General features: G+C 39.5%; 4 protein-coding genes and 1 pseudogene across 5 annotated transcripts; all 5 read right to left on the bottom strand.

The window, feature by feature from the left end:
• Nucleotides 1–53,966: 53,966 nt before the first annotated feature.
• LOC307180218 (melanoma-associated antigen B5-like) lies at nt 53,967–55,245 on the bottom strand (the record flags this gene model as incomplete). The annotated part of the gene is given in 2 exon segments (XM_079910328.1): nt 53,967–54,531; nt 54,535–55,245. Coding segments are annotated over 2 exon segments (1,023 nt in total). The 3' UTR covers nt 53,967–54,219.
• Nucleotides 55,246–67,581: 12,336 nt separating this feature from the next.
• On the bottom strand, nt 67,582–68,626 carry LOC307179984 (melanoma-associated antigen B5-like; annotated as a pseudogene). The gene has a single exon. The product of its transcript is annotated as a melanoma-associated antigen B5-like (transcript).
• A 3,383-nt stretch (nt 68,627–72,009) lies between these two features.
• Nucleotides 72,010–75,351, bottom strand: LOC307179985 (melanoma-associated antigen B4-like). The gene is made up of 2 exons (XM_079909885.1): nt 75,267–75,351; nt 72,010–73,764 (listed from the first exon to the last, which is right to left on the bottom strand). Exon 2 carries the CDS (start codon nt 73,701–73,703, stop codon nt 72,663–72,665), a length of 1,041 nt encoding a protein of 346 aa, XP_079766011.1. The 5' UTR covers nt 73,704–73,764; nt 75,267–75,351; the 3' UTR covers nt 72,010–72,662.
• Nucleotides 75,352–101,026: 25,675 nt separating this feature from the next.
• On the bottom strand, nt 101,027–102,729 carry LOC307179983 (melanoma-associated antigen B4-like). Its single transcript, XM_079909884.1, has one exon. The coding sequence runs from the start codon at nt 102,669–102,671 to the stop codon at nt 101,604–101,606; it is 1,068 nt and encodes a 355-aa protein (XP_079766010.1). The 5' UTR covers nt 102,672–102,729; the 3' UTR covers nt 101,027–101,603.
• A 27,745-nt stretch (nt 102,730–130,474) lies between these two features.
• Nucleotides 130,475–264,245, bottom strand: LOC307180217 (melanoma-associated antigen E1-like). The gene is made up of 6 exons (XM_079910327.1): nt 264,103–264,245; nt 162,925–162,995; nt 160,915–162,019; nt 135,680–135,800; nt 133,663–133,781; nt 130,475–132,159 (listed from the first exon to the last, which is right to left on the bottom strand). The coding sequence occupies exons 3-6, from the start codon at nt 161,982–161,984 to the stop codon at nt 130,995–130,997; spliced, it is 2,475 nt and encodes an 824-aa protein (XP_079766453.1). The 5' UTR covers nt 161,985–162,019; nt 162,925–162,995; nt 264,103–264,245; the 3' UTR covers nt 130,475–130,994.
• Nucleotides 264,246–288,358: the final 24,113 nt, after the last annotated feature.

The following is a 288,358-nucleotide window of genomic DNA, read 5'->3' as shown; positions in this document are numbered from 1 at the left end:
AAAATTATTAAAATAAAAAATAATTATGAAGAAAAAAATTAGAAAAAAAAAGCGGACAGATAGAACCCTAGGACAAATGGTGGAAGCAAAGCTATACAGACAAAATCTCACACAAAAGCATACACACACACACTCACAAAAAGAGGAAAAGGGGAAAAAATCGTAAATCTTGCTCTCAAATTCCACCTCCTCAATTTGGGATGATTCTTTGTCTATTCATGTATTCCACAGATGCAGGGTACATCCAGTTGATTGTGGAGCTTTAATCCGCTGCTCCTGAGGCTGCTGGGAGAGATTTCCCTTTCTCTGTTCTCACAGCTCCCGGGGCTCAGCTTTGGATTTGGACCCGCCACTGCATGTAGGTTGCCAGAGGGCGTCTGTTCTTCGCTCAGACAGGACGGGGTTAAAGGCGCAGCTGCTTCGGGGACTCTGGCTCACTCAGGCCACGGGGGAGGGAGTGGCACGGAGGGCGGGGCGAGCATGAGGCGGCAGAGGCCGGCGGGAAGTTGCACCAGCCCGAGGCGCGCCGCGCATTCTCCCGGGTAAGTTGTCCCTGGATCCCAGGACCCTGGCAGTGGCGGGCTGCCCAGGCTCCCGGGAGGGGAGGTGTGGAGAGTGACCTGTGCTCGCACACAGGTGCCTTGGTGGCGGCCGCAAGAGCCTTAGCGTCTCATGCCCGTCTCTGGGGTCCGCGCTTTTAGCCGTGGCTCGCGCCCGTCTCTGGAGCTCCTTTAAGCAGCGCTCTTAATCCCCTCTCCTCGAGCACCAGGAAACAAAGAGGGAAAAAAAAGTCTCTTACCTCTTCGGCAGGTCCAGACTTTTCCCCGGACGCCCTCCCGGCTAGCCGTGGTTCACTAACCCCCTGCAGGCTGTGTTCAGGCCGCCAGTCCTCTCCCTGCGATCCGACCGAAGCCCGAGCCTCAGCTCGCAGCCCCGCCCGCCCCGGCGGGGGAGCAGACAAGCCCCTCGGGCTGGTGAGTGCCGGTCGGCACCGGTCCTCTGCGCGGGAATCTCTCCGCTTTTGCCTCAGCACTCCTGTAGCTGTGCTCTCCTCCGCGGCTCCGAAGCTTTCCCCCTCTACCACCCGCAGTCTCCGCCCGCGAAGGGGCTTCCTAGTGTGTGGAAACTTTTCCTCCTTCACGGCTCCCTCCCACTGGTGCAGGTCCCGGCCCTATACTTTTGTCTCTGTTTATTCTTCATTCTTTCGCCCTACCCAGGTAAGTGGGGAGTTTCTTGCCTTTTGGGAGGTCTGAGGTCTTCTGCCAGCGTTCAGTAGGTGTTCTGTAGGAGTTGCTCCACGTGTAGATGTATTTCTGGTGTATCTGTGGGGAGGAAGGTGATCCCCGTGTCTTACTCTTCCGCCATCTTCCCGGAACTCGATTCATACCTTTTTTACATGACCACCTTCGTTTTAAAAATCCTTGCTTTCTGGAACAACAAAGTGCCCCAGAATCATCTTGAATATTTCTTGCTCTATACCTATAATTAAGAATTCCTCTGAGAATCCCTGATGCTGTTTATTGGAAAATGGCTTTTGGAGCTCACCATCTGGGCCCCAGTAGTAATCATTGCTACTAGTTTGTCATTTCTCTTAGGCTTTATCAATGTACAAATTTAGGAAATATCTGTTTTTTAAAGAGAAACAAATCCTGAATTCATACTGATTTTTTGATTCAAATTTAAGGTTCTAGTCACCTTATTTAAGCTCTTTTATTTTATATTGCATCTCTTTACTCTTATGATGAAAATTTTGGTTCCTAATGATATTACCCTAATTAAATTACATATCTGTTTTCTTCTGCAATATACCTATAATACTTTCAAAATAATAATAATATCTTTTGATAACAGCAAGAGTACCAAATGAAGTTTAGTTCTTTATGTTTTCTTTAGTTTGTATCCCACTAAGAATGTATGTCAAATTATTGTGCTTTCAAATAACTTAATTAATTCATTTCTTCCTGTTGCTATACCACCAACTATATATTGTATAATTAGGTACATTTGTTTCATTTGCTTTAAGATTTTATGACTTTTTTCTGTTCTGATTTAATATTTGTAACTGTGGAAAATATTTATGTGATGCCATAGTCAAAATCATGTTCACATTACATTCACAGAAATTTCACTTCCATTCTTATCCCTTTTCTCTGTTGCAGAGAGAGACAGAGAGAGAGATGGAGAGAAGGGGAGGAGAGAAGGAGAGGAGAGGGGAGAAGAGAAGAGAAAAGAGGAGGAGAAGAGAGGAGAGGAAAGGGGACGGGAGGAGAGAATTTCTACCTCTTCTTACTTCTTATGCTGTTCTGCACTATTCTGAATTTTGCTTTTGTCACTTAAAAGTTTACCCTATTACCACTCTGTGTCAGTGTAGTGAGGTCTTCCTCATTCCTTTTCAGAGCTGCATAATACAGTCAGCATATTTTATTACATTTAAAGACATTTTGCATTAAGGATAATATTTCCTTTTTATATTTTTCCATATTTCTATTGGGCTGTTGGTCTTCTTCTTCACAATAATTAGCATTTTGTGGGAAAAATTGCAAACATTTTTCCAAGACTTTATTTGGCTTTGGAGTTTTCATTTGAAAGATTTTGGCCATTCAAGAACAATTAACCACAATCTGCTGTAACCAATATTTGTGGTATTCTAGGGAAGAAATTAGTACTATATATATATGTAATATATATAAATAAATATATTAATATATATATAAATATATATAAATTAGTACTATATATATGTACTTCATTATACATATTTTACTATGTTATATACCTCATTTATTTTCACTAATTCTTTGTGTGATTACACATTCTTTGCTGTGGATATGAGTTTCTTTTTAAATAGATAAATCCTATGCTTAGAATGAACTGTTCAATTGCTTTGCCCATTTTTCTATAGGATTGCCTTTTCTTTTTCATTTGTAGAATTTTTAAAAAAATTGTGAATATGAAATCTTTGATATGTGTATCTTTTCCTATTTAGTCACTTGACCTTTAACTTTGTCAATGGTGTTTCTTGTTTGTTTTGTTTTGTATAAACAGAAGGTGTTAATTTTTTTTTAAAAGAAGATGTTCGGGGTAGGAGTTTATTAATTAATTAATTTATTTTTGCTGTGTTGGGTCTTCGTTTCTGTGCCAGGGCTTTCTCTAGTTGTGGCAAGTGGGGGCCACTCTTCATTGCGGTGCGTGGGCCTCTCACTGTTGTGGCCTCTCTCGTTGCGGAGCACAGGCTCCAGATGCGCAGGCTCAGTAGTTGTGGCTCACGGGCCTAGTTGCTCCGCGGCATGTGGGATCCTCCCAAACCAGGGCTCGAACCCGTGTCCCCTGCATTAGCAGGCAGATTCTCAACCACTGCGCCACCAGGGAAGCCCGGTATTAATTTTAATGAAGTCCAATTTATCAAAATGTCTTTTATGGTTATAGCTTTTGGTGTCATATTTATGAAATATTTACATGCTCCAAATAGGCAAAGAAGTTCTTTGTTTTTTTCTAAAAGTTTTAATTTTACTTTATCCTTTTAAATTTAGATTTGAAATCCATCTAGAATTGACTTTTTTGTTTATGGAGTGAGTTGAAGGTAATTAAGCACTATTTGACTCTATGCTATCAAATTGATTTAGCTCAATTTATTGACAAGGTGATAATTTCTACAATAATATCATCTTTGTCATAAATAAGGTGACTGTATTTATGTTGGTCTTTTTCTGGATTTAATTCTATCCTATTCATCAATATGTCTGTTCTTGCACCAAAACCACTCAGTTTTAATTAGTGTAGATTTAAAACAGGTCTTGGTATATGGCAATTTCACTCTTCCGGTTTTTGTCTTCTTCAAGACTTCCCTGGCTATTCTTGGTCCTTTGAATTTCACTCTAAATTTTAGAATCAGCTTATCAATTACAACAATATCTTGCTGAGATTTTGATTGTGATTGCATTGAATTTATGGATCAGTTTGAAGAGAATTGACATTTTCACAATATTGAAAATAGCAATCAATGAACTTGGTATTCCTCCCTCTTTCACGATATATTTGGTCTCTTAAATTCTTGCACACATTTTATTAGATTAATCCCAAGATGCTTTATTTTTATGCCATTATAAATGATATTTTAAATTTTATTTTTATGAGTTCTTTGCTGATATATAGATATATAATTGGTTTTATATATAATACTTTGCTTCCAAAACAACCTTCCAAGTTTTTATAATTCCTTTTCCTTTCCTATCCCCCAGCCCTAGTTGCTTCTTATAGTGACTATCCTGTATCATCTCAGTGTTTCTTTTTCTACCTTTTTTTAATCCTGTGATACAAACTATCTGTTAAACTAATTATCGTCATTAAATTACCTATGTTAATAGAGACCAATATTGAAAACATTATTGGCTGAAGTATCAAGTAAGAAGAAAAGCAAATCTAGAAAGGAAATAAAGGTGATAAAATACTTTAATACACTTTATTGTTCTCTTAAAAGAAACAGCTAGGACAAACAAAAAGAAAAAGAAAGTATATTTATAGCAAATCAGACCTAAATTCAAGGCAATATCAATGAGTGAATAGGGTTTAAGATTAAGGAGAGGACATATGTTAAATTACTTGCCTTCTTAGGGGGAGGATACAGATAACAATAAGTTGAAGAACTTAGTTGTGGTAAGTATACATGATCATGCATTTTAGATTAAGAATAACCACCATAAGAATAAAAGTAGGAAGTATAACTTTGAAACCAGAAAAAAATTCAATCTCTTCATTGGGAAATGGAATAGAGGGGGAAAATAAAATAAATAAATATAAAACATAAAATATGATGGCATAAATGGGCCCTAAAACATGAATTAAAATTAATATAATAATTTTAATAATAATATTTTACCTTGTAAAATACACATGTAAAATAAAACAAAAAAGATATAAAATGGTTGGAAATAAAATAATTCTAAAGTATATGCTGTGCAATTGCAAACAAAAGGGAACTGGAGGGCTTCCCTGGTGGTGCAGTGGTTAAGAATCCGCCTGCCATTGCAGGGGACACGGATTCAAGCCCTGGTCTGGGAAGATCCCACATGCCATGGAGCAACTAAGCCCATGTGCCACAACTACTGAGCCTGTGCTCTAGAGCCCACGAGCCACAACTACTGAGCCCGCGTGCCACAACTAATGAAGCCCGCACGCCTAGAGCCCATGCTCCACAATAAGAGAAGCCACCACAATGAGAAGCCCGCACACCACAAGGAAGAGCAGCCCTCACTCGCTGCAACTAGAGAAAGCCTATGCACAGCAATGAAGACCCAACACAGCCTAAGTAAATAAATAAATAAATAAATTTATTAAATAAAAGGGAACTGGAGTGTCAGCTTATGGCAAAATAATATTTATGACTACATTTTTCTCAACGGACAAGAAGAGTATATCATAAATGGAACAATAAAACAATAAGGTAAAACCTTCATAAACATATAAGCAACACACAATGTACCTTCAAATATCATATAGCAAAGTTTTATGAAGTTGCAAGAATAAAGAGTCCTATTAACAATTGCATTTTGGTATTTAACATATTCACCTCAGAAATCAATAAAGTGAACAGAAATCAATGAAAAAGAGAACAAAAATAGGAAATAAAAATAAAATTGAGAGCTAATTCATTGAAAAGCTTGATAAGAAAGACCTCTAGCACGACTGATAACACAGAAGAGAAAAAATAGTTAAATAAGTTATAGAATAAAAGAAGAGAAATAACTGTGGAGACACATGACAATAAAAATAAAAAATATTACAAACACCTACATACTCATATATTTGTCAAGCTATATTATTTCTGAAAAAATATATATAAGATGCCAAAACTATCATAAGAAAGAACTTGAATAGACTAATAAATATTGTGTAATTTTTTTGGCCACACCCCGCAGCATGCCTGGTCTTAGTTCCCCGACCAGGGATCAAACCCATGCCCCTTGCAGTAGAAGCGCAGAGTCCTAATCACTGGACTGCCAGAGAATTCCCTAAATATTATATAATTTTTAAACTTTTGTTTGAAATATATAGCATAATACATAGAAGTATCCAAACCTTAAGTGAATAGTAGAGTAAATTTTTGCAAAGGAAGAACCACCTAGATCAAGAAATACACATTACCAGCATCCCAGATGCCTCCGTTGTGGCCCTTCCCAGTGAAAAACACCTATCTTCCAAAGGAACTACTCTCCTGACTTTGATCACTATAGATTACTTTTGACTATTTTTGATTTAATAGAAATGAAACCATGTTTTATATTTATATATATGGCTTTTTCCATTCAATATTATATTTCTGGCATTCATCCAAGCTACAGAAGTTAGTACAAATTAGTTCATTTTCACTGTTGTATAGTATTCCATTCTACTCATGGTGGGCACTCATGTTGTTTACAGTTGGGGCTATACACAATTTTACATTACTTCACAATTTTCTCTCTTTTTTCTTTTAAAGAACAAATTTATTTTATTTTAATTAATTTATTTACTTTTGGCTGTGTTGGGTCTTCGTTGCTGTGCATGGGCTTTCTCTAGTAGTGGTGAGCAGGGGCTACTCTTCATTGTGGTGCGCGGGCTTATTGTGATGGCTTCTCTTGTTGCAGAGCATGGGCTCTAGGCGTGCGGGCTTCAGTAGTTGTGGCACGCAGGCTCCGTAGTTGTGGCTTATGGGCTCTAGAGCGCACGCTCAGTAGTTGTGGCACACGGGCTTAGTTGCTCCGTGGCATGTGGGCTCTTCCTGGACCAGTGGTCGAACCCATGTCCCCTGCATTGGCAGGCAGATTCTTAACCAGTGCGCCACCAGGGAAGCCCCACAATTTTCTCTTTTTAAAACTAATTTTGCCATCCTAGAATAAATTGTCTGTGATTGGGATGAATTGTTTCGAGCAGTAGTTTTAAGTTTAATTATTATGCTTTCATCTACTATTTTTATAATCTTTTTGTGTTAAAATTAGGATTTAGCATTTGAATTATTATGTTAACTTTTTATAACATACTGAATAGCTTGTCTTTATTTGTTACATATTACAGAACATTGAAATGAACCTTATATTTAGAGGATTACAAACTCTGTAAAGGATATGTACTGAATTCATTTTAGAGTGACCAAGATTGCCTTAATGTTTCACTTGGCTTGACTAACTTTAGACAGGTTTCTTCCTGAGTATAGGTCCCTGATCTTTCTGTTCTTAGAGCATTTACTTTAGAAAATTTGCAATTATAAATTCTTTCTCTTCTCCTTTAGCGGTAACTCTTTTTTCCAGTTTTCCAACTCACAAATATCTTTCTCAAGGACCTGGGAGTCATTTCTTTAAAATGTAATCATCAAGAAAGATAGTGCCCCTGTCTGCTAATCTCCGTGGGAGGGTATGAGCCTAACTTCATGAGAGTCAATTAGCAAATATAGGTGGACTAATCATATTGACCAATCTCTCCCTAATGTCCTCCAGTGCTTAACTAGTAGCTCACTCCAGCACTTAAAAATTCTCCTGCCATTTGTTTCAGGGCAGTTGAGTTCAGTCTCTCTCCACTGTTGTGATAGTCTTGACCCAATTTCAATAGCATTGAATAAAATCTTCCTTGCCTGTTTAACTTGTCCAGTGCAATTTTTCTTTGACAAGAGAGATCACTATTTGGTTAATTTTTAATCCTCCATGGTTATCTGTTAGGTCACCTTCTCCTGGGCCTTTTGAATATATTTTAATCACTTTGCTGGGTCAGAAAAATTACATTTTTCTCAAGAGGTCATCAGTTCACATGAGCATTCCACTTCTCTGTCATTTCTACCTTTTTACCTTGTTCTAATAAGACAGTTGATCAATCTAATTCCTGACCTTCATCTACTCACTTTGAGGTATCCCATTATAAATTATCATAGCAAACCTTGTGTTTAATCTATTCTGTTGCTTGCAATTTTAGTAGTTTTCATTTTCATTTGTTGTTCACTCTTGCACCTAATGTCCTGGAATTGGCTTCAAAGTACACATATCCAGTCAATTCCTTAATCATCATTAGTCAAGCACTATTCGTCTAAAGAGAAAAAGGAATCCCAACCTCCCCAGTTAGATCTAGCCATTCACAGCGGTGGGGGAGAATGACCTGGCAGCAAATCTGGCCTCTTCTTCATGATCCACTGGCTTCTCCAACAAGAACAGTCTTCTTCCTTTGCGGTTCCTCCATATGCTTTCCAATACAATAGATTTACCGTCTACTCAGTGCTGTCCATTTATTATTTTTGTACTTGTCCCAAGTCCCTTTTATCCTCTACAACATTTCCCTAACCTTTACAATAAGAAAGCACAGAGGGAGACAAACTCTGATATTTTATTCTTTTTCAGTTCAGAAGCCATTTCCTCAAGCTGAGACTTTGAAATTCCCCAAGGGAAAGATAAAGCAATCCCAAGGTTCCCAGTGTCAGGGAGGGAAAATCATTTTCCTTCTACTCTTCCAGGTTCTTGGCTGAGAACCCCCCTGTAATAAAAGATGGATTAACAGGAGAAAAACAAACAGAAGTTTAATATCATATATACCTCCTGTATACATGGAAGAGACCCAGGGAAACAATAACTCCCAGATAAGACCCAAGCTGCCATCTTAAATACCATCTCCAGCTAAAAACAACAGAAAGATGTTGGCCAGTTATGGGAGGTTTTCAGGCAAAGCACAGTAAACAAGGGTATGGTTGTGATGCAGATTTAAGTCATTGTCTTCTCCATGGATAAGAGTTTCTAGAGATTTAGAGTCATCCTCCTCTTCCTGGTACGGTGAGGGAGACACCCCTACAAATGGAGAGTTCCCTAATAAATGTAAATGTCTCTTACAAAAGGGTTACTTTTACTACTCATTTTCAGAGCTTTTCCCACGTCTGCAGCTGCTTAAAAATAATCAGCTCAAAATAATCCTTATGCCAAAAAGGCATATTTGAGGGTGCTATTCTGCTTCCCTTCACCAGCTTCAGTGAAGTCAAGCATATTGCCAACCACACCCTTCTTCCTTATATTTGTTGGCTCTGACGCAACAGGTCTTTTTCTTTACATAAAAATTAATGTCAGAAATAAAGTAATCGGCTGTTTGATACTTCCATGTAAACTTGGTAACCCAGTATTATTCAGCTAACAAATGAATGTAACTCCACTCCAAGATATTAGAACACTCTTACTTGGCCGTTGTACGTGGACTTTTTCTTCCTCCTTATAAAAAGAGATTTGAAAGAAAATGTTTTTAATGTACTTATCCCAAGTTTTCCTGCCTAAAATAGTACTTTAATTTTCTACTTTGGAGGCACCTGATCCTAAGAAGAAATTTATGTCTGAAATCTAGTCCTCTAAGTGCCATTTATTTGTTCTTAAAACAGATGAATTGGTACCTGCAGAATCAAAGCTCTGTTTCTGATGGAAAGGTGGGAAAATCAAAAAGTGATCTCCAAATTAAAATAAAATTTCTCATAGTTAAAGTAATAATTAAACTTGTGTTTTGCTTTACTGAGGTATTCCTCCTCACTTCCCACTATTTTTTTCAGGGAAATGGAGTCAGTAAGAGTTAAAACATCTCTCAACTCTAGGCTCTCCTCGCCATACCTGATACTGATGCCAAAACTCAGCCTCTGTGCACTGGTGCTGAATCGAATCTTGGACACAGAGTTTTAGGTGAAGTAGAAAAGGATAGCTTTCTTGCTTTGCCAGGAAAAGGGGGACACAGCAGACTCCTGCCCTCAAAAACTGTGTGTCTCAACCCGGGAGAATTTTTTTTTTTTTTTTAACTTGCCTATTTATTTATTTATTTATTTATGGCTGTGTTGGGTCTTCGTTTCTGTGCGAGGGCTTTCTCTAGTTGCGGCAAGCGGGGGGCCACTCTTCATTGCGGTGCACGGGCCTCTCACTATCGCAGCCTCTCTTGTTGTGGAGCACAGGCTCCAGACGCGCAGGCTCAGTAGTTGTGGCTCACGGGCCTAGTTGCTCCGCGGCATGTGGGATCTTCCCAGACCAGGGCTCGAACCCGTGTTCCCTGCATTAGCAGGCAGATTCTCAACCACTGCGCCACCAGGGAAGCCCTACCCGGGAGAATTTGATGAATTTTATGGCAATGGTTCAAGGGTGGGGTTGCTGACAAGATCAGGGTGTGTGCAGGGCCTGCACTCTAATATGGTCTCAGGTAATCTTCTTGATGAGCTTTGCTCCTCCCTTTAATCTTGCCTCAGGTGGTTTCTGGGCTGCTCCTCCCTTAATTAGCAACTGTTCCAATCTGCCCCCTTGGAACTCAGGGAAGTTCATGGAGGCTGGAGTCTGTTCCCTACAAACTAGAAAATGGGGAAAGAAAGGCTTCTGTGTCCAGGAGCCCCACAGGGTCCTACTCAGTGCCAAAACCTCAACACTTAACTACCCAGAAAGTGCAGGGGAAAAATTTGCCACCCCAAAATGTGTCTCTCTAGCATGAGGATTATTTTATTTTTAAGAATCAAAAGACTTAGGAAGTCTTTCTTTTTACCTTCCCCTTAACTGCCTAAAAGAGTTTAGGTAGAGGTCCTGTTCCAGAAATAGAGCTATCACCAGAGATATCTGCAAAGAATGTGGGCTACGTGTGGTATGGGAAACTCTAGGCAGCACCTAAAGTTCAAAGTCCACTCTGTGTCCCATTGTCTCCTCCTGGCCCAACAAACATGGGTTTACAAAACCTTTGCTTTTCCATCTCTATGTGAATGCCTTCCTCTCCTTGGAAGTCCCAAACCACTACCCCCGACATCTTCTTTTGTCTTCAGTTGAAGATGATGTTTAAGGTGAGGGTTTTGGCCAATTTGGTGAGTTACTCAGTTCTCTTGGGTCCCTCCCATGTATACATGCTATTAAACTTTTGTTTGATTTTCTCCTATTAATCTGTCTCATGTCAATTTAATTCTTAGACAAGCCTGAAGAACTGGGTACAGAAAAGTTTTGTTTCTCCCCCACAAAGTTTATTGGCTATCAGTCTAGCATTATCCAACCTGGTATAATGGTAAGATGCAGCCATTAGATATATCTGAGATGTAATCTGAACCTTGGCAGTTTCAAATCCCTTTGGGGGATCCTAGATCCCTTTGGCAGTTTTAGTACCAGCAGCATTAGTAATACTTAGAAACTTGGTATAAATACAAATTCTTGGCCTCTGTGTTCTCACAAGCCCTCCGGGTGATTCTGTGCTTGCTATAGTTTGGCAACTGTTGTCTCATCCACACAGCTTTGGCTGACAGCAATGTAGGAATCTAGAAACTGCTTCTTGGACTCCCTTCACTTTGGCTCCTTTGTCTATAATTGTCCACAAGGTCTAACCAGTTTATGCACAGGTGAAGAACAGACAACTCTTACTGACACAACTTCCTTACCAAATAAACTTCCTTTATCAACCTAAACTTCTCGAGTTCAGAACCCTACTTTCTCCCTCGCTCACACAAAGCTCCCTGCTTCCTCCTTCAGGTCTGGACACTCCTTTCTAATATCTAAACATAATACTGCAGAATCTTGGCAACAAAACCATGCCTTTAGTTGCAGAATTTCAGATGGTTTGTATGCTGGCCAAAGGAAACAAGGGACCCTCTATAAATTCAGCATTTAATCAGCTAAGAAAGTAAAATTCAATAAAAGTGAGATGACTACTAGAGCAGGTTTAAATGGCGAGCATCTTTGATTGAATTCCCTTGGTCCGTGTTTTCTAAAAAGGGTCACGTCTGCCAGTAACACTTTCCATACTGATATGTTCCTTTTAAGCAAACAGCTGAATAATTTCTATACTACTGCTCTTCTATACTAGAGGTTTACATCACCATACCAGAAAAAATTAACCTAATAATCAAAACATTTCTGTTCAAATGAATGCATACAGATCTTTCTTGTTTCTTAAATGAAACTCAGAGGAGCACTTCATCAGCGAAGAGAAGCAGCAAGGTTGGTCTGTGACCAGGTATCCATGCATAATAATTCTGCTGCCAGATTTTGAGGGTCTAAGAGTGCTCCCCTGCACTATCATTTATCTATTTTTTAAAATATGACATTTTCTTATGCATTTCCTCTTTGTAAAAGCTTTATGTATATTAAATATTTCATTCCTTGACTACCAAATATGTTGGATATATTTTTGCAGCTCACTTACCTTTTACATATATGTTTATATATGAAGCTTTTTTTCATTAACTAGACAAATTTATTAATTTTTCCCTTTATGTTTTTATATCAATTTAAAATTTTAGAAACATACTCCTAATCCAAGGAGTAGGTAAACATTCACTTACATTAAGTTCTAGGGGTTTTTTTCAGGTTTTTATTTTTCACCTTTAACTTTTTTAAGGTGTACCTTGAAGTGTATTTTTTGTAAGGTATGAGGTGCTTTCCTAAATTTCTCTTTTTTCCTCAAATGTATGTTTACTTTCCTGAATACCATTTTTAAATGATCTATCCCTTCCAACTCATTTGAAAGTCCATTTTAAAAATGGTCCATATCCTTATTAATTCAGGCATATATCTAGACTTTTATTCTGTTATAGTCAAGTACTTATTTCCTTTTATGTTTTGAAATATGGCAGAATAAGCCACCATTCATTCTTCTTTTCCAAAATATACTTTAGTGTTTCAACTCTTTACTCTTCTGAAGGAAATCCAGTCTCTTATTGAGATATTAATTTTCATCTCTCCAAATCATAATAGGAAATTAATTTTAATAATTTAAAAATAAGTGAAATCATACAAATAACAAAATTTATCTTTCACAAAAAGAGTTTATCTCTTCCTTTTGTTTGTGTATTTTTGCGTGACCCTTAATATAGAGTTTCGTACCTTTCTTGATGCAGGCTCTCATATTATATTTAAAGCATATTGAGAGTTGTGTGATATATAAATCAGTGGCTATATGCCTTGGTCCACTCAGGCTGCTATTAAAAAATACCACCGGGGCTTCCCTGGTGGCGCAGTGGTTGGGAGTCCGCCTGCCAATGCAGGGGCGCGGGTTCGTGCCCCGGTCCGGGAGGATCCCACGTGCCGCGGAGCGGCTGGGCCCGTGAGCCATGGCCGCTGAGCCTGCGTGTCCGGAGCCTGTGCTCCGCAACGGGAGAGGCCGCAGCGGTGAGAGGGACGCGTACCGCAAAAAAAAAAAAAAAAAAAAAGTACCACCGACTGGGTGGCTTATAAAAAACAAATTTATTTTTCAGAATTGTAGAGGCTAGGAAGTATGAGATCTCGATGCCAGCATGGTTGGGTGAGGGCCCTTTTCTAGGTTACAGACTTCTTGTTATGTCCTCATGCCATAGAAGGGGCAAGGACCCTAATCTCATTCAGAGCCCTCATGACCTAATCACCTCCTAAAGACTCCACCTATTAATAGCAACCCACTGGGTATTAGGATTTCAAAACGAATTTTGGAGAAACACAAGCATTCAGATCACAGCACTACATGAATGGAAAAAAAAAGCCCACCAAGCCCCTTCCCTTCCTCAGGTTGCTATAGATCAGCCAAACCTCTCCCATGGGTTTACAGTTTTGTCTTTACCATAAATCACAGTGTTTTAAAATATAACTTGTATGTACCATTTTGCACTTACTTTGTTTATTGCTCAACAATTTACCTTAGTTATATTTACAAATCAATCACAAACTTACGTAATTACTGAAGAGTATTCCATGGTATACTGTGGTTTTTGTCAATACCCACTTGATAGACATTTAGCTTTTATCCCATTTTTCATGACTACAAATATCAATGCAAATAAACAAACAAAACATTTTCGTGTCTGCCTCCTAGGGGACAAGCCTCTAGTGTAAATACTCAGAAGTGGAATGGCTGTGTCATAAAATAAGTGCTTTTTTATTTTAAAATATTCTACTAATTGCTCTCCAAAGTAGTTTTAGAAATTTACTCTCCAATCAACAAAGTTTGAAATAATTTCTTCTTCACACATCAGTCTCTTCTCAATATTATTAAACTTTTAAAATGTTTATTTCTCCATTTTTTTCACAGCAGTGACCAACACTTTATTCCTAAGAGAGTGGACATTAGAAAGTAATGTTATGCCAGTTCACAGTTTCAGGTGATCCAATTTCCAGTGTTACTATTCAAAGTATATTATCACTTAGAAGGTGTTTCATGTATCAGCCAGGATGCACACTTCATTCTGTACATAAGTAAAACAATATCTAAGGCATACCTGGTTGATACAGGAGTGGTTAACAGATTCTCAGTTAATGATTCTCAAATATGAAGTTTATTTATTTATTTTAGTAACTTACCCAGTTTGAGTTAGTGTCAAACCAAGACAAAAATCTAAGATTTCTGATACTCAGAGCAATATTGTTACCAGCCATATGAAGCTGGCTTTTGACCCAAGAAAATGATGCACAACTAAAAATTATAGTGCTCTGTGTGATGCAGTGACAATCTTATAATATACCTTTTGTAAGGAGAGTAATTCTCAAAAGCCAGAAATGGGTAAAATTATGGAGACTTAGCAAGTAGTTCATTCTTACACATTCTGCGGGTATAGGAAAGTGTTCTTACTTAATTACTTAAGCAACAATTGTTAAGCTGTTAATTTTTAATATAATTGTTATGGTTAATTGACTAATGATGTTTGGTTTTTTATTTGTTTATATTTAGTGATTTTTTTCATTCTATAAGTAGTGCACATTCATTTTTGGTAACATAGGAAATATTCAAAATTATATTTTTAAGTTGTCTTATAAACATTTAAAGAACATCACTACTAACATTTTTATTCATTATTTTTGTGTATGATTGTCTGTATGAAAAATATATCCATACATGTTGACATATTCTTCAGAATTATATTTTATACTCAGTGTGGTTTTTCATTCTGCCTTACAAATGTGTACACTTATATATGCATATACATTTACATACCAATGCATAACCTCCATAGCCTTCAATACATATTTACCTATAAATATATACATATATATTACTTTTATATACATATGTACCTGAATATATATATGTAGAGACATTTTATTACATCATTATATAGTCTGAAATGGAGGATACTAAGGGAGAGTTGTTAAGAGCAAAGCATATAAAATCTTTGGTTTGACTTCTGGCTCTGTCACTTATAGGTTTTGTGACTTTAACAAACTTAAGCTACATAATGCTAAGTTTCATGCCATCTTATTATCATTACAGAATGGTAGAAAGTCTTAATTGGGTGCTGATCATTGTTAAATGGGTTAGGTATAAAGTTTTTCCCATTTTATTTTTGATTCAATGTGTTCATTCTGCCAACGTAGCATTACTTCATAAAAAAAAAGTTGCATTTTTTTCTAAGTTATTTTTTGGATTGATGCATAAGAAATTTTCCTCCATCTTTTTTTTTTAACACATATATACATTCTTTCTTTAATATTCTTTTCCACTATGGTTTATCCCAGGAGATTGGATATAGTTCCCTGTGCTATACAGTAGGACCATGTTGTTTATACATGTTATTTTTTTTCTTTCTTTTTTGGCCATGCTGTGCAGCTTGCAAGATCTTAGTTCCCCAACCAGGGATTGAACTCAGGCCCTTGACAGTGAAAGTGCAGACTCTTAACAACTGGACCGCCAGGTAATTCCCTCCATCTTTATTTTTAAATATTTAATTGGCTATATCTGATTGTGTCTCTTTTTAAAATAGTGATGTAATTAACATATAACATTATATTAGTTTCAGTTGTACATGATTCAATATTTGTATATATTGTGAAATGATTACCACAATAAGTATAGTTAACATCCATCACTACACAAGTTTTTTCTTGTGCTAAGAACTTTTAAGACTTATTTCTTAGCAGCTTTCAAATATACAATACAGTATTAACTATAGTCAACTTGCTGTACATTATTACATCCCCATGACTTATTTTATAACTGGAAGTTTGTACCTTTTGACCATCTTTACCCATTTTTCCCCACCCCCTAATCCCCACCTCTGGCAACCACAAACCTGTTCTCTGTATCTATCAGTTTGGGTTTTTTTTTTAGATTCCATATATAAGTGAGATCATACACTATTTGTCTTCCCCTGTCTGGCTTGTTTTACTTAGCATAATGCCCTTAAGTTTCATCCATGTTGTCACAAATGGCAAGATTTCCTTCTTTTTTTATGGCTAAATAATATATATATCTCACATTTTCCTTATCCATTCATCCATTGATGGGTATTTAGGTTGCTTCCATGGCTTGGCTATTGTAAATAATGCTGCAATGAACGTGGCAATGCAGATGTCTTTTCAAGGTAGTGTCTTCATTTCCTTCCGAAATGGAATTGCTGGAACATATAGTGGTTCTATTTTTAATTTTTGAGGAAATTGCATACTATTTTCCATAGTGACTGCACCAATTTACATTCCCACCAACAATGCACAAGGGTTTCTTTTTCTCCACATCCTTGCCAAAACTTGTCATTAATTGTCTTTTTGAGATTAGCCATTTTGGGGGAATTCCCTGGTGGTCCAGTGGTTAGGACTCTGCGCTTTCACTGCCGTGGCTCCGGGATTCAATATCTGTTTCAGGAGCTAAGATCCCACAAGCCACGCACAAAAAAAAAAGAAAAAAAAAAAAAAAAAAAAAAAAAGACGCCATTTTCACAGGTGTGAGGTGATAGCTTATTGTGGTTTTGATTTTACTTTCCCTAATGATTAGTGACGTTGAGCACCTTATGCACCTGTTGGTCATCTGCATGTCTTCTGATAGTATCTCTTTAATGAAAGTGTCCTTGAATGTTTGATCTGCAAAAATCAGTGTTTGGGGTCTTAAAGAAATTTTCTTCTCCTGATATATATATTCACCTGTGCTCCAGTTCTTCTATTTTTTTTTCCTTCAAGGGCACTGGGAATTTGTAGTGTGAAATAAAATTCATATTTTATAGCAAGACAAGAAAAATTTAAACATAAAATTTTTTTTCTCTGCCCTTTGGCCTCCTCTCTCCCCCCTATTGTGCATTGTGTATCTGCATTATGCATTGACCAAACCTCCTCCAATGGCAGAAATATCTATTCAACCATAAAGAGCAACATTCTCCTAGCATTAACAAGACAACTCCTTAAAAGATAACATTCCTTCTTGATCCTGTAACAGCCACGATGACGCTTAGATCTGCATTGTGTAAATTGTCAATAATACATCATTTAATGTACAGTCCTCTGTCTCAAAAAACTTATAGAGTATAACTGTGCCTTGACTTCTAATGGGTGGAACAGTTCTCAGAGCTTTCTGAGTTGTTTCTCCCAGGTTATAATCCTCAAATTTGGCTTGAATAAAATTTTCCATTTCTTTCTTAGATTGATTAATTTTCTATCAACTGTAGAATGAATATTCGTTGTCTTTTATTTAAAAACACCTGTTTCAGCTCATCCCTCCTCGTTTTCATTTTTGTACTTTTCTTCTGTCTTCTACATTCATGGATTTATTCCCTGCCATGCAGATACTGCTTGTAGGGAGGCAAAACTTGCTGTGGCAAAATCTCTTTAACATGTGGATTATTTTCAGCTGAAAACAGTCAAGGCCCAAAAGGCTTAGGAAGAAAATTTGACCTTCCTCCTAACTGCCTAAAATAATTTAGATAGCAGGTCTGTTCCCAGAATAGATCTATCATTAAAGATATCTGCAAAGAATGTGGGCTAGGTGTGGTCGGGGAAACTCCAGGCAGGGCCTAGAGATCAGAGTCCACTCCACTCTGTGTTCCATTGTCTCTGCCTGGCCCAGCAATTGCCTACATCCCCTTTGAAGTCCCAAACAACTACCCGCAACATCCTCTTTTGTCTTTAGCTGACGATGATATTCAAGGTGAGGGTTTTGGCTATTTTGGTGAGTTAGTTCTCCTGGGTCTCTCCCATGTATACATTTTATTAAATTTTGTTTGATTTTTCTCCTGTTAATCGGTCTCATGTCAATTTAATTCTTAGACCAGCCAGAAGAACCTAGACAGGTAGAGGGATTTTTTTCCTTCTCAACACCAAGCGTTTCTTTTGCCAATGTTAAGCTTTGGCAGTAGAGGGTACACTGCGGGGATAGTGCAAGGCATAGCAGAGGAAGCGCTTCTCTTGATCTTTTCAAGGTGCTTTAGCTTTTGCTCTCATGACATGGCTGCTAGCGGTGTATGAGAGACCCAATTGTACTCACCATTCGTTTCTCCAGAACCAAGGAGGATGGTTTCTTGCTCATCACAGTGGACTACTGGCTGTGAACCAGCTCCTCCTATGGCATCCCAGTGATCTTCTCTACCATCCAGTGGGCCACAGTCAAACCCTCTCCAATGGGATTAAAATCTCAGTCTTGGGTGGGAATGGGGGATCTTCCAAGTCTGTTCTTTCCTTGGATAACCTCCCTCAGTCTTAGGGGGATTAGCTGCTCCCGACATTTGCTATTCCTATATTCTTGAGTTCCTCCCCAACACCACTATTCACAACTCGTAGTGAGTTTTGTTTTTACTGTCGTGGTTTTTTCCTCTGGATTACTTTATTTTCTCTCACCATTCCCTTTTCAACTCTATGTTCATTTAATTCTGTTCCATTTTATCTACCAATTAATAATTGAATAGTTTTAATTTGAACATAGTATAACTATATGTACATTTTTAATTACAACACAGCAGAGAAAAAAAGTAATTATTTTTAAAGTAATTATGGAAAATATCCATCTAGAGTGAAATATAGTATCGAAGATGTAAGTTATTTTCTACGAACAATGGTGAATTTAAGGAATTATTTTAATATTTGTGATCTATGAAAATTGGGCATTTTCTTGATCAGTAAATATGATCTAACTTAATGGGACATCTGAAATACAATAAGAACATTAAAATTATTATCAGCTTAATTCCAAAAATTTTTTGACACTTTCTGTTTAAAATATATATATAACATGACTGTTTTCATTTGGAAAGTGTTATGTGATTGAGATTCCTTATAGAACCCAAAGCAGGTGCTGATCATGAAATCAGAGGCTTCTGAGACTCTAATATGCATGGATCAATGCTGATGAGAGTCAGCCATTCCTAATAGTTTTATGACAAGAAATATAATTGATTTTTATGCTTCAAATATAACTCATCAAACCGAGAAGAATTAAGATGCTGATAAAACCATCTGTCAACTTTACGCATTTATTAGTAAAGAGCAGGTTTTGTCCTTTTATTTTAAATATAATAATTTTAACATTCATATTAGGGAGAATGTAAAAGAACAGAAGGTACTGTTCACACTTCAGATTTAGAAAGTAACCTAAACTAAAAGTAGAACTATGTCAAACAAGACCTAGTCTACAGAGACCACAACTGGCTGACAGTGACAAGGAAGCAGACACTTGGGTGGGAAGAAGTTGCTTGGGAATAGAGCGAAAACACATGGTGCATGTTGTGAAGAAATATATTTTACAAATAGACTTGAGGTTGCAAAACCACAAAAGGACCCAGAATGAAAAATATAAACATTAATCACAATTTGTGCTTGGTCCCTTATACATGTAGATTAATGAAATCATACGAATCAGAATGAAAAGGAATCGTTTTTGGAAAATATTCAAAGAGAGAGATCAAGATTATTCTTAGTGAATAGTTGAAAGTGTTCAAGATGAAAAATATATTTTATATCACCCTTGAATATGATCTGTTAGACCAGTAGTTGTATTTTTGGATACAGACTTGAGTGGTATGCAACAAAAATACCAAACATTATAATGAAGGTGTTAGGGAGGAAGAAGTTTTCCTCTACCCTTCTAGGTTCTTCTGGCTGGTCTAAGAATTAAATTGACATGAGACAGATCAACAGGAGAAAATCAAACAAAAGTTTAATAACATGTATACATGGGAGACACCCAGCAGAAGTGAGTAACTCACAAACTGGCCAAAACCCTCACCTTGAATACCATCTACAGCTAAAGACAGAAGAGGATGTTGTGGGTAGTGGTTTAAGATTTAAAAGGGGAGGAAGGCAGTTCACATGGAGATGGAAAAGCAAATGTTTTGTAAACAAGTATTTTCTGGGCCAGGCAGAGACAATGGGACACAGAGTGGGTTGGGATCTCCAGGTGTTGCCTAGAGTTTCTCTCACCACACCTAGCCCACATTCTTTGCAGATACTGTTACCAGCACTCCCAAGTCGGTGTCCAACAAGGGTCCTCGGGCCCAGTGTCACACGGATAGAACGAGACTGAGTTTGCTTCGAAAGCAAAGGAAGTTTTATTCTTTGATCAAAGAATGGAGACAGGTGAGTTCGTTCTCTAGAGTCTATGCTCTCCCAGACAGGCGGTGGGCGGGGCTGCTTTATAGAGATCTCGTCAGCGGGGAGGGGGCGGGCACAGCTGCAGGTGTGCTGCTCCTGTTCCAGATCGCAGCGCCAGGCGCAGCGTCTCTGCACGCTGGCCGCCGCCATCTTGAATGACAGTGTCGGGCGTGGAGCTTCTGCACCCGGAGTGACGAGCTGAGGTGTCGACGTGCAGCCATTTCTCACTGGCTTCTCTGGTCTGAAGAGCTCGGTGGGAGACCTCTGCGCGCAGCCCGCTGTGAGCAAGTGAAACTAGACTAAGCACAAAGGAAAAGAAAAAAAAGGTTAGACTTTATTTCATTACTCAGATTCTCTTTTTATTTTCCTGGCATTGTTAATGGGCTTTGCCAGCAACACACCCCTCCTCTGCCTCTTGTCCTCATTCTTGAGGGGCGCTGGCCTGGTCAGTCTTGTGTAACTGCTCCCTGATGAGTGTGGACTTCATTGTAACTGTGGGTGGAGGAGCAGAACTTCTCCCAGCTGCCCTTAATTCTGTTAGCTTGCCCCGAGACCTCGCCCTAACTGTTCCTAGCTCTGAGCGACCCCCATTTGTCTAACCTTTTGGAGACTAAGGACACCAGACAAGTTAAGATTCACGGCCCAAATATTCAGCAAGAGAATAATGGTCACATGTCAAATTTTTCCTAAAAATGAAGGTCTCTAGTTCTTTTGCCTGTTGGCAAAAGTGTGCCCTGCTGTCAAGGCTCACTACTGTGGCCTGAATCTCCCTGGTCATGCGTTTGTTGTTTTTAGCAGAGAAGCTTCAGGTCAGAGAAAGGTTCACACGAGTAGTCAAGGGGGACCCATTGCCCCAGGTTGGAGGTTGAGACTTAGGGGCCTCTTCACTAGAGTGTGATGTCCCCACAGAGTGATCCCTGCAACTTCAGGGCAGAATGGGTGGTTAGGATCACTTCCTGGGGTCCGTTCCCCTTAGGAGTGAGTTGGTCTTGCAGCTGCTGGTTTTCCAGGTGTTTAGGTTCACCCAGTCTCCTGGCTGGAAGGGGTCGAGGGCCGGGTCGGTGGGTTCAGGCAAAACCTGGTTACCATATTCCTTGAGAGCTTTCATGGTTTCTCCTACCCGGAGGGCATACTTGAGTTGTTCCATTTCAAGGGGGTTAAGGTGTCCCTTCTCTCAGGCTTGGGGAATGGCTCTACCATGATTTCAAACGCACTTTAACTTATGCCTTGGAGCTAACAGCACTGGGAGCAGGGCAATTGGAAGCAGCTTAATCCAATTTTCTTGAGTTTCCTGGCACAGCTTGGGTAAGGTCCGTTTCAGTGTCTGATGGGATCTCTCTGCTCTTCCCAGTGATTGGGGTCTTCAGGCTGAGTGCAAGGTCCATTTTATGCCCAGGGCACTTGCTATCCCCTTTGTCACTTGAGACACAAATGCTGGACCATTATCACTTTGTAGGGATCCTGGGAGCCAAAATCTGGGGATTATTTCCTGTAGTAATGCCTTAGCCACTTCAGGTGCCATTTCAGTTCTAGTGGGGAATGCTTCTATATACCCGGAAAACGTGTCTGCTAGTGCCAAGAGATACCTAAAATTGCCTGGGACTCTCAGCATGACAGTGAAGTCAGTCTTCCACTCTTCTCCAGGATATGTCCCTCTGGTCTCAATGGGCTTTATCTGGGAGCCTCTGGGGAGTCTGGTGTTGGAGTTGTTCATTGTGCAGATGAACCATGTCTCAACTCTCTGACTGATTATACTTTTCATGCCAGGAGTTACCATGACCTCAACTGGCCAGTTATATAGGGCTTCCTTCCTGTAGTGAGCTCCTTGATAAGCCTCCCTGATTGCTTGACAAGCTGCAGTTTGGGGAAAGAAGGATTGCCCATGTTCATTAACTAGCCACCCATGGCCTCCTATATCTCTCTACTGAAGCCCCATTTTCGGGCTTTGTCTAATTCGTCCTTTGTATAGGCTGGGTAGTAGTTGTATGGATCTGGACTCTTTGGTATGAGGGTAATTGCCAACTTACTGGTTCAGGGCTGCACTTTCAACAGTTGCATCTGCCTTGGCCTTGTTTCACTTTATTACCTCTGCACCCCCTTTTGGTGACCCCTACAGTGAATCACTGCCACATTTCTGGAAGCTGTATTGCTTCTAAGAGTTTCAATATGCTTAAGCCATGTTTCACCTGTCTGTTATCTGCGGTAAACATAACTTTTTTCTTCCAAATAGCCCTGTGTGCGTGTAGGATGGCATACAAATACCAGGAATCTGTGTAAATACTTAAGATCTTCCCTGTCTCAAGCTCTAAGGCTCAGATGAGGACTATCAGCTCCACCTTTTGGAAAGAAGTCCCTAGCGGTAGGCTTCGTGCCTCTATGACTTGGGTCTGAGAGATTACTGCATCTCTCACCCTTTTTCTCTCTCTCATAAAACTCCTCCTGTCTGTGAATCATTCCTCTTTGGCACTTGGGAAAGGCTCACTTCCTAGGTTGGGGTGACTGGAATAGACCATGTCTATGGTTTCTATACAGTCATGCTCCAAGGACCCCATTTCTGTGGGTAGCAGGGTGGCAGGATTTAGCATGTGACAGGTTTTTATGGTAGCCACTGTGTTGTCTAAAAGCATAGCAGTCTTTTTTTAATAGTGGTAAGACTTAGCACTATTAAAAAAAGACTGCTAGTAGGTAAATCGTCACATAAGAACATTAGACTTGGAAGAAATAATGAGCACGTAAGAAAATGCTTAGTGGCAAAAAACTGTTAATTTGTTAAATTTGATAGGCACCAAAAAAAGTCAGTGCAGTAAATTTGTGCTGTGAAATATACATGGAAAGGGATTGGTCCTGATGAAAATGAAAATATGCACACAGTTTACTTGTGTGCTCTAGAAAGCTGATCAAAGGATTATGTTGATTTAATGGCATTTCATATTGCTAAATTCTAAGGAAAATGTTTTTATTGATGGAGTCTAAACATCCTCAGGTTCAAAATCGTGGGGTTAAAACCTGTATTGATTTAAAATGTCGAGTACTTCTTCACTGCATTGCACTTTAAGCTATGCAAAAGTTATATATTTTTATTTAACAGGGACCAGAAGGAAAAATGGACAAATAAATGCAATTTGATTTGTTGAAGTCATGGGATTATGAGTACATTTTATTTGTAATTCTATTAATGTTGCTATAATGTAATAAAATACTTAAAAATCTGAAAAAATAAAAGCATAGCCTGAACTTGAATCAACCTTCAAGGGGATAGCTGTGCTGTTCCCTTAGAACTTACTAAAGCCTGAACCTGGGGTGGAGTCCATATAGTGATTGGCTGACCATACTTAACTTTTCAGCTTCCTTTAGCAGGGTTCTAGTAGTTGCTAGTAGGCAAGGAGGCCATCCCTTAGTGGTTTGATCTAATTGTTTAGAGAAATAAGCAACCACCTGAGTAAGGGGTCCCATTTTATAAGCTAAAATACCTCAGGGGCAATTCCCTTCCTCTCGTGAATGTAAAGGTCACAGGGTTTAGCTAAATCTGGGAGGACTAGGGAAACAGCCTGAAGTAATTGCTTTTTCACTTCTTAAAAGGCCCTTTCACATTCTGAATTCCATTCAGAAGGATCATCATCCTTTCAAGTTTTCATCTAGCAGCCTAGCTATTGGACCGTAGTTAGAGATCCAGATGTGGGAAAACCCGGCCATCCCCAGGAAACCCCTAAGCTGTCTTCTAGTTTTAGCAGGAGTGAGGCTGCAAATGGCTTCTTTCCTTTCCTGGGGTGGGCTTCTCTGACCTTCTGTGAGAATGAAGCCTAGGTAGGTCACTCTAGTTTGTTTGTGGTATTTGAGAGTTTTTCTTGGACACCTTCATCAGCTAGGTGGTTTAGGGTGGTTACAGTATTTTTGTCTGAGGCCTCCTTAGTAGGGTTGGTGATCAGAATATCCTCTACATACCAGAGGAGGGTTCTTTTAGGTCTTTAGCTAAAGTTTCCCCAAAGATGGTGGGGGAAGTTTTTTGAAAACTTGGAACAGAACTGCCCAGCAATATTGTTTGTTGTTTTCTTTTCTTTTCTTTTTTTTTTTTGGCCTCGCCGCACAGTTTGTGGGATTTTAGTTCCCCGACCAGGGATTGAACCCAGCCCCTTGGCTGTGACAATGCAGAGTACTAACCACTGGATCACCAGGGAATTCCCTGTTTTTTTTGTTTTCTGGGTTTTTTTTTGTTTTCTGGGGGTTTTTTTTGGTTTGTTTTTTTAATTGAAGTATAGTTGATTTACAGTATTCTGTTGGTTTCAGTTGTACAATGTAGTGATTCAGGGGTTTTTTTTGCAGATTATATTCCATTATAGATGATTACAAGATGTCGGATAATATCCCCTGTGTTATACAGTAACTCCTTATTGTTTATCTATTTTATGTATAGTAATTTGTATCTGTTAATCCCATACTCCTCATTTGTCCCTCCCCCCCACCCCTTAGAAAACAAACTTAAAGTTACCAATGTCTGTGAGTCTATTGCTGTTTTGTATGTACATTCATTTGTATTATTTTTTTAGATTCCACATATAAGTGATATCATATAGTATTTGTCTATCTCTGTCTGACTTATTTCACTGAGCAAAATATTCTCTAGCTCCATTCATTTTGCTGCAAATGGCAATATTTCATTCTTTTTTATGGCTGAGTTATATTCCATTGTATATCTATAAATAATATATACACCACATCTTCTTAATCCAATAGTCTGTTGATGGGCACTTGGGTTGTTTTCATGTCTTGGCTATTTAAATAGTGCTGCTATGAACATTGGGGTGCATGTATCTTTTCGAATTAAAGTTTTTGTTTTCCCAGATATATACCTGGGAGGGGAATTGCTGGATCATATGGTAGCTCTATTTTCAGTTTTTTAAGGAACCTGCATACTGTTCTCCACAGTGGCTGCACCAATTTACATTCCCACCAACAGTGTAAGAGGGTTTCCTTTTCTCCACACCCTCTCCAGCATTTATTATTTGTAGACTTTTTGATTATAGCCATTCTGACTGACATGAGATGATATCTCATTGTGTGGTTTTTTTTTTTTTTTGTGGTACGCGGGCCTCTCACTGTTGTGGCCTCTCCCGTTGTGGAGCACAGGCTCCAGACACGCAGGCTCAGTGGCCATGGCTCACGGGCCCAGCCGCTCTGTGACATGTGGGATCTTCCCAGACCGGGGCATGAACCCGTGTCCCCTGCATCGGCAGGCGGACTCTCAACCACTGTGCCACCAGGGAAGCCCCTCATTGTGGTTTTGATTTGCATTTCTCTAATAATTAGTGATGTTGAACATTTTTTCCTGTGCCTGTTGGACATCTGCATGTCTTCCTTGGAGAAATGTCTGTTTAGGTCTTCTGCCCATTTTTTGATTGGGTTGTTTTTTTGATGTTGAGCTGTATGAGCTGTTTGTATATTTTGGAAATTAAGTCCTTGTCAGTTGCATCGTTTGCAAATATTTTCTCCCATTCTGTATGTTGTCTTTACATTTTGTTGATGGTTTCCTTTGCTGTGCAAAACCTTTTAAGTTTAATTAGGTCCTATTTGCTTATTTTTGCTTTTATTTCTTTTGCATTGGGAGACTGATCTTAGAAAATATTGCCATGATCTATGTCAAAGAATGTTTTGCCTATGTTCTCTTCTAGAAGTTTTATGGTGTCATGTCTTATATTTAGGTCTTTAAACCATTTTGAGTTTGTATATGATATGAGGGAGTGTTCTAATTTCATTGTTTTATATGTACCTGTCCAGGTTTTCTAACACCATTTGTTGAAGTGACTGTCTTTTCTCCATTGTATGTTCTTGCCTCCTTTGTCATAGATTAATTGACTGTAGGTGTGTGGATTTATTTCTGAGTTCTCTATTCCATTGCATTGATATATTTGTCTCTTTTTATGCCAACAGCACACTGTTTTGATTACTGTAGCTTTGTAGTATGGTCTGAAGTCTGGAAGAGTTATACCTCCAACTTTGTTCTTTTTTCCTTAGGATTACTTTGGCAATTCTGGGGTTTTTATGGTTCCATATAAATTTTAGGATTAGTTGTTCTAGTTCTTTGAAAAATGTTGTCATGGGTAATTCAATAGGGATTGCAATAAATCTATAGATTGCTTTGTGTAGTATGGCCATTTTAACAATATTCATCCAATAGAAGGGCATGGGATATCTTTCCATTTCTTTGAGTCATCTTCAGTTTCCTTTATCAGTGTTTTATAGTTCTCAGTGTATAGGTCTTTCACTTCCTTGGTTAAGTTTATTCCTAGGGTTTATTTATTTATTTATTTTTGGCTGCATTGGGTCTTCATTGCTGCGCACAGGCTTTTTGTAGTTGCGGCGAGCGGGGTCCACTCTTTGTTGCAGTGCGCAAACTTCTCACTGAGGTGGTTTCTCTTGTTGCAGAGAATGGGCTCTAGCTGCGTGGGCTTCAGTAGTTGTGGTGCGCGGGCTTCAGTAGTTGTGGCTCGCGGACTCTAGAGTGTAGGCTCAGTAGTTGTGGCGCTAGGGCTTAGTTGCTCCGTGGCATGTGGGACCTTCCCATATCAGGGCTTGAACCGGTGTCCCCTACATTGGCAGGCGGATTCTTAACCACTGTGCCACCAGGGAAGCCCTTCCTAGGCTTTTTAAACGAGATTTTAAACGGTTTGTTTTTGTTTGTTTGTTTTTTAAATATATTTATTTTATTTTTATTTTTGGCTGTGCTGGGTCTTCGTTGCTGCGTGCGAGCTTTTTCTAGTTGCAGCGAGTGGGTGCTACTCTTAGTTGCGGTGCGCGGGCTTCTCGTTGTGGTGGCTTTTCTTGTGGAGCAAAGCTCTAGGCATGTGGGCTTCAGTAGTTGTGGCACACGGGCTCAGTAGTTGTGGCTCATGGGCTTAGTTGCTCCGTGGCATGTGGGATCTTCCTGGACCAGGGCTCGAACCCACGTCCCCTGCATTGGCAGGCAGACTCTTAACCACTGCACCACCAGTGAAGCCCCAGTTTTGTTTTCTTCATTTTCTCTTTCTGATATTTCACTATTAGTGTGTGGAAATGCCACAGATTTCTGTATATTAATCTTATATCCTGCTACCTTGCTGAAATCATTTATTAGTTCTAATAGTTTTTGTGTGAAGACTTAAGGTTTCTCTACATAGAGTATCATGTCATCTACAAATAGTGACAGTTTTACGTCTTCCCTTCCGATTCAGATAACTTTTATTTCTTTTTGTTCAACTGCTGTGGCTAGGACATACAACATTATGTTGAATAGAAGTGGTGAGAGTGGGCATCCTTGTCTGGTTCTTGAATTTAGAGGGCAGGGTTTCAGCTTTTCACTGTTGAGTATTATGTTGACTGTGGGTTTGTTGTTAATCACCTTTATTATTTTGAGATATGTTCCCTCCATACCCACTTTGATGAGAGTTTTTGTCATGAATGAATGTTGAATTTTGTCAAATTCTTTTTCTGCATCTATTGAGATGATCATATGTTTTTTTGTATTTTATTTTGTTAATGTGGTCTATCCCATTGATTGATTTGCGTATGTTGAACCATCCTTGTGACCCTGGAGTGAATCCAGCTTGATCATGGTATATGATCCTTTTTATGTATTGTTGGATTTGGTTTGCTAATATTTTATTGAGGACTTCTGCATCTATATTCATCAAAGATATGGGCCTGTAATTTTCTTTTTTTGTAGTGTCTTTGTCTGGTTCTGGTATCAGGGTAATTGTGGCCTCATAGAATGAATTTGTGAGTGTTCCATCCTCTTCAATTTTTTTGAATAGTTTGAGAAGGATAGGTATAACTTCTTTGTATGTTTGGTAGAATTTCCCAGTGAAGCTGACCCCTCCTGGACTTTCGTTTGCAGGGAGTATTTTTTATTACAGGTTGTATTTCACTTCTAGTGATTGGTCTATTCAAATTGTCTTTTTCTTCTTGACTCAGTCTTGGCAGACTGTATGTTCCTAGAAATTTGTCCTTTTCTTCTACAATAGGTTGTCCAATTTGTTGACATATAACTGTTCATAGTATCCTCTTTCTTCTTGGTGTGCCTGGCTAGAGGTTTGTCAATTTTGTTTATCTTTTCAAAAAAACAGCTCTTGGTTTTATTAATCTTTTCTATTGTTTTTTATTTCTATTTTATTTATTTCCTCTTTGATCTTCCTTCCTTCTGCTGACTTTGGGTTTGTTCTTTTTCTAATTCTTTTATGTGGCAGGTTAGGTTGTTTATTTGAGATTTTTTGTTTCTTGAGGAAGGTGTGTATCACTGTCAGCTTCCCTCTCTGAACAGTTTTGCTTTTGTAACGTTGTGTTTTCATTTTCATTTGTCTTGAAGCATTTTCTGACTTTTTCATTGATTTCAGCATTGACCCATTGGTATTTTAGTAGCATGCTGTTTAGTCTCCACCTCTTTGTTCTTTTCCCATTTTTCTTTCTGTAGTTGATTTCTAGTTTCGTACTGTTGTAGTCAGAAAGATGCTTGATATTAATTTGTATCCTCTCAAATTTGTTGAAGCTTGTTTTGTGACCTAAAGTGTGATCTATCCTAGAGAACATTTCAGGTGTGCTTGAAAAGAATGTGTATTCTGCTTTTTTTGGATGTAAGTGTCCTGTAGATATCAATTAAGTCCAGTTGGTCTATTTTGTCATTTAGTACCTCTGTTGCCTTATAGATTTTCTGTTTGGATGATCTTCCATTGATGTCAGTAGGGTGTTAAAGTCTTCTACTATTATTGTGTACTGTCAATTTCTCCCTTTATGTCCGTTAGTATTTGCTTCATATATTTAGGTGCTCCTGTATTGGGTATGTATATGTTAATGAGTATAATATCCTCTTCTTGTATTGATCCCTTTATCATTATATAATACCCTTCTTTGTCTTTCATTATGGCCTTTGTTTTGAAGTCTGTTTTGTCTGATATGAATATTGCTACCTCCTCTTTCTTGTCATTTCCATTTGCATGAAATATTTTTTTTTATCCCTGCACTTCCAGTCTGTGGGTGTCTTTCGCCCTGAAGTGAGTCTTGTGTAGGCAGCATATTAAAGGTTCTTATTTTTTTTATCCAATCAGCCACTTTATGTCTTTTGATTAGAGTATTTAGTTCACTGGCAATTAAAGCAACTATCTATAGTTATGTAGTTATTACTGTTTTATTCCTTGCTTTCCAGTTGTTTTTATAGTTCTCCTTTGTTCATTTCTTCTTTTTGTTTTTCCTTTTGTGGTTTAATGATTTCCTTTTGTAGTGTGCTTGAGTTCCTTTCTTTTTGGTTTTTGTGTATTGTATATTTTTGATCTGTGATTGCCATGGAGTTCAAGTATGTTGACCCATAGCTATATCTACTTACTTTAAACTGATAGTCATTCAAGTTCAAACACATTCTAAAAGATGTACATTTTTATGCTCCCCTCCTCCACATTTTGTCATTTTGATGTTCTACTTCACATCTTCATGCTTATCCTTTTACTGGTATTTGTAGTTATAATCACTTCTACAACTTTTAAATTCTTTTGAAATCTAGGTACTGGCTTATTTAAGTGTTCTTCAATCCTTTTATATATTTGCCTTTCCTATTGTGATTTTCCCTTTCCTATAGATTCTTGCTTTTTTTCTATTTAGAGAAGACCCATCAATATTTCTTTTAGGGTAGGTTTAGTATTGCTGAATTCTCTTAGTTTTTGTTTGTCTGAGAAATTATTTATCTCTGCTTCCATTCTAAGTGATAATCTTGCTGGGTAGAGTGTCCCAGGTTGCAGGTTTTTCCCTTTCAGGACTTTGAATTTATCATGCCACTCCCTTTTGGCCTGCAAAGTTTCTGCAGAGAATTCAGCTGATAGCCTTATGGGGGTTCCCTTGTAACTGACTGTTTATCTCTTTCTGCCTTTAGAATCCTCTCTTTAACTTTTGCCATTTTAATTATGATGTGTCTTGGTATGGGTCTCTTTGGGTTCAATTTATTTAGGATGCTCTCTGCTTCCTGTGTCTGGATATCTCTCTCCTTAATTAGGTTTGGGAAGTTTCCAGCCATAATTTCTTCAAACACATTTTCAACCCCTTTCTCTCTCTCTCTTCTCCTTCTGGAACCCCTATTATGCATAGTTTGGCAAGTTTTATATTATCCCATAGATCTCGTATGTTGCTTTCATTGTTTTTCATTTGTTTTTCTGTCTGCTGTTCTGATTGGGTGATTTCCATTATTCTATCTTCCAGATCGCTTATTCGTTCTTCTGTGTCATTTAGTTAGCTATTCATTGCTTTTAAATTGCTTTTTATCTCAGAAATTGAATTATCTATTTTTGATTGGTTCTTCACTGTAATTTCTAGTTCCTTGTTACAGTGATCTGCGTTTATACTGATAATCTTTCTTAATTCAGTTGGCATTTTTTATTACCATGTTTTTGAACCTGGGGTTTGGTAGACTGGTAATCTCTGTTTCATTATTTAGTCTTTCAGGGAATTTCTCTTGCTCTTAATTGGGAGTAATTCCTCTGCCTTTTCATTTTACTTAACTGTTTCTTCCAAATTCATAGAGACAGAGAAAGTTATCTATTGTGGTCTAGAAAGGGTGTTTTTATGTGGAGTGTCCCTGTGTAGACTGTGTATGTCCAATGTCTTTGCTGTGAGGGCTGGCTTTGTTATGGACTCCAGCCACATTTTTCCCCAGGGTGTGCTGGCCTTTATCACCTTGATAAGGGGTGTGGTTGGTGTTGAAGTATTTAAAGCCTGTGCATTGTGTGAGGTGGGACTTCCTCTCTGTTCTGTGGCTGTCACCACCCTATCAGGGGTGAGGTCTGCTCCCCAGTTGTTGGAGTAGAATCCCTGAGGGTCAGGCTCAATCAGGCTCCATTCCCCTTGAGTGCAAGTGCTATGCCCCAAAGGAGGGGAGTGCTGAAACGAGTGAAGGGGTCATAGAGGTCTGATGCCCTGCCTATGTACATGTCTGTGGCTATGCCCAGCCAAGCCCAGGGTCACATCCCTTCCCATAGTGTGGTCATCCCAGATCTAATGCAAGGCTGTGGTATGGAATGAGTGGGACCAGAATGTTCGCTAGGCTGGGGCTGGGGGTCCGGGCACTGTGGCTCCAGGAATTGAGGCAGTCATGCTGCTGCCAGAGATCTGGGGTGTCCCTGTGGCATTCTTCTTGCTGGACCTGTCTGCCCCAGATCCAGCACGCAGCTGTGGTGGGGAATGGGCAGGGCCGGAGTACTTGCTGGCTGGGATACGAATGGGGCCTGCCAGTTTCAGTGTCTCCTGTGACACTGCCAAAGTAAGTGCCAACAATGGCAGCCGCTACCCCATTGAGTGGGGACTGAGGCATGCTGGTTCCTGGCACCACTTGTGTGAGCACTGATAATGTCCACTGCCGCCCCACCCAGACCACACCTAGGCCCCCAGGCTATCTCTCCATAGCTAGACTGAGTCTTTTCCCAGGGCTCTGCTGGCCCAGATCCCATGCCAAGCTGTGGTGTGGAATAAGTGGGACTGGGGTGTTTGCCTTGCATGGATTAGAGGCTACAGCAAGGCAGAAGCAGCCAGTGCAGAGTTCTCTCTGCCCTGATTGTTAGCAAGCTAGCACGTGTGCATTCCTTGTGAGTAGAGTCTAGGCTTCTCCAGAGCTTCTATCTGTTTCAGTGGGTTTCCCAGTAGTCAAGGGGGCTTGTCTCCTCTGCATAGGATGCCCAGTCTGTGGCCCAACCTACTGGCTCCCCAGGGTGAGGGTCCACCTGTGAAGATCTTTTCCTTTCAGATCCCTTCCAGGGGTGGAAGTCCTGACACTATGCCTTTTTTCTGTCCTACCTGGTTATGTGGAAATCTTTCTTGCATATAATCTTTGGTTATATAAGAGTTCTTCTGCCAGTTTCCAGTTAGCTTTATGTGAGAATTGTTCCATGTGTAAATGTATTTTTGATGTGTTTGTGGGGAAAGGTGAGCTCCACATTCTCCTAGCTACCACCTTGATCCAGTCTCTAGGATTGTTGTTTCTGTTGTGCGTTTGGGTCCTGCCACTCGAGAAAAATCTCTTCTGACTCCAGAGCTAGTGGAATACAGAAGAAGTCATCTTTTAAATCTGATACAGAATAACAGCTCCTGGTGGACAGTAGAGCAGACACCAGGGTATAGGGATTATGGACTACTGGATGTATATCCTCAGTGGCTTCATTGACTGCCCTGAGGTCCTGTACCATCCAGTATTACTTATTGGGTTTCTTTACAGGGAGAATGGAGGTATTACAGGCTGATTTTCATGGTCTAATAAGGCCCTGGTCAATTAGGCCCTGTATAACAGGGGCTATGCGCAACAAGGCCTCCTGAAGGAGAATACTGTTTTCTATTGGGCCATGTATGTCCAGGTTTTAGATGGACTATCATGGGACTGGCTCCTACAGTTCGTTCCACCCGTCCCTGGGCCCAGACCTCAGGGTTTACTCTGGAGAGATCAACTTGCTCTGTCTGGGGAGGTGTGTCCTCCGCCATTAACATTATCATCTCATGCTCTTTGTCTAAGGGGACACCAGACTCCAATTTGTCTCCCATTAGGTGGGTAGTAGCCCCCAATTTATGTAAGAGATCTCTTCCTAGTTGGGGTATAGGGCATTCAGGGACATCCAGGAAGGAATGGGTAAGCATGTGTTCACCCAATTTACATTCGAATGGCTCTATGAATGCCCATTCTTGGGCCTTCCCTGACACTCCCGTAATTTTACAACTCTTGGACTGAGTTTGCCTGATCTGGTATTCAGAACTGAGTAAGTGGCACTGGTGTTGACTAAGAATTCAACAGGCTTTCCCCCTATGTCCAATGTCAGTCGGGTTCCTCAGGGGTCAATTGAAGTGCCAGGTTAGGAACCCCCTGGCCGCTGTCATTCTTTATCTATTTGGACCATCTGCCTTTGACAGTAGTGGTCGGGATCTGCCATTTCCATCCCCCTTTGGGCATTCTCTCTTCCATTGTCCCTCTTGTTTACATACGGTACACTGATTGGGCCCTAGTTTCCTTGGCTTGCTTGCCATCTCTCAGTGGGGGTCTGAGGTCACTCACCAGAGTCAACAGTCTTCATGGGCAGTTAGTCCAGATTCTTGTGCTGACCAGTTGACATTGGAGGGCAACAACCAGTAGGTGGGTCTCTGGGCCTTTTTATCCTCCGACTTTTTCTCCTCTATATTTCAGTTATTAAACACCCAGTAAGCAGCCTTAACCAGGCAAAAGGTAGGGGTATCTGGTTCTATTTCCAGTTTCTGAAGTTTATGCCTAATGTCGGGGGCACTTTGGGAAATGAAATAGGACCTCAGGATTGCCTTCCCTTCTACTAATTCATGGTCAGTGATAGTATAGATTTGGAGACATCCCCTTGAGGCTCTAGGAATGCAGAAGTGTTTTCTGTTGACTCCTGATTGATTTCCTTTATCCACTTGACAGGTTTCTTTCCTGCTGCCTGGATTCCCTTTAGGATCATATTTTTATAATGGGTCAGCCTCTGTCTTACACCCCCTTCCCCTTTGTCTCAGTGGTCCCAGTTGGGTTCGTTATCTGGGACTACTTGACTCCCCGGTCTGCAAATAGCATGACCTGTGCTGTTTCTCTTCTCTTTGTCTGCTTCGTCTCAGGCTTTTGAAAAGACCGCGGCCTTTTCTTCCCGTTAGGAGTACATTGAGGAGGCTCTAGATGTTAGCCGGGTGGGGTCATGGATCTGAAAGCTTCCCCTAATTAGATTCAGGAACCCTTCCGGATCTTCCCTCAACCCCTTTACTATGAGTTTTCCGGTTATACAGATCAGAAGTGGTAAATGGGATGCGTATACCTGGATGAATCCTTCTCCACTGGGGACCTGCCTCAAAGGGAGTATTTTTCCTGGTGGGTTGTTGGACCCTGGCTGGTAATTAGTTCTGCTTTGTGTACTTGCTGAACTGGGATCTGGGGGGATGGGGCTGGTATGGAGGGGGCCCCTCGGGCCTGTGGCCCAAATCAGGACATATGAAGGAAGGGGGTAGGGAAGGAGCAGTAAAAGGGCTAGGGAGGGGATCAAGGAGGTTCTCAAGGGGAGAGTGAAGGACTGGTATTACGTCAGTGGAAGAGAGCCCACATCCCTTCTGAAGGCTTTTGTTCTGATATAAGGCCATAAAAAACTGGACATAGGGAATTTCGTCCCATTTCTTTTGTCTCTGGCATAGCAGGTCCAGTTGTAAAATGGTGTTCTAATTAAAAGGCCCACTGATGGGCCAAATTTCCCCATCTTCCAGCCAGTATTGGAGGCAGGCTGTATTACATAGGAAGATTAAATGTTTTCGGTCAAGGGGTGACACCTGAAAAATTCCCATCTGCAGGATGCACCCTAATGGGCTATCCTTAGCTATGGTGGACGTTTGGTTCCCCATACCTTAGATGTTCTGTTTTGGATTTGTTGCCAACTACTGAGGGGGGTGGTTGGAGTGGTTTGTTGGCACACAAATGCCACAAGATTTGATCCAAGTAAGATTTCTGGTTTGGGAAATTTGGAACCAGCCCCAAACTGTTGATGGATTCCTCAAGAGAAAAAAACTAGGAGGCATCCAAATAGCATGGACTCTGATATAGCTGGGGGTCCCCCTTGAATGTGTAATGGGCTGTGCTTGGGATAGTTAGTCTCTCCTCAGTCAGAATGTCCCACGGGGGGTTGGACAGGCCTGCCTCTGGGCCAGAGCAGCTTAGCCATGTTAGTTCCTGAACACCTTGGTCCCTTAGGGAATGGCACAGCTGTCTGAGGGAGGGCTCTTGTCTTTCCTCCTTTCAGCCGAAAAGGAGTTTTCTGACTTCCCACTAGGTGAGATCTAAAAGCATGAGGGATTCCCACAGGGTACTCACCAGGTCACTGGAGTAGCTGGTATTCTGTGCTGATACCGGGAGGAGAGCCTGTGGAACCTCAGTTGGTAAAGAATCACCCAAGGTTCGCCTCCCAAGCAGAGTGGGGGGGAGAGGTCGGGCAGTGGGTGTTTCCTGTTCTTGCCAGCAGCTCACAGGGCTTCCCAATAATGGTCTTGTGAGTGGCTCACAGGGCTCCCCAGCCCAGTTCAGAGAAACTAGCACTGACCAGAAGAGGTCAAGTCCCCAGTCGCATACCTACCTTGGGACCCGTTTGCATTTGGGCGTCCTCGGTGCCTTTTCCTGAACTCAGATCGAGCGTCCTCATTCTGTTTTGTCAGGTGGTCCTTATTACCTGGGCCTTATTCTGGCCTCACCTCTTGGCTCACGGGGCTGCCCACTTTCCTTTACCACACTGAATGTGACTATGGAGAATGCTACTGTTGACCCCTAGAGGTGGGCGAGGAGGGCAGAAAGCCCTGGTGTAACTGCTACTGCCTTGTACAGGGGTCAGGAGGTGAGCACTGCTGGTGAGACAGCGGGCAAGACTGCCGTGGTTCCCTCTAGTCCACAGATCCTCACCGTCCCCAGGCGTCTGGTACCGAGGGAAGGCCAGCCAGAGGCAGCGGGCAGATAGGCAGATCAGAGTTTCAGGCTCTGATCCCCAAGGATGCCAGAGTATGATCCCCTCAAGGGTGTGCGGTCCAGATTACTGTGGGGGCTACGCTGTGTGTGCACCCCACCCAGGTATCAGGTTGCTGGGCAGAGTTGCTTTGATTTGGGAAAGGCTGCCAAATCAAAGCAACCCATCAGAGTGTCCTCAAAGACCAGAGTCAGCCATCTTCACGTGAACCTCCTAAAGCCTCCGCTGTCCTCCTATTGGAGCCAGGGTGATCCCAGAGCCTAGTGGATAAGTACAGGCAAAAAGACCACAGTTGGTCTCTTCATGGTTCTCAAAATTTGTTACTGCCCGGGCCCCAACAAGGATCCTCCTGCCTGGTGTAGGTTGCATCAATAGAATGAAACTGAATTCAGTTCAGAGAAAATGAAAGCTTTATTTTTTGAGCAAAGAATGGAGAAGAGAAAATTCGCTCTCTAGAACACATGCTCTCCCCAAAAGGCCATTGGTGGGGCTGCTTTATAGGGTTCTTGTCAGCAGGGAGGGGACAGTTCTTGCCGGTCAGATGCAGCCATGCTGCTCACAGCACTCCAGATCAAAGTGCCGGGTGCAGCATTTCTGCACATGGTACACTAAGCTCAAGTGTCAGGCCGAGCCATTTTACACTAGGAACTCTGGTCTGAAGTGTCGGATGCAAGACCTCTGCATGCAGTACCATATGAGCAAGTGAAACTAAACTAAGCATAAAGGGAAAAAAAAAAGGAAATCTTGAAAACTTCTTATAACAAGCCAGGGCAGGGACTTCCCTTGTGGTGCAGTGGTTACAAATCCGCCTACCAAGGCAGGGGACACAGGTTCGAGCCCTGGTCCAGGAAGAGCCCACATGCTGCAGAGCAACTAAGCCCGTGAGCCACAACTACTGAGCCCCCATGCCACAACTACTGAAGCTCATGTGCCCTAGAGCCCACGTGCCACAACTACTGAGCCCATGTGCTGCAACTCCTGAAGCCCATGTGCTCTAGGGCTCACGTGCCGCAACTACTGAGCCTGCGTGCCACAACTACTGAAGCCCACACGCCTAGAGCTTGTGCTCTGCAACAAGAGAAGCCACTACAATGAGAAGCCAGTGCACCACAATGAAGAGTAGCCCCTGCTTGCACAACTAGTAAAAGCCCGTATGCGGCAATGAAGACCCAATGCGGCCAAAAAAAAAAAAAAAAAAGCAAGGGCAGAGAAGATTTTAATCACAACTGAAAGCCAAAAAAGCTATAAAAGAAAATATAAAAGTATTTTTTAAGTACAACAAAATATAAACCAAATTGATCAGTGGGTGGTAGATCTAAAGAGAAAAAGTAATGCAATTAACAACTAGTTAATTTCTATAAAATAGCAAATACTCTTACAAATTGACAAGAAAAAAGCTTGTAATCCGATAGAAAAACATGTAAATAGACATACAAATCCAAAGAGTTGACAGACATATGAAAAGAGGTTCAAATTCACCAGCAGTCAGGGAAATGCCAATTAGAGTAACAGTGAAATACCATTGTAACTATTAGAATGGCTAAAATTAAAAAGTGCTCTAATCTCTATTGTTGATGGTGACTGAGGAAAGAGGTACTTTCATAACTGCTAGTGAAATTCTGATGTATTAGAGACTTTTTAAAAACAACTTGGCAACATATAATAAAATTAAAAATACATAAACCCACTCCATAGAAATAAAAGCACAAAAGGACATATGCAGGCAAAAGTTTATTGCTGCAATATTTGTTTTAGTTAAAAAAAAAAACTGGAAAAAAAGTGAATCTCTGTCATTAGGAAAATATCAGGATAAGTTGTTGTGGCACATCCATACCATTGGTTATTATATTGTCATTTAAAATAATGAATTAGAACTTTATCAGTTGAGTTGGATGTTTTTCACGTGTATTATTGAGTGAGGAAAACAAGATGCAAACGTGTCCAGTGTAATGCCATTCTTATAAAATCAACAGTGACAAAAATAAAGATTATACTTATATAGAGAGATATGTGTATGTATTTATACAGGACATGTGAGGATGCCAACCATGTTATATTGGTCATCTTAAAGGCAGAGAAGGGGACATATACTGATTTGAGAGGAGGGAGAAGAGGAGAGCCAAGCAAAAGAAGACATGTAAAAAAAGGCTGCACTAAAAATAAAGCATCTATATCCATTTTAAGCATATATTTTAAATTATGTATCTATCTCCATATATTTAATAAAATTAAAAATACAAAAGTGCAAAGATATTTGAATATCAGTAACACTAGGAAATCAATTCTTATAAGCAGATTCCATTTTATTCTTACGTATATTATAACCTTCAAACTATCAACTTAGATATTTCAATATTGTATTGCATTTTTTGGTTGTTTAAAACCACTCACTGTCAAAAATGGATGAGTCACTCAGCTATCTAAGAGTCTCTTTTGAACATGGTTTAGGTTGGCATAAGTTTCTGTCTTTTGTTTTAATAAATTTATTTATTTATTTATTTTGGGCTGCGTTGGGTCTTCACTGCTGCACGTGGGCTTTCTCTAGTTGCGGCGAGTGGGGGCTACTCTTCATTGTGGTGCACGGGCTTCTCATTGCAGTGGCTTCTTGTTGCGGAGCATGGGGTCTAGACATGCGGGCTTCAGTAGTTGTGGCATGCAGGCTCAGTAGTTGTGGCTCACAGGCTCTAGAGCGCAGGCTCAGTAGTTGTGGCGCACGGGCTTAGTTGCTCCACGGCATATGGGATCTTCCCAGACCAGGGCTCCAACCGTGTCCCCTACATTGGCAGGTGGATTCTTAACCACTGCACCACCGGGGAAGTCCAGGTTTCTGTTTTATAATGTTTTCTTTTAACATTCATATCTTTAGTATTCCTTATTGTGCTTCTTAAACTGTCTTTTATGTTCATTCTAAAATATGTACATCTCCCTTTCTGTGATGGTTTGATTTATCCTAATGATTCTTTCCTCAGTTCTGCCATCTTAATTTTCATCTTATCATGTTGTTTTATCACCTCTCCCTTGCTTTATTGTATTTCTGTCTTGAGTCTTCAGTCAGAGAGCTGAATGTTTGGTTATATTTTCTTAAACATTCATTACAAAATATTTGGCCACACTTGGTTTCTGCTGTGGGGCAACATGTTTCTAGTAGGTGTGCTTCATATGTTAGTTAATGGTGATACTCTTTTTTTTTTTTTTTTACATTTTTATTAATGGTGATACTCTTGATCTCATATTTTATAGTGTTTTTATAAAACTGCTGTATTAGTTTGCTTTTAAAATCTCTCATTAACATTGTTATCCCAGAAATTGTCAATAATAAGAAGATTCATACTTTTAGTTAGTCTTACTTGTCCTTTTTGTTTGGGTAGTCAGTAAAAAGTATTGAAATTTTGATAGCCTTCATCTTATTTCAGTCTTTTTTTTTTTTGGCCGTGCCGTGGGGCATGCGGGATCTTAGTTCCTTCACCAGGGATCAAACCTGTGCCTGGTGCAGTGGAAGCACAGAGTCTTAACCACTGGACCACCAAGGAAGTCCCTTAGTTCAGTTTTTCAATTGCAAAGTTTGGACAAAGTAGTTTACATGACTATTTTTCGCACTTTTTGGATTTTAATGTCTTAATTTTTTTTTTTTTTTTTTTGCGGTACACGGGCCTCTCACTGTTGTGGCCTCTCCCGTTGCGGAGCGCAGGCTCCAGATGCGCTCAGCGGCCATGGCTCAGCGGCCATGGCTCACGGGCCGAGCCGCTCCGCGGCATGTGGGATCTTCCCAGACCAGGGCACGAACCCATGTCCCCTGCATCGGCAGGCGGACTCTCAACCACTGCGCCACCAGGGAAGCCCCTTAATGTCTTAATTTAGTATTTAGTATTTTAGATGTCACAGATGTCTAACCACCTGGACAATTTAGAGAGTAATTAGTAATTAAATACTATTTTCAATAACGGTAATAAAGTTTGCAAAACAGTAAAACAAAATGATCAAAATGAGCTATCTGAAGAAATGTGTGTTTTAAATAAATACACTTTTATAGGGGAGTAAAGATAATTTTTCCTCTGTTCTTCTAGGTTCTTGGCTGAGACCACCCCCCTAGAATAAAAAGACAGGTTAACAGGAAAAAAAACACAGGAGTTGAACAACATGTATATATACCTCGTCTATACATGGGAGATACTCCAGAAAACTGAGTAACTCCCAGTTATGGCCTGAGCCACCACCTTAAATATCATCTCCAGCTAAAGACAAAAGATGTTACAGGGGAGGCCAGTTATGGGAGGTTACTAGGCAAAACACAGTGTACAAGGGTAAGGTTGTCATGCAGATATAAGTTGTTGTCTTCTCCATTATTAAGAGTTTCTGGAGATTTAGAATCATCTTCTTCTTCCTGGTATAGAGAGGGAGACACCCTTACAAATGGAGATTTCCCTTATAAATGTAAATGTTTCTTAAACTTCTAAAGAGTAACTTCCTGGTTTTCAGAGCTTCTTCTGTGTCTGCAGTTCTTAAAAATAATCATCTCAAAATAATCCTTATGCCAAAGAGACATATTTTGGGGTGGTAAATTCTGCTACCTTTCATTTTAAGAGTAAAATAAAGTAACATCCATCAGCAGAAACCTCTTGAGCATTTCAGAACTAGATTCTCTAAACCAAGAATTGGAATTGATATAAATAGCCATTACTTTTATCTCACACTGAGAGATTATTTAACTTCAGTTTTGTAACGTCAACACAGACCTCACAGTCCAGAGCTATAATTTCAAATGATTTTTTTCTCTTAACTTCTTGAATGAGTTTTTGTCATTATTCATACAGCCTTATTTTGTAGAATACAAGTCAAAGAGGGGATTTGAAATGTATCCACTTTTTAGTACCTTTATGGTCCTTTTCACTTCTCACATTCTATGGATCTCTATTGTGAAAATTTAAAGGTATTCATTTGCTCTACACAGTATTTTTCCTGTTATCTGGCTTGTGATGTAATGATTAACTTGATATTCTGGTTGAAAGAATTAACATAAACCTCATACAGGAATAACTCATTTCCAAGAGAATGTGATTCAATACAATAATGCCAACTATAATTGAATGTGTAATGCTGTTAATCAATTGAGTTGCTTATTTTCGAGCACTTATATTGGTAATGTGCTTGATGCTGAACAGAATACTCAAAGGTATCTTTCAAAAGGGAATTTATATCATTCAGTATCCTTTGATTGTTCAAATAAAGTATCAGCATATTAAGGTCCACTAGGACCATTGTCAATTATTGTTCAGAATAATGGAATTCTAATTTTTGATATTTCTGTTATTTTCACAATGTCCTAGCAAAGTCAGTACAAAATGAAAGAACATAAATCATCCTTTTCTTTACTATTTTAGCCATTTAATGCTTTTTACTTTCAGACTACATAATCAGATTAAAATTTATTTTTATTGAAGTATAGTCGATTTACACTGTTATGCCAATCTCTTCTGTGCAGGAAAGTGACTCATTTATACACACATATATATTCTTCTTTATATTCTTTTTCTTTATGGTATATCACAGGATATTGAATATAGTTCCCTGTGCTATATAGTAGGACCTTCTTATTTATCCATTCTAAATGTAATAGTTTGCATCTACCAGCCCCAAACTCCCAGTCTATCCCTCTCCCTCCCCCCACTTGGCAACCACAAGTATGTTCTCTATGTTTATGAGTCTGTTTGTTTTGTAGATAGGCTCATTTTTGTCATATTTTAGATTCCACATATAAGTGATTTGTCTTTTTCTGACTTACTTCACTTAGTATGATAATCTCCAGTTGCATCCATGTTGCTGCAAATGGCATTATTTCATTCTTTTTATGGCTGAGTAGTATTCCATTGTATATATGTGCCACATCTTCTTTATCCCTTCCTCTGTCGATGAACATTTAGGTTGTTTCCATATTTTGGCTATTGTTAATAATGCTGCTATGAACACAGGGGTGCATGTATCTTTTTGAATTTTAGTTTTGTGCAGGTATATTCCCAGGAGTGGGATTGCTGGATCATATGGTAATTGTATTTTTAGTTTTCTGAGGAATCTCCATACTGTTTTCCATAGTGACTGTACCAAATTACATTCCCACCAACAGTGTAGGAGGGTTCCCTTTTCTCCAAGCCCTCTCCAGCATTTGCTATTTGTAGACTTTTTTGTTCTGTTTTGTTTCCTTTTTCTTTTTTAATTTCCTCATTGTGATGAGAACTCTTAGGATTTACTCTTTCTTTAATATTTATTTATTTATTTATTTGGCTGTGCTGGCTCTTAGCTGCAGCATGTGGGATCTTCATTGCCGCATGCGGGATCTTCGTTGAGGCATGTGGGATCTTTTTGTTTTTTTTAACATCTTTATTGGAGTATAATTGCTTTACAATGGTGTGTTAGTTTCTGCTTTATAACAAAGTGAATCAGTTATACATATACATATATCCCCATATCTCTTCCCTCTTGCATCTCCCTCCCTCCCACCATCCCCATCCCACCCCTCTAGGTGGTCACAAAGCGCCGAGCTGATCTCCCTGTGCTATGTGGCTGCTTCCCACTAGCTATCTATTTTACGTTTGGTAGTGTATATATGTCCATGCCACTCTCTCACTTTGTCCCAGCTTACCCTTCCCCCTCCCCGTATCCTCAAGTCCATTCCCTAGTAGGTCTGCATCTTTATTCCCATCTTGCCCCTAGGTTCTTCATGACCATTTTTTTTTTTAAGATTCCATATATATGTGTTAGCAGATGGTATTTGTTTTTCTCTTTCTGACTTACTTCACTCTGTATGACAGTCTCTAGGTCCATCCACTGCGCTACAAATAACTCAGTTTCGTTCCTTTTTATGGCTGAGTAATATTCCATTGTATATATGTGCCACATCTTCTTTATCCATTCATCTGTTGATGGACACTTAGGTTGCTTCCATGTCCTGGCTACTGTAAATAGAGCTGCAGTGAACATTCTGGTACATGACTCTTTTAGTTGCTGCATGTAGGATCTTTAGTTGCAGCATGCGAACTCTTAGTTGCGGCATGCATGTGGGATCTAGTTCCCTGAGCAGATATCGAACCCAGGCCCCCTGCATTGGGAATTCAGAGTCTTAACCACTGGACCACCAGGGAAGTCCCTGTAGACTTTTAAAAAAAATAAATTTATTTATTTTATTTATTTATTTTTGGCTGTGTTGGGTCTTCGTTGCTGCTCACAAGCTTTCTCTAGTTGCGATGAGCAGGCGCTACTCTTCATTGCAGTGCATGGGCTTCTCACTGCAGTGGCTTCTCTTGTTGTGGAGCACAAGCTCTAGGCGCGCGGGCTTCAGTAGTTGTGACACATGGGCTCAGTAGTTGTGGCTCGCAGGCTTAGTTGCTCCATGGCATGTGGGATCTTCCTGGGCCAGGGCTCAAACCCGTGTCCCCTGCATTGGCAGGTGGATTCTTAACCACTGTGCCACCAGGGAAGTCCCCCTATAGACTTTTTAATGATGGTCATTCTGACTGGTGAAGTGGTACTCAGATTAAAATTTTAACTCAGTTATAGGTAAGTATAATCATTTTAATCTACATAAATATAATTTGTGCTCTATGTTTGGTATGGCTTGACAAAATAATGTTATATAATGTGATACTTTCATTTTGTAAAGAATAGTGTGACATATTATTTTAAAGATTTTGTTGAGTTAAGAAATTTACTTAGTTTCCTGCAATTTAAGAATCCCCCTCCCCTCACTATATATAAGAATTTATGCTGGACCAACAACAAATCAAAAAATGAATATCTCTTATTTGCAAAATGAATAACTCCCCATTTGTAAAAACTAAAAAAGAATGAGTATTTTGAGAGTTTGAAAGACTGTTTAATAAGTATGATCACATGACTGGCAGGCAAAGGAGGAAATTTTAGTTTCTGTTTTATGCATTGGTCCAAAAACATTCTTTGTTTCTCTAGAAGAAATTTTATACACCATTGGACCATATCATGAAGTAGTCACATTTAATTGTTTTAAAAAATCTTGCTATAATGTGTGCTATCCCTATAATACTTAAATGCCAAACTTTTAAATTTCCAAATATTGCCTCAAGATCAGTATTGTATTCATGGATAGCAGGTGCCTTGGACCCATGCCGTATTTTAGCACTATGGTTTAAATTTCAATTTCCACAAACTTTTCATGCATTGAGAGAAGCAATTGTACGTATTAATTCTCATGGGCCTTCTGTCAGTATTCACTATATACATTCTTTGTAAGAATGGGTATTACTATTTTATTATCTGACATGGAGCCCAACATGCTGAAATAGTTTATATATTTCCGTTTTTTGAAATTATTATTTTAAAATATTCTAACAATTACATGTGTGACATTGTGGATAGGTTACTTTATTTACATAACCTGTCCTTGGCCACATTGTAGGTGTATCTATAGCTTTCCAAGGAAAATTAATGATTTCATCATTCTTTAGGCTATGCAATTGTAGATCCATTTTATAATATTAATGTCATTACCAATTCTGTGTGATATTTTGTAAACCACTTAGCTATGCATTTAAATTGTGTCGGTATGAAAAATAATTTGCCTCACTAATTCAGAAATGTTAAAAGTGATGGAAAAACTAACTCACAGAAAACAATTTATGATCTTAGGAAAAAATGTACTTAAAAAGTACTATATGATTTAAACAGTATTGTTGAAGAAAGTACTTGTTTTTAAACAATTTTTAGCTTTTAAAGGGTTAATTCATTGAGACCAGAAAGAATGCTGAGAAAACTAAAAATTAATCATTAAAGTCTTTACTATTAAGTTGTTTAACATCCTATTATATATACCCAATGATAGTCAGCAACTTTTTTTTTCTTGAGCCAGTGGTATGTAAGCCTTTCACCATTCTCACTTCAAACATGCAGAAGAAAATGTTTGTATTATAAAATACACTTCACAATCATAGAACTTAAGATTGTTTCACCTTAAAAATAGGGGAATGGAGTAAATTCCGTGAAAATGGTGGAGTAGAGAATTCCAGAACACTATTCTGAAACAAAAGCATCTAAGAAACTGGCAAAAACTGTCAGAATAAACTTTATTAAAACTCTAAAAATTAATCATAGTTTTACAGCTGAGGAGACTACTTAATTTAAAAAGGGAGCTGACTTAGACTGGAAGAATTAATATTGTTTTAATGGCCATACTACCTAAAGCAATCTACAGATTTAATGTGATCTCTATCAAATTACCCTTGACATTTTTCACAGAACTAGAACAAATAATCCTAAAATTTATATGGAACCATAAAAGACCCAGAATTGCCAAAGCAATTCTTAGGAAAGAGAATAAAGCAGGACACATAACCCTCCCAGGCTTCAGACAGTACTGCAAAGCTACAGTAATCAAAACAGTGTGGTATTGGTACAAAAACAGATACATGGATCAATGGAAGAGAACAGAGAGCCCAGAAATGAACCCACCCCCCTATGTCAATTAATTTTCAACAAAAGAGGCAAGAATATACTATGGAGAAAAGACAGTCTCTTCAGTGAGTGGTGTTGGGAAAGCTGGACAGCTGCATGTAAATCAATGAAATTAGAACACACCCCCATACCATATCCAAAAATAAATTCAAAATGGCTTAATGACTTAAAGATAAGACATGACACCATAAAACTCCTAGAAGAGAACATAGGCAAAACATTCTGTGACATAAATCATACCAATGTTTTCTTAGGTCTGTCTCCCAAGGCAATAGAAATAAAAGGAAAACTAAACAAATGGAACCGAATCAAACTTAGATGCTTTTGCACAGCAAAGGAAACCATAAACAAAACAAAAAGACAACATACGGACTTGGAGAAAATATTTGCAAATAATGCGACCAACAAGGGCTTAATTTCCAAAATATACATACAGCTCATACAATTCAATAACATAAAACCAAAAAACCCAATCAGAAAATGGGCAGAAGACCTAAATAGACATTTCTCCAAAGAAGACATACAGATGACCAATAGGCACATGAAAAGATGCTCAACATTGCTAATTATTAGAGAAATGCAAATCAAAACTACAATGAGGTACCACCTCACAGCAGTCAGAATGGCCATCATTAAAGAGTCTACAAATAACAGATGCTGGAGAGGGTGTGGAGAAAAGGGAACTCTCCTACATTGTTGGTGGGAATGTAAATTGGTGCAGCCACATGGAAAACAGTATGGAGGTTCCTTAAAAAACTAAAAATAGAGTTGCCATATGATCTAGCAATCCCACTCCTGGGCATATATCCAGGGAAAACTCTAATTCAAAAAGATACATGCACCCCGATGGTTATAGCAGCACTATTCACAATAGCCAAGACATGGAAACAACCTAAATGTCCATTGACAGGTGACTGGATAAAGAATATGTGGTACATATATACAATGGAATACTATTCAGCTGTAAAAAAATGAAATAATGCCATTTGCAGCAACATGGATGCAACTAGAGATTATCATACTAAGTGAAATAAGTCAGAAAGAGAAAGACAAATACCATATGATATCACTTATATGTGGAATCTAAAATATAACCCAAATGAACTTATTTACAAAACAGACCCACAGACATAGAAAACAAACTTATGGTTACCAAAGGGGAAAGGGGGGTGAGGGAGGGATAAATTAGGAGTTTGGGATTAGCAGATACAAACCACTATATATAAAATAGATAAACAACAAGGTCCTACTGTATAGCACAGAGAACTATATTCAATATCCTGTAATAAACCATAATGGAAAAGAATATGAAAAAGAATATATATATATGTATAACTGCATCATTTTGCTGTACACCAGGAAGTACAACATGTACAACATTGTAAATCAACTATACTTCAATTTAAAAAATTGACCAGGAAAAATAAAAGGCAAGGGAGCTGAATCTTGATAAGAGAACTTCGTGGAATTTTCACCTACCTCTTACCTGGCTCCTCCAATGAGTACTGGCCTTAAGGAAGGGAGCCAGCTTTCCAGATATGGGTTCCTCATGCTAGAGAGAGCAAAACGGACCTGTTCTCAGGAAATTGTGGTTGTTTTGGCCTACCTAATGGCTCCCTGAAGGATGAGTTCAAAGGACTCCTTTTATTTCTCCAAACTCTAAACTTTCCCAGGGAGAAGGCATTTTTCTGTGCACTGTTTGTCAAAAACATTTAAAGATAAGCCACTGATGCCTGAAGGATAACAGTTGGAACAAATCTTAGGCAAACCAAAAAGCATGGGAAGAAAGGTTAAAGAGTGAGATGCTTTGGGGGAAAGGAGCTTTGAAAAGCTACCACATATTCCTGGGAATCTAGAAGATCATATGAATGCCCAGGACTAGTTAATGCTAAAAAATATACCTGAAAGGCCCTAATCTCTCACCTCAGGCTCACAGTTCGGCTCCATGCAAGCAGAAGTATAGGCAAAGTTGTAAATTGCCCAACTGACTGTGGAAGGCATGCTCCAACACAGACATATAGAGCCCATCTGCAAAGAATGGAGGTGTTTTATATTTTTTATTCCAGGCATTAAGGAAATCTATGTCAAATCACTAGCTGACCAATAACCTAATTGAACAGAGATGTCAGTGACCACTCATTACAAAGAACACATATCTTAAAAAGTTAGTTCAGAAAATTAATGAAGCAAACAAACAGAAACCACAGCAAGAAGCAAAAATAAGCCATGAATGGGAGAAGAATCTGATTTCAAAGTTGACATAATATTCAAAATGTCTAGTTTTCAAAAAAAATCATGAGGTATGCAATGAAAAGTATGGAAAAAAGGAAATTAATAGAAACTGTACAGGAGGAAACCCGTACATTGAACTTACTAGACAAAGAACTTAAATCAACTATTTAAATATTATCAAAGAGATAAGGGAAACCAGGAACAAGGAACTGTGAGAATTATGTCTCCCCAAATAAAGAATATAAACCAAGATTTAGAAATTATTAAAATGAACAAAATAGAAATTCTGGAGTTGAGAAGTACAATAACAGAAATAAAAAATACACTAGAGGGATTCAGTAGGGGATCTGAGCAGGCCAAAGAAAGACTCAATAAACCTGAAGATAGGTCAATTGAGATTATATAATCTCAGGAACAGAAAGAACAAAATAAGAAAAATGAACAGTGCCTAAGAGACCTGTAGAACATTATCAATTATGAAAGCATACATATAATAGGAGTCTCAGAGGAGAGAAAGGGGCAGAAAGAATAACTGAAGAAATAATAAAGTTACAGTTTCCTGTCTGACATGTGAGGAGCTTAGAAGTCGTCATTCCATCCTAACAGCAAATAAAAAACTAAAAAATCAATAAATTTTGTTAGATCTGCCAGAGAGGTTAGAACACAGAGCAAACTGCTGCCCCTCTAATTGGAAAGGCAGATAGGTCAATACAGAGAATCAGAACTTACCAGAGCAGAAACCTCCATGGGAACCGTGCCAGGGTAGGAAAACCTGAACTGTAATTGAAAAATTTCTTGGCAGCTCATTGTGGAAAAGTCTGAGAATTAAAACCTCTCTACAGGGACTTCCCTGGTGGTGCAGTGGATAAGAATCCACCTGCCAATGCAGGGGACACGGGTTCGAGCCCTGATCCGGGAAGATCCACATGCCATGGAGCAACTAAGCCTGTGGCCACAACTACTGAGGCTGCGCTCTAGAGCCTGCGTGCCAGAACTACTGAGCCCGAGTGCCGCAGCTACTGAAGCCCGTGTGCCTAAAGCCTGTGCTCTGCAGCAAGAGAAGCCACCGCAAGCAGAAGCCCATGCACTGAAACGAAGAGTAGCCCCCACTTGCCGCAACTACCCGCATGCAGCAACAAAGATCCAACGCAGCCAAAAATAAATACAATTAAATCTTAAAAAAAAAGACAAAAAAGCCTCTCTACATTGTTGTGAATTTTACCTCCAGGAGCTCTACCAGATTGTCACAGTGAAGACTAGAAAAGAAATCCCTTTGGGTTTCCTGCAAAGGGAGGGAAAAGTAATCATTTGACATATGCCAGAGCATTCTTTTCGTAAGAATGCCTCCCCTCAGAAGAAACTATATTATCAGACACTAATCTATTGGAGTTTTATCAGAGCCCAACTGGTCTGGGAGAAATAAAATACCCAACTTTAGCCTTCTCTATCCTTCCATGTGGGACAAGGGAAATAAACAATTCCAGTTCCATATAGCCATCCCGTCCAGTTTAAGAGGGGCGTGGCACTGAGAATCACTTGTGAACTTCGTAGCTAGTAGGTCAGAAGTACAGGTAGCAAACTGGGACTTGTGATTGGCATTTGAAGTAGATTCAGTCATGTGGGACTGAATCTTTAACCTGGGGGATGTGATGCATTCTTCAGGTAGATAGTGTCAGAATTGAGTTAAATTTGTAGGGCAGCCAGTGACTGTCCGCTGAGAATTGGAGAACTGCTTGGTAGTGTCGGAAAAACCCACACATCAAACTGGAGAAAATCAAAGATAAAGAGAAATTTTAAAAGAAGCCAGAGGAAAAACAACCTATCTGTAGAAGAGCAAAGATAAGAGTTACATCTGACTATTCCTCAGAAACCACGCAAACAAGAAAAGAGTGGAGTGAAATATTTAAAGTGTTGAGAGGAAAAATAGAGGATTTCTCTGTCCTGCAAAATTATCCTTCAAAAGTGAAGAACAAATTAAGACTTTCTCAGACAAGCAAAAATTGAGGGAATTTGTTGCTAGTAGATTGACCTTGAAAGAAATAAAAGAGGTCCTTCACAAAGAAGGAAAATGATGTAGAATCCATATAAAGAGAAGAGAATTAGAGAAAGAATAAATGAGAGTGAAAGAAAACTTATATTTTTCTTATTCATAATTGATCTAACAGATATCAGTTTGTTAACAATAATTACAACCATGTATTTGATGATTATGGCCTATGTATAAGTGAAATGAATAATAGAAATAATACAAGGGACAGGAGGGAAAAATTAGGAACACTTTGTGATTATAAGCTACTTGCACTATCTGTAAAGTGATGTAGTGTTATTGCAAAGTGAACTTGGATTTGGTATAAATGTATACTGAAAACACTAGGGCAACCACTGAAAAGAAATTTTAAAAAATAATTGATACGATAAAGAATAGAAAATGGAATCACATACAATGCTCAACTAATTTTTTCCAGTTTCAGTGAGGTATGAATGACAAACATTATATACATTTAAGGTGTGAAATGTGATGTTTTGATATACATGTACATTGTGAAATGATTCCCCCAATAAAGTTAATTAACGTAAAAATCACAAAAGGTGGAAAAAGAGTATAAAACAAAAATAAGAGAAAAAAGGGCAGCAAACAGTAACAAATATGGTAGATATTAACCCATTCACATCAATAATTACTTTGAATATCAACAGTCTAAAAACACCAATTAAAAGGCAGAGATTTTCAGTGTGGATCAAAAAACAAATCCCAACTATATGTTGTTTAGAGAAAGAAACCCATTTTAAATACAAAGATACACATAGATTAAAAGTAAAGGAATGAAGAGGGATATACCCTGCTAATATTAATCAAAATAAAGTGGGAGTGGCTATATTGATTTCAGACAGAGCAGAGTTCAGGGCACAGAAAGTTATCAGGGATTAAGAAGGGAATTACATAATGATAAAGGTGTCAAATCTCTAAGAAGGCATAACAATCCTTAATGTGTATTTGCCTAATGAGAGCATCAAAACGTGTGAGGCAAAAATTGATAGAACTGTAAGGAGAAATAGATGAATCCAATATTATAGTTGGAGACTTCTGTGCCCCTCTATCAGAAATGGACAGAACCAGCAGGCAGAAAATCAGTAAGGACATAGTTGAACTCATCAACATCACTTATCAACTGGACATAATTGACATCTATAGACTGCTTCATCCAACTGCAGAAGACACATACTTCTCAAGCTCACACGGAGCATTCACCAGTATAGACTACATTCTGGGCCATAAACTATATCTTCACAAATTTAAAAGAATAGAAATCACACAGTTTCTGTCTCAGACAGTAATGGAATTAAACTAGAAATGAATAACAGAAAGATAACTGGAAAATCCCCAAACCATGGAGTTTAAACAAAACACTTTTAAACAACACATGAGTATAAGAAGAAATCTCAAGAGAAATTTGAAAAAAATATTTTGAACTGAATGAAATGAAAGTACAGCTTATCAAAAATTGTGCAGGTTTTTGTGTGGACATGAGATACAGGTGTAACAATTACTTTGCAAACTGTGTTCAAATGTAATGGAAAAGGGCCCAGAATACCTACCTTACCTCTGCCAATGGAGAATTTCTTTCTAGTTTATCCAGGATTCAAAAGTCATTTTGCCCTCCAAGCTTAAGTCTCTCAACTCTGAGACACACCATGTGAAGAGCTGGCCCTTGTTCCTCACTCCCACTGAACTCCACATGACATAGCTGAAGTTAAACTTTAATCTGAAGAACTTGCAGTTTCCCAAATGGATGTACCTTGGAGCATTTAAACTTAACTCCCACTTCACTGTGTTTATCTGGACCTCAACTCCCTCACTCTTTTTAATTGTCTCTCTGGTTTACCATATATCTTACCATCTTCCTTGTAAGATTACTGCTGCTAGACACAAAGATCCTAGCATCCCCAGAAATAACACAGTGTATTCCAAAGAGCAGATGCCCAATTAATGTTAAGGGAATAAATGAGCCAGGGAGCATATTATCTAATTTATTAAGATTTAATTTCTCCTAAATTCTTAAGCTAAACAAATCCAGGTATGTGTCATTTAATTTTTACTGAATAACAGACTAAAGAAGATAAGGAAGAGATGAATTGATAATCTTTTACTTTATTTTGCTCTATTTCTTGATGCCAACAGTTTTACTACTGACTTATTTCACTTTTCTAAAGTAACACCTATTCCAATGCCATGTTACCTTATTCTAGATCAAAAATAAGAGTGAATGTTTCCCAATTTGATTCACAAAATATAAAAACTCCTACTTGCAAACTTGATACACAGCAGTAAATGTATAAACAAGTGATTCACAAACTTATACTCAGAAGCTATTTAAACCATCTATTAATAGAGACGACATTTGAAAAATAATGAAAAGAGAGACAAAGAGACAGAGATACAGAGAGACAATGAGAAAAAGAAATGAAAATCTCCAAATTACCACATAAACAGGAAAATAAAGATGATACACATCCATGGTGAAGGAAGTGATCTCCAGGGAGTTGGGATGCTCTAAGTCAGGGAGACAGCAGGGGATAGGGGCTGTCTGCTCCACTGAGAGCAGAGTGTAGCCCTTAGAGGAGCTGCAGAGAAGAGCTGGTCAGCAGGTCAGGTTCCAGAGCTGGAAGAAGGACACACTGGGGAAGTCCCGGGAGAAGGCTGCTGTAATGGTAGAAAGAACTGGAGCTGGACAAAATACCAGCTTCTAGACACTTAGCTCTCAGTAAGATCCTAGGAAAATGAAACCCAGGGACAATCCCCAAATATTGATTTATTCTCATGTTTACTCTTCCCTTCAGTAGGCCTGCTTTTAGCACTTTGGCTACAAGTGCCTTTTTATTGCTTGAGATATTTTGGAATAGTGCAAAGAAAAGTGAATTAAGAGACAGGTCTGCCTCAGGCTGGGAGGAGTGTAACAGTGTGGGCTCTAGACAAATTCAGACCAGGGGTCTATTCCCAGCTCTGCTAATAACCAGTCTTGTGAACTTGAAAAAATTGTGAGTTCTTCATCTGCCAAGTTTGGTAAGCCCTATCTTATAAGACTGTTGCAATGTATGTACTATATATACCACATGGCAAGAGGACTAGCAAATATCACCCACTGTTTAAAGAATAGCAGTTATTAATATTATTTTGATCTCAGATTATCAAAATTCACCTCCCTTGGAATTTTTTTTTTAATCCAGAAAATTTCAAAGAATATACAATATTCTTAGAAAAAGAACACTGAATCGACCAAAAATTCTCTCTAGTTGGTGAAACTAACGTTCCCAATTAGAGTATTTATCATTTAATTCAGATGTGGAGTTGTTTTCCCCAGCTGGATGCAGCTCAAGCTCCTAGATTGGTGTCAAAGAACAAGTCCTACCATCCCTTCCAGGTGCCCTTCCATCCAAACCACCTCTGTTTTCCTTCATTATACCCTCGTCTAAAAGCTATCCCTCACTTGAGAGTTTGCCAAACTATACTCAAGATAACCTAATTAAAATGCCTTTATAATGGAGCAGGCTCTAGCTCTCTCAGTTTGGGGCAAAGAGTCCCAGCACAGTGGTTTCTTGGCATCTCACCTAAGGGGACATCCCGTTATTTTTCAGAAACTCCCTGGAGACAGTGTGTGTAGAGCACCTAGTTTGCACAATCTGTGCTAGAACAAGAGCAAAGGACACCTTCCTTTCCTGCCCCAGGTGGAGATTTTTCTATGGTTTACCCACAATCCCAAAGTAACTTGTAGCAGCAGTTTTCCATTATAGACCGAATGTTTGTGTCCCCGCAAAATTCATATGTTGAAGCCCTAACCACTGCCCCCCCCACCCCGCCTCCATACAATGGTATTTGGAGGTGAAATCTTGGGGAAGTAATTAGGTTTAGATGAAGTCATGAGGACGGGGCACCCATGATGCAATTAGTGGTCTTAGAAGAAGAGCAAGAGAGACCAGAACTCACTCTCTCTGCCATGTGAGGACAGAGAGAAGGTCTGCAAGCCAGGAAGAGAGCTCTCACAAGGAATGGAACCAACTGGCACATTGATTGTGAACTTCCCAACTTCCATAGAGAAAAATGGCTGTTGTTTAAGCCACCCAGTCTGTGTTATTGTTATAGCAACCTGAGCAGACTAATAGAGGGTTTTTTCTGTCAACTCTGAAGCATACTGTTGGAGGGTTTGGCCCCTACTCACCACTTCCAGGACCTCAACTAGCCCACCACACAATGGGAATGAAAATTACATTCCACTGAGGACTTGCAGTTTCCTAAAGTCCCAAACTGCCTTGCTCAGGAATTTTACACTTAACTGCTATCATAAGGAACACCCTCTCCTCACCCATTCTTTTTACTTTACCTATAGATCATAGAGAATATTCCAGTATCTTACTCATATGAGTGCAACTCACAGGCTCTAAAATTCTATGAGTTAGAGGCTGGATTTTCTTTCTTAGCATCCCCAGTACTAACACTGAACCTTCCAAAGAGCAGATACTCAACGTTTGGTGAATAAAAGAGCCAGTAAACACAAGGTGTAATTTATTAAGCTTTAATTTCTCTTTCTTGAAGAAGCTAAGAAACTCAGAGTATAAATCAATTATTTTTACAAAGCTAAAGATTAAAAGGAACAAGGAAAACTAAGATTGATCATGTTTTACTTTTTTTTCTATTCCATTATCCTAACTTTTACTGTGGGATTCTTTCACATTTTCAAGAATATAATCCCTATTGTGATGTTATATTTTCTTGTCTGGGGGATAAAAAAAACTCAGACTTCAACAGGGGTGGGAAGATATTGCTGGGCATGGCCCTGGAAGGTACACTGACTGGCAGTAGTGTCAGCCCTGGCTGCATCCATGGCTCTGGCTTTCTCTTCTTCATCTCGCGAAGCTTCTTTGTAATAAGATGGAAAGGCACTGGGAACTGTATCATTGACCTTTGCCAAAAATTCCAGGACTTTCACCTTGCTGGTTTCAGCGTGGGCTCTCGGGCCCCACAGGAACTCATAGCGCGGAGGATCACTGTTGGGCACTTGACGGTACTCCAGGTACTTCAGCCTCACTAAATCTTTGGTGATGAGCTACCTGGGCTCCCCATAGATGAAATGTTTCCTTCCAGCATACACTCGCATCATACTCAGGAATTTCCAGATGTCTTCCTCAGTGGCACAGTTGCCCTTCGTGAAGATCATACCCAGGAGATTCATCAGGAGACGGGTCTTGGGTAACCCCCTTCCACCACGCACCCTCCCATTGTTGGGAAGTTTCAATTTGCTGACAAGATCGTAGCAGTGACTGGTTGAGTCGACTTCCTTCACATCTACTGCAAAGACTATCTCAGTGCGCTCAGAGGCTCTCTTGAGAATCTCAGCAGATCGGTCGTGGTAGCTTTGGTGGACAATCTTCAGCATATCTTCCTTCATAATGGGCTGTTTCATTTTATACTTGTACAGAAGGAACTGCTGCTCCAACAACCCAGCTTTCCTGGTTAAAAAGTCAGTCCCTGAGCTCTCAGTGAAGGATGGGACCTCATAGGCGCTTGCCCTATCCTCATGTTGGCCGTTGGAAGCTTCATCAGATATCGTGTAAGAAATGCCTGCAGAAGTAGTGGTGGTAGTTGGTGCTCTTTGAGGCTCCTGGGCAGTGCTACATGACCCAGCAGCAGGCAGACTTTGGGTAGTGCCTCCACACTGAGGAGAGGAGGTGGTAGTGGACTCCTCTTCTGCTGCTGCTATGGCCTGGGCACCCCCACAACTCGGTCTCACCTCCGGCCTGGTGGCGTTTATCACCAGCATGGGCCTTACTCTTCTGACTCTGAGGCATGGTCAAGGACAGCAGGAAGGAGTATAGACAGGAGGTCAGAAGATGTGGACACCTGGAGGAAGGAGAATAAGATGCTGTGAGCACCTTCAGTGGGGAGATTCCTTCCTGGCTTTAACCAAGGCCACCTCTGCAGGGTCCTTGAGGGCACTGCCCGAGGACCCACAGGGCTCCTGTTCTCCTGCTCAGCCTGTCCCCTAAGACCCCTGTGGAGGATGTTAGAACCTTAGACTGCAGCCTGCCAGCCCTGCCTGGGGTATACTGGGATAACAGCCGGGGCTGCCAGTCGGAAGCCTCTGTTGTGGGATGTGACAGTCTTCTCAGTTTACAGTCAGGATCATCATGTCAACTGTTGGCAAGTCCAGGGCCCCCTCTATTCTGGTGCTTTGAAGTTGACACCTCAAACCAAATCCACCACTTCCCTGAGACCCCAGAGGAGGAAGTAAAGGGGTTCCTTATCCCCTCTCTCTGTCAGGGGGCACCCAACTGAGAGCTATGTGGAGCCCTCTCTGTCATGGGCTGCTTGGGTGCTCAGTTGTCGTTCAGGATACTCACCTGTTCTCTAGGTAGTACCTGGTACACGTCCCCTCTGCTGACTGGTGGCTGCAATTCATACTAACTTTATACTCTTCTCTCTTACATTTGATGTAAATAAGTGAGTGTGATCCTCAGCCTGACAGCCCTGCCCTGAACCTTCAAGTTCTGAATGCAAAGGTGGGGTCTAGATTTTTTGTTGTCTATTCAATGATTGGTGATCCCTTCAGTCTTTCCCTTCCTTTGACCCTTGGCATAGTCTGGGACTTCTCTGTTCCTGCCAGCGTCTCCTGAGACGCACCCCACCCCAGGAGGATATGAGGGTTCCCCCAGTTGCCAGTGGTCTCCAAGGCTGAGAATAAGGGATGGATTCTCTTAAACCCTAGTTGTGGGTGTTCCTCCCAGACAACTAAACTACTGGAAAGATCTGGAAATCCTCCTACTGTGGGGGATAAACTATCCCTTATAAACAAAATCTCTCACCCCCCACCTCCCGCCTCCCCACCACCCTCAGCCTTCCTGCCTCCCACCCCCCACCCCCGGCCTCCCCCATCCCCCACTTCCCCGCCTCCCTCCATCCCCCCACCCTCCCCTCCCCGTGATACCATAGGAGAAAATGAGTGTCAGTCATCACATCACCAGTTGAACAGACACCCCAGGCTGCCAGCAGGGCGGGAATTCCCTCAGTCCTCACATAGGGTCCTTATCCTGACTCCTGGCCACACTTGGGATGCTTTCCTCTGCTAACTTGAGGCCCCTCCCCTCAAACCAACGCCCTCACATCTGAGACCGTCCTCTCAGAAGTAAGCCTGATAGCCCTGCGTGGGGCTTCCCAGGCTTGACGGAAGCCACAAGTTCTGTGCCACTTCACTGTTCTGGGGTTGAGGTCCCCTCAGACCTCACTCAGAGTTCCGTCTTTGAAATCCTTCAGGGCAAGGCCCTCAGCTTCCTGATCTATCAAATAGGAAAGGAAGGCTTCCTTCCACCTGACTGCCATGCTTGGGTCCTCTGAGAGTGGCAAGCAGGGCCTCATTGGGACTTTCCACCTAAGTTTCCTCACCCAGACTCTCGCTAGCATCTTCTCCTCCGTGTGCTGAACTGGGGCTGCCCATGTAAACCAAGGCCCTCACCGCCCTGAAAGCCTCTGGGCCAAAATCTCCCTCAGCCTGACTGCGCTGCACAAGGCCTCCCAGGACTTAGAAGAGGAGCGAGGTTTTGGAGGGGAGGCAGGGGGTGGGGGATGTCTCCCATTCGTCATACAGGCTCCTCACCTCGACTCGGTTCCTGCTAGAACCTGGAAGTCCTCACCCCTGAGGCTGCTCGCCGCAGGAGGCAGTCTCTCACCTTCCTCAGGCTCCCTAGGAGGAAGTGAGCGCTACCCCTCACCTCACCACCGACAGGGCCGCGATCTCTGTTCTGGGGTGGAGGGCACCCTCAGTTTCACACAGGATTCTCAGTTATACTCCTTTCAGACCCTTGGGAACTTCCCTCTGCCACTGCCCTTACTACAAGGTCCTCACCTCCTTGAGAACTTCCTCGCAGGAGGCTGCCTGATGGCATAGGTCTAAGATCAGGCTAGGGAAAGTCTCTGCAAGACTCCCTACACTGCTGGGTGGTGTTCTCCTCAGTCATCGTTCATTTAGGTCCTCGTCTCAGCTCCTGTCTCTTTAATGAATGGTTTCCTGGGAAGTGCCACATCCCTGCAAACTTCTGAGTACTCTCTCCACTGTAAATCTTACGGACAATGGGTCTGTGTCTCAGGAAAGATGTGAGATGGGGAAGCTGAAGAGCAAGGTAGAGGACTCACACAGGAGGTGAGTTTTCAGAGAGGAAACAAAACATGTTGATTCTTTCTCCTCTACCACCCAAACTTGGCTTCTAATGTAACTTCTGTTCTGCAAGACTTACATACTACAGGAAATGGGCTGAGCCTGATAATTTTGTGAGACCCCATGTTTCAAGGTTAACTGACACTGCATATATAGATGATCACATTGCTACCAGATAGTATATCCTTCCTTTCATTATTCATATCCTTCATTTATTTTGGTTTTCTTATCGTCCTGGCTATGTATTCCAATCCAGTACTTTGGGCACAAACTTTTTTTTTTCCTTCAATCACCTGAGATATACTATGGAGTAGTGAGAAGAAAAGTGAATAACGATACGCAAGGTCAGCTTCAGGGCGGGAGTGGTGCAACAGTGTGTGCCCTACAGAAATTTAGACCAGGAGTCTAGTCTAGCTGTGTCACAACCTTGTGAACCTGAGAATGTTGCAAGTTCTTCATTTGCCAACTGAGTTTGATAAACCCTATCTTGCATGACTGTGGGAATGTATATATTGTGTATAAAGCACCCATCAAAATGACTAGCAAATATGGGGTGTTTCATGAATGCCAGTTACTATTTTTACCTAGACAATATCACCCTCCTGTGTAGGAATGTTTTCTTAAATCCAGCATATGTCAGAGAAAATGCAATGCTCTCAGACAAAACACTACCAAATCAGTCAAAAATTTGCTTTAGCAAGTAAAATTAAGTATCTTGTCCGCATTGGAGCATTTATTATTTAATTTTAGTGTGGAGGTGTTTTTTCCCCCCACCTGGATGCAACTCAAAGTTCCTAGAATTTTGTTATGCACTGACTCTTTCAGTCTTTTCCAGCTGCCCTTCTATCTAAACCTCGCCCATGTTTATTTTTGTTTCTTCCCCACCAAAATCTAGCCCTCTCTTAGAATTTGCCAAATTATACTCAAGATAACCTAACTAAAATGCTCTTTTAGTGCATTGGGATCTGGCTCTACCAGTTCAAGGCAGAAAGTGTCAACAGAGTGGCTCCTGTGCATCTCACCCATTGGGGCTCAAGGCAGGCTGCCCCAAAATGTGCCACAAAGGCATATTGATTACCTTATATTATGGTTACTGAAGAAATGACCAACGTAGGAGGGACAGTCTGACCCTCCTTTATGTCTCTCTGAAAGCAGGAAATCTCTCATGTGAGGGATGCACTCCCTGCATCTGGAGGTAGAAGGGTACCCTTATAGCCAGAAATAGGGAATTCAGGCAGAGAAGTCTATATAAACAAACCTTGTTACTTCTTTAATTTACTACCCCAAGCCCAAATTCTGTTTATATTCTTCACTAATTAAGCACTCAAAATGTAAGTTTATTTGTCCTGTCCATTCCTCAAAACTTTATTGTTTTTTCATCTAAAAATATAAAAGCTGCCCTTTTTTGGCCACTTCTTAGGTCCCATTTCTAAGAAACCTCCATGTGCATGAATTACAATTTGTTTCTTTTTCTTCTGTTAATCTGTCTTGTGTCAATTTTGTTATTAGTCCAACCACAAGAACTCAAGAGGTGTAGAGGGGTAAATTTCCCCCTCCCTGACAGTTGGCAAGCCAGGCAGGAGGCTTCCCATCCTGAGGCTGCTGCAGCTGAGAGATCCTGGGACATGTGATAAAGGCCGCAGAAGGTAAGATTTCTTACCATGTCAGCCTCCCAGATTGCTGCCTTCAAGGTCTGATGGAAGGGAAAGTAGTGAAAGTCCCTTGTTTTCTCTCTAAATTTAGGTTAGCAGGAGAAAATATTTGTGTAGCTAGTTCCTTAGACTTAGGAAAACTTTAGGATTCTGTTCTTCTCAAACATGGTCACTGTTTTACTTTGTCTATGTTGTGTCATTTGTCATAAGGAGAAAACCATAGGGCAGTACAGTAGGCATAGAGCCTATAAGCCTGCTGTTCAAGCCAGCCTCACAGATTGTTAACAGCTGTCACCAGACCCGCGTCTATTTAGACAAACTTTGCTGTGGTTCCTCTATGTAAAAACGAGATGAGGTTTTACCGTCCGTCTTCTTTTATGTCTTGAGAGCCTGGCACTTTGCCCAGTGAGAATATTCTCTCTGGTCTGTCATCCAGAAGGTGCATTTACTGGGGTGTATCTGGTGGCTAGTTGAATAGACTGGGGTTCCAAATCATGAAGTTACCAGCACTCTCATCGTCTGGTTGTGCCAGCTCTCAGAGGAGTTTGTCATAAGGGGTCCTGGCCCATAAGGGGCATTTGTCATCTCAACTTTTATTGCTTGTTAGTACTGGAAAAGCCCCATTCCAGTAGTGCCTGCCTGGTGCCATTAATTAATGGGTTTATGGCTGGAGTGCCCCACATTTTTGTGGGACACTAGAGAGATTGTTTTCACTATACCGTTCGTACCACCTGTAGCAACAAAGGGCTTTTACTTTTTTAGGCTAACTCTGGGAATGAACTTTCTGGATCTTGTGAGGGCTAAATAATCTCTTGTGATATATCTTTTGCATTTTTGGTTAAGCAGTAAAAAAAAATGCTTATTGGTTTGAGTTGCTGTTTGCAATTAATGTAAGATCCTACTTGCCAATGACCAGATGATGGATCCTTTAAATTGGCTGTATTCACATATGAACCGGTTTGCAAGGCAAAAATAGAGACATAGACATAGAAAACAAACGTATGGACACCAAGGGGGGAAATTGGGGTGGAATGAATTGGGAGATTGGGATTGACATATATACACTACTATGTATAAAATAGATAACTAATGAGAACCTGCTGTATAGCACAGGGAACTCCACTTCACTGTACAGTAGAAACTAACACAACATTGTAAAACAACTATACCCCAATAAAAAACAAGAAAAACAAATAAATAAATAAATTGGCTGTATTTAAAAGGAAAAAATTTTGTGAGAGCTCTCATCATAAACATCTCTCATATTGGTACTTATGGGAGGATCAAATTGAAAGGAAAAAAATTATAATGAATATTAAGAAATTCCTTATTATGATGAAAGAAATTATAATTAAAACAAAAATCCAACATAAATTCCGCTCTTAAAAATCACCCTGTTTCCTCAGTAGTTTTCCAGGACCTCCTACAAATAATCCGGGCACAGATCAGCTGGAGTCCAATATTCAACGGCTAATAGAAACAACTGTCTTTGTCTTGTAAATCTGTATAAAATCAGAAATACAATTCTAGAAGCAAGTCAAAGCGCACCTGACTTTACCCGTCCCAAGGCCTCACCCATCCCTCTTAAAATGCTTGTAGATATTATAAATCATCAGGATATTAGAGTAAAACTGTCCTTTACTTAAGAAAAAAATTAATAGTGATTACTCAAAGACTTATGATAATAGACAAATATACTCCAAAACTCCCTAGGACAAAACTTACATTTCCTTCCCTGCCCCTTAAAATTATGAGTCTGGATTAGCTTAGTCTGTAGAACTTAAAAAAAAAAAAGAAGAAGAAGGAGAAAAAAAGGAAAGGGACCTCTTCAAACACAAACTGCTAAAAGACTCTCTTGCTTGAACAGTCTCCTTAAAATCGCTTGTCAAGGGCAAATACAGATCTTAAAAGTCTTCTCCACAAATAAAAAAAGACTTTAGCCATCTGAATGAGTACACTTAATTAATTCTGTTATTTATAAACTAGTGAGTTTTGTATTGTACCTGATTCATGACTAAAGTTTTAAAATGAAAACTATGAGAGCTCTGGTTTTGTCTGTCTATATGTCTACTTTATAAATATGGTATCTTTCTACCTCCAGATTATGTTGCCAAAATCGTTATTTGTAAAAGAGCTCTAATTGGCTTAAACAAACTAATACTTATATAAAAATTGTTAAAAATATAACAAAAACTAACCCAAATGTTTCTCACGTTCACATGATCTAGAATAATCTTTACTAAATATTGTAAAAGCTAATTTTAAGCTTGTTGATTTAATTAATACGGGTATATCTTCAGAGTTAGCATAAAATATAATGCAGAAAAACAACTTTTTGTTCTACTGGGTTTACTAGCTAATGTCTCTTTTGCAATGTTTGTCAGAAAACACACAAACAAAACAGACAAAAGACCTTAGGATAATGACTAAATGCTTTAATGACTCATGAAATTTTCATGAGTAATCTAAGTATGATTATTTAAGAACAAAAGAATTAAATAGGTGTGAAATAAGAGTGTTTAGGTGAACTTTTTAACAATAATTGTTTTGTGGTTTGTCTACCTAAATAGTTTCCTAAATCTCTTTGGTAATTTACACTCTTAGAGTTTTGCTAAGTTAAATTAAATGATGAGAATTCATTGAATGTTTAGTCATTTCCAAATAAGATAAAATACTAAAACATTAACTGCTGAACAAGTCTAAGTTTGCATATTTTTTACCTCTTACTACAGAGACTAAGTATGTTTGGGTTTATTAATAAATATACCTTATGCTTTATTGAAAGATTATTCTATAAAGTAACATATATTTCTAGAAATTATAAAATGTATTTTTAAGTTTGCCAAGCCACAAAATGTTAATACAGTTCAGAATTGTTTACTTCTTTATTTTCACTAAAAAATTAAGATTTCAAAGGATTAAGAATTCTAATTAATATATTGGTTAAAGCTACCCGATATAGCAATAGAAATGGGATATGTTTTGGGGTAAGAAAAGTTATAGGGTACAGAGATGTGTTTGTTAAGGAAAACGAAAGTGATTTTCCATAAGGCTGGTTATTTCTAAATGGGAAAGAAAACAAGGCACAAACTAAAATGGACATAGAAAATTGTAAGTTTTGTGAAAAAAGGAATCTTTGGAAAGGAATTTTATGTGTGGTCAGGACTAAATAAGATTGGAATCAATTTAATTAAGTAAATGAGCTTAAGTATCAAAAGTAAACTGGTACAAAATTGGAATTTGGTTTTATCTCAAGGACAAAGGTTTTTTTTGTTTGTTTTTTTCTATTGGTCTGCTCTTGATAAGAAGAGATTAGGAAAGGTTTTTCTTTACCTTGAAGGAATCTGACCAAAAAATATATATAGTGTCTTGTCTTATCTTTATCAGGTCTTTGATTGCTTAAGTAAACCTAGTCCTCTGGGTGTTAAAAGAGTGAAATTTTGCTCAGAACCATATAACCTTCTATATTTGCCTATGAAGTCTTTAATTGTTACTTTGGTTAAATGGATAAATAAGCATTGTTTCACAGTGACCTATTTGACTAAGTGTTTTAAAGCCTCTTTGATATTTTTGGCAAGCTTCCCCCAAATCAAATTCTATATGAAGTCTTTTTGACTTAGAACTAACTTTAAGATATGAGTTATTTCAGAGGGCCCCTGAAATATCTCAAAGATTTGTCCTCTTTCCTTATAAAAAGAGAGATATTAAACTAATTAGGAGTATTTGTTATGTTAAATTACATGGGAAGCATTGTCAAATAAGAAGTAACAAACGTTAAGCCTTTTTTATGTTGTGTCTGTATAGGTAGGTATTATAAGTGTTCCAGAAATTATGTGAAACTACTGGAAGTCTTATATGTCCTGGCATAAAATGTTGTCTGTCACCAAAATTGAAGCTCACACTAAAAGGACTAAACCCAAGTATCAGGGAAACACTGAAGCTGACTTTTATGCACAGGCAGCAACAAAAAAAGAATCTGTAAAGATTGTGGCACGTGTGGATAAAGTCCATTTTGCTTCTGCCAAAAAATTGACCCTTAATCGCCAGACTTTTGCCATCCTGATGTCCATTTAACATAGCAGCAGTCTGCCCCTGAATTGGAGAAATTAAATGGGTAAACAATAGCTATAAAATAAATAGCTGGGGCTATGAGAAACCCAAGATGGCCCCTTGGTTCCTCCCAGCTTTCTGGCAAACCGCCCCCCCCCATTTAAGATAACTCAAATTATAAATAGACATTGGTAGGAAGATTTCTGTAAAATTGTGCAAAAAGTTTACCAGCAACGTCTGACCTGGCAGGTCCATAACCCTGGGAAGAAAAAAAAAAAAAAAGATTTTTGTCCCCAGAGGCCTGAAGACCTCCTTTCGCTGGACCCTTTGAACACCTGCAACTGGACTTCATTTATTTGCCACTTAGTATGAGTCATCAAAATATTCATGTTATTGGGCTTCCCTGGTGGCGCAGTGGTTGAGAGTCCGCCTGCCAATGCAGGGGACATGGGTTTGTGCCCTGGTCTGGGAAGATTCCCCCATGCCGCGGAGCGGCTGGGCCCATGAGCCATGGCTGCTGAGCCTGCACGTCCGGAGCCTGTGCTTCGCAATGGGAGAGGCCACATCAGTGAGAAGCCCGCGTACCAGAAAAAAAAAAAAAAAATCTTGTTACTGTATGTATATTTTCTGGATGGGTTGAAGCCTTCCCTTGCTGCAAATCTGATTCTCTCACAGTGGCAAATAAACTGTTTAGAAAATGTGTTCTCCACTTGGGGTATACCTTTTAAAATATCCAGTGATCAAGGCACAGATTTCCCTGGGCAAATCATACAAGCCTTAACAAAAACCTTGCAAACTTCTTGAAATTATCACTGTCCCTATCACCCACAGTCTTCAGGGAAGATCGGTAGAACTCATGGAAAAACTGGACTCAAGCAGAACAAGAATTAACATGGGACCGAATGAATTGATGAATATGATTATAATTTTCATGATTTTTTTGTCTGAAATATTACTGATTTTTAAAAATCTTTCATTTTCCAGATATAAGGAAATTTTTTAACACTTACAGCAATTTGATAAATTATACCTTTGTAAATAGAATTTAAACATTTATCTTTTTGTCCCTACCTGATCACTCCAGAATTCAGAAAGTCTCAGTGAGTATTCTTATTTTCTTGGCAAAATAGTTATATGCATAATTGAATAAGAATCTGTTCTTATAGCAGGACACAATTGGAAACATTGGTTATATTACCAAGACTTTGATTGGAATGTCATATTTGACAGAGATACATGTACACTCAGATATGACCAGATAGCTTGAAGGAACTAAGGTCGACTTTATGGAACCATAAAACCCCTTGAAAAAACAGCCTAGGACCTTGCTGACAGAGTTCCCAGCAGCTTCCCAGCAGCCTTACCAGGTGAGTAAGGAAGGCCACTTCCTGGCAGTCACAGGAGCCTCAGGATATTTGGGGGACTTCAAGAAGAGAGGAATTCACCCAAATCTCTAGGTATAAAAGGAACTCTGATGACAAGTCTTTGGTGTGGCTTCCTGGCCTTGAGAAGCTATTAAAATTTCACTCTGGAGACTCCTTATGAAAACTTCCAGCAAAGCAGATTTAAAAGAGCCTATATGGCTAATTGCTATTCTTGCTGGACTTAACATAAATAATCAGGCCAAGTTTATTGAATCTAGACTTATTTTACAAACAAATTAGTCTTAATTTTGCTTTGGTAGAGAAGAGGGAGATTTTAGAGAGAAAAATTGTTTCAATAGAAACTATACTACGCACTTGTGGATATTAGATTCTAGTGCTATTACTTTTCCTTGAAGTTTTGTCATTTACCTGTAAACTGGACTGGATCCTGAATTTTTCTAGTTTCCTCCAATATCTGGCTGCAACTCTCTAACATTTCCTATTTTCTCTCATTATTTTGATGTATCTGTGGGGAGAAGGTGAGCTCTATGTCCTACTCCTCTGCCAACTTGACCTGCTCCCCTCTCCCATCCTTTTGACTTGAATCATTGAGAACTAAAACTGTTCTTTTCCTGAAGCCCTGCACACTGAAGCTAGACGACTTGATATAAACGTCAGAGAAATTGCCACAGCAGCTCATATTTAAACAATCTTCATGCCAGTTGCTGTATGAGCCACTCAGAAAGTTAACCTGAACACCCAGTGACATCATCAGAGACATTTCAAACTGCAGTAGATGCTTCGAACCTGACACCTAGAAATCTTCTTGACTGACTGCCCCCTGGGCTCAGAAACTGGTTTATAACCAGCTCCAATCATTAACCTTTGTTTTTCTTTTGTTGCCATAGAAATGCCTCTTATTAAATACCTGATATTGCTTGCACCATAGACCTAGCTTTGGGAGCCCATCTGCATCATTGCCTCCTGAAATGAGATACAACAATTTAACTGAACTGAACTGTTCTCAGAACTAAGAAACTGGTTCAATGAAATAGAGGACTGTACTAACCCATTCTCTGTCTCCACAGTGACCAGTTCAGCTCTTAATATGTGAAACTTCCAGGGAAGTTTCAGAGGAGGGAACTGTTAAGGCTTAGGGCAGGTTGCTCCCAAATATACCACAATGGCATATTGATTATTTTGAATTAAAGTTATTTAAGAAACAGCCAGTGCAGGAGGGGCACTCCGACCCTCCTTTCGGTCTCCCTGAAAGCAGGAAATAAATCTCTCATGTGAAAGATGCACTCCCTGCATCTGGAGGTAGAAGGATACCCTTATAGCCAGAAATAGGGAATTCAGGCAGAGAAGCCTGTATAAACAAACCTTGTTACTTCTTTAATTTACTACCCCAAGCCCAAATTCTGTTTTAGATTCCTTACTAATTGAAGGAATTATCCAAAATGTAAGTTTATTTGTCCTGTCCATTCCTCACAAGTTTATTGTTTCTTTGTCTAAAAAGTATAAAAGCTGCCTGCTTTGGCTACTTCTTAGGTACCATTTCTATGACACCTCCGTGCACATGAATTACAATTTCTTTCTTCTCCTGTTAATCTGTCTTGTGCCAACTTTATTAGTCTAACCACAAGAACTCAAAGGGGTAGTGGGGGAATTTCCTCCTCCCTGACATACCTCAAGGCAGTTAACCCTTATTTCTCAGAAACTCCCTGGAGACAATGTGCATAGAATACCTGTCTGTGCACTGTATTCTCCTGCATTGAGATAAGAGCAAAGACACCTTAGATTTCTGTCTGTTAGGGGCTTAATTGTGTCCCCCCAAAAATTCATGTTGAAGGCATAAACCCCAGTACCTCAGAATGTGACTGTAGTTGGAGATGAGGTCTTTAAAGAGCTGGTTAAATTAAAATGAGGCCATTAGGGCGGGCCATAACCCAATCTGACTGGTGTCTTTATAAGAAGAGATTAGGACACAAAAGGAGAGACCAGGGATATATGCACACAAAGGGACAGCCAAGTGAAGAGGGTGGCCATCTGCCAGCTGAGGAGAGAGGCCTCAGAGGAAACCAACCCTCATCTTGGACTTCCAGCCTCCAGAACTGTGAGAAAATAAATTTCAGTTGTTTAGGCCACCCATTCTGTGGTATTTTGTTGTGGAAGCCCTAACAAATCAATACACTGCCCCAGGTAGAGATTTCTTTCTGGATTATCCTTTTGCTTTCCTGTAAGTCATAGAGGGCATCTCAACATCTTGTGTGACCGCAGCTCCTTGCGTCTGAAGTTGTATGGGCACAGGCTGGGGCTTTACCTTAGCATTGGTAGTACTAGCACAGAGCCTTTTAAAGAGTAGATGCTCAACTGACGTTTGGGAAATAACAAAGAAAGTGAGTAAGAGGTCTAACTTGTTAAGATTTAATACCGCCTACATTCTTTAATAAGTTAAGCATATTGAGGTATAAATCATTTAATTTTACAAAACAGAAGACTGAAAGGATCAAGAAAAATCAAGGCTTATCATGTTTTCTTTTTAATTATTTTTTATTTTTTCATTCCATTATCCCAACAATTTTATTTTGGGATTCTTTCCCATTTCAACAAAAATCCCTATTGTGATGTCAAATTTTCTTATCTGGATGATTTTTAAAAAGTCTCAGGGCTTCCCTGGTGGCGCAGTGGTTGAGAGTCCGCCTGCCGATGCAGGGGACACGGATTCGTGCTCCGGTCTGGGAAGATCCCACATGCCGCGGAGCAGCTGGGCCCATGGGCCATGGCCGCTGAGCCTGCGCGTCCGGGCCCGTGCTCCGCAATGGGAGAGGCCACAACAGTGAGAGGCCCGCGAAAAGCAAAAAAAAAAAAAGTCTCAGACTTCAGTAAGGGTGGGAGAAGCTGCTGGACGTGGCCATGGAACATGCCTGGAAGTGACAGTATTTCCAGGCCTGGCTGCAATTTTGGCTTGATCTCTCTCTTCCTCATCTTGAGAAGCTTCTTCATATGGTGATGAGAAGGCACTGGGAACCATATCGCTGACCTTTGCCAAAAATTCCAAGATTTTCATTTTGCTGGTTTCAGTATGGGCTTTTGGGCCCCACAGGAACTCATAGCACAGAGGATCACTGTTAGGCACCTGGCGGTACTCCAGGTACTTTAAGCCTCACTAAATCTTTGGTGATGAGCTTCCTGGGCTCCCTATAGATGAAGTGCTTCCTCCCAGCATATACTCACATCATATTCAGGAATTTCCAGATGTCTTCCTCAGTGGCACAGTTGCCCTTCATGAAGATCACACCCAAGACTGTCATCAAGAGACTGGTCTTAGGTAACCCCCTACCAGCACGCACCCTCCCATTGTTGGGGAGTTTCAGTTTGCTGACAAGGTCATATGAGTGGATGGTTGAGTCGACTTCCTTCAAGTCAACCGCAAAGACAGCCTCAATGCGTTCAGAGGCTTTCTTGAGAATCTCAGCAAATCGGTCTTGGTACTTTTGGCTGACAATCTTCAGCATGTCTTCCTTCATAATGGGCTGCTTCATTTATATTTGTACAGAAGGAACTGCTCTAACAAATCCATCTGACTATAGAGTATCACTGTATGTGCTCTCAGTAGAAGGAAGGTGAGACATCAGAGGAACATGGATGTTCCTCATCTTGACTGTTATCATCCTCATCAGACCTTGTGTCAAAAGTACTTGAAGAAGTGATGGTAGTAGATGGGGCTTTTGAAGACCCCTGAGAAGTGCTATTTGACCCAGTAGCTGATGAACTCTGGGGATTATCTTCCAAAACAGGAGAAGAGGAGGAGGGGGGTTCTTCTATTACTGCAGTGGCCTGAACTCTCCTGTGACTCTGGGAGTCATCTTGGGCCTGGTGGCGTTTCTCACTGGTGCGGAGCTTACTCTTCTGACCCCGAGGCATGATGACTGTGCTCAGGGACAATGGTTAGGAGTGTGAGTAGAAGAGCAGGGGATAAGGGTCCACTGGATGAGGAAGGTTGAGAGAGTGTGCAGCTTCAGCAGGGAAATACCACCTTGGTTATAAGGAAGGCTACATTTGTAGTTTTCCTTGAGGGCACTGCTCTAAAAACCCATAGGGCTCCTGTTCTCCTAATCAGCCTGTCCCTTGGGAAACCTGTTGAAGGAAATTAGAATGATCTTTAGGCTGCATCCTGCCACCCCTGCCTCAGGCATGCTGGGGCAACAGCAGGGGCTGGTGGTCTTCTACATTGAGGAGTCTCTTAGGTCACATTCAAGACCGTCATTCAACTGGTGGCAGGTCATGGGACCCATTCCCTCTGCTGTTCTGAGGTTGACATCACAAACCTCCCTGGGATCTATGAGAAAGAAATGAAGGGGGTCCTCAGCTTATCAACCCTGTCCAGGTGGCCCCAGTACTGACTGCTCAGTGGGGAGTTTTCTGTCCTGGCCTCTGGAGTCCTCAGTCCTCATTAAGGGTCCTTAATTCGGCTACACATAGGGCCTGATATCCCCACCCCTTTCATTGAATGGTGGCTACACCTTCAAACTAAGGATTTCACTTCCCATAGACCTGATACAAATAAGTGTTGGTGGAGCTTCAGCTTGATAGTCCTGCCCTGGATCCTCAAGGGCTGTAACAAGGAGCAGGGCTGGATTCCTTATCACTTCTATTTAGTGGTAGATGATCCCTCAGTCCTTGCTTTGACCTCTGTCATGTCCTGGAATTCCACCCTCCCTTGCCCTTAGGCCTGCCCCTTATACGAAGGCCAGCACCACCCTGAAACCCCTAGGGGAAAGTGAGAGTCTCCTCATCTGACCATACCTGTCCTTGGTCTTCTGAGGCTGAGAGTAAGGAATGAATTCTATGGTTATGGGGTATGTGGTTCCCTTAGTCCTCAGGGTATTCACCTGGTCTCTCGAAAAACCTGGAAATCATCCCACTGCTGGCCCTAGGCCGTACCCCTTAGACCATGTCCCTCACCCCCTTGTGACACCATAGGAGGAAATATGTCACATCATGTCAACAAAGCCCAGGGATACCAGGGATACCAGGACGGGCATGGTTCTGTGGGGTTCTCTCAGAGTCTAAAGGCAGAGGTTTCCTTAAGTCCTCACTCGGGATTCTCACCCTGACTCCGGGCAGGGCTTGGGACTCCTTCCTTTGTTTACCTAAGGACCCTCTCCTCAGACTAAAATCCTCACTTCCTGAGGTGCCAGAGAGGCAAGGTCTGGGAATGCCACATGAGGCTACTCCTACCTGTGCCCTTCCAGTGTTGACATCAGGATTCAGGCTCCTTGGGGCTCTCTCTGTTCAGGGTAGGGGTGTGCCCTCAGTCCTCACTCAGGTTCCTCACCTTGACTTCTGAAGGGCCCTAAGTTTCCTCTTTCTTTCAACTTAAAGTCACCCATTTAGACCAAAGCTCTTATGTTCCTCTAAACCCTGAAAATAAGTGAGGGGATGCTCAGCCTGGCAGCCCTGCCTTGGCCTTCTAAGTCTGAGAGCAGACACAGGCCAGTCTCTCTGTGACTTCAGTTATGTGGTTTTTGTCTCCTCAGTCCTCATTCATCAAGTCTTCACCTTGACTCCTATCTCTTCTATAAAAGGCTTCTTGGGAAATGCCACATCCTTGAAAACTCTTAATTGATCTCCCTACAACAAATCTTGCAGGAATAGGTTGAGCCCCAGGAGTGATGTGAGATGGGAAGCTGCAGCCAAGCAAGGGCTCCAGCACAGGTGTTGTGCTATCAGAGAAAACACGCTGATCTCTTCCTTCTCTTCACTGGCCAGATACAGCCTTATATAACCTCAATTCTAATAGATTTACTTTCTACAGGGAAAGGGCTGAATTAAATGATTTTGTGAGCCCCTGATCTTTTGAGGTTTACTGACATTTCCTTCGTAGATAGTTATATTGTCACCAAACGCTATCTCTTTCTTTCTTTATTTGTACCTCACTTTTATTTTCATATTTTTATTACTTATTCCTGGAGCTTTTTATTCCAAAACCATGTTTGGGGTATGAAGTCCTGCTTTTTAACACCTGAAATACATTTTGGACTAGTGAGCAGAAAAATGAAGTGACCCAAGGTCAGCCTCAGCCTGGGAGGAGTGGCATAGTGCGGGCTCTAGAGGGATTCAGAACCAGGGTTCAGTCCAGCTGTCACTTACCAGCCTTGAATTTGAGAATATTCCAACTTCTTTATCTGCAAAGTGAGTCTGAAAAAGTCTATAGTGTAGGACCACAGGCATGGATATGTATGTAAACCACCTGGCAGTTTGAGACAAAGTTTGGTACTTTCAATGAATGGCAGTTATTACTAAGATGATTTTGACCCCAAATGATAACAAACTTCCTTCACAGAATTTTATTTCCGGCCTACATTAGAGAAAATGCAACTCCAAACAATATAGAAATCCACATCAGCCAAAATGCCAACCGAGTAAAACTAAGTAGTATTTCCCTATTAGAGCATTTGTTTTAATATTGGCATGGGGTCATCTTCTCCAGATGGATGCAACTAGGAGTTCATTTGTCTCAAGGACCAACAACTTCCCTCCCAGGTGCCTTTTCATCCAAACCACCCCTAATTTCATTCATACCATTGCCACTAAAATTTGAGCCCTCCCTTAGAGTTTGCCAAATTACACTCAAAATAACCTAATTAAAATGCCCTTTCACTGGAGTGAGCTCTGGCAATCCCATCCCACAAAAAGAGAGACAGTCCAGTGGCTTCTTGGCATCTCATTTCAATGAGTATCACCTTTATTTCTCAGAAACTCTCTGGACAGCCCATGCCTAAAACACCTAGTTTGAGTGTTCACTTGCCCTGGGGCAAGTGCATAGGACCCCTTCCATTCCCTAGGTGGGGATTCTCTCTGGTTTTTCCACATCCCAAAGTTAACTGTGAAGATATGTTTTCCATTCCAGGTTTAGTCTCTCAACTCTGAGAAACACCATCTGAGTGGCCCTTTCCATCACTCCCACAGCTTCATCTAGCCCACCATGCATCCTGTTAATTACTTCCTGCTGAGGGACTAGAAGTTTCCCAAGACCCAACGCTGCCTTTATCAGGTAACTTACACTCCTTGCTCTCATTTGGAACCTCCTCTTCCACACCCTCACTTTAAAAAAAAAATGTTCATTTGTTTATTTCTTTGAGTGTATCTTACCATCTTCCTTACATGATAGCTGATGCTAGACTCTAAAAATTCTATGGGCAGTGGCTTGGTCTTCATTTTCTTACCAACCATAGTAGTACTGGAGAGGCTTCCAAAGAGAAGATGGTCAATTAATTTGAGAGAAAAAAGAAGGAATGACCAAGAAGTCTTATTTACCATGATTTAATTTTCAAACAGTTTGAATAACCTAAGCAAAGCTAGGTATATATTATTTAATTTTACAAGCAAAGAGAAAGAAAAGAAGGCAAACTAAGAATTAACCAGCCTTTACTTTTGTATCACCATTTTGAGATCCCCAATATTTTCTCGTGGGATTCTTTCTCGTTTCCACGAAAAATCCTATTCCAATGCCATGTTACCTTGTTCTGTAGCAAAAGGAAAATATTGAAGGCTTTTCAGTTTTTTTTTGCAAATAGCAAACTCTTAATCTTAAAACTGAACAGCAATAAACATGACATCCATGACATTAATACACTTCGATTCTAAAGCAAAATAAACATTCAATGAAGTAATAACATTTGAAAAGATACTAAACATCTCTATCATAAATCTATCTATCTAGCATCTCTCTACCTACTTATCTACCAATCATCTATCTTTAACTAGGTATTCTTCATTTGGAAAAAAGAAAGAGATATATATTTTATTAAAACTAATTGCACCTAAACTACCATACTAGTTAAAACTGTAAGAACATATATATTTTGTTCCCTCCACCCCTACTACTCTGCACTATTTAGGAGCCTGACTGCTCTCTTCCAAAACAAAGTGAGCAAACTGCCCGCGGCCTCCCTCGCTACATGTGGGAGGAGCTGCGGGCCTTGGCCCTGGAAGGGGCTCTGCCCTCAGCAACAGCTGCAGCCCTGGCCGCGGCTCTCTCTTCCTCATCTTTCAGAGCCTCCTCATAGAGATCTGGTAAGGCACTGGGGACGGTACCGATGATCTTGGCCAAAAACTCGAGCACTTTCATCTTGCTGGTTTCAGCGTGGGCTCTCGGGCCCCACAGGAACTCATAGAGCGGAGGATCGCTGTTGGGCACCTGGCGGTACGTCAGGTACTTCTGCTGCGCGAAATCTTTGCTGATGAGCCTCCCGGGATCCCCGAAGATCAAGTGCCTCCTCCCAGCATGGTAACCCAACGCATTGAGGAATTTCCAGAGCTCCTTTTCGGTGGCACGGTTGCCCTTCATGAAGATCGCGCCCAGGACAGTCATCAGGAGGCCGGACGTGGGCATCCTGAACTCATCACTCGGACTTGCGTCGCTGGGGAGGGCCATCTTGCTGATGAGGGCGTAGGAGTGACTGCTGGGGTCGTCTTCCTTCAGCTCGAGGCCAAAGACAGCCTCCATGATATTAGAGGCTCTGCTGAGGATCTGAGGGAAGCGCTTCTTGTACTTCTTGTTGAGAGTCTTCAGCAGTGCTGCCTGCAGGATGGGCTCCTTCGTTATGTACTTCTCCAGCAGGATCTCCACGAACATTGTGGACTTCCTTCTCAGAGGATCTCTGCAACTGCTGCGAACGGAAGGTGCTGCCTGGGAGGTACCTGCACTTTTCTCATCTTGGCTCTGGGCACCCTCTTCAGATCCTGGGCATGAAACCCCTTCATCACGAGAGGTAGTGGTTGGGGCTCCCTGAGGCTCCTGGTGAGTGTCAGCAGCAGGGGAGCTCGGGGAAGTATCCCGAGAAACAGAAGCGGGGGAAGACGGCGACTCTTGTATCTCTTCTGCCGCCGCTGCCGCCGCCTCAGTGGCCTGGGCACCCTTGAGACTCTGAGTCTCCCCCCGGGCCTGGTGGCGTTCCTTGCGGCCATGGCGCTTGTTCCTCCGGCGCCGAGGCATGATGACACAGGTCAGGGCCAGCAGGCGGGAGTGTGCGCAGGAAGGCAGGCAACGAGGGCACCTGGGGGAGGGACAAGGAGATGCTGTGAGCACCTTCAGCGGGGAGATTCCTCCCTGGCTTTAACCAAGGCCGCCTCTGCAGGGTTCTTGAGGGCACTGCTCGAGGACCCACAGGGCTCCTGTTCTCCTGCTCAGCCTGTCCCCTGAGACCCCTGTGGAGGACGGTAGAGTGAGCCTTGGGCCACAGCCAGCCAGCCTTGCCTGGGCGGTACGGGGGGTGACAGTGGGGGCTGGCAGGGGAGGTAGGTCCCCACGGTTCCCATTCAGAGTCAGGATGACAGTTGTTGCCAAGACCCCCACCCCCACCCCCTCCCCTCTGCTGCTCTGAAGTTCACACCACCATCTTCCACGACACCCAGGAGGAGGAAAGGAGGGAGCGTTCAGCCCACCACCGAAGGGTCCTGGGACCCTCCCTTCTGCTGCCTGGTGGCTGCCCCTTCAGAACAAAGCTCTAACCTCCCTCGGACCTGGCAGAGGAAATTACGGGCGGTCTCAGCCTGAACCTGGCAGAGGAAAGTACGGGCAGTCTCAGCCTGACAGTCCTTTCTTGGGAGTCTAAGGGTTGACAGGAGGGGACGGGCCACAATCTCTCTTGTCCCTTCTCTTCGGGGTGGGTGACTCCCTCAGTCCTCAGTCGGGGTCCTCCCTGGACGGCCGGTGCAGCCTGGAGCTCCTCTCTTGCCCCGAGGGCCATCTGCTCGCACCAGTGCCGGCACCTCCTTGCGTCCCATTCGGAGGCGGTGAGGGTGACCACGCGGCCGCACGTGGCAGAGTTTTACCAGGCCTGCAGCGTGCGGCAGACAGGGCGAGGCCCTGTGGCTGGCGGCCCCACTGGCCCTCACTCAAGGGCTTGGGCTGACTCTTGGGAGTGCTTAGGGACGCGCCTTCTGCTGGCCTGCACCTCCCCTCTCAGACAGCAGCCCTCCCTCCTCCGTGTGTGGCCAGAAGGAAGCGGCTGACAACAGGGGAGGGGTTCTGAAGTGCCCTTGCGACGGGGAGGACGGTCCTCGCCCTGACTCCTCCCGTGCCCTGGAAATCCTCCCTCTGCTGACCTGCGGCCAGCCCCTCAGGACAAGGCCCCCTCCTCCCTGGGCCTCTCGCGTCTGTCCGTCCGTCCGCGTTCGCACTGAGGGAGCCCCTCAGTCTGTAGACCTGCATGGAGGCTCCCAGGCCGACGTCAGGGGCGGGGTCCGCGTGGCCGCCATTCTGGGGTGTGGAGCCCTGCGGTCCCCACGAGGGTCCCGTCCTTCACGCCACAGGGCCTGGGGCGCTCCCTGTACTGAGCTGAGCCAGGGTCCACCAGCCTCAGAGCGAGGCCTTCCTTGCCCGAGACCCCGCTGGGGAAGCGGATGGACTTTGGGCCTAACAGCCAGGCCCGAGCCTCTGGGGCCGAGAGCAGGGGCGGGGTGGGCGGGGCCTGTGTGGCCGCCTCTTTTTGGAGGGAATGCGGATTGGGGGTGTCGGGGGCGTGTCCCTGCACTTCTAACTGGGGTCACCTCACACCTTGACACCTGACGAGACCTGGCACTCCTCCCGCGGCTTACTCTCGCTGGTCGGCAGATCTCAAAAATGGCGCGTCCTCACAGCGCGGTTAGGAGGACGTCACATCCGGTCATGCGCATCTGGGGTCCAGGAGGCCAGCAGGGGCGGGGCGGGGCCGGGGCAGGGCGGGACAGGGTGGGACGGAGGTGGGGGGGGTGTTTCTGGGGGAGCTTCCCGCAGGCCTGGCACGAGGGCCTTTCATTGACTCTTGGCGGGTCCTGGGACATTTCCCTCTGCTGAGCTGAGTCAGCAGGCGTCACAGCTTGGCTCTCATTTCTGTCGGCGCCTCCAGCCGGAAGTATCTGGGGCCTTGAGCCTCACAGCCATGCCTGGGTCCCCCGAGACTGACAGTGAGGGCTCTTTGGGGCCCCCTCTTCTGTGGTGGATGCTGCTCTCAATCCTCTCTCAGTGTCTTCTCTTGACTCCCTGTAGGTGCTGGGCTACCTCCCGTCTGCTGACCTGAGGCCAAGGCCTCACATCAAAGACATCAGCTCCCTGAGACTGCTGGTGTGAAGTGCAGGCACATCTCATCTGGACTCTTCTGCCTGGAGCCTCCCAGAGATGGCTGCTGCAGGTAAGATGAGCTGAGGGGAAAGGAGGCGAGAGTCTCCTCTGTGGTTTGGAGCCCGTCAGGTCTCACTCAAGGTCCTCACATTGACTGCTGGCGGGGCCTGCGATTCCTTCCTTCTCTGGTATGAATCCATCCCTGTCCCCAGCCATGCCCCGCAGAATCCCAGAGGAGTTAGTGAAGGGGCGCCTTAGCCTGACAGTTCCCACTGTGGTCTCTCTTTGTTGACAGCAGGGGCATTGCCCAAAAGTTCAGAAATGAATTTCTGTCCTTTTGTACAACTACTGTGTTACTTGCTTTTCTCTTTTAGTCCGTGTGCGATGGTCTATTAAGATGATCACTTAAAAAGGCCAATTGTCATGCACTAAGAAAGTTTCAGATGGTTATTTCACAGCCTGTGGACCATACTGCCACATCCAGCCCAATCTTTGGTGTCCCATGCTCCTGGCATGTGGGCTCTGAAATGCTGCCTCAGATTCCTTCAGTGAAGCAGTAGAGATTCATGGTCCCAGAGCACAGTGGAAGAATCAAGGGCTCAACGTTATAGGCTTTTCTCTAATCAATCCTGTCATCTGCCTCTCTTGCAGGCTATAGACCTGCCTCGAATTCAGGGCATCCCCCTTCCTGCCCACACTCAGGTTCTAGTTCATGGAGACTTATTGTCCCTCAGGGATTATTTAGTTTTTTAAAATTTTCTTGTTAATGTTTTTTCTTTATTCCTTCTCTAATTTTTCCGTGGTTGATTTTGGGTTCAGGAAACAGTAGCCCATGTTTGATTGTCATCAGCTGCTATGGATAAGGTACTAAATCTGTAAATAAATGAAGGAAAATTGATACTGTTACAATGTCTGTGCCTGATGAATACACATAACATACTATTCTGGTTGAGACTTCTTTTTCCTAAGTCAATCAGGAAATTCTTATTGTTGCCTCCATGTAGATTATATACATATTTGTATGGTTTCTTTCTAGGTATGTTTTTATATTGTTGCTTTTGTCTATGGTGTATTTTCTTTTTTTTGATTTTTTTTTAACATCTTTATTGGAGTATAATTGCTTTACAATGGTGTGTTAGTTTCTGCTTTATAACAAAGTGAATCAGTTATACATATACATATATCCCCATATCTCTTCCCTCTTGCATCTCCCTCCCTCCCACCCTCCCTATCCCACCACTCTAGGTGGTCACAAAGCACCGAGCTGATCTCCCTGTGCTATGCGGCTGCTTCCCACTAGCTATCTGTTTTACGTTTGGTAGTGTATATATGTCCATGCCACTCTCTCACTTTGTCCCAGCTTACCCTTGCCCCTCCCCATATCCTCATGTCCATTCTCTAGTAGGTCTGCATTTTTATTCCCATGTTGCCCCTAGGTTCTTCATGACCATTTATTATTTTTTTTAGATTCCATCTATATGTGTTAGCATACGGTATTTGTTTTTCTCTTTCTGACTTACTTCACTCTGTATGACAGTCTCTAGGTCCATCCACCTCGCTACAAATACCTCAGTTTCGTTTCTTTTTATTGATGAGTAATATTCCATTGTATATATGTGCCACATCCTCTTTATCCATTCATCTGTTGATGGGCACTTAGGTTGCTTCCATGTCCTGGCTATTGTAAATAGAGCTTCAATGAACATTTTGATACATGCCTCTTCTTGAATTATGGTTTTCTCAGGGTATTTGCCCAGTAGTGGGATTGCTGGGTCATATGGTAGTTCTATTTGTAGTTTTTTAAGGAACCTCCATACTGTTCTCCATAGTGACTATATCAATCTACATTCCCACCAACAGTGCAAGAGGGTTCCCTTTTCTCCACACCCTCTCCAGCATTTACTGTTTGTAGATTATTTGATGATGGCCATTCTGACCAGTGTGAGATGACATCTCATTGTAGTTTTGATTTGCATTTCTCTAATGATTAATGATGTTGAGCATTCTTTCAAGTGTCTGTTGGCAATCTGTATGTCTTCTTTGGAGAAATGTCTATTTAGGTCTTCTGCCCATGTTTGGATTGGGTTGTTTATCTTTTTCATATTGAGCTGCATGAGTTGCTTGTATGTTTTGGACATTAATCCTTTGTCAGTTGCTTCATTTGCAAATATTTTCTCTCATTCTGAGGGTAGTCTTTTCGTCTTACTTATGGTTTCCTTTGCTATGCAAAAGCTTTTAAGTTTCAATGGGTCCCATTTGTTTATTTTTGTTTTTATTTCCATTTCTCTAGGAGGTGGGTGAAAAAGGATCTTGCTTTCATTTATGTCACAGAGTGTTCTGCCTATGTTTTCCTCTAAAAGGTTGATGGTGTCTGGCCTTACGTTTAGGTCTTCAATCCATTTTGAGTTTATTTTTGTGTGTGGTGTTAGGGAGTGTTCTGATTTCATTCTTTTACATGTAGCTGTCCAGTTTTCCCAGCACTACTTATTGAAGAGGCTGTCTTTTCTCCACTGTATATTCTTGCCTCCTTTATCAAAGATAAGGTGACCGTATGTGCGTGGGTTTATCTCTGGACTTTCTATCCTGTTTCATTGATCTATATTTGTGTTTCTCTGCCAGTACCATACTGTCTTGATCACTGTAGCTTTGTTGTATAGTCCAAAGTCAGGGAGCCTGATTCCTCCAGCTCCGTTTTTCTTTCTCAAGATTGCTTTGGCTATTCGGGGTCTTTTGTGTTTCCATACAAATTGTGAAAGTTTTTGTTCTAGTTCTGTGAAAAATGCCAGTGGTAGTTTGATAGGGATTGCATTGAATCTGTAGATTGCTTTGGGTAGTAGAGTGATTTTCACAATGTTGGTTCTTCCGATTGAAGAACGTGGTATATCTCTCCATCTACTTGTATCATCTTTAATTTCTTTCATCAGTGTCTTATAATTTTCTGCATACAGGTCTTTTGTCTCCTTAGGTAGGTTTATTCTTAGATATTTTATTCTTTTTGTTGCAATGGTGAATGGGGGTGTTTTCTTAACTTCACTTTCAGATTTTTCATCATTAGTGTATAGGAATGCAAGAGATTTCTGTGCATTAATTTTGTATCCTGCTACTTTACCAAATTCATTGATTAGCTCTAGTAGTTTTCTGGTAGCATCTGTAAGATTCTCTATGTAGAGTATCATGTCATCTGCAAACAGTGACAGCTTTACTTCTTCTTTTCCAATTTGGATTACTTTTATTTCCTTTTCTCCTCTGAATGCTGCTGTGGCTAAAACTTCCAAAACTGTATTGAATAATAGTGGTGCGAGTGGACAACCTTGTCTTGTTCCTGATCTTAGTGGAAATGATTTCAGTTTTTTACCATTGAGGATGATGTTGGCGGTGGGTATGTCATATATGGCCTATATTATGTTGAGGAAATTTCTATCTATGTCTACTTTCTGGAGTGTTTTTATCATAAATGGGTGTTGAATTTTGTCGAAAGCTTTCTCTGCATCTATTGAGATGATCATCTGGTTTTTCTCCTTCCATTTGTTAATATGGTGTATCATGTTGATCGATTTCCGTCTATTGAAGAATCCTTGCATTCCTGGGATAAACCCCACTGGACCATGGTGTATGATCCTTGTAATGTGCTGCTGGACTCTGTTTGCTAGTATTTTGTTGAGGAGTTTTGCGTCTATGTTCATCAGTGGTATTGGTCTGCAGTTTTCTTTCTTTGTGACATCTTTGTCTGGTTTTGGTATCAGAGTGATGGTGGCCTCGTAGAATGAGTTTGGGAGTGTTCCTCCCTCTGCTATATTTTGGAAGAGTTTGAGAAGGATAGGTGTTAGCGCTTCTCTAAATGTTTGATAGAATTCGCCTGTGAAGCCATCTGGTCCTGGGCTTTTGTTTGTTGGAAGATTTTTAATCACAGTTTCAATTTTAGTGCTTGTGATTGGTCTGTTCATATTTTGTATTTCTTCCTGGTTCTGTCTTGCAAGGTTGTGCATTTCTAAGAATTTGTCCATTTCTTCCAGGTTGTCCATTTTATTGGCATAGAGTTCCTTGTAGTAATCTCTCATCATCCTTGGTATTTCTGCAGTGTCAGTTGTTACTTCCCCTTTTTCATTTCTAATTCTATTGATTTGAGTTTTCTCGCTATTTTTCTTGATAAGTCTGGCTAATGGTTTATCAATTTTGTTTATCTTTTCGAAGAACCAGCTTTTAATTTTATTGATGTCTGCTATCATTTCTTTTTCATTTATTTCTGATATGATCTTTAACGTTTCTTTCCTTCTGCTAACTTTGGGATTTTTTTGTTTTCTTTCTCTGATTGCTTTAGGTGTAAGGTTAGGTTGTTTATTTGAGATTTCTCTTGTTTCTTGAGGTAGAATTATATTGCTGCAAACTTCCCTCTTAGAACTGCTTTTGCTGCATCCCATAGGTTTCGGGTCGTCGTGTTTCATTGTTATTTGTGTCTAGGTATTTTTTCATTTCCTCTTTGATTTCTTCAGTGATCTCTTGGTTATTAAGTAGTGTGTTGTTTAGCCTCCACGTGTTTGTATTTCTTACAGATTTTTTCCTGTAATTGATATCTAGTCTCATAGCGTTGTGGTTGGGAAAATATACTTGATACGAGTTCAGTTTTCTTAAATTTACCAACGGTTGATTCGTGACCCAAGATATGATGTATCCTGGAGAATGTTCCACGAGCACTTGAGAAGAATGTGTATTCTGTTGTTTTTGGATGGAATGTCTTATCAATATCAATTAAGTCCATCTTGTTTAATGTGTCATTTAAAGCTTGTGTTTCCTTATTTATTTTCATTTTGGATGATCTGTCCATTGGTGAAAGTGGGTTGTTAACGTCCCCTACTATGATTGTGTTACTGTCAATTTCCCCTTTTATGGCTGCTAGTATTTGCCTTACGTATTGAGGTGCTCCTATGTTGGAGTGCATAAATATTTACAGTTGTTATACCTTCTTCTTGGATTGATCCCTTGATCACTATGTAGTGTCCTTCTTTGTCTCTTCTAATAGTCTTTGTTTTAAAGTCCATTGTGTCGGATATGAGAATTGCTACTCCAGTTTTCTTTTGGTTTGCATTTGCATGGAATATCTTTTTCCATCCCCTAACTTTCAGTTTGTATGTGTCCCTAGGTCTGAAGTGGGTCTCTTGTAGACAGCATACATACGGGTCTTGTTTCTGTATCCATTCGGCCAATCTGTGTCTTCTGGTTGGAGCATTTAGTCCATTTACATTTAAGGTTATTATTGATATGTATGTTCTTATTACCATTTTCTTAATTGTTTTGGGTTTATTATTGCAGGCCTTTTCCTTCTCTTGTGTTTCCTGCCTAGGGTAGTCCCTTTAGCATTTGTTGTAAAGCTGGTTTGGTGGTGCTGAATTCTCTTAGCTTTTGCTTGTCTGTAAAGGTTTTAATTTCTCCGTCAAATCTGAATGAGATCCTTGCTGGGTAGAGTAATCTTGGTTGTAGGTTTTTCTCCTTCATCACTTTAAATATGTCCTGCCACTCCATTCTGGCTTGCAGGGTTTCTGCTGAAAGATCAGGTCTTAACCTTCTGGGGATTCCCTTATGTGTTATTTGTTGTTTTTCCCTTGCTGTTTTTAATATTTGTTCTTTGTATTTAATTTTTGATAGCTTGGTTAGTATGTGTCTTGGCCTGTTTCTCCTTGGATTTATCCTGTATGGGGCTCTCTGTGCTTCCTGGACTTGATTAACTATTTCCTTTCCCATATTAGGGAAGTTTTCAATTATAATCTCTTGAAATATTTTCTCAGTCCCTTGCTTTTCCTCTTCTTCTTCTGGGACCCCTATTATTCGAATGTTGGTGTGTTTAATGTTGTCCCAGAGGTCTCTGAGACTGTCCTTAATTCTTTTTATTCTTTTTTCTTTATTTGGCTCTGCAGTAGTTATTTTTACTATTTTATCTTCCAGGTCACTTATCCGTTCTTCTGCCTCGGTTATTCTGCTGTTGATCCCATCTAGAGAATTTTTAATTTCATTTATTGTGTTGTTCATCACTGTTTGTTTGCTCTTTAGTTCTTCCAAGTCCTTGTTAAATGTTTCTTGTATTTTCTCCATTCTGTTTCCAAGCTTTTGGATCCTCTTTACTATCATTATTCTGAATTCTTTTTTAGGTAGACTGCCTATTTCCTCCTAATTTGTTAGGTCTGGTGGGTTTTTATCTTGCTCCTTCATCTGCTGTGTGTTTCTCTGTCTTCTCATTTTGCTTAATTTACTGTGTTTGCGGTCTCCTTTTCGCAGGCTGCAGGTTCGTAGTTCCCGTTGTTTTTGGTGTCTGTCTGCCGTGGCTAAGGTTGATTCAGTGGGTTGTCTAGGCTTCCTGGTGCAGGGGACTAGTGCCTGTGTTCTGGTGGATGAGGCTTCCTGGTGGAGGGGACTAGTGCCTGTGTTCTGGTGGATGAGGCTTGTCTTTCTTGTGGGCAGGTCCACGTCTGGTGGTGTGTTTTGGGGTGTCTGTGGCCTTATTATAATTTTCGGCAGCCTTTGTGCTAATGGATGGGGTTGTGTTCCTGTCTTGCTAGTTGTTTGGCATGGGATGTCCAGCACTGTAGCTTGCTGGTCATTGAGTGGAGCTGGGTCTTGGCATTGAGATGGAGATCTCTGGGAGATTTTTGCCGTTTGATATAACGTGGAGCTGGGAGGTCTCTTGTGGACCAGTGTCCTGAACTTGGCTCTCTCACTTCAGTGGCAAAGCCCTGATGCCTGGCTGGAGCACCACGAGCCTGTCCTCCACACGGCTCAGAATTAAAGGGAGAAAAAAAAAAAAGAAAGAAAGAAGAAGATAAAATAAAGTAAATTAAAATAAAGTTATTAAAATAAAAAATAATGATTAAGAAAAAAGTTTTAAGTAATTAAAAAAAAAAAGGCAAACAGACAGAACCCTAGGACAAACGGTAAAAGCAAAGCTCTAGAAACAAAATCATACACAGAAGCATACACATACACACTTACAAAAAAGAGAGAAAGAGAAAACATATATTTATATATCGTTGCTCCCAATGTCCACCTCCTCAATTTGGGATGATTCGTTGTCTATTCATGTATTCCACTGATGCAGGGTACATCAAGCTGATTGTGGAGATTTAATCTGCTGCTCCTGAGGCTCCTGGGAGAGATTTCCCTTTCTCTTCTTTGTTCGCACAGCTCCCAGGGTTCAGCTTTGGATTTGGACCCCCCTCTGCGTGTAGGTCGCCTGAGGGCATCTGTTCTTCGCTCAGAGAGGACGGGGTGAAAGGAGCAGCTGATTCGGGGGCTCTGGCTCACTCAGGCCGATGGGAGGGAGGGGTACGGATTGTGGGGCGAGGCTGCGGAGGCCAGCGTGACGTTGCACCAGCCTGAGGCGTGCCGTGCGTTCCCCCGGGTAAATTGTCCCTATATCACGGGACCCTGGCAGTGGCGGGCTGCACAGGCTCCCGGGAGGGGGGAGGTGTGGAGCGTGACCTGTGCTCGCACACAGGCTTCTTGATGGCGGCAGCAGCGGCCTTAGCATCTCATGCCCGTCTCTGGGGTTCGCCTTGACAGCCGCACCTCGCCCCCCTCCTTGGAGCTCCTTTAAGTGGCACTCTGAATCCCCTCTCTTCACACACCAGGAAACAAAGAGGAGAAAAAGTCTCTTGTCTCTTCGGCAGCTCCAGACTTTTTCCCGGACTCCATCCCGGCTAGCTGTGGCACACTATCCCCCTTCAGGCTGTGTTTACCCAGCCAACCCCAGTCCTCTCCCTGGGATCCGACCTCCGAAGCCCTGAAGCCCGAGCCTCAGCTCCCAACCCCCACCTGCCCCGGCGGGCGAGGAGACAAGCCTCTCGGGCTGGTGAGTGCTGGTCGGCACCGATCCTCTGTGCGGGAATCTCTGAGCCTTGCCCTCCGCACCCCTGTGGCTGCACTCTCCTCCGTGGCTCCGAAGCTTCCACCCTCCGCCACCCACGGTGTCCGCCCGCGAAGGGGCTTCCTAGTGTGTGGAAACCTTTCCTCCTTCACAGCTCCCTCCCACTGGTGCAGTTGCCGTCCCCATTCTTTGGTCTCTGTTTTTTCTTTCTTCTTTTGCCCTACCCAGGTACGTGGGGGAGTTTCTTGCCTTTTGGGAGGTCTGAGGTCTTCTGCCGGCGTTCAGTAGTAAATGTTCTGTAGGAGTTGTTCCACGTGTAGTTGTATTTCTGATGTATTTGCGGGACGAAGGTGATCTCTGTGTCTTACTCTTTTGCCATCTTGAAGCTCCTGATGTATTTTCTATCAACATGATCTAAGGAATTGTTGATACTGTTTCCGGCCAGTCTCTTGATTTCGCTGTAGTGATCTTTTTTCCACCAGGTTTCTGAAGTTCCTTATATGTTTGACTATTTTCTGTGCCGATTCCCTTAGAGTTTTAATTAGAGGATCAAATTATTAGCATTGCTATCTTTTGCTTTTCGTCACTCATGACTCTTATTTATTTGGTATTGTTGTGTATAGCTCTGTACTGGCTATGTGTTCTTGTCCAGATTTTTTTCTAGTTTTTAAATCAATAGACTTTTTTAAAGAACAGATTCAGACTACAGAAAATTAAGCAGATAGTGCAAAGAGTTTCCATACAGCCACTCACTTCTTCCAGTTAGATTCTCCTATTATTAACATTTTGTGTTGTTTCAATGGATGGAAGTTCATTTGTTATAATTGATCAACTCATAGTGATACATTATTATTGACTATTGCCAACTGTTTATAACACACTTCACTTTTTGTGCTTTACACTTCTATAGTGGTTGACAAAGGCATGACGTCATCTACTCACCAACAGAGCATCATGCAGAAGAGTTTCACTGCCCTAAAAATCTCCCGTGCTCCACCTGTCCATCCCTCAAAACCTCACTCTGAGCCCCTGACAACTCTGAACTTTTTGCTCTCTCTAGAGTTTTGCCTTTTCCAGAATATAATATTGACGGAATCCTACAGTATGTAGGCTTTTTATTTATTTACTTTTTAATATCTTTATTGGAGTATAATTGCTTTACAATGGTGTGTTAGTTTCTGTTTTATAACAAAGTGAATCAGTTATACATATATCCCCATATCTCTTCCCTCTTGCGTCTCCCTCCCTCCCACCCTCCCTATTCCACACCTCTAGGTGGTCACAAAGCACCGAGCTGATCTCTCTGTGCTATGCGGCTGCTTCCCACTAGCTCTCTGTTTTACATTTGGTAGTGTATATATGTCCATGCCACTCTCTCACCTTGTCCCAGCTTACCCTTCCCCCTCCCCATATCCTCAGGTCCATTCTCTAGTAGGTCTGCATCTTTATTCCCATCTTGCCCCTAGGTTCTCCATGACCATTTTTTTTTCTTAGATTCCATATGTATGTGTTAGCATACGGTATTTGTTTTCCTCTTTCTGACTTACTTCACTCTGTATGACAGACTCTAGGTCCATCCACCTCACTACAAATAACTCAATATGTAGGCTTTTTAAACTAGTTCCTTTTGCTAATCAATATACATTTAAGTTTCTCTATATCTGTTTGTGGTTTGAAAGTCATTTCTTTTCATGGCTGAATAGCATTCCATCACGTGGACTACCACAGTTTGTGTACCCATTCATGTGCTGAAGGTCATCTTGGTTGATTGCAGTTTCTGGCAGCTATGAATTAGTGTACTATTAACATTTGTTTGAAGGCTTTTGGATGGACATAAGTTTTCAACTCTTTTGAGTAAATACCTAGGCGTTTAATTGCTAGATCATGTGATAAGATTATGTTTAGCTTAAAAGAAACTTCCAGACAGTTTCCAGTGTGTCTCTATCACTTTGCATTCCCTTTAGCACTGAATGAGAGTTGCTATTGGTCCCCATCCTTGCCAGCATTTGGTATTGTCTGGTGTTTGTTTTTGTTTTAGCCATATTGATAGGTATCTCATTGTTATTTTAATCCCAAATTCCGTGAAGACCCGTGATGTTGATCATCTTTTCGTATGCTACTTCCCATCTGTGTATATTTTTGGTGAGGCGTCTGTTCATCTCTTTTAACCACTGTTAAATTGACTTTTTTGTTCTCTTATTGTGGAGTTTTTTAAGAGTTCATTGTATATTTTTGATTCATGTTTATTATCAGATATGTGTCTTACAATTATTTTTTTCCCAGTCTGTGGCTTGTCTTTTCATTCTCTTAATAGTACCTTTTACAGAGTAGAAGTTTTTAATTTTAATGAAGTTCAGCTTATCATTTTTCTCTTTCATGGATTGTGCTTTTGGTGTTGTGTCTAAAATCTCGTTGCCAAACCCAAGACTTTCTCCTATATTACCTTCTGTTTTGCTTGCTTTTTTTTGTTTGTTTATTTTCCCACTCCTCATGGCAGGCAGGATCTTAGTTCCCTGACCAGGGATGAAACCCATGCCCCCTGCAGTGGAAGTGCAGTCTTAACCACTGGACTGTGAGGGGAGTCCCTGGATTTTTTTAATTTTGAGTTTTCCATTTAGGTCTGTGATCCATTTTGAGTTAATTGTTTTGCAACATGTAAAGTCTGTATCAGCATTCTTTTTTGTTGTATGTGGATGTCTAGTTGTCCCAGCACTGTGAGTTAAAAGACTCCTTTCTCTATTGAATTGCCTTTGCTCCTTTGTTAAAGATCAGTTGACTGTATGAGGGGTCTGTTTCTAGGTTTTCTATTCTGTGCCTTGGTCTATTTGTCTCTTCTTTTGCTAATAGTATGTGGTTTTGCTTATTGTAGCTTTAAAGTCTGTTTTGAAATCCAGTAATATCAGTTCTCTGACTTTTATCTTCTTCGGTATTGATTTGAGTTGGTTATTATGGATCTTTTCATTTTTTATATAAACTTTAGATTGTTTGTTGCTATCTACAAAATACCTTGCTGCAGTTTTGAGCAGAATTGTATTGAGTATATAAATCAAGTTGGGAGTAACTGACATCTCAATAATCTTGCATCCTCCTATCCATGAACATGGAGTGTTTATTTATTTAGATTTTCTTTAATTTTTTTCAGTGACATTTGTATTTCTCATATGAATCTTATACATATTTTTCTAAGAATTATTTATAATCGATCTTTTTTTGGTGGTAATGTAAATGGCATTAGGTTTTTCAATTGCAAGTTCAGTTTGTTTATTGGAAAACAATTGACTGTTGAATATTAACCTTGGCTTACTGATACCAGGAGTTTTCTTGTTGTTGATTATTTGAGATTTCCTACATAGACAATTAGGTCATCTGTGAGCAAAAACAGGTTTATTTTTTCCTTTCAAATCTGTAGATCTTTTGCTTCCTTCTCCTATCTTATTGCATTGGCTAGGACTTCCAGTCCAGTGTTGAATAGGCATGGTGAGAAGGGATATCTTAGCCTCGTTCCTGATCTTAGTGTGAGAGCATCTATCTTCTCAGTATGAAGTAGGATGTTTTACCTGTTTTTTTCTTTTTTTTTTAGATGTTCTATTCAGTATATGAAGCTGAGCCAATGCCTGTCTACTTCTAGTTTGCTGGGAAATTTTATGATGAATGGGTATTGGATTTTATTAAAATTTTTTTCTTCTTTTGATATGATCATGTGATTATTTTCTTTAGCCTAGTGATATGATGAGTTAGCATTACTGATTTTCAAATGTTGCACACCTGAAATAAAGTCCACTTAGTTGTGGTATATAATTCCTTTTATACATTGTTAGATTTGTTTTGCTTATATTTTGTTGGGGAATTTGCATCTATGTTCATGAGAGATGTTGGTGGTCAATTCTCCTTTCTTTTAATTTCTTTTTCTGGTTTTGACATTAGAGTGATGTTGGCCTCATAGAATGAATTAGGAAGTGTCCCCTCTGCTTCTGTTTTCTGGAAGAGATTGTAGAGAATTGTTTTCATGTCTTCCTTAAATTTTTGTTAGAATTCATCAGTGAAATCATCTGGGCCTGGTGCTGTCTTTATTGGAAGCTTATTAATTATAGATTAAATTTCTTTAATAGATGCAGACCTATTCTGATTATCTGTTTATCCTTGTATAGTTTTGGGAAATTGTATCTTCAAGTAATTTGTCGATTTAACTTTTCAAATTTGTAGGCCTAGAGTTGTTTATAATATTCATTTATTATCCTTTTAATATCCGTGGAATCAGTAGTGATTGCCCTTCCTTCATTTCTGCTATTAGTGATTTCATTGGTGTTTTCTCTCTTTTTATTTTCCTTGAGTAGCCTGGTTAGACTGTTATCTTGTTTTTTCTTTTTTTTCTTTTGGATATGTTCAAAGAGACAGCTTCTGGTTTTGTTGTTTTTCTCTATTTTTTACCTTTCTTCAGTGTCATTGATTTCTGTTTTGATTTATTATTTCTTTTTCCTCTGCTTTTTTCCTCTTCTTTCACCAGTTTACTAAGGTAGAAGCTTAAATTATTGATTTTAGATTTTTCTAGTATAGACATTCAATGCTATACATGTCCCTTTAAGTACTGGTTTTGCTATATTGCACAACTTTTGATAAGTTGTAATTTTGTTTTCATTTAGTTAAACATATTTTAAAATTTCTCATTAGATTTACTCTTTGGCCCATGTGTTATTTCGAAGTATATTGTTTAATCTCCAAATACCCTTGATTTTCTTGCTATTGTTTGTTATCAGTTTCTAGTTTATTTCCATTGCAGAATGAGATCATTCTTTGTATCATTTATATTCTTTTAAGTTTGATGATGTGTGTTTTATGGCATAGAATGTGATCTATCTTGGTGTATGTTCCATGTGGACTTGAAAATGTGCTTTCTGCTGTTGTGAAGTATTCTATGCATGTCATTTAGATCTAGTTAATTGATGTTGCTTTTCAGTTCAACTGCACCTTACTGATTTTCTGCCTAGTGGATTTGTCAATTATGAAAAGAGATGTGTTGACATCTCCTATATAAGAGTAGATGTGTCTCATCAGTGTTTGCCTCATGTATCTTAACAGAATTTTTTGGTGCATACACATTAAGGGTTGCCATGATTTCTTTGAGAATTGGCCACTTAATCATTAAGTAATGCCCATCTTTATTCCTGACTTTCTTGTTGTGAATACTGCTTTGTCTGAAATAATATAGCTAGAGCAGTTGTTTTCTTTTTTTCACTCATATTAGCATGGTAGAGTTTTCTCCATCCCTTTACTTTTTTTGTTTTGAATTTTATTTTATTTTATTTTTTTACACAGCAGGTTCTTATTAGGTATCTGTTTTGTACATATTGGTATATATAAGTCTATCCCAATCTCCCCATTCATCCCACCCCCGCTTTGCCCCCCTTGGTGTCCATACGTTTGTTCTCTACATCTGTGTCTCTATTTCTGCCTTGCAGACCGGTTCATCTGTACCATTTTTCTAGATTCCATATGTAGGCATTAATATACAATATTTGTTTTTCTCTTTCTGGCTTACTTCACTCTGCATGATAGTCTCTAGGTCCATCCACGTCTCTACAAATGACCCAATTTCATTCCTATTTATGGCTGAGTAATACTCCATTGTATATATGTACCACACCTGCTTTATCCATTCATCTGTCGATGGGCATTTAGGTTGCTTCCGTGACCTGGCTATTGTATCCATCCCTTTACTTTTAATAATTTCATGTCTTTATATTCAAAGTGTGTTTCTTGTAAACAGCATAGGGTTAGATCTTCTTTGTTTTCATTCTTTTTATCAATCTCTACCTTTCAATTGGTATATTTAGACCATTCACATTAAAAGTGATTATTGATATAGTTGGATTAACATTGACCATATTTGTAACTGTTTTCTACTCCTTGAGCTTACTCTTTGTTTCCTTTTTAATCTTGTGCTCTCTTTCTGCCTTCTCTAGTTGTAATTCAAGATTTCATGTTATTCCATTTTCTCTCCTCTTTCGCATATCAGTTATACATTTATAAAATTTCTAGTGGTTTCTGTAGCGTTTGCGTTATACATTTGCAACGTATTCAAGTCCTCTTTCAAATAACCCCATCCTGCTTCACGGTTAGTGCAAGTATCTCGTAACAGTGCAAGTATACCATTTCTGCCATTTATTTCTCTTATCCATAATGTATAATCACTGGATGCATTGCTGTTATATTATTATTTTGAAGAAATAGTTATCTTTTTTGAGCAGTTGAAAATAATAAAAAGCTTTTTTTAATCTTCATTTATTTCTTGTGTTACTCTCTTCCTTTCTTTATGTCAGCCAAAGCTTCTGACCTGTATCATTTTCCTTTTCCCAGAAGAACTTCTTTTAACATTTCTTGCAAAGTAGATCTGTGTGACAAATTTCTGTCAGTTTTTTTGTCTGTCAGAGAAAGTCTTTATTTCTCATTATTGTTGAAGGATTTTCTCCCCCTGGCTACAGAATTCTAGGTTGGTGGTAGTGTTTTTGTTGTTGTTGTTGGGTTTTTTCATTTCAATGCCTAAATTTAACTGTAGCCTTTTCTTGATAGCATCGTTTGTGAAGAGACATCTTGGTAATTGTTACCCTTGATCCTCTATAGTAAGTTCTTTTTTCCTCTAGCTCGTCTCAAGAATTCTCTTTCTGTTTGGTTTTCTGTGGTTTGAGTATGATATGCCTAGGTGTAGATTTTTTTTTCTATTTATCCTGCTTGGTGTTCTCCGAGGTTCCTAGATCTATGGTTTAGTGTCTGTCATTAATTTGGGGAAATTCTCAGTCATTATTACTTTGAAAATTCTGCTTCTTTTTCTGTTTCTTCTCAGATTATTCCCACTATGCATATGTTACATCTCTTGTAATTGTTCCACAATCCTTGGTTACTCTTTTCCTTTTTAAAAATTATTTTGTTTTCTCTTTGCTTTTTAGTTTGAGGGGTTTCTATCAACGTATATCTTTAATTTCACTGAGTCTTTCCTTGGCCATGTGCAGTCTACCGGTGAGTCTATCAGTGGTATTCTTCATGTCAGTTTCGATGTTTTTGATTTCTCACATTTCCTTTTGATGCTTTCCTACAGTTTCCGTCTCTCTACGTACATTACCTACTATTCTTGCATGTTGTTCCCTTTTTCCATTAGAGGCCTAGCGTATGAATCATAAGTATTCTAAAATCCTAGTCTGATATTCCAGATTATCTCCTATATCTGAGTGTGGTTAATTTACTTGCTTTGTTTAATCAGACTGTGTTTTTCTGCCTTTTAGCATATCTTATAATTTTTCGTTGAAGGCTGGACTTGATGTATTGGATAATAGGAACCGATTTAAAGGGCCTTTAGCATGAGAGTTTGTATTTATCAGCGTAAGAGTTAGGTCGTGTTTACTGTTTGCTCTTACTGTAGGCGCCTGAGATTTCAATTTCCTTGAGTGTTCTTGTTGTCTTTGGTTTTCCCTAGGAACACCTTCATAAGTGGTCTAAGCCTTGCAGTTCTTTCAGCAGGAATCCTCTGGTATTATATTGGAACCTTGTTGATGCCGTGGTAAGATGTCCAGGAAGTGTTCTATAATCCTGTGATTAGCTGTCTGTGTTTTAGTGGCTCTGTGCCCCTGGGCTATTGCCTTCACAAATGCTTCTCAGCTTTTATACCCCCTGTTATGTGACATAGGAAGTTTGGAGGGGGCTAGAGTTTGGATTTTTCCTTCATCCAAGGTAGTTGGTTTAGGAAAGTACACAGAACAGAAACATCTGGGCCTGTGTTTCAGAATGGTTACTTTTTCCTAGGTGTATTTCAAAAGGGTTTATGTCCCCCTCATGCCAGAAGCATGAGAATATTTTTCTTGGATCTTTACGGTGAGAACCTGTTAGGACCCCAGAAGGTAAAACTCACAGAAGTGTGTGGGCTCCCCTAAGACTAGGCTCCTAGGAGTTTTGGGCTCTGAAGCTTGTCACACATAGCTTCCAGTGTTGCATCAAGTACAATGTAAATTTTTCTCCTCCTTCCTGGATCCAGGACTTTCCGCTCCCAGTGAGCTGTGATTCCCTGTATTTCCCTGCATCTTCAGTTTTGAAGCATTGGTTTTCCCTGTTACTTCAATTCTCTGATGGATCTAAGAAGAGTTGTTGATTTTCAGTTTGTTCAGCTTTTTGTCATTGTGAGGATGGGAGTGATGACTTCCAAGATGTTCACGTGGCAGAGCAGGAAAATTCTTGTCAAATAGTAGAGGTGGTACCATATATCCGTGTCTTGCTTCTTATTTTATTGGGAATTCTGATAACATTCCATATTTAAGTATGCTTAATACGTATAGATTTTACAGAAGAGAAATTTCCTACTGATGTGAGTTTGTGAAAAGTTATTACCATGGTCTGGTGTAAAATTTTTATCAAAGGCCCTTTCTTTCCCATATAATTAAATTGTGATTTATACTAAGAAATATATATTTGGTCTTTGTCCCCAGAGCTGCTAAAACTGTTGGGGTTTCCTAAGTGAAAAGAGCAAGAAAGGTGAAAGGAGTGTTTCATGTTACTGGTAACAAGCCCCTTTCAACCACACCTGAGTTTATGTTGATGAGGTGACTTTTGGAAAGCCCCTAAGGGTGGGGGGCTGCCTGGGGGACCCACCATGTGATCAGGGGCTAGGAACTTTCAGTCCTACCCTCTGAGGGAAGAAGGGCTGGAGATTGACTTAATTAACAGTGGCCAATGATTTAATTAATTATGCCTGTGTAATGAAGCCTGCATACAAATCCTAACCAAAATGGTCTGGAGAGCTTCCAGTTTGCCGAACGCATGTAGGTGCTATGGGGGTGATGCAGCTGGAGAGGGCATGAGAGCTCCACACCTCTTCCCCACACCTCACTCTAAACATCTCTTCCATTTGGCTGTTAGGGAGTCACATCCTTTTATAATAATCCAGTAATCTAGTAAGTACACTGTTTCCTTGAGTTCTTTGAGCCACTTTAGAAAATTACCAAACCCAGGGAGGGGGTTGTGGGAGCCCCCAATTTATAGCCAGTCGGTCAGAATTATGGGAGACCTGGGTTTGGATTAAGTGTGGGGCAATCTTGTGGGAATGAGCCCTTACCTTGTGGGATCTGATGCTAACTGCAGGTAGGTATTGTCAGAATTGAATTGAATTGTAGGATACTCAGCTGGTGGTAGAGAATTGGTTTGTGTGAGCAAAACAAAACAAAACAAAAAGCCCATACATTTGGTGTCAACAGGCTTGGGAATAGAAGTGTAGAGACAAATATTCTTTCCCTTTAGAAATGCATTTTCTCCTTTCTCTGTTAGTGCAGTGATTTCCAACTGTCAGTATTTTCTAATATGATATCTTTGTGTTCCTTAGTCATAGCCCATTTCTTCATTTAATCACATGGTTATGTGTGAGTATCCTTTTATTGGGGCATTCTTATCTGGACTTTGTATCAAGGAGGGCTACCCTATTAAAATGGTTGATCCGTTTTCTATCTTTTTGTATGGTTTGGAAGAATTCAAATAAGGTGGTGATTAGTTTTTCCCTGATCATTTGGTGTGACGGAGCTCCAAACCTGGATTGTCCTGGCACATTTTGATGGTGCTCTGGGTTTGGACTACATTTTCACTTTAGTGATTTATAGTTTGCTAAAAATTGTTCCATTTTACTTGGGTTTTCAAGTTTAAAGGCATGATATTTATAATAAAAACAATCATATACAACATTACAGAGAATAAAATAATGAACCCAATATACCTGGAACTCAGCATCAAGGATCCTCCATAATTGTAGGAAACAGCTTGTTCAGATTAAGGCTTATTGATTTACCAGTTTGTTTATTGGCAAGTTCACCCCTGAGACCAAGCTGTGTGCTTCCATTAGGAGGTACATAGTGTCTGTTTTCTGCTTCCTGGTGGTATTGACAGGTAGTGAGGATCTTCACCCTTATCCACTAATCCATTAGGGGCTGTAGAATGGTAATTCTCTCATTCTATCTGATTCTATCATTCTGTTGATTTTACATACATACATACACCTATATGTTATATATATTATGTGTATAGTGGGATCAATCAATCTATTGATTGTATTATATATAATATTAAAAATATAACTCATTGATATATATATTTACCCTTGAAAAGACTGGGAGACTTAACAACTGATTTATTACCTTTGTTTCTGTTACTACTCCTGTCTGATAACAGTCTTTTGTCGCTGCATTCTTTTATTCCCTTAAGGTCATTATTATGGAGGTGTGTTGAAGGGCAAACATTGTTTCCAGGTTCACAAAATAATCTTAAAATGGCTTAGATCACAAAATGGCTTAGGCCAAAAATGGCTTCTCTTATGTCAAGAAAGCCATGCCTGGTTCTCTTTCTCCAGGGACCGCCTATCCTATCTGCTTACATAATCTCTTACCCTTCAAAAAGTTCCTTCTCATTCATACCTCTCCCTAGCCCCGGGCAACCATCAATCTGCTTTCTGTCTCTGTGAATTTGCTTATCCTGGACAATTCATGTAAATGGTGTCATATAATATGTGACCTTTTGTTTCTGACTCCTTTCATTTATCATTTATCATAATGTCTCTAAGGTTCATTCATGGTCTCTCAGTTATCCGTACTTCATTCCTTTTCATGACTGAATAATATTCCATTGTAAGAATATACCACATTTTGTTTGTCCGTTCATTCAGTGATGGAAATTTTGGGTTGTTTGCATTTTTTGGCTTTTATGAATACTTCTTTGAATATTTGGGTACAAAGATTTGTTTGAATACAGTTTTTAAGTTATTTTGGTTATATACCTAGGAATGGAATTGCTGGGTCATACGGTAATTCTTGGTTTAAATTTGAGGACCTACCAAACTGTTTTCCAAAGAGGCTGAACCATTTGACATTCTTACCAGCAATGTATGAGGGATCCAATTTCTTCATGTCCTCGCAAACACTTGTTATTTTCCATTTTTATAACCAACCTAGTGAAATGGTATCCCACTCTGTCTTTTTTGTATACGTTTCCCTAGTGACTAATGATATTGAGCATCTTTTCATGTACTGTTTGGCCACTGGTATACCCTCTTTGTAGAAATGTCTATTCAGGTCCTCATCTCCAACTTATGAGGGAGGCTTTGGATATTGACCTCCTAGGTAAGCTCACTCATTGGTGTATTTATTCAGAGGCCAGTCTCAACACACCATTAACAGATTCCAGAGTTGGACTTGAGGGCACACTGGGGAAGTCTCAGGAGAAAGGAGCTCTAACGTGGGAAAGTGCTGGAGCTGAACACACGTGCTGGGACCAGGGCAGTGAGCTTTCAAGGAACCCTGGCGCGAGGGGCAGGAGGACTCTAGATAAACGAAGCCCACAGACAATCCCCAAATTACGGTTTATTCTTGTATTAACCTTCCTTCATCAGGACTGTTTATAGTCCTTTGGCTACAGGGCTTTTTGTTTGCTTGCTTGCTTTTTATTTTTTAAATTGCCTGAAATACAGTTTGAAGTAGTGAGGAGACAAGTGAATTAAAGGATACTAGGTCTCCCTCAGGCCGGGAAGAGTGGAACAGTGTGGCCTCTAGACGAATTCAGACCAAAGGTCTATTCCCAGCTCTGTCACAAGTCTTGTGAACTTGAGAAGATTGCAAGTTCATCATCTGCAAAGTGAGTCTGATAAGCCCTATCTTGTAGAGCTGTTGTAATATACGTGATGTTTGTAAAGCACTTGCAACAATGGTCTTTCAAGCATGGCATTTATTACTACGATAACTATGACCCCAGACCATAATACCAACTCTTTGGGATTTTTTTCTTTAATCTCATGAGATGTCAGAAAATACGATACGCAGCACCTTTGGAACGAACAAAACTGGTTAGACACTGAAACTATGTAAAACTTCCCCATTTGTAAATATGTCATTTGAGTGTAGAGGAATCTCTCCCAGCTGGATGCTACTCAGAGGTTCTAGAATTTGCGTCAAGGACCAACAACTTCCCTCCCAGGTGCCTTTTCATCCAAACCACCCCTAGTTTCATTATAATTTCACCACCACCAAAAATTGTAGCCTTCCTTTGGAGTTCCCCAGATTACACTTAAGGTAAGTAGTAGAACATCCCTTTAAGGGAGTGGCCTCTGGCCCTTTGACCCCAGTGCAAAGAGTGCTATCACAGTGGCTTCTTGACATCTCACTTCAAGGAAGTATCATCCTTGTTTCTCAGAAACTCCCTGGAGGCGATGGGATTAAAACACCTAGTTTGTGCACTGTGTTCACCTGCACTGGGACAGGAACACGGAAGCCATTTTATTCCTGCCCCGAGTGGAGATTCTCTCTGTTTTACCCACAGTCGCAAAGTAAAAATTCAGGGTAAGCTTCCATTCCAGTCTTGAGTCTGTCAACTCTGAGGCCCACCATCTAAGGGTCCCACCCTCCCCCACCACAATTCACTCGGCCTCATTTAGCCCACCATCCCGCCTAACTTAAAATCACCTCCTCAAGGGAACTGCAGTGTCCCAAAGCTCCAGACTTCCTTGCTTCAGAGCATTTACACTTGACTGCTCTCGTCTGGAACCTCCTCTCTTTCTCACCCCTTGTTGTAACTTGCCATTTATTTAGGTCTCAGAGTGTGTCTCACCATCTTGACGTGGCAGCAGCTCCTAGGCTCCGAAGGTCTATGGACAGTGGCTCAGTCTTCTTTTTCTTACCATCCCCAGTTCTGCCACGGAGCCTTCCAAAGAGCAGCTGCTCAATTAATGGTTGGGAATAAGAGTGGCAACGATAAGGATGTCTACTCTATTATTGTTTAATTTCTCTCACAATCTTGAGTAATCTAAGAAAACATCTTTCAGGTTTACAAAAAGAAGCACTAAAAGAATAAAACAAACCAAAAATGTACCACCATGTACGCTTTTTCTTTTCTTTTTTTTACTTGACCCGCATGATTTTACTGCCGAGTCTATTCACAGTTCCATGGAAATCCCTCTTCCATTGCTGTGTTTTCTTGTTCTAGGTCATAAAAAAAAAATGGAAGGTTTCTAAATTTGTTTTATGAAATATGAAAACTTTAACTTGTACCTGATAAAAGTAATGAATATGCGATCCATACTGTCACCGGCAGAATGGCGATTTCCTGGGCTCTTGCCCTCCCAAAGAGGAAGAGTTCAGTCGAGAGGCGTAGAGCAGTTTTAAGCAGCAAGAGTTCAGTTAAGCAGAGCAAAGGTACGCTCCCGAGAAAGCAGGAGAGCGGGCTGTCTGGAAACCAGAAGCAGCCCCGCGATGGGGTAGGGCTGTGTTTTGTAGAGTGGTGGTCCCTCCCTGTGTCCTGTGTTATTTGACTGACAAATCGATCGACAGCTTTAGGCTATATAACTTTCCTGCTAGTATGCAGGCACTTACCCATAAGCACCCAAGCAGAACCCATGGGGTGGGGCGGGGAAGCAAAAGCCGCGATGCTAAGTTATTACAAGTGAGGCGTAATGAACCCTGGGGTACCTTGAGTCACCTTGTAGGTCTTGGTGCGCCTGCGTCAACCTGTGCTGGCGGTTTTGTCTTGCTTGGTCCTGGTATGGCTGGAAACCTAACAGTGGTCCTTGACCACGAGAGGGAGGATCTCTGGGCATGCTGCAACCACCAGTGTCCAGGTAGGGGAGGGAAAGGCGAACCGTCCAGGATGGGGCAGGCCCGCTCGTGTGTGACTCGCTCTCCTCACGTTAGCTCTGGGCACCCTCTTCAGATCCTGGGCATGAAACCCCTGCATCACGGGAGCTCGTGGCTGGGGCTCCCTGAGGCTCCTGGCGAGTGCCAGCAGCAGGGGAGCTCGGGGGAGTACCCCGAGAAACAGAAGCGGGGGAGGGGGGCGACTCTTCTATCTCTTCTGCTGCCGCCGCCGCCTCAGTGACCTGGGAACCCTTGAGACTCTGAGTCTGCCCCCGGGCCTGGTGGCGTTTCTCGCGGGCACGGCGCTTGCTCTTCCGGCCCCGAGGCATGATGACACAGGTCAGGGCCAGCAGGCGGGAGTGTGAGCAGGAAGGCAGGCAACGAGGGCACCTGGGGGAGGGACAAGGAGATGCTGTGAGCACCTTCAGTGGGGAGATTCCTCCCTGGCTTTAAACAAGGCCGCCTCTGCAGGGTTCTTGAGGGCACTGCCCGAGGACCCACAGGGCTCCTGTTCTCCTGCTCAGCCGTCCCCTGAGACCCCTGTGGAGGACGGTAGAGTGAGCCTTGGGCTACAGGCTGCCAGCCTACCTGAGTGTCACTGGGGTGACAGAAGGGGCTGCCAGTGGGACCTTCCGTGTCCTAGGGCGGGGAGTCTGCTCAGTTCATCTTCAGGATCTTTAGGTGGACGGCAGCCAGGGCCTGGGCTTCCTCCCCTCTTTTGCTCTGCAGTTGACACCTCAGTGGTCCCGGGGACCCATGAGGAGGAAGTGAGTGGTGGCCCAGCTCACCGGCCTGACGGGGAACACCGTGCTGACAGCTCTGTGGAGTCCTTTCTATCCTGGGATCACTGGGTCCTCAGTCCCTATTCAGTGCTCTCAGCTGGCTTCACGTAGGGCCTGGGACCCACCCTTCTGCCCTCTGATGGCTTTACCTTCAGGCTAAGGGTCTCACCTCCCTTAGACCTGATGTAAAGGAGCCTCGGCCCGACTGCCCTGTCCTGAGCCTTCAAGTGCTGAAAGCAGGGGCAAGGCTAGACTCTTTGTCGTCCCCACAGCTCAGCGGGTGGGGCATGTTCCCCTTAGTCGTCACTCAGGGTTCTCAGTTTGACTCCTGGGAAGGCCTGTGGCTCCTGTCTCTTTACCTGAGGACATGTGCTCATAGAAAGGCCCACTGCTCTCTGAGAGCCAACAGAAGAAAGTGAGGGTAGCCTGATGTCCCACGTCTACCTGTGGTCTCTGAAGGCAGGAAGCCGGGGCCGGCAGATCCAGGCCTTATTATGCTTGGCCGCGCCGGTCCTCACTCAGGCTCTTCCTCAGTTTGACTCCTGGGAAGACCTATATTTCTCCCTCTCTTCACCTATTACTGTCCCCACTTCTCTGTCACCCTGGGAGGAGTTAAGGGTTGCCTCTGCTCGGCCTGATATCTCTCCAGGCGTCTCCCAGGACTGACAGCAGGGGAGAGATGATGTGCTGCCCCCATTGTTATGGTTTTCATGCTCCACTCCAGCCTTAGGTCCTCACCCCAACTCCTAGCACAACCTGGAAATTTCCCCTGTGCTGAGTCACCAGCCTCGGAGCAAAGTCCTCACCACCCTGAGTCCCCAGAAGCAGAAGTCAGAGTAGGCCACGTGCAGCCACAGCTATTTCTGAGGGGCTTCTGAGGACTAACACAGAGGGCAAGATTCCCCGGGCTCCGCTCTTCTGGGGTTTGTGACCTCAATAGTCCTCACTCTGTCAGGATCTGGGACTCTCCCCTCTACCGACCTGAGTCCTCCAGAGCCGGAGGCAAGTGGGTGACACATGGAACTACCCCTGCCTGGGGCTTCCCCGGGCCGAAAGGGTGGTGGGGCTATGCGTTTGTTCCTGTCTCTTTTCGGTTGTGCGTTCCCCTTGGTCCTCACTCGGAGTCCTTACGCTGGCTCTTCCCGTGACCTAGAGAGGCCTGTGCTCTCATACTACAGCCTTTACTTCCCTGAGACCACCTAGGAGGATGTGAGGGTTGCCTCACGTGGGCATGACTGCCTGTGGTCACTCCTGGCCGACAGTAAGGGAGGGATTCTGTGGCGTCCCCGCTTTTATGATTTGGGTGGTTCCCTCAGTCCTCATGGTCCTCTGCTCGACTCTTGGCATGACCTGGAATTCCTCCCTGTGCTCCCCTGAGGCTGGCCCCTGGGACCAAGTGCCTCATCTACCTGAGACGCTCTAAAAGGAAAGGCGTGGGGCGCATCATGCCAACATTCCTGGATTTGCCGAGGGGAGGTATCCAGTGGCAGGGCTCTGCTCTAGGTGGAGTCCCTTTATCCTCATTTAGAGTCACTAGATTTCCAGTCTCTACTGAGTGAGGCTGTTCCCCATAGACCAAGGCCCTCGCCTCCCCGAGACCACCCCCAGTGGAAAGAGGGGGCAGGTCAGCCAGAAAGCTTTGTCCTGGGCCTCCTGGGGCTGACCTCAGGGGCGGGACTCTGCATTCTCCTCTGTTCTGGAGTGAGTGGTCCTCTTGCTCCTCATTCAGGGTCCTCATCGTGATGCCTGACCAGACCCAGGACTCCACCCTCCACTCCCCTGAAGCTGTGCTCCTCAGCACAAAGGCATTACCTTCTTGGGAATTCTGAATTGGAAGTCAGGATGAACCAGATCTGTCCAAAGCTGTTGGGGTCTTCTGAGGAGCAGGACTTTACAAGGCCCCACTCTTCTGGAGTCAGTGGCCCCTCATTCCTAACTCAGGTTTCTTACCTTGACTTCAGGTAGCATATGGGACTCCACCCTCCCTACTGTCTGTCTGCCAGCCTCAGGCCAAGGCTTTCACCTTCCTGAGACACCAGAAGGGGAGCTAAGAGACGTATTCCCTGGCTACCCCTCCCAGGGGCCTCTGTGTGGTCCCCTTTGTTATGGGGAGTCCACTCATCGGCACCCAGTGTCCTCACCCTGAAGCAAATTAAGGCCTGTTAGGATCTCCTACTTGGGCAGAATTGGAGATGCTGCCACAAGACCAAGGAACTCACCTCCCTGAGAACCTCTCCACCCTTGCCCCGGAGGAAAAGAAGGGGTACCTTCAGACAGGCAGCTCTGCGCATGGCCACACAAGGGAGAAAGCAGGGTAGACTTTGTGGGGCCCCCTTCTGTTCTAAGGTCCTCACCTTGAGTAACTATCAGAGGCTGGGACTCCTCCCTCCCCTGACCTGAGGACACAGCTCTTAAACCAAGACTTTTATGTCCCTGAGAAACTTGAAGAGTGAATGAGGAGATGCTGATCTTTTCAGGGTATCTGACATTGCATATGTAGAAGACCCCATTGTCACCGAAAAAATTTTTTTTTTATTCATACCATTCACTTATTCAGCGTTACTGTTACTGTATTCCAAAACAGTGCTTTGGGAACAGGGCCCCTTTTATCCCATGAGATACATTTTGGAGTGGTGAGAAGAAAAATGAATTAAAAGACGTAAGGTCTGGCTTAGGCTGGGAGGAGTGGAAGAGTGTAGGCTCTAGACTATTCCAGACCAGGGGACTAGACCCAGCAAGGTCACTTAATCAGTCTTGTGAACTTGAGACATCTGCAAGTTATTCACCTGTAAAGGGAGTCTGCTAAATCCTATCCTGCGTGAATGTTGGAATGTTATGTACTACATGTAAAGCAGTGGCATACTCATTAAGCAATATTGGGTTTTTGATGAATGGCAGTTATGATATGATTATTATGAACCCCGAAGTGCCACCCTCCCATCAGAGTTTATTTTTAATCCAGTAGGTAGCAGAGAATATGCAGTGCACTAGGGCAAAAGAAACAAATACTCACAAATGAGGTAAATCAAAGTATCTTTTATTTCTACCAAAAGAAAGTTTAAACGAAGTAAGGCAAACCATGAGTTAAATGGCTTTTACTCTCTGTTTTCTCCATTTTTTGTTTCTAAATATTTTCTGTGGTCGCCTTTCACATTTCCATGAAAATCTCTATTGCAGTGCCATGTTTTCTACTTCTGGATCATACAGAAAATATAGATGGTTCGTTTTTCTGTTACATATACCAAAACTGTAACTTTAGAACTCTTTAAACAGCAATAAATATGCAAGCAATGTCATTCACGAATTCATATTCTTAAGAAAACACACTATCTATTACAAGAAAAAAATTTTGAAAAAACCTAAATCAATCAATCAATAATATATAGAAGTTACTAGTTTAAAACAGGAAGATAAATAAGATCTATACTTTGTTCCCTCCATCCCTACTACTCTGCACTATTTAGGAGCCTGACTGCTTTCTTCCAAAACAAAGTGAACTAACTGCCCGCGGCCTCCCTCGCTACATGTGGGAGGAGCTGCGATCCTTGGCCTTGGAAGGGGCTCTGCCCTCAGCAACAGCTGCAGCCCTGGCCGCGGCTCTCACTCTTGCTCTCTCTTCCGCATCTTTCAGAGCCTCCTCATAGAGATCTGGTAAGGCACTGGGGACGGTACCGATGATCTTGGCCAAAATCTCCAGCACTTTCATCTTGCTGGTTTCAGCGTGGGCTCTCGGGCCCCACAGGAACTCATAGCGTGGAGGATGGCTGTTGGGCACCTGGCGGTATGTCAGGTACTTTTGCTGCACGAAATCTTTGCTGATGAGCCTCCCGGGATCCCCGAAGATCAAGTGCCTCCTCCCAGCATACAAACCCAACGCATTGAGGAATTTCCAGAGCTCCTCTTCGGTGGCACAGTTGCCCTTCATGAAGATCGCGCCCAGGACAGTCATCAGGAGGCCGGACGTGGGCATCTTGAACTCATCACTCGGACTTGCGTCGCTGGGGAGGACCATCTTCCTGATGAGGGTGTAGGAGTGACTGCTGGGGTCGACTTCCTTCAGCTCGAGGCCAAAGACAGCCTCCATGATATTAGAGGCTCTGCTGAGGATCTGAGGGAAGCGCTTCTTGTACTTCTTGTTGAGAGTCTTCAGCAGTGCTGCCTGCGGTATGGGCTCCTTCGTTATGTACTTCTCCAGCAGGATCTCCACGAACATTGTGGACTTCCTTCTCAGAGGATCTCTGCAACTGCTGCGAACGGAAGGTGCTGCCTGGGAGGTACCTGCACTTTTCTCATCTTGGCTCTGGGCACCCTCTTCAGATCCTGGGCATGAAACCCCTTCATCACGAGAGGTAGTGGTTGGGGCTCCCTGAGGCTCCTGGTGAGTGTCAGCAGCAGGGGAGCTCGGGGAAGTATCCCGAGAAACAGAAGCGGGGGAAGACGGCGACTCTTGTATCTCTTCTGCCGCCGCCGCCGCCGCCGCCGCCGCCGCCGCCTCAGTGGCCTGGGCACCCTTGAGACTCTGAGTCTCCCCCCGGGCCTGGTGGCGTTCCTTGCGGCCATGGCGCTTGTTCCTCCGGCGCCGAGGCATGATGACACAGGTCAGGGCCAGCAGGCGGGAGTGTGCGCAGGAAGGCAGGCAACGAGGGCACCTGGGGGAGGGACAAGGAGATGCTGTGAGCACCTTCAGCGGGGAGATGCCTCCCTGGCTTTAACCAAGGCCGCCTCTGCAGGGTTCTTGAGGGCACTGCTCGAGGACCCACAGGGCTCCTGTTCTCCTGCTCAGCCTGTCCCCTGAGACCCCTGTGGAGGACGGTAGAGTGAGCCTTGGGCCACAGCCAGCCAGCCTTGCCTGGGCGGTACGGGGGGTGACAGTGGGGGCTGGCAGGGGAGGTAGGTCCCCACGGTTCCCATTCAGAGTCAGGATGACAGTTGTTGCCAAGACCCCCACCCCCACCCCCTCCCCTCTGCTGCTCTGAAGTTCACACCACCATCTTCCACGACACCCAGGAGGAGGAAAGGAGGGAGCGTTCAGCCCACCACCGAAGGGTCCTGGGACCCTCCCTTCTGCTGCCTGGTGGCTGCCCCTTCAGAACAAAGCTCTAACCTCCCTCGGACCTGGCAGAGGAAATTACGGGCGGTCTCAGCCTGAACCTGGCAGAGGAAAGTACGGGCAGTCTCAGCCTGACAGTCCTTTCTTGGGAGTCTAAGGGTTGACAGGAGGGGACGGGCCACAATCTCTCTTGTCCCTTCTCTTCGGGGTGGGTGACTCCCTCAGTCCTCAGTCGGGGTCCTCCCTGGACGGCCGGTGCAGCCTGGAGCTCCTCTCTTGCCCCGAGGGCCATCTGCTCGCACCAGTGCCGGCACCTCCTTGCGTCCCATTCGGAGGCGGTGAGGGTGACCACGCGGCCGCACGTGGCAGAGTTTTACCAGGCCTGCAGCGTGCGGCAGACAGGGCGAGGCCCTGTGGCTGGCGGCCCCACTGGCCCTCACTCAAGGGCTTGGGCTGACTCTTGGGAGTGCTTAGGGACGCGCCTTCTGCTGGCCTGCACCTCCCCTCTCAGACAGCAGCCCTCCCTCCTCCGTGTGTGGCCAGAAGGAAGCGGCTGACAACAGGGGAGGGGTTCTGAAGTGCCCTTGCGACGGGGAGGACGGTCCTCGCCCTGACTCCTCCCGTGCCCTGGAAATCCTCCCTCTGCTGACCTGCGGCCAGCCCCTCAGGACAAGGCCCCCTCCTCCCTGGGCCTCTCGCGTCTGTCCGTCCGTCCGCGTTCGCACTGAGGGAGCCCCTCAGTCTGTAGACCTGCACGGAGGCTCCCAGGCCGACGTCAGGGGCGGGGTCCGCGTGGCCGCCATTCTGGGGTGTGGAGCCCTGCGGTCCCCACGAGGGTCCCGTCCTTCACGCCACAGGGCCTGGGGCGCTCCCTGTACTGAGCTGAGCCAGGGTCCACCAGCCTCAGAGCGAGGCCTTCCTTGCCCGAGACCCCGCTGGGGAAGCGGATGGACTTTGGGCCTAACAGCCAGGCCCGAGCCTCTGGGGCCGAGAGCAGGGGCGGGGTGGGCGGGGCCTGTGTGGCCGCCTCTTTTTGGAGGGAATGCGGATTGGGGGTGTCGGGGGCGTGTCCCTGCACTTCTAACTGGGGTCACCTCACACCTTGACACCTGACGAGACCTGGCACTCCTCCCGCGGCTTACTCTCGCTGGTCGGCAGATCTCAAAAATGGCGCGTCCTCACAGCGCGGTTAGGAGGACGTCACATCCGGTCATGCGCATCTGGGGTCCAGGAGGCCAGCAGGGGCGGGGCGGGGCCGGGGCAGGGCGGGACAGGGTGGGACGGAGGTGGGGGGGGTGTTTCTGGGGGAGCTTCCCGCAGGCCTGGCACGAGGGCCTTTCATTGACTCTTGGCGGGTCCTGGGACATTTCCCTCTGCTGAGCTGAGTCAGCAGGCGTCACAGCTTGGCTCTCATTTCTGTCGGCGCCTCCAGCCGGAAGTATCTGGGGCCTTGAGCCTCACAGCCATGCCTGGGTCCCCCGAGACTGACAGTGAGGGCTCTTTGGGGCCCCCTCTTCTGTGGTGGATGCTGCTCTCAATCCTCTCTCAGTGTCTTCTCTTGACTCCCTGTAGGTGCTGGGCTACCTCCCGTCTGCTGACCTGAGGCCAAGGCCTCACATCAAAGACATCAGCTCCCTGAGACTGCTGGTGTGAAGTGCAGGCACATCTCATCTGGACTCTTCTGCCTGGAGCCTCCCAGAGATGGCTGCTGCAGGTAAGATGAGCTGAGGGGAAAGGAGGCGAGAGTCTCCTCTGTGGTTTGGAGCCCGTCAGGTCTCACTCAAGGTCCTCACATTGACTGCTGGCGGGGCCTGCGATTCCTTCCTTCTCTGGTATGAATCCATCCCTGTCCCCAGCCATGCCCCGCAGAATCCCAGAGGAGTTAGTGAAGGGGCGCCTTAGCCTGACAGTTCCCACTGTGGTCTCTCTTTGTTGACAGCAGGGGCATTGCCCAAAAGTTCAGAAATGAATTTCTGTCCTTTTGTACAACTACTGTGTTACTTGCTTTTCTCTTTTAGTCCGTGTGCGATGGTCTATTAAGATGATCACTTAAAAAGGCCAATTGTCATGCACTAAGAAAGTTTCAGATGGTTATTTCACAGCCTGTGGACCATACTGCCACATCCAGCCCAATCTTTGGTGTCCCATGCTCCTGGCATGTGGGCTCTGAAATGCTGCCTCAGATTCCTTCAGTGAAGCAGTAGAGATTCATGGTCCCAGAGCACAGTGGAAGAATCAAGGGCTCAACGTTATAGGCTTTTCTCTAATCAATCCTGTCATCTGCCTCTCTTGCAGGCTATAGACCTGCCTCGAATTCAGGGCATCCCCCTTCCTGCCCACACTCAGGTTCTAGTTCATGGAGACTTATTGTCCCTCAGGGATTATTTAGTTTTTTAAAATTTTCTTGTTAATGTTTTTTCTTTATTCCTTCTCTAATTTTTCCGTGGTTGATTTTGGGTTCAGGAAACAGTAGCCCATGTTTGATTGTCATCAGCTGCTATGGATAAGGTACTAAATCTGTAAATAAATGAAGGAAAATTGATACTGTTACAATGTCTGTGCCTGATGAATACACATAACATACTATTCTGGTTGAGACTTCTTTTTCCTAAGTCAATCAGGAAATTCTTATTGTTGCCTCCATGTAGATTATATACATATTTGTATGGTTTCTTTCTAGGTATGTTTTTATATTGTTGCTTTTGTCTATGGTGTATTTTCTTTTTTTTGATTTTTTTTTAACATCTTTATTGGAGTATAATTGCTTTACAATGGTGTGTTAGTTTCTGCTTTATAACAAAGTGAATCAGTTATACATATACATATATCCCCATATCTCTTCCCTCTTGCATCTCCCTCCCTCCCACCCTCCCTATCCCACCACTCTAGGTGGTCACAAAGCACCGAGCTGATCTCCCTGTGCTATGCGGCTGCTTCCCACTAGCTATCTGTTTTACGTTTGGTAGTGTATATATGTCCATGCCACTCTCTCACTTTGTCCCAGCTTACCCTTGCCCCTCCCCATATCCTCATGTCCATTCTCTAGTAGGTCTGCATTTTTATTCCCATGTTGCCCCTAGGTTCTTCATGACCATTTATTATTTTTTTTAGATTCCATCTATATGTGTTAGCATACGGTATTTGTTTTTCTCTTTCTGACTTACTTCACTCTGTATGACAGTCTCTAGGTCCATCCACCTCGCTACAAATACCTCAGTTTCGTTTCTTTTTATTGATGAGTAATATTCCATTGTATATATGTGCCACATCCTCTTTATCCATTCATCTGTTGATGGGCACTTAGGTTGCTTCCATGTCCTGGCTATTGTAAATAGAGCTTCAATGAACATTTTGATACATGCCTCTTCTTGAATTATGGTTTTCTCAGGGTATTTGCCCAGTAGTGGGATTGCTGGGTCATATGGTAGTTCTATTTGTAGTTTTTTAAGGAACCTCCATACTGTTCTCCATAGTGACTATATCAATCTACATTCCCACCAACAGTGCAAGAGGGTTCCCTTTTCTCCACACCCTCTCCAGCATTTACTGTTTGTAGATTATTTGATGATGGCCATTCTGACCAGTGTGAGATGACATCTCATTGTAGTTTTGATTTGCATTTCTCTAATGATTAATGATGTTGAGCATTCTTTCAAGTGTCTGTTGGCAATCTGTATGTCTTCTTTGGAGAAATGTCTATTTAGGTCTTCTGCCCATGTTTGGATTGGGTTGTTTATCTTTTTCATATTGAGCTGCATGAGTTGCTTGTATGTTTTGGACATTAATCCTTTGTCAGTTGCTTCATTTGCAAATATTTTCTCTCATTCTGAGGGTAGTCTTTTCGTCTTACTTATGGTTTCCTTTGCTATGCAAAAGCTTTTAAGTTTCAATGGGTCCCATTTGTTTATTTTTGTTTTTATTTCCATTTCTCTAGGAGGTGGGTGAAAAAGGATCTTGCTTTCATTTATGTCACAGAGTGTTCTGCCTATGTTTTCCTCTAAAAGGTTGATGGTGTCTGGCCTTACGTTTAGGTCTTCAATCCATTTTGAGTTTATTTTTGTGTGTGGTGTTAGGGAGTGTTCTGATTTCATTCTTTTACATGTAGCTGTCCAGTTTTCCCAGCACTACTTATTGAAGAGGCTGTCTTTTCTCCACTGTATATTCTTGCCTCCTTTATCAAAGATAAGGTGACCGTATGTGCGTGGGTTTATCTCTGGACTTTCTATCCTGTTTCATTGATCTATATTTGTGTTTCTCTGCCAGTACCATACTGTCTTGATCACTGTAGCTTTGTTGTATAGTGCAAAGTCAGGGAGCCTGATTCTTCCAGCTCCGTTTTTCTTTCTCAAGATTGCTTTGGCTATTCGGTGTCTTTTGTGTTTCCATACAAATTGTAAAATTTTTTGTTCTAGTTCTGTGAAAAATGCCAGTGGTAGTTTGATAGGGATTGCATTGAATCTGTAGATTGCTTTGGGTAGTAGAGTGATTTTCACAATGTTGGTTCTTCCGATTGAAGAACATGGTATATCTCTCCATCTACTTGTATCATCTTTAATTTCTTTCATCAGTGTCTTATAATTTTCTGCATACAGGTCTTTTGTCTCCTTAGGTACGTTTATTCTTAGATATTTTATTCTTTTTGTTGCAATGGTGAATGGGGGTGTTTTCTTAACTTCACTTTCAGATTTTTCATCATTAGTGTATAGGAATGCAAGAGATTTCTGTGCATTAATTTTGTATCCTGCTACTTTACCAAATTCATTGATTAGCTCTAGTAGTTTTCTGGTAGCATCTGTAAGATTCTCTATGTAGAGTATCATGTCATCTGCAAACAGTGACAGCTTTACTTCTTCTTTTCCAATTTGGATTGCTTTTATTTCTTTTTCTCCTCTGAATGCTGCTGTGGTTAAAACTTCCAATACTGTGTTGAATAATAGTGGTGCGAGTGGACAACCTTGTCTTGTTCCTGATCTTAGTGGAAATGATTTCAGTTTTTTACCATTGAGGATGATGTTGGCTGTGGGTATGTCATATATGGCCTATATTATGTTGAGGAAATTTCCATCTATGTCTACTTTCTGGAGGGTTTTTATCATAAATGGGTGTTGAATTTTGTCGAAAGCTTTCTCTGCATCTATTGAGATGATCATCTGGTTTTTCTCCTTCCATTTGTTAATATGGTGTATCATGTTGATCGATTTCCATCTGTTGAAGAATCCTTGCATTCCTGGGATAAACCCCACTGGACCATGGTGTATGATCCTTGTAATGTGCTGCTGGACTCTGTTTGCTAGTATTTTGTTGAGGAGATTTGCATCTATGTGCATCAGTGGTATTGGGCTGCAGTTTTCTTTCTTTGTGACATCTTTGTCTGGTTTTGGTATCAGAGTGATGGTGGCCTCGTAGAATGAGTTTGAGAGTGTTCCTCCCTCTGCTATATTTTGGAAGAGTTTGAGAAGGATAGGTGTTAGCGCTTCTCTAAATGTTTGATAGAATTCGCCTGTGAAGCCATCTGGTCCTGGGCTTTTGTTTGTTGGAAGATTTTTAATCACAGTTTCAATTTTAGTGCTTGTGATTGGTCTGTTCATATTTTGTATTTCTTCCTGGTTCTGTCTCGCAAGGTTGTGCATTTCTAAGAATTTGTCCATTTCTTCCAGTTTGTCCATTTTATTGGCATAGAGTTCCTTGTAGTAATCTCTCATGATCCTTGGTATTTCTGCAGTGTCAGTTGTTACTTCCCCTTTTTCATTTCTAATTCTATTGATTTGAGTTTTCTCGCTTTTTTTCTTGATAAGTCTGGCTAATGGTTTATCAATTTTGTTTATCGATAGACCTAGAGTCTGTCATACACAGTGAAGTAAGTCAGAAAGAAAAAGACAAATACCGTATGCTAACACATATATATGGAATTTAAGAAAAAAAAAATGTCATGAAGAACCTAGGGGTAAGGCAGGAATAAAGACGCAGACCTCCTAGAGAACGGACTTGAGGTTAGGGGGAGGGGGAGGGGTGAGCTGTGACGGGGCGAGAGAGAGTCATGGACATATACACACTAACAAATGTAGTAAGGTAGATAGCTAGTGGGAAGCAGCTGCATGGCACAGGGATATTGGCTCGGTGCTTTGTGACAGCCTGGAGGGGTGGGATAGGGAGGGTGGGAGGGAGGGAGACGCAAGAGGGAAGAGATATGGGGACATATGTATATGTATAACTGATTCACTTTGTTATAAAGCAGAAACTAACACACCATTGTAAAGCAATTATACCGCAATAAAAATGTTAAAAAATAAAATAAAATAAAAAAGAATTAGTTAAATAATTAAAAAAAAATTTTGTTTATCTTTTCGAAGAACCAGCTTTTAATTTTATTGATGTCTGCTATCATTTCTTTCATTTCTTTTTCATTTATTTCTGATATGATCTTTAATATTTCTTTCCTTCTGCTAACTTTGGGCTTTTTTTGTTTTCTTTCTCTGATTGCTTTAGGTGTAAGGTTAGGTTGTTTATTTGAGATTTCTCTTGTTTCTTGAGGTAGGATTGTATTGCTGCAAACTTCCCTCTTAGAACTGCTTTTGCTGCATCCCATAGGTTTTGGGTCATCGTGTTTCATTGTCATTTGTGTCTAGGTATTTTTTCATTTCCTCTTTGATTTCTTCAGTGATCTCTTGGTTATTAAGTAGTGTGTTGTTTAGCCTCCATGTGTTTGTATTTCTTACAGATTTTTTCCTGTAATTGATATCTAGTCTCATAGCGTTGTGGTCGGGAAAATATACTTGATAGGAGTTCAAGTTTCTTAAATTTACCAACGCTTGATTCGTGACCCAAGATATGATGTATCCTGGAGAATGTTCCACGAGCACTTGAGAAGAATGTGTATTCTGTTGTTTTTGGATGGAATGTCCTATCAATATCAATTAAGTCCATCTTGTTTAATGTGTCATTTAAAGCTTGTGTTTCCTTATTTATTTTCATTTTGGATGATCTGTCCATTGGTGAAAGTGGGGTGTTAACGTCCCCTACTATGATCGTGTTACTGTCACTTTCCCCTTTTATGGCTGTTAGTATTTGCCTTACGTATTGAGGTGCTCCTATGTTGGAGTGCATAAATATTTACAGTTGTTATAGCTTCTTCTTGGATTGATCCCTTGATCACTATGTAGTGTCCTTCTTTGTCTGTTCTAATAGTCTTTGTTTTAAAGTCCATTGTGTCGGATATGAGAATTGCTACTATGGTTTTTTTTTGGTTTGCATTTGCATGGAATATCTTTTTCCATCCCCTAACTTACAGTTTGTATGTGTCCCTAGGTCTGAAGTGGGTCTCTTGTAGACAGCATACATATGGGTCTTGTGTCTGTATCCATTCAGCCAATCTATGTCTTCTGGTTGGAGCATTTAGTCCATTTACATTTAAGGTTATTATTGATATGTATGTTCCTATTACCATTTTCTTAATTGTTTTGGGTTTATTATTGCAGGCCTTTTCCTTCTCTTGTGTTTCCTGCGTAGGGTAGTTCCTTTAGCATTTGTTGTAAAGCTGGTTTGGTGGTGCTGAATTCTCTTAGCTTTTGCTTGTCTGTAAAGGTTTTAATTTCTCCATCAAATCTGAATGAGATCCTTGCTGGGTAGAGTAATCTTGGTTGTAGGTTTTTCTCCTTCATCACTTTAAATATGTCCTGCCACTCCATTCTGGCTTGCAGAGTTTCTGCTGAAAGATCAGCTCTTAACCTTCTGGGGATTCCCTTAGGTGTTATTTGTTGTTTTTCTCTTGCTGCTTTTAGTATTTGTTCTTTGTATTTAATTTTTGATAGCTTGGTTAGTATGTGTCTTGGCATGTTTCTCCTTGGATTTATCCTGTATGGGGCTCTCTGTGCTTCCTGGACTTGATTAACTATTTCCCTTCCCATATTAGGGAAGTTTTCAATTATAATCTCTTGAAATATTTTCTCAGTCCCTTTCTTGTCCTCTTCTTCTTCTGGGACCCCTATTATTCAAATGTTGGTGTGTTTAATGTTGTCCCAGAGGTCTCTGAGACTGTCCTCAATTCTTTTCATTCTTTTTTCTTTATTCGGCTCTGCAGTAGTTATTTCTGCTATTTTATCTTCCAGGTCACTTATCCGTTTTTCTGCCTCAGTTATTCTTCTATTGATCCCTTCTAGAGAATTTTTAATTTCATTTATTGTGTTGTTCATCACTGTTTGTTTACTCTTTAGTTCTTCCAAGTCCTTGTTAAATGTTTCTTGTATTTTCTCCATTCTGTTTCCAAGCTTTTGGATTATCTTTACTATCATTATTCTGAATTCTTTTTCAGGTAGACTGCCTATTTCCTCCTCATTTGTTAGGTCTGGTGGGTTTTTATCTTGCTCCTTCATCTGCTGTGTGTTTCTCTGTCTTCTCATTTTGCTTAATTTACTGTGTTTGGGGTCTCCTTTTCGCAGGCTGCAGGTTCGTAGTTCCCGTTGTTTTTGGTGTCTGTCCGCAGTGGCTAAGGTTGATTCAGTGGGTTGTGTAGGCTTCCTGGTGCAGGGGACTAGTGCCTGTGTTCTGGTGGATGAGGCTTCCTGGTGGAGGGGACTAGTGCCTGTGTTCTGGTGGATGAGGCTTATCTTTCTTGTGGGCAGGTCCACGTCTGGTGGTGTGTTTTGGGGTGTCTGTGGCCTTATTATAATTTTCGGCAGCGTTTGTGCTAATGGTTGGGGTTGTGTTCCTGTCTTGCTAGTTGTTTGGCATGGGGTGTCCAGCACTGTAGCTTGCTGGTCATTGAGTGGAGCTGGGTCTTGGCATTGAGATGGAGGTCTCTGGGAGATTTTTGCCGTTTGATATAACGTGGAGCTGGGAGGTCTCTTGTGGACCAGTGTCCTGAACTTGGCTCTCTCACTTCAGTGGCACAGCCATGATGCCTGGCTGGAGCACCACGAGCCTGTCCTCCACTCGGCTCAGGATAAAAGGGAGAAAAAAAAGAAAGAAAGAAAGAAGAAGATAAAATAAATTAAAATAAAGTTATTAAAATAAAAAATAATGATTAAGAAAAAAATGTTTTAAGTAAAAAAAAAAAGGCGAACAGACAGAACCCCAGGACAAACGGTAAAAGCAAAGCTCTACAAACAAAATCATACACAGAAGCATACACATTCACACTTACAAAAAAGAGAGAAAGAGAAAACATATATTTATATATCGTTGCTCCCAATGTCCACCTCCTCAATTTGGGATGATTCGTTGTCTATTCATGTATTCCACTGATGCAGGGTACATCAAGCTGATTGTGGAGATTTAATCTGCTGCTCCTGAGGCTCCTGGGAGAGATTTCCCTTTCTCTTCTTTGTTCGCACAGCTCCCAGGGTTCAGCTTTGGATTTGGACCCCCCTCTGCGTGTAGGTCGCCTGAGGGCATCTGTTCTTCGCTCAGACAGGACGGGGTGAAAGGAGCAGCTGATTCGGGGGCTCTGGCTCACTCAGGCCGATGGGAGGGAGGGGTACGGATTGTGGGGCGAGGCTGCGGAGGCCAGCGTGACGTTGCACCAGCCTGAGGCGTGCCGTGCGTTCCCCCGGGTAAATTGTCCCTATATCACGGGACCCTGGCAGTGGCGGGCTGCACAGGCTCCCGGGAGGGGGGAGGTGTGGAGCGTGACCTGTGCTCGCACACAGGCTTCTTGATGGCGGCAGCAGCGGCCTTAGCATCTCATGCCCGTCTCTGGGGTTCGCCTTGACAGCCGCACCTCGCCCCCCTCCTTGGAGCTCCTTTAAGTGGCACTCTGAATCCCCTCTCTTCACACACCAGGAAACAAAGAGGAGAAAAAGTCTCTTGTCTCTTCGGCAGCTCCAGACTTTTTCCCGGACTCCATCCCGGCTAGCTGTGGCACACTATCCCCCTTCAGGCTGTGTTTACCCAGCCAACCCCAGTCCTCTCCCTGGGATCCGACCTCCGAAGCCCTGAAGCCCGAGCCTCAGCTCCCAACCCCCACCTGCCCCGGCGGGCGAGGAGACAAGCCTCTCGGGCTGGTGAGTGCTGGTCGGCACCGATCCTCTGTGCGGGAATCTCTGAGCCTTGCCCTCCGCACCCCTGTGGCTGCACTCTCCTCCGTGGCTCCGAAGCTTCCACCCTCCGCCACCCACGGTGTCCACCCGCGAAGGGGCTTCCTAGTGTGTGGAAACCTTTCCTCCTTCACAGCTCCCTCCCACTGGTGCAGTTGCCGTCCCCATTCTTTGGTCTCTGTTTTTTCTTTCTTCTTTTGCCCTACCCAGGTACGTGGGGGAGTTTCTTGCCTTTTGGGAGGTCTGAGGTCTTCTGCCGGCGTTCAGTAGTAAATGTTCTGTAGGAGTTGTTCCACGTGTAGTTGTATTTCTGATGTATTTGCGGGACGAAGGTGATCTCTGTGTCTTACTCTTTTGCCATCTTGAAGCTCCTGATGTATTTTCTATCAACATGATCTAAGGAATTGTTGATACTGTTTCCGGCCAGTCTCTTGATTTCGCTGTAGTGATCTTTTTTCCACCAGGTTTCTGAAGTTCCTTATATGTTTGACTATTTTCTGTGCCGATTCCCTTAGAGTTTTAATTAGAGGATCAAATTATTAGCATTGCTATCTTTTGCTTTTCGTCACTCATGACTCTTATTTATTTGGTATTGTTGTGTATAGCTCTGTACTGGCTATGTGTTCTTGTCCAGATTTTTTTCTAGTTTTTAAATCAATAGACTTTTTTAAAGAACAGATTCAGACTACAGAAAATTAAGCAGATAGTGCAAAGAGTTTCCATACAGCCACTCACTTCTTCCAGTTAGATTCTCCTATTATTAACATTTTGTGTTGTTTCAATGGATGGAAGTTCATTTGTTATAATTGATCAACTCATAGTGATACATTATTATTGACTATTGCCAACTGTTTATAACACACTTCACTTTTTGTGCTTTACACTTCTATAGTGGTTGACAAAGGCATGACGTCATCTACTCACCAACAGAGCATCATGCAGAAGAGTTTCACTGCCCTAAAAATCTCCCGTGCTCCACCTGTCCATCCCTCAAAACCTCACTCTGAGCCCCTGACAACTCTGAACTTTTTGCTCTCTCTAGAGTTTTGCCTTTTCCAGAATATAATATTGACGGAATCCTACAGTATGTAGGCTTTTTATTTATTTATTTTTTAATATCTTTATTGGAGTATAATTGCTTTACAATGGTGTGTTAGTTTCTGTTTTATAACAAAGTGAATCAGTTATACATATATCCCCATATCTCTTCCCTCTTGCGTCTCCCTCCCTCCCACCCTCCCTATTCCACACCTCTAGGTGGTCACAAAGCACCGAGCTGATCTCTCTGTGCTATGCGGCTGCTTCCCACTAGCTCTCTGTTTTACATTTGGTAGTGTATATATGTCCATGCCACTCTCTCACCTTGTCCCAGCTTACCCTTCCCCCTCCCCATATCCTCAGGTCCATTCTCTAGTAGGTCTGCATCTTTATTCCCATCTTGCCCCTAGGTTCTCCATGACCATTTTTTTTTCTTAGATTCCATATGTATGTGTTAGCATACGGTATTTGTTTTCCTCTTTCTGACTTACTTCACTCTGTATGACAGACTCTAGGTCCATCCACCTCACTACAAATAACTCAATATGTAGGCTTTTTAAACTAGTTCCTTTTGCTAATCAATATACATTTAAGTTTCTCTATATCTGTTTGTGGTTTGAAAGTCATTTCTTTTCATGGCTGAATAGCATTCCATCACGTGGACTACCACAGTTTGTGTACCCATTCATGTGCTGAAGGTCATCTTGGTTGATTTCAGTTTCTGGCAGCTATGAATTAGTGTACTATTAACATTTGTTTGAAGGCTTTTGGATGGACATAAGTTTTCAACTCTTTTGAGTAAATACCTAGGCGTTTAATTGCTAGATCATGTGATAAGATTATGTTTAGCTTAAAAGAAACTTCCAGACAGTTTCCAGTGTGTCTCTATCACTTTGCATTCCCTTTAGCACTGAATGAGAGTTGCTATTGGTCCCCATCCTTGCCAGCATTTGGTATTGTCTGGTGTTTGTTTTTGTTTTAGCCATATTGATAGGTATCTCATTGTTATTTTAATCCCAAATTCCGTGAAGACCCGTGATGTTGATCATCTTTTCGTATGCTACTTCCCATCTGTGTATATTTTTGGTGAGGCGTCTGTTCATCTCTTTTAACCACTGTTAAATTGACTTTTTTGTTCTCTTATTGTGGAGTTTTTTAAGAGTTCATTGCATATTTTTGATTCATGTTTATTATCAGATATGTGTCTTACAATTATTTTTTTCCCAGTCTGTGGCTTGTCTTTTCATTCTCTTAATAGTACCTTTTACAGAGTAGAAGTTTTTAATTTTAATGAAGTTCAGCTTATCATTTTTCTCTTTCATGGATTGTGCTTTTGGTGTTGTGTCTAAAATCTCGTTGCCAAACCCAAGACTTTCTCCTATATTACCTTCTGTTTTGCTTGCTTTTTTTTGTTTGTTTATTTTCCCACTCCTCATGGCAGGCAGGATCTTAGTTCCCTGACCAGGGATGAAACCCATGCCCCCTGCAGTGGAAGTGCAGTCTTAACCACTGGACTGTGAGGGGAGTCCCTGGATTTTTTTAATTTTGAGTTTTCCATTTAGGTCTGTGATCCATTTTGAGTTAATTGTTTTGCAACATGTAAAGTCTGTATCAGCATTCTTTTTTGTTGTATGTGGATGTCTAGTTGTCCCAGCACTGTGAGTTAAAAGACTCCTTTCTCTATTGAATTGCCTTTGCTCCTTTGTTAAAGATCAGTTGACTGTATGAGGGGTCTGTTTCTAGGTTTTCTATTCTGTGCCTTGGTCTATTTGTCTCTTCTTTTGCTAATAGTATGTGGTTTTGCTTATTGTAGCTTTAAAGTCTGTTTTGAAATCCAGTAATATCAGTTCTCTGACTTTTATCTTCTTCGGTATTGATTTGAGTTGGTTATTATGGATCTTTTCATTTTTTATATAAACTTTAGATTGTTTGTTGCTATCTACAAAATACCTTGCTGCAGTTTTGAGCAGAATTGTATTGAGTATATAAATCAAGTTGGGAGTAACTGACATCTCAATAATCTTGCATCCTCCTATCCATGAACATGGAGTGTTTATTTATTTAGATTTTCTTTAATTTTTTTCAGTGACATTTGTATTTCTCATATGAATCTTATACATATTTTTCTAAGAATTATTTATAATCGATCTTTTTTTGGTGGTAATGTAAATGGCATTAGGTTTTTCAATTGCAAGTTCAGTTTGTTTATTGGAAAACAATTGACTGTTGAATATTAACCTTGGCTTACTGATACCAGGAGTTTTCTTGTTGTTGATTATTTGAGATTTCCTACATAGACAATTAGGTCATCTGTGAGCAAAAACAGGTTTATTTTTTCCTTTCAAATCTGTAGATCTTTTGCTTCCTTCTCCTATCTTATTGCATTGGCTAGGACTTCCAGTCCAGTGTTGAATAGGCATGGTGAGAAGGGATATCTTAGCCTCGTTCCTGATCTTAGTGTGAGAGCATCTATCTTCTCAGTATGAAGTAGGATGTTTTACCTGTTTTTTTCTTTTTTTTTTAGATGTTCTATTCAGTATATGAAGCTGAGCCAATGCCTGTCTACTTCTAGTTTGCTGGGAAATTTTATGATGAATGGGTATTGGATTTTATTAAAATTTTTTTCTTCTTTTGATATGATCATGTGATTATTTTCTTTAGCCTAGTGATATGATGAGTTAGCATTACTGATTTTCAAATGTTGCACACCTGAAATAAAGTCCACTTAGTTGTGGTATATAATTCCTTTTATACATTGTTAGATTTGTTTTGCTTATATTTTGTTGGGGAATTTGCATCTATGTTCATGAGAGATATTGGTGGTCAATTCTCCTTTCTTTTAATTTCTTTTTCTGGTTTTGACATTAGAGTGATGTTGGCCTCATAGAATGAATTAGGAAGTGTCCCCTCTGCTTCTGTTTTCTGGAAGAGATTGTAGAGAATTGTTTTCATGTCTTCCTTAAATTTTTGTTAGAATTCATCAGTGAAATCATCTGGGCCTGGTGCTGTCTTTATTGGAAGCTTATTAATTATAGATTAAATTTCTTTAATAGATGCAGACCTATTCTGATTATCTGTTTATCCTTGTATAGTTTTGGGAAATTGTATCTTCAAGTAATTTGTCGATTTAACTTTTCAAATTTGTAGGCCTAGAGTTGTTTATAATATTCATTTATTATCCTTTTAATATCCGTGGAATCAGTAGTGATTGCCCTTCCTTCATTTCTGCTATTAGTGATTTCATTGGTGTTTTCTCTCTTTTTATTTTCCTTGAGTAGCCTGGTTAGACTGTTATCTTGTTTTTTCTTTTTTTTCTTTTGGATATGTTCAAAGAGACAGCTTCTGGTTTTGTTGTTTTTCTCTATTTTTTACCTTTCTTCAGTGTCATTGATTTCTGTTTTGATTTATTATTTCTTTTTCCTCTGCTTTTTTCCTCTTCTTTCACCAGTTTACTAAGGTAGAAGCTTAAATTATTGATTTTAGATTTTTCTAGTATAGACATTCAATGCTATACATGTCCCTTTAAGTACTGGTTTTGCTATATTGCACAACTTTTGATAAGTTGTAATTTTGTTTTCATTTAGTTAAACATATTTTAAAATTTCTCATTAGATTTACTCTTTGGCCCATGTGTTATTTCGAAGTATATTGTTTAATCTCCAAATACCCTTGATTTTCTTGCTATTGTTTGTTATCAGTTTCTAGTTTATTTCCATTGCAGAATGAGATCATTCTTTGTATCATTTATATTCTTTTAAGTTTGATGATGTGTGTTTTATGGCATAGAATGTGATCTATCTTGGTGTATGTTCCATGTGGACTTGAAAATGTGCTTTCTGCTGTTGTGAAGTATTCTATGCATGTCATTTAGATCTAGTTAATTGATGTTGCTTTTCAGTTCAACTGCACCTTACTGATTTTCTGCCTAGTGGATTTGTCAATTATGAAAAGAGATGTGTTGACATCTCCTATATAAGAGTAGATGTGTCTCATCAGTGTTTGCCTCATGTATCTTAACAGAATTTTTTGGTGCATACACATTAAGGGTTGCCATGATTTCTTTGAGAATTGGCCACTTAATCATTAAGTAATGCCCATCTTTATTCCTGACTTTCTTGTTGTGAATACTGCTTTGTCTGAAATAATATAGCTAGAGCAGTTGTTTTCTTTTTTTCACTCATATTAGCATGGTAGAGTTTTCTCCATCCCTTTACTTTTTTTGTTTTGAATTTTATTTTATTTTATTTTTTTACACAGCAGGTTCTTATTAGGTATCTGTTTTGTACATATTGGTATATATAAGTCTATCCCAATCTCCCCATTCATCCCACCCCCGCTTTGCCCCCCTTGGTGTCCATACGTTTGTTCTCTACATCTGTGTCTCTATTTCTGCCTTGCAGACTGGTTCATCTGTACCATTTTTCTAGATTCCATATGTAGGCATTAATATACAATATTTGTTTTTCTCTTTCTGGCTTACTTCACTCTGCATGATAGTCTCTAGGTCCATCCACGTCTCTACAAATGACCCAATTTCATTCCTATTTATGGCTGAGTAATACTCCATTGTATATATGTACCACACCTGCTTTATCCATTCATCTGTCGATGGGCATTTAGGTTGCTTCCATGACCTGGCTATTGTATCCATCCCTTTACTTTTAATCATTTCATGTCTTTATATTTAAAGTGTGTTTCTTGTAAACAGCATAGGGTTAGATCTCCTTTGTTTTCATTCTTTTTTTATCAATCTCTACCTTTTAATTGGTATATTTAGACCATTCACATTAAAAGTGATTATTGGTATAGTTGGATTAACATTGACCATATTTGTAACTGTTTTCTACTCCTTGAGCTTACTCTTTGTTTCCTTTTCAATCTCGTGCTCTTTTTCTGCCTTCTCTAGTTTTAATTCAAGATTTCATGTTATTCCATTTTCTCTCCTCTTTCGCATATCAGTTATACATTTATAAAATTTCTAGTGGTTTCTGTAGCGTTTGCGTTATACATTTGCAACGTATTCAAGTCCTCTTTCAAATAACCCCATCCTGCTTCACGGTTAGTGCAGGTATCTCGTAACAGTGCAAGTATACCATTTCTGCCATTTATTTTTCTTATCCATAATGTATAATCACTGGATGCATTGCTGTTATATTATTATTTTGAAGAAATAGTTATCTTTTTTGATCAGTTGAAAATAACAAAAATAAAAGGCTTTTTTTATCTTCATTTATTTCTTGTGTTACTCTCTTCCTTTCTTTACATCAGCCAAAGCTTCTGACCTATATCATTTTCCTTTTCCCAGAAGAACTTCTTTTAACATTTCTTGCAAAGTAGATCTGTGTGACAAATTTCCGTCAGTTTTTTTGTCTGTCAGAGAAAGTCTTTATTTCTCATTACTGTTGAAGGATTTTCTCCCCCTGGCTACAGAATTCTAGGTTGGTGGTAGTGTTTTTGTTGTTGTTGTTGGGTTTTTTCATTTCAATGCTTTAAAAATTTAACTGTAGTCTTTTCTTGATAGCATCGTTTGTGAAGAGAAATCTTGGTAATTGTTACCCTTGTTCCTCGATAGTAAGTTCTTTTTTTCTCTAGCTCGTCTCAAGAATTCTCTTTCTGTTTGGTTTTCTGCAGTTTGAGTATGATATGCCTAGGTGTAGATTTTTTTTCCTCTTTATCCTGCTTGGTGTTCTCCGAGGTTCCTAGATCTGTGGTTTAGTGTCTGTCATTAATTTGGGGAAATTCTCAGTCATTATTACTTTGAAAATTCTGCTTCTTTCTCTGTTTCTTCTCAGATTATTCCCACTATGCATATGTTACATCCCTTGTAATTGTTCCACAATCCTTGGTTACTCTTTTCTTTTTTAAAAATTATTTTGTTTTCTCTTTGCTTTTTAGTTTGAGGGTTTTCTGTCAATGTATATCTTTAATTTCACTGATTCTTTACTTGGCCATGTGCCAGTCTACCGGTGAGCCCATCAGTGGCATTCTCATGTCAGTTTCGATGTTTTTGATTTCTCACATTTCCTTTTGATGCTTTCCTACAGATTCCATCCCTCTACGTACATTACCTACTGTTCTTGCATGTTGTTCACTTTTTCCATTAGAGGCCTAGCGTATGAATCATAAGTATTCTAAAATCCTAGTCTGATATTCCAAATTATCTGCTATATCTGAGTGTGGTTAGCTTACTTGCTTTGTTTAATCAGACTGTGCTTTTCTGCCTTTTAGCATATCTTGTAATTTTTTGTTGAAGGCTGGACTTGATGTATTGGATAATAGGAACCGATTTAAAGGGCCTTTAGCATGAGAGATTGTGTTTATCTGCATAAGAGTTATGTCGTGTTTACTGTTTGCTCTTACTGTAGGCGCCTGAGATTTCAGTTTCCTTGAGTGTTCTTGTTGTCTTTGGTTTTCCCTAGGAACACCTTCATAAGTGGTCTAAGCCTTGCAGTTCTTTCAGCAGTAATCCTCTGGTATTATATTGGAACCTTGTTGATGCAGTGGTAAGGTGTCCGGGAAGTGTTCTATAATCCTGTGATTAGCTGTCTGTGTTTTAGTGGCTCTGTGCCCCTGGGCTATTGCTTTACAAATGCTTCTCAGCTTTTATCCCCCCTGTTATGTGACATAGGAAGTCTGGAGGGGGCTGGAGTTAGGATCTTCCCTTCATCCAAGGTAGTTGGTGTAGGAAAGTACACAGAACAGAAACATCTGGGCCTGTGTTTCAAAATGGTTACTTTTTCCTAGGTGTATTTCAAAAGGGTTTATGTCCCCCTCATGCCAGAAGCATGAGGAAATTTTTCTTGAATCTTCACCGTGAGAACCTGTTAGGACCCCAGAAGGTAAAACTCACAGAAGTGTGTGGGTTCCCCTAAGACTAGGCTCCTAGGAGTTTTGGGCTCTGAAGCTTGTCACACATAGCTTCCAGTGTTGCATCAAGTACAATGTAAATTTTTCTCCTCCTTCCTGGATCCAGGACTTTCTGCTCCCAGTGAGCTGTGATTCCCTATATTTCCCTGCATCTTCAGTTTTGAAGCATTGGTTTTCCCTGTAACTTCAATTCTCTGATGGATCTAAGAAGAGTTGTTGATTTTCAGTTTGTTCAGCTTTTTGTCATTGTGAGGATGGGAGTGATGACTTCCAAGATGTTCACGTGGCAGAGCAGGAAAATTCTTGTCAAATAGTAGAGGTGGTACCATCTGTCCGTGTCTTGTTTCTTATTTTATTGGGAATTCTGATAATATTCCACATGTAAGTATGCTTAATACGTATAGATTTTACAAAGAGAAATTTCCTACTGATGTGAGTTTGTGAAAAGTTATTACCATGGACTGGTGTAAAATTTTTTATCAAAGGCCCTTTCTTTACCCCTGCATATAATTAAATTGTGATTTATACTGAGAAATATATATTTGGTCTTTGTCCCCAGAGGTGCTAAAACTGTTGGGGCTTCCTAAGTGAAAAGAGCAAGAAAGGTGAAAGGAGTGTTTCATGATACTGGTAACAAGCCCCTTTCAACCACACCTGAGTTTATGTTGATGAGGTGACTTTTGGAAAGCCCCTAAGGGTGGGGGGCTGCCTGGGGGACCCACCATGTAATCAGGGGCTAGGAACTTTCAGTCCTACCCTCTGAGGGAAGAAGGGCTGGAGATTGACTTAATTAACAGTGGCCAATGATTTAATTAATTATGCCTGTGTAATGAAGCCTGCATACAAATCCTAACCAAAATGGTCTGGAGAGCTTCCAGTTTGCCGAACGCATGTAGGTGCTATGGGGGTGATGCAGCTGGAGAGGGCATGAGAGCTCCACACCTCTTCCCCACACCTCACTCTAAGTATCTCTTCCGTTTGGCTGTTAGGGAGTCACATCCTTCTATAATAATCCAGTAATCTAGTAAGTACACTGTTTCCTTGAGTTCTTTGAGCCACTTTAGAAAATTACCAAACCCAGGGAGGGGGTTGTGGGAGCCCCCAATTTATAGCCAGTCAGTCAGAATTATGGGAGACCTGGGTTTGGATTAAGTGTGGGGCAATCTTGTGGGAATGAGCCCTTACCTTGTGGGATCTGATGCTAACTGCAGGTAGGTATTGTCAGAATTGAATTGAATTGTAGGATACTCAGCTGGTGGTAGAGAATTGGTTTGTGTGAGCAAAACAAAACAAAACAAAAAGCCCATACATTTGGTGTCAACAGGCTTGAGAATAGAAGTGTAGAGACAAATATTCTTTCCCTTTCAGTATTTTCTAATATGATATCTTTGTGTTCCTTAGTCATAGCCCATTTCTTCATTTAATCACATGGTTATGTGTGAGTATCCTTTTCTTGGGGCATTCTTATCTGGACTTTGTATCAAGGAGGGCTACCCTATTAAAATGGTTGATCCGTTTTCTATCTTTTTGTATGGTTTGGAAGAATTCAAATAAGGTGGTGATTAGTTTTTCCCTGATCATTTGGTGTGACGGAGCTCCAAACCTGGATTGTCCTGGCACATTTTGATGGTGCTCTGGGTTTGGACTACATTTTCACTTTAGTGATTTATAGTTTGCTAAAAATTGTTCCATTTTACTTGGGTTTTCAAGTTTAAAGGCATGATATTTATAATAAAAACAATCATATACAACATTACAGAGAATAAAATAATGAACCCAATATACCTGGAACTCAGCATCAAGGATCCTCCATAATTGTAGGAAACAGCTTGTTCAGATTAAGGCTTATTGATTTACCAGTTTGTTTATTGGCAAGTTCACTCCTGAGACCAAGCTGTGTGCTTCCATTAGGAGATACATAGTGTCTGTTTTCTGCTTCCTGGTGGTATTGACAGGTAGTGAGGATCTTCACCCTTATCCACTAATCCATTAGGGGCTGTAGAATGGTAATTCTCTCATTCTATCTGATTCTATCATTCCGTTGATTTTACATACATACATACACCTATATGTTATATATATTATATGTATAGTGGGATCAATCAATCTATTGATTGTATTATATATAATATTAAAAATATAACTCATTGATATATATATTTACCCTTGAAAAGACTGGGAGACTTAACAACTGATTTATTACCTTTGCTTCTGTTACTACTCCTGTCTGATAACAGTCTTTTGTCGCTGCATTCTTTTATTCCCTTAAGATCATTATTATGGAGGTGTGTTGAAGGGCAAACATTGTTTCCAGGTTCACAGAATGATCTTAAAATGGCTTAGATCACAAAATGGCTTAGGCCAAAAATGGCTTCTCTTATGTCAAGAAAGCCATGCCTGGTTCTCTTTCTCCAGGGACCGCCTATCCTATCTGCTTACATAACCTCTTACCCTTCAAAAAGTTACTTCTCATTCATACCTCTCCCTAGCCCCGGGCAACCATCAATCTGCTTTCTGTCTCTGTGAATTTGCTTATCCTGGACAATTCATGTAAATGGTGTCATATAATATGTGACCTTTTGTTTCTGACTCCTTTCGTTTATCATTTATCATAATGTCTGCAAGGTTCATCCATGGTCTCTCAGTTATCTGTACTTCATTCCGTTTTATGACTGAATAATATTCCATTGTAAGAATATACCACATTTTGTTTGTCCGTTCATTCAGTGATCGGAATTTTGGGTTGTTTGCATTTTTTGGCTTTTATGAATAATGCTTCTTTGAATATTTGGGTACAGAGATTTGTTTGAATACAGTTTTTAAGTTATTTTGGTTATATACCTAGGAATGGAATTGCTGGGTCATACGGTAATTCTTGGTTTAAATTTGAGGACCTACCAAACTGTTTTCCAAAGAGGCTGAACCATTTGACATTCTTACCAGCAATGTATGAGGGATCCAATTTCTTCATATCCTCGCAAACACTTGTTATTTTCCATTTTTATAACCAACCTAGTGAAATGGTATCCCACTCTGTCTTTTTTGTATACATTTCCCTAGTGACTAATGATATTGAGCATCTTTTCATGTACTGTTTGGCCACTGGTATACCCTCTTTGTAGAAATGTCTATTCAGGTCCTCATCTCCAACTTATGAGGGAGGCTTTGGATATTGACCTCCTAGGTAAGCTCACTCATTGGTGTATTTATTCAGAGGCCAGTCTCAACACACCATTAACAGATTCCAGAGTGGGACTTGAGGGCACACTGGGGAAGTCTCAGGAGAAAGGAGCTCTAACGTGGGAAAGTGCTGGAGCTGAACACACGTGCTGGGACCAGGGCAGTGAGCTTTCAAGGAACCCTGGCGCGAGGAGCAGGAGGACTCTAGATAAATGAAGCCCACAGACAATCCCCAAATTACGGTTTATTCTTGTATTAACCTTCCTTCATCAGGACTGTTTATAGTCCTTTGGCTACAGGGTTTTTTGTTTGCTTGCTTGCTTTTTATTTTTTAAATTGCCTGAAATACAGTTTGAAGTAGTGAGGAGACAAGTGAATTAAAGGATAGTAGGTCTGCCTCAGGCCGGGAAGAGTGGAACAGTGTGGCCTCTAGATGAATTCAGACCAAGGGTCTATTCCCAGCTCTGTCACAAGTCTTGTGAACTTGAGAAAATTGCAAGTTCATCATCTGCAAAGTGAGTCTGATAAGCCCTATCTTGTAGAGCTGTTGTAATATACGTGATGTTTGTAAAGCACTTGCAACAATGGTCTTTCAAGAATGGCATTTATTACTACGATAACTATGACCCCAGACCATAATACCAACTCTTTGGGATTTTTTTCTTTAATCTCATGAGATGTCAGAAAATACGATACGCAGCACCTTTGGAACGAACAAAACTGCTTAGACCGTGAAACTATGTAAAACTTCCCCATTTGTAAATATGTCATTTGAGTGTAGAGGGACCTCTCCCAGCTGGATGCTACTCAGAGGTTCTAGAATTTGCGTCAAGGACCAACAACTTCCCTCCCAGGTGCCTTTTCATCCAAACCACCCCTAGTTTCATTATAATTTCACCACCACCAAAAATTGTAGCCTTCCTTTGGAGTTCCCCAGATTACACTTAAGGTAAGTAGTAGAACATCCCTTTAAGGGAGTGGCCTCTGGCCCTTTGACCCCAGTGCAAAGAGTGCTATCACAGTGGCTTCTTGACATCTCACTTCAAGGAAGTATCATCCTTGTTTCTCAGAAACTCCCTGGAGGCGATGGGATTAAAACACCTAGTTTGTGCACTGTGTTCACCTGCACTGGGACAGGAACACGGAAGCCATTTTATTCCTGCCCCGAGTGGAGATTCTCTCTGTTTGACCCACAGTCGCAAAGTAAAAATTCAGGGTAAGCTTCCATTCCAGTCTTGAGTCTGTCAACTCTGAGGCCCACCATCTAAGGGTCCCACCCTCCCCCACCACAATTCACTCGGCCTCATTTAGCCCACCATCCCGCCTAACTTAAAATCACCTCCTCAAGGGAACTGCAGTGTCCCAAAGCTCCAGACTTCCTTGCTTCAGAGCATTTACACTTGACTGCTCTCGTCTGGAACCTCCTCTCTTTCTCACCCCTTGTTGTAACTTGCCATTTATTTAGGTCTCAGAGTGTGTCTCACCATCTTGACATGGCAGCAGCTCCTAGGCTCCGAAGGTCTATGGACAGTGGCTCAGTCTTCTTTTTCTTCCCATCCCCAGTTGTGCCACGGAGCCTTCCAAAGAGTAGCTGCTCAATTAATGGTTGGGAATAAGAGTGGCAACGATAAGGATGTCTACTTTATTATTGTTTAATTTCTCTCACAATCTTGAATAATCTAAGAAAACATCTTTCAGGTTTACAAAAAGAAGCACTAAAAGAATAAAACAAACCAAAAATGTACCACCATGTACGCTTTTTCTTTCCTTTTTTTACTTGACCCACATGATTTTACTGCCGAGTCTATTCACAGTTCCATGGAAATCCCTCTTCCATTGCTGTGTTTTCTTGTTCTAGGTCACAAAAAGGAATGGAAGGTTTCTAAATTTGTTTTATGAAATATGAAAACTTTAACTTGTACCTGATAAAAGTAATGAATATGCGATCCATACTGTCACCGGCAGAATGGCGATTTCCTGGGCTCTTGCCCTCCCAAAGAGGAAGAATTCAGTCGAGAGGCGTAGAGCAGTTTTAAGCAGCAAGAGTTCAGTTAAGCAGAGCAAAGGTACGCTCCCGAGAAAGCAGGAGAGCGGGCTGTCTGGAAACCAGAAGCAGCCCCGCGATGGGGTAGGGCTGTGTTTTGTAGAGTGGTGGTCCCTCCCTGTGTCCTGTGTTATTTGACTGACAAGTCGATCGACAGCTTTAGGCTATATAACTTTCCTGCTAGTATGCAGGCACTTACCCATAAGCACCCAAGCAGAACCCATGGGGTGGGGCGGGGAAGCAAAAGCCGCGATGCTAAGTTATTACAAGTGAGGCGTAATGAACCCTGGGGTACCTTGAGTCACCTTGTAGGTCTTGGTGCGCCTGCGTCAACCTGTGCTGGCGGTTTTGTCTTGCTTGGTCCTGGTATGGCTGGAAACCTAACAGTGGTCCTTGACCACGAGAGGGAGGATCTCTGGGCATGCTGCAACCACCAGTGTCCAGGTAGGGGAGGGAAAGGCGAACCGTCCAGGATGGGGCAGGCCCGCTCGTGTGTGACTCGCTCTCCTCACGTTAGCTCTGGGCACCCTCTTCAGATCCTGGGCATGAAACCCCTGCATCACGGGAGCTCGTGGCTGGGGCTCCCTGAGGCTCCTGGCGAGTGCCAGCAGCAGGGGAGCTCGGGGGAGTACCCCGAGAAACATAAGCGGGGGAGGGGGGCGACTCTTCTATCTCTTCTGCCGCTGCCGCCGCCTCAATAGCCTGGGCACCCTTGAGACTCTGAGTCTCCTCCCGGGCCTGGTGGCGTTTCTCGCGGGAACGGTGCTTGCTCTTCCGGCCCCGAGGCATGATGACACAGGTCAGGGCCAGCAGGCGGGAGTGTGCGCAGGAAGGCAGGCAACGAGGGCACCTGGGGGAGGGACAAGGAGATGCTGTGAGCACCTTCAGCGGGGAGATTCCTCCCTGGCTTTAACCAAGGCCGCCTCTGCAGGGTCCTTGAGGGCACTGCTCGAGGACCCACAGGGCTCCTGTTCTCCTGCTCAGCCTGTCCCCTGAGACCCCTGTGGCGGACGGTAGAGTGAGCCTTGGGCTACAGGCTGCCAGCCTACCTGAGTGTCACTGGGGTGACAGAAGGGGCTGCCAGTGGGACCTTCCGTGCTCTAGGGCGGGGAGTCTGCTCAGTTCATGTTCAGGATCTTTAGGTGGATGGCAGCCAGGGTCTGGGCTTCCTCCCCTCCGTTGCTCTGCAGTTGACACCTCAGTGGTCCCGGGGACCCATGAGGAGGAAGTGAGTGGTGGCCCAGCTCACCGGCCTGACAGGGGGAGCACAGTGCTGACAGCTCTGTGGAGTCCTTTCTATCCTGGGATCACTGGGTCCTCAGTCCCTATTCAGTGCTCTCAGCTGGCTTCACGTAGGGCCTGGGACCCACCCTTCTGCCCTCTGATGACTGTACCTTCAGGCTAAGGGTCTCACCTCCCTTAGACCTGATGTAAAGGAGCCTCGGCCCGACTGCCCTGTCCTGAGCCTTCAAGTGCTGAAAGCAGGGGCAAGGCTAGACTCTTTGTCGTCCCCACAGCTCAGCGGGTGGGGCATGTTCCCCTTAGTCGTCACTCAGGGTTCTCAGTTTGACTCCTGGGAAGGCCTGTGGCTCCTGTCTCTTTACCTGAGGACATGTGCTCATAGAAAGGCCCACTGCTCTCTGAGAGCCAACAGAAGAAAGTGAGGGTAGCCTGATGTCCCACGTCTACCTGTGGTCTCTGAAGGCAGGAAGCCGGGGCCGGCAGATCCAGGCCTTATTATGCTTGGCCGCGCCGGTCCTCACTCAGGCTCTTCCTCAGTTTGACTCCTGGGAAGACCTATATTTCTCCCTCTCTTCACCTATTACTGTCCCCACTTCTCTGTCACCCTGGGAGGAGTTAAGGGTTGCCTCTGCTCGGCCTGATATCTCTCCAGGCGTCTCCCAGGACTGACAGCAGGGGAGAGATGATGTGCTGCCCCCATTGTTATGGTTTTCATGCTCCACTCCAGCCTTAGGTCCTCACCCCAACTCCTAGCACAACCTGGAAATTTCCCCTGTGCTGAGTCACCAGCCTCGGAGCAAAGTCCTCACCACCCTGAGTCCCCAGAAGCAGAAGTCAGAGTAGGCCACGTGCAGCCACAGCTATTTCTGAGGGGCTTCTGAGGACTAACACAGAGGGCAAGATTCCCCGGGCTCCGCTCTTCTGGGGTTTGTGACCTCAATAGTCCTCACTCTGTCAGGATCTGGGACTCTCCCCTCTACCGACCTGAGTCCTCCAGAGCCGGAGGCAAGTGGGTGACACATGGAACTACCCCTGCCTGGGGCTTCCCCGGGCCGAAAGGGTGGTGGGGCTATGCGTTTGTTCCTGTCTCTTTTCGGTTGTGCGTTCCCCTTGGTCCTCACTCGGAGTCCTTACGCTGGCTCTTCCCGTGACCTAGAGAGGCCTGTGCTCTCATACTACAGCCTTTACTTCCCTGAGACCACCTAGGAGGATGTGAGGGTTGCCTCACGTGGGCATGACTGCCTGTGGTCACTCCTGGCCGACAGTAAGGGAGGGATTCTGTGGCGTCCCCGCTTTTATGATTTGGGTGGTTCCCTCAGTCCTCATGGTCCTCTGCTCGACTCTTGGCATGACCTGGAATTCCTCCCTGTGCTCCCCTGAGGCTGGCCCCTGGGACCAAGTGCCTCATCTACCTGAGACGCTCTAAAAGGAAAGGCGTGGGGCGCATCATGCCAACATTCCTGGATTTGCCGAGGGGAGGTATCCAGTGGCAGGGCTCTGCTCTAGGTGGAGTCCCTTTATCCTCATTTAGAGTCACTAGATTTCCAGTCTCTACTGAGTGAGGCTGTTCCCCATAGACCAAGGCCCTCGCCTCCCCGAGACCACCCCCAGTGGAAAGAGGGGGCAGGTCAGCCAGAAAGCTTTGTCCTGGGCCTCCTGGGGCTGACCTCAGGGGCGGGACTCTGCATTCTCCTCTGTTCTGGAGTGAGTGGTCCTCTTGCTCCTCATTCAGGGTCCTCATCGTGATGCCTGACCAGACCCAGGACTCCACCCTCCACTCCCCTGAAGCTGTGCTCCTCAGCACAAAGGCATTACCTTCTTGGGAATTCTGAATTGGAAGTCAGGATGAACCAGATCTGTCCAAAGCTGTTGGGGTCTTCTGAGGAGCAGGACTTTACAAGGCCCCACTCTTCTGGAGTCAGTGGCCCCTCAGTCCTAACTCAGGTTTCTTACCTTGACTTCAGGTAGCATATGGGACTCCACCCTCCCTACTGTCTGTCTGCCAGCCAGCCTCAGGCCAAGGCTTTCACCTTCCTGAGACACCAGAAGGGGAGATAAGAGACCTATTCCCTGGCTACCCCTGCCGGGGGCCTCTGTGTGGTCCCCTTTGTTATGGGGAGTCCACTCATCGGCACCCAGTGTCCTCACCCTGAAGCAAATTAAGGCCTGCTAGGATCTCCTACTTGGGCAGAATTGGAGATGCTGCCACAAGACCAAGGAACTCACCTCCCTGAGAACCTCTCCACCCTTGCCCCGGAGGAAAAGAAGGGGTACCTTCAGACAGACAGCTCTGCGCATGGCCACACAAGGGAGAAAGCAGGGTAGACTTTGTGGGGCCCCCTTCTGTTCTAAGGTCCTCACCTTGAGTAACTATCAGAGGCTGGGACTCCTCCCTCCACTGACCTGAGGACACAGCTCTTAAACCAAGGCTTTTATGTCCCTGAGAAACTTGAAGAGTAAATGAGGAGATGCTGATCTTTTCAGGGTATCTGACATTGCATATGTAGAAGATCCCATTGTCACCAAAAATTTTTCTTTTTATTCATACCATTCACTTATTCAGCGTTATTGTTACTGTATTCCAAAACAGTGCTTTGGGAACAGGGCCCCTTTTATCCCATGAGATACATTTTGGAGTGGTGAGAAGAAAAATGAATTAAAAGACGTAAGGTCTGGCTTAGGCTGGGAGGAGTGGAAGAGTGTAGGCTCTAGACTATTCCAGACCAGGGGACTAGACCCAGCAAGGTCACTTAATCAGTCTTGTGAACTTGAGACACCTGCAAGTTACTCACCTGTAAAGGGAGTCTGCTAAATCCTCTCCTGCGTGAATGTTGGAATGTTATGTACTACATGTAAAGCAGTGGCATACTCATTAAGCAATATTGGGTTTTTGATGAATGGCAGTTATGATATGATTATTATGAACCCCAAAGTACCACCCTCCCATCAGAGTTTATTTTTAATCCAGTAGGTAGCAGAGAATATGCAGTGCACTAGGGCAAAAGAAACAAATACTCACAAATGAGCTAAATCAGTCAAAGTATCTTTTATTTCTACCAAATGAAAGTTTAAACGAAATAAGGCAAACCACGAGTTAAATGGCTTTTACTCTGTTTTCTCCACTTTTTGTTTCTAAATATTTTCTGTGGTCGCCTTTCACATTTCCATGACAATGTCTGTTGCAGTGCCCTGTTTTCTACTTCTGGATCATACAGAAAATATAGATGGTTCGTGAATTCCTTTTACATGTACCAAAACTGTAACTTCAGAACTCTTTAAACAGCAATAAATATGCAAGCAATGTCATTCACGAATTCATATTCTTAAGAAAACACACTATTAGAAGAAAAAAACATTTGAAAAAACCTAAATCAATCAATAATATATAGAAGTTACTAGTTTAAAACAGGAAGATAAATAAGATCTATACTTTGTTCCCTCCATCCCTACTACTCTGCACTATTTAGGAGCCTGACTGCTCTCTTCCAAAACAAAGTGAGCAAACTGCCCGCGGCCTCCCCCGCTACATGTGGGAGGAGCTGCGGGCCTTGGCCCTGGAAGGGGTCTGCCCTCTGCAACAGCTGCAGCCCTGGCCGCGGCTCTCTCTTCCTCATCTTTCAGAGCCTCCTCATAGAGATCTGGTAAGGCACTGGGGACGGTACCGATGATCTTGGCCACAAACTCCAGCACTTTCATCTTGCTGGTTTCAGCGTGGGCTCTCGGGCCCCACAGGAACTCATAGCGCGGAGGATCGCTGTTGGGCACCTGGCGGTATGTCAGGTACTTCTGCCGCACGAAATCTTTGCTGATGAGCCTCCTGGGCTCCCCAGAGATCAAGTGCCTCATCCCAGCATAGAAAGCCAACTCACTGAGGAATTCCCAGATCTCCTCTTCGGTGGCACGGTTGCCCTTCTTGAAGATCAGGCCCAGGAGAATCATCAGGAGACCGGACATGGGCAGCCCCGACTCATCACTTGTACTTCCCTCGCTGGGAAGGGCCACATTGCTGATGAAGGCGTAGGAGTGACTGCTGGGGTCGACTTCCTTCAGCTCGAGGCCAAAGACCACCTGCATGATCTCAGAGGCTCTGCTGAGGATCTCAGGGAAGTGCTTCTCGTACTTCCTGTTGACAGCCTTCAGCAGTGCTGCGTGCGGGATGGGCTCCTTCGTCTTGTACTTCTCCAGCAGGAACTGCACCAACTTTCTGACCTTCCTGGTCAGAGGATCTCTGCGACTGCTGCGAATGGAAGGTGCTGCCTGGGAGGTACCTGCACTTTTCTCACCTTGGCTCTGGGCACCCTCTTCAGATCCTGGGCATGAAACCCCTTCATCACGAGAGGTAGTGGCTGGGGCTCCCTGAGGCTCCTGGCGAGTGCCAGCAGCAGGGGAGCTCGGGGGAGTATCCCGAGAAACAGAAGCGGGGGAAGACGGCGACTCTTGTATCTCTTCTGCCGCCGCTGCCGCCGCCTCAGTGGCCTGGGAACCCTTGAGACTCTGAGTCTCCCCCTGGGCCTGGTGGCGTTTCTTGCGGCCATGGCGCTTGCTCTTCCGGCCCCGAGGCATGATGACACAGGTCAGGGCCAGTAGGCGGGAGTGTGGGCAGGAAGGCAGGCAACGAGGGTACCTGGGGGAGGGACAAGGAGATGCTGTGAGCACCTTCAGCGGGGAGATGCCTCCCTGGCTTTAACCAAGGCCGCCTCTGCAGGGTCCTGGTGGGCACTGCCCGAGGACCCACAGGGCTCCTGTTCTCGTGCTCAGCCTGTCCCCTGAGACCCCTGTGGAGGACGGTAGAGTGAGCCGTGGGGCACAGCCAGCCAGCCCTGCCTGGGCGGTACGGGGGTGACAGTGGGGGCTGGCAGGGGAGGTAGGTCCCCACGGTTCCCATTCAGAGTCCGGATGATGGTTGTTGGCAAGACTCCCCCACCCCCCCACCCCCTCCCCTCTGCTGCTCTGAAGTTGACACCACCATCTTCCACGACACCCAGGAGGAGGAAAGGAGGGAGCGTTCAGCCCACCACCGAAGGGTCCTGGGACCCTCCCTTCTGCTGCCTGGTGGCTGCCCCTTCAGAACAAAGCTCTAACCTCCCTCGGACCTGGCAGAGGAAATTACGGGCGGTCTCAGCCTGAACCTGGCAGAGGAAATTACGGGCAGTCTCAGCCTGACAGTCCTTTCTTGGGAGTCTAAGGGTTGACAGGAGGGGACGGGCCACAATCTCTCTTGTCCCTTCTCTTCGGGGTGGGTGACTCCCTCAGTCCTCACTCGGGGTCCTCCCTGGACGGCCGGTGCAGCCTGGAGCTCCTCTCTTGCCCCGAGGGCCATCTGCTCGCACCAGTGCCGGCACCTCCTTGCGTCCCATTCGGAGGCGGTGAGGGTGACCACGCGGCCGCACGTGGCAGAGTTTTACCAGGTCTGCAGCGTGCGGCAGACAGGTCGAGGCCCTGTGGCTGGCGGCCCCACTGGCCCTCACTCAAGGGCTTGGGCTGACTCTTGGGAGTGCTTAGGACGCGCCTTCTGCTGGCCTGCACCTCCCCTCTCAGACAGCAGCCCTCCCTCCTCCGTGTGTGGCCAGAAGGAAGCGGCTGACAACAGGGGAGGGGTTCTGAAGTGCCCTTGCGACGGGGAGGACGGTCCTCGCCCTGACTCCTCCCGTGCCCTGGAAATCCTCCCTCTGCTGACCTGCGGCCAGCCCCTCAGGACAAGCCCCCTCCTCCCTGGGCCTCCCGCGTCTGTCCGTCCGTCCGCGTTCGCACTGAGGGAGCCCCTCAGTCTGTAGACCTGCCCGGAGGCTCCCAGGCCGACGTCAGGGGCGGGGTCCGCGTGGCCGCCATTCTGGGGTGTGGAGCCCTGCGGTCCCCACGAGGGTCCCGTCCTTCACTCCACAGGGCCTGGGGCGCTCCCTGTACTGAGCTGAGCCAGGGTCCACCAGCCTCAGAGCGAGGCCTTCCTTGCCCGAGACCCCGCGGGGGAAGCGGATGGACTTTGGGCCTAACAGCCAGGCCCGAGCCTCTGGGGCCGAGAGCAGGGGCAGGGTGGGCGGGGCCTGTGTGGCCGCCTCTTTTCGGAGGGAATGGGGATTGGGGGTGTCGGGGGCGTGTCCCCGCACTTCTAACTGGGGTCACCTCACACCTTGATACCTGACAAGACGTGGCACTCCTCCCGCGGCTCACCCTCGCGGGACGGCAGCTCTCAAAAATGGCGCGCCCCCACAGCGTGGTTAGGAGGACGTCACATCCGGTCATGTGCATCTAGGGTCCAGGAGGACAGCAGGGGCGGGGCAGGGCCGGGCCAGGGCGGGGCGGTATGGGGTGGGGGTGGGGGGGTGGCCGGGGCGTGGTGGTTCCGGGGGAGCTTCCCGCAGACGTGGCACGAGGGCCTTTCATTGACTCTTGGCGGGTCCTGGGACATTTCCCTCTGCTGAGCTGAGTCAGCAGGCATCACACCTTGGCTCTCATTTCTGTCGGCGCCCCCAGCCGGAAGTATCTGGGGCCCTGAGCCTCACAGCCATGCCTGGGTCCCCCGAGACTGACAGTGAGGGCTCTTTGGGGCCCCCTCTTCTGTGGTGGATGCTGCTCTCAGTCCTCTCTCAGTGTCTTCTCTTGACTCCCTGTAGGTGCTGGGTACCTCCCGTCTGCTGACCTGAGGCCAAGGTCTCACATCAAAGACATCAGCTCCCTGAGACTGCTGGTGTGAAGTGCAGGCACATCTCATCTGGACAGTTCTGCCTCAGGGTTCCTGGAAATGGTTGTAGGAGGTGAGAATCTTGTGGGTTTCAGTGTTTTCGGTTAGGGAAGTTGCACTGAGTTCTATGAATCTTGGAATTTTTCCTTTTTTTTTTTTTTGAATTTTATTTATTTTTTATACAGCAGGTTCTTATTAGTTATCCATTTTATACATGTTGGTGTATATATTTCAAGCAGAGTCTGCCAATTCATACAACCACCACACCACCCCTCACCATTTCCCCCCTTGGCGTCCATACGTTTTTTCTCTACATCTTTGTCTTTATTTGTGCCCTGCAAACTGGTTCATCTGCACCATTTTTCTAGGTTCCATATATATGCATTAATATACAGTATTTGGTTTTCTCTTTCTGACTTACTTCACTCTGTATGACCGTCTCTAGATCCATCCATGTGTTTACAAATGACCCAGTTTTGTTCCTGTTTATTGCTGAGTAATATTTCATTATTTATATGTACCACATCTTATTTATCCATTCGTCTGTCGATGGGCATTTAGGTTGCTTCCATGATCTGGCTATTGTAAATGGTGCTGCAATGAACATTGGGGTGCGTGTGTCTTTTTGAATTATGGTTTTCTCTGGGTATATGCCCAGTAGTGGGATTCCTGGGTCAAATGGTAATTCTATGTTTAGTTTTTTAAGGAACCTCCATACTGTTCTCCATAGTGGCTGTATCAATTTACATTCCCAGCAACAGTGCAAGAGGGTTTCCTTTTCTCCACACCCTCTCCAGCATTTGTTGTTTGTAGATTTTCTGATGATGTGCATTCTAACTGGTTTCTTCCCTTTCCTAATTTTAGCTCTGGGGCCTCTCTTGCATGATATCAGTGCCATTAATCAAATTTTGTGGAATGAATTTTTTTGTTATATGAAATTACTGTGATATTTGCTGTTGTATTTCAATATTTTCTTTATATTTTTACAAATAAAAATTGCTTTTTATGTATATTGTATCAAATGTGATGTTTGGATATATGGGTACAATGTGAAATGATTGCCAGAACGACAGTATTTATCATATCTCCTCCCATAGTTAACCATTTTTGTGTGTGTGGTGAGAAATCCCATCATTCTGAACAACATGGATGAACCTAGGAGGACATTATGCTAAGTGAAATAAACCGGACACAGGTTTGGTGCTGTTCTGATATTATGCCATAGTCCTGGAATAACCCAATAGTCCTGGCATGTGGGCTCTGAGGAGCTGCCTCAAGTTCCCTCAAGTTCAGTGAGGCAGTGGACATTCATCCACCCAGGGCACACTGGGAGAAACAAGGGCTAAACTTTAAAACCTTTGCTTCAAATGATCCTGTCTTCCCTAGACCTATCTCAACTGCCCTTACACAAGCCCTTGTTCAGTACAGACTTAGTACCCTCAGGGGTTGCTTATTATTGTTTTACTGTTAATGATGATATCCTTTTGTTTATTCCTTCTTTAGTTTTTCCAGGGTTGATTTGGGGCACAGGAGAGCGCACCTGGAGTTTGGTTGTCATCTTGGAAGCTACAGGTGCAGCACTAAAACTGTAAATAAGTTAAGGAGAATTGACATGTTTACAATATTCTGTTCCCCTGAATAAACATATTATACTGCTCTATTTGGGACATTTTTTTTTCTAACTCTATCAGTAAATTTTTATAGTTGTCTTCATAAAGATCTTGTACAGTTTTGTAAGGTTTCATTTTAGGTACATTTTAGATATTGTTGCTGTTGTGAATGGGATTGTCCTTTACGTGTTCTAGTTAGTTATTGATTTTGTGTGACCAGGTTTCTGATTTTGCTGTAGTGATTTTCAATATACTAGGTTTTTGATGTTCCTTATACATTTGAATATTGTGTTTGCCTATTACTTTAGGTATTTTAATTATAAAATCATATTGGTACTATTATTGTTTCTTTTCATTATTCATATATTTAATTATTCTTGTTCTTGGCTGTGTCCTGCTATACATTCACATACAGGTTTGTGGTACCATACATCTGTGTGTTTTTCCAGACTTTATTGGGAATGCTTCTAATATTTCATATGTATATTTGCTGACGACTGTGATATGGGAATTACATTCTTATAAGTTTGCTACAAGTTATTACCATTAATTTATGTTGAATTTTTATCAAAGCTTTTACTTTACCCCTGCACTTGATCAAATGCTTTTTCTCCCTTATCTGTTAGTATAGTGAATTCTGATTCATGTTTTCTAATGCGATTTCTTCTTTGCATTCCTTTGACACAGCCTATTTTTTCTTATTAATTCACCGCTACATTGCATGTGCTATGAAGTTATTTAAGACGTCTCTATATGAGTGAGCTTGACTCATGTTCTTTTTTCAGGGTATCCTTACCTTGTCTTTGTATCAAGGAGCGCTACCCCATTAGAGTGGATGAGTCATTTCCTATCTTTTGTATGGTTTGGAAGAGTTTACATAAAATTTTGATTGATTCCTCCTTCATTTGGTATAAGAAGCTTCCAGGAACATTTTGAGGGTTCCATGGGTTTTAACTACAGTTTTAGTTTTTATTGTTAGATTAAGTTTTTTGTTTCTTTATGGACCTATTTAGTCATTTATATTTTGCTAAAAAAATCTTCCATGTCAGTTGGATTTTTAAATTTAGAGGCATGCTATTTATAATAAAATCGTGTTATTGAAATTCTTAAACAGACAACGGCACAGAGAATAGAATAATGAACCCAATATACCTGATACTCAACATCAACAGTCCTCAATAATAATAGAAAGACACTTGAAGATGAAGGTTTATTTATTGGTAACATTACTCCAAAGATGACACTGTGCATTTCCATTAGGAGATACATGATGTCTGTTATCTCCTTTGTGGTGATGTTGCCAGTCATTGAGGTTCATCACCCTCAGCCATTAATCCATTAGGGGCTGCAGAATGGTAACTCTAGCATTCCTTTGTGATTATTAGCTAAAAAATTCTCTAGGTAGAATTTTTTCCTTATCCACCATTTGTTATCCTGTTGTAAGGGTAAAAGTATTTATAGTGTTCTATTATAGCCTTTAAGTCTCTTCTGTAGGTCTATCTTATAGAATTTTATTGAACTAATATCACTTATTTCTACTTCTTTCTTTTGTAATTGATAATAACTACAGAAAGTATTATGGAAATATTTTCAAAGAGCTGGCTTTCATTAAGTTGGCTCTACTACCTTCTAATTCATCATTTCTGCATTTATCTTCATTATTTCCTACCTTCTAATTATTTGAATGTAATGTGCTATTGTTTCTATAGCTCTTGAATCATTTGAATGTTTTAAAATTTTTTTTCTGGTAAATGTATTGAAGGCTATAATATTCGAGTACCACTTGGACTATTTCTCACAGGTTATACTGTAGAGCTTTATGTGTAGTGCTTGAAATTTTTAAAAGTTGAATAAATCTGTCCATTATACTGTTAGAGTTTTTGAATATATATTTGTGTGTTTGTGTATACACACATATGTGACAGAGTTAAGTTTTTCTTAGGACTGAAAGGAGGCTTTCACATGAAAAAATAAATCAATAAAATTGGTCATCTGTAATTGGTCAACTGTTATCCAGGAAACAGAAATCACTCTAGACAATTTGGAGAATTTAGTGTAGGAGATTGGTTACTTGAGAAGCCAACTGGGGAGAATTGAGCAAAACAATACTTCGCAACTTAAAAAGGCATTCCCGCCTCTAGGCTAGAGGAACAAAGAGAAAAAGTGTTGTTACTGAGGTAAGTTGAAGCCACGGAGATAATGTGGCCATCGAAGGGAAACCACCTGCTTCAGAGAGGAAGAAGGTGAAGGATTCTGGCACTTTGATCCTCCTGGGCTCTACTCTGCAGCTGTCACTCCTTGGTTTAACTGAGCTGGCATCCAGGTGTTGGAGAGCACAGAGCATGAGAAATGAGAGTCAGACATTTTATACTAAAGAGCAGAGCAGAAGAGTGAGGAATCGATTTGAGGGAGAATAAATCCACGGCTGGCATACCTTGTGGACAGATTAAATGAGAGAAAAATCATATCTAAATTGATACAGAATAGTGTTTTATAAAACTTATTCATTCATGTTAAAAGAAATTATGCTACCAGACAAAGGATATCTTTGAAAGTAAAGGATATCTATGAAAACAAGAACAATAAATAAAAACAACCTATGAAATCAATACAGTTATTTTTAAAAGTTGGTGGGTATAAAGTTAATATGTAAACATGCGTTTTGTTTCTGCAGCAACAAACAGTGACCATGAAATTAAACAAAATATAACTTGTAAATTACTAAATAAAATACACATGCCTCATATAAAAATATATATAATAAAAAATTTTAAATATATAGCTATTAATAGAGAAATTAACAAAAACTTAAATAGGGAATTATCATATATTCATGGAGAGGAGCATTCAATATTGTAAACATGTTAATTCTCCCCAATTTTAATCTGTCGTGTATGGTACTACCCAGTCCTCCCAAGAGAAATTCAAGAGGTTTTGTATGTGAAGCTTGATAGCTTATTCTAAACTTTAAATTTATTTGCAAATGGCCAAGAAGAGTCAATATGCTCTTGATAAAGAAAACAAATATGAGGACTTACTCTACTAGATGTTAAGAATTACTTTTTTTTTTTGTTTTTTTTTGCGGTACGCGGGCCTCTCACCGTTGTGGCCTCTCCCATTTCGGAGCACAGGCTCCGGACGCGCAGGCTCAGTGGCCATGGCTCACGAGCCCAGCCGTTCCGCGGCATGTGGGATCCTCCCAGACCGGGGCACGAACCCGTGACCCCTGCATCAGCAGGCGGACTCTCAACCACTGCGCCACCAGGGAAGCCCAAGAATTACTTTTTTAAAAAACACTACAGTAATTAAAAATTTGTGTTATAAGTATCGATATAAGCAAATAGGCCAACAGAACTGAATAGAATGTTCTAAAACACCCACTTATACATGGACCTTTGATTATTAAAACTGCCATTGCAGAGAAGCAGAGAAAGAACACTCTTTTTACTAAGGTGTGATAATGGAACAACTGTATATCCAAATTGAAAAATAATGCAACTGGAACACTCCCTCACACTAGACCTAAAATTCAATTTTGGAGACTACTAAAAACCTTCTTTTATATATATTATGGTAATTTTCAAAGTTGCATCCAGTTGAGGAGAGCAAAAAAACTTTGTATTTTCTATCAACTAGAGAGATACCAGCATTGTTCAACTAGGGCATCTGGAAGGAAAGGGCTGAAAGGAAAAGGGGACATCAGTCAACTGAGTAACAGAAGGACTGGGAATGATGTGAGCTGAAGAAGAAGAAATGTCAGCTCCTTCTGAGAAACGGCAGCTCCTTCAATCCCCTTGTCCCCCGCTTAGTTGGCCTGGATACCATCTCGGGCTTTCACTTTCAAAGAAAAGTGCATGGGGATTTAGCACAGGCTTGGGAGAAAGCTACCTGGGCCAATGATCTGTTCATTCCATCTACCTCTACACCAGTCTCTCCACTGACCTGTCAATCGCTAGACTTTGAGGAAGCATAACCTGGACAGTAGTGTTATAGACATAGTGACCAGGGGATATAGTGCTGATTATAGACACACTGAAGAGAACCAAGAAGACATTAGTGACTCAGAGGTAGTCCCAGCTTGTCCACCTGTGATGGGGGCAGTGTCTCACCTTCTTCTCCACCAGAATGAGTGCTCCTGCTGTGGGGTGAGGAAATTGGGAGCCAGGGCCTCTCCCCCGCTCCCTTTTTTTTTTTTTTTCTTTTGCCCACGTGGAGGTATCCTGCAGATTCTGCTCTTTATCAGGGAGACTCTTTTGTAGAGGCTTACACTGGGGTTTAGAGTACTTAATGGTACAAGGGAGACATTTCTTTCCCTTGTTGTTGTCAGGGCTACTCTGAGTGGAGAGAGGTTGGGAAGCAGGGAGTGACCCTGATTCCACAACGGGCAGGCAGCTTTGCACAATCTCATCGTGAGAGCCTGCTTCTCTAGCAAGTGAACTAACACCACTCAGGGCAGGTTGTGCCCTGCAAATGTGTAAAAGAGGACTTTGCATCATCTGAATGGTATTTGGAGCTCCAGTGGGAAAGACTTTAGGCTGACAGTCTATCCCGAAATGTGGAATAAGTCACCCAGATATAAATCCACAGGGTCATAAGCTGAGGGGAACTGGAGGAGGATGGGGACTAACCTGGTTATCTCATAGGTACATCTCAGCCCAGAGCAAGGCCTGCCTTCACTTCAGCTCTACATACTTCCTTCCAGCTACCCTCAACTCTGACAGGAGTGAACAACTCCTACTTACTCAAATATTTCATGAACCTTTTTCTAACTGTTACCAGGTAACCACTTCAGGCTTGGAAACTTGGTACGTAAGGAATGAAGAAAGGCCAAAAGAAAGGGTTAATAGCTAGGTCAGTATAGTAGAGTATTCTTCTTGTATCCAATTTTCTACTGCTGCTACATAGCAAATTAGTGCCAATTTAACATGATAAATGAACACAAATTTATTATCTCACAGTTTCTATGTGTAAGAAGTCCAGGTAGAACTCAACTGTTGTCTCTGCTTTAGAGTCTCACCTAGCTGCAATCAACATGTCAGTTGAGCTATGTTCTTATCTAAAGGCTCAACTAGAGAAAAATCCCAGCTGACTCACTTTGTTGGCAATGGTGCTAAGAAATGTTGGGTTTGTTGTTGTTGCTGGCTGTTGCTTAGAGGCCAGCCTCAGTTCCTAAACACAATTCCATGACACGTGGCTCATTCCATACTGGCCATTTCCATAGGTCTCCAAAGACCTGTCCAACATGACAGATCTTTTCTTCAAGGTCACCAGCATAGCAAGAGCATTTCTGCTAGCAAAATGGAGTTTTATATAATGTCCACAGTCAGGGAAGTACCATCTCCCCTTTGACAGACATAAGGGCAAATACAAATTTAAAATAAGGAAGAAGTAGAAATATTAAATCATTATGTTGTACACCTGAAACTAATAAAATGTTATATGTCAATTATACCTCAATAAAAATAAAATAAGAAATTTTTTTTCCCCCAGGGCAAAAAAGAAACGAAACTCCCCCCACTCCCCTGTTTTTTAGAGCATGTGCTTTAAAAAACTTGTAAATTCTTTCTCTGCCTCATTGAGATCTATGTAAATCTTTTAAAAGCTAAATAAGCCTCTCGCCAGTTTTACAACCCAGGAATGTTTTTTTCAAGTAACTGGGAGCCACCTCTTTGAAATATAAATATCAAGGAAGTTAGCACCCCATCTCCTAGACTCCATAAGAGTTTAACTTTGACCTGCCTCCAAGTTGTAAAAAAAACTGCCTCCTTTCACAAAGGTATAAGTTTATTTTTCCTTTGGATAAAGGCAATTATCTAACAAAGAGGGCAGCCCCAATTACCAGATAAATTTAGGATGAAGTATGTGTAATACATGGAGCTGTCAGGTCCTCTTACTTGAGGAACAGTTATCCTTATCTTGAGAACATGGGTGTAATGGGTTGTATTTGTTTGGTGGTATAAAAGGGTGAGCTGTCTTTCTGTCTTCACAACCTTTGTAGCAGATTGCCTGTGATGAGTGTCACATTCTGGTTTAATTCTTATTAAATAATAAAACTGTTTTCTTTCTTCCCTATATTTTGCAGAAAGGCATTTGTTAGTTGGCAGGAGAGTTTGTTTCTAATAAATGACCCCAAGAAATCTGGCAATGAGGACAAGACTTCTGTAAGTTCCTGAATCAAGTGAATCAGCAGAAGTTCTGTAGATACACAACAGTCAGGTAAGAGATTTAAATGATAAAGTCTTCCTTCTAGCTCTGTGCCCTTTTGGATTATTTGTCAGAAAAACCAACCTCGTCAAATTCAAGATTTTACTATAAAATATGCATGGTAATATGGGCTCTAAAATCCCATCAGGATCACCATCAGCTTTGATGATGGAAAAATATGGGAAGCCACTTCTTTCTCTTTACTAGGTACTAGCTCTGTCACATTAGAGATGGTATACCTGTAAGAATCTAGTCTTGCAGTGGCCTGAGGATGCTTCCTTTAATTTGGATAAAGCAACATATTTTCAGAGGTTCTCAGAAGGGCCTCATCTCAACCAAATGAATTATTAGTATTTATGGGATTAATATCATTCCTACAGGAAAATTAAATATAAGTTGGATAGCCAGGAGGAAAACCTGAGAAAAATGGAGGAAATTAGAGAATTATAGGCACTGTCTCTGTCACAGAACCCTCCTCCTTTCCCTGATGTCCCAACTCTCTCTGCTCCCCTGCTTCTCTCTCTTTTTTTTCTTTTTTTTGTGTGTGTGTGGTACGCAGGCCTCTCACTGTTGTGGCCTCTCCCGTTGTGGAGCACAGGCTCCGGATGCGCAGGCTCAGCAGCCGTGGCTCACGGGCCCAGCCGCTCCGCGGCATGTGGGATCCTCCCAGACCGGGGCACGAACCCGTGGCCCCTGCATTGGCAGGCGGACTCTCAACCACTGCGCCACCAGGGAAGCCCTCTCTTTTTTTGTTTTTATTATTTGGCTGCGTCAGGTCTTCGTTGCAGCATGCAGGATCTTTCGTTGCAGTTCATGAGATCTTCGTTGTGGTGCGTGGGCTTCTCTAGTTGCAGCCTGCGGGCTTTTCTCTAGTTGTGGCGCACAGGCTCCAGAGCACTTGGACTCAGTAGTTGCAGCGCATGGGATCTTAGTGGCATGTGGGATCTTAGTTCTCCAATCAGGGGTTTAACCTGTGTCCCCTGCACTGGCAGGTGGATTCTTAACCACCGGACCACCAGGGAAGTCCCTCCCCTGCTTCTCTTTATCTTTCCCTAACTCAAATCAGTTTCTGGAGAGGAGGAGGCAGTGATCTTTTGGATGTGTGGCTCCCTTCATTAGTGATTTCCTTGCACAGAGGGACTAAGGCATAAGTTTGTTAACTGCTAATGAATTACCTGCTCTGTTTGAGGACACAGGTTTGTGTACCTCATGCCCTAGCCTGAGTCCACTTCATGTTTTCATGCCCAGGTTCACCTACAAGATTCCCATATCATCCCCACACCAGGTAGGTAGGCAGGAAAGCAGAAATGATAAAGCAACATGATCATGGAATAATTGAGAATGTGGATAAAAGATTCTGTCCCCATATGAAGGCAACAGGATGGAGAGTAATTCCACTAGGCACTTGAAACAAAGCAAACAAAAAAAGATGTTAAGCTGATAAAGGTCAACATGAGAAGATTAGCCAAAAGACCATATAATTTACATTTTTCTTGTTTCAGTATGAGAACAACAAGCTCTTCCTACTCGGATCACCAGCAATGCCGATGACAGCATTGAGGAGCTGCCCAGGCCTCCAAGGTAATTCGCTTGCCTTTCCAACGAGCTGATGTGACTCATTTAAAGGCTTTTTTTCACTGTATCCTAGAAATACTTTGCAGTGTGTTTTCAGTTCACAGCCCCACAAGTGGGGATGTGCACTGGTTGCTGTGTGGAATTTTACAACTAGCTGGCTTGGCGAGTTTGGTGGAACGAGCATGTCAGAGTCCAGAAAACTACCGCATCAAGGTGTATGGTGGCCAAAGGAAGCCACTGCCCCCCCTGCCACAAGTGTGGAAGAACCAAGGGCATTAAAGACCTGCAAGAAGGGTTGCTAATAGCCATGCTTGAAGCCTTTCTGCTAAAGGTGAGCTGAGAGAAGTTTCAGAGGTGTAACCAGAAAACCAGTGAGTCCCCCCAACTGATTTCAGTTGGCTATTTGCTAAGGCGGTCTCAGAATTTATTGGCTCAGGGCCAAAGGCAGATCAAAATCACTCTCTGGCCCTAAGCACACTTGTCTGGGCTCTCTTGATGACTATCCACATTCAAGTTAGGCAGAAGGAGGTAGGATGACAAGGACAGATTGTTACTCAGATCTTAGCAGCAGCTATGTTGTTTTCTGACAATCGAAAGAAAGACAAAGAAGGAAAGAAAAAATTAAAAATTGTTGTGTTAGCTGCTTAGTTAAAACTATTTAGTAGAGGAATAACCCCTACTCTGGACAACTTGTGAAGGGAGTAAAGAAGGGAGACTGTATGTCATTCTTACAAGAAGCCGGGACATTGGAAAAGGAACTGTAAAGAGAAACTCCAAATGCAGAGGTTGCAGGAAGCAGGGAATCAGGAAAGCCCAGGAAGACTAGGGAATAACTGGCAAAATGGCTAAAAATGGACAGATATTGGAATCTTGGGGGTGGGAATTGGTGATACTGGTGCTACTTATTCTGAAATTTCCTCGGGGATTTTTCACTTTTTATTTGTTGATAGATCAATACAGATTTCTGGTATTTTGGGTCAGCCTTCTTCTTGTCCCTTTTCATCCATGGTTCCCATACAGATAGGGCCTATGACTAAGGAAAATCCTTTCTGACTTTCTCTTTTTTTGTTGGTTTTTCTTCTTCTTTTTTTCTTCTTTTTCTTTTCTTTTTTCTTAGTTTCTCTTGATCCTCCTGTAAACCCACTGGAGAGAGACATGCCTTGGAAATGAAAGGTTACCACATTCTATACACTGGACAGAATGTCTGTGGAGTACCCTAGGGGGAGAAAAGCACCTGACTGGGTTCATTGTGCCTTCTGAATGAAATGGGGAACGGCAGAAAGTGGCAGTGTCATACCATGCTGGAAAAGCACCCCAAGCTAAAACAAATCTATGCATCACTTTGGGCCCTAGGGAATAATGATACTGGTTTAATTTGAGATATAGAACCAATAAAAATAGCTCACCAAAGGGATGTCATGGCTACGCATAAAACAATATCCTTTGTTGAGAGCTCACTGGTAAGGAATAAAACTGGTTATAAAAGAATTAGAGAAAAAGGGAGATAATAAAAAATGAAAACAGTACTTGCCCTGTAATACTCCCATACTTACAGTAAAGAAGGAAGGTATATTTTATGAAGATCTTTGACCACTACATCATTTTGTACAAGATCTTAGCGAAGTAAGTAAATCTGTTGTTCCAATAACCCCTATAGTCCCTAAGCCTCCGACTGTTCTCACTTGTGACTTCAGTACCAATATCTGTAGTGTTTTTTTCTCTGTAGTTGATCTGCATCCTGATTTTTTTTTCTCCCTCTCTGTTCCTCTAGCACACAAATCTATATTCTTGTTTGTGTCTGCTTACAAAAGAGTACAGTATTTATGGCAAAGGATTCCTCAGAGCTCTGGGGACTCTCCTACTGTTTTCTCTAGTCATTTACAGGAAAATGTAGAGAAATTTGTGCCACTAGTAGAGGGACAATCATGCAATATGTAGATGATTTGCTGGTAGATTCAGAAACTAGAGAGCAGTACAAAGCTGAAACTTTGTTACAATTCCTCTCTTCACAGGGCCATAAGGCCGCCCTAGGCAAAGTGCAGTATTACCAAACTGAGGGAGAATACAACATCTGTTGTCAGCTGAAAGTGGCAAAGTGTTAAAATCGAGGAGCCAGCCAATTTTGCAATTGTAGACAGTGGATTCTAGGTTTTTACAGGGCAGTCATAACTTCTGGCACAGCAGTTGCACGTTGTTCTCTAGATCCTCAGGTTTTTGTCCCTAGAGTCTGAAGAGGCTTTTGAATAATTGAAATTGGCTACAGCCTCTCTCTCCCCACAGCTTTGGAGTCTAAATTTTGAAAAACCTGGCATGATTTATTTGACATTTCTGTTTAAAATGCAGATTTGATAATGTTTACTGCTGGGTCATGTACTTGAGATAAAAGTGGCTGACTTGGGCTTCCCTGGTGGCGCAGCGGTTGAGAGTCCGCCTGCCGATGCAGGGGACACGGGTTCGTGCCCCGGTCCGGGAGGATCCCACATGCCGTGGAGCGGCTCGGCCCGTGAGCCATGGCCGCTGAGCCTGTGCGTCCGGAGCCTGTGCTCCGCAACGGGAGAGGCCACAACAGTGAGAGGCCCGCGTACCGCAAAAAAAAAAAAAAAAGTGGCTGACTTAAGGCTTCCTGTGGGGTGGTGAAATGAAATCTTGGAAGCCCATGTTTTGTCCAGAGTTAGGTCTGCACAAGCAGACGAGATAACAGTTCCTAGAGCTACAATTCTTGGTCCTAGACTTAAAATGGATACATATGCTACTAATCAATATTTGGTTCTGCCATGCCACAGGGTAAATTTGGAAAAATAGGGGATTTTTTACTTCGATAAGAACTAAATTTTCTCATGGAAAAGTTATAGCTGATTTGTTAAAGGCTTTACAACTGCCCGCTCAGGTATCAGTAATTCATGGTAGAACTCACACAGGGCAGAAGGATGAAGTTTCTAAAGGTAATAATTTTGCTGATAGAGCTGTAAAATTTGCTCTTCAAACATGGCAGACTCATTCATTTTTGCTTTTGTTGCTTGTGCTTTGCTGTCATATCCAGGAAATCACTGCGTAGATCAATGTCAAGGAGCCCTGTTTTCTTCCAGGAGTTTTACAGTTTCAGGTTTTAAATTTAAGTTTTTACTCCCTTTTGAGTTCATTTTTGTGAGTGGTATAAAATAGGGGTCCACCCTCATTCCTCTGCATGTAGTTATCCAGTTTTCCCAACACTTTTTTTTGCAGAGACATTCCTTTCCCCCATTGGGTATTCTTGGCACCCTTGTCAAATGTTAGTTAATCATATATGTGGGGGTTTATTTCAGGGCTCTTGATTCTGTTCCATTGGTCTATGTGTCTATTCTTATGCCAATACCATACTGTTTTGATGACTATAGCTTTGTATTATAGTTAGAAATTCAGAAGTGTAATGCCTCTGGCTTTGTTCTTCTTTCTTAAGATTGCTTTGGCTATTCTTGTTCTTTTCTAATAAAATAGAACTACCATATCATACAGCAATCCCACTTCTGGATATATATCTAAAGGAAATGAAAACAGGATATTGAAAAGATGTCTGCACTCCTGTGTTTATTGCAGCATTATTCACAATAGCCAAGATATAGAAACAACCTAAGTGTCCATCACGGATGAATAGATAAAGAAGATGTAGTACATATATACAATGGAATATTATTCAGCCATGAGAATGAAGGAAATTCTATCATTTGCAACAACTTGGATGGACGTTGGGGACACTATGTTAAGTAAAATAAGTCAGAGAAAGGCAAATACTGTATTATATCACTTATATGTGGAATCTAAAAAGGATAAACTCAGATTCATACTTCCCATGTGAAGCCAGCACCACAGAAGGACTAGGAGTGTAATTCCCTAGAGGATTTGAAACTTAAGTTTTCTAGAGTAACTGAAGTTGATACTTAATTCAGCTGAAAGGAGGCATTCTAGCAAACTTACTATTCTCACAGACCACCTTGCTGTCCTGTTCACAGTAGTGGCTATCAAATACTTTAAGAATCATGTTTTACTAGGGAAAAAAACAGGTTTCTTGTTAAAATATGGAAATATACTGCTTGGACTGTTTCATGCTGGAACAACAACAATCCCACAAAGCTCTCAGAGACACTCACTCCAAGATATTGTATAATCACTTGTTCAAAATTACAGAACTATTCATATTTAAGGCAACAATTAGGTATTGGGACTGTGACTATCCCAAAAGAGACAGAAAGATGGTATAAAAAAGCAAAGCATCTAACTAATAGACAAAGAAATCTGTTATTTACAGATAGAGACTTCAGAGGACAGGTCTAGTGTCACTCCATTAACCTTGGGATGCAGGTCCTCTCCAGTCCCAATATATAGAGATAAACAAGGTCATTATTTGTGGAGGTTTAATTGACTGCTATAATAATAGAATTACTGATTTGGACCGATGCCAAAAAAGAGCTTGGGTTTGTCCTCAAGCCTTAAAACAATTAGAGTCATGTACATTAAACACTGCAAGTTCAAACTCTACCCTTCAATAGGTGCCTTGTAATAAGATATTGATACTAGATAATGGCCAACTGTCTTTGTGTTTCACATCTGGGAAAAATTATTTGGTGAGATGGAGCACTTATTGAAAGAACTTTAAGTCATTATGTAAATGTTATGTTACTTATGTAATTAAGGGAAACTCAGGAGAAATTTATTGGCCCATGTAAGAAAAACTCCTAGTTAAAATTTTAGATGATCAGACTCTAGAGTTATGCTCTCCCTTAGGCTTGGATTGGGTACTATAATATTTTATAAGGGACTACTAAATAATACTCAAATAGTTACTCATTTGGAAGTTTGAGCAATAAAGCATCACAACAGTTTGTAAAATTAATGTACGATGAAGAACTTTTGCACATTGCTAATCAAGAATTTGCTTTAACCATTCACCATTGGTCTGATATATTTAAAGGTTTTCTCCCCAAGGCAAATAATGTACTGAATTTTTCAACCCATCCTACTTTATTTCTGTACTTGCATTGCTTTGTAATTTACCACAGACTTGTTGGTTATTTAGATGGCTGTAATTTGCCCAGAGAAAGGTAGAAATGGCAGTGGAAATAAATTTTAAAACAGTAGTGTGAACTATTTTGCAGCAACAAAGGGAGGGTACTGTAAAGATAAATACAAATTAAAAATTTTAATTCTTTTGGTGTCCAAAAAAAGGAATGTGACTTCCTTTATTTTTAGAGCATTTACTTTAGAAAACTTGTAAATATAAAACCTTTCTCTTTTAAATATTCTTGCCAATTTTATAACCCAGGAATGTTTTCCTTTGGATAAAGTCTAACACAGAGGGCCACCCCAGTTACCATGTGCATTTAGGAAGAATTGTGTCTGACAAATGGTGATACCAAGTCCTCTTACTTGAGGACTAGCTATCTTTTATCTTGAGAACATGGATGTAACGGGTTGTATCTGCTTGGCTGTATAAAAAGGTGAGATTTCTTGTTAACTTTGCTATCTCTTTAGTTGCTTGCCTGTGATGCACATCATATCACAGTTTAATGCTTATTTAATGATAAAATTATTTTCTTTCCTGTATAACATTCAATTTTACCTGAGCCCTGTGATTCTGGAAAACAGTGTAGGTTACGAGATTCCCCTCCACTTTGTGTTCCAGGAAATAGCTTACCTCAAAGAACCATTCTTCCTCATATAATTTAAATAAGACTCATGGATTTTCCTTTGTTTACCTATGACAAGGCCAGATACAGATCCTCAAAAATACCACTTTTTGTCTCATAAATGATCAGTTGAAACAGAATGCTTGTTAGCCAAACTTTGGTTAAGCTTCTTTTCTTCCTCCAGGCCCCTGAATTTTGGCCTCCTCTCACCAGAGCTAGCATACAACCCCTCTCGAGAATCAGCTGTCCTCAGGGTAAAACATTCTCTGATTTAGTATCCAATCACACTACCCCTTCATCCCCTTTCCCCACACCCAGTTCTTTCTAGCATTGTTTACTCCTGTCTACAAAAGAGAATCCCTTTTTGCCCAATGCTTGAGATCCTTGCAGATCTTATGGTCACAGCTTTTCTCTATTGCAATAGGTGCCCTCGCCCTGTTTCAGAAGTCCCTTTCTACCCTTGTAATAATCCTTTTTCAAGAAAGATCTCTCCTTAATAGTCTAGATTTGTTTTATATTTTACACATAGCTTGTAGAGAGGCATTTTTGAGTCAGCAGGATGGTTTGTTTCTAATTATTTCCAAAACACATATAATATAATGTCATCATAGGGGTGATATCTCATCACCTTTGTCATAATATATTGGTTAGAAGCAAGTCACAGGCCCTACCCACAATGAATACACAAAGGCATGACCACCAGGAGGTGGGGATCACGGGGGCCCCCTGAGGTTCTGTCTGCCACAGTTTACCCTCCAGGCCTCAATATTTCAAGTCCCCACCTTACACAGAATTCATTCACCCTCACCCAAGATCCCCAGAAGTCTTGCCTCATTACAAAATCAACTTAAAATCCAAGTCTCATCATCTAAATCAGGTCCAACTGCAGATGATGAGGCTCTTGGGGGGAAGTTTATTAAGCAAACCAGCTGGGCACAATAAATCTCTATTTCTGGACATATAAGATAAAGAGACAAGTCATCTGTCCTGACAAATCCAATGTACAATGGAGAGATAGCAGTAGGGTAACATCTATAGACATTCCTGTTTAGAAACAAGAAAATGGGAAGTATAAGAGTCACTGGACAGTATCAGTTCTGAAATACCAATGGACAAATGTTTCAGTTCCTTGATTAGATTTCAAAGCCTGGGAAAAATTCCTCTGGTTATCACCTCCATCTTGTGAGTCATCCTTCCTTTTTTATGGAAGATAGCATGTGTTTGTAGTTGAGAATGTAAAAGAGTTACTTTGCAGGCTGTGATCAAATGCACTGGGACTAGTACTTGAAACACCTACCGTGCCTCCCCCAGTGGAAAGTTTCTTTCTAATTTATCCAGGATTAAAGAGTAACTGCTAAGAGCCATTTTACATTTTAGGCTTTAGTCTCTCAACTTTGAGACATACTATCTGAGGGTCTCCCATATCCTTACCTCACCCACCATATAGCTAAGCTTAAAACTTCCTTTCCACTGAAAAACTGCAGTTTCCCAAATGTCCAAATGGATTTGCCTCAGGGCTTTTACACCTAACAGCTCTCACCTGGGCTCCCACCCCTTCACTCCTTTTTAATTGGGCTAACATGATATAACTTCTAACTGCTCCTAGACACAAAATCCTTAACATCCTCAAGAATATCAAGGTGTTTTCCAAAGAGCACATGTTCAGTTAATGTTTAGAGAATAAATGAGTCAATGAACGTGCTAATTTAAGTTTTAATTTCTCCTACATTCTTGGATTAGTTAAGTAAATTCATGTATGCATCTTTTAATTTTAGAAAATGATGGACTGAATGTATTAGGAAAGCCATCAGTCAACCATCTTCACATTACCTATTTCTTAAACCCAACAGTTTTACTACTGAGTTCTTTCATATTTCCAAAGAAACACCTACTCAATGCCATGATATCCTGTTCTATATCATAAAATAAGATGGAAGATTTACCAATTTGTTTTCCAAATTACATAGCTCCCACTCTTAAACCTGATACATAGCAATAACTATATAACCAAAGATTTGATTAATAAACTTATATTCTGAAGCTATTTAAATCTTCTATTAAAAGACACATTTAGAAATTAATTAGAAAGAATGAACGAAATTAAGAAAGAGTGAAAAAATTATTTAAAAAAAGAAGGAAAGAAGGAAGGGAAATCTCCAAATTACCACATAAAACAGAAAGACAAAATGATATGCTGTGTTTCCTCCAGCCCAGTACCAGTTCTCCACTAGTTGGAACATTGTCTGCTCTCTTCAACCACAAGTTAAAGAAAGCAGTTCAGACTCATTGTGGGTAGGAGAAGAAACTGGACATGACCCTAGAACATGTGCTGTCCATGGCAGTAGTGCTAACCCTTGTTACAACTTGCTCAGGCTCTCTCTTCCTCATTTCTAAAAGCTTCCTCATATTGGTGTGGGAAGGAACTGTGTATTGTATAAGTGACCTTGCCCAAACCTGCAGGACGTTCATCTTGCTGGTTTCAGCATGGGCTCTTGGACCTCACAGGAATTCATAGCATGGAGGATCTCTATTGGCTACCTGTTGGCACTTCAGTTACTTTTCCTGCACAAATCTTTAGTGATAAGCTTCCTGGGCTCTCACAGATGAAGTGTTTCCTCCCAGTCTACATCCCCATTATATTCAAGAATTCCTAGATCTCCTTCTTAGTACGGCAGTTGCCTTTCATGAAGATGTGCCAAGGAGAGTCATCAGGAGACTGGTCTTGGGCAATCCCTGCCACCATTCAAACTCCCATCATTAGTGACGTGAAGTTTTCTGACAAGGCCATAGAAGTGCTTGGTAGATTCCATTTCCACCAAGTTAAGGCAGAAGACCAGCTCCATGTGTTCAGAGGCTTTCCAGAAGATCACAAGGAAGTGGTCCCTGACCTTTGTTGACCTTTTTCAGCATGTTTGCCTTTGTAATGGGCAGTCATTTTACAACTGATCAAAAGGAACTGCACCAACAAAGTCACCTTCTTGGTTAGAAAGTCTCTGCATGGGTGCTCACACAGAAACAGCTACCAATTGTGTGTGTGTGTGTGAGTATGAGTGTATATGTGTGTACATGTATATATGCATAAATATACGCAATCTCAAAAGTTTCTTGAAAAATACTAGCCTATGTGTGATTTACTGTGATATTCGTTATTCTATTTCTAGCCCATACACTGTGTTCTGTTAAAAATAATAATAAAGGCCAATGCTCACCTCTGAAGAGGTTGCAGATGTGCAGCCATAAAAGGAGAAATTGACAGAAACACAGTAATAGTGGGGAACTTTAACACCCCACTTATGTCAATGGACAGATCATCCAGACAGAAAATCAATAAGGAAACACAGGCCTTAAATGACACATTAGGCCAGATGGACTTAATTGATATTTATAGAACATTCCATCCAAAAGTAGCAGAATACATATTCTTCTAAAGTGCACATGGAACATTCTCCAGGATAGATCACTTGCTGGGCCATAAAGCAAGCCTCAGTAAATTTAAGAAAATTGAAATCATATGAAGCATCTTTTCTGACCAGAATGCTATGAGATTAGAAATCAACTACAAGAAAAAAAAACTGTAAAAATCACAAACATGTGGAGGCTAAATAATACGTTACTAAACAGTCAATGGATCACTGAAGAAATCAAAGAGGAAATTAAAAAAATACCTAGAGACAAGTGAAAATGAAAACATGACAATCAAAAACCTATGGGGGGCTTCCCTGGTGGCACAGTGGTTGAGAGTCCGCCTGCCGATGCAGGGGACACGGGTTCGTGCCCCAGTCCGGGAAGATCCCACATACCACGGAGCGGCTGGGCCCATGAGCCATGGCTGCTGAGCCTGCGTGTCCAGAGCCTGTGCTCCGCAACGGGAGAGGCCACAACAGTGAGAGGACCGCATAACGCGAAAAAAAGAAAAAAAAAGAAAAACCTATGGGATGCAGCAGAAGCCATTCTAAGAGGGAAGTTTATAGCAATACAGTCTTACCTCAGGGAACAAGAAAAATCTCAAACAAACAACCTGACCTTACACCTAAAGCAACTAGAGAAAGAAAAACAAACAAAACCCAAAATTAGTAGAAGGAAAGAATCATAAAGATCAGAGCAGAAATAAATGATATAGAGATGAAGAAAACAATAGAAAAGACTAATGAAACTAAAAGCTGGTTCTTTGAAAAGACAAACAAAATTGATAAACCTTTAGCCAGACTCATCAAGAAAAAAAAGGGAGAGGGATGAAATCAATAAAATTAGAAGTGAAAAAGGAGAAGTTATAATGGACACCACAGAAATACAAAGGATTGTAAGAGACTACTACAAGCACTATATGCCAATAAAATGGACAACCTAGAAGAAATGGACAAATTCTTAGAAAGGTACAATCTCCCAAGACTGAACCAGGAAGGAATAGAAAATATGAACAGACCAATTACAAGTACTGAAATTTAACTGTGATTTAAAAATTTCCAACAAACAATAGTCCAGGACCAGATGGCTTCACAGGTGAATTCTATCAAATATTTAGGGAAGAGTTAACACCTATCCTTCTGAAACTATTCCAAAAAATTGCAGAGGAAGGAACACTCCCAAACTCATTCTATGAGGCCACTGTCACCCAGATACGAAAACTAGACAAAGATACCACAAAAAAATAGAACAGTCATATGGATACATGGGAATACTGTAACATAATTACAATTAGCTTTTTAATTTTTCTAGTTTTTGATAGGTGAAAAATAACACATTTTTTCATGTTTAATGTGTTCCTGTGTTTATTATTCATTTGTGTTTATGTTTCCTGTTTATTGTTCATGATGTTTGCCAATATTTAGTGTGGTCAGATTTGAATGAAATTTTTATGTATAAAAAATTAAAATTTGTTTTGAACATGTAAAATAAATAAATCACAATGTCACCGTTGTTAAATCAAGAAATAGGTATAACTATTTTACACAGTTATTGAGAAGAAATAGAACTGAAAAGAATTTTTTAAAAAAAACAAAACTCAGGAACCATGAGCTGGGGATGTCATCTAGATTATCTTTTCCAGACATGTCCAGCCCTTTATCTGCAGAATGTCCAGCCCTTTATCTGCAGAATCATTGAGGTAATTAGCCTCAGGACATCTCCCCTCAATTTCTCCCTCTCTGCAGTTTTAGGTCCCCTTCCACTACTCACTGGTTTTCCTGGCCTGTCTCAAGTGTCATCACTTCCCAAGCCTGCCCACTCATACTGCCCCAAACTCAGTGGAGGAGGCACTGTACACAGGGTAAAAATATCAGATTCCAGCGGCCATCAACACAGCTCCCAGCCAGGAACACTGGCAGGGATGCAGTGAACCACTGGAATAGCCAAGAGATGTAGCTCTCCCAGCATCTAGTATCACTGGGTGACACAGAAAAGCTACCTATACTCTGCCTGATGGTAGGCACAGAGGATTCTAAGGTAGGTGAGGTGTTTGGCATGCCTCTAGTCCTTTCATCCAGTAGATCTGCCCACCCAGACCTCTCAACTTCTAGCTGCTGGTGGTAATTGAGAGTTTTCCCAAGCTTATTATCAGAAGTTATCTTGGACCCTCTACCCAGATTCTCCACCTTCTCTCCTTATAGTCCTTTCTCTACCTTATGCTGAACTCTAAATCCAGAATGCTGACTGCCAGCCCACCATGGGCTCTCTAGATGAGGTTTTTCATGTGGTCTCTCTCATGAACTCTGGCAATTGCTCTGATCTCAGATCTTCACTAGCTAAGGGTGTCCTGCCTGGTTCTCTTGCCCAACAACCGATCATACTCATCAAGTCCTTGCTTTTCAAAGTAAAGGAGGGATGTCTTGATATTTCAGAATGTAAAGTATGCCTAGAAGAATCCTGGTACTCAAGACATTAATGCAGAAATCCAGCTCCATATGGGTAAAAGTTTAATTTTATACTCAACCTATTTGAAAATAAGGAAATAAAATAACAAGACAGTATCTTTCATCTGAAAGTTTGGCCAAAATTTAAAAGACTGATGAAATAAAGTGCCTGTGAGAATGTAAGGCATTCACACACGTGAATCTGAAAGACTGTAAATTGGTATGGCATCTTTGGAACAGAAGTTCAGCAATATTTGTAAAAAATTTCAGTCTTAACACTCTGCCCACTTTAATCAAGTTTGCACTTTTCTATTTCTTTCCTGTGAGAAAGCATGCACATTTGTCTAAGATTTCATGTTCAAAGATGTTGATTTCAGTCCTATTACTCATAGCAACAAATGGGGAACAATTTTTATGTCCATTAGGAGGAGAATAATTAATTATCACGCAAACATAATAAGTAGGGTAATCCTTATGTGTCTTTTTCTTGGAGGGCAGTTTGGAATATGATGATTGGCGTTCTTATGATACATGATTAACATCTGTGTGTAATCAAGACTTGCAACACCCTGATTGCTCCTATCTTATTCTTCCTGAAGATCTTTCCTTCGAATGGCCAAAAGGTACGAAAAGATGCTCAACATCACTAATTATCAAGAAAATGAAAATCAAAACCACAGTGAGATATCATTTCACACCAGTTAGGAAGGTTATAATTTTAAAAAAGCATAATTAAGTGTTGGCTAGCATGTGAAGAAATCAAACCCTTGTACGCTGTTGGTGGGAATGTAAAATGGTATAGCCACTATAGAAAATAGTATGGAAGTTTCTCAAAAAATTAAAAGTAGAACTACCATATAATCCAGCAATCTCATTTCTGGGTATGTATTCAAAAGAATGGAAATCAGGATCTCTAAGAGATGTCTGCATTCTCATGTTACTTGCAGCACTACTCACAACAGCCAAGATATGGAAACAACCCAAACGTCCATCAAAGATAAGCGAAGAAAGAAAATGTGATTCATACACAAACACACACACGGACACACACACACAATGGAATATTATTCAGCCTTAAAAGAGGAAATCCTGCCATTTGCAACAATATGATGGACTTGAAGGACATTATGTTAAGTGAAATAAGCCAGTCACAGAAGGACAAATGGTTCTGCTTAAGTGAGGTACCTAAAATCATCAAACTCATAGAAGGAGAGAATGAACTGAGTTACCAGGGGCTGGGGTGAGGGGGAAATGAGGAGTTGTTCAATTGTTATAAAGGTTCAGATATGCAAGATGAATTAGTTCTCAAGATCTGCTGTACAGCATGGTGCCTATAGTTAACAATACTGAAAATTTTTAAAAGAGCATAGATCTCATGTTAAGTGTTTTCACCATGAAAGAAAAAACCAAAGGGACACGAGGAAACTTTTGGAGGTGATGGATATGTCTGTTACGTTGACTGTGGTGATGATTTCACGGGTGTATACATATGTCCAAACTCATCAAACTGTATGTATTAAATATGTGCAATTTTTTATATCAAATATATCTCAATAAACATGTTTTTTTTTTAAAGAAAAAGGATCTTAGTTGTTAAATGAGTGTGGTGGATCTATGTGTGCTGTCATGGAAATATTCTGCATTCATTTTTTTAAGTGACAGGGTCAAGAGGCAGAACAATATGTACATTGTTAATCATACATGTTAAGTTCAATATATTTTTATAGCACATCTACATATGAAAAAACCTCAGGTCAGCTTTAAAATGACACACATCAGTTTGTTAATTGTGGTTGCCTCTGAGGCGGGGGCTGGATTTTGAGGAAAGGGGGAGATTGTAATCTATCTGTAAGAATTTTTTGCAGCAAAAATATATGTACTATTACCTTTGTAATTACACTATTTAAATACATCTAACCACAAAAATAGTAGGTATGTGGGACTTCCCTGGTGGCACAGTGGTTAAGAATCTGCCTGCCAGTGCAGGGAACATGGGTTCGATCCCTGGTCCAGGAAGATCCCACATGCCGCGGAGCAACTAAGCTCGTGCGCCACAACTGCTGAGCCTGCGCTCTAGAGCCCGCAAGCCACAGCTACTGAGCCCACGCACCGCAACTACTGAAGCCTGCCCGCCTAGAGCCCATGCTCCGTAATAAGAGAAGCCACCGCGATGAGAAGCCCGCTCACCGCAACGAAGAGTAGTCCCCGCTCACCACAACTAGAGAAAGCCCACAGGCAGCAACGAAGACCCAATGCAACCAAAAAAAAAATAAAAAAAAAATAGTAGGTATGCATTAATCAGATAAAGTAACTGATGCAACAGATAAAACCTGCAGACCCACAATGGCTTAAAGCAACAGAAATTTATTTCTTATACACATAAAGTCCAATGTGGGTAGGCAGGGGTCTCCACTGTCAGATGACCCAGGGATCCAGTCTGCTCCCATTGGCAGTTCCACTTTTCAACAAGCGATCTCCATGTTTGCTGCTGAATGGAATAGAAAGCATGGAAGTGGCATACTGGCTTTCAAATTCCTTGGCCTGGAGGTGACAAACATTGTTCATATTTCAGTGTCTGCGTAGTCACATGAGCCTTCCTAAATACAAGCGGATTGGACTGAACATGTAGGACACATTTGTTCAAAGACAGGGTATCTGTCAGTAAACCCCTGACATTTTTCCCCTCCTAGAACGACTGTGAGTTCTGAGGAATTCAGCCTCAGTAGATGTTTGTTAGACAGTGAATTCCATGGTCTTTTCTCATCTTCAACTTATGAGGGAGGCTTTCGTAAACTCACTTATTGGTGTATGTGTTCAGTGGCCAGTCTCAAATAACACATTCCTTCAAAATCCTACTGACAATATCTGGGTCATTTACAAAACCCCCCATCTAACTTCAGTTATATCCCAAGAACCAGTATCTTCTGTAAGAAGTAAGATTGTGATCACCACCTCATTTGGAATATACTCTGAAACTTGTGGGCTGGGGATGGGGCTGTGGTAACCAGGTATCTAGACTTCACTGTCAGTGGTTCCACTGGGAGGGATGGGACCTTCACTGTACACGTGCAGAGAGTTGGAATGCTTTAATCAAGGGGAGGGCATATGACTCTGGACTGCCTGTATCACAGGAAACAGGGTGCAGCTCCAGAGGTCACAGTGAAGAGCTGGTCAGTGTATGAGGTTCCGATTTGGGCAGGAGGGCACACTGGGGAAGACCCAGAGGAAACATGCTGTAATTCAGGAACGTGCTGGTGCAGGACTGTGCCAGTATGTGAGCAGAGTCACCTGTCAAGGAACCCTGGGGCTAGTGACAGGGGGATCCTCAGCATATGAAACCCACAGACAATCCCCAAATTGTGCTTTATTCTCATATTCACCTTCCTTCATCAGGGTCGCTTTTTGTACTTTGACTAGAGTGTCTTGTTTTTTAATTGTATGTGATACATCTTGGAGTAGTGAGAATAATAGAGAATGAAAAGACAGAAGGTCTGCCTCAGTTTGGAGGAGTGGAAAAGTGTGGGCTCTAGAAAAATCTGGACCAGGGGTCTAGTCCCAGCTCTTTCACTTATCAGCCATGTGAACTCGAGAAAATTACAAGTTCTTCATCTGCAAAGTATGTCTAATAAGCCCTATCTTGTAGGACTGTTGGGATATATGTAATGGATATGAAGCACTTGACAGAGTAAGGTCTTTAATGAATGGCAGTTATCATATGATTTTTTTTTTTTTTTTTTTTTTTTTTTTACTGCAGATGATACCACCCTCCCCTCTGGGAAGATTTATGTTATATTAATCCAAGAGATATCACAGAATATGCAGTTTCCACCAAGTGATCGCATAAAGCTGCTTAGCAGGTAAAACAAAATAAATTCCCCCATTTGAGGATGTTACTTAATTTGTATGTGGGGTTGTCCACCCCAGTTGGATGCAACTCAGAGGTCGTAGAATTTGTGTCAAGGACCAACAATGTCCCCCGCCGGGTGCCTTTCCATCCAAATCACCTGTATTTTTATTCACTTCTTCACCACCTAATATGGAGCCCTCCCTTAGAGTTTGCAAACTTATACTCAAGATAACCTAATTAAAATGGCTTTTTTTTTCCTTTTTTTTTTTTTTTTTTGCGGTATGCAGGCCTCTCACTGTTGTGGCCTCTTCCGTTGCGGAGCACAGGCTCCGGACACGCAGGCTCAGCGGCCATGGCTCACGGGCCCAGCCGCTCTGCGGCATGTGGGATCTTCCCGGACTGGGGCACAAACCCGTGTCCCCTGCATCGGCAGGCGGACTCTTAACCCCTGCGCCACCAGGGAAGCCCTAAAATGCCTTTTTAATGCCTGAGATATGGTTCTCAGCATTCCACCTCAAGGGAGTATCACCTTTATTTCTCATAAATTCCTTGGAGATGCTGTGCATAAAACAACTAGATTGTGCTCTGTGTCCAGCTGCACTTGAAGAAGAGCACAGGACACCTTCCATTTCTGCCCAAGGAGGAGCGTTTCCTCTGGTTTATTGATGATACTAAAGTAACTCTTATGAACAGGTTTGCATTCCAGGGTTTTGTCCTCCTACTCTGAGAAACACCGTTTGTATACCTGGCCTCCGCTCACCAGTCCCACAGCCTCATCTAGTCTACCACCCAGCTTAAATTAACAGGATATCCCACTGAGAGACTTGTATTTTCCCCAACCCCCAAACTTCTGTTACCCAGGGAATTTGTACCTTATTGTTTTCACCCTCCCCCTCCCACGTCTCCCAACCCCATCCCTGTCCCATTACCTCCTTACTCCTTCTTACTTGTCCTTTAGGTCTTAGAGGGTATTTCACCATCTTCTCTATATAATTACTGCTCCTTGACTGTACAGTTCTAAAGGCAGGGTGTTTTGTATCCTAGTTTCACCATTTATAACACAATAATTTTCAAAGAGCAGATGCTCAATATTTGGAGAATGAATGAGCCAGTGAGTATGAGTTCTAGTTTATAAGTCTTTTATTTCTCCTACATTCTTTAATAAGCGAAGCAAATCCAGTTATGTATTTTTTATTTTTACAGAATAACAGACTAAAATGGATAAGGTAAACCAAGAACTACACAGTTTTTAAACTTTTTTTCTCCTGTATTTTTTTTAACATCTTTATTGGAAGTCTCCTGTATTTTTTGATCCCAGTAATTTTAGTGATAAAATTTTTCACATTTCCAAAGAAATGCCTATTACCATGCCATGTTTTATTGTTCTAGTTCAATAAATGCGAAAGGTTTCCCAATTTGTCTTACAAAATAATAAAACTCTTAATCTTAACTCTATTAAGTTAAATCTAATAAATATGTAACTGAGGTCACTAATAAATTTAGATTCTGAAATTATTATACCTTCTATTAAAGACACAACATTTAAAATATAACAAAAGGAAAGAAAGAGAGAAAGGAAGGGAGGGAGGGAAGGGGGAAAGAGAAGAATAGAGAAGAAAAAAGAAAAGAAAAGGAAGAGAAAAAATTAAACTCTAAGTTTACCATATAGAATAGGAACACAAAGAGGATATTACACTGTGTTCCCTATAGACCCACCCTGGCCATCCACAACTTAGAATGTTACTGCTCTTTTTCCACAAGGAAAACAATCTTCTCAGACTTCATCATTTGAACTATAACCTAAATAAAAAAGAAAAAAAGGTAAAATTCCAAGTTAGCAATACACAACAGGAACTCAGGGATATACCCTTCTCCAGTCCCACCCTGGCCCTCCACTATTAGAACACCGACACACCTTTTCAACCAAAAAGTGAAGAACCAGCCTTGAACTTCACTTAGCCTGGGAGAAGTTGCTGGCCATGGCCCTGGAGCGTGCACTGGCCGTGGCCCTGGAGCGTGCACTGGCCATGGCAGCAGCACGAGCCCTGGCTGCCATTCTTGCTTGGGCTCTCTCTTCCTCGTCTCTCAAAGCTTCTTCATACCAGAATGGGAAGGCACTGGGCACTGTATCATAAATCTTGGCTAAAAACTCCAGGACTTTCATCTTGCTGGTTTCAACGTGGGCTCGTGGACCCCATAGGAACTCATAGCGCGGAGGATCGCTGTTGGCCACCTGGCGGTACTCCAGGTACTTTAGCTGCACCAAATCTTCAGTGATGACCTTCTTGGGATCCCCATAGATGAAGTGCTTCCTTTCAGCATGTACACCCATCATATTCAGCACTTCCCAGATCTCCTCTTCAGTGGCACAGTTGCCATTGATGAAGATCACACCCAGCACGATCATCAGGAGCCCGGTCTTGGGCGGGTTCTCTTCTTCATTCATCGTTCCATTGGAGGTGAGGTCTAGTTTGCTGACAAGGGCATAGCAGTGCCTGGTAGGATCCACTTCCTTCAGATCAAGACCAAAGGCCAGCTCCATGTGCTCAGAGGCTCTCTTGAGGATCTCATTGAAACGATACTTGTACTTTTTGATAACAAACTTCAGCATATCTGACTTAGTAATTGGCTCTTTTTTTTGATACTTATGCAGCAGGTAATGCACCAACAAAGCCACCTTCATGTGTAGAGGATCTCTGCATAAGTCCTCAATGCCCTTGGAGGATTTTGAGCTTTCCTTCTTTTGGCTGTTGGTACCTTCATCTGAATTGGTGCATGAAACAGCTGCATTAGCCTTGGTGGTTCCCTGAGGTCCCTCAGGAGTGCTAGGTGTCCCAGCAGCAGGCATATTCTGAGGCCTGTCCTCAAAGGGAGGACAGACAGAGGAAGGGGACTCTCCTGCTGCTGCTGCTGCTGCTGCCGCCACCGCCCCAGTGGCCTGAGCATCCTCCAGACTCTGGGTCTCAGCATGGGCCTGGCGGCGTTTCTCACGGGCACGGAGCTTACTCTTCTGACCTCGAGGCATGATGACTGGTCAGGGACTGCAGGCAGCTGTTTAATCTGCGAAGGTTGATGAGAGGTCACCGAAGAAGACAGAGGAAGAGATGGTGTGTATAGCCTCAATGGGGAGATTCTTCTACCTTGTTTCCAAGAAAAGCTGCCTCTGCTTTTCCCCTTAAGGGTACTGTTTTAGGAACCCACGAGACAGGGGCTGGCAGGACTCTGTGGACCTCCTCTGTTCTGCATGAGCTTGTCACCTCAGTTCTAACCCAGGATACTAAACTTGACTCCTGACCAGTCCTTTGACTCCTCCCTCTGCCAACTTGAGGCTACCCCTTCAGACCAAGGATTCCCATCCCACAAATTCTGCAGGCGGAAGTGGAGGGGGGTTGGGCATAACAGCCACTCTTGAGCCCGTCGGGATCGACAGTGGGGTTGGGGCATGTCGGTCCAGGGCGGGGCTCTGTGTGGCCGCTTCAATTCTGGGAGGAGTGTGTCCCTTCAGTTCTAACGAAGATTACTCACCGCGACACCTCTCCAATTCTGGGACTCCTCCGTCTGCTGATACGAGGCCACACCTCTCAGACTGCAGCCTCAGTCTCTATAGCTGGTGTGACAGAAGTTAGGGAGAGTGCTTCCGGCCACGCCCACCTGGGCTTCCCAGCGTTATAGCAGAGGTGGGGTTGTGGGGGCCTCCCTCTCTCTTTTGGGAGGCGGAGGAATCACGCAGAACTCACACCGGGGTCTTACCTGACTCCTGACAGGGCCCGGGACTTCCTCTAATGAGATGAGTCAGCTGGCCTCAGACCAAGTTCTCATTTCCCTCAGAACCTCCAGTTAGAAGTAAGGGGGAACCTGAGCCTAGCAGCCGTGTCTGGGGTCTCCCAAGACTGACAGTAGGGGGGCTCTTTGTGGCTTCTTATTTTGGAGTGGGTTCTCCCCTCTGTCACCCTTCAGTGTCTTACCTTGATGCCTTGTAGGTGCTGGGCTACTTCTCTGCTGACACTGCACCAAACCTATCAGGTAAGGCATAAATCTGTAAATAATTTAAAGAGAATTGACATCGGTACAGTATTCTCCTCACCATGAATAAACATAATATGTTGCTGTATTTGAGACTTCTTTTATCTAAATCTATCAGTAATTTTTTTATATTTGCTTCCATAAAGATCATGTGCATTTTTGTTAGTTCTCTTTTTAGGTATATTTTGGATATCGCTGCTGTTTTGAATGGTGTATTTTCCATTACATATTCTAATTAGTTATTTGTTTTGTGTGATAAGAGTCCTTCTTTTGGTATAGTGATCTTCTACACCAGCTTTCTTAAGTTCCTTATACATTTGAATATTTGGCAGCCAATTTCTTTGGAGTTTTTAATTAGAGGATCGTATTACCTCTTTTCATTATTCATGATTTTTATTTTGGTATTGCTGTGTATGGCTGTATACTGGCTATGCAATCCAGTCCAGGTTTGAACAGCAAAGTTGGTACCATACCTCCGTGTCCTCTTCTGGACTTTATTGGGAATGTTTCTAACATTTCACACTTATATATGTTTGCTGTTGATTTAACAATATGGAAATTCCATTCTAATATAAGTTTTCTAAAAGTTATTACCATGAACAGGTGTTGAGTTTTTATCAATTTCTTTACTCCCACACATGTTCAAATGCTTTCTCTTCTCTGTCTGTTAACATAGTGAATTCCAATACTACTCTTTGTTAGCAAAACCATTCCAGAGGTGACACTGCAATTCTATTAGGAGATACATAATGTCTGTAGTTCCCTTTGTGGTGATGTTGTCAGTCATCGAGGATCATCACTGTCATCCATTAATCCATTACAATTGCTGAGTTGTAATTCTCCAATTCTGTCATTCCTTCTCAAGATTATTAGCTGAAATGTATCTATAGGTAGAACCTTCTGTTATCCTCCCTTTTGTTTTCTTGAGGTGAGCCTTACAAGGCCCTATTTTACTGCCTAGAAAGATAGATAGCTAGATAGATAAAGAAAGCTAAATCTCTCTTTGTCTAATCAATATCAGAACAGTCTTTAGCCCAAAATTGTTTCATATTTTTTATAATTTTAAATAACAAAAAAATCTTGCTTGAGAACAAAACCAGTTAATAACTGGTTGAATAATCATCTTTCATTAATTACTATTAATGAGCAGCATTGGAATAATCAATGTTCAGGCCCTAGAATTTATTACATGACATATTATTTGTACCTACAGATAGTTATAATTTTGGAAGATGTAGAAAATTGTCCTATGATTTATTCAAAGCCAGCTTTCTTTGAAGGGATATAGTTGCTCTGTTCTTTCTACATAGCTACCCAGTCGTTATGCTAGTTGAGTTTTACTTTTTTCTTTATAAATTCCAATGTGGATATGGCAAGTAGTGTAAGTGTTATTACTATCTTAGTTTATGCATATGTAGACATAAAAACAAATTGTGGCACTCTGTCCTCTGGGTTCACAAATTTATTCAATATAGGGCTGTCGTAATGGACTTCATTTAAGGACTCCATTAATGTGGTCAATGCAAAAATATCTGATTTGTTTGCATAAATATGCTAATATGTTACCTCAGTTTATTAAAATAATTTTTCCAACTTCTCATTTCACTTGTTAGTAAATTAAATGTTTAGATTTTTGAATGAATATTTACTTCTTGAGTAGGAAACATTGTTGGTTGTTTCTAAGTTAATAAGCCTGGAAATATAGAATGTTATAGAGCAATGACACTCAAACTGTGGGTAAGGAGTCTTAGGTTATAAACTAACTGTACAACTATTTTAGAGTTCTTTATCTGTTATAACCTCCTTCTCCCCCTGTGCTTCCGCCCATCCTGCTTCCCCATGAATGGTATAATAATGCCTTCTCAAGCAGAAGTCATTTAGAGTGATTCAGCCCCTAATAATAACTTGAGCCTTTCAATGGCTGAAGACTTTGTTCCCCTTTGCTTTCTGTTTCAGTTCGACTTGAACAAATTGTCCACACTTAAATCTGCTGTGTCCAGTACCATTTCAACCCTTTCAATGGCCCCACTGCCAATGAAGGACTGAATTTCTGAAGGCTTCCTCATCCCCATACCTCATTCTCTAAAACATCAGCTCCAGCCAGGATAATGATATTAAGGAGGAACAAGACATGTTAGTGATCAGGGCCATTTTAGAAGAAAGGATGCACTGTCTTCAATGAGCCCAATACCCGTGACACCATGCTTAGACTGACATAGCCAGGAGTCACTTTGTCAGCTTAAGAGAACTCTGCTTTTGAATACATAACTTCGCCCCTTGCCAGGCAACCAAAATAACTGAGTAGAGAGTTTATTTAAGAAATAGAAAATGTTAATATGGCCTAGTAAATGGAAGATAAGGAAGTGTCCAAGGGTACATGTTACTGAGTCAGGGCCAGGACTAAGGTGAGGTGAGTGATAAAATAAATAAATTTTCTTTATTTTAAATAATGAAATAAATAAATGCAAATAAATACAAAGTTTTAAATAAAGACAGGATCTGACCCTGCACTTGTATGATGCTGAGAGTGAGTGCCTCACTTGTTTAACCCTATTTTTAGCCAGTGGATGATGTTTTTATTTAAAAATGTGATATTTTCTTATCATGGATTTTGGCAGTTATTTTGACTTTTTAAAGTATTGAATTGAGACATAATTTATCTTGATTACTGAGATTTTTTTGATTTCCGCCCCCCCCTTACCTTAAATTTTGAACTCAAGGTGAAGGCCTGACTTGTCTCACCCTAGCCCCAGTCCTGGTAGGTCTTTAGTGTTTAATACTGATCCTGGCCTCACACTTTTAAGAGCATCATTACTTAATGCCTTGTTTTAAATTTTAGGCATCATTTCACTGTCTGCTTTTGTGATCTTGAGCAGTAAAATTACCCTATATGAGACTCTATTAAAAAAAAAAGGTTCAGAGTAGATAATAAAGATATTCTTTATACTGAGTTGTTGGGATGACTAAATAAAAGTATATATGAGAACATACTTTGTAAACTTTACAAATTGTTAGTTGTTTAGAAATATTTATTGGGTTGAAACTTTGAGAAAGTCCTAAAAATCAGTCTTGATCCATCCTTTGAGATACCCAGTGGATTAATTTTCCATTGCTGCATAGCAAGTTATCACAGACTCAGTGGCTTAAGATAACACCCACTTATTATCTCCCAGTTCTGTTGGTCAGTAGTCTAGATGCAGTTCATTTGTGTTCTCTGCTCAGGTCCTCACTCTCAAGGTGTCTTACCGGCTGAGCTATTTCTTATCAGGAGGCTCTGGGCAAGGATCCACTTCAAAGATTCAGGTTGTTGGCAGAATGAAGTTCCTTGTGATTGTGGAACTGAGGTCTCCATTTCCTTGCTTGCTGTCAGACAGGGGCCATTCTTAGCTCCTAGAAGTTGATTGCATTCCTTGGTGCATGGCCCTCTCCATTTTCAAAGCCCACAGTGAAGAATCTCCTTCATGTAGAATCCCCAGAACTTTGAATCCATTTCACCAGGAAGACAGAGTCTTGCCCCTTTTAAGGGCTCACTTGATTAGGTCAGGTCCACCAAGGATAATCTCCCTTTCTTAAAGTCAACTGTGCCATGTAACATAACCTAATCACGGAAGCAATATTCCATCATATTCACAGGTCCCTCCTACACTCAATGGGAGGGGATTAAACAGGAGTGTGAGCCATATGGGGTAAGCTTAAAATTCTGCCCGTCACACCTAGAAAAAAATAAATGATTGCAGAATTTCTGACCACAATGGTAGCTGGAACTCCCAAGTTGCATATACTATACTGAATTTAGAATGAAGGGTTTTAAAGTCTCTAATGCTATGGGTTGTGTTTTTGCTGTTTTTTTTTTTTTTTTTTTTTGAACACTTGTGCCTGATGGCCATTAGCAAATACCAAATACTGGGGTATTTGGAACATTTAAAATCTGATCAGTTAAGAGGTTTTGGTTTTTTGTTCATTTGTTTTCTTATTATTTTCACTCTTAGTGGAATGTTAGAACTAACCGTCTCAGTGTATATCAATGTATGTGCACTCATGGGGCAGGCAAGAAGGCATGGGAAGACAAGTTATCAGCTACTACAAGATAAGTGAGAAGTACCCTAAGAAAGAAGTGGTTGTGACTGGAAAACTTTAATTAGCCTAGTGTCCTAGACTGTTTTAAATCTAAAGTGTGACTGAATTATGGAATGGGGCACATGGGTTTCCCCACCCCATTCTCTAAAACATCTGTTATTGAGCCACAGAGATATGAGGGGAAATGGTAAGGAGGGGGGACAAATATTTTAAAGTAAAAATAATAATAACTACTTATTTGTTGAGGACCCATTATGTTCAAGGAAGTGTGCTATGTCCATTATAGTACTTCACCTGTGGTGTAGGTTTTATTTATTGGATTATACAGGCAAAGGAACTGAGGCTTTTAAGATTAAGAAGCTTTCATTCATCCATTTAGTTTTTATTTACTAAGCAAGGACCTTTACCACAGTCATGAAGATACCAAAGGCTTAGACGAAACAAGAGATAGAGAAAAGGGGTGTCAGAAGAAGTTTTTTTTTTTTTTCCTGGTCAGAAGTGGCAAAGATTCCTTGACAGTAGATAAGCAACTTTATTTAGTTTTATGTATTGCATTCAACCCTGTTCATTACTTTCTGTCTTACCCTTTTCTTTGTTTTTTCTTTGTAATATTACTCATAATTTTGATAAGCAAAATGATGGTTAAAAATTGGTTTCAACTATAAACTAGTATTAAAGTCATTCTAAGGAAAAAATTAACATGGTATTTATTATAAGGACATTGTTCACTATAGAATCATCTTAAGCATTCAGTTGAAAAGACCTTTAAGGAAATACGCTCTTAGTTTAGCTCTTTTATTTAAGAGAAACTATGTTGTTTTTAAATTTATTTATTTATTTATTTGTTGGTTTATTTATTTATTTTTGGCTGTGTTGGGTCTTTGTTGCTGCACTTGGGTTTTCTCTAGTTGCAGCAAGCGAGGGTACTCTTCATTGTGGTGCACAGGCTTCTCATTGCAGTGGCTTCTCTTGTTGTGGAGCACAAGCTCTAGGAGAGTGGACTTCAGTAGTTGTGGCACACGGGCTTCAGTAATTGTGGCTGGCGGGCTCTAGAGTGCAGGCTCAGTAGTTGTGGCGCATGGGCTTAGTTGCTCCACGACATCTGGGATCTTCCGGGACCAGGGCTCGAACCCGTGTCCCCTGCATTGGCAGGTGGATTCTTAACCACTGTGCCATCAGGGAAGCCCTATGTTGTTTTTAATCTGGTGGACAATTAGATGTCGGTTTTTACTCAAGTCAAAAGTAGAATCTCAAAGTCAGATTTATGTATTCTTAGAGCAAGTGAACATGTTTTTTTTTTTTTGGCTGCATTGGGTTTTCGTTGCTGCATGTGGGCTTTCTCTAGTCGCTGTGAGCGGGGGCTACTCTGCCTTGCAGTGAGCAGGCTTCTCATTGCGGTGGCTTCTCTCGTTGCGGAGCACAGGCTCGAGGCGTGCGGGTTTCAGTAGTTGTGCCATGTGGGCCCTAGAGCGCGCGAGCTTCAGTAGTTGTGGCATGCAGGCCCTAGAGCATGCAGGCTTCAGTAGTTGCAGAGCATGGGCTCAGTAGTTGCGGCACACGGGCTCAGTAGTTGTGGCTCGCGGGCTCTAGAGCGCAGGCTCAGTAGTTGTGGCACACGGGCTTAGTTGCTCCGCGGCATGTAGGATCCTCCCAGATCAGGGATGGAACCCGTGTCGTGTCCCCTGCATTGGCAGGTGGATTCTTAACCAAGCAGGTGAACATGTTCTGATTCTATGCACTTTGAATACCAAGTTGACTTCATATATTTTGTGCCCACTTTAATATTTTTCTGAATGTAAAACATTATCATCCTTAATGCAGCAGTAAGTTATTGATAAGTAATTCAACCATGCACTGTGCTGGGAGCTGAGGAGAAAATGGTGAGCAAAATGTGATCAGAGCCTGCCTTCCTAGAACTTATCGTCTAGTGGGAATGACAGATGTAAATCCAATAGACACGTATATACATTTATTACAAACTGTTATACATTACAAAGGAAAAGGACAGAGAGATAAAATAGTGGGATACTATCTGATTCAATAAGTTTGGGAAGGCTGTCCTGAAGAATTAGTATCTTAACCTAGAAAAAAGGATGAATGTGAGTTAGGTTAACAAGGGTGGGGTGAGGTTTGGAAACTGTTCCTTAGGGGAACCGCCTGTACAAAGGTCTGATTGCATAATAAAGTTGGCGCGCTGGAAGAATACCACTCAGTCGACTGCAAGGAAGACCACTTTAGCTTGAGTGTGAAAGTCAATGGGTAGAGTGTAGTAAAAGAGTTTGGGTTTCTTCTTAGATGCAAAATAAAACAACTAAAAGTTTTAAAGCAGGCGAATGACCTGCTCAGATATGCATTTTGTAAAGAACACTGTGGCTGCAGTGTAAATAAAAAGGGAAGCAAAGCAAAACAAACAAAAAACACATAGGAAAAAGAATTCCAGATACTTGTACAGTATTCCAGGATTGTGACATCAGAGATGGAGAAATTTGGACAGATTAGAAAGCTGTGTATAGGTCGAATTTGTAAGACTCATGTGCTAGTTTGCACATGGATGGTGTAGGAGAACATAGTGTAAAAAATGCCTGCTTAGGGCTTCCCTGCTGGTGCAGTGGTTGAGAGTCCGCCTGCCGATGCAGGGGACACGGTTCGTGCCCCGGTCTGGGAAGATCCCACATGCCGTGGAGCGGGTGGGCCCGTGAGCCATGGCCGCTGAGCCTGCGCCTCTGGAGCCTGTGCTCCGCAACGGGAGAGGCCACAGCAGGGAGAGGCCCGCGTACCGCAAAAAAAAAATAAGAAGAAGAAAGAAAAAAAAAAGCCTGCTTATATCTGTGGCCTGTGCAACTGCATTCACAGTTGCATCACCTACTGAGATTGGGAATTCTGCAAGTGTACAATTTACCAAGAGTAGGATTGATAAGAATGGATGTAATTTGGAGGTATGGTTGTGAGTTCAATTTAAAGAGGGTTGTGTTTGAAGCACTTTTAATAAATATGCAAGTGAAGATATCAGGTAAGCAGAAATATATATGAAGCTGAATATTAGAGGAGAAGCCTGGGCTTAAGATGCACATCTGAAGTCATGAGCAGGTATTTGAAAATGGAAGCAATGCACATGAATGAGATTGGCAAGGAAGAGCGTACAGAGTGAAATAAAAAATATGAAGGCAACCCAGCATTTAAAAAATGGGCAGCGAAGCATACTTATTGTAGGAGAATTAGAATATAAAGAAAACAGTTTAATCACCCATAATTCTGTTGCATATATATAAAAATTATCAATGTTTTGGTGCCAGAGCTTACTATTCCTATGAATATCCAATAAACCTTTTTACTTTTAATCAGTAGAGATAGCAATTTCTTATTCAATGTTGATGAATAAATTAATCCACTCATCATATTGTTGAACTATAAACATAATAAAGAAATAAATACATTCTATAAAGAGTTAAACCCATATACTCAGTAACTCTAGTTATGACATCTAGAGAATTTGGTGAACTTCAGTTCTATACTGTATTTGCTTCAGAAAAACTCATTATCACCGTTTGAAAACTAGCACAAAGCCTATGTTCTATTGATGGCAGCATTGTGTTGCTATGTGAAGGACAACTCATTAAATGTACATTATGATGGCAAAGTAGAAAAACTCATTATTGGCTTTTCCTAGACTGAGTCATTTGTGTCCTATTAAAATGAATATTAACTTTTTTTCTTATTTGATTTCAATTTAAACAGCTTTTTAAAATGTCAGTGTCTATAAGCATAATACATTTTTTAATGCAACTAAAATTCATTTAAAAGAAAAGAAAGTGATTGTGTGCATTGTACTTATATGTAAATGTGAAACTGATGGCAAAGCATATTGTGATTAATATGTGATATTTGGTATTTACATTAGAGAGGTCCTTTTCTATTTTCAGTGGTACATAGTTTATGGGGTCTGTTGCAATCATTATGTATAATGTAAGACACCAGCTGACCCTCAGGATGAGTATGATATTTAAAAATTTATTTTTTCAGAATGAATCAGTAAGCTTTGAAGTAATTAACTTCCTCATGGCTTAGAGTCATGCTTTTCCAAAACTTAAGAAACTTCCCAGAATTATTAAATTTCAGGTTCCATTGCATCTACATTTAATGTTGTGATGAATTTTGAGATGTGTACATTTATTGTCATTTGAAGGAAGTTGTTTATAAAGGATATTGGGCTTTTAAATAAAAATAAGTATTTCCTATTAAACTTTAGTTTTAATCTAGGTCTTTAAACATGAGTTTTATCTTAGCAACTGGATAGTTTTTTTAAACTCAGTTTTCATGGCTTGACATTTTTAAACGTGTAGAGAATTTCACTAAACAATAAGAAATCTCTGATATATTCATGGCAGTGAAGTGTAGGATATGTAGATAATAAAATATATACAGAGAAGTATATAATACAGAGCTAATATATGAAAATATCAAAAATGGTTTTAACCAACTCTTCCCTTTTATACTTCTACTATGCCAAAGCATTTACTATTTGAATGAAACTAGTTTTTGTTTCATTTTCCTAGTTCTTGGACTGATGACTGGATAAATAGCCCAAAGACAAACACCAAGAAAGAAAGGTCATGTAGCAGTGACCAAACCATAGCGGAATTAGACACATCAAGTTCAAACAAAAACATCATGGAGAAATACAATAGAACAAAACCAAATAAAACAAAACAACATACATATTTTATGAAACACAACCTGGTGCAAGCATATCAATCGTAATAGCAATCTATTCTTTGACAAGATCTATTTTGGACCATTTGCACCATGGTGTAGCAGTAAACTCACAATCGAGCATATCCATAATAGTGTTACAAGAGAAATTTAGAAAAAAAGTTTTTCCATTTAAAATTGTTACTTGGCTTTTGTAAAGAGGAAATGCTATTTTTTTAGTGGAAGACTCTATACAAGAGATATATTATTGAAATAGTGAAAGGCAGGTTTTTTGTAAGGAGAAAATTTGATATTGCTGAAAACTGCCTCTAAATAAAGAAGAAAAAAATGACATATTACCTTAGTGTTTTCAGACACAGCATTTGATCATCTCAATGTTGAAAGGTGTGGGTATATATTATTGCTTTTCCCATCTCATGGATGAGAAAGGAAACTGAGGCACAGTTAAGCTAAGTGATTTATTTGAATTGTGTAGAACATACATTTCACAGAGCGTAGTGGTAAAAATTTGAATATTTTACCATTCTCTCCTCCTATTTCTAGGAACCAATTGCTCTAAATTAGAAAGATATCTTTTCTGGCAGAATTTTCTTCTTGGTGACACTTTGTTTAAAATGCTGTTAAAAAAAAAAAAAAGGAAAGTAATATAAAAGAGGTAGAGAAATGTAGTGAACAGTAATAGTAGTAAAACTTCTAGTAATAGCCAAGTCAACAGTAAAGAATATAGTAACCAACTCAAGACACCATGAGATGACGGTGATGAGGAGAATGTATCAGAAAGATCCTAGATGAATCTTCTTTCCTGTGCTTGTTGAACTGTTGACCACTCCTTGTGTACAACTGGTTAGGGGTCTAAATGATGCTTGCATGTGCCTGGTAACTTATAATAGACATTAAAAAATATTTGGTGAATGTGGGCTTCCCTGGTGACGCAGTGGTTGAGAGTCCGCCTGCCGATGTAGGGGACACGGGTTTGTGCCCCGGTCTGGGAAGATCCCACATGCCGCGGAGCAGCTGGGCCCGTGAGCCATGGCCGCTGAGCCTGTGCGTCCGGAGCCTGTGCTCCGGAACGGGAGAGGCCATAACAGTGAGAGGCCCGCGTACCGCAAAAAAAAAAAACAAAAAAAAACCCAAAAAACCTTTGGTGAATGTCATGATGAACATTGTTGATGGTATAAAATAATTGAAATTTATGTGTATTTCAACATATATAACAACATATTGATAGTGTGATAATTGAAATTTATATGTATTTTAATATGAATGCTTAGTGGTTTTGCATAAATAATTTTTTTAGGGAATGTTATTTTCAAGTAATTTCATGTTGCTTAAAGTCTCAGTTTCACAATTCTAGCAATGAATGTAATGTATTCAATACCTTGCCTGAGTAGATATGGAACCAGATTTTGCCCTGGAAGAGCTATACTTCTGTAGTTCTTTAAATAGTTTGTTGAGTCAGTTAGCTATTGTCACAATTGTGTTGTATTTTTTAAAAGCCCATATTCAATGCATATAGCAAGTATTTATTTCTCCCTCATGCTTCTGCAAGTTGGCTGATATTTTGTGATCTTGGCTGAGTTTGTTCGGGCTTGGATCCAAGCTGAAGCTAGGATCCAAGTAGGCTACATGCGTCTGTCATCCTCTTTGCTCCAGGGGCTACTAGTAGCCTCTTCTTCTCATAGCAATGAGGCAATATGCATGCATGAGAACAAGTTCTAGGCCACAATCACATAAGCACATTTCAAGTCTCAATTTGTCATGTCCACTAATATCCTATTGGCAAAAGCAAGTCATATGGCCAAACCCAACATCAGTGTATCGTGGATGTATACTCTTCTCATCCAGGTCGGGGCGGAGAAGGTGGGGAGTGAATATTTACTCAACAGTAGTCTAATCTACCATCCATACCTTAATCAAAATGCAATCTGCCTTTGAGTTTTTATTGTGGATCCCCAGAACGCAAACTATTTTCTACTTCTTGTTACACAAAGAAAATAGTACAGTAGCTAAAAGTGTTTTAAGGTCAGCAGATCTTTAAGACTTTATTTGTTCATAAGTAATGCAAAAACTTGAGTGTATGTTACACCACAGACCTATGTAATCAAAGCTCTCTCACATATATACAGAGATTTTGCTTATTATCGGTTTTTTTGAAATTCTTTGTCAACATTTGTAAAAGGTGGGGAGGACTCTCTAGATGCTTGGACTTTCATATTAATGTTTAGAAACAAGAAGGCATAAAATGTAATCCACTGCCTCAGTATGATATTCAAAATTATTGTATTGTTAATTAGAGATTTGTCAGGGAGATGCAAAAATAAAATTCAAACTGCAGATTTGTTGACTGTGCTTAATAAAGACGGGATTTTTGAATAAGCTAAAGATTGGCAATTTTCTTACTAGGGCTATCATTACTTAGAAGCAAACATCTGTTAATCCCAGTTCTATGATGGAGACTGAGTTATCGTGATGTTTTCTGTGAGGACACAATGAAATTTGATTTACTTCTTTATATTTTGAAAGCCACTGGAAACCATGAGGCTTCCCTCACTATCATGGCCTTTATTGGGTTGCTTAACTTGACCACTTGCTTATATTTTATCTTTTTAAGTTTCAAAATATGAAGGTTTCTGAAAATCACCTGATGTTTTATATCAAAATGTTTCTACAGAAAGGATTACTCTTATTCATTAACCAAAGGAATTCTGAAACCACATACAGAAAACAGAAAAAAAGAGAGAGAGAGAGAGAGAGAGAATTCCATCATTCCTGAAGCTCATCATACTGTTATTATACTTAACTTTATTTGTGAAAAGAGAAGAAAGAGCTGCTGTTTTTTGTCATGAAGATTGCCTTTGGCAGTTGAATCACTTTATTCTGCATAATGAAAATGATTTTTCTGACAGTAAAGGTACTACTTCTGGCTGAGTGAGTACATGGAGAACTGAGTGGGCCACGAGAGACACCTCTGGGTTGATACTTAGGGAGAAAGTGTCTACATGTCACTGGTCCTCCTCCTCTGAATAGCTAAGGAGGAGCTTTCAAGTAACATCCTTTGGAACATCTGTCTCAGGAATCACAAAACTTCTTGATCTTTCTCTCTTCCTGATAAAAATACATAAAATAATATAGTAATAAATAATGAAGTAATATATCATTAATATAGGTATAAATCTGCCCTCAGTAGTTACTTGTTGAGTGGTTGAATGACATTTTGTCTATGAATACTTTATACATGTATCTGTTTACTCATAAGCACATATAAACATATGAAACATTTCTGATCAAAATTATATGAATTCACAGTTAACAGTATGTTGAAGTGAGAACCAGCTAAGTAATTTGCCAGTGAAAAATGAAAATGTAGGGCTTCCCTGGTGGTGCAGTGGTTAAGAATCCACCTGCCAATGCAAGGAACATGGGTTCGAGCCCCGGTCCGGGAAGATCCCACATGCCACGGAGCAACTAAGCCTGTGCACCACAACTACTGAGCCTGCGCTCTAGAGCCCGCAAGCCACAACTACTGAGCCCGCGTGCCACAACTACTGAAGCCCACGCGCCTAGAGCCCATGCTTCGCAATAAGAGAAGCCACCGCAATGGGAAGCCTGCCGGCACCGCAACAAAGAGTAGCCTCTGCTCGCCGCAAGTAGAGAAAGACTGCGTGCAACAACGAAGACCCAACGCAGCCAAAAATAATAAATTAAATAAATAAATTAAAAAAAATGAAAATATAGAGCCCCTTGTTCAAAAATTACTGAGGGTTTCTGGATGGTGACAACAGAGCATTGAAGCCAGCATGGGGACTTCTAAGCGTGGGCCCCTTTTTGACTTCAAAGGTAGCATGTCCATGAACTTGTTCTGATTGAAGTATGTGCTATGTATAGAATGCCCTTTCTTTCATATGACAAAAATAATATATCATTGTCTTTGGGAAGCTTAGCAGTATTAATCTCTTTTAGCCTATGTATTTGCATATATATATAATAGATATGAATACGTACATATATATTATGTCATATATAATATTTCAACATGGAGAGACTACTTTATATAATTATATTACTATTATTTATTTGAGTTATGTAGTCAAAGCATTTGATAGGAGGTCTATAGTATCCTGTCCTATATTTTTCCTCTCGGGATCTTATCCGATTCCTATGTTGAAGCGGGGTGCAGATCAGCATTCCCCACAACTTTCAGGTTCAAACTTAAATTCTGAGTATGTGGCTTACTCTTTCCTTTTCTCTTTTTCTTTGGTTTTTTAAAAAATTTATTTATTTATTCATTTATTTGGCTGCGTTGGGTCTTTGTTGCTGTGCGCGGGCTTTTCTCTAGTTGCTGCAAGTGGGCGTTACTCTTCGTTGCGGTGCACGGGCTTCTCATTGCGGCGGCTTCTCTTTCTGAGGAGCACAGGCTCTAGGTGCGCGGGCTTCAATAGTAATGGCACACGGGCTCAGTAGTTGTGGCTTGCGGGCTCTAGAGCACAGGCTCAGTAGTTGTGGCGTAGGGGCTTAGTTGCTCCACGGCATGTGGGATCTTCCTGGACCAGGGATCGAACCCGTGTCCCCTGCATTGGCAGGCAGATTCTTAACCACTGTGCTACCAGGGAAGTCCCAAGTGTGTGGCTTATCCTTCATTCTCTGAGATTTCCTCCCATTTAAGAGGCTTCTGACATTTGAAGGCCAGAGTGTTTCAGTTATTTGACATGTCTCAGAAGAGCATCACAGTTTTCTTCTACTCTTTCAATTCCCTTTCTGAATAGAAAGGATTCTAGGTAGAAGTATGCTAGAAAGCCATTCCCCATCAATCATCTAATAATAACAACAACAAACATTTTTAAGCACCTGATATATGCCAGTCTCTTTATATTTGTTTCTAGTTCTCGTTACTATCCAAGGTAATATAGCATTACCCCAATTTCATAGATTTTGAGAACAATGCTCAGATGGGCTTTTATTATACTGCATTACTTAATTCAGAAGAGATAGAACCACGATGCAACTCTAGATATGTTCAATGTAAATTCCCACATTGCCCTATACTTCCTTATACCACATTGCCAGAAGATGTGCTTAAGGTCAGCAAAGCTGCTCTGGGGACAGGAGGAAGGCCAGTCTGGGACTCTGAATATCCAACATAGAGGAACAGTGTTCAGTTTGTTTCCACAGTTGACCACCATCACTTCTTTCCCTTTTTGTATGCATACCATCAAGAGGTGGAGTCGACTTACTCTCCTGAGTCTGAGCTGGCTTTGTGATTTACTTTGACCAGTAGGATGTGGCAGGTATGACACTGTGTGAGTTCCAGGCCTAACTCTGAAGAGGCATCTTCTGCTTTCTCTTTACAGGGAGGCAGCCACCATGAAGTAAAGAAGCTTAGATCAGAAAACTGATATATGAGACAGCATATGAGGATAGAGAGGACCAGCCATGTAAGTGAGGCCTTCTTGTATCTCCCAGACTTGCTCAACCACCAGTCAAATGCAGCTGAGAGAGTGACTTCAGCCATTGTTATATGTAACAGAAGAACTGCCCAGCCAAGCCCTGCCTGAATTCTTGACCTAGAAAATTTTAAGAAATGATACATTGCTGTTTTTTAAGCAACTAAGTGGTTTGTTTTATAGCAATAGACACTGAAACACAGGGAAACTTGGGGGCTATCATGTTTTAGCATAGCTGGCAATTTCAACAGCTACAAAGCCCTGGCTGACTATCTTGAATAGAGGTATGCTTGGGCAAAAATGTGTTCTAAGATTCCATGGGAGTTCTACTATAATTGCTTAGGTCTCCTTTGGGAGAAAGTCTGTCTGCAGAAGTTTTGATGTCACTTAATTTTGCATCAGAGGAGCCCATGAATACCCTTAATTGCTGGAGGAATGAAATACATAAGGAAGAATGCCCTGCTTGCCTTAGGGTTAAATCCATCAATGCTGTTTCCTTTCCAAGATGTCAAAGTCATTACGTCTCTATATTCTGTTCTCTTTGTTGTGGTTTCTGCTCTCGTGAGAAAAAAAAATGATTTAAGATAATTTATATTAAAAAATGAACTTTCCATTGAGGATACAGCTGAAATTCAGCCCTGTTCATGACTTTTTCAAATTCCTAAGTTTACTTGGGTGTCAGTCCTCTTTGATCATATTTTGCATCTACAACCGAACACTTGGGGATAAGTACTTGATAACTTTAATATGGCCTCAAACTTTGACATAAAAGGCACAATAAAATCATCTTGAAAAAGTTTTCAATATTAATTTCATTTGGTGGGGAATTATGTGATGAAGGCAGGCACATTTGATCAAGATTTAACCATTTTCAGTAGAATGCAATCAATTTTTTCTGTTGCATAAAGTTGAGAACCTCATTCAGAAGATATAATTAGAAGCCTCAGCTTTCTAAGTCATGATTATAAGGAAACTAACTGCTAAGTAAAAGCTTGCTACATACATGGAAAGTATATAGAGGAGTTTTAAAGAGCCATTCCTGTTATATATTTTATTTGATAACTAAAATTTTCACTAGTATCTTAAAGGAAAAGAAAACTTCTTTGAAAGCGAGAGTATTTTTTTCTGCAGTACATCATATTTTGTTATCCAAAAATAGTTGCCCCTTCACTTAAATAGATATTATTTGACATTAATAACAGCAGTACCTTGGTTTTCTCACTTAATACAGTCGTCCCCTGGTATCCACAAGGGACTGGTTCTTGGACCCCCATGGATACCAAAATTCTCAGATGCTTAAGTTCTTTATATAATATGGCATAGTGTTTGCATATAACCTATGCATATCCTCCTGTAAAGTTTAAATCATCTCTAGACTACTTATAATGTCTAATACAATGTAAATGCTATGTACATAGTTGCTGGTGTGCCGCAAATTTAAGTTTTGCTTTTTGGAGCTTTCTGGAATTAAAAAAAAATATTTTTGACTTGAGGTTGGTTGAATCCATGGATACAGAACCTGCAGACACGGAGGGCTGACTGTATCTTTATGCATGGTAAAGCATAATGAGTGGTTTGAAGCTTATGTCTTATAAGGTTTTCCAATTACCAAAGTTTTTCTCTGGCTTTAAATGCTTCCACAACAGTCACACAGTCAGTAGGATCATAATAATTTTAATTAATGTTCCTAACAGTTCTGTCCAAATGAGCCATATTAATTATGTCACACAGAACAAGACCAGAAAAAAATTACAGCATAATGCTCTCCGGAAAAATAAGCAACAACACGAACAACAAGACAAGACTCAGCAACTTCAGTGAAACCATTACAACCTCCTTTGGCCTCTGGATTATAATAGCAATAGCACCCCTTTCTCCTAGTGCGTCAAAGAGCAACAGCTCTATTTGCTGTTTAAGGCTTTAAATATCCCTACTTCTATGAAATCTCCTTCTGGCCGGCATAATCTCACAGCTCCAGATATGCCTGCCTCCTCATCCTGGCTGTGCAGCATGCTTACTCCCACCTCTGTGCCTGTTCTCAGATTGTTTCTTCTCGGAGGCATACTGCCTCTCTACTAAGTCATGTCAGTTTATTTGTTGGTTTCAGATCAAACCTTACGTTCCTCATAGCCTTCCCTACCCACTGCGCCTTGTACTGAAGTCTAGTTCTAGTTCATTTACTTATCCATCAAGTCATCAAATACATATTGAGCCCTCCAAGCTGCCAGGCATTCTGCTTAGTGCTGAAGGTGTAGAAATGGAATACACTCTTCCATTTCTCAGGTTGCAAATAATCTCTCTGTGGGGATACGTAAAGAGAAAGAAGAATGCTTGGGGAGAGTGATTTGATGGAGGTATTTACAGAGAGCTAAAGTGGTATATTTTAGAAATACCTAACTCATGAGGTGAGAAAAGGGGCAGATGTAACTCTAGGGAGACTATCATTGTGAGCATTGAAAAATAAGCCAAGCATAGAAGGTAGGTGAGGTCATTTTGGGAAGAGGGAACAACTTGAGCAAAAATGGTATTTCCTGCGTGCCTATATCGGGCTGTATTTTAATTCAGGGATTTCATATTTTTCCCTTCACCAGGTATAAATAACCTTCCTATCCTAATCTTTTTGCCTTATTTTTTGAATCTGCTCTTTGCTCTTTTATCTTCCAAACCATGTAAGAGTTAAATATAAGTAGGATGTAGTTCGGTAATCAAAAGTGAAAATAAATAAGGAATAACCAGGTAACAAAAAAGAGAGAAAACCCACAAAACAGGATTTACAGACATGAAACTACATGTATTGTGATAAATGTAATTGGACTAAAGTCTTCTAGATGGATAAAAAAGCAAAACTAAGAATATTTTTAGTTTAATGAGACAAACTGAAACAAGATAGTATAATTAAGGAAATGTTTTAAGTTAAATTGTTCCAATTCAGTTGATCCCTTTTTTAGATAAACCCTGAAATCCAGTAATGGGTTCAGAGGAGCCTGAATATACTCCGTGTTTCATTAAATATTTTTGAGTTCTTAGCATGTGATAGGCACTACACCAGACACTGGTGATTGTTTTAGTTATTATTGCTGCATAACAAATGACCACAAAGTTAGCAGCTTCAAAAAACCCCTATTTATTATCTCATAGTTTCCATGGATCAGGAGTTCGATCACAGATTAGCTGGATCCTCGGCTCAGGGTTTCACAGAGCTCCAGTCAAGGCTGTTTTCCCGTCTGGAACCTGGAGTCCTCTTCTACGCCCTTGTGGTTGTGGGTAGAATTCAGTTTATTGTGGTGTGGGACTGAGGACCCCATTTTCTGGCTGGCTATTAGTTGTAGCCTGTAGTTATCTCCTAGAGGCTGCCTTCACAGGCCCTCTCACCAGCCCTTTCACAACATGGAAGCTTACTTCTTCAAGGCCAGCAGGAAAATTCATCATTCCAGTCTGTAAAGACAGAATCTTATATAATGTAGCTCTATCACAAGAGTGCCTATTCCTTCACCTTTGCCATATACTATTGCCTAGCTTCAAGTCATAAGTTCCCCTCACGCTTAAGAAGAAGGCATTATACAAGGGCAAGACCCGCTGAGGGTAACCTTAGAGTGTGTCTGCTACAGGGTGCAAGGCAAATCCAGATTTTGGGGGCCTAATACTTATTAACTTTGGGAGCCCTCTTGAAGAAAATAAAAATAGTGTAAATTTATGAATATAGGTCAAGCAAGTACCTCTGAAGCTTACACTTCACTGGTGTCACTTGTGTCACGGTCACTCAGCCTACACTTGAGATACGGTAACTTTATAGATCTTGTATTCCAAAGAGAGCCACACAAATTAAACAAGTAAACAAATAGAATATACTGAAAAATTATAATACGGGGAAAAGTGAATGCTGTGAGAATAATGGGGGTGCGTGTGTGTATGGCAACACTGAATCAGAGAAAGCCTCTCTCTGTAAGTATCTGCCATTTAAGTCAAGACCTGAGGACAAGAAAGAGTAGGGCAAACACCTTCCAGGCACAGGAAAAAGCGTATGTAAACTTCCTGAAGCTGGAAGGGGCATGCAGTATTCAAGAAACAGAATAACCAGTGTGTTTTCCATTGTGTTTAAAAAGAAAAAAAATCAATTCTTGAAGCTTTCTAGATAAGAGGTATGAGAACTTGTCTTTTTGTTCATTATTTACAGTTTGTTATCAAGAACTTGGAGGCAACAGAATTGCTTTGGTGCTCTACTGAAAAGGAGTTTTCAGAAGTTCCAGTGCTTGGATGACTCAGAAAATTTGCCATGGTAAAAGAACTTTGCAATTGAATGTTTATCTATTATGCTTTTTTCCAGATCTAAGTTTATGTTCTTTTGTCAGTTTCTTTTGGTGGAGCACCATAAGACTTGTCAAAAGTGAAAACAACAGATACTTATTAGAGCACATTTGAACGTATATGGCCATGCTAACAACGTTTTAATGAACTGGAGATTATGTTTCTCACTTACAGGATCACTAAGGCAGATACAGAGGTGAACACACAGACACAGCTCCTATAATGTAATGACACTGGTCTTGATCCCACAACTACTTGAGATCTATCGAATCCTTAGTGATCACACTGTGGTTGATTAATTACTCTTCTCTTGCTTTGACTCCTCACTCTGAGACGGCAACATACTGCATAATTTGAGGCTCTCCTCTTACAAGGAATCAAAGTTTTAGCATTTCAGAGCCAGAAAGTACTTGTGGGACCCTTGAGGTGGCAGGACGTTAATGGGGAGGGTATGGCCTTTGGAACCAAGAAACTTGGGTTTAAGTCCAGGCTGGGAAACTCACCAGTAGTATGTTAGTCAAGTCAATCACATTCACAGAGTAAGAATCTCAATTTTATCATCTGTAAAATAACAATATCAATACCTGTTATAGGAAATACACTTTTTAAAAAGTAAAAACATTGCTTCTTTATGTATGTATTTTGTTTGTATGTACAGGTACACCTATGCATACGCTTAAGTGTGCTTGTGTCTTTGTCCTTATAAAGCAGGCGAGGATTGTTCTGAAATTTGGAGGAAGATATTTAAGTCTGCAAGGAGACTTGCTGGAAGCATTGGATATCAAATTGCAGGTGGAACAAATCATGTGGCCACATAATACTAGTTCAACTTTTATTATGGAATAAATAGCTTTCCCTGTGCAGCCTCTTTAGTATGCTTTGTGTGCAGAACCTGACTTTGGCAGTTCCCACCTGCTCACAATTACCCCACTGGGTTTAAGAAGTGAGCACAGAGGACTCCAGTGCATCTCCCGGGGAAAAGAGGACAAAATGGGAGGGTGTCTCTACAGTATCTGGCTCATTCTGTGCTTTCAACACTGATTAATGTGTACAATTTTCTTTTAATTCACTGGTGATAAATCTTTGATTTTACACTCCTACTCTGAGTATATTCTAGAGGGAATTTTCGCTTAGCCAAAACAGCACAACTTACAGAGTTGTTGTGAGGGTCAAACTAGATACTGTTACTTAATAGTCTTAAAAACACAAAATAGAGTTCAAGAAATTGCTAATGTACTGACTTACAATCTGTTCTAACTCCTGTGTTTTAATTTGCCTTTTTCCTTCATTGTTTTATTTTTACAGGTAATAAATGTTAATTCTAAGTTAAAAAAAAAAAAGAGAAGAAAATATGGAGTAGTAAAAATTTCTTTCTAATTAAAAATCACCACCTAGAGAAAAACACCATTTTTCACGGCATTTGTGTACTTGGTTTTTCAACAAATAAAATACTATACATATTAGTCGGAAAAGTTGTATGTAGGTAAAATAGTTTTAGATCATGACTTGTAATGATGCATAGTACTCCAGTATAGGGGTGTAACATAATTCCCTTACCCATTCCCCCTTGATTGACTATTTACATTGTTTCCATTTTTTTTTACAATTTTAAGCAATGCTATAAGAACCTTTGTGCCTATGTCTATATATATGTAATCACACATATACATATATTATGAAATAATTTAAATATAGTTTGACAGTTACATCCAAGAAGTTGTCAGTGATTACAAAATGCCTATTTCCCAACATTCAAGTCAACATTGGCTATTCTTTTTATAATCATTGGAAATTTGATCAGCTGAAAATTATATTTGATGATTGTTTTAAGTGTAAGGCTGTATTTATTTTTGATAGTTATTGAACACTGATATTATTCCTATTAAACTGTAAATCTCCTGTAAGTTTCCAATAAATTTTTCGTTTCAGATATTTTGCTCTATTCCCAATACATAGCAATATACCGGGCAGAGAGTAGCACTCAATAAATATTTATATTTGTTTTCAAAAATTCTTATGTCATTTTTTTTCTATTGGAGAATTTATAGTTTTCCGTTATCAAGAGATATTAATATATTAACATAAGTTTAATGTATATCATGTTTCTGTATAATTAATATATTAACCCTTTATTATATGTATGATTATATATGTATGTGTGTATACACCTACTAAAATATGTACCTTCTGTACCTGCTATATACCTCCTATACTATAAAATACATAGTGTTTTTTCATTTGGCACTTCCCTTCTAACACATATTAGGTTCTTGCCAAAATTTTTAATTTATTATTCAAAACTTTTCAAAAATATATGTCTTTTATGTTATTATAATGCTTTAAAAAGTTTTTTCAAACCCCAAATTTTATAAATGTGTGTCTATGTTTTAGTCTAGTACTTTGTATAAGTTAACTTTTTATATTAAAAGAAATCCATCTGGTACTCTTCTAAGATGTGTGGAGGGTTTTGAGTTAAAGAGAAACTTATCTTTTGTCTTTTTACTTCCCACAGCAAGAGCACACCTGCCCCTTGGCCCTGAAGAGCATGTAGACCATTAGCAGCAATGAAGCTAGCTTGTTTTCACCAAAGGTAAGAAAAAACCTGCTGGAATTCACTATATGCCCTGGTGCAACAATACTCACCAGCAACCTCGTCTCCTTGTTCTATTTTGACTTCTTGTGACAGTCTGGCAATGAAGGACCATACTGTTGATGGTTATTTTTTGCCTGTTTGATGTTATTTTTTGCCTATTGGCTTTCTTCTTCTTTGCTGTTATTTCATCTAAAGACTCAGCACTGCTCATTAACATCACTGTATTTTTCTGTTGCCCTCTAGTGGAAAAATAACTCCACCTGCTGCCCAAACCTAGTGAGCAAGTCATATCACCCCTCTGAATGCACCATGGCAAGAGTGTCACTTCACATATAAACTAGAAAACTGAGCTCTGTCAAGCCCTTTCAGAGTGTCTATGGTTAAGATTGTGGCCCTGTATGCCTCTTAATCAGTAGATATGGCCACCTTTGGTCTGGCTTCTGTTCCCAGAGATAGAGTAGAGCCCAAGGGTGGTAATAGCAGATATTACAAGGGGACATCCAGGGAAAGCCAAAACACTGAGCCAGATAAGAGACAATATTTGCTTGACATTGGTCTCATGCATTGTATTGCATTGTACTGTGCCCTTGCTATTAAAAAGAAAGGTTATAAAAAAAAAAAAAAGAAAGGTTATATACTGTTTGATTCCATTTATTAGCATTTATGAAATGACAGAATCATAGAGATAGAAAACATACTAGTGGTTGTTAGAGGTTAGGTACTAGGGACTATGCTACTATAAAGGAGTAACCTGAGGGAGTTCTTTTTTTTTCAAAAGGGTAGATGACCTCCAACAGAAGTTATGGGGGTAGGACCCCTCCTGACAGAGCTGTGGCATGGCTGTGGCTGCCACAGAGAGCCAAGGCCTGAGCAGCACCCTGCTGAGTCATGGGGGTGATGTTGCTTTCCCAGCAGGTCTGGAGGGCAGAGCATTGAGTCAAAGAGGATTGTTCTCAAGCCTTAACGTCTCATGGAGTTTGCCTTGCTAAGTTTTACACTTGTGTGGGACCCATCACTCCTTTATTCCTCCATATGTCTCCCTTTTGGAATGGAAATATCTATCCTTTTGCCTGTTTCATTTAGAAGCACATAACTTGTTTGGTTTTGTAGGTCAGAGCTAGAGAGAAATTTTGCTCAGGATGAATTTTAGGGAGTTCCTTTTCAATGATGGAACAGTTTGGTATCTTGATCGTGGTTGTGGTGACATGAATCTATACATGTGATAAAATTGCATAGAACTTCACATGCACATGCACACAAACACACATACAAGTGCTTGTAAAGACTGGTGACATCTAAATAAGCTCTGTACTCCTGGTTTTGATATTATACTATAGTTCTATAAGATGTTACACTGGAGGAAGCTGGATGAAGGGTACATGGGACCTCTCTGTACTATTTTTGCAACTTCCTGTGACCCTATAATTATTTCAAAATAACTTTTTAAAAATCTATGAAAAAGCTCCTTCTAATGAATAATGATATTTTGAGTAGTTATTTCCAGCTTTGTAAATGAGAAGAGATAGTTTTTCTACATACTCTGAGGCAGAGGATAAACCAAATACCCCAGCACCTGCAGGGTAAAGAGAAAGCACTAGCTTTTCCCAGTATCCTGCATGCCTTAAAAACAAATTCGACTCCAAGACTAGAAGTCAGTGAACCTTCGATATTCAGTTCACTTTTTACATCATCTGTGTTATGGACTGAATAACACAGTGTCCCGCCAAATTTGTGTGTTGAAACTCTAACCCCCAGTGTGATGGTATTTGGAAGTAGGGCCTTTGGGAGGTAATTAGGTTAGATGAAGTCTTGAGGGTGGGGCTCCCATAATGGGATTAGTGTCCTTTTAGAAAGAGGAAGAGAGACCAGAGAGCTCCCCACCCCCCTGCCATGTGAGGATACAGCAAGAAGGCAGTCATCTACAAGCCAGGAAAAGGGCCCCTGCTAGGGAATCAAGTTGGCCAGCACCTTAATCTTAGAATTCCCAGCATCCAGGCTGTGAGAAATAAATTCCTGTAGTTTAAGCCACTCAATCTATGGTATTTTGTTATGGCAGCTTGAGCAGACTAATACAATCTAGGAAACACTCCTGAAATCTCTAGCCTAAATAAGTGATTTTTTCTTTATTCTCCCATAAGACTTTGTTCTTTGCTATTCAATACACTGTGATGGTATTTCTTTCTTTACATGTTTGATATTCCACTGGATTGAAAACAAGGGAGGATTCTACTCATCTTCCTCTCCCCCATGTTATGGCATGCCTGGAAAGTGTAGATACTGTCTTAGTCCCTTCAGGCTACTGTAACATAATACCATAGCCTGGGTGGCTTATAAAGAACAGATATTTATTTCCCACAGTTTTGGAGGCTGGGAAGTCTAAGGTCAAGTGCCAGCAGAATCAGTGTCTGGTGAGAGCCCACTTTCTAGAAGGTTGTTTTGTTGCTCTAACTTCACATGGCAGAAGGGGTGAGGGAGATCTCTGGGGCCTCTTTTATATGAATACTAATCCCGTCTATGAGGGCTCTACCCTCCTGACCTAATCACTTCCCAGTGGCCCCATCTCCTAATACCATCACCTTGAGGGATAGGATTTAAACATATGAATTTGGGAAGGGACACAAACATTTAGTCTATAGAAGGTACTAATAAAATTCTACAGGAAAGAGAAAGTCTAGGACAAGCAGCTTTACCTCTAAGGAGATAACGTTGTTGGTTTTATACCATGTCTTGGGCCTACTGAGCTGCAAGGGAGTCTAGGAAATGTAGTCTATACCTGAGAGGCATTATGTCCAGCTCAAATTTTACAGATTCCATTCTAGATGGACACGTAATAACATACAACTGTGCATTTTTCTACAACATTTGAAAATCATTGAAGTATGTTTACTCAGTAATATATTTAATCATACTCATTTTTATATGAGGCTATATTTGAGTTCAATTCCTAGCTCTACAACTTATAAGTATGTTGATCTTGAATCTAAACTTCAGTTGTTTTTCATCCTTAAATGGTTATACTGGTACCTTGCAGGATTGCTTTGTGACAATTATGATAATTAAATGAGATAATACATCGTGACAATTACATGTGATAATGAATATAAGTTGCTTATCATAGATTCTGTGCTCAAAAATGGTCGCTGTTATTGGTAGATGGTCACATTTCACTGTAATCTTTTAAAATGTTCACTAGATTTCCTTATTTGTAAAACCATTCCTGTGGCAAATAGGTAACCTGTGTTGATTGATAAAATTTGTGTTTTTGGCTTGCTAGTTTTAGTTGAAGGTTGAGGGTTAAATCCCTCAAACCAATGCAGAAAAAATAACTAATTCACATGTCAGTTACTAGGTGCAGAACAAACTATTCCAGCAATCAGTGTATTTCACATACAGTAAAGACAGCCACATTTGAGAAATATTTTCTGGTAATTTTCAAAGCCTAATATATTCTTAGATTTTATCTACTTGAATATATAAAAGAGGGAGAGAATATATTCTAGGAAACTTTTAAACTCTGCATTAATCATGTTGATGACTTTGCATTTTGCATTTTTGTAAATATATGAGGTGGATAAAAAGGAAGGAAAAATATGTACATGTTTAGCATATAACCTATAAATCAGGAGACAAAGAACTGCTATAATATAGTAATGCACATGTGATTACTGTGCTTTATTAAACTGTGTATTTCTAGATTTAAATAAGAACTCTGAATATTTTTAATAAAAATCTGTTTCATTCGTCACACTTAACTAAGGTTAAAATCTGGCATATGTACAATGTACTATATAAGGATGAGAAATAAGTTATATCCTGCATGCCAAATTCCAATCAATGGCTAGTCGTGACCTGTTGGGTTGTGTTGGTAACGTTTCTGAAGTCATGTTTGGCATGAATGGGAAAGAGGTCTGGAATTAGTGATTTTTGTCACCTTGCATTATAATGCAGACTGGATCTCCAGTAATTAGCAGGGTGCCTAGAACAAATGTGCTGATTGTTAGCCTGATGAATGAACAAATGAATACCCTTTTAGTGATTTCCTTCTTCCCAAATAACTTATTATTATTTGACTTTTTTTAAAAGAGACTTTCTATTTTTCGAGCAGTATCAGGTTCATGGTAAAATTGAGAGGAAGATACAGAGATTTCTCATATACCTTCTGCCCCCACACATGCACGTGTCCCTCTTTTGAATTTCTGGACCCAGTTTCAATGTGTGTGTTTGGAGGCTTTCCCACACCAGCAAACAGTTCTTGGATGCCAGCATATGTCCAAGATTTCAACTCAATTCTAACACTATCTGCTTGGAGACAGAACCAGATTCCACAGGTAAAGGGCTCAATTCCACAAGACTGCCCTCTACTTCAGACACCAGTCCCAAGTCCAGGTTGTTTTCTGTGCTTCTGGCTGACTAGCTATAAATCAGAGGTTCCCACAACCCCCTCCACAGGTTGATTACTTTTCTAGAATGGCTCACGAAACTCAGTAGCATGTTACTTACTAAATCACTGATTTATCATAAAAAGATATTAAAGGATACAAATCAACAGCCAGATGAAGAGCTGCATAGGGCAAGGCATGGGGAAAGGGAAAGAGTTTCCATGCTCTTTCCAGCATGCCACTCTCCCCAGTCTTCACATGTTCACCAACCTTTTGGGTTTTTATGGAGGCTTCATTACGTAGACATGATTGATTAACTCATTGGCCATTGGTGATTGAGTCAACCTCTAGCCAAAGTGGTTTTCAAAGTGACTGTGCCATTTTGCATTCCCACCAGCAATGATTGAGAGTTCCTTTTGCTCCACAGCCTCACCAGCATTTGCTGTTGTCAGTGTTCAGGGTTTTGGCCATTCTAATAGGTGTGTAGTAGTATCTCATTGTTGTTTTAATATGTATTTCTCTGATCACACATGATGTGGAGCATCTTTTCATATGCTTATTTGTCATCTGTATATCTTCTTTGGTGAGGTGTCTGTTCAGATCTATGGCCCATTTGTAATCGTGTTGTGTGCTTTCTTGTTGAGTTTTAAGAGTTTTTTGTTTTGGGGTAATAGTCCTTTATCAGATGTGTCTTTTGCAGATATTTTTAATTCTACACACTTTCCCTGGACCTTGTGCCATAGATTGAAATGCCATCTACATTTTGGGGACTGCTTTTATTGCTTCACTAACCCAGCTACTATTATTAGTCTCCTCTTTATTCCTTGCCATCTCCCACTTTAAAGGCAATGAACTGCAAGGGAAGTCTACTAGGGAGCTTTCTGATAAAGGTGAGGAAATCTTGTTGGGCCCATCCCTTCCCTTTTCATCCTTTGAACTCAGACATGATGCCTGGATCTGTGGCAGCCAGCTTACCATTTAGAGGAGACATTAGAAAAAAAACAAACCCTTTAGGTATAGGAGAACAGAAACCTAAAAAGAGGTGAGATTTTGATAGCATTTTTGAGCCACTAAACCAGTGCCTGAAGCTGCCACCTCGAATTGTTTTTAGTGTAAGAAAAATAAACCTGTGCTTTACAAGCCACTATTAGTCATATTTTCTGTTTTGTGGTATTAACAGCCTTCATAAAATATAAAATCCAGTGTTTATTACCTTGATTGTGGTGATGGTAACACGAGTGTATACAATACATATGTTCAAACTCACCAAAGTATATGCATCAACTATGTGCAGTTTTTGTATACCAATTACCTTTCAGTGAAGCTAGGGGGGAAATGATATAAAATCCAGATTGCTCCCCTGAACTCTAGAACTGAGCTGTCTACCTAGCATCTGCATATAGATGTCTCAGAAATACTTCAAATCCAGCAAGCCCAGGATGGGTATCATCATTCTCTCTCTGCAAGACTGCTCTTCCTCTTGTATCCTCTCATTAGTGAAGGGCACGGAAACTTTGGTGTCATTCTTGCTGTCTTTCTCCTGCTTTCTCACTCTTACATCAAGATCAGTAAGAATTGCTGATACTACCTCCTAAATATCTTTGACATTTGTCACCTCATCCCAACTTCTGCTATCTTATTTTAGAACATTTCATTGTATTTTTTAAAATGTGAAATATAATATACAGATGAGGGAATATCAACACATGGGCTATACAGTACATTCTTATGAAGCAAGTACCTGTTTCCCATTCCCCTCTCCAATGTATTCTCTGTGTGATAGCCTGAGTAGTATTTCAGAACAATGAGTAAGATTATGCCACTGCCTATTTTAATGATTCAGAAGCATCCCATTTGCTCAGAATAAAATTAAAACTTTTAAACATTCCTTACAATGCAATTCTTGAACTTTGCTGTGGTAAACTTCTCTTGCCTTGTCTCCGAAATGACTTTGCTATCTGCCTAGCACCTTGCACTTAGCTCTTTAACAAATAGAACTTAACAAACTTGGCTTTACTTTACATCCTCCACCAGACTCTGACCTCCACCAGGCTAGGGATAATATCTAATTGACTACTCTATACCCAGTGCCTAACACTGCCTTGCCCATTTAATCATTCGTAAAATACACGGAGAATCTGAATGGGAAGATTCCAAGGCTTCTTTACAATTAGGTCTCTGTAAATGCCTTTATACTTTAAAATTGCTTTTTAAATACTAAGCTAATATAAGAATTCATCCCCATTGTACAAAAAAAATTAAATACAGTAGTATATAAAGAAAAAAAATCCTCCTCTCCTCTTCCTCAATTCTTCTCCAATTCGGAGTAACCACTTTTATCAGTTTAAAAAAGTAACTTTATGTGCATTATACATAGATTGGCTCTGTGTTAGTTTATATTGCTGCCATAATAAATTAACACAAACTTAATGGCTTAAAACAACACCCATTTATTAGCTCATATTTCTGTAAGTCGGCAATCTAGCACTGCATGGCCAGAATCTCTACTTAGGGCTTCACAAGTCCAAAGTCAAGGTGTTGGCTAGCTGTGTTCTCACCAGGAGCTCAGGGTCTTCTTCCAAGCTCACTTCTGTCATTGGCAGAATTTAGTTCCTTGTGGTTGTAGGATTGGGTTCCCTGTTTACTTGCTGGCTATAGACTGGGGACTATTCTCAGCTCTTTAAGACTGCATGTATTCTATCTCATGTAGTCCCTCCCTCTTCAAATCAGGAATGGCGTGTTGAGTCTTTCTCATGATTCAGATGTCTTTGACATCTTCTGTTGTCAGCTGGAGAAAGTTCTCAAGTGATTAGCAGGCTCATCTAGATAATCTATCTTAAGGTTAATTGTGCCTTATAACATAACTGCAGAAGTGAAATCTCATCTATTTGCAGGATCTGGAAATTACAGCAAGATAGCTTTTCAGGGCATATTAGAAATTCTGCTTACCGCAGGCTCATTGGCTCACAATATATACCATTTTCCAAATTCCATTTTTCCCACTCACAAAATATCTTAGATATTCCCATTTTAATTGGCACAGAATATTTCATACTCCATATGGACTATAATCTACCTAATCATTTTCCTGTTGATGAGAATTTGAGTTTCTAATTATGAATTATTGTACAAAGATAACATAGTTGTTAAAACAACAGACTCTGTTATTACATTGTTAAAAGTATATTGAAGTATTTGCTCCATAAAATTATCAGAAGAGTTCTTCATAGATAGAGACAAAGATAGACATGCTAGTAGAAATACATCTATGCATAGAATACTTTAAAATTTAAAATTCTAACTATTATTTTTAATTTTGATTATCCAATCAAGATATGTGATTAAAAGTCAGAATATCATAAACCCATGTTAAGAAGCTCTTGGTGACATCTCCCAGAGCACTGTCTATGAACTTCAAGGATCATTTCTTTCTTTAGGTTGTAGCTGATTGCTTATATCTATCTAGCCTAATGGTTTACCTGAGTATGAGTACTGTCTCATTTGTTTTTATTGCCTTCAGAGCTTCTTTTACATAGAGAGTAAAATTGTCATGTAGTGTTTGGAGACTGTAATCAGCTGGTTGGTCAAATGCAAATGACAGAATTGGTTATTCTCAACTTAGTCTCCCTTTATGTGTCTTTAGGCATCTAAAGCATCTTGGCTCTCCATGGATTTTCTCTCCCACTGTTCCAAATAGCTCGGCCACTTGCTAGCTGTGGGATATTAAGAATATTTTTTAAAACTTTTTATTTAGAAAAATGAATGTAGATTTACCAAAAAAGTTGAAAAGATAGTACAGAGTTCCTGTATACCCTTCATCCAGCTTCCTCTAATATTGACATCTTACATAATTATGGTACATTTATTAAGAATAAGAAATTAATCCTGGTACAATATTATTAACTATAGACTTTATTAATATTTCACCAGTTTTCCACTAATGGCCTTTTTCTATTTCAGTATCCAATTCAGGTCCCTTTAGTATCCTTAAAGGATGTTTTTAAAACAGAAATTGGGGATAATATTCATACCAACTTATAGGTTCTGTGATAGAGGTAGGTGAATGAACACAAGCTAAGCACTTTGGACAGATTATGGCCTATAATATTTGCTCTAAGGGTTAGAAAAAGAGAGGTCATAAATATTCTTGTACTCAAATATTTGTGGGCATAGGTATTATTTCCTCTGGATTAGATACTTAGAAATGGAATTAACGAATAAAAGGACACTTAACATTTTAAATTTTGATTGGTTCAATCAAACTGCCCTCCAAAATGATATACCAATATGAGCTAGAATATGCATTTTCCATGCCCTCTCTGATAATGGATTGTTAACAATTGTTTTCACTTTTGCGAATGATAGATGAAAAATGATGTCCCCTAGTTTTTAAAACTCAAATATCTCTGATTTCTACTGAGATCACTCATTCTTTTAAAAGTTTATTGGCCATCTGTATTTCTCCTTCTGTGAACTGTTAGTTCATATCCTTTGTACATTTTTCTTTTAGGGTCTGCGTAGGTTTCTTACTGATTTGTGGTTCTTTCTTTATTCTTGAGGTTAACTCTTTATATGTCATATGCATTGCAATATTTTCTCTCAGTGTGACACTTGAATGTTGACTTTATTAGCGCTTTTTAAAAAACTTTGACCGTGGTGATATTTATGTAATAAAATTTACTAATGTTAATATTTTACTTTATATGTTCTGGATCTAATGTCTTATTTAAGACAACATTCCCTACCTCAAGATTATGTTATTTTTAACCACTTTATAGATATTTTTAAAACAGTTAGTATAATAATTGATCTGGAATTTATTTTTGTATATGATATAAAGGAAGGTGGCTTCATTATATATGAGTAAACTACCATATATGCCATGCATTCTACATAATTTCAATACAGTTATATATTTTAAAATTTGGGATGATCTATTGTCATATCAGATCATCTGAAATATCATTCCTTTCCATTAAGCCTGATTATTAGGGTAGCTACATTTAAAATTATTGTTATTATTATTATCAATATCCAAGGATAAACATACTGAGAAATAGAGAGAAAGAGAGTAAGAGTGAGAATGAGAGAGAGGGCACACACTGAGAGAAAAATAATTACAAAGCCCAAGCAAAATTTTGACCATGGGCACAATAATTGTTTTCCATTGATATGTGGGTAGTTGTTCTCTCTCTCTCTCTCTCTCTCTCTCTCTCTCTCTCTCTGTCTCTCTGTCTCTCTGTCTCTCTCTCTCTCTCTCTCTCACACACACACACACACACACATTTACACTCTCAGAAAAACATAAAGTGCTCTGATGTCTGCATGTGTAGGGTCATTTTTAATGGTAAAAATGTGTGCCCTGGGAATAGAATTAATCGCCTGTTCATTTGTAATGTGAAAATTCAACATAATTCTGATGAAGGCATAAATGAAAAGTGGTTTCTGATATATAACATCCTTATTTATACTACATTAAGATTTAATAAGCAAAACAGATTTTTTGAAACTTTGACTTTATGTGAGAGTGGTAACACTTCATATGTGAGTAATTGTGGGGACTTCCCTGGTAGTCCTGTGGGTAAGACTCCGCGCTCCCAATGCAGGGGGCCTGCATTTGATCCCTGGTCCAGGAACTAAGATCCCACATACCGCAACTAAGTCTGCGCTCCACGACTACTGAGCCCACATGCTCTAGAGCCCGCGCACCGCAACTAGAGAAGCTTGCTGCAACGAAGAGCCCACACACCGCAACGAAGACCCAGTGCAGCCAAAATAAATAAAAAGTTAAAAAAAAAAAACTCAGTGGGTTTCCCTGGTGGCACAGTGGTTAAGAATCCGTCTGCCAATGCAGGGGACACGGGTTCGAGCCCCGGTCCAGGAAGATCCCATGTGCCGCGGAGCAGCTAAGCCCGTGTGCCACAACTACTGAGCCTGTGCTTTAAAGCCTGCGAGCCACAACTACTGAGCCCGAGTGCCGCAACTACTGAAGCCCACATGCCTAGAGCCCCTGTTCCACAACAAGAGAAGCCACCGCGATGAGAAGCCCGTGCACCGCAACGAAGAGTAGCCCCCGCTCACTGCAAATAGAGAAAGCCCGTGCGCAGCAACGAAGACCCAACACAGCTAAAAATAAATAAATAAAATAAATAAATTTATTAAAAAATAAATAAAATTTTTAAAAATCTCAGCAAAACAAAAAAAATTTTTTAAGTAAATAAATAAACTTGTGAGTAATTGCTAAGTGAAGCCACTCTCAAGGCTTCCTCTACCCGACTCAGCACCATTTTTTTTGTTTTTTTGGTTTTTTTGCGGTACGCGGGCCTCTCACTGTTGTGGCCTCTCCCGTTGCGGAGCACAGGCTCCGGACGCGCAGGCTCAGCGGCCATGGCTCACGGGCCCAGCCGCTCTGCGGCATGTGGCATGTGGGATCTTCCCGGACCGGGGCACGAACCCGTGTCCCCTGCATCGGCAGGCGGACTCTCAAGCCCTGCGCCACCAGGGAAGCCCACCATTTTAGAATTTTTTAGAGGCTCCCTCTGGGCAGTCTCCCTATGGCTTGAGTATAGACAACACTTTTTTGTTAAGAAAAAAGTGCCTCATCTTCTGTCAGCCTCAGTTCTAGTCAAGGGCGGCATAGGGCTTGGCTAAGCAAGCATGGGCTGAATTTATACCCCAACTCACCCCCATAGCCAGGTAATAATGTACAGGGCAAAAAAGCACAACCATATGCAGTAGTTCTGATGTCTGTGACCTGAAACTCTCATTATAAGCGTCATTAACTCTGTCAGTTGGAAGGTTGATATACTGGTAAGATGTACTCTGTCCCAATATTAAATCCAGTAAGCAAGTGATAACTAGTAATGAAGTGGAAAATGTCTCAGTCATCCCCAGTCAAGACAGCCCAGAACTAAATTATCAAGCTCTGATAAATATTACTGATAATTGATAATATACTCACTATTAATGATGATAGACATACAGCTATTTATAAAACCAGTTAAAGTAATAAATTCACCCTCTGGATATACTATCCATTAACTACATGTGATTTTGCATTTATTTCTAGCTGTATTTAAGTTCACTAGTCTTTGGGTAGGTTCTATAATGCCTAATTTTATGGCTCCCCAAATGTTATAACCTAAGAATCCATTGGCTTAATTATGTGCATTGAACAGAAAAGAAAAGTAATAGGAAAAATTACTCTGGGTCAACATGAGTAGTGCCTCAACAGAGCACTAAAGGCAGAGGGAGAATTATTAATCAGAGTTAAGAATTAGAGTTGGTCCTCTTAGATTGAAAGGAAATCACAAGGGCCTAGAGGTTCCCTTGTTTTTGATTTAATATCTATACTGAAGCAAGATTCTAATTCACCTTTTATAGAGCTGTGTAAAATGGAGCACTGCATAAAAGGAGAGACAAAAACCCATCATGATCATTAGTCATCCTTAATATTATCTTTTCAAAAGATCCCCTGAGATACACATTAGTAAATGTTTGTTGACTATGGACATTACTGGACAGAAGAAATATGTTATTCTTCTAGTCATGACAGTGAAATGCATAAAAACTGTTTATACACTAAATGGATATTAGCGTTTGATGATTTAGAACCAGAAGTATATTTTAAAATAGGCTACCCTTCCATATTTGTAGGTATTAGTCTCTATGTATTATATACAAAGCTGTTTGCTTTCTTGAAACAGTGCTTTATCATATGATAAATAATTGAATAATTGCATGTGTAATGCTGAAAGCTTTTATAATCCTGTACAGCAAAGACTTCATGCAGTTGGTCACTAGGGTAAATACTGCTTGCTTTCTTCACTCTTTTCTTCTAATTTGGACCCCATCACTGTATTTCATATATAAGTGAACGATCTTACGGGGACCAGAGTATATCACTCCAAAATATGCCTCTTTGGCATAAGGATTATTTTAGGCTGATTATTTTTAAGAAACAGCAGACACAGGAGAAGCTCTGAAAATCAATTAAAAGTTACCCTTTTGTAAGAGACATTTACATATATACAGGGAAAATCTCCATTTGTAAAGGTGTCTTCCTCTCTGTACCAGGAAGAGGAAGGTGATTAAATCCTTCAAAACACTTATCAATGGAGAAGGCAGCAATTTAAATCTGCATAACAACCTTACCCTTGTTTACTGTGCCTTTCCTGGTAACCTCCCATAACTGACTGCCTACCCCACCAACATTTTTTTGTCTTTAACTTGAGATGGTATTGAAGGTGGTGGCTTGGGCCATTTTGGGGAGTTACTCCGTTTTTCCTGGGTATCTCCCATATGTACAGGAGGCATATATGTTTTATTAAGCTTCTGCTTCTTTTTCTCCTTTTAATCTGGGGAGGGGGTCTCGGCCAAGAACCTAGAAGGGTAGAGGGAAAGTTATTTTTCCTTCCCTATAATCTTTGCACAGTTTTTTACCCATTTTTTCTGTGGCCTCTGTGATGTTTGAGGCAGAGCTTCAACTATCAAGTACTGTTGGAAATTTTAGTAAAACTATCTAATGAGTCCATATGTATTTCTGTTACTGTTAATTTAGTATTAATAGATTTGTTTCCTATATGTTTTACAATGCAGTTTACAAGTGAATTTTAATATTATACCCCTGCAATAAGGATCACTATCTCATTAAAGATATATATCAATGTAGAATTCTATCACTGAAAAAATGTCAAAAGCAATGGGAAAATGAAACTGGGTATCTCACAGATCAAGAAATGGGTTATATTTGATGGTAAGAATTTGAATTTGTTTTTATGGTGACTGAAAGCCTTTAAATTGTTTTTAGAGAAAGAGCAGGAGGGGAGGAGTATTTTTAAGAATTAACTCACCCTTAATTGAGCTTGTGATATACATATATCATACTATGTAATCCTAACAATTGACTTCATAATGGAGAAAGTATTGCCTTCCTGTTGTAAATAAGGAGCAGTACTTGAAAGCTCAATATGTTGCCCTAAATTACAGACTCAGAGTCAGAGTTGGTCTGATACCCAAACCTGTCCGCTTTCCCTACTTCTAGGCCATTTAGGATTGGTGAGGAGGATGCAGTGGAGGAGAGTGAAGCTAAACATACAGAGAATCATTAGAGGCCTCATGAGTCTGTAGATGAAAATCATTTTCTGTAGATGATAGCAAGGGATTCTGAGCTCCTCAACATAGGCTATAGAGGTAGATATTAAGAGGACAGACCAGATTCAAGAAATATCTAAAAGAAAAATATTAGCAGACATGCAGAATATTTGGATATTGGAAAATAGGAAAAAAAAAGAGAAATGGCATCAAATTTCAATTTGAGTGATGGAAAACAGGTGATTTTTATCAAGTTTTTAAACAATGAAGAAAAGTCCTCCCCACACACCTTGGGAGTGGGAAATGATGATTTGATTACTGTTCTTTGTGTTGAATTTGAAGTGCCCATTTGATAACCAGATAAAGAGATCTACCATGAAGTTAGATAAAAGTACCTGAAGCTAATGTAAAAGGTCTGATCCCTTACACTAGTAGTCATTGATCATACATGGAGTGTATGTAGACTGAGATAAGAAGAGGGTCTTGGTAGTACCCTGAGAAACATGAATATTTAAGACAGGAGTCCATGGATATACTCTGAAGGATTTTTGAATCCCCTGAAGTTGTTTACACTTGTGTATGTTGCCAGGGGAACTGCCTCCCGTTTTGTAAATAGTGTTCCCAGATTAATTAGTTTCTCAAATGGGTGTTGGGAGAGACAGTCCTCCATGGACCCTGAGTGTCTCTGCACGTTCTTGTTGGGTATGCTAAGAATGCAAGGCCATAATGGCCCTTTACCCAGGCTGTTTGTTAGGTGGGTTAGCAGGAGCAGTCTTAAGGGATGAGCAGGCTTACCTACTTGCTATAAAAGGAGGATTCCTGAGCTCAGTGTTCTGCAGCTGCAGCGCAAACCCACTACATGTGGAACCTCAGTCTGGGCCCCTCCACATGACCATCGTGGGACTTTGGGGAAAGGGGAACAAAACAAACAACCTTATGCTCATGGGGCTTGTTGTGCTATGCATAATAAAACCCTTTGTCTTTGACTCAGGAGTCTTATGTCTTCTACCAGCATCCATGAAATAGTAACAAGGCTAACTTGCTAATTTATGAGATTTTATGTAGGGTAAGATCAAATTCCAGACCAGATAATGGATCATGATGTATTTTTTAAATGTTTGAATATCAGAGGTGGGAAATTAAAGTTGAGCCTATATGTAAACCTGAGAAATGATAAAATATGAGAGCAGTTTTGTGGAAGCAAAGGATGTGGGGAGTTGTGAAGGAAAAAACAAACAGGAGAGAAATTAAGAACCCCCCCCAATTTATAAAGTTCTAGTAAATAAAGATTGAAAATGATAAGTGAATTTGGCATTTAAGTAGTTTGGGATATCAATGGAAGCCAATCCAGAAGAATGGTATGAGAAGTAAACTCTGGAATAACTAGGACAGTGGTTCTCAAAAATGTTTGTCTCAGGACTTCTAAACTCAAATTATTGACGACTCCAAAGAACCTTTGTGTATGTGGATATATCTATTGATATTTATGTAATAGAAATTAACACTGAAATGTAGAAAAATATTGAATTATTAATTCATTTAAAATAATAAGAAACTCATTACATTTTAACATAAATAACACATTACTACAAAAAGCCTTATTTTCCGAAACAAAACAAAAAAATAGTGAAAAGTGTGGCACTATTTTACATTTTTGTGAATCTCTTTAATACCTGCCTTAATAGAATACAACTGGATTCTTATATGTGTTTCTGCATTCAGTCTGTTGTGACATCACATGTGTTGAGGCCTCTGGAAAACTCCAATATACATTTGTGAGAGAGTGAGTGGAAAAGGTGAATGATGTTTTACTATTATTAAGAAAAGTGTTTTGAACTTGAGGGCCCCCTAAAAGTTACTCAGGTATCTCTCTAGGGTCCCCAGATCACACTTTGAGAACATTTGGGTTAGAGGAAATCTAGATATTTATATCTGATACATTTTGGTAGCTATACCAGACCACAAAACAAGAATGAAGTTGCCGCTGGTGCAAAGGAGCAAGGTGTTCAAAGAAGGGTTAGTTTGATTGGTTGCTTTGATTTTCTATTTAAGAATTTTTTAATGCAGCATAAGACAAAGTGATTAGAAGACAGGATAGTGATTAATCTTGAGCAGGGGGTGAGTAGAAACTGTAAGGAGGCAAGAGGCTTCTAGGGTACTGGCATGGGGACTCTTTCTTGATGTGTTAATCCTATGACTGTAAATCAGTTAGTGAGAATCAAACAAGTTATATGCACTTATTTCCACCTTTACTGTATGTATGCTATAATTTAGTAAAAAACTAAAATATATAAAAGGAAAGCATAAATGCCAGTCTCATTATCCTTACTAATTTTTAAAACAAAAGACTTTAGTCTGTCAGCGAAATAAAATCGATGCATAGTTTGATCGACAGATGATGAAAGCAGAAGCATGTATGCACTGAGTTAAAATTTGTATTTGTAATTTAATACGAAACAAATTTAACTTTCTAAATAGTGACTAAGCTAAACATTCATTAGAATTATGTTTACACTCCCATTTATTTACAAAGTGGACGTTTCTTGCTGATGACAGTCATTACTACGCACCTGAGAGGTAAGCTGATTCCATTTCCCAGGTCTGTTAGAATGGAATTGCACCCATCCTTTAATTTCCGGTAAACTCCTTAATTCAGTCAGTATTTCCACTCTGCAAATGTTTCTTAAAAGTTAATTTCTTGGCTGGCTTAAAGATTCTCCTCGCTTCAGTGTTGTGAAAGGATATTAATTAATAGTTCTTATCTGTTTTTATCCATTAATTCCAACCTCAGTATGCATGTGTTGTTGCTCTCTGAGAAGGTGCCAAAAATAATTTTTAATATGACACAGAAAAGTTCCCCAAGGGGTGGTTTTCTTTGTTATCTATGATTCTCACTTAGTTTGAACAATTTACAGGAAAGTCTCAACACACCTTCGAGGCACATATATAGCTGTAAGTCTGCAGCACTTACACTAATGTGCTTCCCTGTTAAAGGTAACAAACATGTCATAACTGATAGGCTGTTGTTGTGGGCTAGTGAGACTGAATATGCTTAACACTTTCATGCAAGTGCCAAAGGAGTGATCACTTTAGTTATCTTCAGCATCAAGACTAGCTTCTTTACATCTCCATGTAGAGTAGAACAACTATTTCCTAGTTTCTAACAAAATAAGCATTAATGAAAGTAAAAGCAATTTATTCACTGCTGTAATAGTGAAATGTACTAAGAGCCATACCATTGGAAAAGTATTTCAGCAAATGGCAATTTTCTCTTGTTTAACACTGGGAAAAGGCTTTAAATAATAGCAGATGAATTATGGGAATAGTATAGAATGTTCTTGCCTAGGCATTCCCTTAATCCATTGTCTAGTCTTGGAGAAACACTAGTGGCTATCTTAAAATATTGATAGTAAAATATTATAGCTACTTTCACTGTAGTAAAGTGCCCTATTCTATGGTGTGACCACTACCAAGCGCAATCATTCATACTTTTGTATACTCCTTGTTTACTTTGGAGTTTAAGCTGCATTAATTGCCACTCCTTGTTGAACTGGAAAGCACATTAAAACCAGTAAAGAATGCCTCCTCGTAGCGATATTTGCTAGCAATAGGCTGTGATCTGAAACTTCAGTTAATCAGCACAGACACACAGAGACACCAGTTTAGATTAAAAAGCAGGGTTAATAAATTTAAACAAGGGGCATCTGGGCAGTGAGTTGGGGGAAAAAAGGAAAAGACACAGAGTTCAATTTTGCAGAAGCTTTTAAATTACTGAAGTAATTCCAGTAAGTCTTCTCCATATCAGAGGCAGCTAATTAAAATTGCTGTACAGCCTGATGTCCTGGTGGTGTGAAATTTCACAGGTTGAAATAGCAAAAGTAATGGATCAGGCTTCTTGAATTAAACCAATTGGTATCAAGGGATTTACTCTCAAAAGACATGAAACAAGTTAATGGCCTAATCGGAGAAGCACACTTAGGGCATATTTGGAAACGCTTGAATTTCAGGATTATGCAAGTTGAAGGAAAGCCAGGAGGCTCTATGGGATAGAATGCCCACCCCTTTTTACTTTTTATGGTGCACTCAGCTCCATAATTCTGAAATTAGCAATTCTCTACATATAGATGCTCTGGAACAATGGTCTTTACTTTTTTTTCATGCATCACAATCCCCTGGAGGGCTTTTTAAAATCCAGATGGCTGGGTCCCACCCCCAGAGTTTCTGAGGTAGAGATCTAGGGCAGGGCCTGAGAATTTACATTTCCAGTAAATTCCCAGTTGATGCTGATGCCACTCACCCAGGGATCACACTTTGAGAGCTCTGGAAAACAGCAGTTTCCACTAATGTTCTCTAACTTTAATGTGCATCTGAATCTCCTGGTTGTCTTACTAAAATGTATAGAAATCACATGGAGACCTTATGAAAACGCAGATCTTTACTCAGTAGATAAGGTAACGCCAGTTTCTCTGCTCTGTGGAACACTCTGAGAAACAAGGATCTCTAGTATCTTAGTGAGAACCCATTTATCATGCCATTCTTTCCTTAATTGGAGAAACTGTGTAAAACATGAAAGCACTCATGAGGGAAGGGTTGTAAGAGAGAAAGGAGTGATTGCTGAAGTTGGGGTTAAGCTGAGAAGGACGGTGTCATGCTAAAGGCAAACCAAGCCAACTTCATAGTTTCTTCTTAGTCTGACACTTTTTTCCCCGAGGTAGTATGAAAGATAGACTTTTAAATGTTTTCTATTACGTTTACCTGACTTTGAAAACTAGGTATTCAGAGCACAGTAGATTTGAAACAAAACATTCTTGGGTTACCTATATTTTTTGAATAGAATTCTTTATTTTTAGAATTTCAAAGGGAAACTTAATGGGAACTACATAATTATTCCTTCTTTTTACGAAAAGCTTAGTTACCTGTTTTTGTCCCCTCTTTCAAACTTTACAGCCATCAACTCTCTAGAGGCAATACTCAGTCTTGAAAGTATCTAGTGATTACAGATGAACCAGTGTCTAACTACTGTAGAGCGTAATTAGGCATTTGAGATTATGCTTTCTTAAAAAAATCTTATAAAAATTATACTTGGTAAAGAATAAAGAAAGAAAATAAGAGCTCTTACTCCAAACCCAAACTGTTGTTTACTGTGGTCTCTATGTTGACATATGTTCCGGATCTCCATTGGAGAATTTCTTGTGCATACAAGACTTCTTCGTATATTTTGGATAACAATCCTTTATCAGATGTGTCTTTGCAAATATTTTTTCCCAGTCTGTGGTTTGTCTTGTTCTCTTGATATTGTTTTTCTCAAAGAAGTTTTTAATTTTAATGAAGTCCAACTTATCAATTATTTCTTTCTTGGATCATGCTTTTGGTGTTGTAGCTAAAAAGTCACCACCTTACCCAAGGTCATCTAGGTTTTCTCCTGTGTTATCTTCTAGGAGTTTTATACTTTTACATTTTACACTTAGGTCTGTGATCCATAAGGTATAATTTTTGACAGTTACAAAATAAGGCTCATAACTCACCTTAAACCAGTAGATGGCTATACAGTAGGGACAGTTTAGCAGTAAATATTGAGCAGGACCCCTTACCAGGTCATTGATCTATGTGTAAATAATAAAATAATACAGCATGGGTAATGTACTTCATAACATAATGGTGGATTGGTTTGTGTATTCATAATGATAGAAATTATACCTGATGTCTGAACAAAGTCCAATGCGATTCTAGAGAGAGTAATTGATTATAATGGGTAAGAGAAAGGAAGAAAATTACCAGAGAGAGTGAATTTCTTGAAAATAGTATACCATGGCTTATTTATCTTTATGCCTCCAGTGTGTTGCCTCATGCATCTGTGTCAGATGTAAATAAATGCTGACATATGAATGCATGACAGAGTTAACAGCATTCGTTTCCTCTCCTCTACTAGGTGATATCTGTACTAGGGTAGAACACCATCCTATTTGACCAGTATTATATCCTTTACAGTATCTAGAAACATATCCTGTTCATAGTAAGAAAAAGAGAAAGCAAATTTTACCTATGCATTATGTACTAGATGTGGTTTGTATGCGTTATGTTTTACATGTATTATTTTATTTGTGTTTCTTGAGGTGGCTTAAGGCAGGACTTTGGTTAAAAGCTTAGCAAGGTACTATAGAAGCCATAACAAAGTCCCATGGTTCACAGAGTATTCATAAAGGGATGGAGAAATCCTCCACAAAAGTTGTAAAGCAGGAGTGACAGAACAGCCAGGTACCCCTCAGCCCTGTTATGTTAGGCCATGCCTAGCCCAGTCTGAATTTCTATGAGCCCACAGTTATATTTATTGACTCTCTATGCAAGTGCTGTCCAACCTTAGATCCTCAGTATTTTGGTCTGAGAGTTAAGAAGAAGCCCTTTCCACTCGGCTTCAGTATACAGCCAATGGTCTGTAGACTGAGGCTGTAGACTGCTCAGGTACACTGAGATTTTTATCCAGTCCCCTTTACTTATTGCCTAGAACAGATCAACTATCGGGCTAGACAGAGGAGATAAGCCCTGATTGCCCATATTAACAGTAAGCAAGCTAACAGGCTAGAATACATTCATAATAGTAATTGAAATCGTAAGTAATAATTGTTTAGTTTTTAGTAACTCATTTAAATTTAAGGACAATTAAATTGTTAAAGAGGATCATTATGAAAAAGTTATTTCAAAACTGAAGATAGCTAAGAATCCAGTTTTGGTTTATAAGTGATTCACATTTGAAAATCCATTAAATAATTACATTAAACATTTTTGAATACCTGTTCTATATCAAGGACTGTTATAGAAGTTCAAAGGTAAGTACTCATATTCCAGCAATAATTGTTTTAACATAATACTATTAAGCATCTACTATCTGCGGGGCACTTTATACATTCTCTGATACTTTAAAACAACCCTTCACTGTGGGTTTTATTAGTCTCCTTTTACAGATACTGTCACAGCTTTAGAGAAATTAACTGACCCAAGTTTCCAAAGCTAACAAGCGATAACAATTGGGAGTGAAATCCTCTTCTTCCTGATTCTGAAGCATTGTCTATTTTGCCATCCTGCCTTGGTGAATTCAATTCCCAATTCCTCCATTGTTTTTGGATTAAAAAAAATAAAAGCACATACAGTTAACACTCGTATGGTATATCAACAGGATGACCATTTAAATTCTGTAACTCAGGATACTTTTTAGAGTAAAAGAGGATTATTAAAAATTACCACAGGGAGTTATTGTTCAATGAGTATAAGGTTTCAATTATACTAGATGAATATGTTCTAGAGATCCGCTGTATAACATACTGCCTGTAGTTAGCAATATGGTATTGTGCACCTCAGAATTTAAGAGAGTAGATCTCATGTTACGTGTTCTTACCACACAAAAAAATTAAATTAAATTAAATTAAAAAAAAAACAGAAACAAAGGGACACAGGAAAATTTGGGAGGTCATGGATATGTCTGTTACCTTGATTGTAGTGATGCCATCATGGGTGTTTGCATATGTCCAAACTCATCAAACATCAAATTGTACACATTAAATATGTGCAGTTCTTTGTATATCATTTTTACCTCAATAAAGCTGTTTTAAAACAGCTTTGAAAACTACTCCAGGGCAGTAGATATAACCTGTGGCATTTGGTCCCTTTCGTATTAAAGTTCTAAGCAGAAAGGAGATGACACATTGGGAATGATTTAACTGAAAATAATTCCACAAAAGAATAAAATACAGAGATATGGGTAGTGTGAGGCATCCAATATGGATGACAAGACCCCATGGACTAGCAACAGCAGGCTTGAGGGGCAAGAAGCAGAGCAGTGCTGGCTAGAGCCCTGTGAGAGCAGGAGCCACTGGCGGGAAAGAGGGACTGCCTTTCAGAATCGTAGATTCTGGGACTTCCCTGGTGGCACAGTGGTTGGGAATCCACATGCCAATGCAGGGGACAGAGGTTCGATCCCTGGTCTGGGAAGATCCTGCCGCTCTGAGATAGATGATGATCTAACAGAGGGAAGACTTAGAGTCTTTAAAATGCAGCATCCACTTTGAACCAATGAATATTTTACATTTCAAAGAGACCAGAAAGGGAATTAAGCAAAACCTAAAATTGAAAGCATAGGTAAATGAACCTAGCTCTATATCAGAGTGATTATATAATCACATAGAAAAAATAATAAATTTATTTTTTTCCCAGGACTGTGACTAAATACTTAGTGGATATTTTTAAGGGCAAAAATCTACAAAGAAATATTTAATCTTACATAGTAAGGTTGTTGGTAGTGGTATTAGCATAGTGATTCTAAACTATATTGTATACATCACAGGATGGTGCAAATGATTAATATATTGATGTTATTATAAATGAAGTTTCTCACTGTGGGAAAAGGGAGACACAGCTATGAGGTGGGGAAAAGTCAGAAACAGCCTGTAGGATTGCTTTTGGTTTTTTTGTTTGTTTGTTTGTTTTTCATTATTCTTTTATTGAAGTATGGTTGATTTACAGTGTGTTAATTTCTGCTGTACAGCAAAGTGACTCAGTTATACATATATATATATATATATATATACACATTCTTTTTTTAAAATATTCTTTTCCATTATGGTTTTTCATAGGGTACTGAATATAGTTCTCTGTGTTATACAGTAGGACCTTGTTGTTTATCCATTCCATATATAAAAGCTTACATCTGCTAACCCCAACCTCCTACTCCATCCCTCCCCAAGCCCCCTCCCCCTTGGCAACCAACCAGTCTTCTCTATATCCGTGAGTCTGTTTCTATTTCATAGATAGGTTCATTTCTCATATTTTAGATTCCACATATAAGTGATATCATATGGTATTTGTCTTTCTGACTTACTTCACTCAGTATGATAATCTCTGGGTCCATCCATGTTGTCGCAAATGGCATTATTTCATTCTTTTTTTATGGCTGAGTAATATTCCCTTGTATATATGTACCACATCTTCTTTATCCATTCATCTGTCAATGGACTTTTAGGTTATTTTCATGTCTTGTCTATTGTGAATAGTGCTGCTATGAACACAGGGGTGCACGTATCTTTTTGAATTATAGTTTTGTCTGGGTATATGCCCAGCAGTGGGATTGCTGGATCATATGGTAATTCTATTTTTAGTTTTCTGAGGAACCTCCATACTGTTTTCCACAGCGGCTGCACCAACTTACATTCCCACAGTGTAGAAGGGTTCCCTTTTCCCCAGGATTGCTTTTGAATTAGAGATATCAGTGTGAGTTCCTTATGTACATATTCTACTCATATCTCTGTCCACTGAAAGAGCCTAGAAACATTGGCATTCATTGCAGTGAGCAGCCCTGTGTCAGTCTGGGCCCAATCAGGAGATAGAAATCACAGTGTGGATTACGGAGGGGGAAGTCTAATAAAAATAATTATTAAACTGGCATATAGGATTGACTATAAGATATATGAAAACTCGGGCGATTGGGATCGACATGTATACTCTGATGTGTATAAAATTGATGACTAATAAGAACGTGCTGTATAAAAAAATAAATAAAATAAAATTCGAAAAAAAACCCACAAAAAACTCTATATGGGATTTTTTGGCTGAAGGAGGGTACCAAAGAAGGACGAACTCAGTAGGGAGTCCCTCCCCAAATCTGGGTTTGAGACCTCATTGGTAAAGGTGTAATTCAGTCCACTAGATAGCAGAAAATGTTGTTGATTTTCCAAAGCCAGACCTGATCTACAGTTACTGGACAGGTGGGAAGCAATCCTTCAGAGTGCAGGCAAAGAGCAGCACAGTAAGCAGCCTCTGTGTGTGTGTGTGTGTGTGTGTGTGTGTGTCTTTTCACAAAGGAGGTAAAAACCCTCTGGGCCACAGGTGAGCAGCATGGGACCATGCAGAGGGAATTGACAGCTATAGGGAGGAAGCCTTGGAGGTACTGGTTTTGCCAGGCCAAGGTTGCAAGGTTGCCAGGGACCATGCAATCTAGGTATGTTGATGGGGCGCAGGTCTGCCATATGTCCTCCCACCTACACTGCTGTTTCACCATACTACAGAAGGGCCCTTTCCTCCTGTAGTGTCCCCCCAGTGCCCTCTTCTGAGAAAGGTTAACATCATAGGAAATATAGAAATATGCTTAAAGGAATTTTGTGTGTTACAGAGTATATGTTGATGTGTACAACTGGAACCGAGAGGCAATAACTTGATTACTATCAAAACATTTAATATCCAAATATTTGTTTCAAGATATCATTACTCTTTAAAAAGACCAGGGTTCCTTGAATAAAAGACTGATTCTGGGTGTGGATATGGAAAGAACAGAGAGCTTGAAACTTCTTGCCAAAGACTTGCTCAAATATTAATAGGAATATGTCACCATGAATGGGCTCCCACTGACCAAATTTGGTTTAATTGAGCATCAGAAAGGATGGTGGCAGTGAAGGCAGACAACTGGGGAAAGAATCCATTGAGTCCATAGAAGTACTCAAAAAGAGGGTATGGTGAAGGAAGGGAACGTTCTTTATAGAAGAATGACAGCTAAAAAATAGATAGAATAAAAGTCACAATTAGCAATAAAATAACTGATAATTGGTTTAGGCAGAGATCACCCATATATGGTAAAATCATTGGGTGAAATTTCTTGGGGACTTGAATATTCACTGTGTTGAAAAGTATCACCCCACTGATTATGTATACCTGGAAAAGAAGAGGGTACCTTTACAAAAGAGAAATGTGGAGAACTCTACCTAAACTAAGTTATCAACATAACATCCCCAATAATGGGGCAGACTGACATTATGTGTCTCCTTGATGTGAAGCAAAAGAAAACACACATTTTCATTGTAGAAATCGTACCAAAAATATTTAATCTGAATCTAATCGCATGGAAACAATTAGAGAAATTCAGATTGTAGAACATTCTATAAAACCTGTTGCTGCCAAAATGTCAATGTAATGAAACACAAACGAGGTGGTAATCTTCTGGATTAAATGACACCTTAGAAACATGACAACTAAATGCAGTACAGAATCCTGCAGTTTTTTAAACACACAAAAACATCATTTGTAATATTGGGGTAATAGAATATAATAGTATTGTTAAATTAATAAATTGTGCTTGCGATAAGGGTGGTTTGGTTATAAACTTTGTCCTTAGGACATCTGTAGTGATATATGCGATATCACAATTCACTTCCAAATGATTCAACAAAAAAATCTTTATACACGAATGTACATAAATACAGAGGCAGAGCCACTATGCACAAATATGGCAATTAGTGGCACAAATGTTAATTAGTGAGTCTAGATGAGGAGAATACTATGCTCGCTTCAGCAGCACATATACTAGATGAGGAGAATACTAGTGTTTTTCTTTTTCAAAACATGTAAAAGTCCCACCCTCACCATTCCTCTCCCAACCCCACACACGTGACACACAGACCAAAATATAAAATATAAAAATAAAAGTAGTAGGGCTTCCCTGGTGGTGCAGTGGTTAAGAATCCACCTGCCAATGCAGGGGACACAGGTTTCGAGCTGTGGTCCAGGAAGATCCCACCTGCCACGGAGCAACTAAGCCCGTGCGCCACAACTACTGAGCCTGTGCTCTAGAGCCTGCGAGTCACAACTACTGAAGCCCACACACCACAACTACTGAAGCCCATGCACCTAGAGCCCATGCGCCACAACAAGACAGGCCACCGTAATAAGCCCATGCACCGCAACGAAGACCCAATGCAGCCAAATAAATAAATAAAATTTTTAAAATTAAAAAAATAAAAGTAGTAGATTGAGTTCATCTAAATTGAGTATAAGTAATCCCATGACTTCTGTTTCTGATGAGGGTGTCAGAACTTAAAGCACGATGTAATAATTGATTTACTTAATAATGTACTTGTTTCCCAAGTTTAAATTATATCGTGTGTTAATTTAAAGATAATACAAGCCATCTAATATTATTTAGAAAAGTTCTTAACCAAAATGGCTGCTAAAAGGGGGAAGTTTCCATTACCTGGAAAATTCAGTTATTTGATATCCGCTTATTATCATAAGACATCAGAAAAATGAATCTATATAGTAATTATTTGGTTATTTTTTATCTACAATTGTATAAATTTAAGAAGCTTTAGTACTTTGAAGAGAGCCTCCCCAATGCAAACTTGGCTATCTCACTTCATTGTTGCTTATAGTTTTTTAGGTATTCCATCTCTCCCCTCATAAACAATGGGGCTTTTGTGGGCACGTACCATCCATTACACATTTTTGTATAACTCGTAAGACATAGTGTATTTCCTGGCAGTCTGAGAGCTCCAAAATCAAGGCTAAATAAAACAAAAACAAACACTCTAGAACTGGGAAATTTACACTTCGAGACATTTGGTAATTTCTATAGCTCTTTATAACTGCCAATATAAAATATTATCACCTTAAAGAAATTTTCAATTCAGAAGATTTTAATCTTTCCCAAACTTTACATGTTAAAATGTCACAATGGTTATGTTAGATATTCCAGTGACAGCTCCCCCTCTCTCACTGCGACTGACAATGGGAGGAAACATGGTTTCAGAACATTACATATCTTTCTCAGTAGGAATTTGGATTGCTTGATGTAATATGTGCAAAAATGATTTCACAGTAGTTGAATTAAGACAGCTGTACTTTAGCATATGCCTTTACATTGTAATGCCCTTGTTACAAAATTTGACTTTCTCGGAGGGTAGCTTTCTATTTCGATTATTTTTCTTATTGAAATGAGAAGCTTACCTAATTTGTCTTTTGTAGATGTAGCAATTTCATAAGATGTTCTCAAATTCATTGACACATCTACCACCAAGAGATAAGTCCTGTTCCCTTGAACCTAGGCTGACTTTAGTGATTCTCTCATAAACAATAGATTGCGGTGGATATGATACCTCATGATACAGGTAATTAAAGACAGTGCTGCTGCTGCTGCCATGCTCAGTGGGATATTTACTTTCGAAGCCTTGAATTGTTGTGTAAGAAATCTGACTACCCTGAGGTCAGCATGCTCTGAGGAAGCCCATGACACATAGAAGGGCCCTGTTTAGGTATTTTGGTCAGCAGACACAGCTGAAGTCCAGGCTGACAGCCAGCATCAAGCACCAGAAATTGGAGTGAAGGCACCTTCAGATAATTTCAATCCCCAGCCATTGACTCATCTCCACTGCGGAGCCACCCTTACTGAGGCCCTAGGCATTTTGAAATACAGGCAAGACATTCTCACTGTACCCCGTCTGAATTCCAGACCACAGAATCTATAAACATTTTAATATGTTTAAGACTTTTTTTTTTTTTTTTTGGTAATTTGTCCCATAGTAACAGTACGTAGACAAGAGGATCAATTTAACACTTTATCTTGCTGGAGGAATTAGTGATGAGGCTCTTATTTTGTGCGGTGTTTTTTTGTATAACCTAGGCAAGCTATAAAACTACACAAAAACAAACTGGATATTTAAGGCCAGACCATATGAATCACAGGGATTCCTAGAAATTTCTATGAGTAACTACTGATTTTCCAACAAAGTTTATATGGGCATATAAGCAGCTTCATGGTAACCGCTGACAGGTGGTCGACCACTCATGCATATGCCCATGCTTGAACAATCAGCACTACTGACTGGACTTCATCAGTCTCCAAAGTACAATGCAGAAGCTTTGTTATTAGGTATCAGCAATGTCTAATTGCAAAGGCAACCATAACTTTTTAAATCTCCCAATGCTTACTGTACATTGGCTGGAATATCCAGCATGATATATGGTTTCTCCTCCTGCCTGGTATTTGGTTTATTTCACCGTATCAAAGTCATTTCTTACCTGTCTTGTCCTCACTAGTTCTATTGCATATTCCTTGGAAGCAGAGACTCTGTCTTTTTCAGTTATAAATCTACACTAGCTTAGCTCAGCATTTCCCTTTAGGTGATCAAGGCATAATTGTGAAGCTAAAGAAAATTCTAAGCAATGATAGCCTATGTCATTGTCGTTGTTGTTGTTGTATGTCTGTATGTCTTGAAGGGTAAGAAATGACCTAAATCTAAAATTTTGGGATACCATTTTCTGTTTTCCTGCAAGAGAATCCTGTAAGTTTGTGCTCATAAACAAAGCCTGAAAGAATACATCCAGAATTTTTAAAGGCTTTTTAAAGACTCTTCAGACTCTTGGAAAGTGAAATTTTGGAGAGTATCACTGAGAAAGGGAGAGATTCATTTTGTAATTTATAGATTTTGGTATACTTTAATATTTTTTAAATTTGAGCACATTCATGTTCCTATATAAATTTAAAACAAAAATTCATACTCTGTATAGGTCACAATTAAAATTGTCTCTAGATTTCACCTGTGGAATGCCAACAATAGTATTTGTCGCAGAGACAAATGCAGTATAAAGGATTTTGTGATTGCTTTTGGCTCATAATTTTTTTCTTGATTTGAAATTATACTTAAGTGTTTTTAATCACACACAAAATAATAATAAATGAAGAGGGCAGGAAGAAACTTGTAGTGATGGATATATTAATAGCATAGATTGTGGTGATGGTTTCACACATTTATACTTATCTTCAAATTTATTAAGTTGTATACATTAAATATGCATAGCTTTCTGTATGTCAATCATACCTCAATAAAGTGAGTTAAAAAAAAGAAATCTAGGAAAGTCATCCATTTAAACTTGGGACTTATACACATTCTATATTCAGTCGTTGATAAATTCTAATACAGTTATAAAACACCAATGGAGGTTTGCCAAAAAGAATTAATTTTATTTTCTGCCCTTCTGCCCAGTTTCAAGGACCCCATAGTTCGGCTTTATATCAGCCCAGGAGTCCTGCTGCTTCTGTTTATTTTTTGCAAGGCTTTTTTCAAATTGAGATAAAATTGATATAAAATAAATATGCACAGATTTTGCCTGTTCAGTTTGATAAGTTTAGAAATTTTATACACCCACCCAAAGAAATGAAACATTTCAATTAGTACATAAAGTGTCTTCACATCCTTTCCAGGAAGACCCTGCATTCATTGCTCCCCACTCCTGGTATCAGAAACTTTGATTTGTATCACCACAGATTAGTTCTGCATGTATTAGAACTTGGTATAATAAAATAATAGGGTATGCCCTTTTTTAAATGTCTGGCTTCTTTTGCTTAACATGATGTCTGTAATAATCATCCATGTTATTGTTTGAATGAGTACTTCATTCCTTTTAGTTGCTGAGTAGTAGTCTATGAATGAATGTATCACATTTTTTTTCATACATTCACCTGCTGATGGACAGTTGGGTTATTTTTTGTTTATTATGAATAAAGCTCCTAGGAACGTTCTTGTATTAGTCTTTTTTGTGGACATATGTTTTAGTTTCTCTTGGATAAATACTATTCCAGATGTAGAAAAGTCAGGTTTTTTTTTTAATAAATTCATTTATTTATTATATTTATTTTTGGCTGCGTTGGGTCCTTGTTGCTGCGCCCAGGCTTTCTCTAGTTGCAGCAAGTGGGAACTACTCTTTGTTGCAGTGCGTGGACTTCTCGTTGTGGAGCATGGGCTCTAGACATGCAGGCTTCAGTAGTTGTGGCCCATGGGCTCAGTAGTTGTGGCTCACGGGGTCTAGAGCGCAGGCTCAGTAGTTGTGACGCACGGGCTTCATTGCTCCGTGGCATGTGGGATCTTCCCGGATCAGGGATCAAACCCGTGTCCCCTGCATTGGCAGGTGGATTCTTAACCACTGCGCCACCAGGGAAGTGCCGAAGAGTCAGGTTTTGATGTCGCGATCATGCAGGCCTTCTAGAATGAGTTGGGAAGTGTTCACTACTCCTGTACTTTCTGACCATTTGTACAAGATTTCTTCACTGTTAGGATTCGCTGGTAAAGCTTTCTGGGCATCAATTTTTCTTTATATAAAGGATTTTAGTTATGAATTCTGTTTTTATAACATATATAGATACTCAGATTTTTATTCCATCTCGTATCAGTTTGGGAAGTTATATTCTAAGGAATTTGTTCATTTTATCTAAGTTGTTGAATTTATTGACATACTATCATAATATCCCCCATTATCTTTTCAGTATCTTCAGGATCTGTAGTGATTTCTTTTCTTCTATATCTGATATTTATAGTTTTTGTTGCCTCTCTTATCTTGTAAATCAGTTTTGTTAGGGGGTTATCAGTTATTTTGATCTTTTCAGAGAACTAACTTTTGGCTTTATTGATGTTCTCTATTGTTTGTCCATTTCTATCTGATTGATTTTTTTGCCCTAACCTGCATTATTTCATTCTTCTTACTTATTATAAGTAAAATAAAGATAATTTAAAATTTTGAAATGTATCCCTATGTTTACCCTTTCTTAATGTTCTTCATTCCTTCTCCACATCTGGAGTTCCATCAAGTACATTTCCTTTCAGACTAAAGAATTTATTTTAGCATTTTCTATGCTGCAAGTTTGCCAGAGAGGAATCCCTTATTTTTTTTCCTCTGAATATTATCCTTATTAAACCCCTTTTTTCTTTCTTTTTATTTTTAAATCTTAAGACTTTGAATATACCATTCCATTTTTTCCAGCCTTTACTATTTATGATAAAAAGAGTGGCATAATCCTTATCATTCCACTGTATGTATGTATGTGTCTTTTTTCCTGTCTGCTCTAAAATATTCTCTGTATTTTGTTTTCAGCAGTTTTATGATTATATACCTAGCTGTGCTTTCTTTGTATTTATCCCATTTGAGGTTTGCTGACCTTCTTGAATCTATGGGTAAATATGTTTAATCACTTTTGGAAAGTTCTTAGTAACAGCCTCTTCTGATATTCCTTCTGTTACATTCTTATCTATACTTTTCTGGGATTCCAAGAACATGAATATTGTGCCACAGATATTGGATGCTCCATTCCATTTACTTTTAGATTTTGTATTTGATTTGGATAATGTCTTCTGTTTTCTTTCAGAATAACCCGTCTTTTTCTTAGCTGCATAGAGTCTGTTGTGAAGTTCATTGGATGAATTCTTTGTTCATGGTATTATACATTTCCTTATTATCTTCCATTTCTTGTAAATGTTTATAATTTATAGTTTTCCTGGCTTTAGTGAATTTCTACACTCGTTCACACATGTTGCTGTCCTTTGGCATTATATCCTTTAGCCTACTTATCCTAGTTATTTTAAAGTCATTGATTAGCAATTCTAGCATTTGGGCCATCTTTGTGTCTGCTTATATGGAATATTTCCTCTCTTGATCACAGGTCATTTCTTTATTCTTGTTTTGTAGAATTCCTTACTGTATGCCAGACATTGTGCATGAAAGGACAATACGGACTGAAATAATACTATTTAACCCCAACATTGGATATGCCTCTTGTCTTGAATCAATAGATGGGAGAACAAATTCAACTTAATCAGTTATTGAGTGGGGTTTGAACTTTGTGTCAACTTTAGTTAGATTCAGTTCATCACTGGCTTTCAGTATTTCGAGGCAGGGATCGTGAACTTTATTTCAGCAACATTTGTGATCTGAACAATGGTAAGACAGTGGACTTTTTGTTATGCTTTTCAGGCTGACTACCATCTTTCCAAATGGGTAGAGATCACTGTCTGTTTTGTGGCTTTGTTGCCGGATTTCTAGTTCCTTTAAGTTTCTCTTTGCTTGCCACTACTTATCAGAAACTTTCTACACCATCAGGTTATCTCTCTCAGCCCTGCTGCCCATCCCCGATCTCCAGAGGGCTACTGAGGTAGACTCAGTGGGAATTCTCCAGCTCTCCTGCCCTGCCCTCAGCCTTCAGCAGCTGGTGTTCTGCCTCACAAGGCCTCTGGTGCCTTGAGAGAATTTTTAACCAGTGCCCTCCCTGCTCTCAGTTTGTGGAAGTCAGCTGCAGTTCACTTGATAGAGATTTGCATTGTCTTGGAGTGAATTCTCCCATTTCTCTGGCTCTAAGCTCAGCCTTCAGATGACTGCTGCCTGAACACCTCAGGGATTCTCTCTCTCAGCTCTCCTTCCTTGCTCTGGGGAGTAGCAGTGCACTGTACTACTGTGCACTCAGTGAAAGTTTGTAGGAAAGGTTTGGCAGGTCAGGGCAGGCTCACTCTGCCACTGGAGCATGCAGGATTCTAACACATCCTGTTATCCCACTCACACCCATGAAAAGTTTTTTAAAAACTGGCTAGTTTTTCCTTAACTCCCTTCATAGAAGATTTTTTCTCCTCCCACTGCTCCATCAAGGTGAAAGCAGATGATATGTACCTCTTCTTTTCTAAGAGCTTTCTGGAATTTAGTCTATTTGGATTTATTTGCATCCTCAGCTCTCCTACAGGCTTAAGAATTGCGTATGTCTAATTTATTCAGTTTGCTTGCTGTTAAAATGGGAGTAATTGTTTCTTGAGAATTTTTATATACTACTCAGAAGTGAAATCTCTGATGCTTTTTTAAAAACACTTGTAAAGGGGCTTCCCTGGTGGTGCAGTGGTTGAGAGTCCGCCTGCCGATGCAGGGGACACGGGTTCGTGCCCCAGTCCGGGAAGATCCCACATGCCGCGGAGCGGCTGGGGCCGTGAGCCATGGCCGCTGAGCCTGCGTGTCCGGAGCCTGTGCTCCGCAACGGGAGAGGCCACAACAGTGAGAGGCCCGCGTACCGCAAAAACAACAACAACAACAACAACAACAAAAAAACACTTGTAAAATATAGCTTATTGCTCATCTCAAAGAGCTATGCCCTATTCTAGTAACTATCACTTATTTAAGGACCCAGTTTGTCCTCTGCTCACCTCGGACATTCAGGCGTATCTCGTTTAATTGTACTTTGTTTTACTGCACTTTGCTTTATTTTGCTTCCCAGATACTGTGTATTTTACAAATTGAAGGTTTGTGGCAACCCTCTGTTGGCACCATTTTTCCAATAGCATTTGCTTACTTCGTGTCTCTGTGCCACATTTTGGTAATTCTCCCAATATTTAAAACTTTTCCATTAATATTTTATTTGTTATGGTCATCTGTGATCAGTGATCTTTTGATGTTACTACTGCAAAATAATCATGACTCACTCAAGGCTCAGGTGATGGGTAGCATTTTTAGCGGTAAAGTATGTTAAAATTAAGGTATGTATATTGTTTTTTTTAGCACAATGCTATTGCACACTTAATAGACTGTAGTATAGTGTAAACATAACTTTTATATGTGCTTGGATACCAAAAAATTCATGTGACTTGCTCTATTGCAACATTTGCTTTATTGTGATGGTTTGGAACTGAACCCAATATCTCTGAGGTATGCCTGTATTTCCAACTCAGTGGCTAATAGAAAGGACAATAATGATATCTTTTTAAAAAGTAACATACATGCATTCTTTAACAAATTACTACAAACTTGTCAGTTTATAAACAATAAAAATGTATGGTCTTTCAGTTCTGTAATCAAGTGTGGCACAAGTTTCATTGGGCTAAAAATCAAGGTTTCAGCAGGGCTGTGTGCCTTCTGGAGGCTCAAGAAGAGAATATATTTCTTTCCCTTTTCCATCTTTTAGAGACAATCCATATTTCTTGTCCTGTGTTTCCTTTCCTGTATTTTCCAAGGCAACTGTGTCACACCTCTCTGATCCCTAATATCTCCCTTTATAGCTCTCCTCTCCTGCCTTCCGATTTCACTTCTAAAGACCTTTGTGATGCCATTGGGCTCACCTGGATAATACAGGCTAATCTGCCTGTCTTAAGGTCAGCTGATTAACAGCCTTAATTCCCCTCTCCCATGTAACGTGACATATTGACAGATTCTGGGGATGAGGACATGGATATATTTGAGGGGCCACTATTCTGCCTACCACAAGACAACTCATATCTTGTCCTTCAAAATTCTCAGAAACTGATTAGTGTCCGTTTTTCAAGAAGACCATTCTAATTCTTTAGAACTTTACACATGCAATGATTAACCCTAATTCTAGTCACATGGAAACCATTATGAAAATATTTAAAAATGTATCGACACAACAAATATAGCATTTTAATCAATATTAATACATTTTACTGGACAGACATATTTTCTATACTTTTATAATACATTAATTTAAAGTAAAAGGCATGTAGGAATTTAATCTTAAACTTATTTTCCTAAATAAATGAATAATTAAAAGTAAATTACACATTAAAATGCTTGTTGTAGCAAATATTTTATTGGCATGTCCTAACTAGCTTGAGGCACCATCACATATCCCTCTGATAGGGGAAAATTATCTATTGATGTGTCTTGTTTTGGAGACAATATACTATGGGGGTAAATAATTTGCTGAGAATTGGCTGGCAGAAAGCAGGTCATTTTTTATAGTAATCCAAGCATTTTAATGGAGAGCTATTTATCACGCTTTCCTATTATCACTTGGTATTTGAACCATAAAGGTAATTAACTAGGAATAAGTGAACCGAATAATACGCCTACACCTGTCCACCCTTTATCAGCATGACTTTATGATGCACAGTGGTAGGAGAAATGCTTTAGCTGGGAGGCAAAAAATAAAATATTAATGCTTTTAATATTGAATGCCTTTATGCCTTTGGAACAATGATTCAATAATGTGAGCCAGGCCTTGGGATTTAAAGGTGTTAGGGTCACACCTGAATAGCATAGTAGTTCTTTTGCCAGCCGCAAGCATTCTGACTCAAAACTTCTACCTAAAACTATCACTAAAATCCTTCATATGTTTAAATGATACCTAGCATTATTTAGCAATATTGCCATGCCCACTGGCTGAAAGGATTGATAGCTAGAATTTGATTCTTAAGATACTGTCTGTGAGATTCTTGTGTATTTATAGAATGCTTAATTATAAATAATTAAAATAACAACAACAAACCCTCAAGACAAATATCCAGCTTTTGTTTGTTTGTTTTCCTACTTTTGAGATGATAGAACATCCAGGGTATTATTTTATTTTGTGATACAACAGAATGAAAGCTTTTTTTCTTTGCGCATGGAAACTAGGCTTTGGGAGAACAACATACAGATGTGGGCCATGGAGAGAAAATAGAAACTAAACCCCAAATAAATTAACTAGCTAATTTAACAAGGCCCAAACAAGTAAATAGTTTACCCATCGAAACTCAGGGATATTTGACATACCGTCTATATCTAAAGTTAAAGGCCAGACGTCAGGAGAGAGGAAAAGAAAAGAGGAAAGGGAACCAAAAAATACAAGTCTAGAGCTATCTTTCAATCATGAGCACACACTGAGTACATCTGTAGAGCTTTATAACCAGGGCCCCATACTTGGCTTTTCTCTTTTGTATGTCAGAGAGCAACTCAGGCAGATGTGTTTCTTGTGATTCCAATGTGTAACCTGTCTTGAGAATTTTTACGTTAATCTATAATTTAAATTTTCAGAGTCCAAGTCACAGAATGCAAAAGTGAAGAGCCAGGTGTATCAATCAGCATTAACAGGAGTCAGATGTATAAGGGCCGCATTACATAAACTACCTATGGTTTTTCAGGCTGCGTCTCTCATGTTTCACACAGGCCAGTTGTCGGGATGGTAGTATTTTGAGGAAGAGGTGCACACCCAGTCAGAGGTGTCAGAGGTGTCAGAAGCGAAGGAAGAGCATCCTGAGGAGTCATTTCATAGAACATGATATAGGCAAATACATTATTTGATGTCATGGAGAATAATCAATAAGTTGGTGGATTGCCTTTTTTTCATTTTGAATCTTTTGTTTGGCTTTGTCCTTATCTAGCACCTAAGAAAATACTTGGCATATCCAGAGTCAACTTAACAAAACAAATACAGAAACAACTGCTATGAAAATTCTACTATTCAGAATTGGGGGAGGGTGTGCTATACATTAAAAAAAAAGGCCATCTGGTTGTTTATTCACACCTCTGTAACAAATGCTATATAACTACAACGATAGTAGTTATTCATATAGTTGTAATATATAAATATAGTTTGCCCCATCTTTTGTTATATAATGATGAATATGTACACATTAAAATATATGCTACACAAAGGACATACATGAATTAGCAAAAAGGAAAACAATACTACAAATGTTTGTGTTGGTATAAACATGTGTCTTGCACTTTAAAAGGCAGTTTTTAAAATCCAAAATCTTAGAGCCAAATTATTAGGTGTTTATTCACGTTATAAAGCAGCAATATACTTTTGAACAGATATAATAAACGGTTCTTAAAAAGACCTTCACTAATTTATTTAAAATATGATTTAATTCACACACACACACACACACACACACACACACACACACACACCCCTTTACTCACAAACACCTTTCAATCAATAGCCAATCTTTACAAAAGCAGTTACGTTGTACACAGTAAGGAAACTCCTTTGGTATTTGTCAGGAATTGCAAAGTATCTTTTTTGAAAGGCTCCTTTAGTCTCTAGAGATTTTTTCCTTTTTAAATAAAAGTAGAGTGTTTACTATAATAGCATGATACAACTAAAAGTGCAGAGTAATTGTCCTTCTACTTAGCAAGCATAACTACACTTTGTTTTTATATTCTCTCATCCCCTTTAAGGTCACCAACAGTTTTGGTTTTCCTCAAGGACATTCATAAAAGAAGATATAGCTCATATTTATATTTTCTAAGGTACAAGGAAGACGTTACATGTGCATCCGTTCAGCTATGTTTTCATTGGTTAAATACCATGATCTGCATTTACTTACTTTTTGTGTATTATTTGCTGTTCTCGAATTATAATCACTGCTTTCTGCTCTGTCATTATTTTGCATGCCAAATATTAGGATTTTCCATCCACTGTTGTTATGTTGGGATTTTCGATGTTTTAATCACACTTAATTTAAAAACAAAATTGTACACATTTTTATCTTTGTTGATTTTTATCACATCTCTCATAGCATTTTCTAATGCTAGGGGGAAAATGTTGCTTTTTCAATACAATCTGTTTTGATGTTTAAACAAAAGAGACAATTTTATTTAAAATATTTTTTAGTTCCAGCAGGACTACACATTTGTAAATATTCTTAAACTCTGCCCTATTATTTCGCTCCATTAAAATATGAAATTCTCTAATGCACCTAGCATAATGTGCTCTGCTTCTGACATTTTCTGACTTAACATGAGAAACATCATAGTATGTGGAGAAGCATGAACCAGACTGAAATCTGGTTAAATCCTTGCCTCTGACAACGAATAGGTGTGTGAATTAGGACAAGTTTATTGACCTCTCTAAACTGGGGGAAACATGCCCACTCGCCTTGATCTTGTGAGGTTTAAATGAGACAATGATTATAAAGAAATGAGCAACAGTAAAGCTTTATCATAATGCAATGAGTAAGGTACAAAAACGTCAATCCACAGTGAATCCACATGATGGAGCAACTGTGAATTTAAGGAAATAGTGATCGGTGCTAACCAGCGAACCTAGCTGGTGGCAGTTCCCGGATTTCAATTACCAGATTGAAACTCACCCAGTCCTACTTACGTGTCACCTGCTGGGGTTTGTATATTTGATTTAAATGTCCATGGGAATACTTCTGGGTCCCATGACTAAAGTGGCCAGATAAAATATAGGATACATAGGTAAATTTGACTTCCAGGTAAACAAGAATTTTTTTTTTTTTAGTACAAGTTTGTCCCTCAAGTACTGCATGAAGAAGAGAGAGACATAAGTGATAAAGTGAAAAGATTTTTGACTAGTTCTACAACTTGAGTTTGAACAATAAGGTAACGGTGTCTTTAGGGCTTGGGATCATCATTTCCAGGACTAGACTGGGGGATGCTGCAAAGCTTCCATACAAGCCCCACATCCTATATGGTGCCACATTTGCCACATCCTGGAAAGTATAGCAGAGCATGGAAGAAGATGTCAGAGATGTCAGAAGATGTCTCTGTGTCACAGAGACAGTCTGGTGCCAGTGAGCTCCTTCTCAAAATAATGTTTTTAAATATATAAAATATAATATATGGGATTACCAAGGAAATCAATTATATTTTAAACTACTGTTGTCAAAATAATTTAAAGCATATTGTGATATTGTAACATATTTGCTTTTTTAAAAAAATTTCTTTATTTTTTGGATGCATTGGGTCTTTGTTGCTGCGTGCGGGCTTTCTCTAGTTGCGGCGAGCGGGGCTACTCTTCGTCGCAGTGCACGGGTTTCTCATTGCAGTGGCTTCCCTTGTTGCGGAACGCAGGCTTCAGTAGTTGTGGCATACGGGCTTAGTTGCTCAACGGCATGTGGGATGTTCCCGGACCAGGGCTCGAACCCAGGTCCCCTGCATTGACAGGCGGATTCTTAACCACTGCGCCACCAGGGAAGTCCTATATTTGCTTTTATTATGACATTAAATAATAAGAACTAGTAGAGAATCTAAAAATCTCTAATTTCAAAATAGTGATGGGTATAAACAATAATTCTAGTTATGTGAACTAATTTTAATGTAATGTAAAAATTAAATCTCTTGGTGAAAACTCATAGTTACTGTTAAAGCTACTATAGGATGTTGCCTAAATTCATAACCAAAGAAAATGCCAAATTCCAGTTGGATATTTGTGACAATAAAGATGTAGGATTTTTTCTAATCCAAGTGTACAGACCTCCTGAATTCTAGCCGTAAACCCCTTAGGGTACAATTATATTAAGTTAGAAATCCCTGATATAGACAACAGTATTGTACTATAATCATGTAATGTGATAAATATCACTGTAATGGCAATCATATTATAATGTATAAATGTATCAAAGTAACACGTGTATACCTTAAATATACACAATGTTATATGTAAAAAATATTCAATTAATTATCCCTGGGATAATATACTGGCTCTCTGTGGCTTAGCAACCCCTCCAACATTTTATTATGAAAATTTTCAAATTTAGGACAAAATTGAAAGAGTTTTATTAAACATCTACGTACCTCCTCCATGGATTGTTTCATTAACATTTGACTGTATTTATCATCTATTCATTACTTTATCCAACCATCAGCCCATTTGTTTGTTGATGCATTGCAAAGTGAATTGCAGACTTCTGTACAATTCTCCCCTAAATATTTCAACATAATTATCCTTATTTGTTTGAAGTTCATATTTCTTTTGCGGTAACAGTCATGCACAATGAAGTGCATAGATTTTAAGTGGATACTTACTAAATTTTGAGAAATGCATACACTTATGTAACCCAAATCTTTATCAGGATAGAGCACAAATTCCTTCGTTTTTCTTCACAATTGCTGACATGGCTTATTGTTGTTTTTTTTTGTATGTGGGTGATTTGGAGCCTCCTATGGGCCACCTCCCCACCTACTATGACACAACAGAAAGAAGCTGAAAGGGTAGGTGGACCGTCAGAGAACTGGGGTTTTCGAGATAACTGGCTCAAAACTGAAGGCCTGGTGGCAGGATGTGATCATAGGACCATATGTCAGCAGCACTAGATGATAGGGTTTGCCCCGAGAGAAGGTGATTCCAGCCAGTTCAAGGAGAGCAAGGCACTACATGTAAAGGCAAGCAGGTCAGTGTGATCTCCTTTCTGTGGCCAAACCAGGGCTTTATAAGACTAATGTAATTGGTAGGTCGGAGTCGTGGTAAATATCAGACACTTTTACTAATACAGTCACTTAGCCAAGAATTATTAAGTAACTAGGATATCTCAAATACAGATACGGCTTTCCTGATTCCTCGAGTAAAATTGACTCTCTCCTTTGTGGTACTTCTTACCACCAGGCATGCATGCTTATTTGTTTTGTTGTTTCTGTATGTTGGGCTCTGCTAGAGTGGGTTTTTGTCCATTTTAGTTGTTGCTAATTTTTCCAGTACTGATCAAATGAATCAACAGCTGACATGGAGAGAAAAACAGACAAGGACTTTACTCACATAAAAATGCCTTCTCCTTCCAGTAGTAAATACTTAGTTTAATTATTTTTTTCCTTAAAAAATATAGAAATTTGGGACTTGCCTGGTGGCGCAGTGGTTAAGAATCCGCCTGCCAATGCAGAGGACACGGGTTCGAGCCCTGGTCCAGGAAGATCCCACATGCCGCGGAGCAACTAAGCCCATGCACCACAACTACTGAGCCTGCGCTCTAGAACCCGCGAGCCACAACTACTGAAGCCTGTGCGCCTAGAGCCCGTGCTCCGCAACAGTAGAACCCACTGCAATGAGAAGCCCACGCACCACATCGAAGAGTAGCCCCTGCTCGCCGCAACTAGAGAAAGCCCGCGTGCAACCACGAAGACCCAATGCAGACAAAAATAAATAAATAAATTTAAATTTAAAAAAAAAAGTAGAAATTTACCTCCTAGCTGTAGTGGGATAATTAAAGATTCAGCCATAAGCCTTTGAATGGTAGTTTGGGGTAGTGGTTAAAATGAGTGGCTTTTGAAGCCTGCCTGCCTGTATACAAAGCCAAGTTTATCCTCATACTAGTGATGTGATTTTGCTCAATTTATTTAATCTCTCCCTATGCTTAAGTTTCCTAATGTGCTAAAAAGGGGGTAATAATAGTTCCAGAGGAGATGATTAAATGTGTTAATACATGAAAATTACTCAGGACACATATTAACTGCCTGATGCTGCTAGCTATATTATTATAAGAGATTCTGCATCCTAAACTAGCAACTCTGGTCCTGGGCAGATAAAGAAATCACTAAGAACTCTGGCTAGTAATGTAGCTTAAGATATGCAGCTTTGAATTGAATAAAACCAAGAAGTCAAGTCTAGTCTAGTTTGGAGCAGATGAAAAGGACTTAATTCAGATCAAAGGAAGAAGGCTTTTATCCCAGGGGAAGCAAAGAATCTGTTTCTAGGGTATCTCAGCCCTGTGGACGCATATCAACTGGATATGTCTCTTTAAAGGTTCTACTTTTACTTACAGTCACAGTAAAATAGAAAAACAAAAAAGCTGGAAATGAAGAAAGTTAAATTGGGGCTCTATCCAGAGTTGATAAGTGTATGGAAACGTATCCTGAGTTCTCTGGATCTTTTCCCTCATTTATCTACTGAGAGAGTTGGACTAGACAGCATCGAGAAATATCGTCAAATGATTCTATGGCATCGGCTGCATCAGAGAACAAAGGACACAAACAACATGCCATTTGGCAAACACACACAAGAATAATTTTTAAAGGCTTTGATATTTTTGTTTGCTTTGCGTGGAAGACAAAGATACGAGGATTAAAGTATTTCTAAGCTGCTGACATTGCTTCCAGCCATGGTGCTATTTCCTAAAATACTCCTTTAGTGCACTGTATCTAACACATGTAATGATATTATCATATACATCATTTCTCAGCAATAACCAGGCAACATGAAATGTTCTATAATATCAAACCCACAAGGAAGGGAGTGCTTCCACTCTAGACCAAGTGAATTGTCTAGCTAGTTCAAATTTACCCTTTAATTACCAAAGTCTTAGATTAAAAAAAATCTTTCTAAGAGGCATTTCAACAATACTGTGATGACTTCAAAAACATATCAAAATTAATTATGAACTGTTTATAAAAAATGAAGGATATAAAGATGTACATCAATTATTTTACTGTTGTTAAAAGCATTGCTAAAAGGCAGCCATAACCTGGGGAGGTCGGTTGGCAGGGGGTGGGATACACGTGACTCATTATCCCCATCCAAAATTTACCCATATTGCTCTTCTATATTGTTTTTTTTCTCAAAATATTAAAATTGTTTTCTGATATCTCATGCACTTTCAGTTTAGCAGTTATCATGCTGATTTTTGAGCTTCAGCTTCATGATTTCCTAAAATTCCTAACTAAAGTGATCTGAAAACCAAATATTATAGAAAAATATTTAAAGAAAAAAGAAATGTTATGAGTGATAGTCTGAGAGGATTTTCTTTATGTTAAGGATATTGAATGTATGACATTGATTTCAAATGCTCAGAAGCTTTCAAAATATTTTCATATTTCTAAGCTATATTCTGGACGTATGACCCTTTTGGAAAAATAAGCCTTGCACAAGTTAGTACAGTGTGCTATATAGTGTCACTAGTATTTATTTCCTTTGGATTCAGTGATCAACTGGAAGAGGAACTTTCTGGTTTATATCTTATATCATTTAAACATTGGATTATCTAAACCTGAAGATGGAGAGCAGATATCTTTTTTTTTAAGTGAAAGGTCACAAAATCGCTTAAGAGTGCCAGCCATTACAAAAATAATAGGCAATAGAATGAAAAAGAAGTAGAATTTAAGAGCATCAAAAATAAATGCCAAAGCCCCTTTCCACTCTTGTGACTTCTATGTCTGTGAAATTCACTGATTAGTATGGATGAAATTCATCATATCAGTATGGTCTTGAGATCCTGATGGATGGTTCAGAGCATATATATGTTTCCTATATATATACAATATAGATATCATATATATATATATTATATCACCTATGTATGTATCTCCTATTTATACATATATCGCTTATTTTTATATATATATATATATATATATATATATATATATCTCCAAATGATGTCCTAATCTGTGGCATTAAAATCTTTAATTATACAAATGCAAACTGATAGATTGACTACAAAAATTTTTGCTTATCATTTTTTGTAAGAGTTTACGTATCATTTTGGTCTCGTTTCCTCACTTCTATCATTCCATCTCACTGTTTATATCTTTCTGTGTGGGTGGGGGTAAAGTCTTTATTTCCTGGTATTCGTGAGATACTGTGGAAACAAAATAATTTCAAAATTTCATTATGCTGTGGTGATGATATGAAATAACTAATCCCTGTATTTCAAAGTTATATCCCAGAATCCAATCTGTTATCATTTTTAAAATAAATTTATTTTATTTTATTTATTTACTTTTGGCTACGTTGGGTCTTCGTTGCTGCGTGCAGGCTTTCTCTATTTGTCGGGAGTGGGGACTACTCTTTGTTGTAGTGTGTGGGCTTCTCATTGCGGTGGCTTGTCTTGTTGCAGAGCACGGGCTCTAGGCACGCGGGCTTCAGTAGTTGTGGCACACAGGCTCAGTAGTTGTGGTGCATGGGCTTAGTTCCTCCGCGGCATGTGGGATCTTCCCGGACCAGGGCTCAAACCCATGTCCCCTGAATTGGCAGGCAGATTCTTAACCACTGTGCCACCAGGGAAGCCCTGTTATCATTTTTAGAAGTTATTTTTTTCTAGTTCCAGAGCACTTTAATATGCAGCATATAGAAATATTATCTCTACTATTAGAAACATCAGAAAGTATGTATGTATTGCTCCCAAAATTTAAAAAATAAAAGACAATTGCAGTTCATTTATATCTTTCTCTTTTGGTAAGATGATGTGATTGCAAGGCAAGTCTAAGAACCATTGTTTTCTATACTAACACAGTTTTCTTGAACCTTTTGAGTCCAAGCCAGAAATGTATTCTGTCTTCAAGATTCTGTCTTCATGAAGAAAAAACTTATTAGTAGTTACAGAAGTTTAGTAAACGATTTTCAAACCTCCTACCTGTGATTCAAATATTTTTCATTCTATTCAAACTAATGAGGCAGAACTGTTCTCTTTATGAAAATTGTACCCTGATATATCCAAGTCTCTAGGATATACTTTAAAAGAAAACTTTAGAAATATAAGACAGTGAAGAATATTAAAATGTGAATATTTATATGCCAGAAAGAAAGTTGAAACGTGCAGAAGAATAAATGTAACATTGAGAGTTGAATAACTTACCTCAAAATACTAGATTTTGTTTCTGTCACAGCCACTTTTATCACAGTATTTCTTTGCATTTCTATTTATTTTTATTCTTGGATTTTTAATGACTACACTTTTAATTGTCCAAAAACAGTGGAAGATAGTAAGTAATAATAGTAGCTACATTTGTTTAATACTTACTATGTAATAGGAGCAATTTCTAGTGTTTTAGAGTGTTAATTCATTTAGCCAATATGACAACCCTATGAGATAAGCACTATATCAATTTTGCAGGTAAAGAAGCTGACATACAGAAAATTTAAGGAATTTGCCCTAGGTCACACAGCTAATAAGCCATAGAAGTAAGTTCGAACCCACATATTTGGCTCTGAGGTCTATATTCTTAACCATGGTATTATTGCAGTAATTTTCTAATTGAAGAGATTGAAAGGGAAATGTTTTTCCTTTTCTGCATAATTTAGTATTGCATGTTTAATTCAAATTGGAAAGGAATATAAGATAATTCCATTTTTTAAATCAGAATGGAACATAAATATCTCACCTTTATTTTTTATTTTTTGGCTTGGCCATTGAACAACTTAATTATCATAGTACAATTATACTAAAATTTATACTAAAATTGTTGACATTGGGTGGCATAAGTATTTAGAAGAAGCATACTTATATTTAAATAAAGGAATACAAATAAGAATTATTCATTTGAGGGAATTTTTTATTTTTTAAAAATTAATCTTGGTGTGTATATAAATCATACCCAAACTAGTAGATCATGGAGCTAAGAATAACTTGAAATTTTCTTTTCACTTCTGCATTCTCCAGATTCCTCAGATAGTTTTCTGTTTTGTTTTGTTTTGTTTTGTTTTTCAAAGTCAAGCTTATTGAAGTACAATTTAAAAAAGCCCTCATCAATTTTAAGTGTACAATTCAATGTATGTAACCACTACCAAAATAATGGCAAAAAAAATTTCCAGGATGAGAAAACTTGAACTATAATTGATGTAACTGAGCTGGGGGCTCAGTGTGGAAAACTCTGAGGCTTAAAAACTCCAGGGGGACCCAGTATGCAAGGCTGGATCAACATTTGAAAATTAAGTAATGGAATCCATCACATCAACAAGCTTAAGTTACATTATCATATCAATAGATGCAGAAAAAGCATTTGACAAAATCCAACAACCATTCATGATAAAAACTCAGTAAGCTAGGAAGAGAGAGGGGGAAATTTCCTCAATTTGAGAAAGAATATCTACAAAACACCTACAGCTAACATCATGGTTAACGGTGAGAAACTCAAAGCTTTCCCCCTAAGATCAGGTACAAAACAGGGATATCTCCTTTCACCACTCCTTCTCAACATTGTATTGGACGCTCTAGTTAAAACAATAAGACAAGAAAAGGAAATAAAGGCTATATAGGTTGGAATGGAAGAAATATAACTATCTTTGGGTAATTTGGGTAAATCGCTTACCATTTGTAAATATTTATTTTTATTTTTTATTTTTTTTACATCTTTATTGGAGTATAATTGCTTTACAATGGTGTGTTAGTTTCTGCTTTATAACAAGGTGAATCAGTTATACATATACATATGTTCCCATATCTCTTCCCTCTTGCATCTTCCTCCCTCCCACCCTCCCTATCCCACTCCTCTAGGTGGTCACAAATCACCGAGCTGTTCTCCCTGTGCTATGCGGCTGCTTCCCACTAGCTATCTATTTTACGTAAAAAAGGAAACAAGTTTTTAGTTTAAATAGATTTTCAATAATTTTTAATCTCCTTGTTACAAATTTTATTTTCTTCTTCTTTGTTACTATCATGAATGAAGTAGAAGATGGTCTTAATTGCTCTACCTGTATCTGTACATGTAGTGATAAATAGAAAAAATTCTAAGAGACAATTCCAATGCAGGCCTAGATATATTTGTTTTTTACATTATGAAGCCTATATTTGCCATAAGGATCAATTTATAGTTTTTTTTAAAATTTCATGCAACTTGATAACAGCTATGTTTTTCACTATATGGGGATATAGCAGCAATAAGATTTTGTCATCTTGAAGTTTTAAGAGACATGTAACTGTCTTACCTTTCTGCTAGAATGTTAAAGTGATTCACAACTGTCTCAAGCTATATATTATTCCAACCCAGCTGGGTCTGACATTTCAGACTGATGGGTAAGAATCAGGAGTCCTATGGAGCTCAGTTCCCAACAGATATTTAAGTTTCAAGACAAGAATTCAATGTGTTTACAGGACCCAGTGTTTAACAATCAGGACATCTGTCTGCATAGGTTTAGGTCTTTATAAACTTTACTCCTGAATCCAAAAATTATCTATGCAAACAACCAGACATTACTCTTATTCAGATCTCTTTTAAATATAGCGACAATAGTAGAATAGTGATAATAATAAATTACATATGTAGAACACTTGTTTGCCAGGTCAACACACAGTACATGAATTATCTTATTAAACCCACATAATAACTTTATGAAAAAGTATTATGATCTGCAGTTTATTTAAAAGAAATAATAAGTCCAGGGACGAAATATACAGCATGGTGACTATAGTTAACATACTGTATTGCGTATTTAAAAGTTGCTAAAAGAGTAAATCTTAAAAGTTCTCATCACAAGAAAAAAAATTCTTTAACTATATATGATGATGGATGTAAACTAGACTTATTGTGGTGATCATTTCACAGCGTATCTAAATATTGAATCATTAGTTTGTACACTGGAAACTAATATGTATTGTGTATCACTTATACCCCAATAAAAAAGCAGTTAAAACACAAACTAAATAATAATAATAATACCAATACTTGAAGTGCAGAGAGATGAAGTAGTTTGTCCAGGACACAAAGCCAGTCAGTGGCTCTTTCAGTATTCCATTCAAGTTTTTCCAATTGTGATCTTGAGCTCTTAAAAATGTCTTCATCATTTATAGTATATTCTCATTTAGGATTATGGAGAATGTGAAGAGGATAAAGGAGATTTGAACAATCTCTTTTTAATTTAATTTAATGATATTAATTCTAATAGGCACTGTTTGCATCAGCTTATCAATAAAGATTTATTGTACCCTGGTAACTGCCTGCTAAAGCCTTAGAATATGAACATGAATAAGATGTAATATTGCCTTCAAAGAAATTCAGTCTAAAATATATTAATTGTTTCCATTAAACAAATCACTAAACACTCTTCAAAATAACATTATTTAAACACTATTTAAACTGAAATAATTTAAATATACTCGTTGGTAGAATATTCTGGTTTGGCCACTAAAATATAAATCCAGGAAAAGCACGCTGTATTTCAGAAACTTAAACTGAATGCCAAAAATTTTAAGATGTGTGAAAGTTCTTAATGGTAGAAAATACGGCGTAACCTCGACAGCAAATTGCAGTTATTACAAAGCAATGCTGAGAATTATGGAAGCTGCAACTCTAACTTAATTCCAAACAACAAAGTCTAATTGGTGATACAGACATGGACTGAATCTTGGAGGAATCTTACATGAGGTTTGGGGATTGATAAGAGTAAAGAAAGATGAAACTGAGCATATTTCAATATGGTCAAACTTCAGGAACACTTCAAAACTCAGAGAAAATAGTGGAATGGCTAGAAATTCCAACAAAAGAGAAGTCTAAGATGAATGAGAGGCTAAAATAAGTTTTTGATTACAATTCTAAATAATATCATAAGAAAAAAGACAATTTAAAAAAATAGCTACTGTGGATTTATGTTTGAACTCAGAGATATATACAAAACAGAAAAAAACAGAACACACACATATGTGATTTTTTTAAAACTATATTTCTAAGGATTGATGATACCTTGCATATTCTTACATACATTTTAGGGGGGAAGTATTATTAATGCTAATGAATGACAAAAACATATGGTAGCAGTTCAGTAATTAAAAGGAGTAAATTACTGATACAACAATATGGATGAATTTTTAAAAGATTATTTTGAGCAAAAGAAGGCAGTCAAATAAAAGCACTTACTGTATGCTTCAATTTATATGAAGTTCTAGAATAGGCACAACTGATGTATAGTGACAGAAGTGAGAACAGTGGTTTTGGAGGCAGAGAGTGGGGATAGACTGGAAAGAGTTACTCGAGAAATTTTTGAGATGATGAAAATGCTCTATGTCTTGATAGGGGTGTGTGTCATATGGGTGTATACATTTACCAGAATTCATTGAACCATACATTCAAGAACTGCACATTTCTTCATATTTAAATTACACTAAGTGAAGTGCTTACCACTTTCTTGAAACTCTGATATTTTGTATGTTTTGTTATCTAATTTCAAGTTCTGTAGCAGCTCTTTGAGAAAGAAACTATTATTTCATTTAACAAATGAGAAAACAGAAATTAAGTCACATCAGAGACAGAATTGGAATCTCGGATAAGCTGCCTGCTAAACGTGAACTGTTAATCACCACTCTATTCTATTTTATTTCTGTCTTGTATGAGACACAAGTTAACTGCAATGATATTGGAGAAAGTATTATACTATGTGAAGCTGATTTCAGGAAACAGTGTTTTTATATAATTATGTACTAGAATAATCAAATAAGTTTTAATTCAAAGTTAAAAATGATGAGCACCATTAGAATAAATGAAAGAAACAATTGTTAAGTATAAATAAAATTATCCAGTAGGAAGAACTTTATTTACAAACAAACAAAAACCTGGTGATTATGTTTAGTTTGTCACTCAGTGCCTGGGTAAATATGTTAAAAAAATAATTGATTAGAAAGATACACAAATCAAAGAAGATAGTATCTTGTTCACTGTACTTGTGTACCCAATAAAGATGATAAATAATAAAAATAGAGTGGTGAAAATTAAGAAATATAAATATTCAGAAGTCCCTGGAAATATGATGGAAGAACCCAGAGAAGTAGGAGTCGAAGCCTGACTCTACATGAAATGTAGCTTCACATTTACATGTGAATGTAATTTAGCTCTCTACATGAAATTTAGCTTTCTGCAGTACTACCCAAAATGTTGTTCCACCTCGTGTTAAATATACAGAGCAACAAAGGCAAGGGATTTCGTTACCACTTTGGGATTCTAGGTTCAACAATACTTCTTAGAAGTGAACATGCTAAAGTGAAATATGAATTTCCTACACTGGGATATACAGCAATGGGTCTTCCAAATATATTTGAATGTAAAACCACTTCGTAGATTATCTTAATGTAAAGGCATTTGTGGAATATACTTTAGAAATTTAGAGGATTTGGCTGCTCTTACTGTAACCACTCATAGTGATTAAGATAACTAAGAATGAAGAAAGATTGTCCTAAACCATCAAGCATTTCTACATTTATCTGAAATAATAGCTAATGACTATTTGAACCCTAATATAATAAGAAGCTTAGTAATTCATCTTCAACTGCTCTCTTTGAAGAGCACTTGCCCACAAAAGGTAACCTTTTGTGTTTACTTTTATTTAGTACTGATTTTCTACTTTCTAATAATTAACATCACATTCAATTTCTGAAATTTATGACAAGTAATTCATACAAACTCAAAATCAATAAAAGTCAAAAGATAGTAAAAGTAGAATAGCAACTACCTGCTATAAATGAGATCAAACCTTATCTTTCAGTAAATTATGTTCTAAGATAATGAAAGTACATTAAATAAGATCATAGATACACAGTAAACATTTTTTTGAAAAGTGAGACAATGGAAGTTATGCATGAGGGTCAAGGAGATACATATTCTGATTTGCAGAACAGGAAAAGCAGATAGGTAGGGGGAAGTTCATTGTAAAATTTCAACATAATTGGTGGGTACATTATTCATTAGTTAATAGCAAACAACTAGGCTAGAAAAAAATGGTAATAAACAGGAGCCAAATGGATTATGAAAAACATTCTTTTTTGGTAAATCTACTGGATTGATAGGTGTTATATTTTAATTTCAGTGCAGCACACTGTAGGACATGTTCCAGGTTTGTTTGCCTCAAGACATTTTGTTTGCAAAGGCAGAGAAACATATTGATGGGATTCAGGACAAGCTACCCCCAAATATGGCACCTCACCATATTGAATATTTTAAGTGGAAGGAGTTTGAGAAAACAGCAGAAAAAGGAAGGTCACTCTGACCTCATCCCTCCCTTCTCTTCTGCAACACGTCTTGAAACCCTGATGTAAGAGGTGCCCTCCCCTATAGCTGGAGGAAAGGAGTATCCTTTATCTCCAAAGACAAAGCGACTCTGAAAAAAATCCATACAGGCCATGCTCAGTATCCCCAGCTTCCTACGTTTACCTCATACTCTTTGACCTATCATTTTTCTACATGACTATCCACTCTTCATCAAACCCAGCATAAAAATGCTCAGGTTTAACCATTTCTTCAGGGCTTCATTTCCTTATGAAGGCTCCCATGTGATGTAAAACTTACATTAAATATATTTGTATGCTTTTCGCCTGTTAATCTGTCTTTGTCAGTTTAATTTTCAGCCCCAGCCAGGGACACTAAGAGGGCTGAGAAAAACTTTTCCCCCCGCTACAATGTGAAACAACGTTTAGGTATAAAAAGCTATAAGTAATAATAACATACCTGGCAGCAGAAGCAACATTAAAAACATACCAAGCATACTGGAATTGTATACCAAAGCCCCAAATGAAATTTAACTGAGATAAAAAATGTATTGTCCTATAATTTGGTTTTCAAATAGTAATTAATCAACAGAAGATAAGAAAAACATGGATTGATAGTCAAAAATTCAAAGAATTTAAAATTCAGTTCTAAAAGGCTCAGTGTAACACAGTTAAAAAAAAAATCAAACCAAAAAATAAAAGGGAAAACAAAACCTGAAAACCTAGCAGCATATCACAGCATAAGGCTACACTAGTAGGACTATAGTCTCAAGAGAAAGTTAGCTGGTGTCTCACTGTTTTATATTGGTCTGATGGGACTGTGAGTTTTGTGTTCATTTCTAGTACCAGTTTTCTTTTCTTTTTTTTAAATTGAGGTGTAGTTGATTTACAATGTTGTGTTAGTTTCAGGTGTACAGCACTGATTCATTTATATATATATATATTTTTCCAAATATTTATATATTCATTCTTCAGATTCTCTTCCCTTATAGGTTATTACAGATTATTGATTATAGTTCCCTGTGCTATACAGTAGGTCCTTGTTGGTTATCTCTAGTACCACATTTTAAAAGGCTCTTTGAAAAGCCATATCGGTAGAGAAGAGAGAGCATAAAACAGTGAAAATACATGTGAAGATCATTATAAAATTCAAGATAATATGTAATATACATAAGTACGGTTTATGAAGTACCATGATGGGAAGGCAGAAAGAATGCCGATGATGGAATGACCCTTCTATTTATAAATGAAGACATGTTGCCCTAGATACCTTGTCAAAATCACAAGAAGTCTGTTTCACACCCAGTTCATGAGATTCAGAGTACTGATTTCCACTACAGCATGCTGTGTTTTCAAATAGCTTACAAATTGTGTTGTGGAAGCAAAATTGGACAAATACTACTGGCAGATAAGAGGCTGGAAAAAGATAAGAAAGCTTCCCCTGAATAATACACAAATGCTTTGATCCAGCAATTCAGTGGCTAACGTTTTATCTTATGGATATATTTGCACAAGTGGGCAGTAGAACCAGATGGTCAAAATTGTCTGACAAAATAATCATCATCATGATGAAAATAAACATAGGAAACCAGCCAACAATTGAGTTATATCAATAGTATACACCTGTACTAATGGATTAATATTCGGTAGCTAGGAAGCCTCAGTTGAAGAATATGGAGCCCTTTGCAGAGAGAAAAGGAGATGCAGAAGGGACCTCTAGCTAGAAAAATTGCCTGAGGGGTGGGGCCGGGGCTAAATAAAGTTGTTGAAAGCATGGCTAAAACATGTGAGTCATGTGGAAGCAAAATAAGGCTTGTTCTCTTTGGTTCCAAAGGGTCAAAGGGAATGAAGAAATGGAACATGCAGAGAAATAAATTTCAGGTGAACAGGAAAAAATTTTTCTAATCCTTAAAACTGGCCCAAAATGCTTTGGTTGCCCAAGAAACAAGTGTTCTCTCTCTGGATGTGTTTAAGCATAGACTGAATATGCCTATTATGAAACAAATATTATGGAGATGCTTTAAGAATTTAGCTGTGTGGTGACTTGACACTATCACTAATCAGTTAGGCCGTCTTGAAAAAGTCACATAATTTTCAGAAATCAAAATTTTCTTCTCTATATACAGACTGCCAACAAACACATGAAAGAATGCTCAACATCATTAATCATTAGAGAAATGCAAATCAAAACTACAATGAGATATCATCTCACACCAGTCAGAATGGCCATCATCAAAAAATCTAGAAACAATACATGCTGGAGAGGGTGTGGAGAAAAGGGAACACCCTTGCACTGCTGGTGGGAATGTGAATTGGTACAGACACTATGGAGAACAGTATGGAGGTTCCTTAAAAAACTACAAATAGAACTACCATATGACCCAGCAATCCCACTACTGGGCATATGCCCTGAGAAAACCATAATTCAAAAAGAGTCATGTACCAAAATGTTCATTGCAGCTCTATTTACAATAGCCCAGAGATGGAAACAACCTAAGTGTCCATCATCGGATGAATGGATAAAGAAGATGTGGCACATATATACAATGGAATATTACTCGGCCATAAAAAGAAACGAAATTGAGCTATTTGTAATGAAGTGGATGGATCTAGAGTCTGTCATACAGAGTGAAGTAACTCAGAAAGAGAAAGACAAATACGGTATGCTAACACATATATATGGAATTTAAGAAAAAAAAATGTCATGAAGAACCTGTGGTAAGACAGGAATAAAGACACAGACCTACTAGAGAATGGACTTGAGGATACGGGGTGTGGGAAGGGTAAGCTGGGACAAAGTGAGAGAGTGGCATGGACATATATACACTACCAAACATAAAATAGATAGCTAGTGGGAAGCAGCCGCATTACCACAGGGAGATCAGCTCGGTGCTTTGTGACCACCTAAAGGGGTGGGATAGGGAGGGTGGGAGGGAGGGAGACGCAAGAGGGAAGAGATATGGGAACATATGTATATGTATAACTGATTCAATTTGTTATAAAGCAGAAACTAACACACCATTGTAAACCAATTATACTCCAATAAAGATGTTAAAAAAGTTTTTTTTTCATCTCTAATATGAGCGTTTAAAAATAAAGGAGGAAAGGAATTAACGAGAGATTCTTTTTGTCCTTTAAGGCGGTAAGGTTTGTGTTTTTTTAATGTTATTCTTCAGTGTTAAATTAGTGGTAGCTCAACTGATTAAATTTCCTTAATGCGTGTTATCTCAGTACACATGGAGCTCAACTATCTGTGTCTAAAGAGACAATGATTCAACTTAATATGTTCACCCTGGAAGCAATATGACGGGAAATCATTTAGTTACCAGCACAGCTGCACAAACAGCTTTAGCTTTAAGACCCTGAGGGAAAGGTGGTGTTGTCAGTGAAACTCAGTAGGGGAGAAAAGATGCTTTAGGGCAAGCAGCAGAGCCAGAAGTAAAGATGGCAAAATTGGCATCTCTCACCCTCTCAGCATCACTTTTATACAAGTCCAGGAGCCCTGGCTCTGCTGGTATTTCACAGTGGTACTCCTCTGTTCCTGGCTTTCTGTTGGTGTGTTCCTCTTGCTTCCTTTAGTTTTCCAGTACCCGCACACTGGGCAAGAAAATGATTTTGTAATGCCATTGAGACTACTTGCTAATTGCTGTGAATGGAAGCAGAACGGAAGTCATCTTGGTGGTAGTGGTACAGCACTGATCATGGACTTGGAAATGAGCCATCTTAAAGAGGAGTTACTGAAGTAGGCAGTAAGATCCTGGGTCTTTAATCATCTTATGCCCTTGGTTACTTGTGGCTCAGAGTGTATAATTTTCTGTAGCTCAGATCTGATGTATTGCAGTTGTGTAAAGAAAAACGGGGGGAAAACAGTAGGAAAGAGAGAAGTGCAAAAAGGCAGTGCTTCCATGAGGTGGTAGTTCCCTTAAAAGTAATTTCCTTTGTTGTTTTATGGGCTGTAAAATCTTTGAATACTTCATTCTGTCACGATTGCTCTTTAGATTTAGGTGTGAACTCATAACAATGAAATATTTAACAACAAAATGTCTTTTAATGGATCAGCTCACTGGTGGGTCTATAACACTGCATACTTAATTAGAAACTGGTAAAAGAGAGGGAAGATGCTATGAGCAGAGGGCAGAGTGTTTAGGAAACTCCTATGTTTCTCATCCAAAGTCAGAGGATTACTTTGTGGGCTTTTCTAGGTTTGGAATACTGAATGTGAGTGGTTGAGAAAGAATTGCTCTATCCTTAGGCTCGGGATGGTGAGTGGGTGGCTGTGGGGAAGGGTTGAGGGATTTTTATAGCATTTGTTGATTTTGTTTTTTGATATGTTTCATGAGAACAAGCTCCAGTATCACAAAATACAGATACAAAATAACCTCTAATATGAAGACATTGACCTTGACATATTCTTATGACAGTATAACAATGATTCACACTCTATTTAGCATATGAGATGTGTAGAAAAATAAATCCAGGAACTAAATAAAAATAATCAGTTAATTCTTTTTTTTTTAAATAAATGTATTTTATTTATTTATTTTTGGCTGCGCTGGGTCTTCACTGCCGTGCAGGGGCTTTTTCTAGTTGTGGCGAGCGGAGGCCACTCTTCGTTGAGGTGCATGGGCTTATCATTGCAGTGGCCTCTCTTGTTGCGGAGCACGGGCTCTAGGCGCGTGGGCTCAGTAGTTGTGGTGCACGGGCTTAGTTGCTCCGCGGCATGTGGGATCCCGGACCAGGGCTCGAACCCATGTCCCCTGCATTGGCAGGCAGGTTCTTAACCACTGCACCACCAGGGAAGCCCAGTCAGTTAATTCTTTCATACTATATGAGTATAAGCCCTTGGATGTGCTAACCACTTGAATAACTGGTTTAATTTTTCAATTTTTTTGGAATCTGAATGTTTTTCTCAAATGATTTTGTCCAAGCAATATGAATAATAATGAATTATATTTCATTTCTCTTTGTATGTTTTTTTCTTGGCTATTAACAGTATTGAAAACACTGATAACGCTTACTTATTTTGGACAAATCTTAAATAAACATCATGATTAAATGACCCTACTACTACTACTACTATTACTACTACTAACTTCTACAGAAACGTAACTGAAGTTCATACTGTCTTTTTTGATAAGCAGAGGCCAAACCGTATTCAGTTAGTGTCCTAAGCCCCCAGTATGGCATTTCGACTACAGGGTAGTTTCTCAAGAAGTGCCTGATAAATGAAGTTGCTGATGGTTCTTCTTTATTTACAAAGCTCTTTTACATTCTTATTTAAATTCATAATCACTACAGCCCTGAAAATTACAAGATGGTGAGATTTAAAGGAATTTGTCTACCTCCTAACACCAATCATCAATCTACCCTTCCTGCCAACTGCTCATCCAATTTATTCCCCAAACTCACTATGGTGGGGGACTCCCAACTTCCTGAGACAGGCAATTCCCTTTTGGGGGATTTTCATTTATTAGTAGCCATGAAATTTGGTCAAATAATTTAATCCCTCTGAACTTCTGTTTATTCCACTGGAAAAAAAAATATGGAGTTAAAGCCCAACTCATGTGATTATTGAAGCAATCACATCAAACAAAATTGCCTAAAGACATTTCTTTGCAAATGGAAAGTTCTTTAAAAATAAAAGTTTCATCATCAACAGCATCAAGTCTGGACAGCTTTAATGGCTTTATCATTTTATCTTTTAGCTTTTCTACTACTGGTTCTTTAAAACACAATGTCATCTCTACTGTGAACCCTTCCTTCAACTTCCCAGGCATCATAAGATCTTTGTTTCATACAATATTTTATTACTGCTACTATAGTCCATGTTACTTTGTATTGAAATATACTGATTCATCTTTACGTCTCCCAAAATAGACCCTTAAATCCTAAATATTGCTGGGGCCCAGGGCAGGCCACCCCAAAATATGCCTCAATGGCACATTGATTATTTTGAATTGAAGTTACTTAAGAAACAGTCAATGCAAGAGGGACACTCTGGGGCTTCCCTGGTGGCGCAGTGGTTGAGAGTCCGCCTGCCGATGCAGGGGACACGGGTTCGTGCGCCAGTCCGGGAAGATCCCACATGCTGCGGAGCGGCTGGGCCCGTGAGCCATGGCCGCTGAGCCTGCGCCTCTGGAGCCTGTGCTCGGCAACGGGAGAGGCCACAACAGTGAGAAGCCCGCATACCGCAAAAAAAAAAAAAAAAAAAGAAGGACACTCTGACCCTCCTTTCTGTTTCCCCGAAAGCAGGAAATAAATCTCCCATGTGAAAGGTGCTGTCCCTGTAGAAGGACACCCTTCTCGTCAGGTATACAGCACAGTGATTTAGGGGTGTGTGTGTGTGTGTGTGTGTGTGTGTGTGTGTGTGTGTATTTTCAGACTCTTATACGTTATTACAAGATATTGAGTAGAGTTCCCTGTGCTATACAGTAGGTCCTTAGATATAAGGATAACCTATATAGTAGGTTATCTATTTTATACATAGTAGCAGAGAAGGCACCAATTTAGATAATCGAAACAACCTTACTCTTGTTTACTGTGTTTTTCCTGAAAACCTCCCATAACTGGCTCCCACTTCCCAACATCTTCTTTTGTATTTAGCTGGAGATGGTATTTAACATGGAAGCTTGGATCATTTCCTGGAGTTACTCAGTTTTCCTGGGTCTCTCCCATGTACACAGAAGGTATACATGATATTAAACTTCTGTTTGCTTTTCTCTTGTTAATCTGTCTTTTTATTATATGGGGTCTCAGCTGAGAAACTAGAAGGGAAGAGGAAAAATTCTTTCTCCTCGCCTACAAAGTGTCAGAGAAACACAGGAGATCCCTTAGTAAGTAGGCATTTTCCTTTCCAGGGCTGTCCTGTCCTTGTGTATCCATTCTTCCTCCTCTAACAATGACTCCCTTCACCTGGACCTAATGGGGTGCAGACCAATTTGAAAAGGATTTGAAATGTTGTTCATTAGCTTTTTTTTTTACATACATATAAATCACTCAAAGACATTACTTGACAAGAGGAAGTAGAGCGGAGAGAAAACGAGTAGACTGATGCCTGGAGTAGGCAGATTTTGAACCCGTGCCTCAAAATTATCATTCCATTTTACTGTTTAGATACTCACCTGGATCAAAGACTATTCTATTGGCTTGGAATAATTCTTCTTTCCTCTCTGTTGCTTCAATTAAATAAAAAACGAATTATAATCAGCTTCAGAATTTTAATAAGAGTGGGAAGACAGTGAGAAAGGAAGTTAGTAAGAGGAAGTGATAGCGTGTGTAACAGAATTCCATCTCCATCTCTTGCGAGGCTCATTTCCTTCTAGTGCAGCAGTCCCCAACCTTTTTGGCATCGTGGCAGACAATTTCCACGGACGGGGGAGGTGGGGTGATGGTTCAGGCGGTAATGTGAGCAATGGGGAGCGGCAGATGAAGCTTCGCTCTCTTGCCCGCTGCTCACCTCCTGCTGTGAGGTCCGGTTCCTAACAGGCCATGGACCTGTACTGGTACCGGTTAGGGACCTCTGTTCTAATCCCTCACAGTTTTTCATTTTGTTGGGGGAACTCAAATATTCCTTTTGGTCTGAGGACTTATAACCCTTTCCTCTTTGAAATGCAAACACCCTATACCTATTAAACTTGAGCTCACAGTAGGAAGCTGTGCATACCGAAGCCCAAATGCAGGGTACAGATAATAACTGAAACTGTAGTTCTAAGGATCACCATTTTAAACCATGTAATATATTCTTCTAAACACCTATAATAACAGCAACAATTCTATAATGGAATGTCCACATCGGCACTGTAGATAGCAAAAGTCTAGGTTAGATACCCACTTCTATTCTCCTATACATCCTGTAGTTGCAATCCAGAGAAGAACACAATATTTATTCGTTTGTTTAATTTTATAGCTTTATAATATGTGAATGTATTCCCAAATATATATATTATTTGGTTCTGTTTTTATACCTTTTTATAAATGAAATCATACTTAGGCACTTTCTGGCTTTTTTAACTCAGTAAAGTTATGGAGAGCTAGCCATAGTAATTCATGCAACTATAATTCATACATTTTACTACTCTATTGTACTTATACAATCGAATGCCATTATATAAATGTGACGCAAGTTGTATTTCCATTTTATTAGCAATGTTTCATTGAGTTTGTATTAGTAAGAATTCGCACAGGAACCAGATGGCTAACTCAAACTTAGTACGTTGATAGAGTTTAATAAAGGGGCTGTTTTTCAAAAGTGTGATAGGGTTTCAGCAAACCGACAATGGATAATGCAACAGTGGATAGCCCTGCCCAGCCCTGGAGATCTGAAGGGAGAAAGCAGTTACACAAACCTGGAGAAGGTAGATACAGAGAAAGTAGAGGGAGAGGACGGCCTGACAAGAACTGTGGTCTTCCTAGAGGTAATATGCAGCCAATTCAGGATGACTTCACAGGGCGGTGATTCCAGAACAACTATACAGACTTCGCCCTCCTTCAAAGCTCTCAGTGCCCCCAGTGCCTCCCCTTGGCTGGAAGTCAAGGTAGCCAATTGATGATGTCCAAAGTGATCCCATCCAACTCCCAGAGTAAATGTTGCTGCTGGGCTATGAACTTTCTTGTGTTTGTCTCCTGGAGCAGAAGGATAAGCATTTAGAGTATATACCTAGGAGTTGAATTGCTGTGTCATCCTTATCTGCACTATCACAATTGCTTGGTAATACCATATGGTTTTCCAAAATGTTTGTATGATTGTGTACTCCAGTCAGCAGTGTATGATAATTCCTGTTGTCATACATTCTTAACGTCACTTGATTTCTCAGACTTTCCTTTATTCTTAATAAGTTTGAGCAGCTTTTACTTTCTCGATATCTGTTGGATTTTCTTCTTCTGAGAACTGTTGTTCATGGGGTTTTTGAGGGTCTGTTTTTCTTTTTTTCTTATTGATTATTTATCTATCTTTAGATAAATGATTGATAGATGATAGATAAGTAGATATTCCTTTATCAGTTACAGAAATTGGAAATGACTTCTCCAAGTATGTACCCTAAATTTTCATTTCTTCTCCAGTGTCTCTTGTTAATCAAATGTTCTTAATTTTCAGATAACAAGTTTTTTCTCATGGCTATCGATTTTTAGTCCTGTTTAAGAAATTCTTCCCTACCCAGGGTTCATAAACTTAGTTATCTATACTATCTTCTAAAAGTTTTAATTTTTGATTTTTATGATTATCTAATCCAACTCAATTTTTATGGTATATAAGGGTAGGGATCTAATGTGCTTTTCCATGTAAATTAAAAATTGTCTCAGTGCCTTGTTGAATAATCCACTACTCCCCAATTTCTACATTTTCCAGTCTTTGAATCAAGTTGTATACTACAATACCAAATCTATGCCTTAATTAACACTGCTTTTAATGTCCCGATAGCTGGTTGGGACAAATCTCTGTTCTGTTCTTCTTTAGACTATTGTCTTTTGCTCTTACATAAACATGGAAGAATCAGTTTGTACATTACCATGAGAATCACTATTAGGATTTTGATTAAAATAATTCAAATCTAAAGCTAATTTAGGTGTATATTTAGATCTTAACTATATTGAACAGCTTTATTGAGGTATAACATTCAAACACATGTGCTGAATATTACATGTGAAAAAATAATGAAAAAAATATTCATTATTTTTATTTTATCCATGGGTTCTTTGAAAGTTTGGGTTTTTTTAATTTCCAGGGATATGGATATTTTAAATTACTTTTATTTTTATTAATTTAAAATGTAAGTGCATTGTGGTCAAAGAATATTATCTGTAGTATAGCATTCCCTTGAACTTTGGTGAGACTTGCTTTATCACCTAATACGTGATCAGTTTCCTTAAATATTCCATGTGTTCTTGAAGAGAAATGAGAATAAAATTTTTGGTTTAGTATCCCATATATATAAGATGAAGCTTATTCATCTCTTTTATTTTTACTGGTTTTTATACCCTTGATATCACTGAGAGAAGTGTGTTAAAATCTTCCACTATGTTGCCGTATTTGTGTATTTCTCCTTTTAGGTCTGTAAATTTTTGGTATAGTTGTTTTGATACCACGTATTGTACACACAAGTCTAGAATTTGCATGTCTTCTTGGTGAATTGAAAGTTTTATCATTATGACCAGATCCTCTTTATTTCAAGTAATACATACTTTTTGGTGTTCAAGTCTATTTTGTTTGTTATTAGTTTATCTATACCAGCTTTTCTTTTTGTTAGCATTTGCCCGGTATGAATGACTCCACCCTTTGATTTCCAGACTTCTGTATCTTAATGTTTTAGGGTTTTGTTTGTTTGTTTGTTTTAAATTGAGGTATAATTGCCATACAATATTATACTAGTTTCAGGTGTACAACATAATGACTCAGTATTTGTATATACTGGGAATGATCACCACAATAAGTCTAGTTAACATGCATCACCATACATAGTTACAGAATTATGTATCCTAATGTTTTGAGGGTTCCCTTTATAAACAACATATTGCTAGATATAGTGAATTCAGGACTGATTTTCTTTTACTTTTAATTGGATACACTTGTCCATATTTATTTATTATGATTATTTGCTCAATTTAATTTATTTTGAATCTTAATTATGTTTTCTATATATTCTGCTTTTGGTCATTCTTTTTATCTTTTCCTTTTTGTCTTGTTTTTGATTGATTAAGGTTCTTTTTTTTTTCTACCATTCAATTATTCTCTTCTAATAGAATGCAATTTACCCTCTTTATATCTAATCCTTTAGTGTTTACCATAGATTTTTTTTTCGTTTTTTCGGCTGGCATGCAGCATGCAGGATCCTAGTTCCCCCAGCCAGGGATCGAACCCATGCCCCCTGCAGTGGAAGCAGCATCCCAACCACTGGACCACCAGGCAAGTCGCTTACCATAGGTATTTTAAGCACTAAAGTCAAGATAGGTAATTTCCTTGCCGCTGTGTTGCCATCCTCTTCTGTGTGACAGGCTTATTTCTCATTTAACATCAGAGTGAAGAGGTAGCCCTCTTTTTAGACTCTCTGGCATGGGCAGACCATAGCTTTTCCTCCTGTCTTCTAATCCTGATCAGGCAACAGAAAAAAAGCTCAGATTCACCAGGCTTCTGCAGTTACCCTCACCTCAAAAACTTATGTCATTACTTGTCTTCCAGTTTTACCACTTTGACTTTGTTTTAAAATTGAAATTTTTTTTCTTGCCAGCTGAGGGATACTTTCAGTTATGTTCATGTGTTTCATTCAGTTTTTTGTCTTTTTTCTTTTGCTGTTCAGAGTTGTTTAGGCTATTTAACCTATCATATCACCTGGAACTGAAATCCCTCAGAAGAATTTTTGAAATCTCTGTGTTTGTGAAAATAGGGGCAGATATATTTAAAATTTCAAACATAATCTCATAAATGGATCTCTAGCTCTATTTTATTTCAACTTTGAAAGGTTAACATTCACAAATTAAAATTTCTCAAAGGATCTATTGTAAAAATATTTGCTTTAAGCTGGTCCAGTGAGCGAGGTGATACATTTCTGAATCCTTCAGGAAACAGAGTCTCCTGTTCAGTTCTTCTTTGACTACGAATGCCCTTTCTGATTCCAGGGAGAGTCAGAAAAATGAAAGAATTTTATGAAAGTTAGAATTCAGAAAGTAAAAGTTGACAATCTCAGAAGTAACAGCACCACAGGAACTATTGGAATTACCACAAGATAGCTTCCCTTGACAAAATTGAAAATCAACCATATGGACCGGGGAGATTATAGTAGTGTCTTTTGGACTGCCACTTGCTGTGAATTTAGGAGGCTTTTGTAGATCTGCCCAATCTTTTGTGATTAAGGTAACCTCATTGCTAATCCCCTTCTACTACTGAACAGGTAATGAGGATTTAGTGTAAACTTCTTGCTAGAATGATAGAAGGGTGACATTTTGTTCTAGTCAGTATTAGATGATATGAAATGTATCCCATCACTAACTCCTATTAATTAGAATGCCTATTTCACCCTACAGGATTTTACGTGCAATACATTACATTCTTTGAGAAGTTGATTCTGTGTTGCTGAAAGAATTTTTGGAGGTAAGGTCTGCCAAAGTCCTGGAAATCTGTCCTAATGGTTGGTTGTGAAATCTAGCTGCTTCGTGATTAATGAAACTGGTTGGCAACAAAAAGAGAAGGTGCCGGAGATTTCTATGCCCCATAAAAACTGCTCATTAAATCAACCTTCATATAAAATTGATTTTGACAAAAGAGTTTTCTTTGCAGGTATTTTGGCACTTTCTGATGGGAGAGTATCAGAATTGTAAAAGCGCATATATATTTTCACACACCTCTAAGCTTCCTTTCCTGTCAAAGATAGACATTTAAGTGGAAGGCTAATTTTCCTGAGAATAGATGAGTTCCATTATGCTATAAAGTGAAAAACTCAAATTGGAGAATTCTTGTTTAACTTAGGGCACACAAGGATGTGCAGAAGGCTTCTCAAGTTCCTCATAAAAATATCATAAAGAATTTAATTAAAAATAAAATATTTGAAAAATTCTCTTAGCTGTATACATAAAATACTTTTGAAATTAACTAAAGGATTAGCAGCACCAAAAATATGTCAATGTTTAATAAAAATGGACTGTTAGCTTTACTGCATGTAGACACTCAATATAAGTTGCTTAATTTGATTTTAAAAAATAACATTTTAAAATACCTAGATCCATATTACTAAACCAGTATAATCAGCAACACATAAGGTAGGACCATGACCTTATTTTTCTCTGTATTTCAACTTCTCCATCTGTATGACTGAGGTGTGTTCAAACATTTCTATGATCCTTCCATCTTGAATACTCCTTGAATCTATGAATTCAGGTTCTTTTTCACATGCTATCAGGGTAATAAGTTGTCTCTCTATTACATAACTTAGATGATTACATAACCTTTTGTTGAATATAATTCAGCAACACCCAAACAAACCTTGGTCTTCCCAAGGGAGAACAAGACTCAAAATCACAAATCTTTGATGAATTAAATGCTCAGGCAAAAGTGATAAATCACCAAGAAAGCAGCTCATATCAAGACTTTTTCTTTGTTGTTATTCACTTTTGCTTTTCCTGGAGTCACAACATATTCAATCTAAACCTTTTATAGTCATATTTCCATATCACACAGTAAGCCTTTAATGCATGCTTATGAAGTGAATATGGAAATGTAAATAAACCCCATTTTTACGAATTTCAAGGTCTGATGCAAAGAAAAGGGGGAAAATCAATGAAGAAAATATTTTAAAAAGGTGAAAATTGGCAGAGAAAGAGATTCTTTTTAATCTATGAGGATGCTGCAAGAGAGGACAAATGAAAATGAAAGATACAGGAGTATTTGCTCATGGGTAATTCATTCATTCAAAACCAAGTTTGGCCTTCTGGCATTTGTCTTCGCTCTTGTATATGCTGTGTGTGTGTTTGTGTGTATCTAGAGCTAGATAACTATTGTATAGATGTATAGATATAATACGTCTCTGTTAATATAACAGTGGTTCCGTGTGTTTACATATACTAGCATTTAAAACTATGTTACTGTTTTCTGATTCTACATGCTCCATTACCTATATTTTGCTTTTTATTGAGATAAAATTGATATATAACATTATATAATTTTCATTACCTGTATATATATATATATTTTTTTTTTTTTTTTTTTTTTTTTTTGCGGTACGCGGGCCTCTCACTGTTGTGGCCTCTCCCGCTGCGGAGCACAGGCTCCGGACGCGCAGGCTCAGCGGCCATGGCTCACGGGCCCAGCCGCTCCGCGGCATGTGGGATCTTCCCGGACCGGGGCACGAAACCATGTCCCCTGCATCGGCAGGCGGACTCCCAACCACTGCGCCACCAGGGAAGCCCAATTACCTATATTTTTAATACTTTGAGTTTCCTTATTTTCTCTTTTCATACTGATAGAAAAGGTCTCGGCCAGAGGGAAATACATTTCTCAAAATGCTAGCTTTTTCTCTTTGAAGCCTATGTCCGTTTTCTTAGATAAGCTCATCATTCTGCTGTAATCACACTTAATTCATCTATTATGTTTTGTATCATTTTTGTTTGTGTTTTTCTTTTTGCTAATTGGTGCCATTTTTAAAGGTAAAAAAAGGGTTTTATTCCTCTTTGCATTGCTGGAGAGGGAGGGACTGAGGCAGGTTAAATTGAGAGAAGGAGAAATCAAGCATGGTCCTCCTTTTTGTAAGCAGTTACTTCATGAATCGTAGCTTTGACTTGGTGATGTTACACTGTTAAGGTCTGCATTGCCTTCAGCCACATACATGACTGCTTTAGAAGTGGTCTCTGATTATGAAAATTATTTTCTGATTACATGATATCAATGGTAGACAATCATTTACACAGACGGGACAAATGAAACCACATGTATAGTTCTGAGAATTGCGGAGAACATTAGTGAAAACAGTCCTGTGTTGTGTGCATGGATTTTACCCTAGACCTCTGCCAAGCTAAGCAACTTATATCTTTTGCTCTAAAAAAGATTTTTATGAAAATAAATATATGCTTTTTTTTCAAACAAAATATATTGAAAAGGAAAAATAATCTGCTAGATCTCTATGTATGCTGAATAATTAGTAGTTCTGTAAGAGAGGGAAGTTTGGGGAGAATGGAGTCATTTTCTCATTTTGGTAAAAATTACCCAAACGGCATCTTGTTCTTTCTGATTCTGGCTGGTCTCTGAAAGGGTGAAGTCCAGAAAAGGTACGAGTATTCTACTAACATGATCTATGGGGGGAAAAAAGGCTTTATGATGGTCATAAATCTCACAGCCTCTGAGAAAAAGTCCAGAGCAGGCACGTGATGCCATCCAACTGACATATATAAATGATGCATTTTCTGCTAGAGCCACAGCTCATCTCCATAATCCACACAACTGCTGAGAAGACAAAGTGAGAAATGCAGTCTATCCAACGCCCTGGCTAAAACAAAATAAGCTGCAGTTAATCATTTATCGACCTCCCCAAATAGTAAGCCCCGAAAGTAAATACCAACAGTAGACTACAACGATCCAGGAAATTTTGTGGGAAATCTTGCATTTATAAATAAAACATGAACAACGACCAATACTGACATCTGTGTGAAAGCATCCGTAATGTGCACTCCTTTTATTTCACTAGAATTTTGTCCTCAGGAATGAAGGTTCACCTTATACGTGAAGCTCTTACAGTAGTAAAAGAAGTTTTATTTAAACCTTTAGAAGCCACATTTTCTTGAACGAACCCCCTAAACTCCCACTTCTGTTAAATTTTGTAAGCAGGGAAAGGATTTCTGTAGAATTTCAATTAGTTTGCTTAGTCTGCCGAGTTGACAGTTTTAGGGTACACGTGTCATGGGAGATAGGAGATCATTTGGGGCCTGTGGAAATAGAGACGCACATGGTAACATATGGAGGAGCCCGCCATGACGTCTCACTGTCTCCTCCTTCCTTCCAACGTTTAACTCCCACGTAGGGTCCCTGAGACAATGAACACTTAGGAAGGCAGTGAGTAACTGTAAGTGGCAGCTCTCTGCTTTTCTTCTTACAGAGTACAGTGTTTTGTCTGTCTGCTTTTCCCCACAACCCTGATCCTCATTTCCCTTCCTGTCATGCTCTTGTGCAAATCTAATTGTTCTCTTAGTCTACACGTTTGAGGAAATAAATGAAGGCTGAGAATGGAAACAAAAGTTGCTGACCTCGTTTTAGGCACTCATTAAGTGTGAGTTCAAATGGACAAAATTGTATACAATGACTTTCTGATTTACCAGCCCCATAAGTTTTAATTAACCTTTCCCCATTCTAAAACAATTTGTCATTTCAGAGATCACAAATATTTATGGTTTTCATCCTCTGGTCCATAATTACCATAGGAATACATATTTGATATAATGGAAAATGTGTAATATATACATACTCATAGGAACATATACATTCACACACACACACACACACACACACACACACACACGAGAACAGATTCCAGTATCTGAGACTCTTACAACGGAAAATAAAAGCTCACGTGCTGACCAGCTCAGGTCAGTGTTTTAGGCTTTGGACAGAGCTTTCACCCCCCTTATTTACCAGAATGGACTACTACGTGGCTTCGCATTTCATGACTTTACTTGAAGATGAAACAAATTGAATAAACAATTGCAAACATATGCAGTCCAGAGGAAATTCACTTCTGTTATTACCTGAAATCATGTACATAGAAAGATAGTTTCCACAAATAGGAAAAAATGGACTCATATTCAAGTTACTCTAGATATGATACATTTACAAGCAAAATCAGTGAGTCTACCTGATACAATAAATAATCAGTTGTTTATCATCAAAGATATTCCCTTTTCCTTTAGAACTTTTAAAATATGTTTTCAAATTGGTACTTCTGTGTAGATCTTATTTTTTTCTGTAGGTTTTAAACCCCTCCAGGGCAAAGGAAGAAGATTTAAAATCTGTTTTTGCCGCCTGCAGGACTACATATGCTGTTGCCACCTAATGCTTGTGGATTGATATGTTGTTTGAAAAGCACTGGTCTAGACCTAATTCGTTCTTTCCTTGTCACATCCTGACAGCAGTGGTATCAAGCTTTCACTTACCAGCATGATTGTGTCCCCTCACTCCGCTGGCTCTGCAGGGGCATGAAGATGTCCCACCATACTGCCATACCAAACACTCCCACGTATTTTCACCCCTACTGCAAGCCACCTGCCAGGGTCATAGCCAGCATTCTCTGTGCCCCCCAGAACCCTTCTTGCCCAGCCAGGCACCACTTCCCAATCATCAGACCTTGGACTGTTGACATTTCCAGCAGGATTACTGGGTAGAAAGATAGAGGCCTGACACTGAAAGTCGTGGCTACATTTTTTTAAAATATTATTAAACGATGATGCCCTGATTAAACAGTAAATTTTCTATGTAGAAAACACTAAAACTCAGTCAAGAAATAAAACTTTCCAGGCAGGCAATTCACACAATGGAAATATAAAAATAAAGTGGAAGATTAATTGCGATGGCCCATGTACTCAAAAAGATTGTGCTTGTGTACCTGCAGGTTACATTATACTTTTTATGAAAATAAGAATATGAGATCCTTTAAAAGAGTGGCTTAAATTTTCATTTATTTATATGAAATATAAAATATTTCAAACATACCAATAACATAGGAGAAAATATAACAAATCTATGTGCCCTCCACTATAAATTAAACAGATGATGCCATCTTGCTACATAGGCTTTAGATCTTTACAGAAAAGGAATAAAAAGTATTTCTGGTTATAAAAGTAATCGAAGTTGCTTATTAAAAATGTAAGAAAAATACAAAGAAAAAAATCCTAAGGATATTTTTTCCATGTTGATATATATCTCTCCATATGTGCTACACCTGTTTTACAGTTGGGATGGTATCGTAAATCTTGTTTGCCCATGTAAAAAAGATTATGTTAAAATATGATTTTCAGATTTTTAATAATATTCCATCTGCTTTCATTAACCTATTATTGGGTAATTACGCTGGTTTGACTTTGTGCTAACATAAAGAATTCTTGTAGTCATAACAGTCATTTCTTTCTCTTACCCCCCAAATCCAGCCCTGCAGCAGCACCTACAGCTGTAACTCCAAATGTAAATGGAAGCTGTATTCTTTCTTCCTTCTCTGACTTTAAATTTTAAAGGTACCATCTGACCAGAGCCTTGGTACTCAGAGTGTGGTCTTTGGGCCAGCAGTACCTCTCTCACCTGAGAGCCTGTTGGAAATGGAGGATCTTAGGTCCTATCTCAAACAAGCTGAATCAGAATCAGAACTTCAGCAAGATTCATGAGAGAATCATATGAACAATAAAGTTGCAGAAGAATGGCTGCAGTGAAAGTCGCCATCATTCCTCATCTCATTAGACACCTAGCTGGTCTCTCTACTACTTCTTTTTTTTTTTTTTTTTCCAGTACGCGGGCTTCTCACTGTTGTGGCCCCTCCCGTTGCGGAGCACAGGCTCCAGACGCGCAGGCTCAGCGGCCATGGCTCACGGGCCCCGCCGCTCCGCGGCATGTGGAATCTTCCCGGACCAGGGCACGAACCCGCGTCCCCTGCATCGGTAGGTGGACTCTCAACCACTGCGCCACCAGGGAAGCCCTCTACTACTTCTTTTGCCACAGCGTGGTCCATTCTCTCCTTCACCAAGGTGATTTTTAATGAGTTAATCAGTTATCACTATCTCCTTGCCTCAAATTCTCCAGTGACTTGCACTGGGCTTAGAACAAAATCCAAATGCCTTTGTAAGGTTTAGATATCTCCCTGCCTACCTGTCTTTTCAGCCTCTACCTCTCCTCTCACCTTGTTCCTATTGGGCTTACTTACACACTCCTTTTTTTCTGTTGCTCAAACATTCCAATTTCATTCTCTACTTGTCCTTGCTTTTTTTTCTGCTTGGAAAGTATTCTGTCCCCAAAGCCATGGTGGCTCCTTTATAACAGTCAGGTCTCAGCTGGAATGTCACTATCTTAGGGAGACCTTTGCTTCTCGACACTAACATATTACCCTGTTTTATGATTTTCATAGCCATTATCACTTTATGTAATTATTGTTTTTATTCATTGCATTTTCCATTGTGTGTCTTCTCTTTTGAAAAGTAAGTTCTATGAGACGTGAAATTAACATAGGGCCCGGAACACTGACATTTATATGGATAATGTTTGATACATATTTGTTGAATGAATGAATGCATGCATGCTATGGTGAACATCTTTGTAAACTAAACTTTGTGTTTGTCATTGAACATTTCCTAAGCATATGCCTTTGAATTTTTTTCCCGCTGAATCTCTTATTTTGCATTCTATATCATATTGTTAGATTGAATTGCAGACAGATGTTGTAAGGGTTTACACTTTTAAAAATAGCATATAACATTATTTCTCCCTGCATTCTTGTTAGTTTCTTGATACACAAGTACACACACACACATACACTATGTACACATCATCTATGTGACTATTTGCCAATTTGATGGGGGAAATAACAATCTTAAGTATTTCTTTGATGACTGCTGAAACTTGGGCAACTTTTATGATGCTCTCTGATTTTTATATTCTTCAGTTTTTTTCTTTTAATGGAGTATCCATCTCCTTTTCCCATGTGTCTGTTGGAATGCTCATAATTTTCTAAATAATTTTTTAAGTTTTGGTGAATTGTGTAATGGTCTATATACATTTTTCAAGGGTAACCATTTATCTCAAAAATGTTTATTCAATAATATTTTCTTCCACGACTGGTTATAATTTACTTTTTAAACCGTTCACTCAATTTTTTATGTATGCCTGGTTATCTCTTTGGGTTTTCTAAACTGTTGTGGAATTAGTGCCAAAGTCTTTTAAATATTGTATCTCTACAAGCAATTACAATAACTGATACTGAAAAAGTCACTGCATTTTATTCGTTTTCAAAAACTTAGAATTTTTTTGTGTTTATTTTTTGGATAAATTTTAGAATCATGTTATCAATAACTAAAACAAAAACAAAATTATTAGATCTGTATTGATATTGCATTAAGCCTACATAGCAATCTAGGCATAATTTTCATCCTTACATTATCCAAACTCTAGGTACCTCATATAAGTGGAATCATACAATGTTTTCCCTGTTGTGACTAGCTTATTTCAACTAGCATAATGTCTATAAGATATACCTAAGTTGTAGCAATTGTCAGAATTTTCTTTCTTTTTAAGGCTGAATAATATTCCATTGCATGTATATACCACATTTTGTTTATCCACTCATCCTTCCAGGGACACTTGGGTGGTACACTTCCACCTGTTGGCTATTGTGAATAATGCTGCTGTGAACTTGGCTGTAAAAATATCTTAGTCCTTTCTTTCAACACTTTTAGCTAAATACTTAGAATTGAAACTGTGGTTAATCATTAGTCAAATCCACTTCACCTGCCTTCACTAATCAAGGTCGTTTTAAGACTTGCACGTGCTCCAAGCGGCCCAGCACTTAGCCTAAACAATAAGATGTTTGCCTGAGTTGTTTTCCAAGAACTTGGAGTCAGTTGTGTCTCCTTTGAGCTGAGCTGGTCAAGATGGAATAGGACCACCGACCCTCCAACTGGGCATGCTCGAGTGTCCCCTTGTTGACCTTTTGACGTCAGAGGGCCAAAAACTCCACCCTCAGATTGTGCTAAGCCCGTCCAATTTGGAACGTGCAGAGGCCTGTAGCTTACTTACACCTGTGTAGAACGAGGATTACCGCACCTTTTCCCAGTCACCACTCCCCATACTCCCCACTCCCCAGACCTCGCTGCTTCTTTATTGGTTATCCCATCAACCCCCCACCCCCTGGCCGTCAGGGTGGTGCATCTGTGACGTGTTTTCCGGTTTCTTCGCCGAGCTGCCTCGTGAGCAAACACTCTCTGCTGCAAACCTTGGCGTCTCAGCATTTGGGCTTGCTGTAAATTGGGGAAAATGAACCTGGTTTGGTAAAAGAATTGCTGAATCACAAGGTAATTTGATGTTTAAGTTTCTGAGACTCACCATACCGTTTTCCACAGCAGCTGCACAATATTCCCACTAGCAATGCGTGAGTTGCATTTTCTCCATCATCCCCAATATTTATTTTCTGCTTTTGGTAATAATCGTCCTAATGTGTGAGAAGTGGTATCACATTGTGGTTTTGATTTGCATTTTCCTAATAATTAGTGATGTTGAGCATCTTTTCATGTGTTTATTAGTGTCTGTATGTATTTTGGTGAGAAATGTCTATTCAAGTCCTTTTTTTCATTTTTCAATCGGGTTCGATTTTTGTTGAATTATAAGAGTTCTTTAAATATTTCTGGATATTAGTCTTTTATGAGATATATGATTTGAAGATATTTTTTCCCATTCCATGTGTCCATAATGATTACTGTAGCTTTGTAGTAAGTTTTGAAATCAGGAAGTATGTAACTACCAACTTTGTTCTTTTTCAAGATTGTTTTGGTTATTTGTGGTCCCTTGAGATGCCATGTGAATTTTAGGATAGATTTTCCTATTTCTACAGAAAAAAAGTCATTGGGATATTGATAAGGATTACATTAAATCTACAGATTGCTTTGAGTAATGTTGACATCTTAATATTACTAAGTCTTCCAATCCATAGACAGAAGATGGCTTTACATCTCTGTCTTCTTTACTATCTTTCAGCAATGTTTTATAGTTTTCAGTGTACAAGTCTTTGACCTCCCTGGTTAAGTTTATTGAATGTTTTTTTATTTTTTGGTACTATTAAAAATAGAATTATTTTCTTAATTTCCTTTTTGGATTTTTTAATTGTTAGTGTATAGAAATGAAAGGGAATTTTGTATGTTGACTTTTTATCCAGCAACTTGGCTGAATTCATTATTCTAACAGGAGTGTGTGTGTGTGTAATCTTTTTTTTAAAAAATTTTATTGGACTATAGTTGATTTACAATGTTGTGTTAATTTCTGCTGTACAGCAAAGTGAATCAGTTATATATATGCATATATCCACTCTTTTTAAGATTCTGTTCCCATGTAGTTCATTATAGAGTATTAAGTAGAGTTCCCTGTGCTATACAGTAGGTTCTTATTAGTAATCTATTTTATGTGTGTGCATATTCTTTAGGGTTTTCTAATTATAAGATCATGTCATCTGCAAACAGAGAATTTTACTTCTTCCTTCCCAGTTTAGATGACTTTTACTTCTTTTTCCTTGCCTAATTGCTCTGGCTATAACTGAATATATTGTTGGATACAGTTGGTAAAAGCAGGCATCCTTGTCCAGTTCCTGATCTTAGAGGAAAAGCATTGTCTTTCACCATTGAGTATGATGTTAGTTGTGGGTTTTTCATATGTGCCCTTTATTATGTTCAAGTAGATTTCATTTATTCCTAGTTGTTGAGCGTTTTTATTGTGAAAGGATATTAAATTTTGTCAAATGCCTTTTCTGCATCAATGGAGATGATCATGTGTTTTTCCCTAATTCTGTGAACGTGGTGGATTATATTGATTGCTTTTCATGTGTTGAACCATCCTTGTAATTCCAGGAATAAATCCCACTTGGCCGTAGTGTATAATTCTTTTAATGTGCTCTAAATTTGGTTTGCTAGTTTCCTCTGGATGATTTTTGCATCAATATTCATAAGTGATATTGGTCTGTAGTTTCATTTTCTTGTGGTACATTTATTGACTTTGGAATCAGTATAGTGCTGGCCTTAAATAGTTTTTTAAATGGAATTTGTTTATTTTGTCTAATCTATTTATAAATTACTTAGATTAATTACATATATTCGTTTTATCATTTTCTTATATCTAGATATATTTTTAATACACCATTTTACCAAGTTCTCTAGAAATTGTTTTTCATTAAATCCTCTTTGACCACTTCTTTGATCACATGATCTTATTTTTTGAGTTTACATTATTAAATGGCTCAAATTCTTAACAATATTAAGTAATAGTAGAATTGGGCATTCTTTTATTGGAGGAACTGATATGAATGGAAATTTTTCTTGTGTTTTGTCACTGGTTTAATTTTTAGTTTGAAGAAAATACTCTCCATCATGATTAGTTTCTTTCTGTGATGATGAGATTATCAAGAATCTTCCCTTCTTTCTTTCCCTTTTCTAGCTTCTTAGGAGCCATGATTAGATTTTGAATTTCCTCATGATTCTTTTTAGTAATTCCTTTAAACTACTGATGCAGTTGATTATATTAACAGAATACCCGCACTTCTGAAAAGCCAGCTTGATGTGTTCTTCTGCTGATATAATATTGAGCGGAATTTCTTTATGTGCTCCTGTTTCTGTGTTTTTCTGTTATTTTTTCCTTTTTAATATGTTTATTTTCTTTTTTGGCTTAATGGTCTATTTTGCTTTATCCCTATCCTCAAATAATTTGGAAGTTATGTCATTTATTTTTGTTTATATTATACCTCTTTTGATTTCAGAAAATATTTTATTTTTCATTGAGATGTCAGTAAATAAAATCAGTATTCTTATACTTCATTTTTTCCTGCCAACTGTAATACATTGTGGGATTTGTGCTTTTTTGTTTCAGTTTATTGTAGTTAAATTTAAATTTTGTAACTTCTCTTTAGGAGTTTTAATATCAAGTTCTGGTTTTACAATAAGTAAAATATTTTACTTAATATTTACTTAATATTTTACTTAATATTTATTTCATTATTTTTTACTGAATGCAAGATTCATCATCAGTACTTAAATATTTCAGTAATTCAGTTGGCTGAGTTTTGAATTCACAAAGTTTCTAAGAATTGTTTTCGGTTTTGGATCTTCTGAATCCTTGCATATTTGAGAACTTTTTAAATATTACATATGAATGGAAAGTTACATAGGTATAGAGTTTCTGGGACACAGCATTTTCCCTTCTTATTTATTTAGAATTTGCTCCATTTTTACTGTACTGTTTTTGCAGTGCACACTGTGAGTTGCCTTCCTAGTATCCATTGCTACCTCTTTCTTTCCCAACCCTGGTATTGATCAGTCATCTCACTCTTCCTTTCTCTTTCCCCATAGCCAAATGGCTGAGGGGATGTTGAGCCTATCCTGAGCTCCATATTCATCTATGGTAATCTTATTGCTATTGCCATGGATTTGTTCAGAATTCAGCATGTGAATCAATTCTAAAAATTCATAAATAGAATTTACTGGAGACTCCTGGGGAAGATTCCTTGCTCCTAAGACAGAATGCCAATAAGAGATAGTCTTTTATTGATGTATTCCTCTTAATAACATCATGTCTGTATATCCATTGACAGCCAGCCATTTTGCATCTAAACCAATAATCAAGCTAACATTGACAATAGCAAAGATTTGAAATTATGTGGATCTTCAGTGAGATGAGTGAATCAATGCAGAAGCCAACTTATCTATGGACCTTCTATCATTTTATATATATTATTTATTGTTTATAACTTGTTAAGTCGTGATTCCTGTAATTTGCAGGCAAAAATTATTCAAACTAATACAGTCTTACTTGTCTTTTTTTTTTTCCCATGGATGTGGCTGGTGGGGACAGTGCATAAGTGCTTGTATGTGGAGATGTGTGGGCCTGAGTATGAGGAAAACATGTTTAGAGTTGTCTCCTCAGGGGGAGGTTCAACCAGAACTGTCTGCAATCTTGAAGCCACCCAGCAGGGAAGGAGAGGATGTCTCAGCAAGGTCTCTGAGGCCCAGTTTATAAAACTAACCCTCCAAGTCCCTCGTGGGGCAGAAACAGTGACCCCTCCCTCCTCTTTTGCTGCTCCTGACACCTCAAGTGAGATTAGATAAGCATAGTCATTAATTATTTCAGAAATGACCGAGGCAGCACTTGCCTTCCCAACAGCTGAGGCTGCAAATGCCCACTTGGTTTTAATTATTTTTCAGGGAAATAGTTGCATCCATCAATCACAGACCCATTCCACTGTGTGCTGAATGGTGGGTTGGGTTGGGTTGGGTGAGGGGATGGTACCTCGTACTGCCCTCAGGGAGCTCTCGAGGTGGTTGGGAGGGGTAGGGAGAAGGTGGTGTGTGATAGGATTAATTAAGGGAAACCACCTGAGAGCAAACTGGTCCTCTGCTCTGAGGGGCTGACTCAGGGTGGGAGCTGGGCCTTTTAGCATGGGAAGGAGGATGACTGGTGTGGAGGAGAGCCTGGGTTTTCATCCAGGCTCCTCACTTCTTAGCCATGACCTTGAGCAAGGTTATACATCTTGTCTCTATTTCCTCATTCTAGGCTGTCAGTCAGGAATTTGGAAACACTGTACTGCGGAAGCAGTGGGAATAGTGGGAAGAAGAAAACAAGGCCCAGGGAGGTACAATGGCTCCCTGAGGCCACCCACTGGTCACTGGAGGGTGGTACCCTCAATGGTCCCAACCCAGGCTTGTTGCCTTCAAGCCTCTCAGGGCCTCCTGTGGTTTCCTCCTTTTCCAGGTCTATTTCCAGGGGCCACATGTGCTTGACAGCTGTTCTCTTCCCTCGATCCTAGAAACAGGCCTGGCGCATGCCCAGCTAACCTGGGTGTCCCATGAGTCTCTTTCCTCTCCAGCTCTCTAGGCTTGTTAAATACTCTCTGCTTTTCAGCATTCTCAGATCAGGCCCAGGTGGTGGCTCACCTGAAAAGTGAGGAGATAGGACTAGATGAGCTCCAGCACTGGAGAATGGAAGGGATTCTCTTTCTACCCAAGAGCCCCTCTGAATCCTGGGGATTTCTGTTCTGCAGTCTTACTTGTCTTTAATGATACAGACAGAATTCAAGGGTGAGTCTGACATATTTCCCATTGTTTTTCTGAAAGTGTGCTTTTAGAATTTGTCCCTTATCCTTCAATTGTAAACATTTTTACAGAATATATTTTTGTTTTGATCTGTTAATTATTCCCAGAACATGAAACATGCTGATTGTTTTAAAATACAGATTCAAGTCTCTCTTTATTTCAGCATATATGTCCTCTACTGTATTAGAATTTATTTATTTATGGTCGTTACTTCAGGATTTTGGGACTGTTGCATGTTTGCTCTGCACTGTCCTGTTGTTCATATTTGCCGTATTTTCTCACTTTTAGATCTGCCCTTTACATTTTTGATTTTTCTTATGTCTATTTTTCATGTTCTTTATACTAGTGACTTTCAATGAATCCTCATATTAGTTATTATGCCCTTACGCCCACTGTATGAGGTAGGTACTTATATGAGAACCATTTATGGAAAATTAAGAAATTAATAGACCACATAATTTTCCCAAAGGATATGTATTTGATTAGACACACAATAAAAATTCAGAATCAGGTCTGAGTGTTAATCTAAAATCTTAAATACTTGTACTATGAAAAGCAGTTTAGTGTAAGAGAGTAGATTCTAAAATCGTACTGCCTGAATCAAATCATGATCTTAATATAAAATGTATTTTATGATTCATGATGTAATTCATACCAAAATATACTATAATATAATGCTTCCAGCTAGCAAATATGTACCAAATGGTAAGTTGGTAGATAAGGATATTTTCTTGAATCTCTTCTTCCGACAGTGGGAGATTATTGAATTATAGTGACCAGCCTGTCTCACTGTCTTCATTCCTCTCCAACTTCTTTCACTGTTTGCCTCATATTTAGCCTTACTCCTCTCTAGTCTCTACCTCTAAGCTGATAACTACCATCCTTTGGTGAAAACTGCAGGTACTTTGGAGTCAGATGTCCCTGGGTTCAAATCCTGACTCAAACACTTTCTAGCGATGATCTTGGACAAGTCATTTCACCTCATTGAGCCTCAGTTCTCTTACCTGTTGTAGCAGATGCTGTCTGCTACATATGCCCTGACTGCTAGTTCATGTGCATGTCTTACAGCTTCCTATCACAAGTGTCTATAACTCTCTGAAGCCTTTATTGGACTACCAGAGCATGTTTGATCTGTGTGTGGAACAGGTCAGACGTGCTGGGTTGTTGATATTCCTGCAAGCAGCCCAGAAAAAAAGGGGGAATGCAAGTTGGAGGTTATGACCTGGATTCCTTATTCCTTGGGTGTAGTAACCATAAGGCATGTTCACAGTAAGATGGAGTTTCACTTCCCTGTAATGGTGACCTGCTTGTTAACATAATTTTTAGTGGTGTCCTTCCCTTTCCTATTTGACTTCTTCACTCTCCAGTTGGTTATTGAGTGGGATCACCTCCCAAATAAAGTATTTACACTTGAATCCTTATTTCAAGCTCAAATTCTGGAGGAAGGCAAACTAAGACACCTGTAACTAAGAATAATACTACTAATAATTACGACATAATTAATTGAGCATTTAAAAGTACGTGAGAAACTGTAATGAGGCCTGTATATGCATTCTCATGAGCCAATTGAGAAGATACTCTTATCATCCTAATTTAACAGGTGATCTAACTGAATCACAGAAAGGAAGAAACTTGTCAAATCACACAGACTTGTACTAAGATGAACCAGAATTCTCATTCCAGAGCCTTGCACTCTTCAGTCATTGCATTATATTTTCAGCTGTCATAGTGAAAAAAAAGCAGGAGTCTAGGATGGAGGGATTAGCAAAACAAGGCCTTGTAAATCTTTTAATGATTTTTTTGCCATAAAAGGAAAGGAGAACAATTGAAGAATTTTGGGGGGGGGCATGATGGGGCTGAGATTAGGATCATATTTCCATTGTTGGGAGATCACATGAGGGAGGCAAGAGGAGACTAGTTAGAGGCTATTGTCATCATTTTAGGAATTGTTAACTTTACTAGGGAAATGACATTGGAAAGGAGTAGATGAGTTTAAGAGACACAGAGAAGATAGTATTGGTTGTACCTAATGATGCATGACAAGTAGTGGTAAGGAGAGAGAGGCCTCACAACCTTCCAGGTTTCTGACTTAAGTGACCAGGCAGTAAAAGTTACATTTACTGATATATAGAGGACAAGAAAAAAACTACTTTAGGAGGGGATATAGGTTTACCTATGAAGTTCAGGCACACAGTCAGTTATAATGTAGAGTAAAATGCATTAAAACACAGTAAATGTGGAGACACTGCAGATACATTTTGGCATCTAACTCAGTCCTGGGCCATGATCAGTGAAGGAAGAGATATCTAAGCCCAAATAATGAAGAGATGCTATCTACATCCATCCACAGCCCATGTATATCTGAACTACATTTACAGTCAAGTGGCTCACCTTTTGAAAGCTGCTTCTCTCATTGTTTTTAACACGTTACAACCTGCCATAACTTATTTAAAGTTTAAGGGGACTCCCCCACCTCAAAAATCTCTAAATAGCATTAAACATATAGAGCTTAATAAAATTTAGCCATCCATCCATTCCCCGCTGCTTCTTCCTTCTCCACTAACATATAAATACTAGTTCACATTTCACATGAAAGTAAAAATACCAGTCAGATAATGACAAATATAGGATAGAAGTCTCTCAAAAATCTTTAAGCATACTTCAAGTAGAAATCATAGGAAGAAGTATCTGTCAGCCCAACCTTTCTCTCATAAAATACCAGAACATTTATAGTTTATTCCTGGAAATATGATTCTACATTAGTAGAGATAGGAAGTTTTCTTGTCAGTGAGGTGTATGCTCAGATATTACTCTCAGGACCTGGGTTTTCCTATATCCCTTTGACATACCCTCATTAGTTTAAGTCCTTTTTTTAAACACTTGCTTACATTTTAGCACTACAAAATGCTCCAGACTCATCTTGCCTCAGTCCTAGAACCAGCCATTTCCTCAAGGAGCCCCAATTCCTTTTCTTGGAGGAAGGTATTAGAAGTAGAAAGATCCCAGCACTAGGTGTACTTACTGCTACTGGGGTGTCATTGTTCAGGCCCTCAGCTAACAAAGCAAGGGAATATACATGTGTATATTAACCCATATATACACACATATCTAAACTAACCATGAGCTCACACTGATGTCTCTAACTCTAATTACTACATGAACCATTCTAGCTTCTTCCCTTGCTTATCTGTAATTTCCCACTGCACTCTGCTTGATATATCAGTTATTAAAAACCTAGCTCTCACTGTCTGCGATTCACTTACTTAATTGTTCACTCTCAGTATATGTGTATAGCTGTAGCAGAATCGTTAACCTTAACCCCCGTGGGAAACATTGTTATCAACTAGAGTACTGCATTTATATACAGTTTCTTTTGCCTTTAGTCTTTACATATTGGACTCATTTCCAGAGTTACTTAAGTCACCACCTTTTGCCCTATCCTCTTCATTGTATTTATTTCATACATTTGTAATACTGTTAGATTGTTTTGTCAGTTCTGGATTCCAAATGCAGCAAGCATTGCATATCTGGAATAAATTCCACTTGCTTGTAGTTTGTAATTCTTTTTGTACGTTTTGGGTTAGATTTTCTACTATTTTGTTGAAGATATTGCATCTATATTCATGAGAAATATTGGTCTGTAGTTTCCTTTATTTCTTAATATCTTTATCTAGTTTTGGTAATGGGGTAATGTGGGCCTCATGGAATGATTTAGGAAGCATTCCTTCTGCTTCTATTTTGTGGAAGAGATTATGGGGAATTGATATAATTTCTTAAAAGTTTGGTAGAATTCATCAGTAGAATCATCTGGGTCTGGTGTTTTCTTTTTTGGAAGGTTATTAACTACTGATTCAGTTTTCATAGGTATAGGCCTTGTCAGATTATTTACTTCTCCTTGTGTAAGTTTTGGTAGTTTGTGTCTTTCAAGGAATTGGTCCATTTCGGCTATTTTATCACATTTGTAGGTATAGAGTTGTTTGTAGTATTCTTTATTATTCTTTTAATCACCATGGGAGTAATGATGACCTTTCATTTCTGAAATTGTTAAATTGTCACTGTACACTAATTTAAAACGGTACATACACCCCCAACAGTTTATAGCAGCATTATTTACAATGGCCAAGACAGGGAAGCTACCTAAGTGCCCCTTAACAGATAAACACTTGAAGAAGATGTGGTAAATACATATAAAATGGGATATTACTCAGCCATAGAAAAAAATGAAATTTTGCCATTTGCAACAACACGGATGAATCTGAAGGGTATTATGCTTAATGAGATAAGTCAGACAGAGAAAGACAAATACTGTATGTTATCACTTTTATGTGGAATTTTAAAAATGAATGAATATAGCAAAAAAGAAACACAGATATAGAGAACAAACTAGTGGTTACCAGTGCAGAGAGGGAAGGCGGGGGACAAGATAGGGTTAGGGGATTAAGAGGTACAAAGTACTACGTATGAAATAAATAAGCTACAAGTATATATTGTACAGCACAGGGAATATAGCCAATATTTTATAACTTTAAATGGAGAATATAAAAATATTAAATCACTATGTTGAATACCTGAAACTAAGATAATATTGTAAATCAACTATACTTCAATTAAAATAAACAAACAAACATAAACATAAGAAGTTATATAATATGTCAAAAAATGATATGTGCTATGGATAAAATTGGAGGGTGGTACTTCTCAAACTCGAAAGTACATATTAGTTAACTGGGGATCTTTTAAGAATGGTTTCTAATTTTAGTAGTTCTATGTGGTGGACTCAGGTTGTGCATTTCTAAGAAGCCCCAAGTTATACCACCTGGCATTAGTCTCCATCAAAGGGGAACCTGGAATATTGAGAACAGACTAAGATAAAAAGATAGTACATTAAAATAATGCTCTAAGGGAAATTGAAATAATAAAAATAAGGAAAGCTGGTGAGAAAACCACAAAGGGAAGAGTAAAATTAAAACTCACATTAGAAGGTGCAAATTAGTATTGGCAATGCAAAATATTGATGTAGAGGATAAGGTATATAAATGTTCTCCCAAAAAAAAAGAAAAATGAAAGATGGGGAGAAAAAAAAGAAATGATTGATGTGAAAATTGGAGTATAAAGCACTAATCTATAAATAATTGGAATATCTAAAGAAGTGCAGAGAGATGGAACAAAGGCAATAACCTTGTTTGAAATCCTAGATTTTTTCCATTGTTCTACGGTCAAGGGGACGATGCTTATTTTCATCACCACTGCAAATGCAGTCAGTTGAAAACAAAAAAAAGTGGGGGGGGGAGTCTATGTTGGACAGAGAACCATGCATGGTTGCACCAGTTACCAATCCCAGTGGTGTAGACCATCACGCATCAGTTACCAATTCTAGGGGAAGCCTCTAAACACTTCTGCCCATTGCATCTTGGTATCAGAGTTGAGAAGGGAATCAACACAGTCAAGCACCGAATGGAACAACACTTTTACTTACTTAGAGACGAGACAGCAAGATCAACTTCAGTGATGGGCGTCAGTCCTCCATGGCCAGTGAGTCCCTCCCGGTGACCAGATGCAGGGCACTTCACCTATGTGTACCCCTCTGGTGCTGCAGGGGAAGGAGCTCTGTCCACTCTCCTCGGAGGACAGATGTAACAGTGGGGTTGGCCAGGTGCCATGTGACGCACACACTTTCAGCAGAAACAAAAGACTACTCATCGAGTCTGAAACAAGAAAAGATATTCCCACGCAAGCTGATAGAGTCCACACAGCCTGTGCCCAGTTTATCTCTTGGTAAGGAAGTGTTCCAGGCCCAAGGCCCATTCCCATGCAGCTGAGTGGAGGTAGAAAGACTGCGTGCAGGAGACTGCCTTTCCCAACAGTCTAAATATTGGAAAAGAGAAGACAAGAGACATTGTATGTTTTCATTATGTACTTAGAATATTTATGAGAAACAAATGTAAAATGCTTGAAAAATCAGAAAATGAAATATGACTGCCGGCTGTTAATATAAGTCAGTAACTTTGATGCATACAAAAAAGATCATTCAAAAATATAACTGAAAAGATTAATTTTAAATAGTAATCCATTGGTTGTGATGCTTACCATCCATTGGTGGTGATGGTTCAATATACTTAATACCACTGAACTGCACACTTAAAAAATGGATAAGATAGTAAGTTTTATTTTTTATGTATTTTATCACAATAAAAATAATTTTTAAAAAGCAAACTATAATATCATACATCAAGAAATAAATTTATCAAGAATAGTACAAGCCCTATATGAAAAACCTAAAATTCAACTGAAAGATGTACAAAAAATTAGGTAAACTGAAAAAAGTACTGAGTTCTTGTATGTAAGAACCTAAATAGCAAATATGTGTATTCTTCTTACTTAAAATATAAATATATTAAAATTAAGGTAACCACATGATTTATTATTTTAACTTAATATAAAGATTTTCTGAAAAAGGTTTTGTTCAAGAATATGCTGCAGAAATACGAAGAATAAGATCAATAAGGCAAAAAATGATTTTAAAGTTTAGAGGAAGATAGAACAATGGAACAGGAAATTAAGTCCAGAATGACATATACCTACGACTTTCTTTTCTTTCCAATCTTCAAGTTTCTCTTTAAATAGGGAGGTTTATCCCATCATGTACATTTATTTTAACAATTTACATTCTTGGTTTTGTTCCTTTTATCTCACTTTATGTTTACAAATAATTTTCTTTTTTGTTGTTTTTTTTTTAATTTTTTAATTTTATTTTATTTATATTTTATACAACAGGTTCTTATTAGTCATCAATTTTATACACATCAGTATATACATGTCAGTCTCAATCTCCCAATTCGTCACACCACCACCACCACCACCACCCCGCCGTCGCTTTCCCCGCTTGGTGTCCATACGTTTGTTCTCTACATCTGTGTCTCAATTTCTGCCCTGCAAACTGGTTCATCCGTACCATTTTTCTAGGTTCCACATATATGCGTTAATATACGATATTTGTTTTTCTCTTTCTGACTTACTTCACTCTGTATGACAGTCTATAGATCCATCCACGTCTCAACAAATGACCCAGTTTCATTCCTTTTTATGGCTGAGTAATATTCTATTGTATATATGTACCACAGCTTCTTTATCCATTCGTCTGTCGATGGGCATTTAGGTTGCTTCCATGACCTGGCTATTGTACATAGTACTACAGTGAACATTGAGGTGCATGTGTCTTTTTGAATTATGGTTTTCTCTGGGTATATGCCCAGTAGTGGGATTGCTGGGTCATATGGTAATTCTATTCTTAGTTTTTTAAGGAACCTCCATACTGTTCTCAATAGTGGCCGTATCCATTTACATTCCCACCAACAGTGCAAAAGCATTCCCTTTTCTCCCCACCCTCTCCAGCATTTGTTGTTTGTAGATTTTCTGATGATGCCCAGTCTAACTGGTGTGAGGTGATACCTCATTATAGTATTGATTTGCATTTCTCTAATAATGGCAGCTTTTCATGTGCTTCTTGGCCATCTGTATGTCTTCTTTGGAGAAATGTCTATTTAGGTCTTCTGCCCATTTTTGGATTGGGTTGTTTGGTTTTTTTAATATGGAGCTGCATGAGCTGTTTATATATTTTGGAGATTAATCCTTTGTCCGTTGATTCATTTGCAAATATTTTCTCCCATTCTGAGGGTTGTCTTTTCATCTTGTTTATGGTTTCCTTTGCTGTGCAAAAGCTTTTAAGTTTCATTAGGTCCCATTTGTTTATTTTTGTTTTTATTTCCATTACTCTAGGAGGTGGATCAAAAAGATCTTGCTGTGATTTATGTCAAAGAGCGTTCTTCCTATGTTTTCCTCTAAGGTTTTATAGTGTCCGGTCTTACATTTAGGTCTCTAATCCATTTTTAGTTTATTTTTGTGTATGGTGTTAGGGAGTGTTCTAATTTCATTCCTTTACATGTAGCTGTCCAGTTTTCTCAGCACCATTTATTGAAGAGACTGCCTTTTCTCCATTGTATATCCTTGCCTCCTTTGTCATAGATTAGTTGACCATAGGTGCGTGGCTTTATCTCTGGGCTTTCTGTATTGTTCCATTGATCTATGTTTCTGTTTTTGTGCCAGTACTATATTGTCTTGATTACTGTAGCCTTGTAGTATAGTCTGAAGTAAGGGAGCCTGATTCCTCCAGCTCCGTTTTTTTCCCTCAAGACTGCTTTGGCTATTCGGGGTCTTTTGTGTCTCCATACAAATTTTAAGATTTCTTGTTCTAGTTCCGTAAAAAATGCCATTGGTAATTTGATAGGGATTGCATTGAATGTGTAGATTGCTTTGGGTAGTATAGTCATTTTCACAACATTGATTCTTCCAATCCCAGAACATGGTATATCTCTCCATCTACTTGTATCATCTTTAATTTCGTTCATCAGTGTCTTATAGTTTTCTGCATACAGGTCTTTTGTCTCCCTAGGTAGGTTTATTCCTAGGTATTTTATTCTTTTTGTTGCAATGGTAAATGGAAGTGTTTCCTTAATTTCTCTCTCAGATTTTTTATCATTAGTGTATAGGAATGCAAGGGATTTCTGTGCATTAATTTTGTATCCTGCAACGTTGCCAAATTCATTGATTAGCTCTAGTAGTTTTCTGGTGGCATCTTTAGGATTCTCCATGTATAGTATTCTTGTCATCTGCAGACAGTGACAGTGTTACTTCTTTTTCTTTATTCTTTTCCTAACTTATGCTGGATTGGGTACATTACTATTAATTTTATATCCTTCCTTTGGTAATTGGATGTTATATATTGGCTCTTTCATTCTACTAGTATTAATTTTCTGCCTGTTGTGCTCAGAGTCAAATACTTACTTATCTTAAACCAAAAGAAAATGCTGACCATGTTTCTTGACTTCCCTCCCTACTCCTGTAAGAAGAAACATGTTGAACAGTTTTACTTTCTTTACTGCTCCATACTCACACAACCTGCCCAGAATGCCGTTACTTGACTCCTTTCTTGTTACACTCACTCCAAGGTTTTAGTGAGATAGTCACGTATCAAAAGTACGAAACTATGATTAGTCTGTTCTTGCAGCATTTATCTCTTCCAAGAATTGTTACTTCTTAGTCTCATTACGTAGTATTCGTATTTCAGATCTTCATTCCCAGTATTACAATACAGTTATATATAAATATGGCTAGATCATGCAGTTATACTCTTTATTGTTTCCTCGCCTCTATCTCACTCCCTGTTGTGAGGGTTCTGTTCTGATTTACTTGTTGTTTGGTTAGAATAAGCTCTCTAGTAGTTTCCTGAGATAAGGTAGATGGGTAATATGTTCTGTGATTTTTTGTGTAACTACAGATGTCCATTGCTTACCCTGAGAAGTGAATTACATCAGGCTAAGTGTAAATTTTTTGAGTTGCAATAATTTTTTTCCTCAACATTCTACACATACTTTATTTCCCTATCTGAAGTTTCCAGATTGCATGTGAGAAGTCTGACTGATAATCTGATCCTTTTTCCTTTTGAGTACCTGTCTTTTTTTCTAGGAATTTGTAAATTTTAATTTTCTCACATTGATCTTAGGAATTTTACCTAAATGCATGTCATTTTCCACCAATTCTCCGTACAAGTTAGTGAGCCCTTTGAATCTGCAGACATCTTTTTTCATATCAAGAACATTTTCCTTGACATTGTTCCTCTATTCCTTTTAATTTTTCTGGAAATCATATGTTTTCATATTTTGTACTGTTTGACCCTCTAATCTTTCAGGTTAATAGTAGCTTCTCAAGAATGGCTATTTTCTTCTTCAGCTTATCTACTGAATTTTAAAATTAAAATGCAAATTATTATTCTTTTTTAGTTCCAGGAACATTTGTCTTTGGAATGCTACATTTGAATTTCCTTAACATGATTATCAGTTTTATGTTTAAGATGTCATCTCTCCAGTCAGTAGCCTTACTTCAATAGAAGTCACCTTATAGGTGCCGTGCTTGTTCTTTTAATTTGGTTGCTGGGTTCACTTAAGCCTATTGCTGTTTACTTTGGCCACATAGTGCTCTGTTCATCCTATGTTGTCACATCAAGCTGTTAAGCAGGTCTGGTTGCCAGACTGCATGCAAATTGCAGAACTAATTCTGATGGTAATAACAGTATAGTTTCAAATCACACATTATATCAATTGATAGCAAAAAGTGAATAGGACCATAAAGAGAAGTGAAAGAGTCTTGCATTTTTTGTTATATGAAGGCCTAATCCCAAAGAAACCATGCAACTTTGACTTGGATAATTAGAGAAATATATTCAAGTATATTATTAAGCAATCATAAATGTAACAACTAGTATGAACAAATACAGAACTTTCAGGTCACTGTGGAAAATAAGAATAAACAAATCCAAGTTCTGGCAGACATAAAACACAAAATTGAAATTGAAAATAAGAATAAACAAATCCAAGTTCTGGCAGACATAAAACACAAAATATGATGTTTGAAAAAAGCAGTGTATCATTATTATTTGCAGATGATAGTTTTGCACCTAGAAATACAAGCTAATCAAGAAAAAATGCCAACAATGGGTTTAAATAAATCAGTAGATTTCCAGTTTAATTTCGATAATCTGTAAATTGTAAAAAGGAAAGAAGATTCCTTTCAAAGTAGCAAACACAAAACCAAACAAAATGAGAACAATGACAGCAGCATCAACAACTACAAAAATAACACATTCTATGCCAAAGAATTATTTTAACAGCAAAAAAGAGTCGAGATCTAAAAGAAGAAATCTTTGAATAACAGGAGTAAAATTTTGCTGATAGACCAAAAAAACAAAAAAAAAAAAAAAGAAAAGATGTTGCTCAGTAGAAAGATAGATTACTGCAGTGGATTCTTTATAAAATAATTTACTGTTTTAATTTAATCCTCATCAAAATTCATTTCGGGAGGTTCATGCATGAATGCAGATACAAAAATCCCAAAGTATTAGGAAACCATATTGTATAAAGATTAAATTAATTATAATACAGTGTAACCAAAATGGGTATATTGCAAAATTGCAATGGTAGCTTAACATTAGAATATATGTAAAGACCATTCTTCACAGTAGGAGGTGAAAGGAGAAAAGCAATATTTTTACTTTATAATGTTGAAAAATGTAATAAAACGCAGCACCCTTTGATGATAGGTACTCAGTAAACTAGGAATATAAGTGAACCTTCTGAACCTGACAAACAGAATCAATCAAAAAATTTGGGCAAACATCTCTTGTAATGAAAACAATTAGAAGCATTTTTTTTTAACATTCAAGAAAGCCATTTAGGACTGTTAGCCAGTTAGAATTTCTACAAATATTATGAACAATAAAAATTTAGCAAGTTGGCTTGCCGTAAGATCAACATAATCCAGAAACAGATAAAAGCATAATTTAATAGAACGCACTCTTTATAATTACAATAATGATGAGATTCATAGGAAAAATCTAATAAAATATGTATTAAGATGTAAATGTGAAAAAGCAAAGCTCAGGAATATTTAGAAGAAAATACAGAGTTATGTATTTCTGACCTTGGGATAGGAAATAATTTATTAAAATAAACAAATAAATTAGCTCAATTCAACTAAATCAAAATTAAGAATTTCTGTCAATGAAATGATGAAAGTGAAAAGAAAATACAAGCAACAAACAGAAAGAAGAAAATCCATAACACATATCTTACTAATCATTAGTCTTTAGAATGTGTAAAGGATTCCTACTAATCCACGAGAAAACAATCAACAAACATCCCACATCTCCTCAATAAAAATAAAACATAGGAACAGGCATTTTACATTTATGGCCAGTACATACTATGTAATCAGCAAAATGAAAATTAAGACCATATCTTAACCTGGGTTCCCCAGAAAGCTGCTATTTTGCAAGAGAACACAATCCCAAGGGGCAGGAGTGAGGGATAAGCATAATGAAACAGGGAGGGAGAGCCAAGATGAGGGTGTATTAATGACCTGGTTGCAGCTAAGTGTGACTGATTATCCTATGGGATTGTCTTCTGAGAAGGTGTTTAACTATATCTCACGTCTGTATAACTTGGAAGAGAGGGATGGTGGGTAGAAAAATGTACCTTCTGTTTCCTGTATTCCCTAGTCAGAGTTCATCCCATGCAGCACATGCATGGCTGTAGAGCAGAGTTCCATAGCATCCCACATCTTGGCATCAACTTGGAATCCCCAGGCTTAGCAAAGGCATGAGGCAAATTTCTATTATTCTGTGCCTGCTTGAAAATCCTAGAAGGCTGCACTAGTTATGCTGCAACTGGAACAGGAGGTGGTGAAGTTGAGAGAATCTAAAATGGTTCATAAGAAGTATCTGATAAAGATGCTAGATACCTTTTTATACCTGCTGTATTTGCAGAAATTAAGAAGTCTGGCTACATCAATTGTTAGAAAGGATATAAAACAATGGTGTTCTATAGCACTGGTAGGTATCATATTATGTATGTTTGTTCGCATAAATACTAATCAAAAAAATAATAATAATTTTCCCTGGTATGAAAGGAAAAGAAACCTGCCACCTTTCAGAGCACTTTTTTTTTTTAAAGAAAACTTGTAATTATAAATTCTTTCTCTGCTTCTTTGAGATGTACATAAATCTTTTTAAAACATACATAAGCCTCTTTACCTCTTTACTATCCAGGAATATTTTTCTCTAAGACTTGGGAGCCTCTTTATTTAGTAACGTATTGTTTAGCCTCCATGTGTTTGTGTTTTTTATGTTTTTTTCCCTGTAATTCATTTCCAGTCTCATAGCGTTGTGGTCAGAAAAGATGCTTGATATGATTTCAATTTTCTTAAATTTACTGAGGCTTGATTTGTGACCCAAGATGTGATCTGTCCTAGAGAATGTTCCGTGCACACTTGAGAAGAAAGTGTAATCTGCTGTTTTTGGATGGAATGTCCTATAAATATCAATTAAATCTATCTGGTCTATTGTGTCATTTAAAGCTTGTGTTTCCTTCTTTATTTTCATTTTGGATGATCTGTCCATTGGTGTAAGTGAGGTGTTAAAGTTCCCCATTATTAATGTGTTACTGTCAATTTCCTCTTTTATAGCTGTTAGCAGTTGCCTTATGTATTGAGGTGCTCCTATGTTGGGTGCATATATATTTATAATTGTTATAGCTTCTTTTTGGATTGATCCCTTGATCATTGTGTAGTGTCCTTCCTTGTCTCTTGTAACATTCTTTATTTTAAAGTCTATTTTATCTGATATGAGTATTGCTACTCCAACTTTCTGTATGTGTCCTTAGGTCTGAAGTGGGTCTCTTGTAGACAGCATATATATGGGTCTTGTTTTCGTACCCATTCAGCAAGCCTGTGTCTTTTGGTTGGAGCATTTAATCCATTCACATTTTAGGTAATTATCGATATGTATGTTCCTATGAGCATTTTCTTAATTGTTTTGGGTTTGTTTTTGTAGGTCCTTTGCTTCTCTTGTGTTTCCCACTTAGAGAAGTTCTTTTAGCATTTGTTGTAGAGCTGGTTTGGTGGTGCTGAATTCTCTTAGCTTTTGCTTGTCTGTAAAGCTTTTGATTTCTCCATCGAATCTGAATGAGATCCTTGCCGGGTAGAGTAATCTTGGTTGTAGTTTCTTCCCTTTCATCACTTTAAGTATATCATACCACTCCCTTCTAGCTTGTAGAGTTTGTGCTGAGAAATCAGCTGTTAACCTTATGGGAGTTCCTTTATATGTTATTTGTCATTTTTCCTTTGCTGCTTTGAATAATTTTTCTTTGTCTTTAATTTTTGCCAGTTTCATTACTATGTGTCTTGGTGTGTTTCTCCTTGGGTTTATCCTGTATGCTACTCTCTGCGCTTCCTGGATTTGGGTGGCTATTTCCTTTCCCCTGTTAGGGAAGTTTTCGAGTATAATCTCTTCACATATTTTCTTCTCTTCACATATTTTCTTCTTCACATATTTCTCCTTCTGGGACCCCTGTAATGCGAATGGTGTTGCGTTTAATGTTGTCCCAGAGGTCTCTTAGGCTGTCTTCACTTCTTTTCATTCTTTTTTCTTTATTCTGTTCCGCAGCAGTGAATTCCACCATTCTGTCTTCCAGGTCACTTATCCATTCTTCTGCCTCAGTTATTCTGCTATTGATTCCTTCTAGTGTACTTTTCATTTCATTTATTGTATTTTTAATCTCTGTTGGTTTTTTCTTTAATTCTTCTAGATCTTTGTTAAACATTTCTTGCATCTTCTCAATCTTTGCCTCCATTCTTTTCCGAGGTCCTGGATCATCTTCACTATCGTTATTCTGAATTCTTTTTCTTGAAGGTTGCCTATCTCCACTTCATTTAGTTGTTTTTCTGGTACATAGTCCTCTGCCTTTTCATCTTGTCTGTCTTTCTGTGAATGTGGTTTTTGTTCCACAGGCTGCAAGATTGTAGTTCTTCTTGCTTCTGCTGTCTGCCCTCTGGTGGATGAGGCTATCTAAGAGGCTTGTGCAAGTTTCCTGGTGGGAGGGACTGGTGGTGGGTAGACCTCGCTGTTGCTCTCGTGGGCACAGCTCAGTAAAACTTTAATCTGCTTGACTGCTGATGGTGGAGCTGGGTTCCCTCCCTGTTGGTTGGTTGGCCTGAGGCGACCCAACACTGGAGCGTACCCGGGCTCTTTGTTGGGGTTAATGGCGAACTCTGGGAGGGCTCACCCCAAGGACTACTTCCCAGAACCTCTACTGCCAGTGTCCTTTTCCTCACAGTGAGACAGAGCCAACCCCCCGCCTCTGCAGGAGACCCTCCAACACTAGCAGGTAGGTCTGGTTCAGTCACCTATGGGGTCACTGCTCCTTCCCCTGGGTCCCGATGCACACACTACTTTGTGTATGTCCTCCAAGAGTGGAGTCTCTGTTTCCCCCAGTCCTGTTGAAGTCCTGCAATCAAATCCCGCTAGCCTTCAAAGTCTGATTCTCTAGGAATTCCTCCTCCTGTTTCCGACCCCCAGGTTGGGAAGCCTGATGTGGGGTTCAGAACCTTCACTCCAGTGGGTAGACTTCTGTGGTATAAGTGTTCTCCAGTTTGTGAGTCACCCACCCAGCAGTTATGGGACTTGATTTTATTGTGATTGCACACCTCCTACCATCTCTTTGTGGCTTCTCCTTTGTCTTTGGATGTGGGGTATCTTTTTTGGTGAGTTCCAGTGTCTTCCTGTCGGTGATTGTTCAGCAGTTAGTTGTCATGAATGAATATTCATTGAAATGCCAAGGCCACCCTTCCTTCAAAAAGAGATATTTTTGTCACACTTTCTGGGGGAAGTAGATAAAATCAGAACTTAGAGCACTTTGTGGGTTAGGGCATGGAGGAGTTAGTTGTAACAGGACAGGGGATTAGGCAGCTTAAAAATAACTAATTTGGTGATGAAATTATTAAGTAAATCTCATTGGTAAATTGGAAATTTCTCAGTCATTTTTTGTCCCTCTCTTCTAACAAAATGCTGAGTTACTGAATAATTATTGAATATTTTAACAATTGAAGTGTATTCATGCCAACATAGAATGAAAATTAAAACTCCAGGCAATTTTATTTTTTTTTAATTATTCTTAGCATTAAACGTTACGCTCTGTTCAAAGCATGCATTTTTTACTTGATAATATATGGGTCTATAGAATTACTGCACTAAACCATTCAGTATTTTTCTCCTTACATGGAATCTTAGCACCAAAGCTCTTAAAAGTTTTCTGAGTGTGAATTTCATACCTGTTTATTGCTGATTAAATACATGGAAATTAGTCTTTCACTATCTCGAATGACAGCTTACATGTTGTCAACCAGATAAAAAAGAAAACTTCTGTCAATTTTGTCATTTCCCACATAACTAAATAAACGTTATAGTGTGGGTAAAATAGTGGCACAGTTTAAAAATGATTATTTACTTGTCATTTGGGGGATTTGTCATCATGTAGTCAATAGTGATCAATGAACAGAACTTATGCCTCTTGACTCCTGGTTCAGTGCTACAAGAAATGGCAGTAAGTAGCATTAAATTGAAAATATATACTAAAAATAATTTTGAAGAAGTAAAAGGTAAAAGATATTCATTTCATGTCAGGAAAAATAAAAGAGAAATCTAAAAAGACAAACAGGAGAATAAATCTAAAACTTAGGAAGTGTTTCATTTTAAAAATCACTTCCTACTTAAATATGTATGAAGTGGACCATAGAGTTCAGCTAACCATCAGTGGCAAAAATGTGGATTTTTTTTTTTGGATGGTTACAAAATGCTGAGTGTAACGATTTTGTAAGATGGCCCACCTTCCCTCACAAGCCTCACATTCTCCATACTAGTGTTTTGAAATCTGATTCCAGAAAAAGATTTGATTTTCATTACTCAAGCTGCAGAGTGAATTATGTCAATGTGTTACTGCTCTTCTTGATATTATTTGTTGAGATACAATGTCTCATAATTGAAAGAACACCAGCCTTAGAAAGATGTGCATTTTATTTATCTTTTAAGTTTATTTTTTCTTCCAGTTTTATTGAGATATAATTGACATATAGCACTGTATAAGTTTATGTACAACATACTGATTTGATTTACATACATCATGAAATGATTACCACAGTAAGTATAGTGAACATCCATTCTCTCATATTAAAATTAAAGAAATAGAAAAAAATTTTTTTCCTTTGGATGAGAACTCAGGATTTACTCTCTTAACTTTCAGATATAACATAAAATAGTAAGGATGTGTATTTCAGTTTCAGTTATGCCAGTAAATTAGCTGTGAGACCTGGAGAAAATGTGTTTTTTTTTCCTCTGAACTTGTTTACTTTCTGGAAAGGAAAAGTAAATAATGTCTTTTTTATAGCAATATTATGATAATTAAATGTAAATCTGAATATTGAATTTTTATGTAATAATTCAGTAAATGGTAGCCATTGATACTGTTGTTTTATTAATATTGTCAGCTTTATTCTTATTATATATTTCTATCTTTAGTTATTGCAACCCTGGCAAGTTACATATTCTCTGTTGCCACAATCTCCAAATATGTAAAATGGGGATCATTACAGTATCTATTCACTGAGTAATGTTAAATGGTTTAATACATGTAAATCACATAGCAGAATGCGTTAAATGGTTTAATACATGTAAATCACATAGCAGAATACCCTGCACACTGTGAATGCCATGTAAATGTTAACCATTATTATGTGTTAGACGAATTACATTTTATTTATTTAATTTCATAAGCAGATTGGGGGGGTATTTGGGGTGTATAAAAAGTCACACACAAAAAACACTGATGGGTTCTGCTCACATGTAAGGTTGATCTCAGTGGTCGATTCTGTATTGCTTAATTCCTGCAGCATCATAGAGAAATATGCCCTCTCTTAGGTCATAATGAGACAAAAAATATTCAAAACCAGAGATGTGAGCAAATCTTGTGATTTAAGGTCTAAATGTGAAACATGAACATCTAAATGATAGTGTTACACAATTGAAAATTATTGAAAACGTTTTGAAGAATTTGACAGTGATGCCCAAACCCAGCCACCCAGGAAATCATGCCAAAAGACCCTAGTGAAATATTTTGATCTATAGCTCCACATTCTGTTACACCCTCTTCAGGGAGCCTTGCAACCCTTCCTCCCTGTCCCTACCAAGTAAAATAGGTGCTGTGGTGAGTCATGGTTACTGGTGCAGGTTAACTACATCTTTCTTACATCCTCAAGCCAGAATCCCTGATTTGAAGCCAAGATTTTTTTTCACATTTGGTAGACATTTTCATTTACTATTTTTTATGAATATCTATTATCATGTGAATAATCATACACTAAATATATATGTCATTGTTAAGATAGAAACTTATTTATAAAACACTTGAAGATGAAAATGCTATGGAGATGGGATTAAACTGACTTGTTCGCAGCTGAGATTTAATTTCAGAGTTTAATGAGGCTTTTTGTCCACTAGATGTATAATTTTTTCTTTTGGGTGGATAAGAAATCAAATGTCTCACCACAATTGACATCAAAAGGGAATTATATTTTTACAATGATAGAGCTAAGCTTTTACTAAATGAGTAATTGAGAGTATTGGTAGATTGTCAATTTAAATTTCTCAAAGTAATAGGAAATATTTAATAACTTAATATGAAATCCAACCAGGGTATGTGGAATCATAGAATGTGTTTGATTCTTTTTTTATCTAAGTTTTCTTGGAGGAACTTTTAACTTGACTGTTGGTTATTAAGGTAAAGAAAGATGACTTGTACCGTTTTCTTATTGAAGGGTTGTCCCAATTCTGTCTTCTTTGGAAAAGAATTTCATGGTTTCCAAGTTTCTAAGTTATATACTTAAAAATATAAGGATTATTTTTTCTAGGCATGGTATGTAGATTTGTTGAAGACAATATAAAAAATGTAAGGTTTTAAAATTTTAATCAGTTAACAGTTTTAAAATTTAAGGTAAGCAGACATTACTGTGATTATCTCATTTTATCCCCACAGCAACCCTGTTATTGATTCTGTAATGGTATTATTCACATTTTGCAGATCAAGAAACTGAGACTTAGAGAACTTAAGTTGTGTGCTCATGGTCACTCAGGTGATAAGCTTGGTAGAACGAGGGTTTGAAATTAGACCTGCTTACATCCAGAACCTCTGTTCTTGACCATCAGAGTGCAGGTTATGTGAATACCCCAGGCTGTTTAAAGAAACTTGAATCTGATTCAGCCACTGGGACTTTCAGAAAAAGGGCAGTGGAAGGAGTTCTTATTTGGTCAGAAGTTCTTTGCTTATTCTCTGTAACCTATGTGGGTGTGGTTGTAATGGATGAGATAGTCTTGTATCCTTCTCCTCATTTAAGGAAAGATGATGTGGCCATTTATCTAACTAAAACTAGGCAACTAAAATGGAAACAAGACATAGCACATATACCAGTTTGTTCAAGATCAAAGTGTTTCTTTTCTAGGATATGTTGAAAGGCATTGCTAAAGGACATACTTGTTTAGAAATTTGAGGTACCTGTAGTTGCTTCATGCATGGTAATTGTCTTAATACACACAATCTGATTTTAGGAACTAAGTATGTATTCACTGCCATGTTACTTACTCCACCGTGAACACAATTCTGGGATCACTCTTCCTAATTTTGTAAGGTTGAAAATGGATCCAATCAATTTGCAATAGTAATAATAATAGATAATATTGATTGAATACTTTGTGTACTCTTCTAAGATCTTTATATGCTGTGGAAATAGGAAGAATTTACCTATTCAGAAAATCTCTTTGGACCATAGAGAAGGAAATACACAGGGCAGCAAGATAAAAGGTTTATTTTGTAGCTGAGTGCTATAAAGTTTCCCTATCGCTTCTAGGAGCTCAAGCCACACAAATCAATTTTGTAAGTATTACCAACAGGCCGGCTTCCCTTGCAGTTTAATGCTTTATATTACAGGTTGCCCTTTTCTCTCAGTAATGTGAAATCCTCTTAAGCAGTACTTGTTTAGCAAATTCTGTCAGCATGATGACAAAGTAGTGTGAATACACATTGGAAGAACCCTGCAGTTTTAAAATATTCAAGAATTGGTCCAGGTATCATTTATTCTCCTTTGTGAAAAATCTGTGGAAGAGATTACCAAAACTGCATACTTTTGTCTGCCATTTTCTTATAGTGGTGTCCTAAAATACCTTGTACTTGCTATGATCATTGGTAGAATATAATTTTTTATTTTATTACTATCATAAAATAGTGCAAGTTTTGTTTCATATTCTTTGGAGTATTCCAGAAAATTAGGGGCAGAAAGGCACAATTTTCTGCAAGATGTAGAGTTTTTAAGTTAAATTTTTTTAAAGTAAGGCAAATTTGAGAGTAACTATGAACTAGTATAACCCAGGAGATGCATAGCTAAGAATCCCATATCTGTAGGCATCGTTCAGCTTGAAGGTCAGATTGACAAAGAAAGAGTTAATTTCCATTCTACATGGGACCTCAAGCCTTGAAACAAATATGGAAGTTCTTGTCCAGGTCTGCATAGTCATTCAATCATTCAGTAAACAAACTTTAGCATCTACTCTGGGCCATGGGTGTGTCGTATGTAGCAGATGCTCATGGTGTCCCACCCGTATCCCTTTAGCATGTGACATTTCAGTGCATATCGGCAAGCTTCCAACTGCCAGTACCTGTGACTTTGAGGGCTGTCTCTGTCCCCTGAAGCCCACTCTGCAAGCATGCAGACCATGATGGAGGCATAAGGGTGTCAATGCCGATAACCAGCCACCCACCCTGCAAGCAGCATTTAGCATGACTGCTGGGAACTGCTGGATAAATACTCCATTTCCATAACCTCTTTGGATGAGATAACTCTGAGGTGTTGTCCTGCACAGTCTCCCAGAGTTCTCCAGCCGATTAAACTTCATTTATGCACTGTGATAACTAGCTTGAAAAACTACCTTTTAAAATTTTTTCTTTCCTTCCATCTAAATCTTACTTTCTCACTTTGCTGCTGGTTAGCATTTGTGCTCACCTCCCAAATGAACTGCTTGTAACCCTTATCTCCGGGTCAGCTTCTGGGGGATCCTAAACAAAGATATGACATAAAGATGATGGAAGCAAGATCTGTCATGAAGTGATTTGGAAGGAATAGTCTGAGAATGAGGAACAGTAGTGATTCTGAAGATGAAGGAGAATGGAGTTTTATAAGGAGTTCAAATAAGTTAAGTCCTGTAATGAATTTCCTGGATTTAGCACTTTGTGCTTTCTAAGTGATCGTTGTAAATGTGGCATCCATGAACATTGGCTGCTCAGATCTTTCAAGAGGGAAGCTGCTAAAAAGTATAGATGGCTGACAGCCTCCAGTTGTTACCACCTGGGGATTATGCATGTACCAAGGCCACTGTCTCCTTGGGCTGCTCTCTGGTATTGACTGAGCATGACAGGTATATCAGTCAGAGTTTCACCAGAGAAACAGAACCAGCAGGATCAGTTTACGTGGTTGTGAGGGATGCCTAGGCAAATTCAAAAACCCATAGGGCAAGCAGTCAAGAAGGCTGGAACTCTTGGGCACCAGCTGAAGCGAGAGTCAACAGGTGCAATTTTCTCTTCCTCAGGGAAACCTAAATTCTGCATGTAAGGCCTTTCATCTGATTAGATGAGGCCCACCCAGATAATTGAGTCTAATCTCCGTTACAGAAAGTCAACTGATTGTAGATGTTAGTGACATCTACAAAAATACCTTCACAGCAACACCTAGATTAGTGTTTGAATAACTGGGTACTAAGCCAATTTCACACATCAAACTGACAATCACAGAGGGAATATTAGGAGTAAGCTACGTATGCCCAATATGGGATTCTTCCAGTGGGTGGTTAGTATCAGATAGGAAAATTTAGTAAACTGGGACAATGACTCTAATAAGGAAACCAAGTGCTCAAATGAGGACCAAACCTGTGTTCTGAAAGTAGTTTTCTTATTTTTGTTTTTGTAATGTATTACTACATTTAAAATACCATCAAAAGTGTTATCAATAGGTACATTTTTTCCCTTTCATTGATAATCTATTATAATTTTTAACTTCTATTAATAAATTTATAATTAATCATTTAAAACACATTATCAAAGTTTAATATGTACTTGTAAATCAACTCTACTCCAATAAAAATTAATTAAAAGAAGTTTAATATGTATTAACAAAACTTTGTGATAAATATAAATTCCACAAACCCTAATAAATAATTCCTTTCTGTTAATTATATAAAATGTAGTGCCTGCTTTTCCCTATACTTCTGACAATTACAAGTATAAATTGATAGGACTATAATAACTACACCACTGAAATTTAGAGGAATAATTTCCAACATTTGTAAATGTAACACTATTAATTAGTAATATTATTAAATGTGAATTTCTGAAAATTAACTTCTTTTAGGCATTTACACATTAAACACAGCAGAATCACCTGTTAACATTTATAAGCCATTATTTGTTCACTTTATTAACAATTAGGTTCAAAAATTGCTCCTATTATTATATTCTTCACAGTGTAAACTAAATCTCACCCATCAATTTAATTTCAAGAGAATGCCTCACTGAGCAAGCAAGGCACCAACTCAAATGGCTTGTCATAGCTCATTATTGCTAAAATTTGTTCAATATTTTTCATTTTTTGAAAATGTGGTTTTATATTCAGTAGGCCAAAGTTGGTTCATTAATATATTTAGTTTTGACTCTGCTATAAACTACTTATGTATTACAGTTCCTCGAGGCAACCACCTTGGTTGTAGGGAATGTGTTATGGCTCTAACAAGATCAAGGTGGCCTGGTTAGCTGTCCTTATAAGGCCAATTTCAGCCTCCTATGGAGAAAGAGTATGTGTCTGCCTAGAGAGCCATGACTGAAAATTTTCATAGTCTTCTCAGTCTCAGAATATTTCATTCATCCATTTTCATGGCATAGCCCTGGTCTTACCTACCCAGAAATTCCATCATTATGAAGGTATTCATAGTTTAGATAACAAAAGCAAGGACATATTCTGTAGAACTGTATTGGCCAATTGCAGTAGCAATGGCCAAGCATGTCTAGTTAAGTTTTAATTAATTAAACATAAATAAAAATTCAGTTCTTCAGTTGTAGTATCCCCATTTCAAGTGTTCAATATCCACATGTGGTTGGTGGCTATCATACTGGACAATGCAGATTATTTCCATCACAATAGAAAGTTGTCTTGGACAGCACTGCTCTAAAAGGCCTATGAAGTATCTGGTTAATAACTTAGGTCTTTTTTAAAAAATATATTTATTTATTTATTTGTTTGTTTAGACTGTGCCAGGTCTTAGTTGCGGCACACAGGATCTTCATTGCAGCACGTGGGATCTTTTAGTTGCAGCATGCAGGCTTCTTTAGTTGCGGCATGTGGACTCTTAGTTGTGGCATGCGGGCTTCTTTAATTGCAGCATGCAGACTCCTAGTTGCAGCATGCATGCGGGATCTAGTTCCCCTACCAGGGATTGAACCCGGGACCCCTGCATTGAGAGTGTGGAGGCTTACCCACTGGACCACGAGGGAAGTCCCAGTAACTTAAGTCTTGATTAAGATTCAAATTACATTTTTTGAGAGCCTCAGATATATCTAGCATTACATATTCATGGATGTTATTCTTTGTTAACTGTCAGAATAATCCTGATGGGTAGGTATTGTTCTTCTCATTTTAGAGATGGGAAGGCTGAGGCTGTGTACAACGCAAAAGTAAATGACAAGTTGATTCATGCTCTTTATGCCATAACATGCTGCCTCGAAGAGAGAAGCATACTCGAAGACAATCCTCAAGAGCCAGCATGAGAGAAAATGATGCCCGAGAGAGAGCTCAATATGGAAGAGTTTCTTCCCTGAGGTGAGGGTACTAAAATAAGAATGTTCATGACTGAGAGGAATGACACAGGGGATGGTGTAAGAGAAAATGTAGACCAGAGCGGCCTATTGAGAAGGAACACCTGGGTGTTTTTTTTCTTTTACTATTCAATACATAGTAGTGTTGTATCCTAAGGCAAAATGTAAGATATATAAAACCTTTATGCATTAACATAGATTTCATACTGTTATTAATAGAATGGGAAAAACAGAAACTACTTAAATATCTAATAATATAAATATAGTTATTGAAACTCAATAGAATATTATCCAGCCACTGGAAACAATCGTTAAGAAACTGATATAATAACACAGTGAAGCATTTTGATGTCCTCTTCAGTTCAGAAGGTATTGCTAAATCAAAAAACATATGTACAATAAAGATGACAACAATATTAGTGAAAAGTGCACCAAAACTTACATGGAGAGACGTGATGCTAACAGTTCGAACCACTGAGTAGTTAGAATTTATTCTTCCCTCTAAATTGTAATACTTGAAACTTACATGAGCTGTACAATTAAGACATGTCTAATAACCTTAAGCCACAGGACAATTTGGGAGTATTCACAAATGAAATGGGAAGAGGCAGTAGATTTGAAGAAATTTGATTAAAGTCCACGGGTTATATAACAAAGCAGCTTTCCTTATGTGTTCAGCATACCTACAAACCTCCCCCACAAGACATACACATAAACCATCTCCCAATCTATGCATTGGTGTTATTTAAAAATTTATCTATTGAATCAAACCTACATATGGCAGTATTGTTGTGTTTGGATGAGCTATCAAAGAAAAACTTGTTGTCTCAGTTACGTGCACGTGAGCTCTAGATATTTTCACAGCTGTTATGTCTGTAGGAAGGTGTTATTAGGAATTAGAATTAGGGCTAGAAAATGTCAGATCTGGGAGATATTTGAGAAACTAATATAAGGGCTATAGAAAATTATCATACATGTGCTCCCCAGAAGAAAATAATTGTATAAATTCTTATGTCTTACCTCAGTTTATCCCACTCACCTGCAAGTTTCACCATAATTTGAACACATGCAGGGACATTAATGCATTGCAATTTAGATTTGATTTTCAAGATGCAAAAATAAATATCTCAACATCAGTTGTACTGGGCTTTCCACTTTATATTTAAAACAAGTCTCTTCTGAAGGAGAAATATTTCTCATCCCGATTAATACAGAGAAATTCTGAAAAAGCAGTTGAGGTTTATGAACTTCAGTAACACATTTCATGAAAAGAATGAAAATGTACATACATCTTTAATGGAAAATAGGTTTAAAAAAAATTTAATGGCTTTGCTTTATTTCCTTGCTGCAAAATGAGAAAAGTAAAATGACATTGAGAAACTATGGTACAGTATCTTCTAAGGAATCCCTCCTATGTGCAAAGTGGGAAATTTTAGCTCACTCTTTTTTGTTGTTGTTATTCTGTTTTATTTAAATGATATGAAAATTACACTTACAGGCTACCTAGATATATGAAAAAATTTCTGTAAAGAATTCTGGATGTCATTTTAACCTTCATGGGTTTCTAAAATGAATTACCAGCTACATAACAAGATTGAATTTTGTACTTGTGGAAGGAGAGGCATATCTCTGGGTAGTATTTACACAACATCTCCTGTTTCCTCACCTCTACTTTATTTCAAATATCCAGACATGGATATGGATAGTCTCCTTACCTCTTTTTGCAGCTTCTCTTCATTTCCTTTCTCCTGGGCCTCAGACTTTCCCTTGAGATTCAGCTACAAAGCGTTACCCTTTGACAGGGTCCCAGAGGTAAAGTCTGTTGCTCTCTGTTCAAGTTGATTCAACGCAACAGATATTCACTGGATGATTATTATGGCTGGGATGTTTTAGTAGATGACTTCTCTTTTTCCTATCCTCTTCATTTTTAAAAAGTTTTTATTGGAATATAATTGATTTACAATGTATTCATTTTAGGTGTACAGCAAAGTGAATCAGTTATACATATACATATATCCACTCTTTTTTAGATTCTTTTCTCATATAGGCCATTACAGAGTATTGAGTAGAGTTATAGTAGTGTGTATATGTCATTCCTAATCTCCCAATTTATTCCTCCCCCTCCTTACCCCCTGGTAACCATAAGTTTGTTTTCTACATCTGTGACTCTAATTCTCTTTTGTAAATAAGTTCATTTGTACCCTTTTTTTAGATTCCACATATAAGCGATATCATATGATATTTGTCTTTCTGTGTCTGACTTCACTCAGTATGACAATCTCTAGGTCCATCCATGTTGCTGCAAATGGCATTATTTTGTTCTTTTTTATGGCTGAGTAATATTCCATTGTATATGTGTACCACATGTTCTTTATCCATTCCTCTGTCGATGGACATTTAAGTTACTTCCATGTGCTGGCTATTGTAAAGAGAGCTGCAGTGAACATTGTGGTACATGACTCTTTTTGAATTATGGTTTTCTCCAGGTATATGCCTAGGAGTGGGATTGCTGGCTCATATGGTACTTCTATTTGTAGTTTTTTAAGGAACCTCCATACTGTTCTCCATAGTGGTTGTAGAAATATCAGTGTTCTAGATACACAGAAATTAGGACACTGCCCTCTAGGTGCTCTTGAAATTCACTGTAACATCACTGACTAGAGGTTCTTACATTTCATAGAATCTAGACATTATATAATTTTGCTTAATTACTACATTAATTGTATTTGGAGTTAGACATCACATTTTTTTCCACATGAGTTTGTCTTTGTTACAGTTGCATAGATACCATCTTTGAAAGCATTTATAACACTTTGCTAATATCCTATTATATCATCACCAGAGTTTGTAAGGGTGACAAGAAACAGATGAACAAATGAAGGTATACACTTCTTTCACAGAAATAAGAAGAAATAAAGCAATGCCTTGGTACGCAGTAAAGATCCATACTTAAAAGTTGAGGGCTGTGTTGTATAGATATGCATCTTGAAAGCTCAGCATCATATGCAGTGACATAATTCAGAATATTAAGATGTAGCCTGCTTGAGTCTATCACAAAGCATTTTGGTAGGAGAAGCAAACATTTGCAGAATAAATTAGATCTCATGGTCTATTCCCAAATCTGATAAATATGTGTGATATTTTTATATTATAATTCTTTTACTTCCTGTCTCTGTTCATAAAAACCTGTTTTTTTAATATTGGTTTTTCCTCAATGATACAATGTTTACTTTTTTTATATCCAATGTAATTAAATTAGGGTCATAAAATAATTACGGTGATGAACAGGGTGTTCAAGTAACATTTATCCTTGTCTAAGAGAGTATCTGTAAGAAATCATTTGGGTTAAAAGGAAGAAAAAAATACCTGGAGGCAAATGAGTACTTCTAGAGTGGAGAGAGATTGTCCCACAAGACTATGGTTGACAGTTGAACAGGGCTTACCACAAAGAGGCAGTATGTAGAATCCAACTAAGCAAGAATAGTTTTTTAGCTACTAGATGGCTCGGCGAGAAAGAGGTTGATTCCAGAAAGTTCCAAAAAGACACATAAATGCTTGACAGTACCATACTCATGAGTATGTCCTTCTTTCTCAAAGACACAAAAGCAGAAAATAAGAGTAGGGGGTAGGGAACTGTTACAGAAGAAAAGAGATGAGATAGAGAGTCAACACTTAAATTTAGTATGTGGCCTTTGTTTGGATCCTGATTCAAACCAACTACAAAAAGACATCTTTGAAACAAGCACAGAAATCTTAAAAAAGTCCAGTATGAAATAAATATTAGGGACTTACTGCTGAGTGTATTCGATGTAATGATGCATAATAATAATGCATACACACATGTATTTATGTATGTATCGATCAGAGATGCATACTAAAGTATTTATGGGTGAAATGATATGATGTCTGAGATTTCCCTTAAGAGAAGCAATGAAAAAGATTGGTGTAATATTCATAAATGTTGAAGTTGGCTGATGGATACATGAGGTTAATTATATTATTCTAAGTTTGTATATATTTCAAAATTTCAATAATAAATGTCTTTTTTTTTTATATAAAGAGCTCAATGGGCACTCCAATAGTCAGGGAACAATTCTGTCAGAGGCTAGAGGAGCAGACAGAAACAGGTTGATTCCAGAGATTGCCACTCAGGCAGATAAATGCAGAATAATCAACAGTTATGAATTTGTCAGCAAGGTCCAGAATCTTAGGATTCCAGTTGTCCACAGAGTCAGGAAGAGGAATCAAATTAACTCTCAGAGTTAGCATACAGCCTATTTTCTCCCTGTTCTTTTTCATGCTACCTGTGTAAGGGGGCATCCTGGGGTCTGCAGTACCCATACATCAATCAGTCAGTCAATCAATCAATCAATCGATCAGGGGCCTGGCTCTGATTCCTACCTTTCTCAGCTGCAAAGATTCGGAGACAGAGATACAAGGATTTCCACAGAGAATAAGATAATAGAATTTCATTTTCTTATTTAAAGGGAAGAAAGAAAAGGAAACTCTTTAATGAAGACATTTATACAAAAATGCAGTTCATGGTATAGCTCTATTGTTATAAAGACAAGACATAAAATTTATGTTTGCCTTATGAATTAGTTCATACAGAAGCTAGGATGGAGGAGAAGGGAGAAGCCTCTCCTTGAACCATTTTTATTGACAAAAGTAAATAAACATCAAAGTTTATAAAAATCAGATCTTCCTGAGATAAACTTCACTTAGATATCTTATAAACACTCAATTCAACATCATATTATATTAATTAATATCCTCCGTAAATCAACTCTTACTTCTGACTTTTGTCTCTCTATTCTTGATAACATTATCTCAGTCATTCACTTTCATTTGTATCATTTTTTTAAACTAGATTCCACCTATGACTGATACCATATTTGTCTTTCTCTGTCTGACTTCACTAAGTATGACAATCTCTAGGTCCATCCATGTTGCTGCAAATGGCATTGTTTCATTCTTTTTAATGGCTGAGTAATATTTCATTGTATATATGTACCACATCTTCTTTATCCATTCCTCTGTTGATGGACATTTAGGTTGCTTCCATGTCTTGGCTATTGTAAATAGTGCTGCAGTGAACATTGGGGTGCATGTACCTTTTCAAATTATGGTTTTCTCCAGGTATATGCTCAGGAGTGGGGTTGCTGGATCATATGGTAGCTCTATTTTTAGTTTTTTAAGGAACCTCCATACTGTTCTCCATAGTGGTTGTACCAATTTACATTCCCATCAACAGTGTAGGAGGGTTCCCTTTTCTCCACACCCTCTCCAGCATTTACTGTTTGTAGACTTTTTGATGATGGCCTTTCTGACCAGTGTGAGGTGATATCTCATTGTAGTTTTGATTTGCATTTCTCTGATAATTAGTGATGTTGAGCATCTTTTCATGTGCTTTTTGGCCATCTATATCAATCATTCAATTTCACAATTCCAGAGAGGCCTGTGACTTTTCTTTCACACACACACAAAAAAATCTTCTAATGCAATATTTCATTAATTGGTTCCTTTTTTCTTATTCGTACTGCTACCGCTCCAAGTCAGGCTCTGATGATTTGCTCATGGACAGTTATACTTGTCTAATGATCTGGAAATCTCATTTTCATTACTCCCCATAAACAGTACTTCGTTAAATACTATTTATTTCATATGCCCTATGTATGTAATCTATGCCATGGAGTGCAAGTGTATTTAGCTTAAGGGTTCCTTCAACTATGATTAAGCTGCTTGCCATGGATTTCCTTCTTCCTCACTGGATGGAAATGACGGTGATAGCAGGGACCTTGGAAGATGTGGATTCAGAATGGCTGAGGTACCTCACAAACCTGGGTCTCTAGATACCCCCACAGAGCCACAGTCATCTATTTGTCCTGGACTTCTCTATGCAAAGAGTAAAATACTTCTGTCTTACTTAAGCCAATGGTTTTGAGGAGGTCTCTATTTTAGTTTAATCTGTGCCTTGGCTAATACATAGAATGAGTAAAGTTATTTTCAGCAGAGCGATACCATGATAAATACAGCTCAATTCCACGTTTTTTTCTGAGAAAACCAAACTTTGTAAGAAACTATGTTAAATACTGAACATTACCGAGTTTTGGGGAGATTTATTTGGCAGCAGTGTTTAGAATGGTCTCCTGCCAGAATATCACTGTGGAGTTCTCGGAATTTAAATGCAAATGACAAGGTAAACTCTACTTAGATTACCATGGGCATTCTAAATTTAGCACATCGAAAACTAACTTCAGCTTCTACACTTCCGCTCGCATCCCATTAACTGGAATTTAACTACATGGCCCCATGCCAGCTTAAACTCAGGGGATTCTATTACTAGAAGGAAGAAGATTGTAATGGATATGGAGGAGAACTAGC

Source organism: Stenella coeruleoalba, assembly GCF_951394435.1.
Source record: "Stenella coeruleoalba genome assembly, chromosome: X".
Lineage (NCBI taxonomy): Eukaryota > Metazoa > Chordata > Mammalia > Artiodactyla > Delphinidae > Stenella > Stenella coeruleoalba.
This window is presented reverse-complemented; position numbering and strand designations above follow the sequence as displayed.

Coding starts and splice junctions, on each gene's coding strand:
- LOC307180217 (XM_079910327.1), bottom strand. CDS start 161,984: ATGCCTCGAGGTCAGAAGAGTAAGCTCCGTGCCCGTGAGAAACGCCGC. Junction 135,801..160,914: donor AGCAACTTCTCCCAGGCTAA/GTGAAGTTCAAG, acceptor ACTTATTTACAG/TTTTAGTGCTGCACCTGTAG. Junction 132,160..133,662: donor ACGTCTTGTCAGGTATCAAG/GTGTGAGGTGAC, acceptor TCCCTCCCCCAG/GTACCCTCGTTGCCTGCCTT.
- LOC307179983 (XM_079909884.1), bottom strand. CDS start 102,671: ATGCCTCGGCGCCGGAGGAACAAGCGCCATGGCCGCAAGGAACGCCAC.
- LOC307179985 (XM_079909885.1), bottom strand. CDS start 73,703: ATGCCTCGGCGCCGGAGGAACAAGCGCCATGGCCGCAAGGAACGCCAC.